At 38.4% G+C, this 288,358-nt stretch overlaps 1 protein-coding gene, 3 long non-coding RNA genes, 1 other non-coding gene and 1 pseudogene across 10 annotated transcripts; 4 read left to right on the top strand and 2 right to left on the bottom strand.

Moving 5' to 3' along the window:
* Window positions 1–96,273: 96,273 nt before the first annotated feature.
* Window positions 96,274–104,859, top strand: LOC144373767 (uncharacterized). Its single transcript, XR_013433318.1, has 3 exons — window positions 96,274–102,548; window positions 103,074–103,201; window positions 104,507–104,859. It is a non-coding gene; the product is annotated as an uncharacterized LOC144373767 (long non-coding RNA).
* Window positions 104,860–140,086: 35,227 nt separating this feature from the next.
* LOC144373770 (axin interactor, dorsalization-associated protein-like) lies at window positions 140,087–160,377 on the top strand (annotated as a pseudogene).
* Window positions 160,378–162,476: 2,099 nt separating this feature from the next.
* Window positions 162,477–207,113, bottom strand: LOC144373769 (transport and Golgi organization protein 1 homolog). 3 transcript variants are annotated; one of them, XM_078036772.1, is made up of 22 exons: window positions 206,847–207,113; window positions 181,658–181,789; window positions 179,358–179,379; window positions 178,349–178,437; window positions 178,035–178,112; window positions 177,837–177,947; window positions 176,545–176,616; window positions 176,261–176,365; window positions 175,495–175,617; window positions 175,292–175,397; window positions 174,214–174,269; window positions 174,035–174,125; window positions 173,725–173,863; window positions 168,881–168,982; window positions 167,970–168,030; window positions 167,819–167,854; window positions 167,675–167,742; window positions 167,455–167,555; window positions 167,136–167,273; window positions 166,090–166,166; window positions 164,322–164,484; window positions 162,477–163,304 (listed from the first exon to the last, which is right to left on the bottom strand). In XM_078036772.1, the coding sequence occupies exons 4-22, from the start codon at window positions 178,376–178,378 to the stop codon at window positions 163,021–163,023; spliced, it is 1,941 nt and encodes a 646-aa protein (XP_077892898.1). In that variant the 5' UTR covers window positions 178,379–178,437; window positions 179,358–179,379; window positions 181,658–181,789; window positions 206,847–207,113; the 3' UTR covers window positions 162,477–163,020. The 3 variants fall into 3 exon arrangements, with proteins under 3 accessions (XP_077892898.1, XP_077892897.1, XP_077892899.1); XM_078036771.1 differs by lacking the exon at window positions 206,847–207,113 and adding an exon at window positions 182,880–183,183; XM_078036773.1 differs by lacking the exons at window positions 164,322–164,484; window positions 206,847–207,113 and adding an exon at window positions 182,880–183,185 and having other exon boundaries at window positions 163,081–163,304.
* LOC144373776 (U6 spliceosomal RNA) lies at window positions 194,956–195,062 on the top strand. Its single transcript, XR_013433326.1, has one exon. It is a non-coding gene; the product is annotated as a U6 spliceosomal RNA (small nuclear RNA).
* An 85-nt stretch (window positions 207,114–207,198) lies between the features above and the next one.
* On the top strand, window positions 207,199–224,212 carry LOC144373771 (uncharacterized). 3 transcript variants are annotated; one of them, XR_013433320.1, is made up of 5 exons: window positions 207,199–207,285; window positions 209,733–209,863; window positions 212,865–213,037; window positions 213,631–220,266; window positions 221,479–224,212. It is a non-coding gene; the product is annotated as an uncharacterized LOC144373771 (long non-coding RNA). The 3 variants fall into 3 exon arrangements; XR_013433321.1 differs by having other exon boundaries at window positions 207,214–207,277; XR_013433319.1 differs by having other exon boundaries at window positions 207,216–207,281.
* On the bottom strand, window positions 221,117–234,970 carry LOC144373772 (uncharacterized). 2 transcript variants are annotated; one of them, XR_013433323.1, is made up of 3 exons: window positions 234,935–234,970; window positions 224,388–224,501; window positions 221,117–221,850 (listed from the first exon to the last, which is right to left on the bottom strand). It is a non-coding gene; the product is annotated as an uncharacterized LOC144373772 (long non-coding RNA). The 2 variants fall into 2 exon arrangements; XR_013433322.1 differs by lacking the exon at window positions 234,935–234,970 and having other exon boundaries at window positions 224,388–224,651.
* Between the last annotated feature and the right edge of the window lie 53,388 nt (window positions 234,971–288,358).

Here is a 288,358-nt window from a genome sequence, read left to right as displayed (position 1 = left end):
AAATAGATGCCCCAATTTTAATAACTAAAAACTTTAAAGATTTAGTTTTAGCAAATACTTTAAAATAGCTTTGCAAGTAGGTTCAAAGAACTAAATAGTTAAAAGAAAAGTTAAAAGAAAGCATAAAAACCATGTCTCATCAAATAAAGAATATAAGAATACAAATTGTAGAAGCACCAACTAGAATTTTGGGAGTTTTGTTGAGAAATAAATAGCTGAGATAAAAATTTTACTACCTATGTTAGAAAGCAATTTTAGTAAGTGGAAGAAAGAATCAGGAAACTTGAAGATGGGCCAACAGAGACGATGCAGCCAGAGGGACAGGAAGAATGAGGAGTGAGGAAAATAAACAAAGCCTCAAAGACTGTGGAGCCCTCCAAACCCCAGGGAAAATGAGAATCCAAAGAGAAAGGGCACCCACAGGCACATGCACTTACTTAAAACCCCCCAAACAAGAAGAAGGAATGGTCTACTTAAGAGAAAAAATCAGTGAGGTTGAGAAAATCTATTTTTAGAATCTTCTTTTTTGAAAAAATAAAAAAAATGATAAATTTTATTTTAATTCTAAGACTAATAAAGAAAGAAGACAGCCTACAGATATCAACTGGATAACAAGGAAATATGGCAGATAATTCCATATATAAATTTAATAGCTTAAATGAAAGCACAGTTTCACAACTTACCTGATATTAAATATATAATTTGAATAACCTGGTCAGAACTATTAAGAAAATTAAATGTTTGATTTAAAAAATTCAATATAAGACACTTCCATGCTCAAATGGGTCTGCTGGAGAATTCTACTAAATTTTAATTTCACAAACCAATGTGTAAAATTAATGCTAATTTTACAAAATAGTTTCCAGAAAACACAAGAGGTAGAAACATTTCCAATTAATTTTATAATGTATTACCCTGATACCAATGTTAGAGACATCCAAAGGAAAGAAAACTATAAGCATTTGTAATAAATTTAAGTGCAATGATTCTTAACACCAACTTACTATTATATATTCAGCATTACATAAAATGAATTATGCAATACTACCAAGTAGGTTTTATTCCAGCGATGCAAAGCTGGTTCACTATTAAAAATTAAGCAATGTGATCCACCATATTTACAGGCCAAAGAAGAAAACTCACATGATCCACGTAGAAAAAGAATTTGGCAAAACCTAACATATATTCATGGTAAAGACTCTCAGGAAAAAAATGGAAAAAGAGGGAGATTCCCTTAACTTCATAAAAAGAATCTACAGAAAAGTTACATCTAGCATATTTAGTAGTAAAAGGTAGAAAAATTTTCTCAGGGCTGGGGTTATGGCTCAGCAGTAGAGCGCTCACCTCACACGTGCAAGGCCCTGGGTTTGATCCTCAGCACCACATAAAAATAAATAAATAAATAGAATAAAGTAATTGTGTACAACTACAAAAAGAAGAAAGAAAGAAAGAAAGAAAGAAAAATTTTCTCAATACCAGGAACACAATAAGGATGTCTACTCTCACTACTCTTATTCAATATAATGCTGAAAGGAATGGAATAAGGCAAGAAAAGGAAATACAAGATAAGTCAAGAACGAAGAAATAAGAGTTTCTTTTTACAATGATATTATAGTTGATGTCAAAAATCCTAAGTCTAAATATAAATAAATAAATAAAAAACCCTAGAACTAATATACAAGATCAGTAGGTCTCAGATGAACACACCAAAAAAGCCAACTGTATATTTGTATAATATTAATGAGCATGTGGAAACCAAAATTCAAAATATGATACCTTTTACAATTGTTTTAAAAATTACTTAGGTTTAAATCTAATGAAATATGTATAGTACTTCTATGCTGAAAACTACAAAATGCTCATGAAATAAATTTTTAAAAGCTAAAGAAATAGAAGTACATGCTGCATTAATGGATGAGATGATTCAGCATTGTGAAAATATTAATACTCCCCAAATTGATATGTATAGGTTTAGTGCATTTTCTATCAAAGTGTCAGCATAAGTTTTTGTAGATATAGAAAATATTATTCTAAAATTTAAATAGACAAGTAAAAGAATATCTGAAACAGTTTTTATTTTAAATAAACTGGGATAAAATTAGAAAGGTTAAAGAAAATATATGTGTCCTATAAGAAGACTATTGTAGTATTGGTATAAGGATAGACACATAGATCAATGGAATAGAATAATGAACCCAGAAATATACTCACACTAATACAAGTAACTGATCTATGACAAAGCTGCAAAAGTAGTTAAGTGAGAGAAGGACAGTCTTGTGAATAGAAACTTTTAGCTACTCAAAGGGAAAAGAAAAATTGAACCTTGACCTAAACCTTATACCTTATTAAAAAATTAACGAAATGCACCGTATATTTAAATTTCAAACATAAAATGATAAAAAGTTTAGAAAGCATTGGAGAACAGCTTTGGGATCTATGATCTGGTGAAGACTTTCCAGATAAAAACCTGATTTGTAAAAGAAAAAACCATCAAAGCAAAGATTTGTTAAAGGAGAGCCAAGCAGCTGGGGCTGCAGCTCAGTGGTCCAGCGCTCTCCTGACATGGAGAGGCGCTGGGTTCTGTCCTCAGCACTGCATAAAATAAATAAATAAAGTAAAGATAAAAAACAGCAAAGCAAGGGTCCACATCTCCCAAAGGCAGGTGCAGATTGCCCTTGACTCTCAGAGGAGAAAAGATGAGAGACACCCCCAGGCCTGGGCGGGGAGCAGTGGTCAAGCACTCACCTGGCACGTGGGAGGCCCCGGGTTGGATTCTCAGCACCACCTAAACAAGCAAACAAACAAATAAATAAAGGTATTGTATCTCTGTACGACTAAAATAAATAAATAAATAAAAAGACGGGGTTGAGCTGTCTGACCACAATGGTTCCCAAGCAAACCTTTATGAAAATCAGATCCATGCCAATCAATTGATGTTTGGGGTTCAGAATGTTCCTTATAATGAAGCAACCTAGCCCGAATCAGTTGTGGGCGCACTGTGCAGTTCTTTGGATCTGATGATCTTGAAATTAACTGTGCTTTGTTGTAACCGGTGTGTACTAGCACACACTGGGGTTTGCTCATCCCACCGCAGACAGGCCCAGGCCTCCCTTGGGTAGGTATCTCCTTCCCCCTCCAGAGAGGCCCCCATCTCATGTTTAAAAACTCGATGAAGGAGAAAGAAAGGCATTATCAGACAAGGCAGTCCTGCAATCCTCCCCCATGGGAAATACTGAGTCTTACGAGAAAGGACACTAGAGAGTGACTCAAAGGCACTTGTTTAAAGAAAAAACTGTAAAATAATTAGACAGTGATTAAGTAGGTATATATAAAAGACTTTATAAACACATTTTGTTACCTTTTCTTCTGATTCAAAAGACTATTGTACAAATGTGTCAATTAGCTTATAATCGGAAGAGAAGGAAATTTTATGCACCAAGCTTCTGTCCACTATTGGAATTAGGTTCCTATTAGTATGAATTTGTTTAGTTTAAATTGAGATACAGATTGTGATGCTCAAAGCAAACACTAAGGAAAGAACTTAAAAATATAAAGTAAAAAGAATATATAACAAACTGTATTTTCTGCTCGATTCTGTGAACTTAAAACTACACTAAAATAATCTGTTAAAAAAGCAAGTCACCAAAAGATAAAAGAAACTTAAATGATACTTTTAAAAATATTTATTTAACCCAAAAGATGGTCGTAAGGGAAGAACAAAAGTAAATAAAATATAGAAAACAAAACTCAAAAGAACAGATATGATACCATTTCAATAGTTACATTAAATATGAGTGAATGACTTACAAAAGACTGGGATTGTGATTGGGTTTAAAAGCAAGATCTAATTATGTACAAAATGTACATAAGAGACACACTTTAGATTCAATGGTGCAAATAGGTTAACAGCAAAAACATGGGGAAGACATACACCATGCAAGCAGAAAATGAGACCAAATGACTCATTAATATCAGGAAAAATGGACTTTAGGACAAAAGACTTACTTTTTACTTTATTTATCTATTCTAATTAGGTCTATATGACGGCAGAATGCACTTTATTCATGCACACAGTTGCAGCACGACTTTTCATTTCTCTGGTGGAACACCATGTGGCCTTGCACCTTACGTGCAGTCATTCATGTACCCAGGGTAATGATGTCCATCTCATTCCACCATCTCTCCTCTCCCCATGCCTCCTCCCCACCCTCCCTCCCCTTTGTCCAGTTGAATTTCCTTCATTTTCCCCATGTCTCCCCACCCATTATGGATCACATCCACTTATCAGAGAGAACATTCGGCCTTTGGTTTTGGGGATTGGCTTACTTTGCTTAGCATGATATTCTCCAAATCCATCCATTTACATGCAAATGCCATAATTTTTATTCTCTTTTAATGCTGAGGAATATTCCATTGTGTATATATACCACAGTTTAAAAAGAGCTTATTTGAAACAAAGAATAATATTCTATAATGATACAAATTAATTAATTCAGAAGGAATCTTTAATGATTATAAATATATATGTATTTGAAAACAGAGATCCTGGGTTGTGGCTCAGAGGTGGAGCACTCACCTAGCATGCATGGGGCACTGGGTTCGATCCTCAACACCACATAAAAATAAAATGAATATATTGTGTCCACCTATAAGTAAAAAATAAAATATTAAAAAAAGAACAAAGATCCAAAATATGTGAAACAAAAAATCAGCAAAATTGAAAGGAGAAATAGACAATATGATGATAGCTAGAAACTTCAACACTCCACTACCAGCATGTCTGGAACACCCAGACAGAAAGCCAGCAAAGATACAGAAGACTATACCAACAGTAGGAACCAACGAGACTTAACAGACATCCAGAAAATGTCCAACAACGTCAGAAGACACATTCCTTTCAGAGACACATGAAATGTTCTCTAGGATAGACCACATTCTAGACAATAAAACCAATAATCTATTTTAAAGGGCTTGAATAATATGAAGTATGTTCCTGGACCACATGGAATTAAATTAAAAAACAACAGTAGAATGAAATCTGAAAATTCTGCAAATATTTGGAAATTAAGCAATGTATTTTTGAATAATTCAGATCAAAGAAAAATCACAAAATAAATTAGAAAATACTTTAAGTGAATTAATATGAAACATCACACATCAAAACATATGGAATGCATCTAAAGCAACAGTAATAGGAAAAGTTCATGTCTTTAATGCCTAAATTGGAACTGTGCCTGCTTATTGTGCACTCAGTCCTGGGTTTGATCCACAGCAGCAGCAACAGCACCAACACACACACACATACACACACACACACAAAAAAAAAAAAGTTAAAGTTACAAGAAGGATAAGGAAATAATATTAACTTTATGCCAACAAATTAAACAACTTAGACAAAGTAGTCAAATCTCTAGAAAAGCAAAGAATATCCTAACTAATGCTGAGCCAAGCATGGAGGTGCATGCCCATGATTCTAGGTGTTCAACAGGCTGAGGCCAACTGGGAAAGTTGGTAAGACCATGTCTGAAAATAAAACAAAAAGCCCAGTGACAGAATGCCTGCCTAGCATGACTGAGGCCCGGATTCAATTCTCAGTACCACCAAACAAAGGCTTCACTCGGGAAGGAGTAAGATATCTTTCCTTTTATAATCAGTGCATTACAGTTCTTCATGACCATGGGACCACTGTCACAGATTTATAGATGTGATGATTGTGATGATCATAATATGCTTCCTTTGAACCCACAGAGCTACCCTCTTTCCTCCTTCTTCCCCCATCCTCTTCCTCCTCTCTATTGGGCTTCCATGTGTCAATTTATCTTTTAAATTTGTGCTTTATAGTTACACATAAAAGTGGGATTCATTGTGGTACATACATGGTGCACATGGTGATCTGGTTCATCTCCAGCTGCCATTCCTCCCTCAGACTGGATCTCCTTACTGCACTGTTCTCCCTTGAATTTTCATGAGATCCCCCTTTTAAAAAATTCATTTTTCTCTGTAAGTTTTGCAAATGAGAGAAAACATTCGAACCTTAACTTTCTGAGTTGGGCTTATTTCACTTAGTGTGATTTTCTCCAGTTTCATCTATTTACCATCAAGTTACATAATTTCATTCTTCTTTAAGGTTATACGAGTTTAACTTCATTGTGTGTGTGTGTGTGTGTGTGTGTGTGTGTGTGTGTGTGTATATATATATATATATATACTATCTTTATGGAATTATCTACTGATGGGCACCTAGGCTCATTCCACAGCTTGATCACTGTGAATCGCACTGCCATAACAGTAGTATGCACATTTCACTATAGTACACTGAGTTCACTTCTTTTGGATAAGTTCCAGGGAGAGGGATAGCCAGGTCATATGTTGAGTTCATTCCTAGTCTTTTGAGGAATCTCCGTACTGCTTTCCAAAGTAGTTGTACTGATCTTCAGTCTCAAAAACAATGCATAGGGCCCGGGATATGGCTCAAGTGGTAGCGCACTTGCCTGGCATGCGTGAGGCACTGGGTTCGATCCTCAGCATCACATAAAAATAAAATAAAGATATTGTGTCCACCTAAAAAACTAAAAAATAAACATTAAAAAAAACAATGCATAAGTAAAATTTTCCCCATATACTTGCCAGTCTTTATTGTTATTTGTATTCTTGATGATTGTGGTTCTAACTGGAGTCAGATGAAATCTCAGTGTAGTTTTAAAAAAATTTTTTTAGCTGTAGATGGACATAATACTTTCATTGTGTTTATGTATGTGGTGCTGAGGATCAAACACAGGGCCTCACACATTCGAGGCAAGCGCCCCACCACTGAGCCACAGTGTCATTTTGATTTGCATTTCCCTGATTGCTAAGGATTTTGAACCTTTTTCATATTTTTGTTGGCCATTTGAATTTCTTCTTTTGAGAAATGTTTATTTAGTTCTTTTGCCCATTTATTGGTGTCTCTCTCTCTCTCTCTCTCTCTCTCTCTCTCTCTCTCTCTCTCTCTCTGTGTGTGTGTGTGTGTGTGTGTGTGTGTGTGTGTGTTGGTGTCCTTTGAGCTCATATGTAATCTGTATTAACTTCCTATGGGAAGAGTAGCTGGCATAGACTACTGTGAAGAAGCTCTTTGATTTGAAGTCCTCCCACTTCTTGCTTCTTGGTTTCTTGCTTATGTTTTAGAAGCCCTTAAGGAGATTGATGCCTGTACCAGTATGTTGGAGTGCTGACCCTGTGTTTTCTGCTCGAAGTTGCAGGGTTTCTAGTCCAATTCCAGCATATTCCATCCACTTTAATCTGACTTTTGTGCAGCATGAGACACAGGAATCTGTTTCTACCTGTGGATACCCAGTTTTCCCAGCAACATTTGTTTAAAAGGCTATTTTCTCCAGGATATTTTTGGCACTCTGTCAAGGGTCAGATGACTGTTCATGTGTGCATTTGTCTGTTGTCTTCATTCTGACCCCCTGGCCTTGGTGTGTATCTCTATGTTAATACCACGTAGGTCTCTACAGTTCTGTAGCATAACCTGAGATCAGGTGTCTGAGGCCACCAGCCTCACTCATTGCTCAGTATTGTTTTGGATATTCTGAGCATTTTTTTCTTCCATAACTGTTTTTTCTGGTCCTGTGGAGAACACCATTGGTATTTGGATGGGGAGCACATGGAATCTGTAAAGTTTGGTAATAAGGCCATATTGACAAATATTAATTCTGTCTGTCCAAGAGCATGGCAGACCATTCCATCTTCCTAGCACTTCTTCAGCTTCTTTCTCCAGAGTTCAATAATTTCACTGTAGAGGCCTTTCACCTCCTTGTAGACTGAGTCCTACAAATTCTATGTTTTAGACTATTGTTAATATATTTTTTCCTTTCATAGAAGGTTTATTGTTGGAATACAGGAAAGCTGTAGATTTTTGCATGTTGATCCTTTATCCTGTTATTTGGCTGAATTCCATCTATCAGTTCTATTAGCCTTCTGGTGGAGTTTTTGGGTCTTCTAAGTATAGGATAAAGCCATTGGCAAGCATAGATAATTTGATTCCTGTTCCTATTCATATCCCTTCCTTCTCGGTCTGATTGCCCTGGTGAAATTTTCAAGAATCTATGGAATAGGAGTGGTGGTGACATCCTCGTCTCATCCCTGATTTGAGAGGAAAAGCTTCAGTTTTTCTCCACTTGATAATGTGTTGGATTTGGGTTTGTCATATTGTGTTTATGAGGTCAAGGTGAGTGCCTTTTATCCATGGTTTCTTCTGTGTTTTTATCATGAATTGGTGCTTTCTTTGAATCTATTGAAATGATCATATGATTTTTGTTCTTAATTCTATTGATGTGCTGAGTCACATTTATTGATTTGTTAATCTCAAACAGATCTTGCATCCCTGGGATGAAGCAAATTTGATCATGTTGTACAATCTTTTTAATGTGTTTTCAAATGAGATTGTTAATATTTTATTAAGGATCTTCACATTTATTTTCATAAGGAATATTGATCTGTAGTTTTTTTCTTCCCTTGATGTGTTTTTATCTGGTTTTGGTATCAGAGTGATGACAGCGTCGTAGAATACTCCCTTTCTATTTCATGGAATAACTTGAGGAGAATTGGCATCAATTTTTCTTTGAATTTCTGGTAGAACTCAGCTAAAAATTCATCTGGTCCTTTGTTGGAAAAATTTTAATTATTGCTTCAATATTGTTGATTGAAAATAGTTTCCTTAGGTTTTTCTATAACCTCAGTTCAGTTTGGCTAGTCATACGTTTCTGGAAATTTGTCAGGATCTTTATGATTTTCAAATGTATTGAAATATAAGTTTTCGAAATAATTCCTAATGATCCTTTGGATTTCAGAAATGTCTGTGGTGATATCTCCTTTCTCATCTGTAATTTTGTTTATTTGGATCTTCCCTTTAAGGGTTTATCAATCTTGTTTACCTCTTCAAAGAGACAATTCTTTGTTGCATTGATTCTTTGTATTTTCTTTGTATCATTTATTCTCAATTTCCTGAATTTTAGCTCTAGTATTAATTATTTCCTGTCTTCTACTGGTTTTTGAATTAGTTTGTTCTTGCTTTTCTAGGGCTTTGAGTTGTAACATTAGATTATTTATGTAGGAACTTTGTGGGTTTTTGGTTTGTTTGTTTTGTTTTGTTTTAATGTAAGCACTTGATGCCCTACACTTTCCTCTTAGAACTGCTTTCATAATGTATTAGTCTACTTATTTTCGATGCTATGACCAAAAGACCTGACAAGAACAATCTTAGAGGAGGAAAATTATTTGCGGCTCTTGATTTCAGAGGACTTGGTCTGTAGATGTCTGACTCCTGACTTAAAACAACAATAAATTCCAATTTAACATAGTTTCTATAGGTGGAGAATTCAGGAAGGGCTCAGCTGGGTCTCTGGTGAGAGCTGTGTTTGATTGTCACCAGGGACTGCAGGGCTCTGGTCATTGGAAGCTTGACCAGGGTGGGAGCACCCCCTCCCAGGACAGCTCACGCATGCACCTGATCCTGACGAGGTGCGCAGGCTCCAGGTAGGAGGACTCTGTTCCTACCACTGGGACCTCTCTCTTTAGGGTATTTAGGTGTCCCCAGGGCAAGGAGGCTGGCTTTCCCCAGAGTGAGTGGTCTGACCACAAGCAAGCAGAAGTCACCACAAATTCTGAGACCTGCCTTGGGAAGTCACATGCCTGCCTTCTGTGTGCTCTTATAGGTATACGGATCAGCCCTTTCCCACAGGGACGCCACACATGGGTATGACATCTGGCCATCTGGAAGCTGGCTAGTCGTGGAGGGCAGCTTTTTTCACTTCTGGGAGAGCAGTCACTTCTGGGAGAGCAGTCAGTGAATCTGCTGATGGTCTTGGAGAGGGGGAGCATTATTAATCAGCCTTTCATGGATACAGGCTGCAAAAAGACAGGCAGATTGAGACATTTTTTAATCCACCAGTGTAGGAAAGCTGGCCTTCTTAGACTAGTATTTTCTGAGCACTTACTTTGAGGTAGGTGTTATAATTTACTTGCACAGATCAGGTCTTCCTTGTAACAGCCTGGGAGGTGGTACCTATTTTTATTTCCATTTATAAATGTAGAAGCCCTGGCCCAGAGAGGTGAAGTGGCTTGCCTGAAGGTACAGAGCAAGAAAGTCAGTGTTAGAGCGGGCATTTAATCTCGGATGGGTAACCTAAAGGTGAACTTCTCAGACAGTTGGGGAGGGTGATTCTCAGACTAAAACATCCCCATACCTGGAGGATCTAGTTGGAGTGCAGCTGCTCCGGTGGCTTTGGGCTGCCCTAAGGTTTGGCATAGCTGGCAGTCTCCCAAGTACTGCGGCACCTCCTCACCAGGAGGTCTTAAAAGCCACTTCTGGTGACTATCCTAAGCAGCAATGATTTCCAATGAGGGTACCTGACACAACTAGTTGTCAAGCAACTGGCAGAACATACTGCAGATGGCCAGGCCCTACCCATCCATGGTGGGGCCCCTTCCCACCTTTTTTGATGGAGCAGAACCCAGGGGCGTCCTGGGGATTATCCTGCTACTTTAGGGAGAGGGAAGCACTGGCTTGGGCACTGCAGAGGCAGGCTGGGAGCTCCAGACCAAGCCCTTCCTGAAGGCTGCATCTTTTCTCCAGGGCCACACTCTCCTGGGCCATCACTCACCTTTGGGCACCCGGAGAAGGACATCTGCTCCGGGGAGTGCCTTTGGGACCAGGCAGGAAGCTGGATTTCTCTGCTTCTCCACACACAGCTTTCTCCATGGAGGAAAAGAGGGTGTATGTGTGTGTGTGTGTGTGTGTGTGTGTGTGTGTGTGTGTGTTTTGTGTGTGTATGTGTAGGGGGCTGAGGGCACCCCAGCTGGGCAGGGAGCTCTGGTCTTCCTCCTTGTTTGTCCCCTATGACTGTGATAAAAATACAAAGCCTCTTAGCATGTGCATATAGCTCTGTAGTGTTTCCTAGAGAGACAAGATAATGTGTATTTTTCTTAGTGCATCCATGAAGTTAACACATAATACATTCTTAATTGCATTTAGGAGCATTTATTCAACTGAGTGTAACTAGCAATTTCAGAAAATGCCCAATAATACGGATGTTATGGCGCATTTGGAGAGCTCCGCTCCAGACGCCCGAGCGCAGCTCAGCCTGGTGCCAGGGAAGGTGCTTCTGGTCCCTGCGCGCGGGTTCATCGGGCTGCTCTGAAGAGGGACCCAGAGCTCTCCGAAGACCCCTGCAGCGGGTCGGAGGTAGAGTGTGTAGGAGGGCACTGGGCCAGGGGTCTCCGCCCTGGTGGGTGCCATCACGTCTTGCACAAGGAAGGAGGGAAGGAGCCAGGCCCTTCTTGTGTTGTGAGGACGCAACAGTCACCTCTCCATGGAAAAAGCGATCCAGGGGTCCTCTTGGGATCAGAGCATACCTTCACCAGACGCCGAGTTAGCCACTGCCTCAATCTTGAAGCTACCAGCTTCTATCACTATGCGCAGTGAATCGATGTTGCTTATAACCAGCCGTCTGTGGTCCTGGTTTGGGCAGCAGCAGCAAGGCCTCTTGTACTTCTCCACCCTCAGCTCCAGCAGGAGGGGGTGGGGTCCTCACCAAGGGTAGGAGCAGAAGTCCGCTCCTTTCCCTTTTACCTGGTGCCTCCCCATATCACCTCTTGCAGTGGCTGCACACCACTGTGGAGGCCCATGTTTGGAATTGGGATTGGACAGACAGGTGGCAGGAAGCTGGGCCTTGTCCTTCAGTGCCCAAAGCACCTGAGGGAAGTGAGCTTTCCAAGCCTCATGTTGCTCTTCTGCATAGGCAGGAAATAGTGAGCTGCTCACACCACAGACAGATGCTCCTTTGCATAGGCAGGAAACCGTGGTGCTGTTCACACTAAAGTGTCACCCCCTTTCTCCACAGAAAAGCCCTCTTCACCATGGCTGATTTTAGGACTGTCAGCAAAAAAGTCCCTGTGAAAGAGTCCAATGTAGATAAACTTCCTATTTTCATGTTGCCCTGTTTTACTTGGCCACTGGCTGGGAAGGTACCAGCACTCCAGGTGCTGGACACCCCCTTACTAGTTTTTCACAAAGATATCCAGGATAGTACTTTGAAGAAATGTGCAAACAAGGCCTTTGGCCTTGAGCTGGGCTTCACAGAGATGTCTACATTTTTAAGATAAGTTACAATTGGGCTCCATGGTAACAACTGGTAGGGGGAGGAAAGAAAGGGGAGAAGAAGCTCTCCCCTTCTCAGGTGTTGTCCTTGGAGAGTTAACTTGCCCAGAACAGTGAAAGAAAAAGCCGTTTTTATGTGAACTTCTGCAGACTGTGAACTTCTGAGCCCCTTTCCTTACATACTGGGTATAAAACTCTGAAACTCCCTGAACTTGGGGTTCAGGGGATTAATTGATTACAGCAAAAGCTGTGCCCTCTGAACCTGGCTGCAGCCAAATAAAACTGTTTCCTGCTATTTTGGTGCCTTGCCTCCTTTGTCCCTACAACAGCGCGCGGAGTCAGATGCTCCTCTGCATAGGCAGGAAACGGAGTGCTGTTCACACCACTGTCAGATGATAGTGCTGTTTGTAATTTTTAATAACCCCTGTTGTTTTCCACGGTAGTTAACAAATTGTACATCTCACCAACAGTGCCCAAGGGTTCCAATTTCTCCACATGCTCACATTTTCTTTCTTCTTTTTTTCTTTTTTTTTTTTTTAATAGTAGCTATCCTAATGGGTATGATGTGACCCCTCAATGTGGTTTTGGTTTGTATTTCTCTTAGGACATGCGATACTGGAACTGTTTTCATATGTTGGCCATTTATAGCCATATTTGGAAAAATGCCCTTTCAAGACCATTGCACATCTTCTAATATTGTTATTTGATTCTTGGTTTTGGGTCATATTAGCTTTTAAAATACCGTGGATGCTAATTCATTATCAGATACGTGATTCACAAGTACCTTCTCCCCTTCCACAAGCTGCCCTTGCCCTGCGGGAGTTGTGTCCTCAGTTGTACAAACCTTGTTTCTGTTGGATGTAGTTCCATCTGCCTACTTTTGTTTTTCTTGCCTGTGCTCTTGCTGTTATATATGTGAGATCACTGCAAAGTCCAACATTCTCTTCTGGGAATTGTATAGCTTTAGGCCTTGCATTTAGGTTTTTAATCCATTTTAAGTTATTTATTTATTTATTTATTTATTTTTTGCTACGTTGTGAGCCAAGGGTCCCACTTCTTGTGGCATATGCATACACAGTTTTCTGAGCATCATTTGTCGAAGGGATTGTCCTTTCCCTGGTGAGGGGTCTTCACATCTGGTTGAATTTCATTGGAGCATATGTGAGGGTTTATTTCTGACCTCTCTGTTCTGCAGTGTGGTCTATTTTCTTTCTTATGGCAACACCACACTATTTTGATGACTATAGCTTTGCAATGTTTTGAAATCAAGAATCAAACTGATTCTTCAGGTTCCCTTGAGATTCTATATAAATTTTGGGACAAATTTTTCTATTACTGCAAAAAAAAGTCATTGGGATTTTGATAGAGATTGCATTGCAGGCATAGATTGCTTTGAATAATATGATCTCTCAACAATATCGAGTCTTCCCATTCATCAATGCAACATAAGGTGTTTTCCCATTTACTTGTGTCTGTTTTCATTTATTTCAGCACACTTTTGCAGTTTTCAGTATACAAGTCTTTCACCTCCGTGGTTAAGTTCATGCCTAATTATTTATTTATTTATTTTGACACTACTGTAAGTGGAATATTGTTTACTTCCTTTTCAGGTTGTTTACTTTTAGTACATAGAAATGCAGGCTGATTTTTGTGTACTAATTTTTTTTCCATTTTGTAACCTGGCTGGATGAGTTTACTAGCTCTAATACCTTTTTGTGTGTATGTGTGTGGAATCTTTGATATTTGTGCAGATAAGATCATGTTGTCTAAGGATGGAGATGATTTTACTTCTTCCTTTCCAATTTAGATGGCTTCTCTCTCTCTCTTTTTTTTTGCATGATTGCTCTGACTTTAATTACTCATCATTTTAAGGATTAGGAAACAGGGCTTAGAGAAGTTAATCAGCTTGCTGGAGGTAATACAGCATTTAGCAGAGTCAGAATACAAACTTGTGACTCTTGAACTCTATAGCAAGGAATTCAGTTGAGACTATTGAAAGGCTTTTACCTGGATGAGATGGGAAGGGTGGGGTCATTTCAGGCAGAATGATCAACTTATTTATAATGGTATTTTCCCCCAACTTATTTATGATTTTTTTGTAGTAGGGATTGAACCCAGGGGTGCTGTACCACTGAGCTATATACCCAACCATTTCTAGTTTTTATTCTGAGGAAAGGTCTTACTAAGTTGCTTAGAGCTTCACTAAGTTGCTAAGGCTGGCCTTGAACATGAGATCCTCCTGCCTCAGCCTCCTGAGTTGCTAGGATTACAGGCGTACACCACTGAACCTATCTTCTGACTTCTTCTTTTCTGATATGTCTTTCGGAGATTGCCACATTTCAAATCACTAAAAGATATTTATAACAAAACTATGCTGAGAATAATTTCACCTTTTTTATGATTTGGAAGACAGTATTTGCTCTAGGGCCAGTTTAAAGAGCAGTGTTAATTGGAATCAATCTGTGCCCACAGTGAACATGCAGTGTGACTGCCTCTTTGGATACCTCCTTCATGGCCACTGGTATTCCTATAGTTTTTTTTGGTGTGTGTGTCTGTGGGGAGGTTCCTCTCTCTCGAACACATGGATTCAAACATTTCAAGCTGACAAAGATTATAGGGAGGAAACAAAATGGAGAATAAACAAGAAATAATTTGTTTCTCTTTTCCTTTACCACTTTTCCTCTCTTTCCCATCTTTCTCCTTCTCTCCCTATTACAGAAGTAATGTATGCTGCTTATTAACTGTTTATACAGCAACATGATTTAAAGGCAAAATCATCTACTCTCTGATCTCTGCACCATCTTCACTAGGTTTGATGAAACTCCATCTACACATATGCCTGCAATATTATTTTTGTCCTCTTTAAAAAAACCTCAACCAAAAACCGGTATCACACTATACTAAGGAATTTGCAGCTTCTGTTTAGTCCCCTCTGAAAGGGCACAAATTCTCTGTGTGACTTGAGCAAATTTTATTTATTAAGAAGTTAACTGTTGTGCCAAATTCGTGGGACCCCAATAGACCTCCAGGAGCCGAATTCGATGCAGTCACACAAGAGTCTTTATTGCAAGCTGGAGCCTGGACTCACAACCGTTCCCAAGGCAGCGGTCCCAGGGAGTGAGTCCCGGTCTTTTGTTCAGTGAGATTTTATAGGTTTGGGGGGGATACTCTATGCATCACAACATCACACAGCAAATCATTCCATACCATGGGAAAATCAAACAACAATTCTTAACATTGATTAGCACATTCAATGGCGGGAACAAGATGAATAGGGGTGATTGGTTAGTACAATAGGGGGGTTTGTTTGAACTGATTGGTTTAGGCCACGAGGGGTGTACGTGCTAAACTACATGGTTTCCCAACATGTTATCAACCACCATAAACTACTGGGGGGGTCATCTGGCATCCCAGGTATTTTCCCTGTCTCATGCTGATTGGAGGTTGCTATGGAGTTGCTATGGGTCCGCACCTAGCCTAACTGAGTCAGGGACACCTGGTGTCACAGATCTCTCCTGTTATTTACAGACAAACAACTCAGCAGGGTGGGTATGTTCCTATGAGTGCTCTGTGGGTCTTTTCAAGGACAAGAGCCACGCCTCCTTCCTTGGACAGGCTTTGCTCTGAGATAGAGGCTGGTTTCTCAAAAATGGAGTCACATTATTTTCTCATTGAGCAAATTTTATTTATTGAGAAGTTAACCTCTCGACTCAACTAACCCTTCGGACACCATTGCTCTCTGATATGTGAAACTCCGTGGCCACAAATAATATCATCTGTGACCAGGAGACAGATCTCATTCAGGCATTTAAACCTTCTTTGCCACACACACACCTAACTCCAGAATCGAGGGGAAGTACAGCCTTGGGGAGGAGAGGAAAGCCCTTAGGAGGCCAGTCATTCATCCCAAGAGCAGGCGGCCTGCCATTTCCAAGGCCTGGCCTCCTGTCTTCTCTTTGGAGCGGCTGCTCTTTGCGAGCCATCATGTCTACAGTGACATCCTTCTTGTAGTGCTGACCACCCCACCAACGTGTGGTCTCAGAAAATCAAGTCTGAAACGTTTACAGTATGTATACCAGGCACGGTCCTCACCATCTTCTGGAGTATCTGACATCTCAACAGTGTATATAACGTTGTACATTTTTGGAGGGTAGATGTGTTTGATAAATAAAAGGAAAGTGATATCTTGAAACAAGATATTTTGGTAGAACACAACCAGAGGTGGATCTTTCTTCTCCTTCACTCATCACTGTCCACTGAGAGCATTCCCAGCCAGCAGCCAGCAGCCAGGGTGGGAGTGTCCAGATGGGTGACCTGGCTCATTGCTTCTTCTGAGCTTCAAGAAATTTCAGCCTGAAGCCCCGTCCCTTTGGAACTTGAATGTGGGCTCATGTACAGGTGTTCCATAGTTGGTCCTGAGACCTGCCTGGGCTGGAAGTGGGGATGGGAGTCCTGAGAGGCTGTGGAGGGAGTGCACTTCTGGGTGGACCATCCTCAGCTACGACATGGGATCCAGGGTGGGAATCGGGGGAAAGGGTTTTTGTTATTCTTTTTGGACATTACCCAAGATGACTGGACAATGAGATTTGTCTGGAATAGGCTTGGTGATCTGAGGGAAGATATTGAAAACAGAAGTTTGGGTCAGTGGTTCTCATAAATAGCTATTATATAACCATCTATCTGAACTGTGCTGGAGCTGAGAGAAGGGGGCACGGCTTCCAGAATAGTCCACAGTCTTTCGAGTTCTCTGAATAGCTCAGAGCTCTGGAACTTTCTTTTTGACTGGGAAAAAGAATGAGCAGCTCATCAGTTACATATGTGGGTTGGTTCAGAGAATTTCTGATGGAATCTGTGATTCCAAACCCCGTCAGGCCTCCTGTTCCCTTTCATGACAAATATTTGGACACCCTTTTACTATCCTGAAATGAAATTTATGTATGACCACCCTGAAATAAATATCCTCTTCTAAGAGAAACAATAAAGGCAAGTAATTCTTAGTAAGATATGTATCTCAATTTCCAAATACCCAGATAAGACTACTGTTAAAAGACAGTTTAAGATGAAAGCACAACTCTTACCCAGATACAAAAGTCAGCATATGTTGTATATTTTAATTAAGTCATGATGAGAACCAGGCTAGTGTTCTGACCTGCTCTAGAGAGAGGTCACAGGGTGGGCCATGGATAGATCAAGAATGTCAAAATGAACGCTCAGCTGGGGACAAAATTCACTTCTTCAACATCGAGGAGACAAGTCGGCCCAGCCCTTTCCGCAGAGTGCAGATTTTCAGAGCAGACAAAGTTACTTTGTGTTGGTCTCTGTGATCTACACTCAACAGGGTCCAAGTGCACTCCTACCCCAGGTGTGCTGAAGGCAGCTCATGGTTTTCCATTGGAACATTCCTTTTTTTTTCCTCTAAATTATATATACAGAATTAATCAGGATTTTATAATTATACATGAAAGAAATAAAGGAAGGAAATAAGAATCCTGGATGAAGCATCCACACAGATGGATGCAGTGGGTGGGACTGTCACCCCAGTGCATTGGATGATGCTGCCTTCAGGTGGCTTCTGAAATGGAAACCAACTCTTGACAAATTTCTAAACAAAGGATGTTTGCTCTTTTTTCAGAACGTGCCTGAACCATGGAAAAGTCAAGAGTTGGGTCCTAAGTGAAGATAATTATTAATATAAATATAATATAACTGTAAATATCATATAAATATAAGTTTTTGATAAATAAATGTGTGATGATTCTAAATAATCTGATAATATAATATAATAATAATAACAAACTCATATCTGGTACATTGTTCAAAGTAAAGGGGCAATGCAGCAAATCCACCATCGAGTGGACGTTTCCCCAAGCTGGAAATCTGCCAACCTGCTTCAACTCACCAAGGGTGAGCCATGTGCCCTCCCCCAGCCATCATGGCCACAGGGGAAAGCCTCAGCGTGGACAGCATGCTCCCTGGAGATAGAGGGCCCCATGGAGGAACACCGGCAGCTGAAGAGAGGGGCCAAGGCCTGGTGACCTCCCCAGCACTGCAGTGCTTAGCTGGCTACTTGGCCACTCAGAGAGAGAAGCAGGGCCTCCACGGCCAGGGCCATGCCAAACAAATTCACTGCTGAGACCCCACCTGGCTTCCAGGAGTCTCCTTCTTCCAAGTCAGCTCTCCAGGGCCAGGGACAACGGAGGCCCCGCCGTGACCCCTCAGCCGTGCAGCCCGTGGATCTGAACTGCTGCCTCTGCTTTCCTGAAGAGCTCTGATCATGAGACAGAGGTGCGTGATTGGTGCAGGGGAACATGAGCACTGGAGGAGATGTGACACAGGTGAGGGGGTCCAGGGAACAGTGGGGCAGGAGTTGGGCCCCACTCCAAGGGCAGCTGCCTTCTGGACTCAGTCCAGGGATGCCAGAATTTGTTTTAAAAAGAAACTGAAATCTGAATTCTTTAGATGCCACTGTTCATTTTAAATGCTAGTTCACAGATTCATGTACACCGAAGTTGGGATTCGTATGTGAAGGTGATAGATGAGTGTACCAGACATTCATGTGCACAGACCAGGCCCCCCTTTGGAGTCAGAATGGAAGTTCCAGGTCGGACACTGTCACTCCGCTGCAGAGACCTGGGAAAGGGGTCTTGGAGGAGCCAGGAGACTGGTCTGGGCCATTTCTGCCTCTGGGCACCACATTGCAGCCCCATCTGTCTGTAAAGAGAACCCAGAACAGGGCTGTTTCTGTCTCCAGTGACTCAAAGACAAGGCAAGTAAACAATGAGACAATTTCTGCTGAAAACAGCATTTTTGCATTTCCTTAGCAGTCGACTTTGCCCAGAGGTCCTGGGGTCCCTGTGGGCCTCCAGAGCTTCCTGTGGGGGGAGGAGCCTCTGGGACTTGCTGGTGTGTGCAGCCACTGGGCATCTCCTCCACTGTGACAACCAGCCATCATCAATGTGGAGATGAGAAAGGCTGAGTTCCTGGGGGCTGCTTTTGGAAAAATGTTAAAAGCTTTAATTGAAAGGCTCTCCCACAGGCTGCAAGTGACTTCCTGGTTCTGAATTCTTGTCCTCACCCCCCACATGCCCCGGGGACCACACCAAATGCCAGGGCCAGGTCATCTTGATGTACTTAAGCCATCAACTTCTGACAGATCTTTTAAGATGCTTGGCCCAGAGTCCTGTGCAGCCCCCAAGGGTCAGGGACCACACTGTGAGCAATGTCACCTGTCAGGGTCTGCAGATTAAACCTGCCTCAGGAAGGGGAGATGCTTAGTGTTAACATGTCCTGGTTGAAATGCTCAGGTGACAAGAAACATAGGCTTGGCCCTCTGGAAGGGCATTTCTTGTAATGAGGCATTCGACAAAATGTTCATGAGCCTCTTGAAAGTCTTTTACTGGCTTCCTTTCCTCCATTTATCTGTGTGTCTATCCATCCATCCGTCCATCCATCCATCCATTCATTCATTGCCTCCAACTCGAGCCAAGGTCTGGCTCAGACTGACACTCCATTTAAGCCAGCAGTGTTTCTTTGAGGGCTCCCCAGGCCACCCAAGGGAAGTAATGGTTAAGAATTCCTGAGTTAAAGCTCTCTCTTCAAAGCTTTCCAAACAAACGAAGGTTCTGACTCTTTAAGAATGTTTTATTACATCCATAACATGTGCTCATTAAGAACAAAGTAGGAAGAAGAAGAATAAAAACAAAACAAAAATTCTTGATGACCCTTTCTTTTGAAAACCTGTGTAGTTGAGGACCACCTGCAGGAGCAGCTTCAGTGTGGGTGAAATGCCCTTTGAACCTAGACCTGGCCAGAAATGAGCTGCATTCTCTGTCCCTTCAGAATAGAAGATGGTCATCCTGTTTCCCAATCTCCTGAGGGTAAAATTTCTTGTTTTAATAGCTAAGACAGGAGAGACAACTATTATCTGTGTTGGGAATAACATACAAATGGTTCCACGACTACCCAACCAAAGTAAGATCCAAAGCAATTTGGGATGGTTCTGTGAACCTTGCCAGTCTTGTGCATGACGGGGAGCCCTCAGTGCCTGGGAAGGGGACAGGGGTGCAAATGTGGCCCGAGGTACAGGCAGACAAATCCTGTAAGTCACATCTAGACAGCGCTGGGAACATAACGTCATGAATAAAGATGACCCCACATCTCCGAGCTGTGTATTTTAAGATTAATATTTCTCAATAGTACTTGTCAGAGTGAGTGGCAGTGGAATCCGTAATAAGTACTTTATTGAATCATATGTGGTTTAAAGATAAATGTAAAAAGGGACCATGAATTCTCATGTCAAATTATGTCTCCCAGAAGTTAATTAGTTGTGTCATTATTCAAAAACGAATTTTTTTAATTTGGCAAAATACAAGTTAAAAAGATTTGTGTTTCTGACAATTCAATCAAAAGATTCTTTCAATTAATGAAAATTTTTTTAGAGTAGTTTTAGGTTCACAGCAAAGTTGAGTGGGAAATAGAGAGTTTCTCTACAACCATCCCTGTCCGCGTGGAGCTGCCCTGCTGTCCACACTGCATCAGAGCCGCATCTGCATCAGTCAGTGGACACACAAGGCCTCCTCACTGTGCCCCAGTCCACGATTCACCTTGGGGCTCACTCTCGGTCCTGTGTGCCCATTCCTCTCGCTGTTGCTGGGTTAGAGACCCTCCCTATGAGTCTGTGGAACCGCCTTTGTCAGACCTTTCTTCGCTTCTAACGCGCATTGGCAATGCTGATGGCTTCCCTCTTAGACCTGCTTTTTTTTTTTTTTCTGAATCCTACAGTTTTGACAAGATGTATTTTTACTTTCATTTAGTTGAAAACATTTAAAAAATTCTTTCAAAGTTCTCCTTCAACTCATGTGTTATCTCGCAGCGTGTTATTTCCTCTCCAACAGCTTTGGATTTTCCAGCTATCTTTCTGTTACTCTAGTTTACTCCTGTCGTGGTCTGAGAGTAGACATTGCATGACTTCTCCTCTTTTGAATTTGTCAGTGTGTGCTTTGTGTCCTGGAATGTGGTCTCTGCTGGTCAACATTCCCCGTGAGCTTGAGGAGAACGTGGCTTCCTCTGCTCTTGGATGACGTGATCTTCGGATGTCAGTTATGCCCAGTTGATAGATGTACAGCTCAGTTCAGCTACATTCTTCTGCCTGTTTATTCACCCATTCCGACTGATGGTGAGAAACTAATGTGACTCCATTTTTAAAAAAAATAAAGAAACAACAGAAGCTTCTACCTCAAGGCCTGTCCTAAGGAAGGGGGCATGACCCTTGTCCTTGGAAAAACCCACAGAGCACTCCTAAGTACATACCCACCCTGCTGAGTTGTTTGTAAATAACAGGAGAGGTCTGCCGCCAGGTGTCCCTGACTCAGTTAGGCTAGGTGAGGACCCATGGCAACCCCCCTAGCAACCACCAATCAGCATGAGACAGGGAAAATACCTGGGATGCCAGATGGCCCCCAAGTAGTTTATGGTGGTTGATAACATGTTGGGAAACCATGTAGCTTAGCACGTACACCCCTCGTGGCCTAAACTAATCAGTTCAAATGAACCCCTCTATTGTACTAACCAATCACACCTACCCAACTTGTTCCCGCCAGTGAATGTGCTAATCAATGTTAAGAGTTGTTGTTTGATTTTCCCAAGGTATGGAATGATTTGCTGTGTGATGTTGTGACGCACAGAGTATCACCCCAAAACCTATAAAATCTCACTGAACAAAGGACCAGGACTCACTCCCTGGGGACCACTGTGTCAGGAATGGTTGTGAGTCCAGGCTCAAGCTTACAATAAAGACTCATGTGGGCTTGCATTGGATTCAGCTCCTGGAGGTCTATTGGGATCCCAGGAATCTGGCATAACAATAGGTGTCACCTGTTTCTCCTGCAGCCCTACCAGGTTTTGCCTCAGTTATTTTTGATGCTTGGTTATCAGGCACATGCACATTAAGGATATTTATGTCTTCTATCATTTGGTAATTCCCTTTTAATCCCTGACACTCTTCCTTGCTCTCAAGTCTAGTCTGTCTGAAATTAACATAGCAGCTCCACTTTCTTTTGAGAGTGTTGGGTATGATAACATCTCCATTCATTTATTTCTAATATATATGCATCTTTATATTTAAAATGTGTTTCTTATAAAAACATACAGTCTGTTTTCTGTAAGGTCTATTTTCTAATCCACCATAAGCATCTCTGCTTCTAGCAGATATACTCAGACCTCGGACACCTGCAGAGACTTTTTTTTAAAACCTGCAGTGATTTTCTGTGGCGTTCAATCAATCAATGTCCACATGTGTGCCATTTTCTATTGGTGGCCCTTGCTCTTGGTTCCTATTTGTCTCATTTTTTATACCTTTTGTGGTTTAATTGAGAATTTTATATAATTGTGGTTTCCTTTTCTTGGCATATAAATTATACTTTTAAAAAACTTTTCTTGCTGATTGTTCTAGAGTTTAAACTACAGATCTATAACTGATTCACTTTCAGGCAATCCACTACACAAATTCACAGTAGTGTGAATACCCTATGATGACAAGATATTTATAATCTTCCCTCCCTTTTCTGTATCACCGCTGTCAATCATTCACTAATATATAATTGATACATTGTTACTATTGTTATTTTTAAAAGTTCATTGCATTTAGATCAATTAGGAATTTAAACACTTATTTCTTTTCTGATGCTCTTCCTTTCTTTACATAGATTCAAGCTTCTGATCTTTTGTCATTTTTATTCTCTCCAACGAAATGCTTTTTACATTACTCAAAAGGTGGTTCTTACAGCAACAAATTCCCTTAATTTTTCTATGGTTGAGGTCTTTATTTTTCCTTCAATTTTAAAGGTCCATCTTACAAGGTATGAATTCTAGGCCAATGGGCTTTTTCTCTCATCACTTTAAATATTTCATTTGATTCTCTTCTTGCTTCTGTGGCTTCTAAGGAAAAATTGGATATCATTCTAATTTTTGATCCTCTATAAAGATAATGTATTTTTTTATTTACTTCTGGTCTCTTCAGGATTTTATTTTTTATCTTTGCTAGGACACAGTTTGCATATGGTATGCCTAAGCACAGGGTTTTGGCATTTACCTATTTGGTGTTCTCTAACCTTCTTGGATCTCTGTATCGTTTGGTATCTAACACTAAATGTGTAGAAATTCTCAATCATCATTACCCACCATGGTCTGTTTTCTTTTAGAAAGTTTCTACTAAGATATTGTCAATCTCAGAATTATTCCCTCAGTCTACTAGTGAGCTGATTACTCTGTCCCAGGGTTCTTTATATAGTATTCTATTGCTAGAATTCCATCTCTCCGCTTCTGTTACCTGCCTGTTTTTCCAGGGCATCTCCTTTTCCTGTTAGATCTCTTAACATACTAATCATAGCTGTTTTCAATTCTTGGTTTGCAAATTCCAATATTCCTGCCATATCTGAATTGGCTTGATATTTGTTCAGTTCCTTCAAATTGTGATTTTTGCCCTTATTGTGCCCTTTAATTTTCTGTTGAGAGGTAGACTTGCTGTACTGAGTAAAGAAACTGTGTAAACAATCTTCAGCAATGCGCTGAGGGTGTGGGCCAGGTAGAATTCTATGTCCTGTGCTTTCTGTTATTACAACAAATACCTGAAATCATCAACTTATAGAGATAAAAGGTTTATCTTGGCTCACAGGTTTGGAGTTTTGTCCATGTCTTGGAATTGGCTGCCTTGCTTCTGGGCTTGTGTTAAGGTGACACATCACGGTGGCTGCACATGGCAAGAGCCATTTGCCTCTTGGCCAGGATGCAAAAGAGAGGAAGAGTTCCTAGAACATGCTGGTAATTAATATGTTAATATTTCCGAGAACATATGGTCTAAGCATAATATCCATGTCTCAGTCCAGACACAGACATTTTCTACCTTGGTTTAGAGACTAACCTTTGACTAAAAGGAAAAAATCGTGTGTCACAGGTCACAGAAAATGACCCAAGCTCACTCACTTTGGAATCCACTCTCAGTCCACAGACAGCACTTCCTGGCTTGCTTGCCTGGAAATGGCTCCCTCCCTGTCATTCCACTGGTCACTCCATTCCCTGCACAGACTCTGCCCAAGCTCTCGTCATGATTGGCAGCTGCTGCATTGGTAGCAAACCAGAATGGGAGCTGGAAACCAAAACTGAGAGGTGTGTGGGAGAACAGGCGTGGAGTGACCTGCCGCCCTCCCCCAGAGGAGGCTGGGTTAGGGGACCTGTTCTGGTGCTTCCAGATCAGGTACACAGGAGATGGAGGAGGCAACCAGAGCCCATGGGAGAACAGGTGGGGAAGCCTGCTCACTGGGCTCAGCATGAGCCGTTTGCCTCTTTATGTGTTGCTCTATACTTAGCCCTCAGAGAGCCACAAATTACAGTGGTTAAATAAAGCTTTTGAAAACAGCAAGTAGCAATATGTCAAGTACAAAACACCACCAGGTGGCGTGCCCCCACCAACGCCTCCCTCCCCCTCCGCCCCCAGACCGCCACAGTGTCCTTCGTGAACCCCCATCACTATGGTATTGTCTGTGTGTGGTAAACACAGCTCTCTTTTGTTTTTTAAACTGAGAGGTTCCACCAAAGGCTGGGACAGAAAGAAAGCTGAGGGGATCCTTGTGGGACGAGTATTTTGGGAGAAGACTGATTTAAGCCCTCACTGGGTCTAGAAGAGAATGAAGACAGGGATGTCTCTTGAGTGTTTTGTATGTGCAAAGTGCTGTCCCAGCCGTGTGTCACAGTAGGAACTGGCTTATCCTTGTGATGCCCACTCTGTGGATGAGCAGACCAGGGAACAGGAGGGCTCAAGACCTCTCCCAAGGTCACGTGGCTGGCAAGAGGCAGGACCAGGGCTCTGTTGGCCTGGAGCCCATGTTCTCAAAGACCACACTTAATGACTTAGAGAGCCTGCTGTGGACTGAATGCTTGTGTCCCCCAAATTCACAAATGGAAGCTGTGATCCCAATGTGAGTGTCTTGAAGCTGGGGCCTTGGGAGCTAGGTTTAGACAGGTCATGAGGACAGAGCCAGAGATGGGCTTAGTGCCCTTATAAGATGGGGAGGGGACCAGAGCCTGCTCACACAGCAGCTGGGAAAATGACCCTGGTATTGTTTAGATAATAAAGACCATGAAATGTCTATGTATGCTAAGTACAGGGGGGTGTTTTGCAGTCACACTGGTGCAAGCTGGGCTGCTGAACCACGGATGTGGAGGTCTGACTCCAGGCTTTTCTGTGTGGGCAGCTCTCTTTCCAGGGAACAGATTTCCAGGAGTGAATTTCTTAGGGGAAGGGATATTTTTAATTTGAAAGATATTTCCAGTTTTGCTTTCTAGGTAGGTTTTAGCAAATCACCCTGGACCCATGGGGACCACACAGCAGATCTGTCTTCCTTTGGAAACATCCTTGCTAGGTTAGGGCACCCTTCCCAACAGACCAGAGACACGCCTGCCCCACAGCCCTAGCAGCTGCATGGCGGACATGGGGCAGAGGCCACAAAATGCCCCTCCAATGAGGCAAAGACACAGGCCCTGTGAAGAGTCCAGCTTGGTGAGCTGACTGGGGACATGTCTAGTGCTATGACACGGCAGGGGCAGAAGTACTAGGACAGGAACCTCTGGCCAACCCCTCCATGGCAGGACTTGATTGATCTCTCTTAAATGCAGTTCTTTATGTCTATCCCCCTGCCTCTACCCCTACTGCAGGGCTGCAGCCACAACCTACCTGATCTTTTGAAGACTGGAGGTGATCATGTCATCCTCTTGCTCTGGAAACCTCACCTTCCTCTCCTCCAGGCTGACTGTTGTCTGTGTAGGCCTGGCCCATGGACCCTCTGAGAGGACGCCTTTGCTTTCCCCAGGTGCACCTGCTGCCTCCTTCGTGCCTCCCTCTGTGGGGCCACATGGTTCCAGCTCTTGGTTTGCCCCTGCTCTTTCTCCCCTCTTGGCTTTTCAAACGGCATCTTCTACTTTATCCCCTTCTCCTTGGCTTGCCAAATTTGTGTTCCTGGTCCTCTGTTTGATGTTGCTTCTTGACCATCCAGAAGTAGATTCAATGTGTCCTTGATGGTTTTTCATAGCCCTCCTAATCTATTTCCCATGAAGTCACCTACAGATTGGAATGCCATTTATTTTGTTCCCTGTGGCACACTCAGTGTCTAGGGCACTGCCCAGCACACAGGAGGCAATAAACTTGATACAGTGAATTAATAAAGAGTCGTATGCTACACATACTATTGTCACCCCCTCGATCCTAGGAAAGTGAAGCTTAGAGAGCATTTTCATGAGCTATGAGGTTAACAAATGGTGTACTGGGACTGTAACATGGCTCTTTGATGTATTTTCAACTATCCCTTGTGGCCACCTTCAAATGCAATTTAACAGCCTCTTGCGCTTAACAGACTCCATTACGATCTGAGAACAGTGTAGGGCAGTCTTCCTGACAATGACGTTGTGGACAAGAGATCTCTTTGCTGTGGAACCTGCCCTGCACATGGGAAGATGTTGAGCCACATCCCTGATCTCTAGTCACCAGAAGCTAACAGTAACTCTCTCCTTCCAGTTGTCTCCAGATAATGTCAACTGTCCCTGGTGGCAAAATTGCCTCAAGACAAGGAACAGAGTGCCATTGGGTAAGTCCCTAAAGCCTGGGAGAGAATGTAGAGATGCACTGAGGGAAAGAAGAAAAGCAAAAGCAGAACCTTGTCCAATATTGACCTTGTGTGTTGTAGGCCACGGTACGCACTTCACAGAGTCTCAGTTTTCCCATCTGCAAAGTGGATATAGTAGCTCAAAATTGTAAAAGAGTAGAGGAATGAATATAAAATGCTCAGTTTCATCAATTTGACTTAACAAAGGCTGTCTTCCGGCCACAGCTACTGCACTCACTCATCAAAGCATGCATAAAGGAAACCCTGCCTTAACAGCAGGGCTGGAGATCCAGGGTCAGGAGGGATGGATTTGACAACACAGGGTTTTGCATTCTGGCAGGCAAAAATGTCCCACCTTCAAGAACAAAAACAGTGAGGCCTTTGGGCATGCTGGGCACACTGCTTCTGAGCTGCTCCGGGAGAGAAGGAAGAAGGAAAGTCATGCTTGCAGATGGTTTGCTGTCCTTTAACATGATGCCATGTCTAAACTAGGAAGAGGGAGGGCATTTCAAAACCTGTTGAAGAATGGAATCAGGCCAGTTGTAAACTGTGCTTTCTCCCTCGCCCATGTGAATGTTCATGTAATCGCCATTTAGTGTTGATGCATTGGGCTTGCTTGTGAGATTCTTTTATGTTTGAATAGTGATTCCAGAAGGAACATTGGCTTTGAAGCCTCTGTCCTCTTCACAGAGTCCTGCTTCGACCTAATGTTGCTGCTCCAAAACATGCCTCTCGGGGACTCCACAGTTGCAACTGTGTTACAGCCTGAGAACTCATAGATGACGGTAAAGGGACAATGGCCTCTCCTGGTCCACTATGTCCTCTCCCCCGAGCTTGTGTGCTCTCTGTCCATCAGAGCTGGGAGCAGGTCCACCTCAGCCTCCTGTGGGCAGGGGAGTGCAGTCCCACCATGTGATGGGAATGCCCAGGAGGGTATAGTGACCATCTCAGGAAATAACTGAAGCTGGCCTCCTGGAATCCCAGGTTTCCACCAGTTGCACCATTACCCACGGTGACCCACCATCTTTAAAAGACTTGGTGGGGCTGCGATAAACTCTGAGAGGGCACGACAGAGACCAATGTTAGCATTGGTAGGATGGACAGAGCACTTCCAACTCTAACTAAAAGGGTTTTTATGGAGGCACAGAGTGATTCCCACACCTTTCTGCATATAGTGTCTGGGCTGGTGGCCAATATTCCTTTAAAGTGCCCCGGGAACTGTGGCCATTCTGACCAAAGGCAACTAAGTAAATGAACTGCCCTTTGGGGCTACAACATTGAACCCCTTAAATGAAGGTAGCTTACACACAAGCAGATACACGTCCCTTGTGGTTCCTGTAGGCATAACTGCCCATCACCAGAGCGCTTTCAAACAGGGAGGGAGATCTGGTTTGCTGGAGCTCTGACCTATAACACCAACAGAGGGTGGCTCAGCAAGCAGGAGTCTGTTTGCATGTCTGTGTTCCTTTTTTCTGCACACAAACTTAACCTTGAAATCATCGATGCTGACGTGTAGAGAACGTGTAAGGGCCTGGTCCCCAGGCCTGCCAATTGTCACTTTCTGTCCTGGCTGTCAAAGGTGTCATCTTCTGTGAGTAGTAAAAAAGAGATTAGTTAAGGTCTGGATTTAAATGGACACTGGACAAAAAGAAGGTCAAAAATAAAATTAGCCAGGAATAAAATCAGCCATCTATTGAAACATGCACATGCACATACACATTCACATGTGCGTGCACTCGCACACATTCTCAACTGCACTAGTCAGTGAGTGCTGTTGCCCGGCTCCTCTCTGGAATAAGTGCTCTGTTCATGAGCTCTCACACTTTAAATGCCGCCAGGCTTAGAGACCTGCTGTACCCCGTGAAGCAAGGTCCTAGGACCATGCATCCACTGGCTTCTCTGTGGCAGGAGGCCTGTGAGGCTCTGCGGGCCTATTGTTCCTTAGTTTCCACACCTATGTGTGTGTCGTGACATGACATGGGAGATGAATGTGTGGTAGAATTAAAGAATACAACCCTAATGATCTAAGCTATTATTTATCATCCTATTTATACTTTAATTGTGACAACAAAGTTCTTACTGAAACTTCTTTTCTCCAGCGTGAGATGTGACCATGAGCTCCAGACATGACTCTGGAGTGTTAAGTAAGGCTTTGTTGTCAAAGGCTCGTGATCAAGGTATAAAATTTGAGGGTTACACCAAGGATGTGGGCCCCTGAAATAGGCCTGCAGAGAGACCAGATGGCCGGGTGAGGACCGCGGGGTGAGGAAGGCGAGGGTGGGACCAGGGCTGTCCTGAAGACTGGGGCAAGGAGAGAAATGACCCTGAGTCAGTGTCTTGCTGGTGGGACAAGGCAGCCCCAGTGCCCGAGACCCCGGGAGGAGGCCAGCCTTCCTATCTAGGCCCGGTGCTAGCTGTGGTCCCCAGAAAGACGCTGTGTAAGAGGAGTCCCAGGTCAGTCCTTCCCCCAGCTGGGAGTCACTGCTACATGGAGTTCTGTAGTTGGAGACAAAGGACTGGCCTCTGGGCCTGACCTGGGTCTCCAGGAGGACTCCTCTACTCTTGCCTGAGCTTGGCCCATGCAGGGCTTTATAAATATCATGGAATAAAGAAATACCTGATGAAGATAGTTTCCTGATTTGGAAGGCCCAAGGACCCAGTGGCTGGGCATAGGTAGCTCAGAGATAGTTTCCAAACCTCTCATTTTCCCACAAGTTTCTTTTTTTCTTTTTCTTTTTTTTTTGGCCACATTCATCTATCAGACATTCTATTCATTAATTAATATTTTTCTCTAAATTAACTTGCATTTTAAAAACTGAAATGTAAGACATTTAAAAACTCTTCTTATCACTATAAATAAAAACTCAGTACCATTTACCATTAAAAGGAAGCAACTGGAAAGACACACAAAACAGCCCCCTGATCTGTTCAGGTCCAGCCGGGCAGCGTGGCTTGCCCTCAGGTGCATAGCCAGTGGCCGGCTCTCTCTTGCTGAACAGGGATGGAGGGAGGCCTGGCTCTAACCACTTAGCTTTCTTCCCCCTGCCGGACATAGGCCGAGGGCTTGAGGCTCTCTTAGCGGTGGAGACTGGTGTGCAAAGCCTCGTGGGCTGATCTGTGCTGATGAAACACCAGGGACATGTTTTCTGGAGGCTTTTGGGAAAATCATTTCTGTCTTTGAGAAGCCCCTGGAAGAGAGAGCGCTTTGCCTCCAGCTGTTGGCTGGGGCCAGCCTTGGATACAAGCCTGGCACTGCCCCAGGTATCGAAAGAGCAGCTGCCCGCCCAAGAGAGAGGCTGAGATTCTCGGGAACCCAGGGCCTCCTGAACAGACCGGCCAGGGCTTCTCCTGTCCCCTCCAAGCTCCCTCAGTTATTCAGGGCATTTTGAGACAGCCCTGGGACACCAATGGCTTCCCAACACAGGGGCAGAGGCCAGTGTCCAAAGACCACTGGCATTTGGCAGGGACTTTCTTCTCCACAACCAGGAAGACTGGCAGGGGAGTGACAGCCTGGTTGACTCAGGTCATCTAGTGCCACATGCATCTATCAGATGAAGTCATTTCAGGGCCACACATCTTGTCCTTAGGAAATGCTTTCTCAGGCTGGAAGAGACAATGGTTTCACAGAAACAAAGTGGCCGGAGGCTGTGAGGGGCTTAGGTTTGCTTCTCAGTGACTCTCCTCAGGGTCACTCTGCCAGCCTCCCCTGAAGAGGTCATGAGGTCTGGGGATAAGGGGAGTAAATTATCAAAACAGCGTCTGTGCCTCTGGCATTGAACATGGAGCTCTATGAGCATACACCACATCTTTGTGACTCACAGTACCACCAGTGGACCACAGTGTCCATGATGTCACCTGCGGCTTGCTGGAGTGTGGTCTCAGGGTTCTAGGCTTGCAGAGTCGAATACGCATGCTAGAAAGGTGCCATTTAGATCCACATACACAGTAACCCAGAGAAGCCCGGCCCCAGGTGCTCGTCACCAGCTAGGTGCCACTCAGGCCATCAGGAGCTGGGGGGGGGTGCAGGTCCCAAATGCCCGCCTGGACCCCTGGAATGCTGCTCCATGCTGCCAACCTGAGGCTGTCTGCTTTGTTTCTTTGGGTTTCTGCCACAACTGCTGAGCTGTCTTCCCAAAAGAACCAGCTCCTGAGATTCCTTGGGTTTCACAGAAGGCCACGGTATCCTGGTCCATTGTTGGTGTGCTCACCTGGGCTGCAGAAGGCAGACGGGGCCAGATAGCAACCTAGAGGGCTTCCTGGGCACTTAAATTCCCTGTATTCCAATTTATTAGACTAAACAAAATCAAACTCCTTCTTTGTCCCATATATAAAACACATTTCCCAGATTTTTATCAAAGTTGTGATGATGTTTAGCAATTCTCCAAGGCACTATTTTTGTGGAGAAGCACTTTGTGTCAACAGGACCTCAGGAGGAAGTTCATGGGAGGGGATGAGGCAGATTTGGTGCCTATGAAGGGCAACAGGGAGAGTCTCCAAATGCAGGGCAGCCTGGAGGCCTCTGCCCACCATGGCCAGCTCTGGAACAAGACCGCCCCTCAGAGGAGGCCTGTACTTGGCAGAGGGGCCATGCCCGAGTGTCCCCATGGTTCTCGATTGTTAGCTGGGCCTTGTGTGTGGGAAGAGCACAGCCTCCGCTCAAAGGCTAATTGAGAGCTGGCAGGGTAAAAGGAGAGGGGGCGGCCCTGCTGGCTACTGACATTCTTGCCTCTAAATAACAAATTGCTTTCTGGAAGGGAGATTTAAGCTTCATGGCTGGCACAAACTGCAGAGTAGAAAAACCCAGATAAATGTAGGAGGTTCCCAGAGCAAAAGATACCATTGTCTGGTACCCAAGGAGCAGCCCGGGAGATAGCAGGCAGGACAGAGAAGCCAGGCCTACAACAGGGTCCCAAGAAGCACTGGCTGGGAGAAGTGGACAAGGTGGGCTCCCAGCACCCTGCAGCCCTGGCTGGCTCAAGGGAGTTGCTGAGAGTTTCTGAGCTCCAAGGACAGGGAGGAGGGTGTGTCTGCCAGCAGACCAGGAGGCACTTCCTGTTTGGGCTAAGAGGAGGCAGAAAGTATGGACAGGATTGCTGGACAACAGAGAAAAAGTGATAAGTAACAAAGAGGGGAGTGACAACCCAAGGGAGATTATCAAAGGCAGAAGATAACTAGGCACAAGATCCTGCCTCCCTGGGCTTCTCTTGGGCTTAGGCCCTGTGGGAGAGCCAGGGGAGGAGGGCAGCCTAAACTGAGCAAACGGAACTGTAAGTAAATGTCAAGTAAAACTGTAAACTTCAAGTGCAGAGATTAAGTTTTCTGTAAATGAAGAGAAACAGGGAAGTGGGGGTCAGTCAAGGTCAGCTACAAGTGTTACCGCTGTTGACCGGTGACGAGTTCTTGCTCCCCGATGTTGAAGAATAACACCAAAGAAGCACGCCGAGGCAAGGTCAGAGTAGAAATTAGAAATTTATTAAAGGACAGAAGAAAAGACTTCTCCCGGAGGAAGAAGGGGACCCAGAAGGTGGAATCCGTGGAAGTGCAGTTGTTTCCCCTTTTTATAGTTTTGGTGATGGAATGTAGGTTGGAAGGCCCAACAGGTGGGCCTAATTATCACCTTTTGGGATGGGATTATCACTTCTCTGGGATGGGCTATTTCCAAATCTGTTGGGGCTGTTGGTTAACACTTCTTTGAGGTGGACTTTGGCCTAGGGCCTTTTCAGGACTTCATAAACATTCCATGAGTTGTCCTGTTTTCCCTGAGTCATTCTCAGCATGGCCTCCATTTTAGATTTCACTCGATATTAGACCCGATTTACCTAACTACACTAACTACCTAACTTTAAATCTGGCTTCATTCCCCCCTCTAATTTGGGAACTCCTTACTGCTGTAAGGAAAGGGGACGAAGAAAATCTTTCTGGCTTCTTCAGGCTGACAAAAGGGCGATGTCGGGGCAAGCAGTTTGGAGTCCCCTTTAAAAATATCGGGTCTATGAGTGGTCCATGCTAAAAGTCCAATTGAGAAGTAATAGGCTGGAGGGCCATTCGAGTGATGGGTGGTCTATAAGAGAAACAAGAATTCATTAGTACTGGAACCATATTGATGTAGCAATAAATGCCATAGCACAGGAATATGCCAATGAGTATGATGGCAAAGACAAAGACTAACAATGTTTTCCACCAGGAAGTACCAAGAACCAGAAGCTAAGATATTGTTTCCATGACAAGGTTGCTGAGGACATGGCTTCTATCTGAGCATGTAAATCTTTAAGGACATTTGTCACATTGCCAGAAATGTCAGGGATGTAAACACAACATTTAACTTTTAGGGTTATAGTTGTCCGTCCCTTAAGATATAGTTTAATAATTTAATATCATCTGATCTTGCAAAATCCTTTTACTAGTATGACCTGTATTTATTAAATTTTGTTACCTAGGGCTGGATAACCATACCAGCAAATACCAAGCCTACCTGTGTAGGTTAGGAATATCTGCGGGCCTTAAACTAAAAACTACTCTGGCAGTTCCTTTTGATAGTTATCAGGCATTCCTACCTAAGAGTCTCTTTTGCAGCCTCCAGTTTACTTATTGTTGGAGGTTACATTTAACTATTATAATTATTTAAAAAGGTCCAGGAAAAGCTATGTTTTGGCTTTGACTGTCTTTGCTAAGTGTTTAAGATGAAGCAAGTCAAACTGACTTTGTTTCTATCTATTGTTACCAGTCAGCTGAATTACCCTGGGGAGTCCTCGGGAACTTCACAGCAGCTTCTCAGTTCTGCTAGTGCCATTTGCGCTAGGATGGGTCCAGGCCTTGCTTGACCATGTGGCTTCCCTTGGAAGCATCAGGAATGTCTCCCTTTTCTGATGACCCTCCTCTTCACAGCAAATGCACTGATTGGCTTTCTGTCCTCCACTGGTCTCATTAATCTCCCTGATCAGGAGGTTATGTGGCCTAGAGTTGCAGAGCCCTTTGGAGAAGACCCTATCCCCTGATTCAGACTGACTCAGAGGGCAAGAGCCAAATATTGGTTTTCTTGGCCCCTTTAATTTAACTTTAATTTTAAAACTTAATCTTAAACATCTAGCAAATAAGTTTCAACAGCCTTATACTAAGAGTACTGGACTTTAGTACCTATCTCTCTATCCTTATCTTAAGCTAACCCAGGTTGTGAGTTCTTAAAGAAGTACCTCTTTAAAACATTAACAGGCAATCCTTAGACCATCTAAAAGCAAACTACAAAACAGAACTAACTAGGATAAAAACATATTTAGTTATGTAATAGCTACCTTGAATTCTGGCAGAGTTATACATTATAATCCCCTGTTTGAGATCCTGGCAATCATGACAAAAACCAACTTTTGGACACAACCTTAAATGCACTGAAATCTGGCCTACTTCTTTCATAGTCACTTTCACATACAGTGAGATGGGACATAGAGCCTTATCTCAAGGTGGGGCTCTTCATGCAGTCTCTTGGCAAAAACAGACACACTTGACAAAAACGGTCTTAAATACTATAGTTCTGAAGCTGATCTCTGCTTTTTAGACATCATTTTACAAAGCCTACATAAATTGTTGTGAACGTGAGCAAACACAACATAATATCACATCTAATACATGAATTAAAGAAAGGCTGAAAGCTTTTAACCTTTTGTAGAAAAGTAGCAAAGTACTTCTGTGTTTTACAATAAAACCTTTACATAGATTAGGCTCTCATTAACTTAAAAATACATTTAAATTGTATCTCTGTAAAAAGTAACATGGAACTTTACATAACTTATTGATAACAAGTCCAGTTATAGAACACAAATGATAAACTTCCAACATGTTTTTCTTTTAAGCCTAAAATTACCATACAATTTGAGAATACCTGCTTGATATAATGCTCTTTCTAAAGCTTCTACCTTACAGACTTGTATATCTGGAAGATATGAACACATTAATGGCATCAATTACATTGATGTTTTTATATTAATCAAGTTTAGCTTTTAAAGGAATAACATAGCACAATTTTCTAAAACAACAGCACTTGTTTAACCAGCTGTTTAATTTCTTTAATATTACTTTGCTCAAAAACTTACACTTATAACCAACTTGCACAGACCTTCTTTATCACTTACTTAAACCCTCTTAATTACTCAATCCAGAAACACATTTTCCCTCTATTAAATCCATATCTAGAACCTTCTAGTTTCTCTTTCATCTGTTAACCTCCTTCTGTTCACATCTTGAAACAATATTTGTAAACCTTTGAATCTGAGCAGATTATTTCATAGACAATAAATTTATTAGGGCCTTTTTTTGAACACCTAGAATAACTTATAAGCTTAATTTAAGATCTCCTTTTTTAATCTATTTACCAAATTGAGCCATTTGAATCACATGAATCAAAGATATTTGGATCCATTTTTAATTTTTCATGAGCGCTCCTCATCTGTCAATTGTCATATCACTGCATGATATATGGACATACACACAGACATACCGACATACAACACTAACACAAGTGTAACACGTAACACAAAAGGCCTTGCAGATTTCTCAGGTGAAATCTCATTGCAATGTTAAAAAAAACTCCAGTTGATCAAAAATAGAACTTATCAGAAAAACATTAACTTGTCTGTAGGAACAAAATCATGAGCTCAAAAAAATATAGAATCTAAGAAAAGGCAAAAAGTCCTAGAAAAAATTGACCAGCCAGTAGTTAGTAAATGCCATACAATTTACTCTTTGGTTTAATCTAGTTTGAATTTAGGTAAAAGACACTTTTACTCTTTTTTTTCCTTGGGCCTGAGCTCCAGGCTGCTTCTGTTTGCATATCAACTTAAGCCCTGGCTGAGGTCTGGAAGGACCTGGAAAACTGGAATTCTGAGCAGAAATTTCATGCCTAAGGCATTTTAACCATAAGTCACAATTTTCAGGTTTGGAAGTAGAAATAAGATACAATTTACAAAATTTCATCTTTATATCTTCCTACACTAGAAAAACTTGCTCACACAAAACTGAAAATAGGATCTTTCTTGATAATATAAAAGCCACTATCAGAAGAAGTTCCTTCAGGATCATTAAGCTACTTTCTTTGTTCTGAAGTTTCTAAAGTTACATTAAATCACCTGGAAAAAATCCACACGCTACCATGTATATCTAAAATTAAGCTTTGAAAATTTCCAAGACTGTTGCTAATTAATGTCATTTTAGTAAGTCAGACCAATGTTTTAATTCAACACTTTTCCTAAATCCTACACACTGAGAGAAACAGATACCAAATCATAATTTACTATCCTTGCCCAAATCAATGCACTGTATACCTAGTGAAATCTCCTTAGGCTACCCAGTTCAAAAATTGATGAAAAAATAAAACAATGATTGGGAGTTACTTGCCAACTTGGAAGTAGAGTTCTTTTAATTTTCTATCCTAAGTATTTAAGTTCTCTGGCATGAATTATCTGAAATCACAAACTTAACAATTACCTAACCCTAACTTTTAACTGCAAGATTATGCAATGCTTCAAACTCATTTAGATACCAGATTTTACAATGAAACATCTTTTAGACACATATTTAACCTAGATTATCCCCAAGAAACAATCTATAATAACCTTTAAAACCGACCAGATAAGAAAATATCTCTCCAGGTTTTGAACTTTCATTTAATTATGACTTCTATCAGTGGCACCTTAGATTTCCCATGAGTGGACCAGATGTTCTCACATAGGGGCAACTATAGGTGTAAAATCAAGGGTCTCAGTGTGACTGACTTTACTGCATTTAGGTGGAGTAATCCTTACAGTGCAGGGAAATTATGAGGAAATTTCCCCAAAGCGAAAATGGCTTTGGCAGCTGCTGGGAATTCCTCAGTTTCCCTTTCACTTGCAGGATTAGCTCCTTTGAATAGATCCAATCCCAGGCAATCTGGCATATCTCTTAACCTTCCAGTAGCATCAGTTTTTAATCTGCCTTAGGTCTTAAAGGGGGAGGGGTGTATGTACTTTGATCAGCCCAAATTTTTCTCTGATTCTTTTTCCTCAGTGAGTCCAAGATTTTTTCTCTCCATGGCAGATATCATAGTTAAGTCTACTTTACATTGTTGGCATAATTTAGGATTTTCCCTTAGAGCAAAAAAATCTGAACATACAACACCTCACACCATTTCCTTTTTTGTAAATTTTATCAAACTGTAAAAAGATATTTTCCTCTGGTGGCCAGGTTTCTCCATCAGAGAGTTTGTATTGAGGCCAGGCCAAGAAAATGAGGCGCTTGTTCTTGAGCATCTGAGGTTCAAATTTATCCCAATTTTTCAATACGCAGGCTAGTGGTGCACCTAGCGTATTGGAGAGAGAAGCTCCTGTCTGAGTGAGGAAAACAGGACTCAGGCGCCCATGCTGCACCGGAGAAAACTGTTCTCCTTAGGGACGTCTCCCTAACCTTGAGCTTCCTAAACGGTCCAGAAAACCCGTCTCTCACCTGGCTTTGCCAAGGGGTTTCTGGTCCCCTTTAGCAAAGTGCTAGGGTCTCAGTTTGCCCTGTGCCAAAGACCCTGGGAGGATTCAGACTTAAGGGCCTTACTGCTTTCCTCCCGACCACTAAAAACCCATTGAATCGTGTGCTCTTTGTCACCTTCGCCTTTGCTCTGTAGACTAGCAGATTACTAGAGTTGATTCTAAAAAAATGCTTCTCTTAGCAGCTTAAGGAACACAGCTCATTTTAAACATTGGGTGGTAAAACAGACTATTGAAAGTTACCTATGCACCTTAGAGAACCTGGGCAGATTTTACTAATTATCTCATGCCTTTTTCTCAGTCCTACAACTTGAATTGCTAATTTTTCTGACCTGCGAAGGAAGGGAAGCATCCAGGAGGAATGGATGCGGGGTTGGGAGTGTTGCATGGTCCAAATGGAGGCAAATGTGATTGGGGCTTTCCCTCAGTGCCATTCATCTACCGATCACCCTAGATACCCCTGAGGGCTGTCGGGAGAGGGCTCAAGAGAAAGGAACCTTTGGAAACGTCTGAGAGTAGCCCAGATGGGATTCCGAAGTTGTTCCAAACTCCTTCCTCCACCTCCACGCATCCGAGGCAGATCGGGATTCGGGACACTGTGTACTCACGCCAATTGCTCTCCAGGCCCAGACAGAAAAGTTGGAAGCGGCTTTGGCAGAACCCAACATGCCTGCTCTGTACCGAACAGGTGATTGAGAGCTGCTTAGGCCGAGAAACCTCTCACCTGAGTCTTGTAGAGTGGCGGCTGCACTAGTTGCGTTTAAGTAGCCGATGGGTGCCCACCTCACCCTCCAGAAAGAAAGAGAGAAAGATGCACCTCAAACAGACATGGGGTGCGTAGAGAGGCGCTTACCTCGGTGCAGAATATCTCGGTATGGGACCTCCAATATGTTACCGCTGTTGACCGGTGACGAGTTCTTGCTCCCCGATGTTGAAGAATAACACCAAAGAAGCACGCCGAGGCAAGGTCGGAGTAGAAATTAGAAATTTATTAAAGGACAGAAGAAAAGACTTCTCCCGGAGGAAGAAGGGGACCCAGAAGGTGGAATCCGTGGAAGTGCAGTTGTTTCCCCTTTTTATAGTTTTGGTGATGGAATGTAGGTTGGAAGGCCCAAGGGGTGGTACACAGGTGGGCCTAATTATCACTTTTTGGGATGGGATTATCACTTCTCTGGGATGGGCTATTTTCAAATCTGTTGGGGCTGTTGGTTAACACTTCTTTGAGGTGGACTTTGGCCTAGGGCCTTTTCAGGACTTCATAAACATTCCATGAGTTGTCCTGTTTTCCCTGAGTCATTCTCAGCATGGCCTCCATTTTAGATTTCACTCGATATTAGACCCGATTTACCTAACTACACTAACTACCTAACTTTAAATCTGGCTTCACAAGGAGATTTACAGACTGCATTTATCTCCAAGTTTATGTAGCCTATTAAATTTCATCTCTACTACAATCATATCCTTTGATATAAATATTTCACGTTTTTGGAACCTAGTTTTGAAAGCATAAAAAATATGCAGAAAGATCTTCCCATAATACTTATAATAATGAAGTGAAATAAATTCCCAGTGGTAGGGAAAGAATTATGGATCCTCTTGCATGCTTTTGATGGCATGCAAGGTTAATAATAATGACATTTTCATTAATATGCACTAACTTCTAAGTATGTTCTAATAAGCTAGTTAATGAAACAAGCAGAAAGAAATATGGGGTACAGTGTTTCTCAAACCTTTTGACCACGAGCCACAGTCAACCATTGCTCTTGCATGTGGGTCAGGATGCCCACACACATTTTCAAAGCTTGCAGGGAACCCCACCTGCTCACCTGAGCCCCACATCCTCAGCACTTGGTGTGCTCTTCTGTCCTGTCTTTCTCAGTGCTATATAGACCCACCGTGTGCACTATAACCCCTCTTGGTGAAGCATGATTCCAGAGAAAAATCCAAAATAGTGGGACTGTCCCTGGTGGAGTCCTTCAACCTTTCCAGTTTTTCTCTAATAAACACACATTGCTTTTTATAAAATGTGTATACTGTTTCCATACTGATTTTCAAATTGCTCCCATGCTCCTCTCCCCTAGGCCAACTATTCTCAGTTCCTCGTTCTCTGATAAATACACTTTACATTTCCCAAGGATTCCTGAGCCCAGCAGCAGGGGTGGCAGCCCCAGCTACAGGCAGCCTCTGCTCCTGAGTGTACATCAAACACTTTGCGGATTTAGCATCTATGACTTGTGGCCCCCATGTGGCCACTGCTGGATTATGTACCTTTTAAAGGAAAGGTCACCATCCCAGCTAATCCATATCTTTCATTCCTGCTTTCTCTCCTTCCTTTATCTCTCTCCAACATGAACAATTTTGTTAAGTGCCTATTTTGTTCAAAACACTATCTAAAAGCTGAATGAAAAAAGAGATTTTTTTCACATTCTTTAATTTTTCTACACTGATCACGTATTTCTTTCATAATCAGGAAAAACAATACATACTGTATTTTTTTTTTATACAAGGGATTGAACTCAGGGGCACTCGACCACTAAGCCACATCTCCAGCCCTATTTTTGTAGTTTATTTAGAGACAGGGTCTCACGGAGTTGCTTAGGGTCTAACAGTTGCTGAAGCTGACTTTGAACTTGAAATTCTCCTGTCTCAACCTCCCAAACTGCTGGGATTACAGGTGTGCACCACCGTGCCTGGCTACATACTGTCTTAAAGGCGACCTTAACATAGCTCTTCCCTTCAAGATGCCCACAACCTAGGAAAGAATCAGTCTTCTAAATAAGGATGTTAGAGACTTACCTTAAGTTCCTCATCTATCTCCTACCCCAGCCAGAAAGTGGCTCCTAGGAGTAACTTTTAAATGATAGAGGCCACAGTGCCTCTCTCCATTTCCAGGATACCATGAAATTTGTCTGTCTGATGCTCTACTCTGCCTCCAGGTCTTCTCTCCATTTCTTGGGAAGACAGGGACAAAGGGATGGGGAAACAAGAGAGAAGGGAAGAAGGAGAGGGTGGGGAGGGTATTTACTCTGTGTGGGTCTGTGCTGTGGCTATAAGCAGTTGACTGAGGTCAGAGCTGGAGCTTCCAAAGCTGCTCAGAATGCCTTTCAGTTCTGCTCCCTCTGAGCCTGAAAGGGGTAACCCAAGACTGGTTGGTCCAGCAGAGTTAACTGCTTGGACTCTGAATGTGACATGGATGGCCCGGCCTGTGATCTCCAGAGTAAAGAGGTAGCAGGCTCCATACGTGGCTGGCATCGATGGCTGCAGCCAGATCTTCTGATTATTTTTAGGTTTTGTCTGTTAATGAATGACTTTCTGATGGCAGCTTGTTTGGTACATTAACTTCTGATTCTGATTTCCTCTGAGAAGTTCAGAAAGCAAGCTGCATAAACCCCCTTGCTTCTTACCCCCAGGCCTGGGCTCCCAGCCGCTCATGGTGGATGGTGGATTTATCACTAGCTCATTGAAGGAAGTGCCTATTTACTTTCCAATCATGGGTGGCCTGTTGAATTCTAATAGAATTCTTGGGGCAAATACAGTCAGGGGTTTTTAAAGTCATTAATTCCTTGATCTCTTGAATTCTTGTCACTGACTGTTGTCAGAAAAATATCCCCTTGGTGTATATTCCAGCACATTCCAGCCAGCTGCACCTCCTGGCCTGCCCTTGCTCCCCCATTTGGTTGGAATGTGCTCTTGCAAGGCTGGGGGATGAACAGAGGTGTCCCTGGTTCTCTGGGAGAAGACTCCCAGTTCTGCAAAGCCCAGCAAAAAACATCTCTCTTAGACCGCCTTTGTTTGCACCTCATGATAAATGTTCCTTTGGCAGTTTTATAAACAGGCTGCTAAAATGTCACCTTTTTAGAAGTGTGACAGGCCCGTGGGAGGGGACTGCTGGCAGTCAGGCAGGCTGGGTGCAATTTGTGGCTGTGTTGGCTGCAGTGGGACTTGACACAGAACAGGCCATTCACCTGCAGCATTAGCTCAGGTTAGGAAATGCCACTTCACCATCCTTCACCCAGGTAGAAAATGACATCGCTGCTCCTCTGAAAGTCAAATGGGGGGCTCCTGTGTGTATCGAGCTTTCATGAATGCCTCATGGACCTATTGGGGAGGTGTGGAAGACACAGGATGCAATGTGGTCTGGCTGAGGAGCCCGCGGGGCTGCAAGGGGGCAGCCCACACTAGCTGGGCCCTGTCTCTCTCCCCATCAAGGAGCACGAGTTTGCTGAATGAAGTAGACACTGATCCAGTTGGGTGGTTACCAACCTGACCACCAGCCTGCAGTGAGGGTGAACTGGGTCATCTTCCCGATCCCTGGAAGCCTAATGCAGTGTGAGAAATTAGTGATGACTCTGGGTTCAGGCTCCCCCACACAGAGCAGGTGGATGTCCATCCCGCTTTGCTGGATGTCACCCCTGGATGGGATTCCAGTGAATTCCTGAGGTTCCCAAGAAGCTCATAAGACACATTTTAGTTGCTATGTGGGACACATTGAAAACCAGGAAATAAATCCTTGACTTGTTAAGTGAGGAAAAATACTAGAGGTCTTGGGAGAGGAAAATTTCCAAGACTTCATGGCTGATGGACTGGTCCTGCAGGCAGGAAAATATGTCTTCATTCAGTGACCCCAAGGCCCATCTCCAGCCAGCCACAGAACTTCCTCAGCTGGACAGTACACTTCCTGTTGGCAGACAAATGATAAATATCTGCTTTGCATTTGTATGGTCCAGCCAACTTTTGACCTGATGATTTCAAATTTTAGTTACAACCTTTGCTTCCCTTTGGGAAAGAATGATTTAAGAGCTCTGTTGTCCAATACGGTAGCCACTGACTTCAGCAAGTACTTGAAATGTGACTAGTCACAACTGGCATGTGTTGGAGGAGCAAGGCAGTGTTTCAAAGACTTAGCACAGAAAAGGACAAATGGCTAAATTTTTAAATATTGATCACAGATTGAGATGATAACACTGCCAATGAAGCGAATAACATAGTGCATATTGTTAAAACTAATTTCACCTGTTTCCTTATGATCTTCTTAATGAGGCATCTGGGAAGTTTAAAGTTGCATGTTTCTTTTGTTAAGGACAGTACTATGCCAGGGTTTTCAATGCAAGTGTGAAAAGTCTCCAGTTCCCTTCCACACACTCCTCCCCAAATCTCCTTCTTTTGGACTGAACTTGAAGTCCTTTTAATGAGACACAAAGCTGTTTTTGTTGCTATAATTAGGGACAAATTATAAATTCCAATGACTATCCAGTAGTTCTGCATCAGGAAGCCAGACAAGAGACTTTGTTCAAAGGGATGCTTGAAGTTCACACATTTCATCTTCTCTTCCTATTTCTGCCCTTTTCCGTCACCCCAACAAAGCATGCATATGTGTCAGTAAGCTTTTCACCACTGGGACCAAAATACCAGACAGGAACAACTGAGAGGAGGAAAAGTCTATTTTGACTCAGTTTCAGAGGTTCAGTCCTCAGTGGACCAACTCCACTGTTCCAGGAAGAGGTGAGGCAGAACATCATGGAGGAAGGGCATGGTGGAACAGAGCTGCTCAGCTCTCGGTGGCCGGAAGCAGAGAGAGCAAGGGGCAGAGAATGCACACTTCTAGGGCACACCCCAGTGGCCCCTAGAGACCCCTAGCGACTCCTCCAGCCAGGCCCCATAGGCCTCTGGTTCGTTCACACTAGGACAGACTGAGTGGCCACTGCTCTCATCTGTCATCACTCCACCCCTGCAGTGGCATGGGAGTCTGGGGACACCTCATCTCCAGACCACACAGCATGGAATGGAGGCCTATCTGGGCCACCCCACACAGGGCTGCCACTAAGAGTCACATTACCTGCATTTTATAAACCAGTGGGGATGGATTCCTATTAGATATAAAGCTCTATGTGTAGGAGGAAGGCAAGAATCAGTAAAGACATTCCCAACTGGAATCCACCAGGGCCCAAATCGAGCTACTCAAGTCCTTTCTCTGCATGGAAATAGTGTTAGCTCCTAAGCAAGCAGATTCCAAAACTTCTTCTCAGATGAATCCATCTCAACGCTCTTTACGTATCAGGAGTAATCTTGACTTACAATGGATCTTGCCCCCACTGGCACTGCAGTCTAAATGATTCATGTTTTTTAGCATTAGCAACCTTCCTTATATCCAAATACACTGAAGTGAAGAAGGCTGAAAGTGGACCCTTTCCTGAGATCAAGTTCTTCCCATTTCTTTCACTATTATTTAACTAATGCATGTAATCAAAACATCATAAAAGTTTAAGTTAAAATATTACAATAATACCACCCTAAGACAGCTTTTTAATTTCCAAGTTTCATTTGCACAGATACATGAATACATTACCCAGTTATTATCATAGATAATGCACAATAGTTTGCACTATAATTAGTTCTCCTGCTTCCTGAGCTCCTTCCTCCTTCTCTGTTGGACATGTGGCTGTGGGTCCTGTGCTTTCTCCCCCATATCTATAAAGGTTGTCCTGTGATCATGTTTGATCCTGTGCCTCTAAGTAGAACCTATGCCCTTCTTTCCAGAACTCCAGGTTCATGTGTCCAGCTGTTTACTCGACATCTCCAACTAAAATGTCTAAATGACATCTCAAAAAAATGAATAAAAAGGAATAGAAGCCTCCATTTACTAATGAAACTGAAATTTCTTGGTGATTTCGAACTGTCAGGTATAAAGGTACAAGGTGACAGGAGGGATGGAAAGAGGCTCAGCACATTGAGTGAGAGAGGAGGAGCAGCGGGCTCCACAGGACCCCGCCCATACCAGAGTGAAGCCCAGAAGTCCATTGAGGGCAACAGCGGACCACCCATGGGCTGCAGGCAGAGTGACCACCTGCAGGTCTATATAGGAGGAAATCAGACCTCCTGGCCCTGTCCTCACTGCGTCATGCCTTTGGCCACCTCACAGTGGGCAGAGAAAGGAGTCCATGGGCAGATGGAACAAAAGGTGCCACGTTTGGGAACCAGGGGACAGAGCTGGGAAAAAAAATGAGGGAGCATGGGAAACTTTTATTTGAAAAGGGAGGCTCAGCTGCCAGCTCCAGGAAGGAAGAGCAGGCCCAGGCGTTTTGGAGAAGAAGAAGCCAAACCACCACAGAGAAAGGTGCCTGGGAGTGACATCCTAGAGTCCTGTGGGAGACCCACGGCCATGTAGTGCCTTACAGTAAGCGCCAGCCGACAGGCACAGAGCATGACTTAGCCCAGATGCAGGCATCCCTAGGACAGCTTCCAGTGTGAAAGGGAGGGTCAAAACTAAATAGAAGGAAAAGAAGATAATGCAAAAAATAGAACTCCAGATCCAGAAAGAGAGTAGAAAACAGATAGTGGAGAGGAAATTTCATACACACACACACACACACACACACACACACACACACACACCACACAACTAGTAATATATGTATAATATATATATAATAGTAGTATAATACATCATGTTATTATATGTAAATAGTATTATATATAAAACATGGGAGATATATATCTCCAGCTGTTTACTTGACATCTGGGCACTGGGCACTGATATATATATATATATATATGACTGTAATAGCACTATATTAAAGATTTACAGTCCTGGAGATCATGAGTTTCCATACTTAAAGGGTCTAAGGAATCATCAAGGCACAACATCATAACATTGACCCTCTCCAGAGCTAAATGCTTGAGCTCAAGATCTTTCAGGAAGAAAGCTTGCCGCTGGAGAATGTGAAATCAGAATTGCAGCCGACTTCTCCTCCACGACATTTAAAAATAAAGACAATATCAATGATATTTCCTGTGGAGACAAGAGAACTCTTGTACACTACTGCGAGAGTGTAAATGAACACATCTGTTACAGAAGCAGCACGACAGCTCCTCAGGAAACAAAAGCCGTGACTACCGTAGACGCCAGAAACCCCACTGGTGCACGTCTGCCCCAAAGACTTGAACTCAGTCTGTGGAAGGGGCAGCTGTTGGCCAGCTCATGGCAGCGACTCCCAAAGCCAGCGATGGAGCCGACCTGCATCCACCAACCAACGAGGGGCAAAGAAAACCCGGCGCCTGAGCACAGCGGAGCACCGCTGTCCTTCAGATGGAAGTGACCTGTCATCTGTGACAGCAGGAGGGGCTGGGGGACCCTGTTAAGTTAGATAAATTGGGCAGCACAGGCAGACGCCTCCTCGCCTCAGGGACGCGCTGATAGGCACAGAGGAGAAGAGTGGGGTGGTCTGCAGGCTGAGGGGTGGGCACGGGGTCAAGGGCATGGCGATCTTGACAGCAGGAATAGAATTTTTTATAAATCTATTGCACAGCATGGGGAATATGGTCAATGACAGTGTGTTGTAATTTCAAAATTGCCAAGAAAATTAATTTCATATATTCTTATCACAAAAGGGTAATTATTTGAGGTGGTTGATATATTAATTAGCTTGGCTTAATTATTTCACACTATATTCATAAATCATAACATCATTTTGTAATCCCATAAACAATTATAAATGGTCAATTTACAACAAAATAAAACAATAAATATTAAGAAACTCAATTAGCTCAAAATTTTGATAAAAATTATTTTCAACCTGAAATTCTGTACTCAAATAAGTGTTTTAACATGAGAATAAAGACATTTCAGGCATGTGACGTCTGGACAAAATTAGTTCCAAAGCTTCTTGGGAAGCTGTGTGGGGGTATGCCTATTAAAAGAAGAAAGTAAACCACAGATGGCCAGGGCTGGATGGTTCCCCAGGTGACATGGTGCTGCCTAGTAGGTGGCAGGAGATGAGGTGGCAGGAGATGGGGTGAAGAGGGAGGCCGGGCCAAGTGCTCAGCCAAAGCTCTGGATGAGTGGCCAGGATCATGGGATCCACCTGGGAGCCACCTGAAAGTGGGGGACAGTGAGTCCCTCAGTACAAATCTGAGCCTCTAGTGGGAAGAAGGGAAATGTGTGCTGAGGGCAAACCCCAGATGCTGGCTGTGGGTCACTGATAGCAATCCTGAGTGGACATTCTCTAGGGGACCAGCCAGACTCCCGAGACCAGCCCTGGAACTGGGGCCAGAGAATTTCTCTTCCCTTCAACTTTTAAACTCCACAGTTTACTTGTCACATAGAACTTCACAGTTTGCCTTAAAGCCAGGGGCCTAAGTGTTTTGTCAATAGTGGCTTCTGTCTTCAGACAAAAGCCACATGTCCAGGGTTTGGGACAGGTCAGACTTGTGTCCCATAAGCTGCAGGTGCAGGGAGCCTGCCTTTCTATTACAACAGTGCTTCTCAATGACATTCTAGAGCAATCCGTATCAGCTGGAGTTGCTCATACAGAGGGGCTGGGTGGGGTGAGGGAATTTGCATTTCTGACAAGTTCCTGGGAGATGCTGATGCTGGTCTGGGGACTGCCCAGGGCTCCATCTGGCAGCACACCAGGCCCTCCTGGGGGTTCTGAGACTCTGGAGGCCTGAGCATCAATGACTTTCAGAAGTCCTGGGGTGACTGTGGTGCATAGTGAAGGTGAGAGCCCCGCTGAGGGGAGCATTTGGGACAGGTGATCTCTCCCTCACCTCCAGCATCAGGGGGCACTTGCTGGATCTACATGGACATGCAGTTTCTAAAAGAGTTCATATGTGGCTGCATCTGTGGTGTATTCCCACATTTGATGTTGTTATTGTCCCCCAGATCATTGCAGAGGGACCCCTTTAGATGGGTTTAAACTTTAAGGAACATTTAGAAGTATGGCATAGTTCGTCTCATTAACGAAAGTGGCATGGCTCATTAAGCCCCATAAGTTTCCACTTGAACTTTGTGACTTCCTGGTCAGGGTGGGAGCGGTGGGTGGGGGTGGGTGGTTGGGAGGGTCGGGGTGGGGAGGGTGGTGGGGGGAAGGGTGGGGGGGAGGCATCCTTGAGAAACACATTCCTCTCTGTAGAGATGGTTTGGAAACCACAAAACTTGCTTCTGGGTTCTCTGCATTAAGGAGCTAATAGCAACCAGGATGAAAGTGTGGGGCAGTGAGCTTCGCACGAGGAAGTCCCCGTGTACTTGGTGTTCCTTGGTCAATTTACACTTAGCTAAATGGGGCTCCACTGCTGGCTAGTCACAGTGCCTTCTTTAGGTCACAGGACTCTGGAAGCTTGTGATTGTGGCCAGGTTGTAACAAGACGTCCTTCCAGTATTCCTACAGTGAGATCACATGAAACAAGCTCCAAACAAGCCCCACATACTCCATAGCCTGGGGTGGGGGGACATTGGAATATAATGAAATAAGTTTGTGATGCTGTTTAATAAAATGTGGATTTTGAAGTCTGGGGCCAGGAGTATAATTCGAAATTAAAGCACTTTAATTAAGTTACATGATTTTCCTGAGTTTTTAATGTCGTTATCTAAAAATGGGAATACTAAATCATTTGGTTTAACTACCTCACAGTTAAACCAAATGTCAGAAGACTCAACAACACAGCAGTGTGAATGTAAAAAACGAGGCTAGCCATTCCCACCATGGTGCTTGCAGAACACAAAGTTCTGAAAAATGAGTTTTTAAGGTAATGTGGGATCCACTGCAAATATTTTTACTTGAGTTAGAATGGAGGGGTAGAGAGAGAAGATGGGAGGGGAGGGGAGGGAGGATAGTAGAGGATAGGAAAAGTAGCAGAATACAACAGTTACTAATAGGGCATCATGTAAAATTGTGGATGTGTAACCGACATGATTCTGCAATCTGCATTTGGGGTAAAAATTTGGAGTTCATAACCCACTTGAATCTAATGTATGAAATATGATATGTCAAGAGCTGTGTAATGTTGTGAACAACCAATAAAAAAAAGGAGTTAGAATGGAAACAAACATCTTTTTCTTCTGTGGAAGACCATCCCTGCCCCTGTCTAAAACTGAGAACCAGTGAAATGTCCTGTCACTAGCAGAAGCCTATAGACTGCCCATCTAGACACGGGCCCTCTGTCACTATGCCTCATGACCTACAGCTAGCTATTGGCTTCTTTGCCCACGTCCAATTTCCTGCCTTCCAAGGCTGCCCTAACCACCACCCCCCAGTTCTCAGCCCCTGCAGATGTCCTCCTCTGAGCTCCCTTCTGACACTCTGCCAAGGCTGCCCGTGAGGCAGAGGCCTAGCTTTGCCAATCAACTGGGTTTTCTGGTGGTCTTTGGGAAGCAAACAGGGTCCTGATGCAAATCTTCCAAAACATGCTTTTGTAATTTTCTTCCACAACAAGATAGCCAAGTGTGCAAATCACATGAATCTCTTCATTTCCAGATATCATTTTGGGCCTCTGGTGATCTTTTAAAATATTGATTTAAGATTATATTAAATTAATATTCTAATATTCTATTTAGTATTCTGGATACAGTTGTCTAGTCCACTAAAGTTCCAATTATTCCACAACTCTGGATGGCGTGTCTTAGCTGAGAGGGAATGGTGGCCCTCAGAGTCACTATCTCAGAGACTCCAGGGGGGGCTTGGAAATGGGGTAACTTAATTTCAACGCGAGCTTCAGATGCTCTGCCAGGGAGGGTCCTCTGGCCTGATGTGTGGAGTTGGGGTTCTCTGACTTCAGTGTATGTAAAAATCATCTGAGGAGCTTGTTTAACGTGTAGATTTCACAGCCCTATTCTCTCAGGCACAGGGTGGGACCTCAGAATCTGTATTGTAATCAAATCTCTTTTTTTTTGTTTTGTTTTTTCCTTTATTTTTTTATTGGTTGTTCAAAACATTACAAAGCTCTTGACATATCATATTTCATACATTAGATTCAAGTGGGTTATGAACTCCCAATTTTACCCCAAATACAGATTGCAGAATCACATGTGTTACACATCCACATTTTTACATAATGCCCTATTAGTAACTGTTGTATTCTGCTACCTTTCCTATCCTCTACTATCCCCCCTCCCCTCCCCTCCCATCTTCTCTCTCTACCCCATCTACTGTTGTCTTTTACAGAGCGCATTTTAAGAAGTGTTGATTGATGTAGAGAAAGTGAGATCTTCATAGCAGAAAGCTGGCTATGATGACCATCTATATAATATATAAGAATGAGCACAAATTCCCGAAAAATGCTGCTTATTCTGGACGTTAGTTTCCTGGTTTGCACATAAGATTGCTAAGATGTGCTGACCTAAGAGATGCTCCATTTTGCTTCCTGTGTCAGGACTCTGACTAAATCTATGCAATGCAGGAGTGATTGACAAATTCATTAAGATCCTGACAAATTTATTAAGACAATAGGAGATTTGATTAAAATACAGATTCTGAGGCCCCACCCTGTGCCTGTGAGGATAGACTCTGAAATCTACACGTTAAACAAGCTCCTCAGATGATTTTTATATACACTGAAGTTGGAGAACCTCAACTACACATAATTAGTGGAATTCTGATGTTAATGTTGCTAAACTGCTTTAAATTCAATGTGTTGCCTCAACTAGATTCCTTGTTCTATAGGAATAAGGCAATATGTATATGGGTTTCTCAAATATATTTAATTTTTTTCTCATTTTGGAATTTTAACTTGACCAATATTGTCATGTGGTCATAAATATAATCAGTACACAAAGTATTAAGCTAATACATAAAAATTTGAGTTGCCAAATGGGCCAGATGCTATAGAATATGAGGAGGAGAAATATGAGAGGCATGTAATAATCACATCATGGGTCCAAAGAATAATGCCACAAGAAGCTGACACACTACGAGAGAGATTTACAGCATGTGAATCGGATCTTGGTGAACCCACTATTGAGAAGGCACAATTAGAAGCGTACTTCGGGACAGCTTTGTTTCTTCTGTTTTCTGTTGTGTATGGAAACACCTGAGACCAGATAATTAGAAAACACAAGTTTATCTGTCTGAGGGCAGCGGCCAGCATCAGCTCAGGCTTGGGGCCTCCTGCTGCGTCACAGTGAGGCTCAGTATCATGATGAGACTCTGCTCGTGGGCCTGCTGGGTCTCTTCCTCTTCTCAGAGGCCAGTATGGCCATCATGGGGCCTCACCCTTCTGACCCATTCAATCCTCAGGCCTCTCAGAGGTCCACCTATGGGGGGCTAACATAGGAACTGGGGAATGTCACCCAACCCACAGCAAAATTCACAGTGTCTGCAAGGGACTACATGGTGCTGCACAGGGTCAGGACATCAGGCTCCTGCAGCATGGCTGCCCTGCTGTCCTCAGTCTAAGGCGTCCACCTTCAGTCCAGGAGGCCACTAGGTAGCTTCCACTCAGATATTCTACCTGGCAGGAAGGAGAACAGGCCTTACTCTTCCCCCAAAGCCCTTCCAGAACCTTCATAAGTCACCCCTACTGTATCTCATGAATGGCGGAATCAGGTCACACGAAACATTTAAAAGGCAGGCTAGGAATGTCATGTGTACGCAGAGGGAACAGCCATGTGTCCAGCTGACACTGAGCAGAGATGGGAAGGTCATGTGTACATGGAGGGAACAGCCCTGTGTCTGGCTGACACTGAGCAGAGATGAGAATATATCAATAGGAAGGAGGGAGAGACCTAGTTGGTTTCCGTGGTGTGGACACTATGTAGAGGGCCTTGAACATCATGATGGGAGACTCTGTTAGCTGATGGGGGAATCTAGAGACAGTAAACTATTTTTTGAGGTAAAATGTGACATTATTTGGGGACTCTAATTCATCTGGCAGTGATGTGTAGGATGGATTAAAATGAAGAGAGACTCTGAGCAGGAGACTCTGAGCTCACACAGACAAAGCAAGAAGCTGTGTGGGCACAGTCGGAGCAGCAGCCTTGGAGGAGCAGACACCAACTGAGAGGAGAGAATCAAGGAATCCGGGGCTTTGGGGAATGAGGTGACCAGCCCAAAGCCAACAGGGGCCCAGCAGAGGAGTAACAGGGGCCTGGCAGAGGAGTGGGCTCCCACTTCCCCAGCAGGAAATGGGGCCTTCTGGGTGCCTAGCAACGGCAGAGCTGCTCAGACTCCCACACTCCGGGACAGGCGAGGGGCAAACACAATGTGGGAAGTAAAGCATCTATCAATTCCCCACATTCTAAAACATCTCAAGCTGCCCTATTAGATAAATTGCTTTGCAGATTGTGGGCATGCGACCTCTTGTACCCTGGGGCCCCAGGATGGGCGACATTCTATAGTAAGTCAGCATCTCTACACGCCCTAACAATACACAGTGGCTAACATTTATGTTATGTGTTTGTGGTTTTTAAAGTGCTTTTTAAAAATCCATTTAATCATTCATTCCCTTTAATGTGATTCCCATCCTACATCCTACATGTGAGAAAACTGAGAAGTTCTCTCATCCAGGGAGAGTTGAACTGCCAGAAAGGAAGCAGCCGAGGTCCCATGCAGCCTTCTTGCTTCCCGGGCCCAGCCTCCACTTGGGCTAGGCTGGTATGGGAAGGTCGTCTCTGGACTGGGTGTGTGTGCAGAGGAGCGAACCCTCATGACTGCCTCCAAGATCTGGGAATCGTGATGAGGGTGGCACTTCAGAGGAGTTTCCTCCATGAGGAGATGTGTTCAGAGTCCTGTGATGGGAGAACTTTCTCTCCACATGGCACTTTGAGACCTGGTGACATTGCTGGCTTTCCTCAATCTCCAATCCGCGTTCTCTTAGTTGGTGATGCTCCTGCTCCCAGCTTGCTACTGATTTTTGCAGGCCTTTTCCGTGACTCACTGAGCTTCCCAAAACTTCTATTTGGTTCATGACCCACCAACAGTTCCTTGAACTCTCCCTGACTAATCTCTCAAAGACACAACCTTCTGCTAAACTAGAAGAAAGACAGTAACTTGAGATTACAACGGATTGAAGTTATTGATATCATGAGGAATTTGGAAGCAGTCCAGACATCTCCTCTCAGGGTTTTATGCATCCTATTTATTTATTATTACGCCAAATAATGAATGCCGCTCAATGAAGTATTATCCATTCATTGGAAAAGGGCTGTAAAGACTGCAGGCCACAAAGTCTAGCCTTGCCTAACAAAGGAGGAGGGAGGGGCCAGGAAGTGGAATGTGTCTGCTCTGTGGTTTTCCTCATTTTAAATAAAGAGGAAAATGATAGGAAGGCACATACTAACAAGAGCAGCAGTTATGTAATGAACAGTCTTGTCAAAGCAACACTTTGCAGGAACTTTCAATGAACTGAACACCGGCAGTGCAACTATCACTGAGGATTTGGTCAGACGCTGATCAATACCACTTCAAGAGGCAGGACGTGCGGGAATTACGTGCCGTGAACCGAGGGCCATGCATGGCCTCACAGCAGTCAGCAAGAGTTTGGAGGACTCAGGTTCTGGACCCAGACTGCCTTCTGCAAGGCTTTGGGAACTGCACCTCTCTGTGCCTTAGATTCCTCTTCTTTAAAATCACCCTGCTGTTGAGAATGACGTAATAATGCCAGGCACAGAGTGCGTGGGCCACGAACGTAGCTAAAAGCATTCTGACACTGATTTATTTTCCTTTCCTGCTAAGAAAATGTTGATGAGCATTAACCCAAGTAGCAGGGGGCCGACCGTCTCTGGGGGGAGGGGGGGACACTCAAATGGCCCCTTCATCCTTTGATTACCAAAAGCTTCCCGAGGGTGCTGTGATCCTGGAGGATCCCCATCTCTAACAGGTAGCTCCATAGTATCTTCCTTGGATGGAAAATTACCTCCACATATGGGATCCAGGAGGAAGTCAGTTTCCACAGATGGGGAGAATAAAAAGCCCAGACACCTGGCTTTCCTATGTGCCGCCCTGGGCCTTCTCCTGCACCTGCTGCACACCAGAGCTGCCCACGTGGCACTGGGTGAGCACAGAAGGTGGGAGGGAAGTGCCAGGGAGAGGCAGCTGCAGAAGGCAGGGGGGTGGTCACCAGGAGGGGACAGGAGAGGATGATGGGCCAGCAGTCACATTCTGCCCTGGTTGGCTCTGTGTCCTTGGGAAGGGTGGATTACCTCTAACCTTTAGTTCCTGGCCAGATGAAATGAGGAGGCAGAGCCAGGTACATTCCTCCCAACACCATCATTCTATGCTTCTATGCACCAGGTCCTCTGAAAGGACAGCGAGCCCTGCCGGCCCCACAGCCCTGCCTGCCCACAGGATCCCAGCTGTTGCTCCCTCCCTTCAGTATAGCATAACTGGTTTCAGGCTGCTTAGGGAAGTCGACCAATAATCTGCCTGGAGTTGGGGGACTGGAGGTGAGCGGTGAGCTTCTGCCTGTGCAGGCCAGGGCTTCCCTGCATGTGTGGGTTGTGTGGACACCACAGGACCTTGCCACCTCATCTTCCAGAGCTCTTTGCACTTTTTCTTTTCCACCCTTCTAAATTGTGCTGGTTGATTTCCCTCTTTCCTCCTCAGAAGTTCTGTTTACTTTGGCTTTAGCCCAGAGCTTGCTGCTAAGAGAGATCCTATTTCCTCTAGTCAGGGCTGTTTTCTCAGGGCACAGCTGCCTGGACCCAGTGGGAATAAAGCGGGAGGTGATATTAGGCCGTGGACAGTCCTGCTGGCTTTCTCCTGGTGGGGAAGGGCAGAGGAGAATTTGGACTCTGCGGGGTGGATCCTGGGGGCAGGGGGCTGGATGCCTAGCCTGGAGCATGGTGGATGGGTTGAGGGGGAGATTTTCTGAGTTCTGGAAGGAGCTTCCTTTCCCTGGCTCCTCACAGCTGCCAGAGGCCTAGATCTTTGACCTGTGGGGGCTGCAGTGGAGGTTTCCCAGGAGGCAGGGCCCCTTGGTGCTCCCTGAAAACCACCCAAGAGGGTGGGTGCAAACACACTGCAGGGGGCCGACTCCTTGGGTGGAGACCCTCCAATTTCACATTAGTGGTATATGCCTGTGCGTGTGCATGTGTGTGCGTGTGCATGTGTGTGCATGTGTGTGTGAGAGTGAGTGCACAAACACACACATACATAGACTTATGCATAAAGCAGGTGGCTGGAGGGAAGGGGCCTGTTTGTGGAGGCCTTGGAAACACTCACTGTGGGTCAGTGGAAACTTGGCCCTGAGTCTGGCCCCTGTGATGTGGTGATGATATCCCTGTGTACAGATGCCCACGATGTAGGGACAAATGAGGCAAGGCACTGAAGATAGCAGGAAACAGTTTTATTTGGCTGCAGCCAGGTTCAGAGGGCACAGCTTTTGCTGTGATCAATTAATCCCCTGAACTCCGAGTTCAGGGAGTTTCAGAGTTTTATACCCAGCATGTAAGTTGGGGGGGTCAGAAATTCACAGTCTGCAAAAATTCACATAAAAGCAGCTTTTTCTTTCACTGTTCTGGGCAAGTTAACTCTTCAAGGACAACACCTGGGAAGGGGAGAGCTTCTTCTCCCCTTTCTTTCCTCCCCCTGCCAGCTGTTACCATGGAGCCCAATTGTAACTTATCTTAAAAATGTAGACATCTCTGTGAAGCCCAGCTCAAGGCCAGAGGCCTTGTTTGCACATTTCTACAAAGTATTATACTGGATATGTTTGTGAAAAATGAGTAAGGGGGTGTCCAGCATCTGGAGTGTTGGTATCTTCTCGGCCAGTGGCCAAGTAAGGGTGACATGAAAATAGGAAGTTTATCTACATTGAACTCTTTTGCAGAGACTCTTTTGCTGACATTCCTAAAATCAGCCACGGTGAAGATTTCTGGAGAGGCCCAGTTAAGACTTTTCAGTGGAGAAAGGGGGTGCCACTTCAACGGAGCTCTGGGGTGCACCATGTGCCATCCTAAGGGCTTAACAGGACTGCGCCAGGGACTGTGCCCTTTAAGGTCACTCCGATCTTTTCAGGGTGGGGCCTGGCTGGCTGCATATTGTGGGGGGACACAGAGGCTTAGAATATTTAAATCACTCTTCCACAGCCATGCAGGTGCTGACGGCGAAAGCAGAGTTGAAGTGGAAGTCATAGGTTCATCAGGCCCCCATGTGGCTTCTCCAGAGTCTTAGGGACACACAGAATGTGCTTCCTCTGCAGTGAAATGTATTCAGCGTGGGTTCAGAAACAGAGTTCGAGTGTCACTTTTCTGCCTAGGCTCAGGTCTCAGGGCTGCCATCCAGTCATTGTGAACTTGGACATGTGGTTAGCCTCTGTGCCTCAGTTACCTGTCTGTAAAATGGGGACGTCACTAACATCAGCCTCACACATTCACGAAGAAGATTCATGAGATAGCAAAGGAGCACTCTTGGAACAGTGTTCCTAGCCCATCTTACCGTGTTAGCCCGCGTCCATTGATTACCTATGCTTGTGTGTCCCTCGGCTCTTCATCACTCTGACCAAAATGCCCACAAGAACAGCCTAGAGGAGGAAAAGCTTATTTTGGCTCAGTTTAGGGTTCAGTCATGGTGGGCTCCCTCCATGGTCCCGGGCCCAGGTGAGGCAGAAGGTCATGGTGGGAGAGCGTGGCAGAGGAAGGTGCCCCACTCAGGAGGGCCAGCCATAGAGGGAGAGAGAGGGGACAGGCTTCAGGGGAACACCTCCTCTAGCTCCCCTGCCTGCCTCCAGTGACTACCAGTGAGCTAGGGTGGCCTGAGCTGGTCATGGCTCCCTCAGCCCAGCCGCTCCTCCCTGACCATCCTGTGTCAACCCGGGAGCTTTGATGGACACTGAACCATAGGAGCAAGCTGGATGCTGGGTTCCCACACGTAGGCCAAGGAGTGGGACTGGGCATTACAGTCAGTAAGAGAAAAGCCTCAACATTGATATCACAACCTGCAATGCAGCTGGCAGGAAACAAGTCGGAAAGAGGACATTTGGGCCAGACTTAGAAGGCGCCTATGCTTACTCAGGGGTGGGCACTTCCTGTAGACAACGAGCAGCTAAGTATTTTAAAAACAGGGTGGCACAATCACTGAGGCCTTGCTCACTTCTGTCTAATCTCATTGGATCAGAGGTGAATGCAAGGAAAGAGCCAAGAGGTATGCGGTCCTTATAAAATTGCTTTTTTTTGCATCACATTTTTTAAAAAATTCTGTTTGCAAGCTGATGGTAGATTTTATATAACATAAAAATATTCTCTCTACTAAAAAAGGATTTTAAATCATTTTCTATCCTGAGCCCATATGCATCTTGCTCAGGTGGTGCCCTCTCACATGTGAAGCATGCTTTCTACGTGGCAACAGAGCCTGCTGCTGGGCCAATGACTCCACATGGCAGTGCGTCCTCCCAGCCAGTCCTCTTCGCCTGTGGCCAGAGAAGGTCTGAGCTGGGGCCTGCTCTCCAGGGGAGGAAGCATGTTGAGCTAAAGCTGGGGTTGGCTGGTTTTTACACCAGAAACCCAAACCACCCACCACTTCTAATACACCCATCTGGTAAAGTGACTACCCTGAACAGGTGGGTATTCTTGGCTCTGTGCAACCTGTTCAAACACACAGAACAAAGGAAATGGAAAAATACAGGGGAGCAAAGAAGGAGCCAAGAGCCAGGCAGGTGATGTCCACCAGTGTGGACCGTGAAGGGATCGTCCCTGCATCAGTGACATGCCTGAAAAATCACAGCTCATCTGCAAGAGGGCAAGGAGCAATGACGACCAAGGGGCCACAGGGGAAGATCATGGTTGTATTTTATTTTCTTCATGTTCCCTGGCCTGCACCACTCTGGACGCCCTGGCTGCACAGGTCCTGCTGTCTGTCACCTTGCTTTCTCCAAGCTGGTGCCCACCATTCTGTGTCTGCTTTGGACTGCCACATTAAGGAAACTGTGCATGTGTGCTGAACGGGAGGCCAGCAGCCAAAAGCAGTGGGTGTGTGCTCCTAACTCCAGGGAAGTCAGTGTTTAACCCAGACATTTAAGATTTTTGTTTTCATTCAAAATTTACAGCAGACTTTTACACAGATAAATGATCACCCTTAAAGACTCCCTAGGACACTGACCCATTACTCATGATTATTGTTCAAGTGCCTTTTTCACATTGAAGGTCTACTTGTGCCTGCCAAGAAACTATTTTAAAAGAACTTTGCTTAATTAATTACATTCATGTTTGTGTATTTAGGAACTTGTGCAGAATATTTAAATTATAAATAAAAATAAAATGGAAAATAGCTGACAGAAAAATATGTATAATTGACTTCCTTAAATTTCAATAAACTGAAATGACAAATTTAGATAGGACAAAGATTATTTTATAGGTCATTTTTACAGTCATTTCATTTTTAATTGGATCTTTCAGTTATACATGACAATAGAATTCATCTTGACATACTTATAACAGCATGGAAATGATTTATTCTAATTCAGTCCCCAGTATTTCCCCTTCCCTCCATTCCTCCCACCCCAATCCCTTCCCTTTACTCTACTGATCTTTCTGCTATGATTAAGTTTTTTAAAAAAAATTTTGGAGTGTGGCATGTACAATAAAACCCTATTTTTGTTTAAAAAATATTATAATAACTATTATCTCTAGGTGGTGAAATTATAGGTGATTTTTGTTTCATTTTTGTTTATTATGTAATTTTTACATAATTTTTACATAATAAGTTTTTATTTGGAAGACTAAAAAGAAGACATTCTTCCCTGGGTGCCCCCCACAGAGGAGGGGGTGACCTCCTACTTGGCATCAAGGGCATTCTCAGATCCTAAGAATGTAGACATTGGGCCTGGGGTTCACCCTCCAACATCAGGCTCATCCATCAAGGTAGAGTGCAGCTAGCAGGAAGCAGATGCTGACTCAGGCTCCAGAGACGGTCAGGAGCCAGGCATCGCTGCCCAGTGCTGGTCGCGCTGTCCACGGCTTCCAGCAGTTCCTGGCCCAGGATTCTGAGAGCCGGAGGGTGCTATTGTGGCAATGAGTCCCTGTGCTGAGGCTGACTGACGCTCCTCCTCCCAGAACAGCCAGGGCCATTGTGGGAGATCAGCCGGTCAGTGGTCAGAGCCAGCAGCCCTGAGGCCAGGCTGCACAGCCAGGGAAAAAACTGACAGCTCTGGCTCACGTTGTTTATGTTAAACAGAACCAAAAAAATCCTGGAACACAAAACAAACACACACAAGGAAAATCTAAATAGAATGTAATGGAAATAATATTTGTAGATCCGCATAATGTTGTTCCTTTAGTTCCCACAGCAATCCTATGAGACGGTGTGGCTGAAGCTGTTGAATCTCCCAAATTCATGTGTTTCCCAGAATCTCCTTGTCTCCCCCGTCGTAGAACGGCCTCCAACAGTGGGGTGTTATCATGCATTACACATGCCCTTCCAGTCTGGCTGGGCAATGTCCCCCAGTCCACTCTACACAGTGAAAGCATAGGGCTCCAACCTGCTGCTAGACAAAAGGAGTCAGATGTCCAGACACAGATGCTCAGGTAGGTCACCCACCTGCACCCACCTTACAAGAAAAAAATAAGGGCTGGTTTCCCATCCAATGTGCACAAAGCCGCACATCTCCCTTCAGTCCTCACCAGAACAGCGAGGTGGACAGGCTCAACATCAGTAGCTCTGCATGGGTCTCTCAGGGAGGCGGGCCACAGAGCAAATCTTAACCCCTGCCCTCCCGAAAGGGAGAGACCAACAGGTCAATGAGAGAATCGTGGACTTCTGGGTCAGAAGTCCAGAAGCCAAAACCTCGAAGGCCCTGGTGCTGCACAGGGAGGTATGGCAGCTGACGGATCACGGGGTTCAGTGTGGACATGTGGGGAGGCAAAAGCTCAGAGCACGGGAGGCCCCCTCCCTCTGTGAGTTTTATTTCCTGGAACTCTACCAGGTCTCACTCACATTGAATATCAGGTGAAAGTCTCTTCAGGTCCATGGGAGGGAAAAGTACCACCTTGAAATATACCAAGGCATTCTGTCCTCACGAACAGGTCGTCCTCGGGAGACTCTGCTTGTCTAACCTGCTGGGGTTGATCAGAGCCTAACTGATCTTGGGAAGGAAACGCCCACTTCCCCCACTCTGCCATCTGTCCCACCCAGGATTCCAGTCCAGGTGACAGGCTCACTGTCACAGGTCTGCAGAGGACCTCTCACTGCCCGTTCCTTCCCAGCACATGCTACTGGCCTGCTTGTCGCAAAGTCTTTTTACCTAGTACATCACATCTGGCCACCAAGAAAAAGTCATTAGAAACACCAAATGTCAAAAAGTAAGATCTGGGGAGACAGAGCAAGAGTCAACCAGACTCGGATAAGGCAGGAGGTTGGAGTTAACAGGCTGGGAGCTTAAAAATATTTGATTAAGATGCTAAGGGATCTAATGGAAAAAAATAGGCAATGAATAGATAAGAGCAGACAGGTAACGTAAGAAGAGATTTGGAAGATAGGAAAATAAAAAGAAAAAAAATATTAGAAAGCTGGGCAATGGTGACAAGTACCTTAGGACCAGCTACCAGGAGGCTGAGGCAAGAAGACCACTTGAGCCCAGGATTTCAAGGCTAGGCTATGTAAGATCTGGTCTCAAAACAACAGAACAAACCAAAAAATGCTAGAGATCAAAAACACTTAAATGAAGAGTGCCTTTGATCAGCTCATACTAGGGTAGGCATGCCTAAGAAAGGAATCTCTGAACTAGAGGATTTATCAACAGAAACTTTCAAAGCTGAAAAAGTGAAAAGACAGAGCAGAATAATCATATTAGTTATGAAGTGTCCCCCAAAAGCTCATGTGTGAGACAAGACAAAAGGTTTAGAGATGGATTTACTAGCTCAAGAGAGCCTGAACCGAATCAGCAAGTCAGCCCCCGATAGGGTTAACTGGGTGGTGACGGCAGGCAGGTGGCGTGTGGCTGGAGAAGCTGGGTTATGCGGGGCATGCCTTTGGGGTGTGTGTTTTGTCAGTGGTATGGGGGACTCTGTCTCTCTGCATCCTGGTGCTATGTTCTGAGCCACTTTCCTCCCCACACTCTTCCACCAAGATGCTCTATCTAGCTCACCCCAGGCCCAGGCAATGGAGGCAGCCATCTGTGAGACCTCTGAAACTGTGAGCCCCAAATAAACTTCTCCTCCTCTAATTGTTCTCATCAGTTCTTTTGGTCACAGCGATGAAAATGCTGACTAAAAAAAGACCTGTTGGAATATAAACGATCTAAATGCACAAAGTGGGAATTCAGAAGAAGGAAAAGAGAGGGAAGAGAACAGAATACTTCAACCAAAAGTGACTGAGATTCCCCAGAACAAAACCAATGTCCAGGAAGTTCAGGGAACTCCAAGTAGGACAAACGAAAACAGAACCCCCCCCCCCTGCTGTTTAGTCAGCCTGGAGGCGCTGAGACCAAAACACCGGAGAGGGTCACTCTGAGAGGAGGGAAGGTTTATTTTGGTTCACAGTTTGGAGGTTCAGCTCCCGGCTGGCCACCTCCTCTGCCCCACCTTGCCTGCCTGCAGTGAAACTAAGAAGGACGGCGGGTCCAGCTCCCATAGTTCAGCCTTCCTCCAGGAACACGGAGTCGGGGCACCTCATATCCAAACCACAGCAACAGACTGTTCCCAATATCAGAGATGAAAATATCCTGAAAGAAACAAGAGAAAAAAAAAGAAACCTTACCTATGGTAAATGAGAGGTAAGAATTACATACATCTTCTCAGAAACTGTCAGCAGGCGGAGTGGAATGAATTATTTATTCAGAGAAAAAAAAATCTTGAAATTTGAACCCTCTGAAATTCTCCAAGAGTGAAGGAAAGAAAAAGACTCTCAAAGGCGAACCCAAACTTGAGGGAATTTGTTGTTAGTAGATGTAGACATGCTTTGCAAGAAATGTGAAGAACATTCTTCAGAAAGAAGAAAAATAAAAATGATGAGAAACTGGGATATACATTTAAAAAGAAGTGTATTAGGGAAGGAATAGGTGAGGATAAAAGCAAAACCTTCATTTTTCTTATTCTAGCAGTTTGTTCAAATAATAATTGAAACCAAGTACACACAGATCTGCTTACATGTAAGCTTACCTGTTTCACTTACATGTTTTGTTATTATCAGGTACGTGCATTGCCCATAAAGCAGAATAATGTCATTTGAAAGTGAACTTGGATTAAGTCGTTACCCATTACAAACTCTAGAGCAACTAGAAACTTTCAAAATACTTGTAACTGATAAAACTAGTAAAGCAGAGAAAATGCTCAGTTAAACCACAAATGGCAGAAAAAGTGTGGAAGACAAAAATATAAACAAAGAACAAGGGCAGCAAATAGGAAATAATAAGTACATTTAATATTCTATCAATAAACACTCTGAATATCAGAGGCCTAAATGCACCGTCCCAGTCCATTTGGGCTGTATGGCAAGTTACTAAACTTTGGGTGGCTTATAAACAACAGAAATTTATTTCTCCCAGTTCTAAGACCTAGAGGCTAAGGTTAGCGCTCCAGCATGGGTGGGTCTTGGTGAGGATCCCTTCCAGGTTGAAGATGGCCATCTGCCCTGTGTATCCTCCTATGACAGAGAGAGGGGGAGGGAAGGAGGCAATCATACACACACACACACACACACACACACCACACACCTATGGGGTCTCTTCTGTAAGCTCCCTCATCTCATTCATGAGGACTCCACCCTGGTACTCTTGTCTCAGGATTCACCTCCTAATATTATCACCATGAGGGGTGGATTGTAACATGTGGAAGGGGCGGGGCACAACATAGACCACTAGATGCCAGACTGTCAGGGCCAGTCAGAGAACAAGCCCTAACTGTACGTTATCTATGAGAAATTTACTTTAAGTATAAAATCCCATGTTGATTACAAGCCAGTAGTGAAGGAAGGGACACCACGCTGACACTGAGAGGAGAGAGCAGGGGTGGGACAGACAGAGGACTGTGAGAAGAGGGAGGGACAGGCATTGCACATGACAAAGGGGTCAAGTCGCGAGAAGGCAGCCATCCCTCAAGCACCCTGCCCCAGGTGCCAAGGTACCCCAGGAGAGCCAGGAAACTGTGGGGAAGGGGTCTGAGAAATGGTGGAGCCCAATGCACCAAGAAACTCCTTCTGCCTAACAGCAGTCGCACTGGCAGAGTGTGTCTGCTGGGACGTCTGGGGACACTGGCAGAGTGTGCCTGCTGTGACATCTGAGACACTGGCAGAGTCTGTCTGCTCTGATGTCTGGGGACTCTAGAGTCCATTGAAATCTTACAGCTTCCAGGGCAAGTGTCATAGTTTGCATCTGGAATGTTCCCTCAAAGACCTGGTCCCCTGTGCAGTGTTCAGAGATGGGCTCTGGAGGTGAACCCATCACGATGGCTCTGATTTCACCTAGGGATTAATCCACTGATGGATAACGATTGAGTGGACCATCGGGAAGCCATGGGAACTGCAGGAGATAGGCTCAGCTGGAGGAAGTGGGATGCTGGGGGCATGACCTGGAGTACATCTTGGCCCCAGCCCTGTCCCCCAGTCTCTGTCTCTCTTGCTTTCTGCCTTCTGGCCGCCATGAGGGGAGCAGTGTGCTCCACCTCATGCTCAGGCTCACCTCAGGTCCAAAGTGATAGTCCCCAAGCTCAGCAGGATAAAGAAGAACAGAGACACAATCATACATAGATGCCAAGAGCATTGGATAAAAAGCAACCTCTCCAATCACAGTGAGAACACTCAGTAAACTAGGTATGGATGAGCACTTGCTTAGCTGGATAAAGAATATCTATAAAAACCCACACAGAAAGACACAGTTTCTACTGAGATCAGGAACAAGGCTTTGACGTTCCCTCACAGAGGTGAGGGCTTTTCAACATCATGCTGGAAGTTCCATCTAATGAATTAAAGAAAAGGAAAAAAATGCATTAAGATTGGGAAAGAAGTAATAAAACTGTCTTTTTTACATATTAGGTGACTATTTATGGAGAAAATCTGAAAGGTCCACCAAAAAAAATTTCTCAACTAGGAAGTGATTATAGCAGTTTTGCAGAATACAAAGTTAAGGCTAAGAGACAAAAGTTGATCACTGTTCCATAAACCAGTAATGAATAAGTGAATTTTTGCAACTGAAAACACATTGCCACTTACAATAGTGCCCCTAAAAATGAAATCTTTAGCTATAAATCTAACAAAATATGGGTAAGATGTTTATGAGGAAAATCACAAACCCTGATGAAAGAACTCAAGGAAGAGATAAATAAAAGAAGAAGTATTCTCTGTTCATAGCTAGGAAAACTCAATATTGTTAAGATGTCAGCATTAGTTCTTCCCAAGATGATTTATACACAATCAAAATCAAAATTCTTATTTTGTGGATGTTGACAGATTGATTCTAAGGTTTGTATGGAGAGACAGAGACCGTATTTAGTCAATTCATCATCAAAGGAAAGAAGCAAAGTCAGAAGATGGGGGCACCTGACGTCAGTACTTACTAGAGCTGGCAAAGGTCTCCCCCCTTCGGCAGGCTTTCTGCACTTTTTCCTTTGGCTATGCAAAAGCTCTTTCATTTGATGTCACCCCATTTGTCAATTCTGGCTCTTGGAGTTCTATTGAGGATATATAAGCTGTCCGAGTTCTGTTCAGGACATCACTGCCTACAGCACTCCCTGGAATGGTCTCCCCTTGTTTTCCTCTAATAGTTTCAAAGTTTCAGGTATCACATTAAGGTCTTTGATCCACTTTGAGTTGAGTTTGTACAGGGTGAGAGAGTTTCAGTCTTCTACAGGTGGGGATATAGTTTGCCCAGCACCATTTGCTAAAGAGGCTGTCTTCTCTAATAAGTGTTTTTAGCTCCTTTGCCAAGAGTCAGATACCAGTAGATGTGTGGGTTTATTCCTGGGTCCTCTCTTCTATTCCATTGGTTTATGTATCTTTTTTTTTTTTTGCCAATGCCACGTTGTTTTCACTACAGTGGCTCTGTAATATATTTTGAAATAGGTATTGTGATGCCTCCAGCATTGGTCATTCTGCTCAGGATTGCTTTGGCTATTTGAGTATTTTATGCTTCCATATGAGTTGTAGGATTTTGAGGAATGCCATTGGTGGGAAGTGCATGGAATTTGTAGATCACTTTCAGTAGTATGGCCATTTTATAATATTAATTCCCCAACTCATTAACACAGTAGGTCTTTTCAATTTCTAGTGTCTTCTTCAGACAGAGGATTAATATTAATAAAGAACTCAAAAAGTTCAACACCAAAAGAATATGTAATTCAAACAATAAATGTGCAAATGAACTGAATAGATACTTCTCAAAACAAGTCAAATGTAGTCCATAAATACATGAAAAAAGCACTAAATACTTTTAGCCATCAGGGAAAGGCAAATAAAAACTACATTGAGAATGGCTATTTGCAAGAATACAAAAATAACAAATTCTTGGGGTAAAGGAATCCTTAGACACTGTTGGTGGGGATGTGTATTAATTAGTATAGCCACCTTGGAAAAGAGTATAAATAACTAAAAACAGAATTGCCATATTAAACAGACGTGCCTCTCCTGGGCATATAACCAAAGGAATCAAAGTCAGCATACACCTGCTACTCATGTTTATTGTGGCACTACCACAGCAGCTGAGGTAGGGAATCAGCCAACATGCCCATTGACAGACAAATAAAGAAATGTGGAATGTATACACAATGGAGTATTATTCAGCCATTAGTAAGATTAAATTGTATAATTTGCAGAAAAAATGGATGGAATTGGAGATCATCATGTTAGTCAAGATAAGCCAGACTCAGAAGAAAAAGTGTCCCCAACAAATGGGACTGGAACAACTGCACATCCCCCTGCAAAAGGAAAGATGTAGCTGGCTGAACACAGAACATACAAAAACACACACCTTTTACAGAAACTAACTCTGCATGAATCAGGGACCCAAATATGAAATGCAAAATATGGACCCCCCTAGGAGACAACATAGGTGGAGGTTTAGACCAATTTGGGTTTGGTGGTGATTTCTTATTTGCATCACTGGGACCCACAAAGTAGGAATTTGATAAACTGAATCACCCTAAAATCAAAGGCTTCTAAATGTTCTAAGAGATGGATATGTTTACCATGACTTAGATATCACACAATGTGTACACAGAGTGGAGCATCACAGGGTACTCCATAAATGTGTACAAGGTTTATGTTTTTACATATCAGTTACAAATGGATGTAATTTAAAAATCTACAAGTCTGGTGACGCTGGAGGACAAAAGAATAGTCTCCCAAGATGTCCATTTCTAATCCCCAGAAGGTGTAAATATTTTAGGACAAACTAAATACATAAAATTTAAAACTTGTGCTCTGCAAAAGACACTGTCAAGGGAATAAAAAATAAGCCACAGACTGGGAGAAACCATTTGCAAAGGACATACCAGATATAGGACTGTTATCTGAAATGTATAAAGAACTGTAAAAATTCCACATAAGAATTCAACCACCCAGTTAAAACAGGGACTCAGCCCTTAACAGACACCCATCAAAGCAGATACTCATATGCCAAGTAAGCATATCAAAAGATCCCCTGGGTCATGCAGCATCTTGCAAATGCAAGTTCAAATGATGAGGTATTACTACACGCCTATCCAAATGGCTGAAATCCAGAACACTGACATCACCAAAGGCTGGCAAGGACAGTGAGCAACAGGAACCCCCATGCGTTGCTGGTGTGAATGCAAGATGGGCCATCCACCTTGGGAGACTGTTGGCAGAGTTTTATGAAATTAAACATTCACCTAACATGATCTAGCCATCACACTTCCTGATATTAACTCAAAGGAGCTGAAAACTTATGTCCACAAAAAAACTGCACATAGATGTTTATAGCAGCTTTTTTTCATAATTGCCAGGACTTGGAAGCAAACACAATGTCTTTCAGCACATGAGGAATAAACAGCAGAACATGTAGATGATAGAACATTATTCAGTGCTAAACAGATACGCGCCATCACATCACAAAAGACATGAGGAGCCTTGAGCACATATTACCAAGTGAAAAGCCAAACTGAAAGGGCATGATTCCAACTTCCCAGCCTCCTAGAACAGCAGAACTGTGGAGGAATGAAAAGATCAGCCGCTGGGCGGGTAAGGAAGAGGAGGAGAGGAACAGGTGGAACACAGCCAGCCTTTGGGCAGTGGGTGCCCTCTGGACAATATGGTAGTGGTGGATACAGCCATCGTGTATTGCCAAGGTCTCGGCTTGGCACCAGAATCACGAGCCACCACACAGCTTTGTAGGTTCAAACAGCAATTCTTTATTCCCACTCTCACACCGCCTCCACACATGTCCAGGGGCAATCTCATTCTGCCGTCTGCCTGCACAATTCACCTACTCGATGAGGCTATCTCCAAATCCCATTTTAATCTCACGAGAACTCAAAGGGAACAAGCAGCAGGAATACCCTAATCCTAGCAATAATCTTCAATCTCCAACTTCCCTAAAACTCATTGTCTTAAACTGGCAACGCCTTAAACTCAAGGAGCCGGTTACTTCCTCAAACCTGATCAGCTCTAAACCCAGATCCGCCTTGGTCCTTGAGCAAGGTCACCTTATTAAAGCATGCATGCAATATCCCATCGAATGTCCTCTAAGCAGCATGGGGTATGCTTGGCAAGGAAATTTTGATGCGTCATTCCTACTTGGTAATAGCCCTCAGCAGTGTATCTGTAAAAATATCTGCTAGAACATACAATGGCTGGAACTGTGGACACTGGGCAGTCATGAGGCTCATCAGTTGTGACAGATCTGTCACTGATGGGGCATGTCGATGAGGGACATGGCTGTGCATCTGTAGGGCAGGGGCACAAGGAAAATCCCTGCATCTTCTCCTCAATTTTGCTATGAGCCTAAAACTGTATTAAAAACAGTCTATTAAGAGAGGAAAAGAAAAGGGGGTGCTTTTCTGCATTGAGCCGTGGAAACTTTATGGTTTGTTCCAACAGCATGGCCTGCCCCACCTTAACTAGTACAGGTTCATAGTATTATTAGCCTATTTTACAGATGAAGCAAATAAGAGATGAGCAACTCTTCTAAAATTTCAGAGCTACACAGGTAGAACTGGGCCTAAACTGATCCCTGATGTGCCCTAGTCCACCAAGGCACAGCCTCACATAAAAAAGCATCTTCATTTCCTGGGATCTCCCATGGGAATACTTGCAACATACCCTGATTTTCAGAGTAATTATCAACGTATCCAGGAGCTGACGGGGTCCATATATGCTAGAGCTTGAGGTACATGACAATCATTTCATGGGAGGTGATGGTTAAAACCTCAGTTCCAGAACCACATTCTCATAGATACTGAAAATCCACATTTTAAACCCATACTAAGGAATAAACTTGTTCCCACAAGTCCTGGCAGTAGCTGATCTTCGTGACAGCCAGTACCATCTTTCAGTCTCCCTTGCCCATGACTTCCTCTAATGTTTAGGGAAATTTCCCCTACTTTGGGGTCAGGATTATGACTACTGAGCCTAGAAGCTGAAAAGTGACCATCGTGCACTTTCCCAGATCACAGGCAAATGGCCTGGGCTCGATGCCTGGGCATGACCCCTCCGACACCTCCATTCTGGACTGGAATGAAAGTGAGTGGGGAAGACGCAGAGAGCTGGGAGGTATCCTGGGATAAAGCCTGTGTTCTGAGGGGCCAGTGGCAGAATGGAGAAGTCCCCTGGTGAGGTTTTGGTACCACCTGGAAGTAATTAGCCCCAAGCGCAGCTCGCCTGTTTCCCTGCCCTTTCTGTGGGCTTGTCCTGGGCACATCTAGCCTACAGCAATGCTGGGAGTCCCCTGTCCACTCCATCCACTTGACCACACCTGTGCACCTGCAAACATGTGACCTCTCCAAGAGATGGGAACTTCGGACCTGATGACAACAGAGACCAGATTGGAGGCGCGGGGGCGAAGGCACAGACAAGGTGCGCCGGGGTCTCGTATTTTCCCTGTGGTCCCGAGTACGATGATTTTTAGAAAGGGATTTCTTCTCTGTGGAAGACCTTTGGAGGCACCTTTGAGCCATCTTGCACCACTCTCTGTGGTCAGTGTGATTAGGAAAAGGGTTGCAGGGAGCGGCGCAGTCCATACCTTGTAGGAAAGGGGTGGGTAAGAAAGATTTCAGTGAGTGACAAGTTATGGATTAAGGCCCAAGAGCCGCTCTGCCTCTGTCGCCACTGCTTCCCCAGGATGTCTTGGACTCCCCCCTTCCACCCCCGCCACCGTGTCCACTGCTATAGAAAAGCAGGGGCGAATCTCCCTGGCAAGGACTCAGCTGCCCCAGGAGCATGGTGCAGTCAGTAACCAGGCACAGGCAGAAGTCAGAGAGCTTGGGAGGGGACGACTAGAAATTGCCTGGCTCATGATGTTTTTGTGGTTGCTGACAGTGAACAGGGCCAGCTGGCCCACCTTCCCCAGCGTCACAGGGCCTTCTGCCTGCGAGCAGTGGTGGGAAAGCCAGAATCTCCACAGCCACTCAGCGTTGACCAGCAGAGGGCTGGAGCTCCACACCCCAAAGTGGGCCCTCAGGACAGCTCCCATTTAGGTTCCTGTAGGCTTTGGGAAAGGACTTTGGGTTCTTGGTGAGCATCCGTGAGGCAGGCGTCCATCATCCATCGGCTGAGAGGCAGTGTTTTTTCTTCCCGTGGGTCCACACTGCTGTCATCTCACCCCCACTGCTGACTGCTGGCCTCTCCCTTTGTGGTGGGTTTGCTTCTCTCCACCCACCCTTGGGTCCACTTTTTTGTGCACCTCTGTCTCTGCTCGGGACCAAACAGGAATCCCAGGAGGCTGTTTCCAGCTCACCATCCCACATCCCCATTGCTACTTGTTCCTGCTTCCTGCCAAGTGTGGGATAGATGGGGGCCTCTCTACCCTTCTTGTCCTACTTGGGAAGCAAGAATAGATGCCCTCACACTTGGGTCCCTCAGGCCCTCCTGGATTTCCCTCAACCCCTCCAAGCTCTGCTGAATGCAGCACACAGGCCACCCCTCAGGGCTCAGCTCCTGTACTTCCCCCTCCAGGCCCCTCTCCCGCCACTCCAGAGAGCTGGTTCTGAGGTGGAAATGCAGGCTCAGAGTCATTATGCATTCTTTGGCATCTTTTGTCCTGTGCTTTTTCTGGTCCCTGCTGTGGATTAAGCATTTAAAACTAAAAAGGCTTCTTAGCCTCTCCGCTGTGCCATTCTTACCCAGAGGCCAAGTGAATTGAGCCTCCCCAGCTTGTGTGGGAGGAAGAGCCCCAGGAAAATCCTGGGGCCTGGGTGGGGGCCCGAGGTTAATGTCTTAAAACATTATTCCACCATAGGGGTCTGATATATAGTGTTTTGCTAAGGGCCTTTTTGGACACTTTATAAATATCCAAGAACAATTAAATAATAATAGATTATAAGGCTTTGGATTGGCAATGCTCAGTGTAATTGATTTCTTTGATTATGTCTGTTTATTTAAAGAGAAAAGATTGCTTTATCTTAATGCACTGTACAAATGCAACCTTTGAGATCAACTGATTCAGAACCAAGATCACCATTTTCCTCTCATTGAATTTCATATAAACGGAAACATACTGTGGCTGTGTTTTTGGTTTTGGTTTTTTTTTTTTTTTTTTTTGCTAATCTTAAAATTTGTGGGATCCACTCATGTGTTTTCTGTGTTTTGTATTGTTATGGAGATGGGGCCTTCCAAGAACCTGAGGCAGCCTGGTATCATCTCATTGAGGCAGCACAGAGAACCCTCTTCAAATCCTGATTCTTGCAATCAAGTCAGAAAGATTTCAGACTTGTGCTTGGGAGTAACAGGCATGAGTTGAAGGGACAGGAAAAGGGGAAGGGGACACTCTCAAGGGAGAGAGTGGGTCCTCTCAGAGAGGAGAGAGACAACATGCCTCTCCTGCACTACAGTTTCATTGGGGGTCTGAGGGAAAATGCCAAAGCATTCAGCCCAGGTCACCTCTTGACTTTTGACTGACAGCAGGGTGACATCAGACTTTCAAGTCCCCACTGCTATGACAACTCTATGTTACCTCGGCCAATGCTGAGAGGTTCTAATTGGATTCTTAACCATAGAATTATCTTTATCTTCTGAAATCTGCTCTGTGAAAAGGGTCACAAAATCTTTCCCTTCAAAGTAGCTTGGATTCCTCTTAACAATGTTATTGCCTGCCTGCATTTCCTTACAGATAACAGTAATTTGCTGAGGAATGTGACATACCCTGTCCACTTAGGTCAGGCAGAGCTGCAGGTAAATTGCTTTTTTGCAAAGAAAGCATGTGGGGTTAGTGCAGTAGGCACATCTTATAGAATTGATCTCTTAACCTTGGGTTCCCACCATCCTCATCTGACTGTCCCCTAACAGTTACTGTATTTTGTATCCCACTGTATAAATAGGCCAGAATTTATTTACCTGTTTTTTTCACTGATAAACATCTAGATTGTTTCCAATTTGGGATTTTATGAAAAAAAATGCTTTGAACATTCTTGTCTTCTACTAGCTACAAGCTTGCCTTATTCCTCTGGGTTACATACTCCAGAGTAAGACTGCTGAGTCTAAAAATAGTTGTATATTTTGCATTCATATTCAAGCCCAAACAGGTTTCTAGGGCTTGTAGGAATGCATGCATTCACCAGCAGTGTGTAAGTTTCCACTTGCTTAAAATCCCAACCAGTAATTTGTATAATTTTTCTTTCAATGTAAGCACGCCCATGGTATTTGGTATCATCTCATTGAAAAGAATCCACTTTTGCCTTAGTATTGTTATTGCCAATCAAGTGATTATATATGTGTGGGTCTATTTCTAGGCTCTGTGGTTTATTTTGCTGGTTCACTTGCCTATCCTCAGGAATTACCAAGATGTCTGAATCTCTGATGCTTTATGGTAAATCTTGAAATTTGGGTGTATAAATCCACCAACTTTGTGTTTTTCTTTAGGATCATCTAGACTACTAGGTCATTTGCATGTCTATATAAATGTTACAAATTTACACACACACACACACACAAATCAACTAGAACTTTAATGTTGATTCCAGTGAATCTGTAGGTCAATGTGGGAAGAAATTAAATATTGTGTAATACAATTTGACAAAGTCATTACATAAATCTATCTATAGACAATCATATCATCTGTGAATAAAAATGGTATCACTTCTAAACTTTCTATTTTTTTTCTTGCCTTAGAGCACTAGCTAGTTCCTCCAACAAAACATTTAATACAAGTGCTAATAGGAACCTCCTTGTTTCACTTCTAGCATAAAAGATAAGTTCACCATTGTATCATTTATTTGACACTAGTCATGGATATTTACTACAGGTACTCTTTATGTGTGTTTAACTCAAGGATATGGTTTACTGGTCCCAAGAAAGAGCTTGGAGGACTCAAAAGAGAGGGCTTGGACTTTTTATTACCCATATGCTCCTCAGGCAACAGCAGGACAGGACAAAGCAGAGAGCCACCCTATGCCTACAAGCAAGGGAAAGACACACCATGGGTTGCGTGCCTCCTGTGTTTTATAAGTACATTGTTTTACTTTGCAACCAAGTTCCCTCTGCTCTGATACTCACCTAAAGATTGGAGGCAAGGGAAATAGTCAGTTTTTCCTCTCTGATTCCTTTGTTATCACATTCTTTAGAGTCCTTATTCCACCTCCTGGAACAACAAGCTTTCTGTGCTCTTCATACTCTCAACTCCAACAATCACATTAAAACATTTCTTGTCTCATCCTTATTATTGGTTTTATCACAAATAACTATGAAATTTTGTGGATTTTTTTACATATATTAAAGGGATCCTATGATTTTCCCTATATGCTATTAATTTGATACGTTACATTGATTTTCAAGTGACAAATCAATTTTGTGATTTTGTAAAACTTCATTTGGTCATAATGTATAATCTCTTTTATTTATCCCTGAATTCAATTTACTAATATTATTTTGTTTGGAACTTTAATGTCTTTGTTTTTAAAACATAGTGACCTACAATATTTCTTTCTTAAAATGTCCTTAGAAGTTTCTTTTCATTGTTGTTTTTCATCAAGGTCATGCTTGCCTCATAAAACTCTAAGGTTTGGAATTGTTTACTCTTTCCTCTTGAAAAGTCTTTTAATTCTCTTTTCAATGTTTAGGGAAATTCACCAGCAAAATCATCTGAGCCTTCAATTTTGTTGTTTCTTAGGATGCAAGGAGCCTTTAATTACCAATTCAACTTCCTTAATAATCTAGAAATTATGTATTTTTCTATTTCCTCTCACATTCATGTATTTTGTAGTTCTCAAATGAATTTGGCCATTTCAGCATTGTTGGCAAATTTGGGGGCATTAAGTTGCAATATTATTCCACTAGACTTTAATTTTTTTTTCTTTTTAGCATATGTAGTTGTGTCTCCTCTTTGTCTTTCTGATAGGGCAACTTGAGTTTTACTTCTTGATCCTATGCTCAGGGTTTATCAATATTATTCATCTTTTCAAAGAGCCAATTTTTTTTTAATTTTTATTTCCTTTCTACCACTTTTTCTATAGATTTCTCCTCTTATTTCCTGTCTGCTTGTTTGTTTCATATGCATTTCTTTTCTAGCTTTTTGAGATGAAAACTTAAATCATTGATTTTCAATCTTATTTTAAAACTCAAAATTTCTCCCCAAGAACTGCTTCAGCTCTGTTCTTCTATTCAATATGTCATGATTTTACTTTTTGAACACTCCGGATCAGACAAGGAGTGCTGATCCACTGAGGTGAGTCGTCAGCTCCAGGATTCATTGCTGCCACGTGCTGAGGCACCTGGGAGGAGACAGTGTTTCTAGAAGATGGTAGAAGCTAGGACTGGGGCTAGGACTCGCAGGGCACAGTGGGATGAGGAGTACCTGGCCAATGGCTTCACCTCCAGCCATTGTTCCCTTATATGACTCCTAGCCAGTCCTTGGGCAGGGATAGAGGGGTATCCCAGGCAGGAACTGTGGAGAATGAGGGGAAGGTGGGGGAACAATCAGAAGATGAGAACCTTGGGGATGCTCCAGTGTCACCTGGACAGTTGGTGACCCAGATCTGAATGGCTGCAGCTGCCCTGTAATGGAAAGTAATAAGGAGGCCAGCTGGTAATTGAGAAGACCAAAAGGCACATGGTCCTGGAACTTCATTCCAAAGATAAGTCGGTATTGGAGGATCACAAAAATATCGCCAGAGGGTGCAGAGGGTGCTCAGTACCCTGTAGAGCCCTGTCCAGGTGTGCACGAGCATCAGGGTGTGCATGAGCACCAGGGTATACAGGAGCATCAGGGTGTGCAGGAGCACCAGCTTCTTCAGGAGCACTGGGATGTACAGGAGCATCAGAGTGTGCAGGATCACCAGAGGAACATTGGAATGTGCAGAAGCACTAGGGTCTGCAGGACCGGGATGTTTAGGAGCACTAGAGAGTGCAGGATCACCGAGGTGTGCAAGAGCGCCACGGTGTGCATGAGGAACAGAGTATGTAGGAGCACCACGGTGTGCAGGAGCACTAGGGTGTGCACAAGCACCAGGATGTGCAGGAGCACCAGGGTGTGCAGGAGCACCAGGGTCTGCAGGAGCACTATGGTGTTCAGGAGCATCAGGGTGTGCAGGAGCACCAGAGTGTGCAGGAGCATTACGGTTTACAGGAGCATCACGGTTTGCATGAGCACTGGTGTCTGCAGGAGCACTGGGGTGTGCATGAGCATCAGGATGTGCAGGAACACCAGAGTGTGCAGGAGTACCATGGTGTGCAAGAGCACCAGGGTGTTCAGGAGCATCAGGGTGTGCAGGAGCACCAGGGTGTGCAGGAGCATCCCAGTGTACAGGAGCATCATAGTGTGCACAATACAGTGCAAGGACCCAATGTCATCTGCATGGAATCTGGTGCTAAGGAGTAGAGTCCTCCCTAACCTTCCCTGGACCCCTGATGAAACCAAGAAGTCCCCTCAGAGTTCTGACTCCTGCTGGACTTGCTAATGTCCTTTTCTTAGGCAAACAGTGAATAGACCCGGTTCAGAGGTCTTAGGAGTCAGAGCAACAGGGCCGAGCTCAGGTCTGAGCTCAGAGTTAGTGAGACTGGTTTTTATGGCACTGACTTTAAAGTCCTCTCTGTGGCAAATAATACTGGTTTTCCACTTATGAGGATGATTCAAAGTTTCTTTTGAAAATACATGTAGAAGTCAAAAAACAAGTCACCTTAAGGCAAACTGTTGTGAACAATAGCGCAGGCCATGACCTGCCCAGCAAGTCCAGCGGAGGCTGGACCCGTGGAGGGGTTCTGGTCACCCCTGCAGGTTGGGGTCCTCCAAAGTCTGCTCTGCCTTGGAGACAGAAGCCATAGTCCTGGGCAAGTGTCCTCTTGGATTTAAGATAGTGACTTTTTCCCTGGGAATTTTTTTTTTGTTCAGGAGCAAAGAGCACACTTTAAACCCATATTCAAAGCTATTTAATTTTTCTTATATGTTTTTGTTTTATTTTAAGGCTGTAAACATCAAGTCTTTTCTCTTTGAGGGAAAACACACACACACACACACATCCCTCTCTGTGGATGACAAGGATGCTGACACAAAAACACAGCTAATCTCCGGTTCCATCCTTTGTTTCGCCCAAATACTAAATGAAGCTCCTTCTTTTAAGAGGGGAGAGAAGGGGTTTGGGGAGTTGGCATTTGAGGTTCTTATTAGACATAATAGGCCCAACTGGGTTGCCGAAAACAAAAATCCACTCTTATTTATTTCCCCCTGGTTGCCAGATAAATTACCATAATAAAAGGCAAAAACAATTTTTGAAAAAAATTCGAACTAGGTGGACATATACATGATAAAGCGATACAAAACACAAGGAGAGGTTAATGGTAGAATCTGGGCCATGGGTTTATGTGTGCTCACTGTAAACTCCTTTAAGCATTTCATATTATGGAAAAATTTCACAACAGGAGGTTAGGGGGAAAATCCTAAGAAGGACCCATTAGTGTTACCATCTATCCTAGCTGGCGACCGAATGCTGGGTTCACAAAATCTGACTATTTCAATAATTTAAGAAAACGGCGAAGAAAGCATGCAATCCACAGAAGTACTTTTTCAAAATCCTAGATGACTCTCTGACCTTAGGGGTGTGTGGAAAGAGAGAGAGCCACTGGAATTCTTTTTTTTATATAGGAGCCACAGAAGGGGAGGTTCCATGGAACATTCTCTCCCCAAAAGGGCAAAGGGGTCAGATTATAAAGGAACAGGTGAGTATAACTCAACCCCACCAGGTAACACCTACTCCTGGAGCCACACCTCAACACCTACTCCTGGAGCCACGCCTCATTATCCTAACCTAGGGAAAGGCCAGGTTATTGTGGGGCGCAGTAATTGTTCAGTTTCTCTTGCTTGGGGCTTAAGGGCGTGTATTTCCAGAGCAGCTCCCAGCACATTAGTGTTTTCCTCGGTCAGCAGGTAGAAAATAGGACCTCTCAGGTCTGGCGTGCTGGAGGTGAGGTGGTCTCTTGGGCTCCTAAAGGTCTCTAGAACCTTCGACAAGATCTGTTCAGGTAATACCTCTCTCAGTTCATAGTCAGCTGACCCCTCACCTGGGATCCCACCTGGGAAGCTGCAGGCACAGGTAACCACCTCTATGATTCTCTTTTGCAAATAAAAAAATAAAGCTCTGAACAAATAGCAATGGCCCTGGATGAGCCCAAGGTCTGCCATCAGTCCCTTGCTCTGTCCTCTCTGCCTCTTTATTCCCATCAGGACTCCCAGCCTTCCTGTTGGGGTCTGTTCCAAGTTATCAGGGAGACAAAAGGGGTCTGCTAAACAAATTCAAGGAATGGAGTAGCCAAGGTGTTAGTGACTCAGAGGTGCTAAATACCCTGCTCATCCCAGGAGTGTTGGGATTTTTAAGACAAATAGCAATACCTAAGCCAGCTTCACCTGCACAGCTCTGGGTGTGGTCCATGGAGACTGCCTGGGAAGGACTGCAGTAGAAGTCAGGGGAGGCACAGGTGGCCCATTGCCAGTCATTCCTGGTAAGCAACCGGCCTCTGTACTCACACACAAGCCAGCACAGAAGACCCACACCCATCAGCTAAGGGTGCTTTGTATCGCGGTGGAGCAGTTCTGTTGCAGACACGCATTAAAAACGCTACTTACATTTTAAAATTTATGTTTGCTACAGAAAATTTACCTTTGGGTTAATGGTCTTAGTAACCATTGAGACCTGATGCACATTTCTCAACCCAGTCCTTCTGGTGAGTTCCAGAACTGAGAGATGCTCCATGGGAACGGAAGCATAGTTAACAAGCCAGGAAAAGTCCATCGACCCGAGCACCTGGGATTTCTTTAACTCAAATGGAGCAGATTGTTGTCACAACACGACTGATACCACTAACACAAGGGCACACTCTGTCACAACATCAGATGGAATGCCCATTAATTAGGTTGGGTCTTGAAATTTTTTCAAAGTTTCACAACTAATGAAAACCCCACTATTTCAGCATACTCAAAAACCCTAGGGTGAGGTTACTTTAAATAGCCCCAAGCCAGAGACAGTACCTCATGAAGTGAAGGGCTTCCCAGCAGGGAGAGGGGCAAGCATAACCCCACTGGGACCAGAGAATTCCCACCTGAATGGACAAAGGTGGAGGGCAGCGTCTCTTTCCACCCCATGAGACTTTTATCATCTCTTATTTGTATTTATTTATTTTTAGTAATACAGATTGAACCCAGGGTGCTCTACCACTGAGTTACATTCCTAGCCCTTTCTTTTTTTTCCAAATTGTAGACAGGGTCTTGCTAAGTTGCTGAGGCTGGCCTCAAACTTGGGATCCTCCCATTTCAACCTCCTGAGTTGCTGGGACTATAGGTGTGCACCACTGTGCCCAGCTGCTTTTAATCATCTTTGAGATATAATTCACATGTCATGAAATTTTCCCAGTTAAGTATAGAATTCAGTTCTTAAGCATATTCATGGGATTGTGCAAAAATTGATACAATCTAATCTTAGGAGAGTCTTAATCACATCAAAAATAAAATCTGTTAGTGACATGTGGCTGGTGTCTTACGCTCATCGTATTCTCAGGCTTCTTCCATGTTCAGTGTGTCTGGAATTCATTCCATTTTATTATTGAATAACACTCCGTGGATACCCCACGTTTTTATGCATTCATCAGTTGGTGGGCATTTGCATTTTCCCACTTTCTGGCTATTATGAATTAATCTGTCTCTGATCACTAGTGGCTGCTCCATTTCATGTTTCCATGAGGAAACAGGAAAATCCAAGCAAGGTTTGGAAGGAAACGGAGGCTAGGCCTCAGAGACCTGCACTAGTGAAACTGATGAGATGGCACAGGTGCTAAGCTGGGGACCTCCCGTTGCCGGGGACTGCCACACAAATCCTGTAGATCCTCCATGCTCAAGCGCTGGACCCTGGGCAGGCAGCTTCCTTCTCACCTGGGAGCTTGTCAAGGAAGCAGACTCTCGGCTGCCCCCAGGTCTGCCACCCCAACTAGTTTTAACAAGCACCCTGGTGGTCGGTCTGCACACACACCACAGCTTGGGACTCGCTGCTATGGAGCCCTTCAAATAAGGAGATGTCCAAGCTGCAGTGCAGAAGGCCACCTGGTGCCTGTGCCACAGGGGCTGACAAGTGCTCAGGACTGGCTCAGGCAAACTGGTCTCTAGGGCCCCAAGACAAGCCTCAGTTCTTATTCTTTCCTTGTATTCTTTGGGTTCTCCAGGTTATAATCTTTTTTTTTAAATAACCAGTGCCTTCTCTGCCTCACCTCCTGTGGCACTGCACTTCTGCATGGCACAAGGGTCTTCGGCACACCACAGGAAATAGCAAAATGAGAAGACCTAAGCCTTTTGGAGAACACTGAATATGGGGATGTGTCCACGGCTTTCCTAGGTCCTGAAACGACAGAGACCACCTTTCTTATCCTGTATAGTGCTAAGAATTGAATAATGTAAAATCCAAGTAGGAAAAGCTATGAAAAGTTACTGGAGGGAGGGTCTGTGTAAAATAGATGTCACGGTGTATAGTTCATTTTGCCAGAAATCAGTTGCAAATTTGGTCCTGACTTTCCCAGCAGACAAGCAGAAGAGGAAACATGTGAGTTACATGGTCAGTGTTCCCAAGAGGAAGCTCAATGGGCTGCTCAGGGGTCGCCCAGTCATTCTGGAGTTGAGGTCAAGGACAATTTTCCTCTTCAGTACTCAAAGCAGACGGGTCCCAACCCATGATCCCTCAGTGAGTTGACATCCCCTTAAGACACCCAAGAACTCTAATGTGAGCCGCATGGGTGAGCACGGGGGTGAGCCAAAGAGGGCAGGCCAGAAAGGCCCAACGCCTTGCCTTCCATGGACCACTTGAACTCACCACGCTGGGAGCTCAGGCCTCCGGGCATTACGTCATAAACGTGGTAGGAACTGTGTAGCTCTCCACTTGGAGTGACCAGTCTAGTAACTAATGTTTGTGGAGTTTTGTTTTCTTCTTCTTTTTCTTTTTTTATGTGTGTCTCTTCCCCCCCCTCAGTTCTTACCCTACTGCCAAAAAAATTAATTTATTTGTAACAGATACATAAAAATTGTCCATATTAATGGAGTACCAGGGGGTGTTTCTACAGTTGTATATTTTGTGCAATATTTAAATCAGGTTAAACATACCTATCACCTCAACCAGATATCATTTCTTTATGGTCCAAACATTCCGAATTCTTTCTTCTAGCTCTTTGAAGAAATACGTTACATTTACATCCAATGCTTCGGGGTCCCTGCAGTGGCTGTCCTGTGCAGAGAGGCACCAGACCTCTTTGCTCCCCTGTAACTGTAACTTAGTGCTCATCGATAAGCCATCACCATCATTCCTCCCTCTCTGCCATTTTATAGTCACCACCATTCAACTCTCCACTACAACGAGATCCGCATGTTTGTGTTCCCACTGGGCCACGAGATCCATTCTCCTTTATCTAACAGGGAAACCTGCTTCTGCTTCCATAGTTCAATCATCTGATGATGCTGGAAGAAATGGGGCCTCGAGGTCATCTGGGTTATGTGCCATGTCACTGGCCGCTGGCCACTCTGTGGGGCAGTCCCTCCAACAGTGCCCATGCAGAAGTGTGGCTGTCCATGATACTGGTGGCTGGCTAAGATAAACGGGGCAGGCTAGCAAAAGCTTGCAGTGGGCGGGGCCATGTGACTCTGGGCAAGAGGCTGCCTCAGTGTGAGAACGAGCACTGGGCGGGCCGTAACTGGACAAGCCAGTGATGCCCTGGATCTTTCTCGCCTGCAGTAAATAATCAAAGCATTAATGCTGTCTGGATTCTGAATACTTGACTCAACTTCACAACAATCTCTAAGATCCATTTTACAGATGAGGAGACTGAAGCACAGAGAGGACAGGTACTTGCTCAAGTATCAGGCAGTCTGACCCAAGTCTGACCCACGAACCCTGAGCTGGAGTAGCCGAGCACTAAGGGCCCTCCCACGGCTGCTATCACCTTACTCTTTCGCCAGCAGGATGATACTAGGGCCCTTGTGAGGACCGAGACCAGAGGCCCAGTGCTCAGCCCGGCCCCGGTGCCCCCAGTGTCCGCTCCGACTGTCCACACTTCCAGTTCTCTATGACCATTTCATGGACCAAATCACTTCCACCCTGTGCTCCATGGATGCTCAAGTGCACATTAGTCCAAACCAACCAAATAACACATCCTGACAATGGGTCGGTTCAGTCATGAGATCCAGCAAGTCTAGGCTGGTCTGGAGCCTTGCGGGTCCTAGGAGAACGTCTGTGGAACTTTCTGCAATGGTAGAGCACTCTGTGTTGGTGTCATCCTGAACAATATCCACTGGCACCATGGCCCGCCCAGCCCACAAAGGGGCTGGTATGGTGGTGGGTTGCACGTTTGGCTGGTTTAGTTTTATTTCATTTGAATGTTTGTGGTGGTGGCCACGTATGGCTCATGGCCATTGTGCTGGACAGCTTAACCTCAAGCCCCTGGGGAGCAGGCATGAGGGAGGAATCTGGCCTGAGAAACCAGGTTCTGAGGTCCCCTCTGCCTGCCAGGTGGGAATGTGCGTTTGGTGAGGGGCGACAAGACAACTCTACTTTCCTTGCTGAAAGGCCTCTTTGATTCTCAGTGGATTTTGATTCCTTGTGATTGTTAAAAGTTATTTTGAGGCCAATGCCTTGATTTTGAATGTCTAGGCTGCAGAACTTGGAGGATACATTTCTGTCATTAAGCCACAAGGGTGTGTTCCTTTGTTACAGACTTCCCAAACCAGCATGTGGTCACTGCCAGGCAACCACACTTCAGGAGACAACTAGCTGCCCGCATGACAGAGGTCCCTGGGGATGGAGGTGCAGCCTAAGAATCCCCCTCACCTAGGGTTATGGCTGTGGGAACACCTTAGCAGAATGTATCACTCGTGTGCTGGTGACAATGAGGGGTAAGGAAGTCTCCTGTGCTGATCATCATATGAGGGGCAGCGTGTGAGCGCGTAGAGCACAAGACACCTGATAGTAGACCACTGTTCTAGCTGTGTCAATCAGGAAAGCAGCTCTAGTGGAGGAGACCATGCAGTGTGCCAGCAGTACGGCATGCTGACTGGTGATAGATCGTACTGCAGGCAGAGATGGGAAGGTGGCTTCAGGTCAGAGCTTGGGCTTTTAATATGGGAAAGAGCAGAATGAGGAATCCCGGATTGGGAGGGGGCTGTCCATGAGTGTGTGTGGAAATTGGCATCCTAAGGAAAGCCAGGTGTATATCCTAGGGACACAGGTGTGATGGCCTTGAGTCAGGGGAGGAGAGAGGGAGGTGGTGGTGCTGCCCCTCGCTCAGCCCTGGTTCTCCAAGGATCCCGCCCCTCCTTTAAGTCAGAGTGCTGGCTGTTGAGTGGAGAACGTCAGTGAGTGCATCTGAGTCTCGGCATGTGACCTCTGTCCTCACACAGATGCTCAGGCCTCAGGTCATGTTCTGGTTCTAGATACTCTAGACACTGAAGAAGCCCCCTCCTCTGCTCCCCATCCTCCTACCACCAGCATTGGTTGGGTGACTATTTCAATGGCTGCCAAAATTTGCAGAAAATTTTTAAATGATAGTAATGAAGGGAGTTTTCACATAGGAAAGGCTTTGTTTGGATTGCAATGTTAAAAGCCACCACCAGGAACATGAGATCCATAAAGTATTCTCTCTTTGCTGCCTTGAGATCACACTGGTCAGTGTTTGAGCAGTGAATGCTGTCTCGGTGGCCGGGCCTGGCTTTTGCCCCACTCCACTACCCTACTGTGCCTTGCACAGGGCTGTGACCTCTCGGGCTGTCTGCAAACAGACACCAGGCCATCTGCTCTCTTGCCTTTCACCCAAACACAGCTGCTGAGCTCCGTCCCAGCTTCAGCCATCTGGAGGAGGAACAAAGACCCCTGTCCTCCCTATCCCCCTCTGCCAAGGGGAGGCTCAGCCAGGAAAGAAAAATGGAAGAAGAAACAAGATCCAGCCACCAGTGGCAGGCAGCCCTCCTTGGTCAGGGTCAGTGGCATTCATCCTAGATGTGGGCTGAGCTCTGATGAGTGCCAAGCCCTGGACAAGACTCCTGGGGCCCTAGCCTCTGGCCTCCAGGAGCCCACACTGCGGAGACGGCAATGCCTTGTCCACTGCAAGGGGGTGCTTGAATTGACTGACAAGTCAGAGCCAGGCCACAGGAGGTGATGACAGAAAGGCGTCCACAGAGGGCACCAGCAGATCCATGGGAAAAAGCTGGCCCGGGCGGTGGGCAAGAAGCAGGAAGAGGAGGTGAGGGGGAGAGAGACTGGGCAGAGACTAGGAACTGCACAGGTCGTGATGCCTAGTAGAGAAAGAAGGGGGAAAGTATAGGGCTGTGGGCGTGGCAAGGTCCCTAGCTGAGGTGGTGAGGAAGAGGAGAATTCACAGCAACCAATCAGGAGCAGTCGCAGTGACCCAGAGAATTAGCGGTGGCTGGACAAGGTGACTGTGGAGGCGGCAGATAAAATGGAGGGAGAAATCTTTGCTAAAAATGTGAGCTCCAAATGCCCCAGACTAGCTCCCAAACAATCCTGCCTCACAGTAAGTGCTGCAGAGAAGCAATCAGATCCAAATGAGACTCCTCTTCAGAATAGCCAGAGCCCTTCTCAGAAAGGGCAGAGATGGACTGTGGGGACAGCTGCTGCCCCAAGGGCCAAGCGCCACAGGTGGTCTATACCCATCAGCAGCTCAGAAGGACCTCTCATGAGAGGGGCCTGGAGTTCTGAAAGGGCTCAGACCTAACTGCAGCCTTTCCTGCTTCATCCTCAAAGCCACCAGAGAGCCCCCTTTCCCAAGGCAGGAGGTCTGGCAGGTTGCAGAGGCTCTCAGGCATGTCTGGCCTGATGGGGAGAACCCCCAGGAGGAGCGTCGCCAGCTTTCGGGTCCTCTCCCTGGATGCACACGCTGCCCACCAGACTGGGGACAGCCAGGTGTTGGCTTCCATCTTTAATCACAGGGCTGTGTGGCAGGAAGATTGTATCCCCTACTCTCGTTGGAGGAAATGCAGTCCCCAGGACAGGAGTAGAAGAGGAGGGCCTTCCAGAGGTGACCAGGCGAGTGGGCTCAGGCCTTTAGGAGAGCCCTCTGCCATGGCGTCTGACCTTTGTGCCTCTCCATGCCGTTTGCCACATGGGCACAGCACTCAGACGTGGCCCTGCCAGAGCCTGGAACTGCCAGCACCTGATCTTGAATTCCAGGCTTCCAGACTGAGGAACAGAGGGCTGCTGTTTAGGGACCGCGCAACCTGAGGGCTCTCTCACAGCAGCAGGATACATGGCCGCCACCTGTTCAAGTCCCTGGGGCTCATGGTTTCCAGGATCCCAGGAGGGACCAAGGGCAGGACAGCTGGCAAGTAGCCAGCTGTGCTCAGCAAGGCAGGGACCAAGCGACGGCCACGCTCCATCTCAGATGGAAGAGGACACCAGCCATGCCACGCTCCACCCTCAGCCCTGGGCCATGGATGGTGCAGGTGACCAGGGCCACAGAAGCTGGCTCACTGCCTAAGTCCCAGCTTCTAGCTATAAAATAACTTTCAAAGTATTTCCCCTCTTTGTCTCCTTGCAGATTTTTGCGATTTCTGAAAATGAGACACGGCAACTATTGTAGGTTATAGTTGTAGCAGCTAAATTAAAGCACTCAGGGCCTGGGGATATAGCTCAGCTGATAGAGTGCTTGCTTTGTGTGCTCAAGGCCTTGGGTTCAATTCTCAGCACCACACACACACACACACACACACACACACACACACACACGACATTCATTTAAATGAGAACTTCCTAATCATCCTTAGACACTGCATATATAAGTCACTGTCACACTGCCCCCCCATCCCGCAAATGTGTACAATGAAAATAATAACTAGGGCTGGGGATGCGGCTCAAGCGGTAGCGCCCTTGCCTGGCATGCATGCAGCCCAGGTTTGATCCTCAGCACCACATACAAACAAAGATGTTGTGTCCGCTGAAAACTAAAAAATAAATATTAAAAAATTCTCTCTCTCTCTCTCTCTCTCTCTCTCTCTCTCTCTCTCTCTCTCACTCTCTTTTTTAAAAAAAGAAAATAATAACTAATGAAAATACATAAACAGTAAGTCACTAAAAATTCATGCAATTTTTTTTCTTTCCCAGTGATGAATCTTCATTTCACCTCTGATTCATTTTTTTTTTTTTACTTTTAACAGATAACATTTAAAAAATTACAACTGCCAAAAATAGCTCTGGGTTGATTTTCTGCAGTTTTCCAGGCCCTTGTGATGCTGCTGCTTTCCTCTAAGGAGGGCACTTTGTGTTTGTTAAGTGGTTTTTTTAAATATGTATTTTCTTCTGCTTAATGCTTGTATTTTAGAATCTTGTCATTAGTGTTAGACCCTAAATTGGACAATATAAAGACAATAGACTTAAGCTTATTCAGCTGATTCACAATTTCTTACACATAATCAGCAGTTTTAGAAGACATGATAAATTAATACCATGACCTTGAAAACAGATTGCTTAGCTGGTGCAGTGGTGTGTTGTGATCCCAGCAACTCAGGAGACAGAGACAGGAGGATCACGGTTTCAAGGCCACAAAGAAACACATCTCAAAGCATAAACAGCAATGACTGGATGACTGAAGGGTCCAAAAGTAGCTGATTAGTTATTTCTTTGGGAAATTTATTCTTCTTTTTCTTGGCTTATTCACATATTTAAGATAGTAAATGAGAGTATCTTTGGCGTGATGACCTTGTCCTGCCTGGCCTCTATGGGCCCTGGCCTCTCCTCCTGTGAGCAGTAGAAATGGGAGGGCAGCAGAGTTCCGGGATCCCCTCTGGAGCTCACTCATAGCCAGAGCTGGGTTGAGCCAGGCCTCCTGCAGGCTGGGAAAGTGCTCCACCACGGAGCCCATCCCTGCCATTGTTTCTTGTCCCCTTTGACAGAAGCCACTAACTCAGTGCCCAAGGGCTACAAAGCCTCCATCCCCAACATCCACCTTACCCCTTTCTGTGGCTCTCTACTGTGTGGAGGTTGGACCACACCACGTAGCCAGTGAGCCCTCAACAGACTTCTGCTAGACAGAAGAGAAGGCACACTTTTCCCTTTTATTTTATTTTGTGGGGGGAATACCAGGGATTGAACTCAGGGGCGCTGGATCACTGAGCCACATCCCCAGCCCTATTTCATATTTTATTTAGAGACAGGGTCTCACTGAGTTGTCTAGCAACTCACAGTTGCCGAGGCTGGCTTTGAACTCGCTATCCTTCTGCCTCAGCCTCCAGAGCCACTGGAATTACAGGCCTGTGCCACTGTGCCTGGCTGAGGAAGTTGGCTGCTCTGGAAGTTGCTCTGTCTGAAGACTTCTCAGAATTTTCTTTGCTTTGTTTATCCTTCAATCCCATTGTGTTCTTGTGTTCCGTTTCAGCAGATGGTCTTCTAAAAGGGAAAACATGTCATGGTGCTCAACTCCCTTGCCCCGTTCCTCACTTACCTATCCTGGAAATCTCTTCCCATCCTATCCTTTTCTGGCTTTTAGACTTACTTTTCATTTTGAATCATGCTAACCTCCTTATCCACAATTTCTGATTCTTTCTTTCTTGAGATAGAAACTCGTGTCTCCCAAGCCAAGCTCAGCCGGCACCCTCTTCTGCACCCTCAGACACTGCCAAGGGCTTTGTTCCAGTAGTCTTCCCTGTTTTCCATTTTAAAATATTCTATGAATTTTAAAATCCAGTTTTCTAGAAAAAAAAACATAGAAGCCCCAAATCCAGGTACTTTGGAGGGGGCGGAGTCCTCTGAGATGATTCAGTGGGGTGTCACACTTGCAGATTAGAAACCCACCGTCCAGACCTGAGATTTACAGTCACATTCCAGGTGCAGCCAAGTCAGTATCAGAGGCAGGGGTTGGCCACCTCCCAGACAGACTTCAGCTCTAAGGAACAAGGCATAACATGGCTCACAGGAGTGTCGTGCAAGGGAGGTGGCTTGAGGGGGTACTGAGAACTGTGCAGGGCACAGAATTCATGCTCCATAAATATTAGATCTCCTTAGCAAAAGTACTGTGCGGGGGAAGATGCCCTGTGTCTTCACTGAGTGAAGTTGCCAAGACCATTATATTTCTTTATTCTATTCCCCATTTGAAACCTGGAGGATAGGATCTGGTCAAAATAACTATGATATTGACAAATAAATTCATCAACCAAAAATATAATTATAGTGGTTTTAAAATGAAACTAAAAGTGTTAAAATAAGTGTTTATAAGGCAGATGGCATGACCAAGGGCACAGAGAAATTCCTCCATCTGTGTTCTTTTTCTCTTTTGAAATAATTATTAAATTTCAGGCTTTTTTCTCCTTTTTTTAAAAACCCAAATATGTACTCTGTTTGAAAACAGCACCTTCTTCAATTTTTATTTTTCTTCTTCTTTTCCATCTGATCACTGCCCACTGAGACTCAGGGCCTCTGGATTTGCACAGTGGCCACACAGTTGACAGCAGTGGTCTGTCTTTTCCACAGGCCAACAATGCGGTCTATGTTCCTCAAACATGCAGTTCTCTTTTTAGTTACATGACTTGCTTCCTTCTCCCTCTGATATTTTCATCCCTGAGAGGGAGCAGACAGGGATTGGTGGTGAGAAATCTTCAAGGAGAAACAGCTTAAAATTAAAAGAGCTTGAAATGTCAGTGTGTCAATGCATTTACAACGTAATGTTCAGGGGAAATAAGCGGAAGTAGCAGGAGAGAGAAACAGCTGAATTATCTACAGAGTTGAAAGTGTGGCCTAGGTTTAGAATTCCCTTTCAAATGTCAAGTTGGTGAGGACATTTCCAAATGTGTGGCTATGGCACACGAGTATGAGTTCACGCGGATCCCAAGAGAAGCAGACAGACTCCGACCCAAGTTCTGCATTATCCAGGTGTGTTGATGTCCCTGTTGTTGGAGAACGTGGCCGCTTCTTTTGAAGTGAGAGAAGAAAGCAGAAGATGTGTCTTCCTGAGAGGAGGCCACTGCTGGTGAGGAAGAGCCATCGGCCCATGGCCAGAGTGCTCACCGCACGACCCCTTCTGTCCTCACAGCAACCCTGTGAGATGGGCACCAGGATTCCTGTTTCCAGACGAGGATACTGAGTGCCAGAGAACATGAGCAAGTGACCCAGATCATTTGGCCAACAAATGACGTCCGATGGAATGGAAAGTCATGAAGAAAGAGGAAGGAGCGCTGCTGGGGTCAGCTGGTGGGTCAAGGGGCCGTGGTCTTTGACTCATGGTTCAGCTTGCTGGGGGCGAGGCAGGGGACACCTGGACTAGGAGAGAAGCTGGAGCTGAGGTGACCCCAGGAGCAGCCACCGTGCTGCTGCTGCCTTGGCCAGCACAGTCCTGCCATTCTCAGACTAGGACAGGGCCCGGTGGGGAGACAGACAGAGTCGGGGGCTTCTGGTGTGTGATACCTGCTCTGGCTTCAGTGAGGGTGACTGCAGATTGGTTTTACGGGGTCACTGTCAATGGAAGAGGAAGAAACCTGTAGGGTTCTCTTCTAATCTTTGCTTTCTCCAGAAACCACTCGTCACTGCCGGGGTATGAGGTATGAATCTTGCACAAGCTGGGTTTGTCCCCACCAAACGCAAGATGTGTGACTTGTATACGCTGGAGGACTACATCTTCCCAGAGGGGCAGAGGCCTGGCAGAGCATGGTAAGAGCTCTTCTCCCATCCCCAAAGGAAAATTCTTAGGAAACGGGGAGACAGGAGTGCACCTCTACTTTATCCCCTAAAAGAGGGCTGGTTGTTTTAGATAATCTTTAGGATTTCTTTTAGCTCCAAAATTCCACGTTTTAAAAGTCTAATTACATTTTCATAGCCCGACTTTTTCTTTGTCTTCATCAAATAAGGAAAATAAACCTATGTTTTAAGTATACATAAAATACACATGGCATATAACATGCAAATGACTAAAATGATACACATGTGAATGTACAACTGAAAACTCTGGTCCTTTCGTCACCCCAGGAGTCACAAGCAAGAGGGCAGAATGCCAGGGATCAGGTAGGAAGTTTGTTCCCTCACAGTTCTGAGGTGCCACGAAGGTGGCTGTACAGTGCGTGCCTCTGGGATATGGAATGTAAAAATAAGGTGGTTTGCTTAAGACTTCAGATGTCACAGACTCTTCTGCTACAAGGGGATGCTCTTTCTCTCAGCTTACGGTGACAGGGTCTGACTGCAGGAGCTCCCAGGGTGGAAAGTCCGCTAGGCAGCCCTTCCCTGTCAGCCAATCCCTGGACCTTCTACCCCCAACCCCACCGGATGGACAGATATTTTCAAGGCTCATGTGAGCCTCTGCAGCGTGGAAACCAGATGGCAATCTTCTCAAATCTGCTTGTTTTACTTTAACAGCTTCTTTACAAAACACTCCCCAGAAGGGGATCCTGAAGGTGGGGTCAGCATGACAGAAAGAGCAGAATCAGGCCATCTGAGAGCACGAGATTCCAAAATACCAAGAAGACACAAAGACAGCTGAAAGATGAGAGTCCAACACTGGGCAAAACAGTGTCCAGGAAGTACATCTCCATTGACTTAGAGTTGCAGACATGGTCACTTATTTGAAGATGGGGACTGATTGGCTAGGGAAAGTTTTAATATGCAGCAGAGCTTAATATTTGATGAATGTTTTGCAAGCATGTCTTTGTCTCATGGTGAGACTCTCAGGATGGGTGAGCTTGGTTATTGATTTTTGGTTGCTAAGAGAAAATGGTTAGGGCTACATGGATAGTGGAGAAAGGGAGATGTTATAGGATTCTGGGGTCAAGAAAGACAGAGTGGCCCTTTGATTCTCAAATGCCAGTCCTCAGGCTGGGAACAAACTGGCTGCTTCTGAATTGCTTGAGGAACTTGTTAGAGAGATTTCTGAAGCCTATCCCCAGAAAAGTTTGATATGGTATCATTTTTTCCTGTTTGATTCTGACATTATTAGGATTAAGAACTAAAGGAATAGTTAATAAATAAGACTTAGAAGATTGGAATGCATTCATTATTCAAATACATGGTTATTAAGCATCAGCTACAGGAAAGTAGCTTGGTTAGGTTCCAGGGGGTTTATGACTATGCAGAAGACATTCTGTGCCAGTTAGTCTCAGTGGCCAGCTCCCCTGGGTTGAGACTTGTCTAGAAAACTGATAAAGTACATTTCTGGGTGTGTGTTTCCAGAGACAATTGGCATGTGTCATACTGAGAGGGGGTAAGACCACCCAGAAGTGGACCACCCAGTAGGCTGGGGGACCATTTGGAAAAACAACAACAAAACAAATGGAAGGAAGGTATAGGGGTAGCCTGCGGCTGTGCACATGTGCAGCTTTTGGGGGGGATTGAACTCAGGGGCACATTCCAGCCCTAGTTTGTATGTTATTTAGAGACATAGTCTCACTGAGTTGCCTAGTGTCTTACCATTGCTGAGGCTGGCATTGAACTTGAGATCCTCCTGCCTCAGCCTCTAGAGTCACTGGAATTACAGGTGTGGCCACTGTGCGCAGCTGCAAAGCACTTCTTGAGCAGGTGCAGTCCTTGTTGCCACCCTGGTGTGGACTTCAGCTTCTGTATCCTTCAGTGTTGGCGGTGGACTTGTACCAGCAACTGTCCAGGAGGCTTACAGGCCTTCAGCCTTGGACCAGGGCTGCATCTTCCGTCTCTTTTGTTCAAAGGCTTCCAACTTCTTGGACTGAGCAACTACTGGTTTCCCTGACTCTCCCACCTGCAGGCAGCCATTGTGGGAGTATCAGCCTGATTGTGTAGGCCAATCTAATAGATCTCCTTTTATGATTTATATATGCGTGTATACATATACAAATATACGTGTGTGTTTGCTTATGTGTGTATAAAGAACCGATAGAATGGTTCTATATCCTAGTAGAATACATTGGTTCAATACTCTATTGGTTCTTTTTCTCTGAAAATCCCTGACCCATTAGCATGGGCTGCCTCAGATCTCCGTACATAAACTGGACTAGCTGTAGGAAGGTAGGTGGCAGGCAGAGATGTTCTCAGACACCAGCTCACAGGTCCCAGTGGGACAGAGAGAAGAGAATGGAACTGTGCTGCCTAGGGAACATAAGCCGAATCTTGAACCACGTAAGGAAAGAAGAGGAAGGCAGCTTGGCAGATTTCCCAGGAGTGGTCTTAGTTCAGATGTCCAAAAGTCAATCTCATGAGCTTGTGAAAAAAACATGTATGTATGAAACATGAAAGTATGTACGTAGTATTCAGCACAGTGTGGGGTGAATGTCAATAAAGGGGTGATAGAAACTGCAGGAGGGTTAAGAGGCTCGGGAAAGCACCACTTCCAAGAATACCCCCCATTCTGTAATTCCGTGTGACAAATTTCTTCCATGGATTTTGAAATTTTTTTTCCAACTTTAAGTCTTTTATGAATGATGGTGTCTATCATGAGATGGGGCCTGTGGCAGAGGCTAACTTCCACAGCCCAACTTTATTTCTGCAGAAGCTGCCCTCCAGAGAGTGAGCTGTGGTCCAGAGAGGGTTGTGCCACAGTCTTGCTGGGCACAATTCAGGAGCCACTTGTCAAAAGAAACAAACTTTATTTTTAGAACCACACAGGCAAAACAAAACAGCTCCTCAGGAAAAACCCTCAGAGTCCAACTGCCACCACTGGCTTCCCACAAGCCTCTCTCTCAACCAAAAGCCTCACCACCTCCCACAATCCTCCTGCTCTTGAGGCCGATTTGCTGGGTCACGTTGATGGAGCCATAAAAGTCCCCCAATGAGCAGCTCCGTGGTCTGAAAGGGCAGGGAAACAGCCCAATGAGCATCACAGCAGAGGAGCCAATCAGCTAGATTTTACTGGGGCTGCTGTGAGCCAATCATCAGCTGGCAGTCTGAAAGGGCAGGGAAGCAGCTCAATGAGCATCTCCAATGAGCATCACCACAGAGGAGCCAATCAGCTAGATGTTGCTTGGGCCGCTGTGAGCCAATCATCAGCCAGCAGCTGGAAGTTTGCTGGCAGCTGGAAGTTTGCTGGGGCCCCTTTGGCTGTGGCTCTCAACATCTCCCCCTCTCTGTTTAAACAACAAGCATGTGGCTTAGGGACGATGCCTGCCTTAGGTTGTCCAATAGTACATATGGTTCTTACCCATTGTTGGATAAGCTGACCTCAAGGCGTCAGCCTCCTGTCTTAGGTTGGTACCATTGCAATTGGATCTTACCCGTCACTGACTACTGGTCCAGTATACAGTCACACCTGTGGAGAGGTCTTTGTATGGGGGGGGGTGAGGTTCTTTGCCTCACCTCTGTTGGCCCCCAAATTTTAGCTGAACGATCATGACAAGCAGAATGGAGGAAGAAACACCAAGCCAATTGATGGCTCCTTTTGGATAAATTGTACCACTGATGACATCATCAGCAAAAATACCCCAACACTACCACAAGTCACTGCACCAACAGATAGTTCACAATGCATACAGGTGAATTCACAATGCATACAAGTGATACATAGTCCAGGCAAGTTCTGCAAGCAGTTCAGTGATGGCTATTGTAGAAGCTGTAGATTGGTTTTATCTTTGTCTTCACCAGCACTGGGAAGTTCTGCAAGCAGTTCAGTGATGGCTATTGCAGAAGCTGTAGATTGGTTTTATCTTTGTCTTCACCAGCACTGGGATGAAGATAGGAATTCTGGCAATAATGGTTAAATGCTGCAGTCTGGCTGAGCAGAAAATCACGAGCCACTCACAGCCTTGTAGATTCAAACAGCAATTGTTTATTCTTGAACTCACACCGGCACTCTACACACGTTCTGGGGAAATCAACGTTCTGGGCAAAATCCACCAGGCTCTGAATCCCAAATACTCTCTGAATCCCACCAGAACTAAATGGGAACTCAAGGAGTGGGCATGCCTGAGGCAGCAGGTTACGCCCCATTCCCAGTAGGGTGCACCTTAAACCTGGAACCGCCCTAAACCCAAGGAGCACCCTAAACCCTGGTCCGCCCTAAACCCGATCCACCCTGGTCCTTGAGCAAGGTCACCTTACATGAAATGTCACTGCAAATGACCTGGGTCATGCCATGCGTCATTCCTACTTGGCAATGGCCCTCAGCAGTTAAAGAAAAAATTATGTAACATTCCAGAAGTCACTAAAAGAAAACAATTTTCTTGACAATTTACATTATCTTGAACAGAATTATTAAATATAATGAAAAGGAAAGGTGAAAGTAAACAAACAGATCTCTTAACCTTTTTTGTTCACATATTAAAATAATCCTCAACAGGATTTAAATGGTTTAATTTAATTTTAAACCCAATTTAAATTAAACCATTTAAATCACGTGAATAAAAAATATATTTGGATCCATTTTTTCATGAGTGTTCATCATATATGATATATAGACATACGTACATACAAACATACAACATAAAACACAAGTGTGCACACAACACATAACATAATAGTAAAGGGCTTATAACTTTTTAAAGGTGAAATCTCTATTGCAATGTTTAAAAACTCTATAGTCAAAAAATAGAACTGATCAGCAAAACATTAACCTAGGTCTGTATGAGCTCAAAAAACAAAATAGAACTTCATGATGTGGGAAAGGGCAATAATAAAATAGATATTTAAAAAAGCATCCTAGTTCTGTCACAGATGTAAGGGTGGCCAAACTGGAGTTCTGGATATCAGCTGTTATGGATTTGAGCCAAATCATCTTATTTTTGGTCTGTAGAAATCGCTTTGGTTAATCTCTTTGGAATCAGAGATTCCAAATCAGCTGCTCTTCTCCCTGTGGAAACACACAAACAGACTCCCAACTCCAGACAATTACTGGGTTAGGACCTTTCCATTTTCCTGTTAGAATATCCTTCCAAAGTACCTTGGGCTTATGTACATTTTTTGGACATATATGCCTTTCTGCAGCACTAAACCCTGATGAATCCAAATTTTAAAAGTTTAGAGTAAAAAGGGTTATTTTAAGTTTATCTTTGGGGAATAAATACCCATTCCCAATTCCTTCTTTTTGCTTTAATAAGATCATTTTAATAGTTTGATGAGCTCTTTCAACTATGTCTTGTCCCTATGGATTGTATGATGGCGTTATCTTCTGCTGGCAGCTGGAAGTTTGCTGGCAGCTGGAAGTTTGCTGGGGCCCCTTTGGCTGTGGCTCTCAACACTATTTCTGTAAAGAATGCCATTGGTATTTTAATGAGGATGATATTAAATTGTTGAGAGCCTCAGCCAAACTGGCCCCAGCACCAGCTGATTGGCTCCTCTGTGGTGATGCTCATTGGGCTGTTTCCCAGCCCTTTCAGACCACAGAGCTGCTCATTGGGGGACTCTTTTGGATCTGCCCACGAAACCCAGCTAATCTGCCTCAAGAGCAGTTGAGGTGCTGGCCGGGAGAGCCTGTGGTGGCAGTTGGCCTCTGAGGGAATTCCTGAAGAGCTGGCGTGGTGCGGTGTGTGCGTTCAAAAAATAAAGTTCGTTTCTGCTTAATAAGTGGCTCATGAATTGTGCCCAGCCAGACTGCAGCATTATATCTATATTTTACTTTTGGAGGTATGGCCATTATTAACTCTGCCTCTCCAAGAACAAGGGGGGGGGTCTTTCCGTCTTCTGAGGTCTTCTCCAATTTCTTTCTTAAGAGTTTTAAGGTTTTTTTTGTAGAGTTCTTCATCTCATTGATTATATTAATTCCCAAAGGTTTGGATGTTTTTGTTTGGTTTGGTTTGGGTTTTGGTTCTTGGTTTGGGGTTTTGTTTTTGTTTGTTTGTGGAGGTTATTTTAAATAAAGTGATTTTTCTTATCATCTTCTCAGCTGAATCACTGTTGGAGTATAGGAAACTATTATAAATGTGTTCTTATATCCCGCTACTTTGATGGTTTCATTTATCATTTCTAGAAAGCCTTCTGATTAACATTTTTTGGGTCTTCTAGATATAGGATCATGTCACCAGCAAACAAATAGTTTGACTTCTTCTTTTTTTTTTATTTGTATCCCTTTAATTTCCTGCCCTTGACAACTTGCTCTGGGTAGAGTTTCAAAACCTAAATTGAATAGAAATGGTGAAAGTGTAATATTGATAATTTTAGAGAAAAAGCTTTCAGTTTTTCTCCATTCAGTGTGATATTGGCTTTGGGTTTGTTATCAAGTCTTTATAATATTGAAGTATGTTCCTTCTATACCTAGTTTCTCCAGGTTAACATGAATGGGTTCTGTTTCTTATCAAAGGCCTTTTTTGCATCTATTGAGATGATCACATAATTCTTGTCCTTAATTCTATCTGTGTGGAGTATTACATTTATTTTATTTTATTTTGGGCATGCCAGGAATTGAACATAGGAGCACTCAACCACTGATCCACATCCCCAGCCCTTATTTTGTATTATATTTAGAGACAGTTTCTCACTAAGTTGCTTAGTGTCTCCCCAAGGCTGAGGTTGGCATTGAACTTGGGATCCTCCTGTCTCACCTCCCGTGTCTCTGAGATTACAAGCATGCATCACCACACCTGGCTAAGAATTGCATTTATTGATTTGCACATGTTGAACAGACCTTACCTTCCTGGGATGAATTCCACTTGATCATGGTGTATTGTCCTCTTAAAATGTTTTCTTATGTGGTTTGATAACATTTTATTAAGGATTTTTATATCTATGTTCTTCAGGGAGATTGCTATGTAATTTTCTTTCCTTGATTTATCTTTATCTGGTTTTGGTATCAGGGTTATACTAACTTTGGAGAGTGGATTTGTGAGTATCCCCTCCCTTTCAATTTTGTTGAATAATTTGAGAAAGTCTGGTGTTATTTCTTCTTTAAAGGTATGATAGAACTCAGCTGAGAATCCATCTTGTCCTGGGCTTTTCTTTGTTGGAAGACTTTTAATTGTCATCTCAATTTTATTACTTTATATTAGGTTTTAAATGTCTTCCTGGTTCACTTTGGGTGATTGTATATGTCTAGAACTTATTCAATGTGTTCTAGGTTTTCCAATTTATTGGAGTATACATTTTCAAAATAGTTTCTGATGATTCTCTGAATTTCAGAAATGTCTGTGATAACATCTCTTTTTTCATCCTTTTTGTTAAAGGCTTCTCTCTCCTTTTCTTTTGGTGAGTTTGGCTAAGGGTTTATCAATCTTATGTACCTTTTCAAAGAACCAACCATTTCCTGTATTGACCCTGTATATTTTTTTAATTCTCAATTTCATTATTTTGGGGAGTAGTTTGCTCTTCCTTTTCTAAGTCTTAGAAATGGAGCATAAGATTATTTATTTAGGATCTCTCCATTTTTTAAAGATTGCCATTTTGCACTATGAATTTTTCCCTTAGAAGTGCTTTCATACTATCCCAGAGGTTTTGATATATTGTTTCTCACTTCACACTTGTCTCTAAGAACTTCATGATTTTTTCTCTAATGTCTTCTATGATCCATTATTCATTTCAGAGTATTCAATCTCCATGTATTTATGTGGAATCAATTCTTTTTTCTTACTGTTGAATTCTAGTTTCATTCCATTATAATCCTAAAGGATTCATGCCATTATGACATTTTTTTGGTATTTTAAGATGTACATTGTGACTTAGATTATGGTCTATTTTGGATAAGGTTCCATGAGCTTCTGAGAAGAAGGTAAATTCAGCTGCTTGGGGGTAATATATTCTGTAGATGTCTTTTAGATCCATTTGATTTCCAGATCTTCAGCAGTCATCTCCTCCCAGTAGTGGGTGAGTTCCAGGGCAATCAACTAGGGGAAGAAAAGATTACACCATCTCCCTAAACTTGTTAGGGAGGGGGAGAGGAGAGAAGGGGGGAATTAAAAAAAAATAAGCCTTAGAGCAATGACGGCTACTTTCAGAAGATGAACTGTAACTGTTACAGTCACAGCTTTACACATTAAGGAAAAAAAAGTTTGAAAACTATCCCATACCCAGGGGGAAAAAAACCTGCAAGTGGGACTTAGTGGGACTTAGTGGTAGAGCTTTTGCCTACCAGTCGTGAGACACTGGGTTTGATCCCCAGCACCACATAAAAATGAACAAATAAAATAAAGGTATTGTGCCACCTATCAAAGTTTAGCCAGAGCAGCGCTTTGCCTATCCCCAGCCTCAGGACTGGAGCCGCTTAGCGGCCCGCCCCCAGAACACCCAGCTGGTAGGAGTTCGAGGTGAGGCGCCATGGCCCCGAGATCCGGTCCATCTTCTCCTCTGGCCACAAGGAGGAGCCCCATACCAGGCCGGATGGGGAGCAGGCTCGGAGTCCTCGAAAGGGACCAGGCGGGACCGGCAAGTGCTTCCAAGTGGTGGCCGGAGCACGACGGAGTCCAGACGTCCCGCCGACCTGGGGAGGACGAGAGGCGGGGTGCCCGGAACCCTCGGACCCAGAGCCCCGCGAGCCAGTCCCAGGCAAGAAGCACGGCTGGAGGGCGGGAAGATGGAGAGAGGCAGGGGGACCCTGGTCGCGCTGCTCTCCCTCCCTGGCCCACCCGGAGAGAAGCAGGGACCCGCAGGGAGAGCGGGCAAGAGCGGAGGGCGCGGGCCTGGGAGCGACAGCCGTGGAGACGCGTGGGACAGTTGGGGGGCAGTGAGGGAGAGGCCGAGTGGGGAGAGCCGGCGGGGGGCAGTGGAGCTGGCGGCGCGGAGAACGGGCGAGAGCGGAGGGGGCGGGCGAGAGGTGGGGGGAGAGCCAGACGGTGGGGGGAGAGGGAGGCCGGAGAGAGGGTGCAGGGAAGGGGTCTGGAGAGCTGGCTGCTGCGGGGTGAAGGGCGGGGACCGCAGACAGGTGGCTTCCTTGCTGATGCCGGAGACAGTTACTGCGGGGTTGGGGGCGAGTGGCAGAGGACCTAACCCTGCAGGGAAAAGTCAGTCACTGTCCAAGAGCTGGGAGCGCTGCCGGCAGCGGCTTTCTGCCGGCGCCCGGCCTAAGGAGGGCGGCCTGGGCAGGGAGACACGAGAGGGAAAGGAGAGCGGCGGGAAGAGCCATACAGCCCAGCGCCCGGGACCTTGCCGCGCCCCTCGTTTGGATTCTTCTTTGCGCACCGGGTAGTCAGCTGATTCACTCTGTCTTCACGGCCTGACGTCCTATCCTCAAAGCTGGAAGCGCTGCTTTCTAGGCAGTCTAACGCGTTGGCGCTGTCCCCAGGGAACTTTTAATTCGATTCCTTGTCTCGTTCATGTACAGCTATTCTCATTGGTTTCTTTTCAATATCGCCGTTTCTTTATCGACATGGTCTTTCGTCTGCATTTATTCTCTTATTCAGTTGTTAGATCTTCTTTTAGATCATTGGACATTTTAATAATTAGTTTTTCATTATCTTTATCTGTGATTTTATCTACTTCTATAACTATGGGATCCTTTGTTGGAGCATTGTGAAAGGGGGGGGGGCGTGCCTGTTTCCTCAAGTTTTCTGAGATCACGGACTTTCACTTCAAATGAGATGGATTTTCTTTTCTCTTTTTTTTACATGTGTCCCTTTGTTGGTATCTTTCTCTGTTTCTGATATGAGTAGATGTCCAGGAGTAGAACCTGAGCCCCTCCTTAGGGCTTGGTTGTTAGTTTAAGGTTTTTGTTTTAATATAGTAGATGAACACAATACCTTTATTTTATTTTTATGTGGTGCTAAGGATGGAACCCAGTGCCTCATACATAACGGGCAAATGCTCTACCACTGAGCCACAACCCCAGCCCTTTTCTAGATTCTTGAGTTAAACAAAATATAGTTTTCTACAGTCACTCTACTGTGCTGGAGCACACCAGAAATTATCACTGTTATCTACTTGCAAATTAATTCCCATCTATCAACATCTCCCATCCCTTTTTCTGTACACACCATCTGATTTCAAATACTGAGATGAACTTTTTTTGGATTCCACATGAAAGTGAGATCATATGATACTTGTCTTTCTGGCTTACTTCTCTTAACATGATGACATCCATTTTCATCAATTGTGTTGCAGATGACAGGATTTTGTCCTTTATATGGATGAATAGTATTCCAGTTTGTGTTATGTATCATATTGTCTTTAAATCTGTTAATCACTTGATTGACACCTAGGTTGTTTATGTTTCTTTGCCTTTTTGAATAGTGTTACATTGAACATGGGAATGCAGATGTCTTTGACAGACTGTATTTATTTACTTTGGCTATTACTCAGTAGAGGAATTCCTGGATCGTATGCTAGTTCAATTTTTAAATTTTAAGGACCTCATACTGTTTTTCCTAGTGGCCCTATTATTACCACCTATAATTAATAATTAGAAAACACCTATCATTGTGTTCATTCATTGAAGAATCTAAGAACAGGAAACTGAGATAGAAGTGGGTTTATTGCAAAAGTGAGAGAGATATAGAGAGGACTTCTCTGAGAAAAGGGGGCCTCAGAGCTGGGAATCCAGTGGGAGTTTTGGCCTGTTCTTTTGATGGTCTCTGGAATTCCTCCTTTTCTTATCTCCTCCCCTGTCTACATACTCCTAAATATTATTTATTGGTTCCCCCTCTATCCATGCATCTGTTTTAGTTTCCCTTTTGGATCTCTTGCTTGGGAGTGCTAATATGGAAGTGTCTATCTGATTGGGTCCCTCACTTGTGACCACCAGCACTTAGGTCAAGCAGGAAGTTGACCTCATCAGAAGACCCTCCCCACGCTCCTTTGTTTGGGCCCTGCCCAACCTCCTCCCTTGCCATCTTGCCCTGTTTGCCTAAGCCCTCCTACCTCTCCCCCACTATGAATCTACATCCCGCTAGCAATATACAGGATTCTCTTGCAGGCACTTTTTGTTTGTTTGTTTGTTTTATTGTTAACAGTCATTCTTACTGGAGTGAGATGATGTCACCTTGTGGTTGTGATGTGCATTTCAAAGATGACTGGTGATACTGAGCACAGTTTTGTGTGCCTATGGGCCATTTACTTATCACTTTTGAGAAATGTCTTCAGATTTTTTTCTTCATTTTGCAATCAGGCTATTTGTTTTCTAATTATTAAGTTCTTTGAGTTCCATATATAACCTCTTACCTGATACACAACATGCAAATATTTTCTGACATTCTGTAGGTTGTTTCTCCACTCCCAAAACTGTTGCCTTTGATGTGCAGAGGATTTTTTATTTTGATTCATCTTGTTTATCTGTTTTTGCTTTTGTTTTCTCTACTTTTAGGGTCTTGTCTAAAAAATATTTTCCCATTACAATAGCCTTAAAATATTTAAAAATAAAATTTTATTTTTTTCAATTAATCCCTGGTTCTCCTGCCTGGTAAGCAAGCATTTTACCACTGCCCATTTAAACCACTTTGAGTCGATTGTTTCTGAGTAAAGAGCCACAGGGGTCTAGTTTCATTCTTTTTCCTGTGAATTCCCTACCCTGTTTTCCCAACACCATGTATAGAAAAAAATGTCTTTTTTTTAAGAGAGAGAGAGAATTTTTTTTTTAAGATAGACACAACACAATGCCTTTATTTTTTTTATGTGGTGTTGAGAATCGAACCCGGGTCATTCCCATGTAGGTGAGCGCTTTACTGCTGAGCCACAATCGCAGCCCCCAAACTGTCCTTTTTCTACTGTACATTCTTACACCTTTTTCAAAAATAGGCTGCTGTAGGTGTGTGGGTCGAATTCTATGCTCTCTCTTCTGTTCCATGGGTCCATGCTTCTGTTTGTAATTCAGCACCATGCTGTTCTGATTACTCCAGCTTTGTCCTGTATTTTGAAGTCAAGTCATGGAACTCCTCTTGCTTGGTTCTTTTCATGCAGGATAACTGTGACTCTTCAGGAGCTTTGTGGTTCCATAGAAATTTTAAGATTGTCTTTTCTAGTTCTGTGAAGAATGCTCTTGGTGTTTTGGTAGTGATTACATTGAATCTGCTGATCTTGTTGGGTAGAATAGACATTTGAACAATATTGGTTATCTTTTTATTTGTGTGTGTGTGTGTGTGTGTGTTGTTGTTGTTGTTGTTTTCAATTTCTTTCCTCATTACTTTATAGTTTTCATTTTAGAGATCTTTTACCTCTTTATTTTAATTTGTTCCAAGGTTTTATATTTTTTGCAGTTATTGTAAGTAGTATTGTTTCCTTGATTTCTATTTCAGATGATTTGCTATTTGTATATAACAACTCTAATAATTTTATTTTTTTGTATCTTGCAATTTTGCTAAATTCATCTATTACTACTACTAGTTTTGGGTGAAGTCCTTGGAGTTTTCTAAATGTAACATCAGCTCATCTGCAAACAGTGAGAATTTTATTCCTTTTTTTCCCAGTTTGGATGCCCTTCATTTTTTCTCTTGCCTGATTGCTCTAGCAAGCACTCCCAGAATTCCATTGATTAAAAGTCGTAAAATGGGCATCATTCTTCTGTTTCAGATCTGAGAGGAAAAAAACTTTCAGTGTTTATCCATTTGATATGATGCTTGCTGATGGCTTATTTGACACACCTTTTATCATGTTGAGATGTATTCCTTCTATACCTAGTTGTTCAGCATTTTCATCATGAAGAGATGTTGATTTTATCAAATGCATTTTCTACATCTATTATATCGATTTTGTCCTTCATTCTGTTAATGTGGGATATTACATTTATTGATTAGATAGTGTTGAACCATTATTGCATCCTTGAGATGCATTCCACTTGGTCATGTTGAATAATCTTTCTAGTGGGCAATTGAATTTAGTTTGCTAGTATTTTGTTCAGGATTTTTGTATCTTTATTCATCAAAAATATTAGCTGTGGGGGCTGGGGCTGGGGCTCAGCAGTAGCACACTTGCCTGACGTGTGTGAGGCACTGGGTTCGATTCTCAGTACCACATATAAATAAATAAATAAAATAAAGTTTTATCAACAATTAAAAAATATTTTTTAAAAATAGCTGTGGATTAGTTTTTGTGTGTGTTGTCAGGTTTTGGTATCATGGAATTGCTGGCTTTATCAAATGTATTTGGAAGAATTTCTTTCTCTTCTATTTTTGGGAATTACTTAAGGAGAACTAGAAACTGTTCTTCAAATATTTGGTAGAACTTTTAGCAGTAAAGCTCTCTTGTATTGGAATTTTCTTTTCTGGAAGGCTATTACTACTGATTCAATCTTGTTACTTATTATAGGTCTGCTCAGCTTTTTTATTTATTCATGATTCAATCTGGCTGGGTAAGATATATATGTGTAAGTGTTCAGGAATTTTTCCATTTATTCTAGGTTACCAAATTTTTGCAAATAATAACAAACATGGGTATCTTTGTTCCTAATAATCTCAAATGATCCTTTGTACTTTTGTGGTGTCAGTTGCAACCTTTCCCTTTTCTTGTCTGAATTTGAGTCTTCTCTCTACTTTGCCTAGTTGTCTAGCTACTGACTTTTCACCTGTGTTTAGTTCTTTGAAGAACCAGCTCCTTATTTCATTACTCTCTCGTGCTCCTTTTTAGTCTCTGATTCATTATTTGTGCTCTGCTCTGAACTTATTATTTATTTCTTCCTTTCCACTAATTTTGGTTCAGGTTTGGATACTAGATATTTTTAATACACTTGATAAACAAGAGTCTCCCAGGCTTTCTTAAAAATCACAGTGGGCTGGTCATTTTTCTGGCTTTTCTAGTATATCTAACCTGGCATATACAATTTTCTGAGCCACAAAGCACATGCTTCTGATTCCTTCCTTTACTACCTTTCTTCAAACTATGGATTTTTCATTTTATTCAGACTACAATATCACTTTCCAACCTAAAAAAAGGCAATCTCCTGGGACAATAGTGCCATCTCCTAAGAGTCAAGCTAAAAGCTATGAACCATAATTATGAACTCTTTCTCATGCAGCTGTGATCCCATCCTCACTGCACCCACCATGACTCAGCATGCACAGTCCCTTCTCCTGTGTCTGATCATCCTCTGCCAGGCAGGCCCTTCCCTCACAGCAGGCCTGGCACCACCATTGCAAGGTGATGTGCTGCTGCGTGTAGGCATTGTTCAAAGGGCAGAGGGGAAGTGGGCTATGTCCTGGGACATGAGGTTGCTGTCCCCTCCACTTCAAAGGAGGGGAACATGCTCACCTTAAACAGGTGAAGCAGAGAGCTTGGGAAGGGCCATTATTGCTCTGCCAGCTCAGCCCTTCAGAGGGATGGAGAGGAGATGCCTAAAGGGTCCTTTCTCACCAGCCCAACCTGCCTTTTTCCCTCACAGGCACTCACTACCTTTGCTATGACTTCTAAGGCAGCACCTGGACAGCAATGGTGTACAGTCCACGCCCAGGTGGACCAGAAGAATTTTTTCTCCTATGACTGTGGCATGGACAAGGTTAACTCCTTGAGTGCCCTGGGAGGGAAAGTGAGTGCCACAGTCAACTTCTCCACCACCATCCTCATTGGTCTCCTCATATTCTGCCACCAGGAAGGATGAGTTGTATGGTCACCCAGGCTTCTCCCATTAGCTATATGAGCCCCTTAAAGACATGGCCTGTTTCCTGTCTCCCTCACTTCTCAGGACCTGTCACAGAGCAGAAAACCTCACTGAGAGATATTGGGAATACACTAAAACAGAAACTAGCTGACATTAAAGCAGAAAATGACATGGCCAGAGGTATGTAAGGATAGTCCAGGGACATGAGAGAGCTGATATTGGTTGAAGGAAATTGATTGTGTGCATATAAAAAAAAAGAGTTAGATGTTGGTCCCTCTAAAAGCCCAGACATAGCTGTTTTGGAGAACAGAACACAGCCAGATTAGAAGGAAAACAGGGAAGGTGGTACTGAGTTGGACAAAGGATTTGTTAAGAAAGGAGGATGATTTCTCTCTGATGGGGGCAGGTGTGAACACCCTGGAGGGCAGGATGTGTTGTCAGCATAAATCCAACAGCTCCTGGAAGTTTGGCTTCAATGAACAGATATGGCTCCTTTTTGACTCAGACAACAGAAAGTGGAGAGAGATACATCCTGGGTCCAACTGGATGAAAAAAATGTGGGAAAATGACAAGGAAGTGACCGAGTTGTTGCACAGGTCCTCGATAGGTGACTGTAGAACCTGGATTCAGAACTTGAAGGAATGGGAGGCGGAGTTGGAGCCAACAGGTAACTGGCAGGAGGGGGAAGAAGTGGGATTCACATGAGATGCTGCTACGTGTGTGTGTGTGTGTGTGTGTGTGTGTGTGTGTGTGTGTGTACAATCCATCAAGCATGAGTCAGACCTGGGTTAACATTCATAGTTATAGTCTTCCTATCTTTTTCCCTTCTCACCTCCTAATGCCTCTTTTTTAGTGCACATTCTTTGGGTCTGACATGTGCTCGTCTCTTTTTGGAAATTCCTCTAAATCACTTCACATGTCAACTTCTCCACCACCATCCTCATGGGTCTCCTCATATTCTGCCACCAGGAAGGATGAGTTGTATGGTCACCCAGGCTTCTCCCATTAGCTATATGAGCCCCTTAAAGACATGGCCTGTTTCCTGTCTCCCTCACTTCTCAGGACCTGTCACAGCAGCTGCCACATAGCAGAGATCTGCCTTCCTGAATGACTTGGGGCAGCAGGATCTAAGCAGATATGTCCTCATATTTTGGTCTGAATAAGGGCTAACACTCTTGTGTTTTCATTTCAGGACCTTCAACCACCACCCCAGACACAGTCACTGAGAAGTCCTCAGCCAGTACCTTTAATCACTGGAATTCAGTACCTTTAATCACTAGAATCCTCATCATAGGATGCATCATAATTTTTTTCTGACAGGTATTGTAGGCAGATTGAAGAGAGGGATGGGGGAGATGGGGGAGCAATGAGGACAGGCAAGTAAATTCCCAAGATCCTAGTCTGTACCTTGACTGGTCCTTCCCATTCTGAGATGAGACAGAAGAATCAGGCCTCCAGTCACTGGAAGCATGAGCTTGACCATGCTCAGCCCTGAGTTCTGAGAAATACTCCCTGTCAGGGCCCAAGGGAAAGAGGAGTGGCCATACCAAGGCCGCCTGTGGATTCTAAAGGGTTTTAGCTTATGCAGGTCTGATTCAGACCAGATTTCTATAAGAGGGACACAGTGGGGCATGGTGTGGAGATAACAGGAACACAGGAAGGAAATCCCAATCCTGAAAGATGGCAGCATGGTATCTCCATTCAGTGTGTACAGAGAAAGGGACTTCATACCCACAGTCAAAGAAGAGAGTCCTGGGACCTCGGTCCTGGCTCAGTGGTAGAGTGCTTGCTTAGCATGTGTTAGGCACTGAGTTTAAACTTAAAATAAAGGTATTATGTTCATATATAAAAGAGAGGGAGAGAGAGGGTCCTATGGCTAATGCCAGGGTAAGGCACAGGGAAGGCCTTTCCCAGCCCAACCTGGAAGGCTGGAGTTCAGGGCTGCATTCCCACAGGAGGCTCATTTCCAGAAGCTGAGTTGAAAACAGAGTGGAGTCTGTTCAGGATGAAGGCAGAGGATGCCAGTTCTCTGGGGACTCCTACAACACCAGGATTGGGCTGTGGCCCTGGAACCCAGCCTCCTGCAGACTCCAGATCCTGAGCCAGCTCAGCAGCCCCTGCCTTGAGCAGAGCCTCTGCAGAGACTGGTGGGGCTGAGCAGCTGCTGGGGTCTGATGCTCCAGCTGACTTAACCAGAGTGGAGGGAGTAGGCAGGGCCAGTCACTTTTAGAGCTCTGCTGCTCCCAGGTAAGGAGAGGTTGAGGGAGAAGGGGGAAGAAACATGTCATCTGCAACCCCACCCAAAGTCTGGGAACTAGTTTCCATATCCCCTCTCTTTGGCCGGACTCTCCGCATCCCCAGGTCCTATGGACCCTCCTATCGGGGGAGGAGCAGACTTCCAGTCAGGGAGCAGATCCAGTCATTAGGGCTTCAGTCCTGAGACCAAAGCCTATAGCAGGGCAGGAACTGATTCTGGCCTGTGGGAAAGAAGGGAGGAGGGTGATAGAGGCTGTTGGATCCTTGGGTAATGGATGGAGGGAAATACATATCCCAAGGTGAGCACCCAGAAGAATTGAGATAGAATTTCTTCAGAGAGTCGAAGTAACACCTGTTTCTTTTCTAAAGGTGCTCCCAAGAAACTTCTGAAAATGTGATTCAGTTAAATAACTGGCCTTAATGGTCTTCTGCCCGTCTACTCCCTGCTCTTCCTCCATAGAGCAGATGAAGATTGAAGTACAAATCCAGAGGCCTCCAGTACGTCATCATGTATTCTAACTTAGCCTACAGCTCTCCGTTCATATCCAGCATGGGCGAGGTACCCATGGGAGAGATGGGCTGGCTGTGAAATAAAAACTGTGAAAGTAATCTATCAAGAAATAAATACAAAATGGCAAGAATCATATTTTCAAAGCAGGGCATGACCTGTTGGTAAAGTGCTTCCCTTGCACAAGGCCCCCGGTTCAATCCCTAACACCACACACACAAAAAAAATTATATACTTCATATTGTTAACTTTTAAATAAGCCAGTGTGTCTTAATTGTCTTTTCGAAATATAGTTTACTTCTCAGTGTAGAGAGTAACGTAAAATTTTATAACGTATTTACTTAAATATAAAATATTAAATAACACCATTAATTTCCAATTAATTTGTTATTATTATAAGTTTAAGAGCTATTGTTGTAGAAACTTTTGTTTGAAGAACATCAGCTTAGTAAAATGTTCTTTTAAATCTTGTACTTTAATGACGTGTATATTTGGGAAATAAAGATACAATTAATATGTTATTAATAATTATCATAATTACAATGATTTTTTTATATTAACCAAGTTTAGCTTTTAAAGAAAAATTTGAAATATGGAATGTAATGTGGTACTTTTAAAATAACATTTATTGTTTAAACAAAATTTTATATACCTTAAATCCTTTAAAACTAGTTTTTTTTTTAAATAATAAAACTCAACAGACATAAAAAATTATTTTATTGGAATGAGAGTAGATTAATGTTTTCAGTATTTCTTATTTCTTTTATCCTTTAGTTAGAATGCCCAAGTAATAAAGGTCTGTGAAAAGATCTTATCTATATTGGTAAATAGGCCTCATGTCAGAAACTTAGCAGGATTTAAAGAGTAAAAATCTTTCAATAACTTCAGCTGATTGTGTTAATTTCATGTAACCAATTTAGCTATATGTAAACATTTTGAAAATTATTTTGTACATATTTTGTTTTAATTTACCGAGACATTTATAGCCTTTTACTTTACTGGGTGAAATTTTTCTTAAACCTTTCTATATAAATCACACCTGATAGAAGTTTAACTCCCAGCCCCTTGGTTCTCATGAGGACATAGAAAATAAAGGAATTTTAGATCTTATTTTATATTAACCAAATTACAAACACATCTAAAGTTTAAGTATATTTTAGTTAATAGGATCTGATGTTTTTATATTTAGTAGATGATATTTTAGCATCCAATGGATGACATTCTAGCACTCTAACCTTGCAAATCAATAAGTACCTCTTTTAATAAAGACATATAATTACTCCCCTTTACCTTAAATGTATTTATTCTTAACTGTAAGATACAAGACATCAAACAAATGTAGATAACAGTATTAATTATCTTTTTCCTGTTAAAGAAAATTGTTAGAAGCAAATAGATATAAATTTTAAATATCATAGGGATTAACAACTTTATTATTATTATTATTATTATTATTTTAATATCTGTATTTTATTTATTTATTGTGGTGCTGAGGATTGAACCGAGCGCCTCGCATGTGCTAGGGGAGCATTCTGTCACTGAACCCCAACTTAATTATTTAACCAGCTGGAAAATTTTGAATTAATAATTTTAAAGATATCTTTATTTTTATCTCTCTACCCTATTTCAATTGAAACTTTTTAAATCAAGTGAATTAAAGCTATTTGGGTCCATTTTATGTTAATTTTAAAATATGAGCATGCTTATTGATTTATAAGTCAATTTTAACATCATGTAACATAGACATAAGCATTATGTACACACATTTACAAATCAGAAAAATAAAAGAATTTTTATAACTTTCTGTAAGTGGAGCTCCAAAGGTAGTATGGAGTGGTACAAATACTTATCAAAGCTTTTATTTGATTTAACCTGTTTAGGAATTACATTAGAACCAATAAAACATTTATATGATTTAATTACAAGGCAGGCCTGCTTGGATGGATAAGCCACATTGAAATCTGACAATTACGAGAACACTGAAATAAATTATTTCAGATTGCCAGCTTCTTGTTCTAATAATTTTCAGACCTACTGTTAGCATCATCCCTAACAAACATAATAATCCATTAAAATAATCCATTAAAAAGCATAATTTAAATGTTCTTTATTAACTTTGGAATTTTTCTCATTTAACTTTGGCTATCGACATTTTAGTTGTTAAGAAAATGAGAGGGTTCCTGTCCTGAAGGCTATTGATGAAGCAATGAATTGTAGCTTGTTAGCTTTAGAGGGATTCAGATTTAGAGTAGAGGATCACCATAGTGTAATGGTTACCATGCCCATCTCACAAGGGTGAAGGTCACCAAAAACTATGAAAGTAATATATCAAGAAGTAAACTCAAAAAGGCAAAGGTTATATATTTTCAAAGGTAGGTGTGACCCATTGAGCTGTTCAAAGGGGTCTGACTTCTAACAAAGAATAGGCCCATGCTTGTCTTATTTATCGTGGTACAGATCAAGGGGGTCAGTAGATAGTTTTCAATGTGGTAGGAGGGTTGTTTTGGTGCTTGTTTCTTGGTGTTGCAAGGATCTTGAAGGAAATAGGCTGTTTGGTCCTAAAGCTGTGAGCCAAGACAAGGGCCAGCATGATCTGGGCTTTCTTGAACTGGGGAATTTCACCCAGGAGTTCCCAGAAAAGTGGCTTCTGTGCCTTAATGGCTCAAACCAACCCCTAATTTATATATGGTTCTTTTGCTTATTCACATCCAGTCAGGATTTAGAAGACCCTCAGGTATTTCACTTTTAGGGACACAATGGGCCTATACCCTCTTTTGCAAGAGATGGACTATTCTGATAGCTGCTTTCACTCTCCTGTCCATTGCAGCAGCCACACCCACTTTTTCTTTGCCACCTATTGATCCCCGATACCCCAGGATATGATGACCCTCATGAAGATCCTGTAACTTCAACTTTGAGCTTTTTTTCAAAAGACATTTATTCAGCGTCATGATCAGACTATTACATTTAGCAATCAACAGCCCGGGTGCCAAAAACAAAGTAGATTAATACCCTTTGTGGAATGCTTTGAACTTTTCACAGAACAGAAACTAAAAATAACCTGTTATACAATTAGTCGCAAGTACAGCCCTTGAGTTTTTTGCCCATACATATGAGTATTGTCTTAACCATGTCTTCTTTGTAGCAGCTAGGCCCTGCCAACACTGCTTGGCTGAGTTCACAAATCTATTGTAACCTTTAGCTTCCCTGTCACTTCTCTGGCTCTCCTCTCCTGCTAAGCTTTGTTTCCTGGCAGTATTAAAACCTTCTGCCACTGCCATGGCTACTGCTGCTGCTGCTGGAACCACCATTACAATCATGGTTTCATGATTTGGCAAATATTGGCCTCTACCACCATAAGGTCCAGAGCTTCTGCCTCCAAAGTTTCCACCCTTCATGGGTCCAAAATTTGATGACTGATTGTTATAACTCCCAGAATCATTGTAGCTTCCACCATCTCCAAAATTGCTTCCATCATTACCAAATCCATTGTAGCCATCCCCACTGCCACCATGTCCACCACCATCATGGCTGCCACCAAAGTCACCATGACCACTGAAGTTCCCTCCATGACCAAAATTGTCATTTCCACCAAGACCACCTCCACGACCACCACCAGTTTCCAGAACCACTTTGACCTCTTTGGCTAGATGAGGCACTAGCCACCTCTTGCTTTGACAGGGCTTTCCTCACTTCACAGTTGTGGCCATTCACAGTATGGTATTTTTGAATGACAATCTCATCCACAGAGTCATGGCCATCAAAGTTACAAAAGCAAAGCCCCCTTTTTTTCCACTGCCTTGGTCAGTCATGATTTCAATAACTTAGATTTTCCCATATTGTTCAAAATAATCTCGTAGGTGATGTTCTTCAGTGACTTCTTTAATGCCACCAAAAAGATCTTTTTCACAGTTCAGTGGGCCCCCAGTCTTTGAGAATCTTGTCTTGAGACAGCTCTCTTTGGTTCCACAACTTTTTTATCTACCTTGTGTGGTCTTGCATTCATGGCTGCATCCACTTCCTCCACAGGGGCACAAGTGACAAACCCAAAGCCTCTAGAGCGCTTGGTGTTTGGGTGTCTCACAATCACACAGTCCGTGAGTGCTCCCCATTGCTCAAAATGGCTTCTAAGACTTTCATCAGTTGTTTCAAAGCTCAGCCCTCCAATGAATAGATTCCACAGCTGTTCGGGCTCTTTAGGGGACACTGATTTAGACATGATGGCAGCAGGAAAAGAGACTTTAACGATGCTTTCTATGCTGCATCCGCGGGCAGAAAAGCCAACTTTGAGCTTTTTTATTGTGTTTTGTGATAGTTCAATTCTGCACTTTTCGTTAATGTGATAAGCCATGTCCTTCGCTAACCTGTGGAAATATACACTTAGCCTCTGGCTATTGGAACAAGAAATCTCAACAGTTTCCATCTTGGTTTGTGTAACCAAATATTTCTCCACACCTTGAGTTGACCTTTGTTATCGTTTAGAACTGGGGTGTCCCCCAAAGATCCATGTATTGACTATGGTGCTATTGAGAAGTGAGGAAAACTTTATGAGGACAGGAGCTGGGTCACTCTCTGAAGGGCTCTTTGTGTCCCAGGCCCTTTCCTCCCTCTCTTTCCTCTCTTCTCTGTCTCTCTTCCCCCCCTCGTATCTACTTTCAAAAAGAATAAATTATTTAACATTGCTACCATAAAGGGAGCAGTCTCTTTTGCCACAGATCCTACTGCTAGGATATTCTTCCCTACCTCAGACCCTAAAGCAATACAGTCAACCAAACTTGGACTAAAATTTCTGAAACAGTGAGGCAGAAACTAATATTTCCTCCTTTAGTTTACTGTCTTCAGTAGTTTCCTCACAGTGATGGAAAGCTAACAACCTTGATGGTGCAAGCAATATTGTTTGTAAAATACCATGGCAGACTTTATTTTTAACTTCAGGGACTCTCTTTATATGTTTTGTTGTACTTAAATAAACCTCTGTTTTTTAAACAATTTTTAATGAATTGACAATTTTTTTAATGCAATGAATGTGGTGGTTAATTTTATATGTCAACACACTGCCTAAGGAATACCCTGATAGCTGGTAAAACATTATTTCTGGGTGGTGTTCTGACAGTGATTCTGGCAAAGATTTGCTCTCAAAGCAGTAGACTGAGCAAAGTCTCCCTTCTTAGTAAAAGCAGGCATCATCCAGTCCTTTTAGGGGCTCATCAAAACCAAAAGTCATAGTAAGGGCAAATTCCTCTGCATGATCTGAGATGTCCATCTTTCCTGGTTCTGGGATATGAAAAACCTTCACTTTTTCTCAGTCTCCATGACTCAGATTAGGACTTAAACTATCAGCCCTCAGTCCCAGGTCTTTGGTTCAAACCAAATTATACCCCTTGCTTTCTTGATTCTCCTGCCTGCAGACAAACACTAAAATTTCTTGGCTCCATAACTCACAAGCCAATTTCTACAATAAGTCTTTTGGTTCTGATTCCCTGCAGAACTCTTACCAAAAAGTCTTGGTAGAGAATGAATGATATTTTATATTTCCTTCATATTGTAGAGTAAAAACAAAACAATACAAAACAAAAACCAGTGATTCTGCTAAATTGGTTCATATAAGTAGAATGTAAGGATCACTCTTAACAGGTAGTCTAGATTGCAATCTCAAACATTTTGCTGGCTCAAAACAAATGTTCTTGTGCTTAAGGTATGAAATTTTACCCCAGTGAACTTCACCCTTGATAGTGATTTTTTGTTGTTGTTGTTGTTTTAACCGCAAAAACCTCAACCTGACCTCACTTTCAATTACTAGTCCTGCTGCTTCCACCCGCACCCAGAGGTCCATTGCCAAGTTGCCTGCAGATTTGATTGCACATAGCCATCTCCATCTTGAGACACTGGCCAGTGCCTGGGGGATGGGGGGCAGGATGCTTGCAGGTTTGCTGCCACCACCACCTCACCTCGTGGTGCAGCCAACTCTGTCTGGGGACACCAGCCAAGACCTAGATGTCCTATGCCAGGGTGCCTAGTGTTTGGCTGCCCTAAGGTCCTCCTGCTGGGAGTGCTGGTGGCCACCATCTTGCCAATTCTTTGCAGGGTCCCTCCTTTGAGCACATCCCTCATGGTCTTTCTGCAAGGTGAAATGGTGTTCAGATTCTGGGACTGCAACATGGCTGAGCCTGGGGTATCTTACATCCTTATCTGTCAGATAGTGAGTGGGTCTGCATGGGTCATTCATGTCCAGGCAATCCTGTGAAACTTCACAGACTAGGGGCATTTTGCCTGGGGGAAGCATTGGTTGGAAATGCTGAAGAGAGCCAAGTTTCCCAGCACCACTAGTCCTGAAGTGTCCAGCGACAGATGGAGCTGGTCAGAAGGTTGTAAGAGGGTGTGAGAGCATCTTGCTATCAACTTGCCCAGCCAACCAGTCTGGCCCCCACCAGACTGGAGCTATCATCAAACTCTAGATAATCCCACCTATCACAACTCTAAATGATCTCAAGTCTAGCCTATTTTGCAGTCATTCTAACATGTAGTAAGGTGGGATGCAGACTCTTATTTCAGGTAAGATGGGGATCCTGACAAAAAAACACAATACAACATTACATCTGAAACATAAACTAAACAAAGACTAAGAGAAATTTTAACTTTCTTTTTGTGAAAAAAGCAGCAAAATGCATCCCTGTTTTACAATTTCACCTTTAAACAGATCAGATTCTCATTATTAGCTTCCAAAAATGTATTTAAATTCCAATTCCAATGTGAAGATTAACACCAAATTATATATATAACTTATTCAAAATGTTACTTGATACAGCTATAAAACCTCAAATTACATGAATAAATACCAACCAAATTTGTTATTTTTATACAAATAAGAGATTTTGCTACACATAATTTTAGTTTGGAGAACACTAACTTTGCAAAGCTTTGCATTCAACTAAGTTTAACTTTAAAGTGCAATTTAGAATCCAGAGTGTATAGTAACAGTAATCACAGGTCTCTATGGATTAACAAAATCAATAGCCTTAAGTTTCTTATACATTTAGGAAACAGGGTTAATGATAAGAAATTGACTTACTCAAAGCAAACATATATAAGACAGGTCTTCAATTGAGAGCATGGTCCTTCAATGTCAGATACAATGTATAAAAGAGAGCACTTAGTGTTTATCTTGCCAGTAAACTTGCATATACTTTCATTTTATAAACTTTAAAAAAATATTTTTCAGTTGTAAGTAGACACAATACCTTTATTTTGTTTGTTTATTTATTTGTTTCTTTGTTTTTATGTGGTGCTCAGGAAAGAACCCAGGGTCTCTGTTCTACTGCTAAGCTACAACCCCAGCCCCTCATTTTATAAATTTTTACATAATACTTATACAAGGCTTAGATAGCCATAGTTCTCAGTATATGTGACTAGGTATAATGAATACATTATACCTAGTCACATATACTTAGGGTGACATCTATATTGGTAGGTTTAAGTAACAGTTGTTTGATTAACAAGTTACAAAGTAATTATTTCAGACTTTCAAAAAGATACAAACCTTAATTACTTTAAGACTTAGTTTCCACAAGCCCAACAAATAGAATAAAATTATCTTGATAGATAAATTATAGCCAAATTAAACAAACACACACCTTCCCCTTCCCCAAACTTTCTGTAACTTACTTAGACATTCACAACTTTACATCCTTAGTTTTGTCACCTTTAATCTGGGACGTTAGCACAAGAATATTACTTTACCAGACAAAATATTTTCTCATTCAGAAACATTTCTCTTACCTTCTAATTTTCCATACTAAAAAATGTATTTCTATACCTGTAATTTTCTTTTATATTTACTATTTTGGGAACCTTTTTAAAATTCATATTCTGAAACAATCCTTATGAATGTTATCTGTGCATTTAATTTACATAACAAATTTCATCCCAGGAGAGGGTTGGACAATCCAACATATACAATAATTATGATTTAATCTTTTTCTCCTATGTTGCTTTCAATGACATTTTTGAGCCTGACCTGTCTCCATGAACACTATCACAACGCCATCAACTTTAAGTGAGTTCCCCACTGTCACTTGTACCCAGAGGCTCCATTTGGGCCTTTTCTTATACTAGCAGAGTGATATGCAATGAAAGAAGCCCTTTCCATTTTTCTCTTTAGGAATTCTTGAAGATCCCTTTGCAGAGGCTGCCTATGAAACACAGGTTGTCCTTAGTTTCTGTCTTTTTCTTTTCTGGGTGCAGTTATTTGTCCTGCCAGACTCCCCAGGCTTTTAGTTTATGGGATAGTGTTGTAGCAAGAACACTGCTTTGTCCCAGTGATGAATTTGCCCTGGCCAAATGGAGTGTCCTGTCAGATCTTAACAATGGAGACTATTCCTGTCCCCAAGTCATAAACTGACAGAGCTGGGACCTACTATCACATCCTTTGTAGCCAGCGACCTCCACCCCCCACACACACCAGAACAAAAGGGGCAGAAAGGCAGGACAGAGTCCAGGCTTTCTTTGGCTATTGTTCTAGAGCCCAGGCAGTTTTCTGTGATTTTCCCCCAGGTTTAGGGCTGGTGTCCATGACCCACAGTGAGATGACCTGCAGCTGACAGGGGCCAGGATGAGGAACAGTGCTAGGAGTTCCAGCTCTGGGTTTAAAGACTGAAATCTTTTGACCCTTTCCTCTGGTGTCTTGCTATCCTTGCACACCAGCAGCAACACCTTTGGCACCTTCTGCTTAGTTCCTGATGGTTGAGAACCCTGATCTTCTTAAGTGCCTGCCCATACGGGATCCTTCATATACTTTACTCCTGATAGGCCTACTTCAACTTCTGAATTGTATAATAATCCAGAAAAACCATTCAAAGGTAAGACTGTGTTGCAGTAAACTGTCTTTCTCTTAGACAGGTTTATACCTATTCATGGTGAAAGAAAAGTAATCACTACACTCGGAGCAATCAAGGGATCTTTATTGCAGCAGTGTCTGATTGACTCGGAGAAAAAGAGGAGAGAGAGAGGGCCCAGCAGGAGAAGGTTTTTAATAGCTCTTTACTGTGCTAGCTGCCTTGTTGGTGTACAGTGATTGGGTCACACTGTAGTTGATAAGGGTGTCATCTTCTGCCTTCAAGCAGATTGGGCATGGGCTAGGTGTGGGTTTCAAATTAAAAAACAACAAGAGGAAGTAAAGGGAAAAGGTGCAAAATAATCATCCCAAAAGGAAGGGCTAATGAAGGGTGGGAACCAGACAGGTGAGCGCTGAGTGTTCAGCCTGCCCCACAGCTAAAATTTGTTCAGCCTGCTCTGCAACTAACAGTACTTCCTTATATGTGAAAGGCACTGGGTTTGACATTTAGCACCACATAATACTAAATAAGATAAAGGTATTGTGTCCATCTACAACTATAAAAACTTATTTTAAAAAATGTAAAACCACAGAATGGTGCTGTAATTTGGTGGCAGAGCACTTGCCTAGCATGTGCAAGGCACCGGTTTTCATACTTAGCATCACATAAAAATAAAATAATTTTAAAAAGTAAAACTATGAAAATGGTCTTACCTAATATTTTCCATAAGGTTAGTCCACTATTCAAGTTTGTCTGAAACATGAATACTGTTCAGTCTTACTGTGTGCACATTCATCATAGCCCAGGAATGGAACTTACTTGAACGGGAAATTAGAACTCACTGAGAACACTGAGGACTGTCTTTATCCTGGCTCTCTGCCCACACCCAGCACTCCCATTTTCCTGTTTCCAGGTCTATTCTCTTCCTCTAAGTCCAAGATTCACTCCACTTAGCTGAACACTAGAATTCTTGTCTCTGTTAAAGTTAGGCAGAAAATCATTCAGTACTTGAAGCTACCAAACATGAATGGCAATACAAGAGTGGCACCCAGTCTGAAGCAAGGGATGGTGATCAGAAAAACATGGAAAGGACCAGACATTGAAGGGAGGTTTATAACCAATTATTTTAATTTCTGACTGTAAAATTGATTCATACTGATCACACACCATTTGAAAAGTAAGAATACATAAATAACAAAATTAACTTACATGTACATTAACAACCCAAAGATAATTAGTGTGAGTGACATTAGGAAGATAGCCATGTAGGAGTGCTTCAGCTTCATCCTGCCCCTCCCATAAAAATTCACCCCACAAATATCCACAGACAAGAGTGACCAGAGACAAACATTTAAATCCAGAAAAGCAAGGTTCAAGTGGTAAGAGAGACCATTTTTTTCCCAAGTTCTCCCTTCCCCAGCTGGAATGAAACCACACATGGCCCATCCCCCTACACACCACGGTTTCTACAGTGGAAAATGTGAGGTGGAGGTGGACATTCAGCTTCACCACCATTCTGGAGCCCTTCACAAGAGGCAGGCCCCTGTCTCTCCCCACTAAAAACATTGAGAAACCTTTCAAAACTGGATCAACTGTAGCATCTATAAACAAAGACAGAAGAGAGAGAGAACTCACAGCAAAAGATGTGTAGATATTGGTGGATGCCCTATGCTCTGGCCCAGGGCACACTGCAAAATTCTGACCTGGCCGGGCAGTTGTGGCAATCCTGGTCATATAGTGGTAACTAGTGGTCCAACAGGTTCTTCAGAGAGACCAATCCAGATAGTCTGATGGGACTTTCTGAATAGGATGCCTCTTGGAAAACCTCACAGGACAAAGTTAACTAGGAAGAATGGAGTAAGTATACATACTTCAAGCTTTATAGTGTACATGACAAATATACACAATATTATCTGTCCATTTTTTAAAATAATAAAAATTTAAGTTTCAGCCAATTAAAAATAAAACAGAGCTTAGTATGGTGGCTCATGCCTGTAGCAGCTCAGGAGGCTGAGGCCCTAAGTAAGCAACTTACTGAGACCCTGTCTCTAAATAAAATATAAAAAGGGCTGGGGATGTGGCTCACTTGTTTAAGTGCCCCTGGGTTCAATCCTTGTTACCTCCCCAATATATATATATTTTCACATTTCCCAATCAATTAAAATATAGCCCATAGGGCTAGAATTGTAGCTCAGTGGTAGAGCACTTTCCTTGCAAGTGTGAGGCACTGGGTTCAATCTTAGGACCACATAAAAACAAAGGCATTGAATCCATATACAACTAAAAATGTTTTTAAATACTTATTTTTTAGCTCTAGGTGGACACAATATCTTTATTTTATTTTTATGTGATGCTGAGGCTCGAACCCAGTGCCTCAAGCATGCCAGATGAGAGCCTACCACTTGAGCCACATCCTCAGCTCCCAAAAAAATTTTAAATAGAATAAAATATACCTATAGACTACATAAATTTATCTCTCATGCAAGCCTGCACCCTCTGGCCTTAGCCACACACTCAAGATAAAAAATTTTATGGGATTATTTGTTATCCTCCCAGGGAGTCTTAACTCAATTTCAACACATGGGAATCTATTCTCCACTGGAAATTTTGTTAATTTTAGGCTCACTATGAATACTGTCACATTCTTGTTGAGAAAAATTGGACCGCTTTGCATTCCTACCATAGTAACAATTTCACTTCCCTTGTCAACGCTGGGTCTTAACAATTACAAGTTTTTACAAAAAAGTTGCCCTCGATGAAATGATGCACTTTTAAATTGGATCAATTTGCACAGCATTTTATTCTAGGAAATTGTATACAGGTTTAAACATGTATGATTATTGCAATGTTCTCTTTTTGCTAAAGTAACTAATGGGAGACCATCTTCATCTTCATCAAAGAGCTGGCTGCATATAAATCTGATGGACAGTCCATAGATTGCCATGCAGAAGGAAAAATAAAAGTCCTTATAAAATGAGCTAGTCTGGGAGGATCTTTAAGATGTAATATTTTAAGATATATACTGAGAACAGCTGAACGTATATGGGCTCCATATTTGCTTTGAAAATAAACATTAATACTAGACACAGCTCACCTTTCCCTAACGAGAAGTGTTCCCAAACTCATTCCAAGTTTTCCTGTCTGATGTCAAAAAATAAATGTATTTGAAAAGCCACTAGTATTAGTTATCAACTCCCCTGATTCTGCAGTGTCCGACAATCAACCTAGTTTATTGTCAAATTAGAACAAGAACATGATCCCAGCTCAGAAGCTTAAAGGTGTCGCTTGCTTTGGTAGCAAAGAAAAGCAGAGTGTGCTGGACATGACTAAGCTGGGCCCACTTCTCTGCCCTAGCTTCCCTGGGCCAGGTCCCAGGATCTGAGTGGGCGCCTGCTCCTCACCCACCTCCCCACCAAGTACAGCAACAGCTGCCTGACAGGACGTTACCACTAGACAAAAAACTGCTGTGCTTTTTTAAACACACATGTAAGAAAAAAAAAGAAAGAAAAAACAGCACAACTTGTTTGGGACGAAAAGACTTGCAAAACATGTTTTTGATAAAACCATTTAAAAAATTTTTTTAGTTTATTTATTTTTATTTTGTTATATGTGACAGCAGAATGCATTACAATTCATACTACACATATAGAGCACTTTTTTCATATCTCTGGTTGTATGCAAAGTAGAATCACACCATTCGTGTCTTCATACATGTACTTAGAATGATGATGAAGTACATGAAGATGTATGAAGGCACGAATGGTGTGATTCTACTTTGATCAAACCATTTTTATGGAAAAGAAAAGGGCGGAGACTAGAAACGATGATGCAGAAATCAAGGGAAAGCAGCCTCACTCCCTTCAGTGAAAAGTCTCGGGCAAGAGGAAAAGAGAAATTTCAGTAAAGTACTAAAGCGGAGGCCTAGAAAGTCTCCAGGATGCACGCCCACCACAGTGCCTAGCCCGGCCCACACCCCCGCGCCTCCCCCGCACCCAGAAATTCCCAGCACCCCCTGCTCACCCTTACCAGCATGCACAAATTCCCTGCTCCCCGCTCCCCACTCCGTCCCGAACCCCGCTCCCCCCTGCTCCGGGTGGATCCCAGAGCCCCACTCCAGGGCCCCAGCCCCGCCCCCTTGCCCCAGCTCCGACCCCTGGCCCCAGCTCCTCGGGACTGCCCGGCACCCCTCTTCAAGCTGCGCCCACAGAAGGTCTGTGCTATGGGCCACCCGCCTAGCATCCAGCTTCCCGCCTCGTCCTGACTCCTGCCTCCTGCCTCCTGCCTCCAAACCGGTCTTAGCCCAATGTATAGAAGTCTCCACGCCCAGCTCCGCTCTCTGCCCCCGCGCCCGCGGATCTTTTAAAAAGCAGCCGGCACACACAGGCACCCCCTCGCGCTCCAGTGTAATCCACACATGGCTCTGGATACCCTCACCTGGCTGCTCTTTTCTGTCACCCTAGCTCTGCTTCTACTGCCCGAGTGTTTCTGGCCGGCGCGGACCGGTGAGTTCAACTGAAGAGGACTTGGACCAGGTGGGACTGAGCCTGCGGGGGCGGTGGAGGGGCCTGAGGAGGGGACCCAGGCTCAGTCCTGCCATCAGGTGTACATACGTGATGCCTGTCACATGACTTTCTGCCACCCCTTAAGTTTTATCTTGTCTGGTTCTCATCCTCAGGCCATTGAGAGGAGCTGGAAAGAAAAAAGTAAGGGCAGGAGATGGGAGGGGCAAGAGGAAAGGAGAATGCAAGCTGGCAATCCCTGGTGATGTCTCCCAGCCTTACCGCTGTCTCCCCAAAGCATGCCTGAGCCACAGCCACCAGGGCCAGGTGCACAGAGGCATGACCCCACAAGATTAGGACAACAGATATCCCTAGGCCCGTCTCTGCTCTACAGACTCTCATCCCAAGGCTCTTCACCCTTGAACTTCCCACCACACTTTGCCTGGGGATCTCAGAACATGCGCCCACAGAGCCTCAACTGCCACCAGCCACAATCACTTTTCTGTGATTCAGTGAGCTACCACCCAGCTCACCTCCCTTCACAGCTTTTCTCATCTAGCCATGCCCCATCCAGGGCCTCCCTACCTTCCCATCCACCTAGGAGACCCTAACCTCCACCAGGACCACCTGGCACCATATACCCATGCCTGAGGACATACCCTGCAAACATCCCCACCTCACCCACAGATCCTAACACAAGAGGAGGGGGCCCCATTTTTCCAAGTATGACCTTGGTAATGGTATAGAGCTGGGGTCATCTAAGAAACAGATAGTGCAAAGACCTCTTCAAACCCCAATTCTTTTGATCAAGTCCTAAAGATTTCAGACATTTTGCCAGAATAACAAAAATGAGTTTATTGAAGAGATAGGAAAAGGAAAAGGCAGCACTCTCAAGGGAGAGAGTGGGTTCTCTCAGAGAGGAAAGAGACAACCTGCCTCTCCTGTGTTCCAGTTGTATTGGGGATCCCAGGAAAGTTTCCTGCCCAGGCCCATCTCTTGGCATATATATATATACACACACACACACACACTTTAGGTGTAGTGGGACACAATACCTTTATTTTATTGATTTTTATGTGGTGCTGAGAATCGAACCCAGGGCTCTGCATATGCTAGGCAAGCACTCTACCTCTGAGTCACAACCCCAGCCCACCTCTTGACTTTTGACTGACATCAGGGTGACATCAGATTTCAAGTTAGCTTTGCCATGACAACTCTCTCTCCTTGGCCCATGCTGACTGGTTCTAAATGAAATTTTAATCATTTTTATAGGTTTTATGGTTAGAAGGAATTATCTTTATATTCCAAAATCTGTTCTGTGAAACACCCTTCACATAGCTCTCCCTTCAAAGTAACTTGGGTTCCTCTTATCAACATTATTTTCTGCCTAAATTTCTTCCAGATAACAGGTACTTTGCTGAGGAATGTGACATATCCTGTCCAGCAGAGTTAGATAAATTGCTTTTTAGCAAAGAAAGCATATGGGGGTCAGCACAGTGGGACATTTTATAATTATTATTAAATTATTCTCTTGACATCATGTTCCCACCATTGTCAACTGTCTAACAGCAAAGGTGCTATCTATACGTTTCTGTTGTGGGAGCATCTATAGACTCCTGACCTTGGATCCTAAGCCTATGTAGTCTACCTCTTGGGGAGCCAACATCTTATAGTGGTATAAAGTAGGCACAAGTTGCAGACAGTAAAGGCAGACAGTAAGCACTTTCAACTCTGCAGAACACACTATACCTGTCCCTATATCAAATACTCAATTCTGCTTTACTGTGAGAGGAACTAAAGACAACATGAAAATGGATGGGGCACTAGATTTGCCCACTGTCCTAGTCATCTGACCCTAGATAGAGTGTCTCCAATGTTGGTGCCCATTCCCAGGTTGTCTTCCCCAAATAGTTGCTGGTTGTCACCCAGCAAGCACTTTGGCCCTTACCAGTCATCATCAGTGACCTCCTAGACAATGTTGGTGCCCTTCTTGCCAGGTTTTTCATTTTGTTTTATTTTTAATTGCTACATATAAACATAAAATTATATATATTAAAGGAGGTGCCATGTGAAGTTTTAATACTGTGTGAGATTTAAATCATGTTAAATGTGTCTGTTGCTACAAGCATTTATAATTTCTTTATGGTGAAAACTTTCAAAATCCTTTCTTTTAGCTACTTGAGATACACAGGACTTTGTTGTTGTCTATACTCACCCCACTGTGCCATAGCACACCAGAACTTCTTACTCCTACATAACTGTAACTGTAACTTAGGACCCCTCAGTCAACATTTTCCCAGCCCTCCTTTTTCAATTACCATATACAGCCTCTGGAACCATTCTCAATTCTCAACTTTTGGGATCAACTTTTTCGGATTCTATCTTCAAATGAGATCATATGGTACTAGTCTTCCTGTGCCTGACTTACTTCCTTAACATAATGATCTCTATTTCCATCAATTGTGTTGAAGATAACAGGATTTTGTCCATTTTATGGATGAATAGTTTTCCAGTGTGTGTTTTGTATCACATGGTCATTATCTGTTCATCAGTAGATTGTTTCTGTTCTTTGTCCTTTGTGAATAGTGCTACAATAAACATGGGAGTGCAGGTGTCTTTGGCCTTTGTGAATAGTGCTACAATAAACATGGGAGTGCAGGTGTCTTTGATAGACTATATTTATTTCCTTTGGCTAATACCCAGTAGAGGAATTCCTGGATCATATCCTGGTGTTATTTCTTAATTTTTGAGGACACTCCATACTGCTTTTCCTAGTGGCTCTATGAATTGACATTCCCACCAATAGTATATAAGGGTTCCAAGCCAGCACTTATTATCTTTTGTGTATTAATAATGACCATTCTTAGTGGAGGGAAATGATATCTCATTGTAGTTATGATCTGCATTTCAAAGACAATTTTTAGTACTGAGTACTTTTGCATATGCCTGTTGGCTATTTGTGTGTCTCTTCTGAGAAATGTCTGCTCAGATTTTTCTCCATTTTTTAATCAGGTTGTTGGGTTGTTATTTTTTTTAGTTCCTTATGTAGTCTGGATGTTAACCTCTCATCAGATGTGCCATTTACACACATCTTCTTCCATTCAGTACAGTGTCTCTTCACACTGAAAATTGTTTCCTTTGATGTGCAGAAGCTTTTTATCCTGGTCTAAGTCCAGGCCTTGTGTAATGGTATAGTGAGGATGCCTAAAAATCTGTTCCTCATAGAACTTTTGATAACAAGTACAAATGTTTTCAACAATCAGCTTTGTCAGGCCTCTGAAAATCAATCAAAACTTACACCAACGTGAGGAGAATTTATTCAAGAAAAATGGCCAAATTTCAATAAGAACAATGAGATTTATGGCATGTTAACATGACCCATTCCCATTCCCCACACCCATCTTGGAAGTGGCCTGGAAATGGAGCGAGTGCACAATGTTCTAGGAAAACTAGCATCCCAGCCCAGAAGGTGCACTCTGGCCTTGGTGCACTCTGGAGTTGCCCCATTCATAGGTCTCATCATTATTTGACTACACAGAACTCATTCTTGGCAAAAGTGGGCAAGGGGAATTCCTACAGCAACTTTGTCTTTATATATATATATATATATATATATATATATATATATATATATATATATATATATATATATATATTTTACTTGTAGATGGATATAATAATTTTAATTTAATTATTTATTTTTATGTGGTGCTGAGGATCAAACCCAGTGCTTCACATGTGCAAGGCAAGCATTTTACCACTGAGCCACAACCCCAACCCCTACCTTCTCGTTTAAAAGCAAACTAATTTTATTCTTAAGGGACTCCATCTTCATGGCCTAATGCTGCGACCTGCACTGCAGTTAATTCAGGAAACCAGATGAGGGGCAATAGGGGATTAGAAAAGACAAATAGATGGTAGAGTGCTTGCATTGCATGCACAGGTCCTGGATTTCATACTTAGCACCATAAAAAAAAAGCCAGACACAGAGGGAGAGAAAAAGCTTGGACCTGGTAGATATTACACTCTGGTGGAGTGCAGTGACCATGAGTCAGCTCAGCACATTTATTATATGTTTTATCATTAAAAGGGTTTTGTGAGAAAGTTTCTTTAAAGCAAGCAGAATCAAGATCATAGCTATAAGCAGCCCAATTATGATAATTAGCTTGCACCCATAACTTTCTACCCTTGAACAGCTGGCATCTTAACCTCAAGGTCAAGAACTGGATAACTCTGTGGCTAACAACCTCCTATTGAGCAGGGTGTCACCACAGCAACTGGGCTATCTCAATAGCACCTTCTCCCTGAGAGTTCCCAAGAGAGGCATCACCTCTGTCACAGGACAGTTCAAGACTCATACTTCAGTCACCACTCCCAACAACCAATGACTTTGTCACAGGAGAAGAAATTTCTGGAGAAGGGGTCTGAGGATTCCATGAAGCAGGCTGACTCAGCTCAGGACTAGCTGAGTCCTTGGCATATGCATCAGAGAAGAATTTCAGCATGAGCCAGACAAAGATATAGACTGGGCTTTATTTAGGAAAGTAGATACACATCCAAGGGAGAACGCAGCTGACTTGAGTGAGGAGCAGCCCTGACTTGGGCTGGGGGACCAATATTTAGAGATGAGCTGTACTAGAAGCTGGAGTGGAGGTGGATCCAGGGTGGGGCTGCAAAATTTCTCCCAAGTTTTTCTGCACTTGTGTATTTCCCTCATTTTACAAGGGCACGGGCCAAGGTTTGCAACTGTGTCTTCTGCATCTCGGTGGCATGATTCTGCACTTCAGTGGCTTGAGGGTGTTTCCCTTAAGATTCCATATTTCTCTCTCTTTATCCTAAATCCCTAATACACATTGTTGATTAGGTTTCAACATATAAATTTGAGGACAACTCAAATATTCAGGCTATAATAATCCTTCTGCTGAATTGTCTCACCAAATAGATGAAGAAACTTGAATAAGGCACATAGCCCTTGTATTTGTCACTTGAATATTATCAGAGTAAAAACCAAAGGCCTAGGTATCTCTATAGTCAGGCCAACCATTCCCTACTCTGTCCCCTGCTCACTTAGTCCCTACCCCAGTGCTTACTCGCTGGTCTTCAGCATATTGCAGAATTCTCTAGCCTAAGAGCCTTTGCACTGCCATCCTTTCAGACTGGACTGTTCTTCCCTGAGGAATCTACTTGTGTCATTCTCACATCTAGTTCTCAGGTGACACACCCTTCTATGCCTCCCCCTTTTGAATCCTTTATTCATTTATTCTTTATTTAATTTTTAAAATTGTCATATAATATATATATATATATATATATATATATATATATATATATATATATATATATATATATATATATATTTCCCCCTTTAACCATTTTGTTTGTAAAGGTATCTATTTAAAATTGTAATACCTCCACCTGCTGGAACAGTCCTGAACCTTCTCAACCTGAGTTTTTCCCCTCCCCTCATTCTGTGACCTATTTAAACACACTGTGCCAGATTTTGATTGCTACTGTAATAAATTACATATATATATTCTTTCATTGTTCTGAAGATGTAAACACCAAACTCTCACAGGGTTATAATCAATAATCATTTCTTTGTAAGGCTGTATTCCTTCAGAAAACTCTAAGAAAGAATATATTTCCTGGCCTTTTCCTGATTCTATTCTTTAAGTCTATTGATGTGATGAATTCCAAAATCCTAAATGGAACACTGGACATATTTTTTGTTTTAAGTTTAGTTTTAATTTATACTTCTCTAATTGCTAGAGATGTTGTCATATAGTTTTGACCATTTGGATTTCTTCTTCTGTGAAGTGCCTGTTCATTTCCTTTGCCCATTTATAGATTTTGTTTTTTAAGTTTTTTGAGTTCTTTGTATATCCTGGAATATGATCCTCTGAGGTACAAGTTGCAAATATTTTCTCCCATTCTATAAACTCTCTCTTCATGTTCTTAATTGTTGCCTTTGCTGAGAAAAGGCTTTTTAGTTTAATGCCATCCCATTTATTGATTCTTGATTTTATTTCTTGTGCTTTAGGAGTCTTCTTGAAGAATTTGGTTCCTAAGCTGACATGATGAGAGATGGGCCTATATTTTTTTCTACTAGGCACAGAGTCTCTGCTCTACTATCAAGGTCCTTGATCCACTTTGAGTTGCGTTTTGTGCAAAGTGAGAGATAGGGGGTCAATTTCATTCTGCTATGTATGGATTTCTAGTTTTCCCAGCACCATTTGTTGAAGAGGCTGTCTTTTCTCTAATTTATGTTCATGATGCCTCTATCTTTTATGAGATAACTGTATATATGTGGGTTTGTCTCTTCTATTTGTTTGTCTCTTCTATTCTGTTCTATATATTCCCTTCATACTGGACTGTTCTTCATAAATGTTTTTATGCCAATACCATGCTGTTTTCATTACTACAGCTTTGTAGTACAATACAAGGTCTGCTATTGTGATGCCTCCTGCTTCACATTTCTCACTAAGGATTGCTTTGGCTATTCTGGGCCTCTTATTTTTCCAACTGAACTTCATGACTGCTTCTTCTATATCTATGAAGAATGTCATTGGAATTTTAATAGGACTTGCATTAAATCTGTATAGGACTTTTGGTAGCATGGCTGTTTTGATAATATTAATTCTGCCTATCCAAGAACATGGAAGATTTTTTTTTTCCATTTTCTAAGGTCGTCTTCAGTTTCTTTCTTTAGTATTCTATGGTTTTCATTGTGGAGGACTTTTACCTCTTTGTTAGATTGATTCCCAAGTTTTTGTTTGTTCTTTTTTTTAGGTTATTGTGAATGGAATAGTTTTCCTAAATTCTCTTTCAGCTGATTCATCATTGGTGTGTAGGAATGCAATTGATTTATGGGTGTTAATGTTAAACCCTCTTACTTTGCTGATTTCATTTATGACTTTTAGATGCTTTTTGGTGGAGTTTTGGGTCTTCTAAATGGAGAATCATGTCTTGGCAAATAGGAATAGTTTGAGCTCTTCTTTTCCTATTTATGTTCCTTTAATTTCTTTCTTTTGTCTAATTGCTTTGGCTAGGGTTTTAAGAACTATGTTAAATAGGAGTAAGAAAAAGAGGGCATCCCTGTATTGTTTCAGTTTTTAGAGTGAATGCTTTCATTTTTTCCCCATTTAGAATGATGTTGGCTTGGGTTTAGCATGGATAGTTTTTACAATGGTAAGCTATGTTCCGATTATCCCTATTTTTATCCTGTTTTGAGCACAAATGGATGCTGATTTTTGTCAAATGCTTTTTCTGCATGTACTCACAGAATCATATGATTCTAGTCTTTAGGTCTATTGAATTACATTTATTGATTTCCATCTGTTGAAAAAAACCTTGCAGCACTAGAATTAACCACATTTGATCATGATGCAGTATCTTTTTAATATGTTTTGATATGCTACTTGCAATTATTTTATTAAGAATTTTTGCATCTATGTTCATCAGGTATATTGATCTGAAATTTTCTTCCCTTGAAGTGTCTTTGTCTGGTTTTGGTATCAAGATGATATTAGATTCATAGAATGAGTTTGGAAGGTCCCTCTTCTTTCTTACTTCATGAAATAATTTGGTGTAAGTTCTTCTTTGAAGTTCTGGTATATTTTGGCTGAGAGCCTATCTGGTCCTAGGCTTTTCTTTGTTGATAGAATTTTGATGGTGTCTTCAATATCATTGTTTGAAATTGGTACATTCAAATTTTTTATGCCCTCCTGATTCAATTTAGTAGATCATATGTATCTAGAGATTTAAGACAGAAACTTTTGACAAACTGGTAAACTGTTTTCTTAAAGAAACTTCCTCCAATACCAGAGATCTTGAATAGCCTCCAGATCAATCATCCAGAAACATCTCTCCACATAATTGAAGAACTTGGCTTCCATTTTGGGAAGAGAAGGACCCTTTTGTACTTTCTTTCATTTCTGTTTTTTTGCTTTGGCAGAAGTGGGTCTTTGGTTTTTCAGGAGTTTTTCCCTGTGTTCTGGAGGATTCTTGACCTCTTGATCTAGGTGTCAGTGGTTTTTCATCTTCCCTGTTCTTATGTCATTGTTGTGCATTTTTAGCTGGAGAGTCACAAAGAGGTTTCCTCACTAGTGCTTTTATTTAGTTTCTTCATCAACAAAATCATCATCTTTAGTAGCAACAAGTTTTACTGCTTTCTGTTGAACCTTACTACTGCTTCTAGGGTCCAACTGCTTTTCACATTCACTAAAGAGCTTGACATCCTTCTATGCTTCTGACCTGCGATCTTCCTCCACAGTGTGCATAGACCAGGGACCACACTTCATATCAAGACCATACATGGTATAATTTTCAAGTCTCCAAGGGAAATTATTTACTGCACAGACATTTTTCAAAACTGCCACCATTGCCTTACTGGGACTGCCTTCATAATCCATTGCCTTTGTTTCAGCAAGGTGCAGTTCATTCTTTGCACCACCCATCAAAAGACCATTCTTAAAAATTACTTGTGTTCATTTTCATCATTATCCACCTGAAAGTGATCATCTTTGTCAGCCTCTATTTCTCAACCAAAAAGGTAATTCTGGGGCTCTAGGGCTCGTGTCTGTATTGACTGAATCTCTCATTGTGGGGTATTGAATGCAAATGGATCTCAGTCTTTAAGAAGACGGGTTTGAAAGGTTAGAGGTAATGGGACAGAGGAGAGTGAGGTTGGGAAAAAATACAGACATGGGAAGAAAGCAGATAGCAAAAGAGGCAGGGAAAAGAGAAGAAGCAGTATGTAGAAGGAAGAAACTCATATAACCTCCAGCAAGCTCTGCTTCCCCTACAGAGACTGGGTATTCACAGTGAATTTTGTTTTTTAACATCTGCATTTCTAATTTTTAGAATTCTATTAATAAGTAATTCTGTTTTGCATTACCTGCTAAACATGCCTTAAACAACCTTTTTCTTCATTGAGTTTCAATAGACTGGTCCTTAGTCCTCCAATGGTAGGTTTGGGGCATGCCCACACCCTAGAGGCTAATTTTGCGCATTTCTCTGAGACTTATTCTCAATAGAAAGTCTCCAGTATATTCCAGTAGCTATCTTCTTTTGCTACTTATGCTGCTAGTAGAATCTTGGAAGACTGTGAGTCATAAGTGTTAGCAAGAACTGGTTAGGGGTTGGGTTTGTAGCTCAATGGTAGAGCACCTGCCTTGCATGTGTGAGGTACTGGGTTTGATCCTCAGCACTACATAAATAAATAAAATAAAGGTTTCGTGTCCATCTAAACTAAAAATAAAATAAAAAATAAAAAAGAACTGGTTGGGAACAGAGAGAAGAGATTGGGGCTCCATGCTGGGCACAGATAAGTGGATACCTCTTCTAAAGAATGGGGAAAGGGTGTGGTTTGGCTAGAGAGGTTCCCTGGAATCTGATGATCAGCTCATAGGGCACCAGCCTAGGACACCAGACTAGGTTCTGTGCTCCTGTGTGGCAGCTCCCTTCTGCTGCCATGTTCCTGTATCTACTCCATGATGATCTGCCTGAACACCAAGACCATGATGAATTGACCTGTGATCCCTGATGCCTCCTTTTTCTCTCTATTGGAAATACTGACTGTTCAGCTAGGTTTTAAGTTTCAGGAGGACAGATACCATCTTGTATTTTTTGTAACCAAAAGTTAGTAGAGGTCACTGAAAGTGCTTTCAGATTTTCTCCTAGTAACACTGTGCCTGTGAGGGGTCCCTGATAGAACAAGAGCATCCTACAATCTCAGTTAAATGTGACACCAAAATAAGGATCTAGAAGATTAAGGGGGTCTAGGATAAAGAGTCCTCTATCTGCCAGCCTGGCCCTTCAGAGGGAGTCTGAGAGTCACAAAAGGATGGAAACTAATGGCCCTCTTCTCCCTGTCCTGAACCTTACATCCATATTTCTCTCACAGTTACCCACTCTCTTTGCCTCAACTTCACTGTCAAATCTCAGTCCAGACCTGGGGAGTCCTGGTGTGAAGTGCAGGGCTCAGTGGATAAGACTGCTTTCCTTCAGTATGACTGTGAGAGCAATAAGATCAAACCTTTGGGTCACCTGGGAAGGGAGGTGAATGCCACCAAAACATGAACACAATTGACCAAAATGCTGAGAGAACTGAGGCAAGATCTCAGGATGATCTTGCTTGACATGGACTTGGAAAAAAAATAAGACCATGGGTAAGTATGGAATGGGGTGAAGAGATAAAACAGGAGAGAGGAAGGGATGGAGTGTACATGTGGAGGAGGCTCTGGATGTATTTGTGTAAAAGAGATTAACATTGGCCCAGCCTTAGAGGGATGTGGGGCTTAATGGGCAAGAAAGGGCAAATCTGGAAGAAAAGAATAAAGGCCTCTAAATGTGCAGAGAAATGCTCAACTTATTGGGAGGTGATGAATCTATCAAGAGTGAAAGATGATAGTTTTGTTGTGTATTGCAGGTCATCTCACCCTGCAGGCCAAGATGTCTTGTCAGTTTGAAGGAAAAAATCACATTGGTTCATTCTGGAATTTCAGCATTGATGGACAGCCATCTCTCTACTTAAATGTGATGCACATGGAGTGGACAGTGATTAATCCTAGAGCCAGAGGGATCAAGGAGAAGTTGGAGAATGAGAAAGAACTGACAGAACGTTTAAGGAAGGTCTCCATGGGAGATTGCAATCAGTGGCTCGGGGAATTCTCAGAGCACTTGGAGGAAATGCCAGGTAGAGAGCTGAGTTACTATGAAACTCAGCAGGATGGGAAAGATGTGGGAATTCTCTTTAAAGGTCTGATGACTTCCCTGTGGGGTGTGAGCATGTGCATATAATGGAAAATTTGATGGGCTGAATGACTGACTTCTTCATCGGCTTCTTGACTGGACAATCAGTGATAGCCATGTGGATTTGTCACTAGCCTCCTTTCTCATCTCACCTCCCAAGGTCTCTTCTTTACAGAAGCCCCCATTGTCCATTAATCAATGATGCAGTCATTAATGGTCGGCCAACTAGTTCCCAGGTATATATATATATATATATATATTTCTGTAAACTTCCAGGCCTTCTCTTGTTACAACAAATTGGATGGACTTTTGCTGTCCCCTCCAGTTGTAATGTGAGCTGTATAAGGACATAGCACAACCTCTGTTCATCTCTGTACCCCCAGGACCTGGTAGAATAATTGTCCCATGATGAGTCAGTATATATGAGTTGAATGCACTGTATGGGGAAAACAGGTGCTGAACAATGGATATTTTTAATTTTGACAGGGATTTTGCTCTTTTGTTTGTTTTAGCACCAACATCAACAGTCCCAGTTACCAGTGGGTCTCCACGTACCTCATCTGTTTCAGTGACCAGCTTAGGGATCATCATTGTCTTAATTTTAGTCATCAGTCATCATCATCTTTATGCCCATCAAGTTGTATAGGAAATCAACAGACACCATGAAAGTTGAGGAATAGTCTGTCCTCTGGCCTTTGGGTGGTGCTGTCTCAGTCTGGTAGGGCCTTAGGACAGGTGTCCCACCAGTTTCACCCAAGCCCCTGGCCACTGATATCTCTCCACAGAAGTAATGCCCTTCCTTAGCCTTGAGCACTGCCCATTCCACAGTAGTGCTGGAATGACTGCTGCTGAGTAGAGGAGGCCACTGTAGGTAGCACAGCAGTGCAGTGAGAGGAGGGAAACATAGGAGTCTCCTCCTGAGTGGGGCAGTGCCTCAGATCTGGAGAATCTGGTGGGTGTTGGCTCCAGATCTTTGGTTGAGGAGTTATTTGCTCTCTGGGAAAATATAACACAGGTTAATAGTTTTCCTTAATGTGTAGAAGCTGTTCCATCATCTACTATGTCTTCTGTGGACCATGGGAAGGCAACATCATCAGACCACCCTTGGTGGCAAGAAGTGTCCTTAGATGACTGTCTCTACTCTGCCACTCTTTCCAACAAACTTTCCTCCATTTGAGTGGAATTGGAAAGCCTGTAGACATTTTCCTTATTTATAGAGGAAGATGATTTAAAAGGATATTTATCTTGGTTTAATGAGGTTTATCTATGTATTCACACTTATTTTTGTATATAATTAAGTTACTGATGGACAGAAACCACAAGTCAACTCTGCTAACTCACTAGATATTATGACACAAATGATTAAGGCCATAGAGTGAAGTGACATGTGGATATATTAACATCTTGTTGTGACACCTGGCACAAAAGCTCTTAGCAACCTTCATTGCAACCCAGAGGAACAAGGCATGTTCTGTCCAAGAAAGATTGGATCTGAAGCCCTGGAGGTGGGCAGGAGGCTCTTTCAGATATTCTTTCCTTAAGGGCTCTGCCGCAGCCTTGGGGATAAGGGCTGCTCCCCAGACACATCATCTATGAATCTTTAGAGCTGTTTCCCTCTCAATAGATAATCACTGTTAGAATTAATAATTCCTCATACTAAACATTGCCTCTATAAGTTACTTTAGTTTTAGTTTCACAATTGGACCTAGAGTGACACCACTGCTCTCCAAATCATTATTCTGTATTATTTTGGCATGGCCAGTGAGTAACTCACCACACAAATGCCCCTTCCCAATGCATACTTCTCAGTCTTCTCTAAAACTACCAGTGAAGTTCCCAGTGACTGAATACGCTGAAGCAGAAGGATCACAAGTTCAAAACCAACCTCAGAAACTTTTTTTTTTTAATGGCATCTTTTTTTTCTTATAATATTTTTGTTTTGTTTTAGTTATTTATTTTTAGTATTTTTATTTGCTCTTTTTAATTATACATGATAGTAGAACGTATTTTGACATATCATACATACATGGAGTATAACTTCCCATTGTTGCGGTTTTTACATGATGTGGAGTTACACTGTTCATGTATTTATATATGAACATAGGAAAGTTATGTCTGATTCATACTGTTTTTCCTTCTCCCACCCCCCTCTGTTTCCCCATTTACCTTTGTCTAATCCCGAGAACCTCCCCTTATTGTGAGTCAGCCTGCAGCCTCAGTAGCTTAGTGAGGCTAAGCAAGTTCGGAAGACTGTATCAAAAATAAATAAATTTCAAAACACTGGCAGTATAGCTCCGTGGTACTGTGCCTTTGGATTCAGTTTCCAATATCAAAAATTTCTATTTCTTAATAAAAAGTAAAATTGTATAAGTAAATATTACCTAATATTTTCAAAAGATTAGTCTACCATTCATGTCAGTATGAAACACATGAGATCATCTGAACAGGTAAATGTTGTTGCCCCTGTACACCCAACATAGGAAGCCTATTTAAGAGCTGGAGGAGCACACTTGTTTCCTCTTGGAGTTCTCACAATTTGTCTTGAAAACTGGTTCAAGAATCTTTTACAAAAAATTATATTTTCCAAGTCTCATAACAAGAAGACTTAGGTAGTCCTTCTAGAACTCTCCTCTAAACCAGCACTTCTCAACTACAGATGATTTTGTCCATCAGTGGAACATTTGGCACTTTCTGGAGGCAAATTAGGCTATTACAACTGGGTAGAGGGTGTGAACTATCTGGCCCAAATGGCAGTAATTATCAGGCTAAGAAATCTCTCAGAATTTGGACTGGCCTGTGCCCATTGCCCATAACACATTACCACACGTCGCTCACATCCTCCTTGGGTGAGGAAGTGGGTACCCATCAGAGGGATGGACTGCTGTGAAATAAAATCAAAAGGCAAGAATTATATATTTTCAAAGCAATGTCATGACCTGTTTATCTGACCAGAGGGGTCTGACTTCTAACAAAGAAAAAGCCCATGCTTGCTTATTTATAGTGGTACAGAACAAAGGGGATAGATAGAGATTTCCTTGGGGCAGGAAGGTGGACAGGATGAGAGTGGAGACAAACAGGTTGTTTATCCTTGGCAGGTTATGCCTATTTCCAGTGGCTGTGTTTGAACAGGAGCTTAGAGCCAGGTCAGGATCCCAGCATGATCTGGGATATCTCCAACTAGAGAATTCTACCCAGGAGTCCCGGAAGACTGACTTCCCTGCCTTAATGGCTCCAACATTGTACAGTTTGCATACAGTTCACACATGGCTCCTAACACATAACACAGTTCCAACAGTGGCCAATCTTATTGTCTGCACATTCATCAAAGCCCAGGAATGGAACTTATTTGCACAGGAAATTAGAATTTACTAGAATACTGAGGACTGTCATTATCCTGGCTCTCCCCAGGGGCACTCCTATTATCAGGTCTATTCTCTTCCTCTAAGTCCAAGATTCACTCCTTTTGGCTGAACTCTAGAATTATTGTTCAAACTGAAGTAAGGCAGAAAATCATTCAGTGCTTGAAGCTGACAAACATGAATGTCAATACAAAAGGAGCACCCAGTTTGAAGCAAGAGATGGTGATCAGAAAAAAATGGAAAGAACCAGACACTAAAGGGATGGTTTATAACTAATTATTGTAATTTCTGACTGCAAAATTGATTCATACTGATCACAGATTGTTTTAGTCAGCTTTTTCACTGCTATGACTAAAAGACCCAACCAGCACAACTGTAGAGGAGGAAAAGTTTATTTAAGGGCTCACAATTTCCAAGGTCTTATTTCACAGAAGGCCAGCTCCATTCCTCGAAGCTCATGGCACAAGAGTGTGACACAGGGAAGCAGCTCTCATGTTATCAGAAAGCAGAGAGAAATATTTGCCAGAAACAAATATATACCCCATAGCCACACCCCACTGTCCTTCAGTAATCACTCAGTAATCCCATCAAGTATTAATTTGCTGGCTGGATTAAGGCTATAACCCAATCATTTCTCCTCCAAACCCTCTTGCATTGTCTTACACATGAGCTTTGGGGGGATACCACATCTAGACCATAACACAGACCATTTGAAAATCAGTAATATATAGCCAGGTGCAATGGCACCTGTAATCCCAGCAGCTCAAGAGTCAAGGCAGGAGGATTGCAAATTCAAAGCCAGCCTCAGCAATTTAGTGAGGCCCTAAGCAATTCAGTGAAACTCTGTGTCTAAAGTGCTGGGTATGTGGCTCAGTAGTTGAGTGCCCCTGGGTTCAATCCCCAGTACCCCAAACAAACAAACAAACTTACATGTATGTTAACTACTCAAAGATAATTAGTATGGGTAGCATCAGGAAGATCGACAAATAGGAGTGCTTCAGCTTCATCCTGCCCCATTCATACAAATTCACCCAGCAAATTTCCAAAGACAAGAACATTACCCTGGGAGTGAGCCTAGACAACGTTTCTCAAGAAATGCAGGATTCAAAGGGTAAGTGAAACAGCTTTTCCCATGCTGTCCGTCCCCCAGCTGGAATGAAACCACACACATCCCCCTACACATAAGAGCTTTTACAGTGGAAAATGTGAGGTGGAGGTGGACATTCAGCTTCACTGATATTTTGGGGCTCTTCACAAGAGGCAGGCCCCTCTCTTGCCACCCCCCCCAAAAAAAATTGGGAGAACTTGCAGAACTGGATTAACTGTAGCAACTGTAAGCAAAAAAAAAAAGAGCCCACAGCAAAAGATGTGCATATCTTGGTGGTTGGCCTATGCTTTGGCCCAGGGAACACTATAAAATTCTAATATTTACCGGGCAGCTGTAGCAATCCTGGGCATACAGCGGCACTAGTGGTTCAACAGCTGCAGCAGAGAGACCAATCCAGATAGTCTGATGGGACTTTCTGAATTGGATGCCTCTTGGAAAAACTCACAGGACAAAGTTAACTAGGAAAACTGAAATAAATATACATACCTCAAGCATCATATTGTACATAAAAATACATACAATGTTATCCATTTTTAAAAAATTATAAAAATTAAAGGCTCAGCCAACTAAAAATAAAAAAGAAAGCTGGGTGTGATGATGCATGCGTGTAATCCCAGCAGCTCTGGAGTTGAGGCAGGAGGATTGTAAGTTCAAAGCCAGCCTCAGCAATTTAACAAGGTCCTAAGTAAACAACTTAGTGAGACTCTGTCTCTAAATAAAATATTAAAAGGGCTTGGGATGTGACTTAGTGGTTAAGCGACCCCTGGGTTCAATCCCTGCTACACACACACACACACACACACACACACACACACACACACACACATATATATATATATATATATATATATATATATATATATATCACATCCTCACATTTCATGAGCAAACAATTAAAATATAACTTATAGTATGCATAAAGTGTCTCCCCCATGCAAGCCTGTATCCTCTGGTATTAGCCACACACTCAAGATAAAGTTTGATTAGATTTTTGTAATCCTCCCAGGAAGTCTTAGCACATGAGAATGTATCACCCCTCCCCCCGGAAGTTGATGAATAATGTCACTTTTGTGTTAAAAATCGTTGTACCAGTTAGCACTCCTAGCATAGTAACAGTTCCACTTCCCTTTCCAAAGCTGGGCCTTAACAATTACAAGTTTTTACAAAAAAATTGCCCCGATGAAATGATGCAGTTTTAAATTGGATCAATTTGCACAGCAATTTATTCTAAGAAATTGTATAGAGGTTCATACACATATGGTTATTCCAAAGTTTTGTTTTTTGTTTGGTTAAAATAACTAACAGGAGACTTTCTTTATCTTCATCAACAGACAGCTACTTACATATAAATTGTCAGTCATTCCATTCATTGCCTTACAGAGTTAAAAAGAAAAGTACCTGTACAACGCAATGGTCTGGGACTATCTTGAATATGTATTATTTTAAGATATAAACTGAGAACAACTGAATGTATATGGGCTCATATTTGCTTTGAAAATAAGCATTAACCCAGCTCTCCTTTTCATAGTGAGAACATTGTTCCTATAACCTATTCCGAGTTTGCCTGTCCGATTGCAGAAAAATAAATGTACTAGTCGTCTACTGCTCTGATTCTGCAGTGCCCAACAGTCAATCAATCTTATTGTCAGATCAGAACAAAAACACAGTCCCAGCCCGGAAGCTTGAAGGAGTCTCTGCTTTGGTGGCAAACAGCTGGGAGTGTGCTGGACCTGACTAAGCAGGGCCGACTTCTCCGCCCCAGCTCGCCTGATCCAGCTTCCAGGCTCGAAATGAGCACTTTCTCCTCGTCCACCTCCCCCCCCCCCCAGTACAGCAGAGGTTACCCGACAAGACGTCACCACTACACACAAAACTCCTGTGCTTTTTTAAACACACGTTTAAAATGAAGGGTAAAAAAACCAGCAAAACTCGATTGGAAAAAAAGTTGCAAAACATGTTTTTGATAAAACCATTTTCTATGGAAAGAAAAGGGGGGAGACTTGAAACTCGGGTGTAGAAACCTAGGGAAAGCGGCCTCTGTCCGTTAAGTAAAAAGTCTGAAATTTATCACCAAACCTCTGCAGCAAAGGCAGGAGAAGCCTCGGGAAGCTCCGCTCCGCGACCTGCCCCGCCCTTAGCAGGCCTCCCAGACCTGCGACCGGCCCTGCACCCTGCTCCCGCCCCTGTCCTGCGCACCAAGGGTCTACGTGCCAGTCCCGCCTCACCTCACCCCGCCCTGTCAAGCTCCCCGTCCCGCGCGCGGTCCTCGCGCCTCACCTCCGCCCGCCCTTGTCCTGGGCGCGGTCCCTGCGCCTCACCTTGCCCCGCCCCTGTCCCTTGCGCGGTCCTCGGGCCTCACCTCGGCCTGCCCCTCTCCCTCGCACAGAAGGATTACGCGCCCCGTTCCGCGCGTGGACCGCACACCTCGGCACCCTCTTGTGCTCTGTCTAGTCCAGATATGGATGTGGGTACCCTCACCTGGCTCTTTTCTGTCAGCACCGGTGAGTTCCCACATTACAATTTAAGGGGTGTGGCAGAGGATCACTGGGACAGGGTTCCAGTCCAGACACCAGATCACAGGACTGAGCCTGGGTCCCTCCCCAGGCCCCTCCACCGCCCCCGCGGGGTCAGTCCCACCTGGTGCAAGTGTCTGGCTCTTCTCCTGAGGCCCTCCAGAGGAGCGAGAAAGAAAAGGGCAGGAGGTGGGAGAGACAATAGGGAAGGAGACCACAGGCTGGCAGTCTCTGGTGACATCTCGCAGCCAGGAAGCGGAGCCAGAGCCACAACCCCCAGGACCAGGTGTGGTCGTGCACAGGGGCGTGATCCCCCCAGGGTCAGGACAACAGACACTCCCAGACCCAGCTCTGCTCTACAGACTTTCTTTCACCCACTGCAAACCCTCAGCATCCCAAGGCTGTTGACTCTTGAACTTCCCACCACACTTTGCCTGGGGATCTCAGCACATGCGCCCACAGAGCCTCACCAGCCAACAGCCACAATCACTTTTCTGTGATTCAGTGAGCCACCACCCAGCTCACCTCCCTTCACTCCTTTTCTCATCTAGCCACGCCCCATCCAGGGCCTCCCTAGTTCCCTTCCTCCTAGGGACCCTAACCTCCACCAGGACCACCTGGCACCATATGCCTCTGCCTGAGGACATACCCTGCAAACATCCCCCACCTCACCCAAGATCCTAAAGCAAGAGCAGGGGCCCCATTTCTCTAATGACCCTGGTGATGTTATACAGCTGGGGGTCTTCCTAAAAACTGAGGCAGCTGGAAGACCCCCATCTTCAAACCCTGATTCTTTTGATCAACTCAGAAAGGTTTCAGACATTGCTCAAAGTAGGAAAAGGGACATTCTCAAGGGAGAGAGTGGGTCCTCTCAGAGGGGAGAGACAAAGAGCACTCTCCTGTGCTCCAGTTCTTTCTTTGGGGGGTGGGGGCAGGAAAGTTTCCAGAGAGTCCCACCAGGCCCACCTCTTGGCTCTTGACTGACAGCAGGGTGACATCAGAATTTCAAGTCTGCTTTGCCATGACAACTCTGTCACCTTGGCCCATGCTGACTGGTTCTATCTGGATTCTTAATCATTTTTACAGGTTTTATGGTTAGGAGGAATTATCTTTATCTTCCAGAATCTGGTCTGTGAAGGGACACATAACTTGGGTTATTCTTGTCAATGTTACTTCCTGCCTGAATTTCCTTGTAGATAATAGTTTGCTGAAGAATAAGACATATTCTTTCCACTTTGGTTAGTCAGGGCTGCAGGTAAATTGGTTTTTGGCAAAGAAAGCATGTGGGGGTGAAGAAAGCATGTGGGAATCAGCACAGTGGGACATTTCATAGAATTATTCTCTAAACGTGTGTTCCCACCCTCCTCATCTGTCTGTCCCCTAACAGCAATGGTACATCTATACATTTCTGTAGTAGCATCTATAGACTTCTGACCTTGGATCCTAGCCTCATCTAACTCTTGAGGATCCAGCATCATATAAGGGTATAAAGTAGGCACAAGTTGTTTACTTTCTCCATAAAGGCAGATAGTAAGGGTGGCAGGCCTCTGCAGGCCACACTATAACTGTCTCTATATGAAGTACTCATGAGAGCAACTGAAGACTACATGCCAATGAATGGGGCACTGGCATAGATTTCTATGCCCTAGTTTTCTCACCCTAGATTAGGGTATCTCCTGTGTCTCCAGTGTTGGTGCCCATCCTTATGCTGTCTTTCCCAAGTGATTCTGCAGATGCATATTTTATGCTCCTGTGGCTTCAGATGGTCTGGTGTTTAGGAGGGGTTCCTGTAGATTGAGGCCTACTGTACCCCCACCCACACTCACACCCTTTGCTGCCCAGTGGATTCTTCGGTTCATGCGGATTATAGGGTACACTTTCTAAAGCCACAGGTGTGAGCTCAAGGTGAAGTGATACACTTAGTAGAGGACAAATGTGTGTTCTCCAGGATGGGATACTATTTTAAACATATTGGTCTGGGGAAAGTAGTGTCAGAAGATTGTACTTGACCCTCTCTACTAGGGTATCCCTGACTCCACAGGTGACTCACTAAGTCCATGGATGATTCATTTCAGTTACAAATTCAGAGAATTTGAAATAACCATTGAATGGATCTGTGGCCCCAGACATCTAGGAGAAGAACCTGGGACAGGTCCATTCCTGGCCCCATGTGAACCTTGTCAGAACCAGGGGGCCATCATGATGCTTCTTGAGACAGGGTCTCCCTATGTTGCTTAGGCAGATGAACTTCTAGTCCTCCTGACTCAGGATTTTGGTACCTGGAATTACAGACACATGCTACCATAACAGGATCAACTTTTAAAAATTTTTGTTATATACATTTTTAATGGTTGATTTTTTTGCCCATTTCATTAAACTCTTATTACAATATGATAATTTCTGTGCTTTTGTTTCTGATATGAGTGAGACATGATCTTTTTGTTACCTGCTCCCCATTCTTGGTATCTATTCCATTGTTGTGTAAGTGATCAATATTTATTAATATTACTTATTAATATTGAGTTGATTTAACAGTTTAGTAACAATGATCATGCAGAAGTATAGAAAAGATGTTCTTATATTAAAAAATAAACAGTATTTCTTAGTGAGATAAGAAATATTAGGATTCTAGTCAACTAGATCAAGAAGGTCATGGAGAGAGTGAATGTCCATTTTAGATTTTCCCTTGCCATTTTGTATAAATTTATTTAGGCTGTAATTCTCTCATTAGCCTGTAAAGGAAGTAGCATTCTCATTTTAGAACTGGGAAGATTAGAGTATTTATGTAAATGTTGAAGTTATTGTTGTAATTGTAGGGCTAGGTTTTGATCTAAACCTTCTACTTTGATCTCCTGCTGCTTCCCCTTTGCTTGTCAGACTTAAGTTCCCACAGTCCTTTCTGTGCCTTGAATAAGACAAACTGTTTCCTACTTGGAACCTTTGTTGTTGCTCCAGCCTGTTCTCTAATACCTGGGAAGCCCTTATGCTAGAGCCACTTGTGGATGATTCCTCTCATCTCAGGTCTTGGCTCAAATGTCTTCTTACAGTATAGTTTTGAAAGGCACCCTGTCTACCTTAGCTACTCCACCAAGTTCTCTCTGCTTTTACACAGCATCCTGTTTGTATCCTTCATACCACTAATCAATCTTACATTATCTTGTTTATTTGTTGGCATATTTATTGTCTACTTTTCCTTAGTAAGGTCTAAGGTCCAGATATGAGTTCTTGATAACTGTGTGTATCTTTAGCACCTAAAACAGTGATTGGAACATTGTGAGTACTCGGTATGCATTTATTGAGATGAAGAAAGAGATAAAGGATGAGGAAGAGCTAAAGGGAGAGAGAATAAGAGTGAGTAATGAGAATCTAGGTACAAGTTTCCAACTTTTTTCTCACTGGATGATTGACTCCTATTGGAATAAGTTATGTAATTACAACCTGTTCTTTTTGAATTTCCTTATTTAGGAATCCAATATGCCATACTCCTTTTAACTCAAATCTACAAGACTCCAAAATTAAAGTCTGAGTAATTAGAGTAAAAACCATGGGTTGCACAATTAATAATGCTAAATATTCACCTTGAAATAATTGCAGGTAGTCACTAGGAACCCATAAATTGGGGAATGAAACAATAAATTTCATAAAATACTTTTCCAGATACAGATAGAATTGTAGAACATCTGTCTGTAGGCTTACATGCCAGAAAGTAATCAACCAGGACACAAGAGGTGATAGCATTATGTTGTTTGATGACTTCCCTGAGGAGAAAGTCTGCTGTGTGTGTGTGTGTGTGTGTATGTGTATGTGTGTGTACACACGTGTAAAAAATATATATATATGCATGTATATATGTATTTACACATATACAATAAATTTCATCATAAAAGGAATATTAGAATTATAACCTTGCTTCTACAAACCTTACCAGTGTGATAAGTATTGAGGAAAATCTACTGAGGATAAAGAATAAGATGTGATTATCTATTTCTCTTTAATTAGTCATCTTCAGTATCAATCTTTTAATTAAAATACTTCAGGAGAAGAGGTATTCTCTTTCACTGGTACCTCATATCACCTAGGACCTTGTACATTGGAGAACTATTTTATGGTTCATTTTCTATGAGGGCTCTGAGACTTTCCTTGGAGATCTTACAGTACTCTGAAAATACTGGTACCTGCAGTCCACAATGGACATTTTTATTTTGCTATGACATTCAGTAGTCAATTGCAGAGTCTTGAAATGATAGTGAAGCTCGGAATTTAAAATACATATATTAATGTGTGGTTAATACACTATAAAATATGATTAAAAGTATCAATTTAAGATATAACATATAAGACTAACTAATATATAAGTCTAAGATTATGATATAAGTCTAATGTTGGTCTATGTATTTTTTCTAGTCCTAAAGAATATTCTCACATATAATAAAGAATTTCCATTTGATGTTCAGCCTGTCCCATTAAGGTAAATAAATAAGCATCCATATTTTATCTTCTGATTTTATTATCTATTTTATGCCTGTTTTTCAAATATTTCTGTATTTTTTCCCTATCAAATTTGGTATTGGTGATATGGCTGATACCATTGGTAGCAATGAGATGATTGACATTGACATTTATATCAACATTAACCTAATAATCAGCATCTTATCTGGGAAGTTAGTGGCTATGAGGGTTAGCTGGTGTATTAAGTGGAGTAGCTCACTAATTTTTCTGTCCTTTTTTATATAGGAGAATTTCAGCCCCTGGTGAGGAAGAGCATTTGGAATTTGAAGAAGATGAAGAAGAAGGTGGTGCTGGAGCAGGGTCTCCTGATTCTTTTCCTGCTAGAGTGCCTGGTGGGTACAAAAATGTACATTATATAATTCAAGGTCAGGTGTTTGGAACTTACTTTTGTACTTGTTAGTGGCGGGTAAAACATCTCCAGGTTTGCCAATCTTAAGCAAATTATCATGGCCATTCTGATAGCAGTAGCTAATGGTTTATTGTGAAAGTATCTTACTATTTGTGTCAGGGATCCTCAAAACATCCCGGGTTTAGTGATTGGCTAGGAAGACCCACAGGACTCAGCATATAGCTGTACTCACAGTTGTATTCTGAGTCATTACAACAAGAAAACACAAGAACAAAATTAGCAAAGGGTAAAAGCACACAGGCAAATTCCAGAGGAAACCAAACTTCTAAGAGTCCTCTCCCAGCAGAGTCAAATATGTAATTGATTCTCTCAACATTATTTCACACCTGTAAAATGAAAAATATTGTCTATTGGGGAAACACTGTAGAGATTTAGTGCACAAGACACTTATTGGGGTTAGCATGAACCAAAACTAAAGACTCCAGGAAGAAAGCAAGTGTTCAGCACAAACCATATTGTTTGCATGGACGGTTTAGGCACAGTGATCTTCTTAACAGGGCATGATGGGAATCCTGCTGAAATCCAGGTTCCCAGATGCTAGCCATGGACCAACATTGTAAGTAGGCTTTCTAGAGTAACTGTTTGCTATGTTAATTCTTTTCTTTATATATCTAGCTGTTCTTTAAATAATCATATATGATTGTGAAACCTGGACCTGGAGGAACAGATACTATACAGTTGCCCTTAACAGGGAAATAAAGAATACATAGCAAGTTCTTTTTATTTGTGGAAGATCTTGACAAGGTTGTAAAATACCCTAGTCAAGCACCAGAGTGAATTTTTTGCCTCTTCCACTTCTATAATTTCTTCTGTTCTTATACAGTGCACAGTTTTTACTTCTGATGAACTAGTTCATTTTTTGGAAGTGTGGAAATAACACTGTACTATTGTGATGCATTTTTTATGCTTTATGGTATAATTAAATATAATATACATATCATCCAGAAAACTTCATAATTAAAGTCATATTCCAGTAATTTAAATACTCTTTGGTAGAAGACGTTTGAAATATAAACAGTATAGGCTTAGACAAACAAGATACCTGCGCTTTTGAGTCTAACATCTGCCAATCAGTAGTTGAGTGACTGTACTTTTTTCTTTATAAAAGGAGATGTTGACAATGCCTAATTCATAGGGTTACAATGAAAATTAAGGCACCACATACAAAGCATTTGGCATGATACTTTTCATTTGCTGGGGTAGTGGTGGCTACTGTATTTTCATTATCACTTCTAAATGGTGCTAACAGTCCTACACCATAGGGTTATTGGAAAAATTACAGTCACTATAAAATGTTATTGTTAGTGTTTCTTTGATACAAGGTAATTATTTCCAATCTGTTTGTCCTTATGAAGAAAGAGCTATATTTTACTTGTCATATTTGTAGGAAATTTCAAGATTGCTGAGATGATGAGGTAAATAAATTTGCTAAAATTTTTCTGTATTTTTTATTTCCTTTTCAAACCACATGCTGTACTTGAAATAGATTCCAGTTCTATAAATTTCTGGTTTGATTATTTGTTCACTAGCTATACTTCTGTAGCAAACAAGATCCTTGAAGCAGATGATGTAAGTCATGAAATGGACAGATTAAGGTCTTTATGGGTTTCAGGTTGCTGAGTTGAAAAGAAACTCTGTAAATTAAGTCTATTTGCTATGAAAGATTAAGGCCAAAGTAATTAGATTTTTGTATTCTGATATAGCATTTTGGTATTTTATTTCAGAGATACAGAAAGCTCACTAAACCTTTCTATTCCCTGAATTATTTTCCTCAAAGTAAGAAAGAGTACATATAGTTCAATTGGCTATATTTGATTTTCGATCATATTTTCCAGGGCCTGTGTCATTATAAAATTAAAAATGTCATTGAAGGACAATTTGACCTTTAACTTAATTGTAGAATGGGGAAAATTGTTATACTGTGGACATCCAAGATTTCATTCATGATAAGGCTGTTGTGTCTATATTATCATGGCAGGGTGCTCCTAAGAATTATAACATTTTTATTATCTTTATTTTATGTAATTTATATAATTGTAAGTTTGTTGTATTTTTTTTTGGTACTGAGGATTTAACACAGGGGTACTTTACCAGTGAGCCACATCCTCAGCCCTTTTTATTTTTCATTTTGAGACAGGATTTCACTTAGTTGCTGAGGGCCTCACTGAGTTGCTGAGATTAGTCTTAAACTTGGGATCCTCCTGCCTCAGCCTCCCAAGTCACCTGGATTACAGGCTTGTGCCATAGCATCTAGCTTATTATGATCTTTTGAAAAAATATTGATTAGGGTGTCCCTTACATATATAAAAGGCATCTTTTTTTAGTGTGCAGCTTTATGAGTTTTGACAAACACACATGCTAAACACTACTACTGTTAAGCTAATGAGATGAAGTATAATATATGACTATGGTATGACCAAGAGTAGTTTATTCCCATTTAAAATTAAAAATGAATTTTTATCCAACCTTTCTTGAAAAGAATAAAAAATTGTTAAACCTTTCTTTGACATTAATATCATTTTCAAAGCCTTCAATTCTCATAAGACAAACAGTAACTTTTGTGTACTGCTTTAAACACTAACTGGCTTAAGTACAAATAGTAGTTTAATTTTCTTAAGGTAATCTCAGTAGATTTCATTTAAATAGAGGATATAAATTTATAACCTATTATTTATTACCTGAAAACTTATTTATCATTTTGAATATTAAAGCTTCTAAATGATAAACCAAAGTAATACAAATAAAAAAATAGCTGATCAGGATTATATGCTTATAATCCTAGCTACTTAAGAAATTGAGGCAGGAGGATTGCAAGTTTGAGGCCAGTGGGGGCAACTTAGAGAGACTTTGTCTCAAAATAGAAAGAACTAGGGATGTAGCTCAGTGGTAGGGTGCTTGCCTCACCTGTGTGAAGCCCTACATTTGTTTCCTAGTACCACATGCACAAATAGCCATGACACAATTTTAGACAAAATTTAAAAAAACATTTCTGAGTGACCTAAACATAAGCCTAGCAATCTCAACATTATTCTAAATTTGTATTGGTTATTCATCTTTTATATAGTCTTAGATATGTACAAAAACTGTTTTTTGAAACTCAAAATGAAGAGTGAATCTTACTTCTTTAATATCAAGCCTGTACTTGTTTCTTTCCTGCATAAATATTCAATTCTGAGTTGAACTTGAGAGTTAAGCAAATATGGATTTCATTTTCAGCTAAAGTGCAGTGTTTTTCTTACTCATGCATATAGGAAGTTGAAAACTGCAACAAAATATTCATTGCTGTTCCATGAATATTAGGGCATCCTTATTTCACAGAATTTCAGAATATATTTAGGGTTAAGCAGTAAATACTACCAAAGTGTGCAGTTAAACTCTGGCTCTCCGTGCACTTCCTTTCTCTCAAAGTCTCAAATTCTCAGACTGAGACGAACAGTCAGAGCCAGAGTCCCTTATCCAGTCATGTACTTATATTGAAAGGAAAGGAAAATACCATTCAATGTTATCTGGAAGTTCTCCTAGCTATTTTTCAATAGTTTTAAGGCTTGTTAATATTCTATTACTCTCAAGCAGTTTTGGAAACATTTTAAGATTTCTTTTTTATAATTTGTCTTGTTTGTTTGTAGTACTGGGGATTGAAGTCTGGGGTGCTCTACCACATAGCTACATCCCCAGCTCTTTGACTTATTTTTTTTTTTTATTTTGAAACAGGGTTTTGCTAAGTTGCCCAGGCTGGCCTCTCCTGCCTTAACTTGCCAAGTTCCTGGGATTACAGGCATGCACCACTAAGTCTGGCTAAGTTTTTTTTAATCCATGAATCTTGTCACTTGAAGTCAAAAGGTTTTCTCCAGAGCTTTGCAGAAATTGGTTTATAGGAAATTTCTATTGAGTATGCTCTTCATCAAGGCTCTAAGCAACATCTGGCCTGCTTTGTCTTGAAAGTCCTCTGGCCACTCAAATTTTAACCCAACACCTGTAGTAACTCTTCCTTGCATGCTAAATGGCATCTGTGTATGAAGCATATACCCACTGATTCATCTTAGGTTTTGTGAGAGTATTTATTTTTTCCAGATATGATGGTTACACTTAAGAATTCAGCCATTATCCAAATCACATATTTCTGAACACAGAAAAATACATATTTCTAGTTCCAGTCAATAAAGAAAATAAAAACAAGAATATATTCATATAACTTATATACAAACAACTTTAATCAGGTATAATTTTTCACAGACCTAGAAATATTATTATTTGAATGCTAATGACCCCTAAGATTTTTATCAAACTTTTAATATAATTTCAAAGTGAACAAACTTCTTATGATTTTACTCTTTATCTTGAAAGGTTGGACCAGTTTCTCAACTACTAATCAGTTACCAACCAAAAGAAATTGTGCATGTGTTTTCATATTTTCACACAATTTGTATGTGTGTACAAATTGCAGATGTGCAGTACAAATTGCAAAATTTTTCTCTTGCTAGATTTTTAAGACCCATTTCATGTTTTGTGCCATTTACAAAATGTTATGACCAAATAATGATTTGATAATACCATTATTTTAAATTATGTTAAAATTATCCCAAAATAATAGAAAATATTATTTTATATATATCATTTTTATTGGATTTTAAAATTACAAAGAAATGTGCACTTAAAAAATGTGTGTGACAGACTTTGAATTTGTAGTATCAAACATCTGAATTTAATTACAAGTATGATAAATCTAAAACAAAGAAGACATAAATATATAATCACACACATATGATAATGCTTAGTTTACATTTTAGATATCAGGTTCATCTCTGTCCTAAAAGTATGGACAACAAATTTTGTACTCCTTATTCATGACATTTAATTTACCAAGCACCAAGGCAAAATGAAGACTGACTCACCTCTTATTGAAGTAAATGCCTGTGACAAACATTTGTACAATATCATGTAAAAAGCAAATTCAAATCAGTGTTTTAAAAAATATAATCTTTGGTAATTTTCCTCTTTTAATGTTCTGACCTAGAAAATGATGTACTATTTTGGAACGAAGACTGTCATGCCATTTCCAATTTTGGACTAGAAATTGTCCTTATAGTATGATATGAGATATAAACAATAGAAATTTTTAAAAAGCAAAAATAAAAAAGTTGAAAGAAAAGAATGACTTCCTCTTCTGCATGTGAGGACAGGGTCTTAAAGATCCCATTGACCTTCATATCCATGTCACTCCAGACTCATCCTCAGGCTGGTGGTCCTTTCATTGTCTGATTCTCCATGATCTCTATGGCCATCCTACTTGATACTTAGACCTTCATTTTTCTCAGCATCCTCTTGGAACAAAGAAGTTATGGGCAGGGGGTGGGGGGCTTCAGATGTTCTCCCATTGTTTTTCTGTACCTGTTGCAGGTAGAGTGGTGCTTCATTGCTTGGTCTGTGTCAGTGCTGTGGGGTGCCCAGCAGAGGCCGAGGCCTTACTTGCACAATTCCCTTTCCTCTCCACAGTGGCAGTGGCTGTAACATTCTTGGCTAGGTCAGACGCTTTTACACAGTTTTTAAAACATTCTTGAGGGAACTTGTCTATGTTTAACAAACAGCCATTTGGGGGATCCATAGCTACCTTCACAAATTGTTTTCCACAGATGAAGCACAATGAAATAGAACAACTTGAGTTTTTACCCAAGTACCACCTGTTAATAAACAGTTTCCATCAACAAGATGGACTTTTTGGTATCCCCTATTACAGTAGTGTGGTAAAATGGTTCCAAACCTTCTAATTCATTGTCATTACTTTATCAGAGTTGTCTTTACATTTAGGCTTAGAATCTTCCTCTCGCAGAAAATCACACTGAATTGAGTAATTCCTTCCAACTCTTTTTGACACCAGTGAGAGCATGCTTGCTCTGGTTGGTGCATAAGAGGTGGTTGGGGGCAGATAAGTCAGAAAAAGACATGCTTTCTGTGTTCAGTACAACTTGGGGCTCACCAGCTACCAATGGCTTCCTTTGTCTTGCAGTAAAAACTGAAAGTGGAATTAACCAAATGAACACAGTCCTGCTGCTCACTGCTATATGAGTGTTAAAGACCTATCATATTGCTATCTGGGCTGCTCAGTCTCTGTCCATTCCTGTGAATGTGCATTGCCCAGTGTACAAAGTTCAAATGTTACTCTTTTTTAATCACTCCCTTACTTGGAGTTCTTAGTGACAGCTCAATAACATCCATGGGATGTTATTGAAAACTTGGTTTGGACAGCTGTAGCCATTTAGAGTTTTCCATATTTAAAAGTATGAGGCATAAATAGTGGCCTCACAAAAATGTCTATATTCTAATCCTGGGAACCTGTGACTGTTATGTTTACATGGCAAAAGGAACTTTGCAGAAGCTTGAGATGGGGAGGTTCTCCTGCAGTTCCTTTTAAGGCTTTAGGGACAATTAAAATAAAGATGTTAAAATGAGACATGATGGTTAAAAGCATGGACTCTGTAGCCAAACTTCTGTGTGATTATGGATAATTTGTTTTTCTATGCCTCACTTTTCACCTCTGAAAAATAGAACTAAACTATTGTTGTGAGGATTAGATGAGAGGATTAGGATAGTATGTGGCACATCACAAATACTCACAAGTGTTAGCTATTTCTTATTTACATAGCAATTCCATGTGGAAGAACATTTCTTCTGATCTTTGCTCTAGATCTGAGAGCAGATGATCTAGCTGGAATAGCACAGTTTACACTGGATTGTGTGTAGTGATTTCTTTCTTATCCTTGTTAGTCTTCGAATTTTATGAATGTAGTTGACTTGTTCTCATATTACACTATGTAATTGGATATGTTAATTCTTCACTTAGAAATCTTCCTTTTAATGCATTGGCTCAATTTACAACTATCATGGTTTTATCTTTGATGCAAAAACATGCATATAGATGGTATGGTATTATTTTAGCATTTGATCTTCTTTTATGTTTATTATTTCTTCACTCATTGATATAGATTCTCTAGCCATTTGTTTACTAGAGCATGATAACCTCTAGAACTGAAAATTCAGTCATTCATTCAATAAAATATTTCTTCAACAAAGATCTGTTTATTCCTTGTGCATACTACAAAAGGAACAGTTCCCACACCTTTCAGGATGCTTATTGTGTAGTCAGCAAGACAGAGCCAAAAGCACATGATTATGATTAGAGATGTGCACCAATGTCATAGGTTGGCAAAAAAGAAGGGCTGAGGGAATTCAATAAATCTAGCCAGATTTAGGACTCACTGAGTATGTAGGAGTTGACCATGCAGAGAGAGAGAGAGCACATCATAGACCATTCTGAAACACCTTAAATAGGCACCTTTCTATGTAATCTATGATCTTAATTACACTCAGCTTCCTTCATAATGGAACACAATGTTTGCTATTCTACCTTGAATTAAACAAGAAATTCAGACTTGAAATCACTGCCTCCATATTAAATTATTCGAAGCATAATGATTACATTAAACCTTACTGTGTAGTCTCAGGCAAAAAGATTGTTGGTAAGGAATGTAGCATCAGCCCTACTATTTCAACTGAAAGACCTAGATGATGACAGGTTATAAAATTGACTCACCCCAAAGTAACAACAAGTTTAATATCAACTTGGAAAAAAATAATCTTAACATCAAAAAGACTTTGAAAGTTGTAAAGCAATCATCTTTTGAATGTCAAAAAAGGTAGTAAAGAGGTAATACATAAAAGAAGTAACATTCTTGGGGGTTTTGGGGGGTGGGGTGGGGTGGGTTCTTTTTTTGTCTTTTTTAGAACTGGGGTTTGAATCCAGTATTTTGCAAATGCAAGGCAGACACTTTGCCACTGAGCTACATCCCAACCCAACATTCTTAATATATAAAGAAAAATTTTAATTGTAATAACCAAAGCAGAATACATGAGAGGAACAGACAATATGAGCGAGCGCACGAGCGTGCACACACACACACACACACACACACACACACACACACACACACATTTAAAAAACATCCGTTAAACATAAAAAGATACTCAACTTTATTTTTAATAAAAAACAGAAATTAAAGCTACTGTTGGTGAGTCTTAGGGGAAATAGGTACTTATTAATCACTGGTGGGAACAGAAAAATGGTGAGGTTCCTTTGGAGGGGAATTGAGCATTCTCTAACAACATATAAGTACATATTTTTTCCTTAGCAATCCCATTCCTGAGAATTTACTTTGAAGATGCACCCCCAAAATACAGGAAAAAGAGGAGGAAACATTTGCATATACACAAGATTCTCTGTTTAGGTGTTTTTTATAATGATAAAAAGTTAGAAATAAAGTAACTGCCATATGAAGATTGACTGAATAAACATAGGATGCTGTAGAAAATAATTCAGAAAATCTCCATGAACTAATGAGTGATTTTTCAAATTATTGTTAGCAGAATTTATCAAGGTAGTTCACATTAGCAGATTAAGGGGAAAGATTTCATAAAGTTGTCAACAATGCAGAAAAAGTTTTCAGTTAAATTTGAAATACAGCCTTGATTTTAAACAATTCTTGTCAAAGAACAGAAAAACATCCTTAACCTGATAAAACATGGCTACATGACATTTACAGCCCAAAATCGTTTAATGATGAATTTGAACAAAACAAGAGTGTCTATTACTTCTTTTCATCAGCATTGTTTTGGAAGCTCTAGCTATTGCACTAGGACAAGAAAATGAAATATAAAAGGGGGGATGTTCTTTATTTGCACATTTATGAATATATAGAGAATATATGCAAAAAACCTATTCATAACTCATTAATAAGATAATGTGGTTCCTGGATAGAAAATCTGTACAGACAAATCAATTTTATCTCAAACAAGTAATAATTGCTTAGAAAATGAACTATTATAATATTTATAGTAGTATTAAATAATATCAAGGACCTTATTATAAATTCAACAAAAGAAATATAAGAATTTTATGTAGAAAAAAAACCTTTATTGAAAGAAATAAAAGAATATCAAAAGGAAAAGGAAACTGGAGCAATCTTGAAATTAGGGAAAAAGATGGAAGAGTGACTTAATAATTGTTATGGTTGGTGAGATGTTGAATTGTACATTCTCTTTTACTTTTTTCATTTCTCTCAATTGAATTGTTTATGAGAATGCATTTTATAAAAACAGTGAAGTCATTATTCTTTTTTTCATTTGTTCATAATAGTTATTCTTGACATTAGATTCATTTGGACTAATTATAAATGCATGGGATATAATTTGCTCCAATTCAGTCCCTTCACCCTCCCCATCCTCCCTCCCACTGTTCCCTTTCATCTACTTTACTGATCTATTTATTTACATTTTTTAAAATTAGTATGTTATAGATATTCAAAATGATGAGTTTCATTATAGTATATTCACATATGTGCATTGAAAAGTTAATTTGGTTTCATTCCACAGTTTTTCCCTACCCACTCCCCATTCCCTTCTTTTTCTTTTATTGATTTTATTTTTTTTAAATACACGACAATGGAGTGTATTACAATTCTTATTACACATATAGAGCACATTTTTTTATCTTTGTATAAAGTATGTTCATGCCAATTCACGTTATACATATACTTGTTTTTTTTGCATTACAATTCTTATTACACATATATACCACAATTTTTCATATCTCTGTTTGTATATAAAGTAGGTTGACATCCAATATGTGTCTTCAGACATGTACTTTGGATAATGATGTCCATCACATTCATTCCACATTCATTAGGAGGCTAATCCCCTGCCTCCTCCCTTTCCCTCACTCCCCTCTTCCCTATCTAAAATCCATCTATTCATCCAATGTTCCTCTTCCCTACCCTATTATGAGTCAGCCTCCTTATATCAGAGAAAACATTTGGCATTTGTTTTTTGGGGATTGACTAACTTCACTTAGCGTTATCTTCTCCAATGCCATCCATTTACCTGCAAATGCCATAATTTTATTCTCTTTAAAAAACGTTCATAGTGTATATATGCCACATTTTTAAAAATCCATTCATCCACTGAAGGGCATGTAGGTTGGCTCCACAGTTTAGCTATTGTGAATTGTGCTGCTATAAACATTGATGTGGCTGTGTCCCTGTAGTATGTTGTTTTTAAGTCCTTTGGGTATAGTCCAAGGAGAGGAATAGCTTGGTCAAATGGTGGTTGCATTCCCAGATTTCCAAGGAATCTCCATACTGCTTTCCAGATTGGCTGCACCAATTTGCAGTCCCACCAGCAATGTATGAGTGTACCTTTTTCCCCACATCCTCTCCAATACTTATTGTTGTTTGTCTTCATAATAGCTGCCATTCTGACTGGAGTTGTATCTTAGTTTTGATTTGCATTTCTCTGATTGCTAGAGATGTTGAAATTTTTTTCATATATTTGTTGATTGATTGTATATCCTCTTCTGAGAAGTGTTTGTTCAAGTCCATGGCCCATTTTTTGATTGGGTTACTTGTTTTTTCAGTGCTTAGCTTTTTGAGTTCTTTATATACCCTAGAGATTAGTGCTCTATCTGATGTGTGAGGGGTAAAAATTTTCTCCCAGATGTAGGCTCTCTGTTCACCTCACGGATTGTTTTCTTTTGCTGAGAAAAAAAACTTTTTAGTTTGAATCCATCCCATTTATTGATTCCTGGTTTTAATTCTTGTGCCATAGGAGTCTTATTAAGGAAGTTGGGGCCTAACCCACACGATGAAGATTAGGGCCTACTTTTTTCTTCTGTTAGACGAAGAGTCTCTGGCTTAATTCCTAGGTCCTTGATCCATTTTGAGTTAAGTTTTGTGCATGGTGAGATTTATGAGTTTAATTTCATTTTGTTGCATATGGATTTCCAGTTTTCCCAGCACCATTTGTTGAAAATGCTATCTTTTCTCCAGTGCATGTTTTTGGCACCTTTGTCTAAAATAAGATGATTGTAATTTTGTGGGTTAGTCTCTGTGTCCTCTATTCTGTACCATTGGCCTACCAGTCTGTTTTAGTGCTGAAACCATGCTGTTTTTGTTACTATTTCTGTGTAGTATAGTTTAAGGTCTCATATAGCGATACTCCCTGCTTCACTCTTCCTGCTAAGGATTTCTTTAGCAATTCTTGGTCTCTTATTTTTCCAGATGAATTTCATGATTGCCTTTTCTATTTCTATGAGGAATGCCATTGAGATTTTGATTGGAATTGCATTAAATCTATATAGTGCTTTTGGTAGTTTGGTCATTTTGATAATATTAATTCTGCCTATCCAAGAGCAAGGTAGATCTTTCCAGAAATAGTAAATGAATTCAGCAAAGGAGCAGGATATAAATCAACACCCATAAATCAAAGGCATTTCTGTATATCAGTGACAAAGCCTCTGAGAAGGAAATGAGGAAAACTACTCCATTCACAATAACCTCAAAAAAATGATACTTGAGAATCAATTAAAGAAGTCAAAGATCTATACAATAAAAACTACAGAACCCTAAAGAGAGAAATCAAAGAAGATCTTAAAAGATGGAAAGATCTACACATTCCCTTCTTAAAAGGAGAAAAGGAGGAGGAGGGAGGGAGAGGGGGAAGTTGGGCAGGGTCAGATCAGAATATGATAACCCAAAGGGTGGGGTTTGGCCTGCTGAGAACTTCTAACTGAAGGAGATTGGAATCTCAAAAGCAAGCTCAGCAGCAAAGCCTTTGCTCTCCTCCTGCCCTCCTGTCCGTTCACCCTTCTCTCCCAAAGCCAGTCATAAAACCTAGAAAGTGCTCTCTCTCTCTCTCTCTCTCTCTCTTTCTCTCTCCCTCTCTCTCTCTCCCTCTCTCTTTCCTTCCTTCCCTGCTATTCCCTTCCTGTCCCCCTACCCTCCCTTCCCCCCTCTCTTAAAAACCCTCATTCCAGACAGGACCTGCCTTAGGTCCAGAAGGAAAGAAGGCCAAGAAGATGACCAGACAGGGCTTGCTGGGACCCTGGCAGCCTTTTACCATTAGCTCACACCCCCTTTTCCAGTCATTTCTACATGGCCATCCATTCTTCATGGAACATAAACATAAAAACAGGAGTTTTCCCTGGATCTCTAGGTCTTTATTTCTGAAGGCTTTTAGGTCAAATAAAATTCTATTAAATGATTATAATGATTTTTAAAATGTAAAGATATATACTAGTTCATAAATTAGAAGAAGCAGTTTATAAAGATAGACTCTTTCTGAAACTCATCTGAATTTTTATTGCAGCTATAGAATGAAGATACTGTATTAGTGGTAAGAGGATAAACAGTCCGGTAAGACAGAATAGAAAACTCAGAAAGTGATTGCCACATGATTTATGATTGAAGTGGGACTGCAGATCAGTGGTGGAAAATGTCAGTCTTTTTAATGAGTAGTGCTGAGACAATTGAGTATTTATGTGAAATTGAATGAAATTAAAGCCCCTACTATACACTGTAGTCAATAATTCTGTGTGACATATGGAATTAAATGTGAATGGCAAAACAATAAAATGCTTTCAAGATAATACCTTTATGATTTTGGAGTGGGGTAAGTTGTCTTAAATATGACATAAAAAGCACTGATAGTAAAGGAAGATATTAAGAAATTTGATATTACTAGCAGTAAGTATTTATCATAATCAGAAGACACCATGGCAGAGAAAAGTCATTCTTAACATTCAAAACTAATACTTGGTGTTAGAAGTTAGCAATGGTTGCTATCTTTTGGAAGAGTGAATTGGATATGGTGGGGGGAAGGACACTCCCAGGAGGCTGATCATATCTTTCCTAGATCTGATACTAGTTATACAGGTGTATTCACTTTGTGGAAGTTCAGCAAACTGTACTAACAATTTGTACATTTTAAAATGTATATGCTCTACTTCAACAAAAAGTCTTTATAAAGGAAAAGTACTAAGAATCTATTTGTAAAACATTTGTCCAGCAAAATAATAGAGACCTCCTACAGCTCAATAAGATAGATATCTCAATAAAAAATCGAGCAAAATAATTGAACACACTTCAGAAAAGAGGAAATCATATATTTGATTTATTCTAAAAGGTGCTCAACCTTATTAATCTTCAGAGGAATGCAAATTCAAATGATTGATTTCTTTATACCAAAATTGGCTAACATGAAGAATCTGAGAAAACAGTACCTAGTGAGGATGTGGAGCAATGGGAACACTACTGCACTTGGGCTAGGAATAAAAATTGGCACAACCACCTTGGGAAATGGATTGTCATTACATAGTAGGTATGGAGGTAACATGCCAGGTGACTTAGTGATTCCTCTGTTTCAGAAATGGGTGCTTATGGGAACCAGAAGATGTTCAGAAGAGTATTTATTATAGCCTTGTTAACTATATCCAAACACTTGAAGTAATTCAAATGTCTATCAACACAAGAATGTGTACATAAACTGTAGCATATTTATACAGCCATGTACTACATAATAGAATGAACTTTTCTGCAGAAAAATTCATATATGATATACATACATGTGAATATGTATGTATATAAATATAAATGTATACATATTCACATTTTTCATAAAATTTCAGAGGTGTTTTTTAACTCTCTGAAGTTCATCCCAGATGTCCAGGTACAAGCCCCTCTTCTAAAAGTACCCTCATTTGTCAATCAAAGAAGATGCATAAAAGGTATTATGTATATATTTAATGATATCAGCCTGAGCCCATTTAGGTTTGTTAATGCAACAGTGGACTGCAGCCTCCAGGCCTTCCCATTATTGCATTTGTCTGTATTGTCTTCATATTTGTTTAAATTAGAAAGTAATACATTTTTTAACAGCACTGTTGAGGTATAATTTGCATTTCATAACATTTCCCTTCTGTAAGTATAAAATTCATCGATTTTTGACACCTCTATAGAGTTTTGCATCTGTCATCACTATACAAGTTCAGAACATTCCCATCACCTCCCAAAATTTTCTCAAGCCACATTTGCCATCAATCAAATGTGTATTTTCAAATGTAGTGTGTTTATTGCTTCATGTATTTCAAATAACTCATCATTAAAAGTAGCATAACACATTGTTGAATAGAAACTTGAAAAACATCAACCAAAATCTTTTGTTAAGTGTATTTTGAGGTTCTGTATACATACTTGATTAAAATCAGCTTATTTGCATCTGTTCTCTATTGCTAGTTTCAAAAAAGGGAACATACTGAACAGTTGATTTCTTCCTTCATATGTCCTTGGTGGGTGAATGTTGTCATGTTGTTCTGGGTAGGTTTTTAGTTTTAAAAATTTTAGTTGGTTTTGGGGAAAATGTTCAGTTATACAAATGGCCATTTTATATGGCAGTCTCTATAGTACTAATTTCTGAGAGAATAACTCATACAAAATAGAATGAAGAATAGAAGTTAGACTATATAGTTAAATTAAAACATAAATATCAAATTGTAAATTATTTTCTTTATTAGGAGTAACTAAAGAGAAGAATGTATTGATCAACTCTGATATTAAATGTCTCAGACTTTAGAACAGTATAACAAGTATTTTAAAAGCTTTTCTCGTCTTTGTTCTACCACTTCATATTAAGATGCTGAGTATAATATAGAAGTACATATGGAATATAAATATTATGTGAGCATATTATACAATTATGTATAATTGGGCTTCCTCAAGTAATCTTTTTAACATACTTTTATTATACATACTATATACTATTATTATAGAAATGATTATTTCTGCTTAAAGGTGATTTATGGTTGGGAAATGCAGATATATTATGTGTAAAATTAAATATTTTTCTAAAAAAGTATAACATCAGATGTTCATGAATTTCGGAAATAAAAATACATAATGCCTAGCTAGTTCCTAAGAGGTAGGCTATATCTTCTGTTTGTCAAAGTATTTACTCTGAATTGTTGGTGGAGCTAACTTTTACTGAGGTTTCTCTGTTGCCAGGTACTTTATTACCAAGGTTGCCATCAGAACCGGGAATGACATTACTCACTATCAGGATTGAGAAAATTGGTCTGAAAGACACTGGACAGTGCATCGATCCCTATATTACAGTTAGTATAAAGGGTAAATAACTGGCAAATTGCATTATGTTTTTTCTCATATGGGACAAAGTTTTTGACAGGGGATGGTCTTGTATATGTGACAACTTACTTTAATGCATTCTATAATGAGGCAAAATCCTAGAAGAGATCATAACAGAACATAGTTCGAAAGACTTACAAAAAATATTTCCTACTTATACACTCACTTTTGCTTTTGAGTTTGTATAGATTTTTGCTCTTCAGATTCCATCTAATGTGCAGACTAAACATACACATTGTCCTTAACAGCAGCTACAGTCTTCAGGATATAGATTAACAATAGCACCCCTCACCTTCTCCTATCCAGTCTATATTCATTTCTCTCCACAAAGCCCCATTTCCTATTTTCCCATCTCTCCTGCTTCAGCCCCTTCTTCTTCCTGTGCTACTGAGGTATCTACTTAGGTGAATCCTACAGAGGCAGATGAAAATCAGGGGACAGGGAAGTAGGGTGCAACCATAACATCCATGCCCTGAAAGCAATCCCGTGGGATGATGATGTGATTAAGGAATAAATTATACCATTTTACAGAAATAACTATAGTTAGTACAAACGGCTTATTTTAATCTGTAGTTTTGCACCAAAGGAACAGATCGGTGCTGAAATTAAATGGAGGAACTTTTATCAATTGCAGAAATAAAGTCAGATCCATGGGTTCATTAGTGCTAATTAAAAGAAAAATATGACCACAAAGAAAAACATTTATTTAAAGAACATAATCCACAGCACTAATACTGGTACACTTTTAAATTCCGAGGTTACCAGTTATCAAATATATAGTGTACCGGAAAATATTTACATTGTTTGATAGGCCATTTATAAAACTGCATACTCATTGAGAAAGTATACTTAAAACACAAAAATATTTAATGATGTTGTAAATGTTAAATTACCTTTGCATATGTTATACTGAAATATTTTTATGTAAATATTTTTTTAATTATTAAATGTACTAAATTGTTTTTTGAGCTTTTTGAGACACATAAATGAATAACACATAAACACTGAGGAGTTATTAAATGAGTCCATGTTGAATTTGACTAAACTGAGATTTTTAAACCCGGAAAATTAAAACTATATATAACGTGCCATCTGGTTGTTGTAAATTCAGGGTATGTTGTAAACAGTATAACCAGAATTTAGATAATATATATGAAAAATTATTCATTAACCAAAGGGTTTTTGTTGGCTGTTCTCATCCATTTTTGGTTCTTAACAGGGAAATTATGATAAGGTTAGGTTTAAAGGCTTTTCTAAATAAGTCATATACTTGATCAAAGTTAGAAATTGGTGGCAGAGCTCCATTGTGGCAAATTATATACTCCAGATTTTTTTTGGCATAGAAATATATAGTGGGATATTCCCTATGGAAAAAAAAAACATGTTTGTTCTTTTTACCACTTCACTATGAAGATCAAGTTTTGTCCACTTGGCCATGTAAAGGCTTCCTACCACTTCACTATGAAGATCAAGTTTTGTCGACTTGGGCCATGTAAAGGCTTCCTTGTCCCCTTCATGAGGTCTCCTATCCAGTCTATATTCATTTATCTCCACATACCCCATGAACTTTAACAACTCTCACATACTTGCTCACACCAAATAGGAATCTCTTAGCCTGAGAATCTCCTCTCAGCTCTTTCCATGCCTCTTTAGGAACTGTAACCTTTGCAGCTTCTATATTTTCCGTCTGTATATGTGAATGCTCATAAGCAGAAACTTAATTGTTTCTCCAGATCTGAATGACATAGATTTAACTCCTGTGCAAGATACTCCTGTGGCTTCAAGAAAAGAAGATACATATGTTCATTTTAATGTGGACATTGAGCTCCAGAAGCATATTGAAAAATTAACCAAAGGTTTGTAATTATCAGTTACTGACTTCTTAAGGACACAGTACTTATCTGGGTTTGTGTTCATAGTATACTTAACACAAGATCTTATGTCACATAGTTATGAATATTGACTTAAAGTCAAATCAAAAATTTTTTTAAAATATGAGAATTAGCAGTTGCATTATCTAGTTGTGTAATAAATGTGGTTAAATATTATTTGATAGGGAAGTTTTTCTCATAATACAGAGTTAAGGAAGCAGGTTCCCTAATAATTACCTTAAGTCCTTTTAGGAACCTAATGATTACTTTCTAACAGTTAAAGAATTATTTTTTTTTCTTTCAATAAGATGCATTGGGTAAAAAGATACTATAACTGGCAGTTAGTTTGTAAGAATATGGAAAGGACAATCTGGGCGTGGTTTCAGGAGGGAGAGAAATGATATAAGGTAGAATTTTTTTTAAAGGAACTCTTAAATTTCTATTCTATCTAATACAGGTGCTTATTGAAACCATTTCTATAGGTACTGCTGATACTTAAGTAACTTCTGTTTTTCTTGTGGTATTTAATATTTTATATTCTTTGGTAGTTTATGATTCTACCTGTGTACATAACTTACATTCTTGCTATACATTTTTGTTGTACTTTGTAGAATTAAATGATATGGAGAAATGTCACTCAGACATGCTAGTACCAGAGCTTGGAGTGACAGCCACAGTGAGTTATCAACAGTTGTGTCATCAGACTGTTTGACACATGTTACTTTGTAAAATCATAGGCTTCTGGTGACACATAAGAAATGTGTGGTCTCTGGCTTATGTTGTTTGTTTTAATTCCTTAGGTGCAGCTATCTTCTTTGAATTCAAACACTACAAGCCTAAAAAAGGTTTACCAGCATCAAGTGTTTTGCTTTCATGGAGATGGATGAGATTAAACCTGGGCCAACTGTAATAGAACTGTAAGTGATATACATATAGGATTCATACTGTTCTAATGGTTACTAGTTCATGTTTCTTCTTAGTCCCTCTTATCGAGAATGTAACATTGGAGTAGATCAATCATCAAAGTATTTTAAATCTATTGTGGTTACAGATACAAGAAACCCACTGACTTTAAAAGAAATTGCAGTTATTGACCAAGAAACCACTTTATCTTCATCTACATCAAACTTTGCACAAGGAATGATTCTGACATGAGTAATGTGGAATTTCTGTGAATTTTACCACTCAGTAGAAACCATCATAGCTCTGTGTAGCATATTCATCCTTCAGGAGGCAGGAAGTGAACCATATCTATAGGCCAGTGAGTCCATTGCAAAGCTGTACCACAGAACTAAAGTCCAGCACCTCATTGTTATGACTCCTTTAGATACAGATTTATTGTAGATTTTGAAACTTGTTTTTACTTTTCTATTAATTGTGCAATTAATAGTCTGTTTCCTAATTTACCACTGTTCCTACCCTGCTTCCTGGAACAATATTGCTGTGGTAGGTATGCTCATCTTCAAACTTAATACAGCAATAAGAATGTGCTAGAGTTTACACATTTGCTCACTTTTGCTCCAATATGGTCTTTTGATTTGAATTAACTTCAAACTTTTGAATTGAAGTGGGTAGGATAGTACTAGATTGCTTTGAAAGGAAATTGGATCAGTTATGGTCTGTCTTTTAGGCTGTTCCTTAGAGCTGGCCTAAATTCACCCTCATCTGATAGTTCTACTTAGAAATAGTGTGCCTTGATCAGATCAATATCTTATATGGGAGTGTTCCCCAGATTGTAGCTGTGATTTTTTTCCAGATGACCAGATTGTTTTTCTGAAAGTGAGCATATTTTTAGTCATGTTGATTAGTTGTTCTATATCACATTGCTATTGTTTCTACGGTTAACATTAAATTATTCTAGGGTTAACATTAAAACTATCTCTCTCAGAATAATTACAAATTTTTGAGTGGGTTTACGTCGTCTAAATCATGTCATCTAAAAATAATTGAGTCAGATGCTAATGAGATACTGCAGGAACAACTGCTGTTTTTCTGACAACTGATTGTGAAACCTTAAAACCTGCATACCTTGTCTTTATAAAGTGATGAGTATGCAAAATTTGGAAAGATATTCTATTTTTTTAATATAGGTAGATACGACTGCCATTTATTTCCTATTTAGATATATTGACATTCATATGAAAATATGCAGGTTATTAGCCTATTATAATTTCACTATTTACATTACTTTTAACTTGATGAGACATAAATAAAACTGTCATAGTACACAAGGTGGATATTTGATACACAGAAAATAAAGATTTGTGAGGAGCTTTTTTGTGGGTTACATGTAGAACCCATGTATTTTAATATTCACTATTTTAAATGAACAATGCATGAAGGGAATGCAATACTTGACCTATTTTTAAACTAGTGTAAACCCTAATCATACCATCAATTTGCTTTTTAAAACGAATAACAGTTATTTTAGCCCTTGCACTTCAAGAGATCTAGTCTTTAATTTTTCAGTTGTCTGTTAGGTCAGTTTTGTTTACTAGATGAATGTTAATAAAACTATATGAGCCTGAAAGAATTCTCAACCAAATTTAGTCTTTTCTTTCATCTGGATTGGGTTAATTTCACAAGTGCAAAAATAGTTCAGTATACAGTAGTTCTAGGAAATGAAGAATTTGCCTTAATAAAATGTTCACTCAACCGAAACTCTGAGTAGTCAAAATTTCCAGACTGTAAACTTCTCAAGAGAAGGGCCTCATCTTCTCCATGTCATGTAAACTTTCCAAGGTGCTTGGCAGCACTCTACTCTGTACCCTGTGGAGTGCTCAGTACCTTTTTGTTTGATGTTACTGATGTTTGATGTTGCTCCCTTAAAATCTACTATTAAAATGTAGCAAAACTGATACATTGTTCTTTCTGTTTTCTCATACTATAAAATATGTATATCAAAGTGATAATTTAAAAAAAACAAACTTTTTTTGGTTGTAGATGGACACAGTACCTTTATATTTATATGTGGTGCTGAGGATCAAACCCAGTGCCTCACATGCAACCCCAGCCCCTCAAAGTGATAATTTATATGAAGAAATATTTAGCATCCTTCACATAAGAATGCTTTTTTTTAACCTCGATTTATTTATGTGGTGCTGAGGATTAAACCCAAGGCCTTGCCTGTGCTAGGCAAGTACTCTACCACTGAGCCACAACCCCAGCTGCCACCAAAGAATGGGGTTATATGGAAAAAAAAAGAGGATGCTTTATATGAATGTCTTTCATCAGCATTAAACAAACTTAAATTGAACATTGTCGTCAGCTTAGCTTTAATTCAGACCTGATTGACCAACCCCCCCCCCAAAAAAGGTGATTTTATCTTGAAGCAGTTAACACAAAGCAATCTGTATCTCACAAATTAGTTGTTTAAATTTACTTTCTAGTGTGGGAGGGGATGAGTCACTGGACAATAATTACAACTATAGCAGTAATATTTTCAGGTTGAAACACTACTGCTTCACAAATTAAATGATTTTAGTAACTAAACTGAAACACAATTTGCTGGAGAGGACTTCTAAAACTTTTGAGATACAAAAGTATAATTGAATCAGGGGACAGTATTCTCTACACAACCTGTATATTGGCAGATACCTTGGGCTTTGCTACAGAAGTGGTACAATCAGATGGATGTAAGGAGAGGCAACTATAGGTGGGTTCAGAACTGCTCAGATAAACTACGTAGAATGCATTATAACTTACTAATAGAATAAATACAAAAAAGGCTTTAGAGGGAAAACTACTGTTGCTTTGAATAAAATAATAAATCTGCCTTTCCTTGAAAATCTATCTTCCTAGCTGACATCACCTTTATTTAAATGCTATTTTAAAATTAGAAGTTTTAGTAACTTCAGCATTGCCTTGTGTCCTGTAGAGGTTGAAAGATACATTCAAAATTGGTGTTTGTGACTTAAATTTTATTTTACATGGTTAAAAATGGCATAAGCTATCATATGGTTTTCCTCTTACACACACAGCTGCTGCTTCTAATATTAAATGGAGGTTATGTAGATTGAATTCTTCCTAAAGGACTCAAATTCTTTTTATTCTGAGTTATCTTCAGTAGTTTAGAGATTTTGTTTCACACTGAAGCTTTTGCCCCTATTTTGAGAATACTTAGGGGACATAAAAAGAACAATGATATGTTATGTTCTAGGTTTTAACAATCCTATTACTTTCTAGAATTTAAAAGAATGGAAGAATATGGTCTAGCAGTAAAAAAAAGTACTAGGCTTTTATAATTTTATTTAAATCTTAAACCTCTTAAAATGTACTGTTAAAATTGCCGTAATTAATATTACAGTTCTGGAGAGCTAGTTCTTAGAAACATTGTTTTAAAGACAGTAGTTACAGATTCAGGATTTGCTTTAATTGATTTTTAAATAAAATATATTTGAGTATCTATCAAAAAAAGAATTTAATTCAGCCCATATTTGCTGATTATAGACATTATAAGTTTATGAGTTTCATTCATTCTTAGAGGATTATACTTTTCTAATTTTTTTTATCATATTCCTTGAAAATCAGTGGCAAGGTATGGGAAAGAGAAGAGTGTGTTGTGTACATTTTTAAAAAGAAATTTCCTTATTTTATAGACACAACATACCACCTTATATTTTACTGTTATAATGCAATAATGGCAAAAGCAGTAGAACTTCAGGTCAAACAACTCTTGCTACTAATGTAAACTCATTCTCAGAAAACCATTCTCACATAGACAGTGGTTAGAAAAAAGTACAGGAATGTGCTACAAAAATAGAGCCACAAGACTTCTCACAAGTAAAAGAAATTCTCTATAGAAGTCCACAGTTGACCAAGGTCCAGCCTCCTTAACAGTGAGCAACAGGGAATATGCTGCCAAGTCACCATCTTCAGTTCTGAGAGTGAGTTTACATGCTTCCCCAATGGCACAAAGTCTCATGACGATCCAATGAATCAACAGACACTTGGGAAATATTAATAAACAATTTTTTATGAACTATTACAACAAAGAACTTCAGCAAGAAGGAAAATGAAGTTTATGATCTTTGAGTAAACATTTTTAGCGTAACAGTCTCTGCGACCAGATATTGAAAGAGAAAAAAATCAAGCTTATAAAACACCATTTCTCTGTTATCAACTGCAATACACTAAAAATAGGATAATGGAAATACATGTTCTTAAAGCATTTCCACAAGAAATGTCCATAATTATGACATTCTAAATCATTTAGCAATTGTATATGCTACATTAACTAAAACAAAGATATTCCTTATTGCACATTTTAAAATTGGAAGAATACTCTAGCTTAAGTGGGGATATTTAGGGGGAAAATATTTTGGCTCAAAATGTATACTGCGCCAAGGCAGCTTTATTCTAAAAACATAAATCTTTTAAAATAAACTTTTATATTTTGAAGCCAATAATCCTTTAACTCGATGAATAGTTCATAGTCCATTTTCTGACTAAGTGTCAGAGGTTAATTTTACAGGCCCTGTTTTAAGGCCTGTGAACATCCCTCACACCTGAGAATCAGGTGTAGGTGGAGCTTCATCTTTAAAGCCTGAAGGCATTAAGTCTTTTGCAGCAGGTGGTGGCCCATAGTCTTGGGGACCATGAGTTGGAGGTGGTAATGGGGCACCAGAAATGAAGTACTCTCTTGGGCCAAATGAGCCTAAAGGTCTAAATGGTGCTGGTGCAGGTTCTGGAAAAAAATCACGAGGGTCAAAAGGCAAATCCCGTTTTCCAGGTGAAACACCTGGTGCATATTCTCTGAAGCCTATTGGTGGATGAATACCAGGACCTGGAAAATAAAAAGGAAGTTATGTAAATACCCAGAAATTTCTGAACTAGGGTGATTTCAAGTATGTTGATATTATAGTCTTTAATTTCTCTCAAGCCTAGAACATCAACTGGTGAACATCCTGACTTGCCAGATGAGGCAAACTGAAATGGAACAAGTTTAGGTTATAGACTTTGGCCAACCAGCCATGAAGCAACATATTAAGGATTTAAATATGGCTCTACCTAGCTCCAGGCTTGTCGTTTTTCTTTTCCTACTATATAATTGCAGAATTATTTCTATCTCACAAGAGCTCCATTTATATTTGGAAGTACTATATTACCATGAAAAGATGATAGATTATGAAATAAGAACTTTACTACATCAAAGAAATTTTGATAAAAGGAAATCCCACTATTTATTACTCTATCCATTAAAAATTCATGAAGTATTTCAGCATGGACTTTACACATGCCATCAGAATCAAGGTGCAGGCCCTCCAGGAAAAGGCCTTCCACAGCCACCTAATTAAATCAGCAACATTTATTAGATCACTGTTAAATCCTCCTCTTTAACACTTCCCTCTGACTTTTCTCAAGGTAAGGAGGGTTTGACTTTTCCTTTTCTATATTCTATAACCTACTGCTTATGCTTCCATTATGGGTGATTACAAACTTTATGTTGTAGGATTTTCATATCTGTGACAAAATTTTAAGTTATGGCATGCATCTCATCCACCTTTCCATCTATTGCAGTGCATATCAACAGATTTTCAACAAACATCTGCAGAAGTAATATTTCTGGCTTTTCTGTATATAGCCCCTTATCCTTGTCTATGAGAGATAGCTATTGCCTATCTCAGTATAAGATTATGTAGTGTCCAATATGTGCCAGAAAACTGGAGGAAAAGTTAAAATGTACTCAGCTTTATCCTTTCATTGTTAAGACCTGAGATAGCAACCAACTGTTTTAGCAAGCAATAGAAGTGGAAGATGAATGTGATTTATAAGTCAATCACTACTATTCAGATCATCATACCAAAAGGTGGAGGAATTGGCTGAGGCCCAAAAGGCCCACCGAGCTGAAGTGGCAGTCCATACCGAATGGGAGGTGGTGGAGGCCATCCCATTGGGGGTCCCATGGGGGGGCCCATGAAGGGTACCCCTGAGAAAGGAGGGGGCCCTTTCATAGCCATATGAACCTGCAATTTAAGATTTGAAAGCAGTTAAAAGTTTTAAAATTCCTATGTATTAAGACAAAGTACCAACACCGATAAAAGCTAAAACCCAAAACAGGCACCTGTCCAGAGAACACCATCAGTGCAACAAAACTCTACCCACCCCTCCTGTGTATTCCCACTGACAGCTTACAGAAGTTGGAAGGATGCCACAAGAGGGACCAGTTTGTTACTGATTATATCTGCACAGGAAAGGGAAAGGCAAGAGGACTGGCAGAGGTTGTTAACAGAGGTGATTTCTGACCAGTATGTCATGTTGTATTCACTACAATCTATTTCAAAGGGACTCCCCCCATCCCCATCACTTCCCTTTCATCACAATAGCTCATTACTTCCATATTAAGAATGAACAGAATAAAATGAAAAATCCATTCTCTACCCATGTAATAATAGCTACTATTCAGAGTATCTTCGGTAAGTCTTTCATATATTATTCAACCTCTGAGATCTTTAAGTAGACTGTCTTGTTTTAAATAAGAGGGAACAAAAGCAAATGGAATATCATAATTTGTTGAAGGCCACACTGCATATTAAAGAAACTCAATCCCAGGTTTGCCTCCAAGCCATGCTTTTCCCACCTCTACTCCTCTCTAACAATGGGTCTTTGCTCTCTTTTAAATCTTCTACTACAAAGGGGTTTGGGGTCTTATCTAAGCTGCCCTTAGATTTCTCCAGAGATGTATATTCCTAGAATATATATACACTGGAACTTGAGAAGTATTTTCCATCACAGTGCTATATACACAAATTAGGAAGAAAAGGCTTTAATATTTACTTTCATTTACTGTACACCATTTGAGATATTGATTTATCATTTCCTATGAGTAGTGGGTTTGAAACTAAACAATTAAAAATTTATTTTATTATAGAGCTTCAGAAGACCTACCAGATATAATAGCAACACAGTTACAAGAGAATACACTTATGTGAACAAATGAGACCATTGCTTGGGACTGGCTCAAGAGGTCATTTCAGATTATCATTGTTTCACTGAAACAGTATTTCACTTTCAGAAAATCTGATACCAATCTAATTCAAATCACTCAAAATAGAGTTTGCACAAATGGAGGAATTCTTAAATAACATTCTTCCAAACAAAAATAAAAATGATGAATTATATAATTTATAATGAATTTACTTTGCCTTAGAAGATTCAACACAAAACACCATATAAAGTTAGAGTGATAACTTTTTACATTCTGTAGTTCATTATAGTTGTACACACTTAAGCAACATTCCCAAGTTAAGGAGAAAAGTAAGCTCAATATTGCATGCAGTTTAAAGCAAACAAGATCAGTGTCATGCTCTGAATATCCTTCCCAGAAATGCACAGAATAAAACCCAATTCAGTTCTCAACCTCTAAGTACTTACTCCAACTGGATGCTCAGTCAAAGAAGTAATGGTGGAGACTGAGGGGGTCTCAGGTTCTTGGGGAACAGTTTGCTTTTTAAAAAACAAATGGGATAGTACAAATAGAACACAAAGAAGGATAAAGCAAAGAGAAAGTACTGTAGGAAAGCTACATGTTCCTGCATGACCACATGATTCACAGTAACTACAAAACTTACCTTGCCCTCATTCGTCACCTTAGCTGGAGAAGAACTTCTGGAGCTGCTGTTCATGTGAGCTGGACCACATCCTGGGTCTGTTAGAGATCAAAGAATGGATTCAGACTTATTCTAACATGAAAAGAATAAAAATCCTCCATCCACAATTACAGATTCTTTGAAATTACTTGGTCCTTTACCAGAGGCAACGGGTTTCCCAGATGCCTCAGAAGACCAGTACGAGGTAAAGGTCCATCCATTGACCCTTGGGAAAGAAAGATCAGAGCCCTTGTATGTATTTTTCAGAAGAAATAAACCACTGGTGGACAGGTCAGGGTTCAACAATAACTGGAAAGCAACATTAAAAATGGGTTGCCCAGGGGTTGGGGTCATAGCTCAGTTGTAGAGTGTTTGCCTAGCATGTGTGAGGCACTGGGTTTGATTCTCAGCACACATTTAAAAAATAAATAAAGATATCATGTCCATCTACAATTAAAAATATTTTTTTAATAAAAATGGGTTGCCCAATACATAAATCACAATTTATGAAGAGACTTAAGTAAAATAAAGAACTGCCTTGGGTTGATAGAACAGCAGATTAATAAGTACTGGTCCTAAACTTTAAGCTATAGACTTGAAGTATGTGTAGGCTGTTTTTTCTTTAATCTGTATAACCTGACTTCCAATCTTACCAAGACTACAGTCCTATTTAGAATTGGAAATAAGACTCAGTATTTCATGTTGGAAATATGTATGCTACATAAAGTTTAAGGCTACTTTTATAATATTTTGGAAAGGAACACCATAGAGATTTAATTTAAAGATAAAGGTTTACACTTCACAGTGTAAAATTTAAAAGAAAAAAACAATACAGGGACCTCCAGGAAAAAAAAAATGTTTTCTATTCTAGAACAGATTTTACAGAAAACATTCACAAAGATAACGTAAGAAATTATCTTCTATGTATTGTACAGGCCCAAATTCTATGTTTTTATTAGAATATTCAAAAGGGAAAAAAAAACAAAACCTTGAAGCAGTTTACTATAAAGCAACATGTGAATGCTCACCAAATCCGTTTCTGGGCATATCTTTTTGATTAAGAGTAGCAGAAGGAGGTCTTCCAGCTTGCTCTGCCCTCAGTGGAGGGGAACATTCTCCACCACTCACGGGCGATGGACCAAAAGAGCCATTATGGTTCAGTGGACCTAAAGACAACAATGCCGTGTTACTACTTTAAGGTAGCCTTCTCCCTGACACCAACCCTCACCTCCTGCTTTAGCAAATCATTCAGATTATTTCATAACCATTACACACAGAAATAAAAAGTAATTTACATACATTCTGCACCAAGAAATAAAATAGCTCCTTTTACAAAGTGCCCCCTACCTCTCAGAGGAGGATTTTGTAAATTTGGTCTTCCCAGCATAGGTTTTACAATCATGGGTTCATCTTGCTGCATTGCCATCTTTTGGGTCATTTCCAATAGTCTTGAATATTGAGAAAGAATGGGCTGAATTATGAAACAGCAATCTATTCCTTCATAGATAATATCTAGCATAACCTTAAAACACTATAAAACATATAGTAAGATACCAAAATCACATACTTCTGTCTCAAATTAGCAGCTTCCCTTTTCTCTTCAGCTATAGCTCTTTCTGCAGAACGAGCTTTGAGCTATTAAAGAGAAAATATTCAAATTCAGTTGCTGTAGGCTATGCACAAAATGAAGAAAAGGGGGAAAAAATCTTACCCAATTATCATGAGCTTTCTTCTCCTGCACAGCAATCTGAAAAAGACAACACATTAAAAAAATATGTTTTTAGGGACTCATTATAATAGCCTATAATTGTCTGCATTAGATACAAAGAATTCTGCAACTACAGGACAGTATTAATTACTACCTGGTTTTTAAATGAGCGCTCGGTTTTCTGTAGTTCTTCTTCCAGTTCTTCAATTCTCCACCTAAGAATTACAACAATTGAATAACATTTGAAACATTCTGACCATTTTCCCTTTATTCCATCAGCTATACTTTTAAAGACTTTATCATACATAAGAAAAACATTTCTATAGTTATATGAATCCAGTGTGATCAAAACTAATACTACAGACCAGGTGCAATGCCACATGCCAGTAATCCCAATGATTGGGAAGCTGAGGCAGGAGGATCACAAGTTCGAGGTCAGTCTCAGCAATTAAGTGGGAACCTATGCAACTGAGACCCTGTCTCAAGGGAAAAAAAAGGTCTAAGGATGTAGCTTAGTAGTAAAGCACCAAAAATAAATAAATAAATAAAATAAAAACCTAATACTAATAACTTCTTTATCATTTAATTGCTAAAGATTCTGAATGATAAATTATAATTTCTGTAACTGTTCATCAGTGTGTTCTCAAGTAATTCTGCTAGAAATATCTTCCTCCTTAAAACATTTTTTATTTTTTTCAAATTATATCCATAGAAGATTTCCAAGGTCTATCAAATGCCACACTTTTGTGGGTCTTGATACATCACACAGCAAACTGATTTCTTAAAGAATTACTACAACAATCAAAACCCCCAGAATTGTTTGCATTGACCAAGTTCCCTATGGTCTTTCCCATTGGGTGTAAGTAAATTTTTTGTTAACATTTTTCATTTGTAAAGTTGAAATTTATTTTTTCTCCTGTGTGAATTGAATGTATTCATATCCTCTCGTTATTTATACTTCCATGCTATTTTCTTCTATCTACATAATGTAAAAAAAAAGATTAAAAAAGAAAGCTAACACTAGATCATTAGACATTGACACCCTCCTTTAGAAACTGAACTCACTTGTAATTTTTAACTTCCTGTACAGCGGAAACCACCGTTTCATCTGCAGCTGACAGCCGCTGCTCTTTTTCTAGTCTCTCATATTCTTCGTGGCTTAGTTTCCTAAAATAAAGCCAGTTATCAAATCAAAAGTTTCTCTTTGTAAATATCACTTCCCACAATTCTATAAAATGCTTAGGCACATAAAATAGAAATTCAAACCTGCAATTTCGTAAATCAAACTCTGGCAAATCACTTACATTTTCTAACTTCTCCTCTTAATTCTCTACTTACCAATAAATAAAATAAATGTGAAAACAACATGTGCCCCAAGGGCAAGTATCCTGTGTGTAAGATAATAAAAACTCACTTTACTTTACTTCAATGTGGAAGATCAGGACTGATCAACCTAACATAATTAAACATATTAGGATAAAGCAGGGGATAATTCTTTTCTTGTTTCTGCCATGGGTAGGACACTAAGTATATCTTTGTCATGGAGGAACTCTTTTCTCAATCCAAGACTGGTACCATAATAAAGATATAGTCAGTCAAAGAAAAAATCTTCTAGAATATGTCTTTTTAGCTATGCAATTAACGACAGAACATTTTTCACACTTTAGATATCTATTTCAAAAGAATTGCAATTAAGCAAAAAGACAAATCTGAGTTTTGATAATGTCTGAAAAGAAGCCAAACTGACCCACGATCAGAGTATTATCTACTGACAAGTTTTAACTCTGATCATGAAACTCAAGATGTTCATCTACTGAGACAAAGGTAGCCACATTTAATGATTTAAAAAATACTATTTTCTGCTATCCTTGTATTACTTTAGCCATAGTTCTAATTCAAAAGATAATTAAATTGAAACTTAATTTTCCATAAATCAGAAGAACTATAGTAAAAAAGGATTATTATACCAAATAGAAAAAGGGGATTATATATTCTTATATAGCTTCTCATTTAATTCTTCAGCAAGTATTTTATGAGTGGCTATAATATACTAGTTACCTTGTAAGATGCTAAAGAATAAAAGAGCTCACTGTTTCAGGTACAAATGACACCTAAAGGAATATAATAATTTTCCCCACTGGCTTAAGAAGGAATATGGAGAAAACTGAATCTTGAAGGACAGAGAGAATTTTGTTTCCAATTATCAAAGAGTTAGTCTGAGAGTACTAAGAACAATCAAAACATCTTTATAAGAATATAAAATTGTGTTTGAAAGGATCCAAGCTAAAAAGGCAGTGAAGATATATGTATGTGGCCAAGATCCATTAGAAAAAGGAATCTCAGAATTACAAGTAAGGCTGGCACTTTAAGGTACTTTTCTCCTAGGTTTACTCACATATTGAAGATAACACAAAGATATAATGAGTCTGAACTAAGCCTTCATCAAATTCCTGGGCTTAGGGGAAAAAACAAGTGTTTGGGGCTACAAATAAAGGGACCCTTAATAAAAGCCCTAGCCTTTGAGTTTAGATTAGAAAGTACTGCACACTTAAGTGATGAACAGGCAAAAAATCCAAAAGGAATAATACTGAAACATTGAAAAGACAAGTCATTTTTGAATTATCTTAATTGCTGACTAAGTTTAAAGTGACAGACAATCTTACTCAAGTAACCTCAACACTTTTCTATAAAAAGATAACTTCATCTTAGTCCTCAAATTTCATCTATAATTATCACAACAATGTTAGCCAATCAAAACTGATCAGGCACTCCATAAGACAAAATTCTGTGAGAAAAAAATCCCACAGAAAAGGAAACCACCTAATGGGGTTATCCGCACATGTTTTAAAATCACTGTGCTTTATATACTCAAAAAAGTAAAGTCAAGATTATGAATTTCAGGTTTGGGAATATAGTTTAGTTGTTAGAGTGCTGCCTTGCATGCACAAGGCTCTGAGTTCAAACCCCAGCACCACAAAAGAGGAAAAAAAAAAGATTATGAATTTTGTCAAAGGATTAGAAACTATAAAACCAAGAAATAGTTGAGTGTGGTGACCTACCTACAATCGAAGATACTCAGGAGGCAGAGGCAGAATGATGAGATTAAAGATAGCTTGGAAAGCAGTAAGACACTAGTCCCTTATGAGAAAGAGCAAGGAGTCTGTGGAGGTAGCTCAATAGTAGAGCACATGGCTCAAGGTCCTGGGTTTGAGCTGTAGTACTGAAATAGGACTGGGGTTGTGGCTCAGTGGTGAAGCACATGCCCCACATGTGTGGGGCACTGGGATCAGTCCTCAACACCACATAAAATAAATAAAATATTGTGTCAGGCTGGGGATGTGGCTCAAGCAATAGTGCGCTCGCCTGGCATGTATGCAGCCCGGGTTCAATCCTCAGGACCACATACAAACAAAGATGTTGTGTCCGCTAAAAACTAAAAAATAAATATTAAAATTCTCTCTTTCTCTCTCTCTTAAAAAAATTCTATAAAAAATAAAATAAAATATTATGTCCATCTACAACTAAAATAATATTTTAAACCCTGAACTTTTTAAAATCCTAAACTCAATGAATGATTTTAGCAGCAGATTTGGGAAGTAAAATAAATCCTAGCACTTTTAAGACAGGTCAGAAGAAAATATCCAGAAGAAGTAAATCCAGAATGTAGGAGGCAGGGGAAATCAAATTCTAATATGCATTATTATAATCGAGAGAATGAGGTAAAATCAACATTTAAAAAAAGACTCAAGAAATATTTAATGGTCCCAAACAACATAACTGCAAGAGGAAAAAGTGGGTGGGGTGGGGAAAACTACACCTAGGCACTTCCCAATAAAACTGTTAAAAAACCAGAGAAATGACTACAGGAACTAGGGGAGGGATAAGACCAAACAACAATGATAATGGACTCCTTAAAGAAAAAATTTAGAACAGATGGTAATTAATTGGATATTTTTAAATTGCTAAAACTAAGTAACAGTCAAAATTCAGTAGCCAAAAGAGAGATCCTTTAAAAATGGAAACTGGTTTTAACTCTAATCATGAAGTTCATGTCAACCTAATACAGATTATAAAGGTAGCAATATTTAGTGGATAAAATACTATTCTGTTTATCCTTGTACTACTTTGATACACTAATCAAATATATCATTAAAGGACAATGTTCAAATAGAATGAAAATAATTTCAAATATGAAACCAACAGTGTAGAATGCAGAACTACAGAAACTTTAAATATGTGTATAAATTGAATGAATGTCTTATGGAGTTCACAGTATATGAAGTACTAACATACAATGCCACAACAGTTATCTGATTCGGGAGCTACTTAAAGCCCATTAAAAAAAATAATAAACCTATTAATCTATGTCAGGTTTTTATTAAATCCAGAATATATACCATGGCCTTTAAATTATGAGAAGATGAATAAAATTATAATTATAATTATATAATTACAATTATATAATTATAATTCCATTATAATTTATGATTACATCAAGCTTATACAGGGGATGAGGAAAATAATTAAAAATATTTAAACTATTAAAAAGATACAAGGAAGAAAAAAAGAACAGGCCATCAAATAGAAAGCAAATTCTTCATAAACCACAGGCACATATTGACATGGACAGACATATTTTAGAAAGTCCACTCAAGCAGCTATAGAGAAAATTACTAAGAATTTGAAATAAATTATATAAAAATATAAATAATGGAGAATGAAGACAAATGACCTAGGTTAGAAACAGAAAAGATGACACAGGCATGAACTAACATAGTACCTGGGGATGAGTAAAAAGAGTACAAACCACAGATGATGACTGAATGAATTTTGGAGGAGTTGAGAAAAATAGTGCTATAATTTAACTGCATTACGAAGAAAATTAATTGCCATTTAGGTCATTCATATTACTAGTAGGGACAGAGAAAACAAGTGTTCTCAAATAAAAAGTGATAAAATGAGAAATGTTTCTTTGAAACAGGCCAGGCATTTAGAACTGGCCTGAACAAAAATTTGAGATTCTAAAAAGGTCGCTTGGAGATCACAGAATTTTAGAAAAGTTAATGGAAAGGTTTTAATATTTAATGCATTAATTAGGCAACAGAAGTCAAAATACCTAAAAATAGTTAGGTCTATAAGAAGGTCTGTCTTTGCTTTAACAAGATATATATATATATGCCGAAGAGTAAAATCAGGTGCAAACAAACAAAATCTGACACAAAAAACCTATTTTTAGAGAATTCAAGTATTTTTGTGGATTAAAAACTTCAAATGAACTTTCAAAAAATAACTAGCTCCACACTGAGAAGATTAATATATAAATATATACTACAAACAAGTACTTCTGTAATCATAACTCCTAAGGTCCTTGCCACAGTTCAATTTTTAGTGTGAACATCTGAGATATTCAAGTCCAAAACTTGTACCATCAATAAGTAAATATTATTCCTTTTTGAAGTTTTTATTCTACTAAAACATGTCATTCCAAATCACTCAGTATTTTTAAAGGTCCAGAGTTAGAGATAAAAGTTCAAAACATTAGAATTACATAACTGATCACAATGAAAGGTAATTAAAATAAATAGTGGGATCATAGAAAGGGCCTAGATCTTTTGAGAGGTATTTCCACATCAGTGACTGTTAATACCAGTTTACCACTTCCTGCCTTCATATGAATTTGACAATTGATTACGATGTCCTCACAGCCTTAGTTTATGGTTCCAACTACCTCAGGACTCTTAAGACTGATGATGGAAAGAAAAATGCAACTTATAGGAAACAAAACACAAAGGAGAAAAGACAAATCTCTACTTATTACAACTAGAAAAAATTGTAAATAATCTTAAGAAAAGATAAAATTATCTGTTAGTTCACACAGTGATAACAATAACAAACAATGAAAATCTTACTTTTGGAGTGCCATCTCATTTTGCTGGTAGAGTTCATTTAAAATCTCCACTTTCTGCCTAAGAGTTTTGCATTCCTCTTCCAGTTCAGCTTTAGAAGACCGTAGTGAATTGCAGTCACTTTCTAATTTCTTTATTTGGTCTGTAAAGGATAAAACAGCTTATCTCTATATGTGTACAAGGACTTAAGAACTTGTTTGAGGGAGTAGTGCCAAGAAAAGTAAGAAGCATGAAAGCAAGAAGCCATTCTTTATCTTTCCAATAAAATTTTAAGTCTTTTCAACATGGCAATTTCTTCTCAAGAAGAACCCACCTTCTAGATTACATATTGTGGACATCAAGGTGCTTTGCTTAAGTTGTAAAAGTTTTAGATCCTCTTCAACTACTGATATTGTAGTTTGTGTCTAAAAATTGCAGAAAAGAGAGGTATTCTTAAAAGTGAGGCACAGGAAGAATTCACAGGCACTATGGGACTCTTACAAAGAACTATACCCGAGAGACATCCATCATCTGCTTAATTTGATCTTTGATCTTCTCGTTCCGATCACCTAAAAAACAAAAGACTTTTAGCTTTTCCTTTCCTTACTTTTAACTCTATATTCTCCTAACTTCCCCAAACTAAAAAATGATTGTGTTCAAACACCGGAAGAAAAAAAAAATCAATTAAATAATTAAACTGATTAGACTAATGACTTTTAAGAGAATTGCAAGCTTAGATTTAAAAAAAAAAAAAGAAAGAGGTGAATTTCAGACTGGGGTTGTGGCTCAGTGGTAGAGTGCTCACCTAGCATGTGTGAGGCACTGAGTTTGATCCTCAGCATAAAAATAAATAAAAGTACTGTGTCTGTTTTTTAAAAAAAAGGTGAATTTCTAGTTTGCACAACTAAAATGTTATCTATGTTATTCTTGTAAGATAAAAGCTTTTCTTCTCTCTCAGATCTATCTTCACCTGGGCAAGTAAGTGTCTTGTTTAGAAAGATTCAATCCTCTATTTTCTCCCTGAATCTACTACCAGGTGTGGTTTGAAATACTTGCTATGTAAGCAATATCCAACTTGGGAGAAAACATCTGGAAATATTTTCCTCATCAGTAAACACTGTTACACTCCCTCTCTAGCTTTCTGATAGTCTCTAGCCTCTGTTCTCACAGCCTTAGTTTATGGTTCCAACTACCTCCGGACTCTTAAGACTGACTGTGGACTTAAAACCACAGAGCCATAGAGATGATGAGTATCAAAATCAAGTATCATCTGCATAAGTTAAGAAATAAATTTCTCTTACTGTACAATGTTCAATACTTAGAGGTTTAGGATGTGACTATTGTAGCTGCAGTGTACTTACTAGTTTTCAATGGGATAGAAAAAGTCAAGTGTTCTTCACATGCCTATTGCTACATTATACCCCAGCAACCCACCTCTGCCAATGCAACAGACATATCTATAGATCCAGTGATATGTGTCTACAACCCTGAAGCTTAAGAAGAAATTCAGCCAGCTGAAAAGTGGCATCTGTATACTTAATTAAAGACAGGAAAGCAAAAAAGGATTCAACCTCCCTGAGACTGATCTTACCTGCTAACTCTCCATTGGTTAATTCATCTGACTCATCTCGACTTTGATCCTCAGATTCAGATTCACATTGTAACCGATTCAACTGTGTGATGTAATTAGTTAGAGCCTAGAAAAGAAGCAAAAGGTTGGAAGACTCTCAATTTTAATTCAAAGATTTCAGGAGAATTCATGAGATGAAACATGTATTTGGAGTATAAACTTACATTAATAGTATCATCTTTAAGACTAAGCGTTACTTGTAAATCTTTCTGTGACTTCTCAAATGATTTCATTTGTTCACTGAGCTCAGCGTGTGATGTACTCCAGTCTTTCACTTCCTGCTGCAACTGAAAAGTCAAAACAAATGAATTCCTATGGGTTAGGGAGGGGTTTCTGCACTGGATACATCAGGACTACAAGACTTAGACAAAGAAATACAGAGCCATACTCCTCGGTGGCCTCCCTCAATCGAGGAGGTTGAGACCTTGGTTAAGGAAGAGGGCAGAGTGGCCTCAACTCTCACAGCTGCAGTAAGAACATCAGAGCTATCAGGAAGTTGACCCTGTTTATTGCATTCCCCAGAAAATTGCTGCCAATTCAAATAATTTACCTCCAGCAGGAATGGCTGGGCACATATGACTGTCTCCTAAATTTAGATTCCTTATCATGTAATCTTCCCTTGGCCGGTGAATCAGTAACTACTCAAAAGAGGATCATAAAATACTTAATTTTCTGATTTAAAAAGTTTCTTTGAGGCTATGCAAGTTAATAACTGATTGACATTTGATAAGAAAAGCAATAATCCAAAAATCCAAAACAGATGGAGACCATATATATGCACTCAATTTGGGGAGCATTGTTTAAACTTTGCATATCTAGAAAAGGTCCTACATGAATATTCCTTACCTCAGAAACAGATCCAAAAAAGATACAAGATAATGATATTCACTTCTCTAGTTTACATTATGTATGACATCAAATTTTATTTACCTGCTCTTTCTTCTTCTTAAGCATGGTATTTTCTTTCTGAAGCTGACAGCATTCCAAATTCACCTTCTCTTCACGAAGCTTAGCTTCATTAAGGACAATGTGAAGCTAATGCAAAACACTACAGTTAGTGAATTAATTCCAAAGAAAAAACAAAGTTATACTTTCCCAAACCACACATCATACAGTTCTCATTTTTTGCACATTTTAGCACACCTCAAATTTTTGGTCTGCAACAAAACTAAGATATAGTATTAATATCCGTTAGCAAGAGTTGGCAGCTTTACCTCTGAAAGTTCAGAAGTATTCACTGAAATGACATCTTTAAGCTTCTCTATAGTTTTCTTATTTTCCATTATCTGCCAGGTGAAAACAGAACACAAAATATGCATTAGGATTTCAGTAGAAATACTGATATATATATGTGTGTGTGTGTACACACACATATATATACTAAAAAGATAAACACAACAAAATTTTTGTCAAGCCATCCCATTACATTTCAGGTAAATGCAGGGGATCCAGCTTTGGACTAAGCAAAAAATCAAGAACTGAAAGAGATGAGGGAAAATGAAGTCATAAATATTTCATGGCATCCACAACCTTACTGTTTATGAGATAACCAGAAAAAAAGGTCAAAGTATAGAAAATCATAATGCAATAAGTAAATAAAATGTTTTAAAGCATAGAAAATTAACTAATTAATTACTGTTTCAAGTAAACCAGTTCAAATTAGTAATTTTTTTCTAGTGATAGAGAAAAAAATTTCCCAAGATCATTTTTAAAATTTTCTTATCTGAAGTAAAAAATGATAAAATTTAAGGAAGAATAGACTAATCTCACATACAGAAGAAATCCAAAAAATTTATAAATATACCCGCTCCTTAAGGAAGTGGATATAACTCTGCAATCTTTGTTTGCAATGCCTGGGATTGAATCCTGGGCCTCATGTATGCTTGGCAAGTGCTCTACCATGAGCTGCATCCTGAGCTTGTAACTCTTCATACTTTAACTGTGGGCTGTGCATGGTAACTTCCAAAGAATACAATATGAAAAGGATTGGAAAGAATTTTTACAGTGGAGAAATCTGATAAATACTACCTCAGCTAGGTGATCAAGCTTACTTGGGGGTAGGATATTTTAGAACACACTCTCTACTATCTTTTGCAACTTTTATGTAATTATAGAAACTTATAAAAATTGAAAATGAAACATGAATTGAAAATGAAATAAATTTTTTTAAGTACAGAAAATTGATTAATTCATTACTCTTTCAAGTAAAAAGTAAACAAATACTGTTCAACTGGACAATAGTTTTTTAGTTGTTCTGCATGTTTCCAAGGGCAGAGCAAAGCAATATGAAAATTATCCAAGGTTGAGAATAAAAATATTTCCTAGGCCCATAAAAATAATTTGTTGTATCAGTACTTAAAAGTTCCACAAAATGGGCAGAAGTGGGTTCAACTTCCTTGGCTCCTAATCTTACTTTAGTTAACAGCTAGACTAAGTTTAACTTAACCAATTTTACAAAATATTCCAAAAGCCAAATTGCAGTAACACTTAGCAGCAAAACTCTTACCAAGTCCTGATTCTTAGCTTTCTGTTCTTTCTCAGATTCTAACATAACATGAAGACTTTTAGCTCTCTCATCCAGAAGTTCATTAGCTTTTTCAAGAAGCTTCATTTTATCCTGGAAAAAATAGGTGTCAAGATTACTCACTCATTACATTTACTTTTGAGTTTAGAATGTAATTCCCCCCAAAAAAGGGATTTTTACCTTGTAATTAGTTGTTTCATCAGAAAGAATCATTTTTTGTTTCATGGTTTCTTGAACCTGTTTCTTTGATTCCTTCACCTATGCAAATAAAGCATTCAGAATTAAGATACACAAATTATAGTGCTACTATACAAGTTACTTCCAGACAAGTGACCCTTTCCAGAAGAAAGCAGTACTTAATACATGACTGCTTAGAATTTGGATGATTTGTAGGAAATAATGAAAAAAATTTTAAAATACGATTTTTAAATTAAAACAGGTAGAAATGATTCAAGCTAGAACCAAGGGAGAAAGAAACAAAAAAATAATTATACCTTCTGTTCATAATTTGACAATTTCTGCATTAGTTCTTCATTTTCTTTTATGAAATTGTTCACCTTTTTGGAAATTTGCTGTTCATTGACTAAAAGGGGGAAATATACAAGATTATTACAATCACTAAATGAAATTCAATTATTCAATCTACTAAAAGCAAAGACATGTTATATGGTACTATGAGGAAATACTTCTTAGCATAGCTATTATGCTTTTAAAAAGCAATCTATGCTTATTAGCAATAAGAGTATAAAAATTATTAAAATTTAAGAAAAATATAAGAACAATGATATTTTGCTGGGCGCAATGGTACACACCTGTAATCCCAGTGGCTCAGGAGGCTGAGCTAGAAGGATCCCAAGTTCAAAGCCAGCCTCAGCAAGAGCGAGACACTAAGCAACTAAGTGAGACTTGGTCTCTAAATATAGGAGGTTGGGGATGTGGCTCAGTAGCGTGCCCCAAAGTTCAATCCCAGGTACCCCTCCCATCCAAAATGATATTTCAATTTAAGCTTATTTCACAGATGGGAAATACAGTAAAGTGTTGTAGCTTGATATTCCTCCCTTCTCAAAACACTTTCTTTTCAGAAAATGGAATCATTTAATTCTTTGCAAAGAAAAACAGAAATGAAAACATACTGATTCACATTACCATTCTTTAAATTATCTACTCAATTACTTTATGCATGATTAAATCATTAGCATAGAAATACTCTTCAAATGTAATACATCTGCATTATATCAATATTCAAAGTTAATCTGCCCCAAATTAAAACTTATCATCTCCCTATCCACAATTTGTTCCTCCTCTTTATCTCCTATCTCAGAGTTGGAACCATCATCATCTACTCTATTATCCATGCTAGCAACCTAGGAACAGTAAAATTTTCAGGAGGTAAAAAAGATAATAGACATTAAAAGTCACTGTATCTACTTCTAACATACATAAAACACACATCAAACACCAATACAAAGGGTTATTACAAGTTTAAGAGACCTAAAAATTTACCTTGATATACTCTATCTTTTACCTAGAAGAGAGAAAAAAGATTAAATTTGATATCAAACATCTGCTCAATAGAAACAGCATTCCTAAAACAACAATCAGAATCATAACCAAGTGAGAATTTAATAACATTCTGGTTCAGGATAATAATTTATAGGATTAAAAATAAGTAAAGGTTAACAAGCCTTTTAAATTTAATTGGTAGTGATATTTCATAAATAGCCTCTGACATAAAAACACTAAGATATGCACCTTATTTCACAGTAAATATGTGTGTGTGTATGTGTGTGTGTGTGTGTGTGTGTGTGTGTGTGTGTGTGTACTCAAAATCATTTACTTGACAATTCTAAATAACCAGGATAAAGTCTAGAAACAATGACTATTCAAAAGGAATCTGAGGAAACAATATTAAAGGCATAATCTTTGTACTAAGATATGCCACTTTCACTCACAAGAAAACATCTTAGAACTCCAATTTAAATTTGGCTATTGGCTGAATTTAGAAACTAAGAGGCTACATCATCTTATTTCTGCAAACCACTAAATGTATAGCAAGAATTCTGAAAGGGAAGACTGCTAGAAGAAAATGCACAAGAAACAAGAGAAATGACAATTAACATATTCTGGAAAGGACAAAAATAATCATTTCCAAAAGACAGCAATAAACTACCTGATAATAAAACGTAAGCAGAAATTTTTTTAAAACATCACTAAATTTCTTTATAACTTAGCATATTACTTGTCCTTTCAAATGTTATAAATGGTGATGGGATACTCAGATGTGTCCATGGATCATCCATGGGATCTTCGTAATAGGAAATTGCATTCAGAAAACTCCAACACAGAAAGAAATGAACATTTCTTTAATGTCATAGCCTTGCTAACCTTTTACTCAAAATGACAACAGAGGAAAATGGGAAGTAGCATAAAAGCAGTCATCTAAGGTAAGGACTAAAGTTCCAAAGTCAAATGCTGAAACTGAGGAGCAACAAGCTAGGAACCAGATCCCACATAACCTAGTGAAAAGAGAAACAAGTACCAGGGTTTTTGAAATGAAAGAAACAAGAGAGAGAAATATAAAATGTTGTCATGTTTTTCCCTTCTCTTTATCCTTCTATTTCCTTTTTCCTTTTAGCTGAGAAAAAGTTCAATGAGATTAGAAAATTCCTCACAGGAATCCAGGCAAACGATTCTTCTATTTAAGAAGGGAATACTTTCTAGGAGATTTTACACTCAATTGTACAAGGAGAGGAAACTTATCTTAACAATGATATGTCTGATATAATTAAGAAATCAGAAAAAGAACAATCAGATTTGAAAAGATTTGTATCCAATGCTTTTGACCTCTTTAACTGTTAGGCTTTTCATATGCAAAGTCCATTTACCTAAAATAATTTTCTTCCAATTATGTTAAATAACTATGAAACAGAATGACCTACAGTACAAACATAAGTATGTATAAGCATATATATATATATATATATATATATATATATATACACACACACACACACACTTATACATATATGTACACATATACACAGAGATAGACTAATTCTGCTCAGGAAAAAAAAAGACTTAATGAACAAAACATTTAATGGATTTTTGGACAACACATAATCTATACTTCCAAATAAAAAGGTATTTTCTGAACATATGATCAAATCATAAAATCTGGGAAAAATTTATATAAAAGACTGGAAAAATTATCTCATCTCCTTTTTCTCATTTTACTGTATTTCTTTGCAGCATTTCCCCCTGTTTATATGTGTTTATATTAACGTACAGTTCATCAACATTTAAATCTTAGTTTCTGCTTTTTTTCCCCACTTCACATTTAATTGTGAGCATTTTCTGTACCTCAAAGCTTTGAAATAAATACATCTGCCTACTATTCCATTAATTGAACATACAATAACCCCTAAATGAATTATGTTGTGCTAAGTCTTCAATCTAATACACTGTTCCATTGAAAAACATTACCAAAATCTTCAAAGCATAGTTATTTCTTTAAGATAGATTACTAGACATATATGCTACATAAAAGGATATTTATCTAACCTATCCCATCTTTTATCCCACTTTTAAGACTTCTGATACATATGAAACTACTGGTCAGGATGGCTGTAAGAATTACCAGTTCTACCAACTGCACCCACACTAAATTATTTTATAAGGTTAGTTTGACTTAAACCACTAATTTGTGTTTTAGCAACTGAAAAAGAAAAAAAAGGGGGGGCAGTGACTATATAAAATAATCCTTGTGCTTATGTGCTGAGGTATAAGTAAGTTAATTTACTCACAACAAGAACAGTTCTCCAAAAGAAAATGACAAAGGATACAATCCCAAAGAAAACAGTGAAAACTACAGGCTTCCATGGTAGTCCATAAAAATCAGGCCCAGGTTGAGTATCATCAGGCAATGTAGTAAACAGCTGAAACAGACAAATTAGAAGAAATGGGAAACCTTAAATTTATAACAAAACAGTCACAAAGAATCATGGCAATTCTAAACCAATCTCCTCATCAGAAATCAACCTCCTCAATATTTTCCAATAGCTTCTTCAAGAGAGAGGATACTGGCAGTCTCACATTTTTTGTTGGCTTGCAGTGTTTTCAAGTATAATGAATCTAAATACTTTTTTAAAAAATATTTATTTATGTATCTTTAGTTTTAGGGTGGACACATTGTTTTGTTTTTATATGGTGCAGAGGATCCAACCAGTGCCTCATGTATGCTAGGCAAGCGCTCTACCACTGAACCACAACCCCAGCCCGAATCTAAATACTTTAAATTGAGCATACATTTCCAGTTTGTAACAGGCCCTATATCATCACATTGTCTAACACCTGGCTAGAATCCCTCTGGATCATTCTTTTCTCTTAGATAACCTGGTTTTTATAATTTAAAAAATTCATTTAAGACAAAAACTTAAATATATGAAAGAACTAATTAATTTTATGGCAACAAATAAAAACAATGATGATATAAGATTTTAAATCTTACTTCCATTCCACTCTTATATAAACAGATAAGTGACATGTAATTTCAGACAACTCTTGAAAACTGGCTTAAACTTCTCTGAATTTAACATCCTTCTATAAAATTCAAAGCCTAATTTTAAATGGTTGCTCAAAGGCAGTGCAGTAAACACCTGCCTACTCTTCCCTGTTTTCACCGCCCTCTACACGTAATAGGAGATAACTGTCATTTGGGCCCAATTCCCCAGCAGTCTCCGTAGGGAAAACACCTGTAGTAACCTTAGCTGTTTGGATTGTTGGCTGCATTTCGGAACATACCATGAGGTTGTCACCTCTATTCCGTCAAAAAAAAAAAAAGTGCAAGTGGGGAAAGCTCAAGTACACTCTCACCGGCCTCGCTTAACAATACACTCAAGTCCTGCCTGCCTTGGGCCCGACACACTCCATTTCTCCGTTGCCACGACAGTCAGTGCACCCACTCCGCCAGAACTCAGCCACCCGCCTGCCAGAGCTGGGGTCCCTCCCTGGGAATGGGACCGTCACCTCCAGTAGCTTGGCAATGAGGGCTGCGTAGAGCACCGACAGGGGTCCCAGGAGCTCCGGGTCCCCCGGGAAAGCAGTGACAGAAGGCACAGTGGCAGGTACTGAGTCCATGGTGTAGGGACAGCTGAGCGGAAGCAACGCTTCCATGCAGAACAGCACAGGACCCTCTTTCACCGTTTCCTACTTCGGTAGGACCCAGCGCAGGGGGCGGGTACTGGGAGTGAACTTTGCCTTCCTCCACCGCAGGCGCTTTCCGCCCAACGCAAGTAAAACGCGTCATCAGAGGAAGCCCCTGGGCCCACAGCAGTGAGAGGACAGAGGATGCAGAGGGGCGGGCAGGGAGCGGAAAGAACCAACTGCGGAGCCCAGCGGGGGACAGCGCAAGGAGAGCCCAGCAGAAGAGTCCAAATGAAAGGACTCCAGAAGGAAAGAGGCTCACCTGTCCCCGGAACTGGGAGAGGACCAGCGATTTAGAAGGCCCTGGAGGAAGCCAGGGAACTAGCAAAAGGGGATTATAGGCAGAGACTAGGAAAAAGGAGAAAGTCAGGCCTCCCAGCTCCTCCCAGAGCAAAACCCTTTTGTCAACGTGTTGAGACACCAGGTACCTACCTGCCCCAAAAGTGCAGACAGAAGAGGAGAAGCTTCTCCTGCTCCCTTATAAAGGACTACTGCTTGGACTGGGCTTTCCTTCCCTGCTCAATCCAGTCCTGTTACTTTCTCCAATTGTGGATGACACTCTTTTTAAAAAGCCTTACCCTAAGGAATCATGTCATTATCACCCCACTCCGGTGGCTTCATTTCTGGATGCCACATTTTAAGGTTGCATGACTTGTGGAAAAGAACAGAATCATGAATAGCCCCCGAAAAGCACGTGCTAAAAATTGAAGAAACTGGGGACGTTTAACTTGGGGAGGGAATGAACATATGTGGATCTTTAAAAATCTGTCATCAAGTTGATTATAGTCAATTCAAAAGAACAAGAATAAGCAGGAAAGCACTGAAAAAGAAGAGCAATGAAGGGTACAGGGAGGGCAGACTATATAATTAATTCATGTACCCTCGTCCAAGCCCAAGAATACATAGAGATTGTGGGACAGAATAGAGAATCCAGAAACAGAACCAACTGGACACTTGGGGTACAATAAAAGTTAGTTTGGGGAAAATAGACTTTCTAATAAGTAGCGTTACCACATGGAAAATTATAAAATTGGATTTTTCTCTACTTATTCAAAAGATAAACTACAAATGGATAAGAAACATGAATGTAAAAATAGAAAATAAACAAGTACTAGAAAATATTGGGTGAAATTTTCTATGTATTATGAGTGGGCAAAACCTGCCTCATTGAAAAAATCTTTCCTGGCTGTATCTAAACCTGCTACACACACACACACACACACACACACACACACACACACACACACACACACACAGTTTGACAATGACAACCTGAGAAAAAATATTTGCAACCTATTATTGTCCAAAGAATCATGTTCCTGAAATATAAAGAACATTATAAATAAAATGGCCAGCAAACCTATACAAAAATAGGCTGAAGAAATAAACAGATCTCAGGAAAAGAAATGCAAATAGCTATAACATATGGAAACATGCTCTGCTTAGCTCATAATGAACAAAATACAAATTAAACCACACCAAGATACCATTTCTCACTTGCATTGGCAAGATCCAAACGTTTGACCACATACTCAGTAGGTGAGAGAATGTGGGGGAATACAAATTCTCAGATAAGTATACAAAATGATACAACCCTTATGAATGAGATTTGGCAACATCTCCCAAAACTGCTTATATATTTACCTATTAACTCAACAATCGCACTTTTTTTTTTTTAACTTTTTCAGTGCTGGGGAAGGGTATCTAGGGCAAGTGCTCTACTGCTGAGCTATAGTCCCCCAGCCCTAACTTCTAAAGATACTGGGAATACAACAACAAATGTTTAAAACTTGTATTTACAAAACTATGTTATTCAAGCATTAATTATAATAATACAAGATGGTCACAAAAGGCTGAAACAACCGTCATCAATGAAAGTTGTTGAATAAACCAAAGAAGAAAGAAAATAATTTTAAATACTGCTAAGAGCTGGTTTCCAGAATATATATTTTTAAAATGAAGTAGAGAAAAATATTTGTAGAATACTAATTGTATCTTAGAAAGTGAAAAAAGATGAGTATATTATTTCTTATAGCTTTGAGGTAAAATTGACATGCAATAAATTACATGTATTTAAAGTGTGCAATTTGATAAATTTTAACATGAAATTATGAAATCACCATTATAATCAAGATAATATACACATCCTTTACTTCCAAAAATATTCTCATTCTCTAGGTAATTCTGCCCTTTGTCACCCTTCCTTCTTGCCCCCCCCTTTCCCATTCCTCCAGCAAAATGTCTATCTTAATAGATTGCTTTGTATTCCTCAAGTTTTATGTGTATGGGATAATGTATTTTCTATGGCTTCTCTTATTCAGCATAATTTGAGATTCATCTACATCCGTTTATCTATCATCTATTTTTATTGCTGAGTAGCATTTCATTATATGTACATACCACAATTTGTCTATCATCTATTGATAGACATTTGGATTTTTTTCCAGTTTGGGGCTTTTACAAATATAAAATTCCTCCTATTGCTATATAACTTATATTTTCTTTGGAAAAGAATGGTTGGATATGACTGGTATATGTTTACCTTTTTAAGAAGGTGATTCTACCACTTTATATCCCCACCAGCTGTGTACCCATCCAGTTCCTCCATCTCCAACCACTCAGCACAATTGTCTTTAATATTAGATATTTAATAAGTGTGTAGTGGCAACTCTTATGCTTCAAAATTGCATTTCCCTGATAATTATGTCAAGCATTTTTAATGTCTTTATTTACTATCTGTTTATCTTCTTTGATGAAGTGTTATTTTACAGGACTATATTTTTTCTAATGAGTTCTAAGAGTTCTTCATATATTCTTGATGCAAGTCTTGATAAATGCTTTACAGTAATTTCCTCCCAGCTTGTGTTTTTTCTATTTCATTCACTTCAAAGTGTATTTTGAATTACAGAGGTTTTAGTTTGATGAATCCCACATTGTCAAATCCTTTTTAATGCTTTTGTTGTCAAATTTAAGAAATCTTTGCCAAACCTAAGTTCAACAAAAATTTTTCTCTTATTTTTTTCCTAGAGGTTTTGTAGTTTTGAGTTTAATATTTAAGTCTGTGAGTTAATTCAGGTGTCTAATGCAAGGCATGGATCAATATTTTGCATATAAATATGCAGTAATTTCAGTACCATTTGCTGAAAAACTTCCCATTCTCTACTTGTCTTTCCATCTTTGTCAATGACTGTTGCCATATATATTGTGTATCTATCTCTGAATTCTTGGCTCTGTTCCAATGTTTTGTCTGCAATCCTGATTACTGTAGCTTTAGAATATTTTTTGTTCTTTTTTTCCTCTTCGTATGGTACTAGGGATTGAACACAGGACCTTGCATATGCTAGGCAAGTGCTCTACCACTGAGCTACATCCCCAGGCCTAGATTAAGTCTTGAAGCCACGTATTCTAGGTCTGTTGCAATCAGCTTGTCATTTTCTACAAAACTCTGCAGGAATTTTGATTGGAATAATGTTGACTCTGGTGATTAAACTGGGATGAATGGACACCTTAGTCTTCTGACTCATAAATTAGGTATATCTCTCCATTTAGGTTCTCTTTAATTTTTATCAGCAATATTTTATAGTTTTTAATATATACATTTTAGTTTTTGCCACGTTTATGTTTAAATACTTCATATTTTTATTCTATTGTACATGGAAATCTTTAAAATTTCAATTTCTAATTATTCATTGTTAATATATAGAAAATATAATTGCTTTTAGATGTAAATTTTATCTGTCAACCTTACAATAGCTTTTTTCTAGATCATACCAGATTGTATCTATATATATTCATGTTATCTGAAAATAAAGAGAATTTTATTTCTTTCTTTCCAATCTGAGTGCATTTTATTTCTTTTTCTTGCCTTAGTATACTAGCTATTTCCTTACTGCACCCCAGTACAATGCTAAATAGATGTAATGAGAGTGGACATCTCTGTTTGGTTTCTGATCTTGGGGAAAAGTATTCAATTATCAACCATTAAGTATGAGGTTAGCTGCATTTTTTCAGAGGATATTTTAAGCTCCCTTCTATTCCTAGTTTGTTATTTGTTTTTCTACATCAATAATAAATGCTGAGGGGCTGGGGTTGATACTCAGTGGTAGAGCACTTGCCTAGCATGTGTGAGGCAATGGGTTCGATTCTCAGCACCACATATAAATAAGTGAATAAAATAAAAGTCAATCAAAATCTAAAAAAAATTTTTAAATAATAATCAGGGCTGATTTTTTTTTACATGTCGATGGGATTTATTGTCACCTACTTGTACATGCACACAAAATAACAATATAATTTGGCCAATATTACTCCCCAACATTTCCCCCCTCTGCTATATTTTTTAAATGCTTGTTTTGTATCTCTTGAGCTAAACAAGAGTATGGAATAATGTATTTTCTATGGCTTCTCTTATTCAGCTTTTAGGTACATCAATGTGGTAAATTTCATTGATTTTCAAATGTTAAATAAATTTTGGATTCTTGACATAAATCCCCATCATCAGTCTAGTTTTTGTCTATGATGTATTTTCCTTTTACATATTGTTGTATTCGACTTAAATTTTTGTTTAGAATTTCTGTACAGATTCATTGGAGATCTCTTGAGAGGTATGTGATTTTCTTTTCTTGTTATATCTTTGTCTTGGTTTGGTGTAGTGATAACACTGGCTTCATAGGAGAAATATTTCCTTGCTTTAATATTCTACAAGGGTTTAGTATTACTAATACTATTAGGAATTAGTATCATTTCTTCCTTACAGGAATTGGATCACCAATAAAGCTATCTGGGTCTTATATTTTTTTCTTTGTAGAAAGGTTTTTACCTATACCTTCAATTTCTTTAATAGTCAACAAGGTTTATGAAGTTGTCTGTTTTTCTTGAGTGAACTTTTGCAATTTGTGGCTTAAATAGAATTTCTTCATTTCATCTAAATTGTCAAGTTAATTAACATAAACTGTTCATAATATCCCCATTATCAGTCTAGTATCTGTGAAATCTGTAGTTATATCCCTTCTCTGATTGCAGATATTGGTAATCTGTGTCTCCTCTTTTATTTCCCTCACTAGATGTTGATCAATTTTATTCATCTTAAAGAACTAGCTTTAGGTTTCATTGATTTTCTCTTATTTTCCTTTTTTAAAATTTTACTGACTTATAGTCTTTATTATATCTTTTTTTCTTGCTTACTTGGAGATTAACTTATTTTTCCTTTTCTAGTTTCTCATAGTAGGAACTAAAGTCAATGACTGGAGACTTCTTTTTTAATAAAGCTATCTTGGGCCTGGTAGTGCTATAAATTTTCCAATAACGCTTTAGTGACATTGCACAAATGGATATGTTGTTTTCAGTTTTATTGAACTCAAAATATGAATTTCTTCTTTGATTTATTTGACTCAAAAATTATTTAGCAGTGGGGGCTAAGGTTGTAGCTCAGTGGTAAAGTGCTTGCCTCACATGTGTGAGGCACTGGGTTCGATCCCCAGCACCACATAAAAATAAATGTACTGTGTTGTTCATTTATATATATATATATATATATATATATATATATATATATATATATATATATATATTTAGCAGTCTGGCACTAAAGTTTTCAAATATTGGAGAAATTTCCAGATTTTTCCATTATTGATTTCTCATTTTATTGTGTTCAGAGAACAAGCTTTGCCTGACTTTGAATACTTTTATATTTATTGATAATTTTTTTAAGATCCAGAATACAGTTTATCTTGGTAAATGTTCCATGTGCACTAAGCTCCTTGGGAGTTTTCTATAAACGTCAATTAATTTCAAATGGATGGATTGATTATGTCATTCACACTTTCTACAATCTTACTTTTATTTTTCATTTTCTGCCAATTGCTGAGGAGAGGATATTAAAATCTCTAAATGTAATCTATAGGATTCATCATTTTCCTCATAATTCTATCAATTTTTATACTTCATGTATTTTGAAGGTCTAATATTAAAAGTACAAGCATTTAAGTTTATTATATAATCTTGACTGATTCCTTTATCATTAGGAAATAACTTTCTTGAGTCCCGATGATATATTTTGCCCCACAACCTCTTTTGGTTTAATGTAGCTACTCCAGATTTCCTTTCACTAGTGTTTAACATGAGATACCTTTTTCAATCATTCTAATTTTGACTTCTTTGTGTCTATTTACAGTGTTACTCCCTTAGACATCTATTTGGGTCTTGCTTCTTTAGGCAATATGACAATCTCTGTTTTTAACTGATGTATTTAGATACTTTCCACTTAATAGGATTACTGCTGTGCATAGGTGTAAGCTTAATATAATCTTCTATTTGTTCCTTCTGTTCTTTGTTCTTTTTCTTTTCTTTCTGTCTTCTTTTGCAGAAATACCACTATCGGTATTTTTAGTGATTCCTCTATTGGCTTATTAAGCTATAACTCTGTTTTCTAATCTTAGTGCTTCAGGGTTTAGAATGTACATCTTTAATTTGTCACAATATACCTTCAGATGATACTGTATTACTTCACATATTCAATAAGAACGTTACAATAATTACTACCCTTCTGAGATTTATACTGTTGTCATGTATTTTACTTTACATGTTTTCTAAATCCCATACTACACTGATGTTTGTCTTTAAACAGTCAATGACTTTTTAAAATGTTCAAATAAGAAAAATTATTTTAAATATTTATGCACACAGTCACCATTTTCAGTGTTCTTTACTCCTTTATTCCATTATTTCCATCTGCTGTCTTGGTGCAAGTGTAGGGTGAATTCTTTCAGCTTGTATGTCAGTACAAGTCTTCATTTTAGAAAGATATTTCACTGGGCATGATATTATCGGCCAACATTATTACTCTTCAAATATATTAAAGGTATCACTCCACTATATTCTCTTATGCCTAATTTCTGACAAGAAATCTGATGTCATCCTTAGTTCTTCTCTACATAAATGTTTTCTCTAACTGCTAAGATTGCTCTTTATCACTGGTTTTGAGCAATTTATTTATGATATAATATACCTTGATATAGCTTTATTCATGCTTTTTGTACTCTAGTTCCTTTTAATATCTTGGATCTGCAGATGTACAGTTTTCACAAATTTTTGAAAATTTTTGGCCATCATTTCTTAAAATATTTTTCTGAATACCTCTCAACGCTCAACTTGAAACTGTCCCACAGCTCACTGATGCTCTGGTTCACTTTTCTTTAACAGAAGAAATTTTCCCTGTGTTTCATTTGGGGTACTTCTCCTGTTATGTCCTCAAGTTCACTAACAATTTCATCACAAATGCTTATTCTGACATTAATCCCATCCACTGTGTTTATCATATATTTTCAACTCTAGAAGTCTGATTTTCTTAAAATGTATCTTCTATATCTCTTTTTACCTTTTTAACACACGAAATATAGTAGTAATAACTTTTTAAAAAATGCCATTACCTCATTCTAACATCTCCGGCAGTTCTCGGTTGGCTTTGATTGGATGATTCTTCTCCTCATCATTGTGGATTGTATTTTTCTTGCTTCTTTGCATGCCTGGTAAGCTTTGATTCGATGCCATACATTACGAATTACTATTCTTAATATTTTGTATACAATTAAATTACTGGAAACAATTTGATTCTCTTGGGTCTGAATATTTGCTAGGTATTACATAAATTGTAATAGTCAGTCCGAGGTAACGCCCTTCTGATTATTCTACCCAACTTCCTTAGATAGTTTTTTCCAGGTGCTATTCTGGTCCCTGTGTTAGGACCTGTTCCTTCTAATCACTTAAGATTGTTTCTCTGACTTGCTAAGCAGTTTCATCACACTTATGTGCAGATCAATACCCTGCTGAACACTCAGAGAGCCTTTCACAGATTTCCAGAATTGTCTCTCAATGTAGCAACCTTCTTTTGGTACTCCACCCTGTGAATTCTAGTCACTTCGGTTTTCCTGGAATCTCAGCACCATCTCTCAATTCATGGTATCCTCTGGTTCTGCCTGACTTCCCCTTCTTTGTCATGGCTTGGGAATCTCTTAACATAGTAAAAGCTGGGACAACTAAAGAGCTCACAGCATTTGTTCCTTATGTTTCCAGAATCATTCTTTGTTGCTTGATCTTCAATGTTGCTGGATCTTCAAATTTTATCTGTTTGTGGGTTTTTTTTCATATTTATTTTAGTTGTTTCAGTTGGGAAGGTGAAGCCAGTACCTATATAAAGCTATCATAGCTAGATGTAAAAATCATTTGCTTTTCTTTTTCTTTTTATGGTGCTGGGGATTGAACACATGGCCTCATGTATGGTAGGCAAGTGCTCTACCACTGAGCTACATATCCCTTTTCTCATTTGCTTATTTTTTTAATAACAGAATACATAATGAAATAAATTTTAAAAGTTAACTATAAAAGAGAGTAACATCAGGGTAGACAGAACTGGGACAAAAGCTAGAATTCTTTCAAAATCAGGCAGGAGAATCACAAGTTCAAAGCTAGCCTCAGCAACTTAGCAAGTCCCTACGCAATTTAGTGAGAACTATCTCTAAATAAAAAATAAAGAGGCTAGGTATGTGGCTCAGTGGATAGGAGCCCTGGGTTCAATCACCAGTACTAGAAAACAGAAACAACTTATTTTTACAAATTAACTTTGGCTCTTCTAAATATTTAAATAATTGTAAAATAAACAAAAAAATCTTTATAAAGTAATACCTAAATATTGAAAGCAAAAATGAAACAACCTGTGACATCAAGTTGGTGACAAACCACAGAAATGAATTAGTTCAAACATACCTTAGTGGGATATAGCTTAAAGACAAGAGAATTTCATTTCAGGAATACATTCCTGAAAGTATTTTAAATAACATAAATATAGTCTTGTGTTGCTTAATGATGGGAATAAATTCTGAGAAACACATCTTAGGCAATTTCAGCATGTAAACATCATTGAGCATACTTATACAAACCTAGAAAATATAGCCATTTCCACACGTAGGTATTCATATATGGTATATCATCGCTTTGGGGATAAAAACCTATAAGATATTATTATACTGAATTCTGTAGACAATTGTAACATTGTAAATGTTTATATATCTAAACATATCAAAACACAAAAAAGATATTAAAAATACTAGGTGACAAGAATTTTTTAGCTCCATTATTATGCACTAATGACCAAAATGTCATTAAGTGGCACAAGACTGTAAACAATTATACTGATGTCATTGAAAACTGGAACTCCAACATCAGAGAAAGAAAACACAAATCTAAGATAGATGAAGTGAAGTAAAATCTCTCCTGAATTTTCATGGGAATTATCTAAATGACATGATGAAAAATCCCCACATATTTCTGAGCTTTGTTCACTAAAAAGGCCTACAAATGACAGTCAATTTGAGCAATAAGCAATCCTAGTACTTGGAATGTAGCCTCTAAATATCATTTCCTATTGAAAGGAACCAAAGTTCTTTTAGAGAAATAGTTCCTTCAAGGTCTGGACAGGGAATGTTTAAGATGAACTTGGAATATCTCATAGTTCAAAAGCAAGGGAAATAGGTAACAATGACCACTAGGTGGTGGCAAATGGTCCCAGGAGCCAAGATAAAGAGGCTTCTACAAGGCAAAAGGGGGAGAAATTGAGCATCAGGTAAGAACAATTACTATTCCTAACTGGATTAAACACACCCAATATTTTTAAATGCATGACGTCATATTGACTCTTAAATAAAAGTTAAAAAGATTTCAAAAGCCCCTTTGGGTATCATTTGATAATGCTAGAATACCACCTTACTATTCTGAAAAGTAATGAAGAAAAGGAATCAAATGTTTATCTCCTGCCTTAACTATACAAACCAAATATCTGTGTAAAGAATAATCAATCATAGCCAGGTGTCGTGGCACACACTTGTAATCCCAGTAGTTCGGGAGGCTGAGGAGGGAAGATAGCAAGTTCAAAGTCAGCCTCAGCAAAAGCGAATTGCTAAGCAACTCAGTGAGACCCTGTATATAAATAAAATACAAAATAAGGCTGGGGATATGGCTCACTAGCCAAGTGCCCCTGAGTTTAATCCCCAGTACAAAAAAAAAAGAAAGAAAGAAAGAATAATCAATCATAAATTTTTATTTGTATAGGCATCCCAGCCTTTAAATGAAGAAAGAAAAATCCCAGCAACTCAGACCATTGCTATTTTGCAACCTGTAATATATTAGCAAATCTCACCAAGGTCACTGTTGACTAGTAGTCAACATCAAAGGAGAGGACATGCAGATGTCAATTTAATATTTTATTAAGTTTTCATAATAAACAGAATTGAACCTAAACCTGACTACCAATTTCCAAGAAATATAAAGCAACAGAGAAAGGCTGAGGTTGTTAGCTCAGCACTTGCCTAGAATGCATGGAGCCCGAGGTTCAATCCCCAACACCACCAAACAAACAAACAAAAAAAAGGCAATAGAGAAAACAGGTTAAATTGTTGTACCAGGGGGATGTCATTTATTCACCAAAGCTACAATATATCCTAGAAGTCCCACAAACATATTTTTTTCAATTATCGCAAAAAGTTACAACAAAAGGATAAATCAATAGAGAGTAACTTATATGAGACTTGTTCTCCCACTGAAAGCAACCAGAAAGTTGGAATATATATATATATATATATATATATATATATATATATATATATATATATATATATATATATATATATATATATATATATTTTGGTATCAGGTATTAAACTCAGAAGCACTTGATCACTGAGCCACATCCCCAGTCTCAGCCCCATTTTGTATTTTATTTAGAGACAGGGTCTCACTGAGTTACTTAGCACCTCACTTTTGGCTTTGAACTCATGATCCTCCTGTCTCAGCCTCCCGAGCCACTAGGATTAAGGCATGTGCCACCATGCCCAGTCAAAATATATTTTTAAAGAGCTATTTTTCAGATAGAAAGCCACAAGGGACATGCAACTGTCACCCCTAAGAGCAGGAGAACAAATAGATGAGCATTTCACCTGGAGGCACCCTCTAGACCTCAGTTTGGGAAGGGGAACCCAAATAGGGCATAACAGTCTCACTGAGGAGAGAGAGACCAGAGTTCCAGGAGATTAAGCAGCCAAAAATATGTAGAGAAAACTACCAGAAAGATGGGAGCCACAAAGAAAGAGAGTTCCAGAAATCTGCATGGAGGTGGTCTTCAGTTTGGGGCTACATTCTAAGCAGTACCTGCGAGGGCCAAGAACAACTATAAGCTAACCAATCCCACAGTTGGCACTGAGCTGGGAGAAGTCTGGATTCCAGCTAGCCAGAGAGAGTTGACATACAAAAACAGTATGGTCAACAAGCTCATGAAGAAGTATTTGATCCAGGCATCATGGCACATGTCTGTAATCCCAGCAACTCAGAAGGTTGAGGCAGGAGGATCCCAAGTTTGAGGCTGGCAACTTATCAAGGGCCTAAGCAAGTTAGTGAGACCCTATCTCAAAAGAAAAAAAAAGTTCACTCAATATCATTAATTATCAGGAAATAAACTCACAAAGACATACCCACTAGAATGGCCCAAGTGCTAGTGAAGATGAAGTCAAGTGGAAGTCTCCTAAATTGCTGGTGGAAATATAAAATGATTGTGGTCATTTTTTAGCATGGCTTGACAGTATCACATAAGATAAAAACATACATTAAACATAGGAGGCAATTGCACTCCTAGATATAAATGAGTCCATTTATAGTGGCATATATATGAAATAGTACTGTAGGAAAAATGAATCTATAGTTTAAAAAAAAAGTTATCAGTGGTTGCCTGGAACAGGTGGTGAAGGAACTCACTGGGAAGGATCCCAAGGAAACCCCTTTTCTAGTGAAAAAACTATTCTATATCTTGATTATGGTAGTTTTTACATGGGCATCTACATTTGTTAAAACTCAGAGTGTGCTTGCTTTGGCAGCACATATACTAAAATTGGAACAATACAGAAAAAATTAGCATGGTCCCTGAGCAAGGATGACACCCACATTTGTGAAGCATTCCATAGTTTTGTGGAACCAACCCTTCAACAGATGAATGGATAAAGAAACTGTGGTACATATATGAAATGGAATATTACTTATAGCCTTAAAAGAGAAAAAAATTACGGCATCTGCGGGTGAATGGGAATATCAGGTTAAGGGAAGTAAGCCAATCCCAAAAACCAAAAGCTGTATGTTCTCTCTGAAAGTGGATGCTGACCCATAATGGGGGTAAGGTGGGTGGTAAGAGGCATGGAAAGAATGGAGGAACTTTGACTGGGCAAAGGGGAGGTAGGACAGGTGACGGGGCATAGGGATAGGAAAGATGGTGGAATGAGATGAACCTTATTACCCGAGGTACATGTAGGAATACAAATGTGTTGTGTACAACTAGGAAAAGTTTTGTTCCATTTATATACAATGAATCGAAATGCATTCTGCTATCATGTATAACCAATTAGAACAAATTAAAAAAAACTCACTGATATTAGCTATCAAGGAATTACTGTTAAGTTGGGTGATGGCCCGTGGGTTCATTATACTACTCTCTGTGCTTTTCTTTAAAGCTTTTCTAATTAAATTTATTTTTTAACTAGTACATAGAAACAAACATTATAATTATTGAAGTAGGTAACATGACATTTTGATGCATGATTACACTATGTAACGTTTAAATCAGTTAAATATATCTACCTCCTCAAACATCATTTCTCTATGGTAAAACTTTCACAACCTTTTCTTCTAGTATTCTAAAATGTACAGTATGTTATGGTTACCTATAGTCCCCTACTATTCTCTCTGCTCTTATTTGAAAGTTTCCATGATAAAAATACTAAAAATAATTTTTAAATTAAGATATAACTTCAAATATTTAAAGGATTTCTATGTAGAAAAGAATTCAGTTTTATAGAGGAAATCATGTGGAGGAAAATTTGGAGTCAATACAAGGATGAACTAGACAACAGAAGAACATATAGCCTTGTAAGAGAGTGACTCATGCTAGGAAATACTGGTGTACAGGCCTCATAACTACTCGTCAGGGCCACAGTAAAGAAAATAACAGCAATGAGTGAGAAACTAGACTAACAGCCTTCCAAGGTTTCTTCTAACACTAAGATTCTACTAAGATTCCATTGATCAATGAACCTGATTGGTGCACATCTCCCAAACACATCAGAGCCTATTACTCTCCAGTCCTATCAGATATCATACTACTTGTTTAAGATTTTACATTGATTTGTTCATAATTTTTGCATATATTTGTTAAGTCCTTTTCTTAAGGCTTTCAAAAATCACAATCATGCCTTACACCTGTTAGACTCTTTTAGTCCTCACACAATGTCCTGTACATACTGGGCCATCAAAATGCCTTTTTGAAATCTCCTTTCAAATCAGTCTTTTAACATTGTGCCTCTTCTTTGCCACTCACGTCTATGTCTTACCTATCACCGTACAATCACTGACACACCTGCACCACATTCGTGTCCCCTGACCTAGACCTAGAGGAGGGCTCTGTGCATACCTAAAAATATGAATAAAGAAATCCTTTCCATATCGTGAGGCTGTTAACTTTCCAAGTGATGCTGATTCATTCTGATAATCAAATTATGACTGTGGAAGACTGCTTTAATCACTGGAAATATCATTATTCTAACTGCCTGGCTTGTACATACCCCTTACCCAGATGGCTGCCACCATCATGAACAAACATGGAGCCAACTGAAAAATGATTTGTTTCTCCCCACCACATCTTTTCCACCCTGGTGGTCTTTCCTCCCCAGGTATTCATTGATTTATACCACCTTCTGACTGCCTACATGAGAATTAGGGGGTGCGTAGGGGTAAAACCCTTCAAAATGCCAGACACCTCACCAGACATTTTACCTTGTCAAATCATTTAATTCTTATGATTGGAGTAAGCATTATCTACATTTTTCAGATGAGGAAAACTTTTTTCAAAAGTTTACTTATTTGCCCAAACTTCTAAATGATAACCTTGGGATTTGAAACCACATCTACCTGGCTTCAAAATCTATACATTTTACAAGGAAAACAACAACATCATCTTTCTTACACAAGCCTTGAAATAACACAATCTACAGGAAACAACTTCAGTTGAGGAGGATTACTGTCACAAAGGCCCTAGGACCTCCAACCTCTAAAAGCTTTCTCATTCCTATAATTAAATTCTAAAAGTCCAATATCAACAAATACCAATGGGGGGGAGGTAAGTCCTAAAATGCTTAGATAAGCTTCTAGACAGATTAAATGTCTTGTTTGAATCATGATTTTCTTTAGAAAGATCAGCCTTAAGTGACTCTTTCTAAGAAACAGATCTAACCTAATTCCTTTTCATTCTTAAAACTTTCTAAGGATCCCCACTATTAATGGTCTAATGCTACTTTGGCTCATGACTTCAGTTAAGATTTGCTGGCCTCTCCAACAGGCCCATCCCCCTCCAACTTCACGCTTTACAACACCAACTATTCACATTCTCCTGCCCTCCCCAAATATCCTTTCTTCATGTTTCCATTTCTCTGAACACATTTCTTCTGACTGCCAGCTTCCCCCACCACCCCAGCCTGTCTAATCAACAACAAACCACATGTCAGACTCCTGTTTGCCCTTTGCCTGTGCTTCAAACACATCTCAACCACTTTCTGACCTTATTGATCACCCTTCCAACCATAATAAATGCATTTATGGACAATAATGTTCTACCATCGAATAAATACCTCTCTTTCTGTCATTATCTTACTGTGTTTCAAGTGAATGCTGTTATCTCCCTGCCAGAATGAAAGGTTCTGAGGGGAAGAACCAAGTTTTTATAGGTGTGCAAATGTCCAGCCTTGGTAGACAGCAAATCTTCCTCATGTGCTAAACCAAGTAGCCATTAAAGCCACACCCCTATGGCTTTTGTTTCAGGAGCTATCTACTCAAAGGATCAGGAGTAATTTTCATAAAGACATTTTAAGTTCTTCACTTCATGACCAGAAGCCACTTAAAAACTAATAAATAATCAACATTCTAATTGAAGAAACTATGTCAAACTTACCATCTTAGACAAATAAAGCAAGAATGAATGTAACAAGAAAAGTATGGTGGTGGCATCTTCTGGCTCTTCCACCTTTATCTCTAGTTGGTTTTCTGTATCAGCAGCATCAACAGGAGTACCTTCTGTTATAAGTAGCTCTAAAATTGAAAGGGGAAATGGCTATTTTATTTTATGCTATAGAATAAGAATTGTCTCTCTTCAGTTTCAATATTCATCGAGTGTTTCACTAAATATATGAGTCACAGTGCCTGGAATATTTGGCTCTCCTAAAGACAATTAACACAGAGAAGAAAACTTCATAATCCTAATTAGAGCTATTAGACCCTTCAATTATAAAATGAACAATCTCTAGTCTACTCTCCACTACTTCAATGGCCATAGAACTGCTACCAGAACAATATTCACTCAAGGGAAAATTTAAAACCAGAGATATATAGACCAGGGTCACATTCAACAAACATGGATTTAGTGCTGGTGAAACCTTGTGTTTAAAATTTTAGGAAAGCTGAAATAGAGGGAGTCTTGGTTTGCAGATTTGCAGGTGGAATGAGCCAAGGCTTAACACAGTATCTGGCACCTGGCAGAGATACTCAACAATTATTTATTGAATGCACAGATGACAGCTATTTAAAAAGAACACAGTAATATCAAGAGAGACTAAAGGGAATTGGATACAGACCTGCATTGAGGCTCTGTGAATGAGGTAGAATTCCAGTAAGAACTGAGAGCTTGTAGGGGTGGAATTTCAGTATGAGTTACAGCCTGGGGTACGTTTGATTAAACAGCAGGAGTCCAACATGCAGTTATTAAGAAGTTGGACCAGTTGCTTCTAAGGTCTTTCTCAACCCTGAGATTCCCATTCACTACTATTTTTTTAAGCTTTTGCCTAATTTTTTTTAGTTTAGTTTTTGATGGACCTTTATTTTATTTATTTGTATGCAGTTCTGAGAATCAAACCCAGTGCCTCACATGTTAGACAAGCGCTCTACCACTGAGCTACAACCCCAGGCCCTCCATTCACTATTGGTCTATGAATTTGACTGCTGGTGAAGTCTGCACCATAGGCTCAGCATCTCAGCAACCTGAGCGGGCTGGCTGAGGCGCCGGCAGAGCCGGAGGGGACACACGCAGGGTCCTGAGGCTCTGTCACTCCTGTGCCCCACCCGTCATCCTACGACCCCCTAGCCCAGCCCACGGGGCAGGGGACCGGGGGATCAGAGCCCCATGCGGCCCCAAAGAGCCACCACGGAGACCCTGGGCTGCCCGCCCACCTGTGGACTCACTGCTGCATTCGTCGTCTGCACAGAGTTTGTGCTTCCACAAGGGCCAGCCGGTGCTCGGGTCCAGTTGGCCCGGCACTCACCAGGTCAGCCACAGCACGAACAGCAAGAAGAGCAGCACTGGCGCTGCAGCCATGTTGTGGTCACCTTGGGGAGTCGGTGACAGGGTGGAGTAGGCTGTGGCGGGCGTCAGGGGGCGGAGGCGGGGCTCAGGGGGGCGGGTGGGGTGGGTAGCAAAGCACAGAGGGGTGGCGCCCGGGAAGGCTTAAGCCTTTCCCGGGTGACACCTCAGCAGGGATATCTGGGGGTCAATCCACAGACTCTACTGGAGAACACACGGAGCTGGAGCTCCGTCCTTCTCTAGTCAAGACCTTCTCATGGACTGAAGACCTTCTCCTCTAGTCGCTGCCTTGGCAACTAGAACTCTCCTTCTCGTCCAATCACCTGCCTTTGCTCCTGTGACCTCACAAGCGACCCTCCACATGATTCTAGTAGTCACCCACCCATCCCCCACCCCTGCCAACTGGTCCTTTCTGGCTTTCCTTAATGTCTCATTTCTGGTCCATCCTAAACTAGCCCACTCCACTTCACCATCACTCCCATCCCCCATTCCTGGTCTGGTACCTCCTTTTCTGAACTACCAAATCCCACCCATGACTTGTCACAGCTAGTCTATGGTTCCAGGCTCCCTCCCCTTCAATCTCTTTGAGGTTCCTTGAAGCCCCACCCCAAGATCCCTCTGATTAGGAAAGGGGAAGGTGAATAGAACTGTGAGTGAGGGTGTAAACTGGAGACAGTGGCCTGCTTTTTTTTTAAGGCGGGGACAGGTGGGGGCAGAGAGATGGACATTAGTCTTCAGGCTAAGATCTTGAGATTCTTATCTTTATCCGTAAGGGAAGAAATTATTTAATTCAAAAGCATATTTTTAATTCTCATTTTGTGCTACCAAAGCCCTAGCATGGTGTGGGAGTGGATGAAAATCAAAAGACAAGATATCTGGTCCTGGTCGGAAAAAGTCCACAACTTAGTGGGAACCAACTGACAAAACCGATTGTCAGAGAAGAAAGCTAGTAGCTAACATTTCTTGAAAGCTTTATGTCCAGTTGTTATTCTGAAGGAAATTTTATTTTATTTTTTCTGACCTCTAAGAGGGATCTTACATTTTTCTACTTCCCTTTCCAAGACTATTCCCTCTTTTGCACTGTGTAATCTTGAATTTAAATCTGAATTAGTTGCATTGATTTTCCCTTGTGTTAATAGTCAAATTATGATACAATTTGAATTATTGAAATGCATATGGAGGGGTTTCTTTTCTTATTTTTAATGAAAACTCACGTTTTTTAAAATTAGCACCTAGGGGACTATAGGTGGAGACTTAATATGTAGAGTCATCAGCATGATAATTGTGATTAAATAAACACAAATCAGTTCATGACAGATGATTTCACTTACTATTATAATCAGCTTTCTCCTCTATAAAACAGCACAATTAGTCCTAAATTGGCATTCACTAATTGTATATTAGAGTTTCAAGGAAAACAATGAAGAGTTGGTAACTAGCATAATGATTGAGATGTGTTTTGACATCAGTAATTATTATTATTTTTAAGATGGGGGTCTTGCTATGTTGCCTAACCTGATCTCCAACACCTGGACTCAAGCAATCCTCCTGGCTTGGCCTTCTGAGTAGTTAGGACTACAAGTCACCAAACCAGCCCAGTAATTATTGTTTAGTAGATCTCTTTTTGGACACTAAAATCACTACTAATATGATTGTATATGTTTGAAATTGGTTTTAGGAGCAACATACAGATTTGATGCAATTCCCATCAAAATACCCATGAATTGGTGTGAATATACTTAGTATACAATGAGAGATATGAAAAATTGTGCTCTATATATGTAATATGAATTGTAAAGCATTCTGTTGTCATATATAAATTTAAAATAATAATAATAATAATAATAAATGTCATTTTTCCAGAACTAGAACAAACAGTCCTGAAATCCATTTGGAAGAATAAAATATTCAGAATAGCCAAAACAATTCTAAGTCAATAAAGCAAGCTGGAGGCATCATCACAATACCTGACTTCAAATTGTACTACAAAGCTATGGAAATAACCACTGCATGGCTCTGTCATAAAACCAGATACATAGACCAATGGGAAAGAAGAGAAGACACAGAAAAAGATCCAACACAGTTAACACTCATCTGATTCTTGACAAAGATGCCAAAAACATATTGGGAGAAAAGACAGGCTTTAAACAAGTGGTGCCAGGAAAATTGGTTATCCATATGTAGACAAATAAGATTAGACCCTGTACAAACTTGAAAGAGATCAAAAGCCCAGGAATTAGACCAGAAACTATGCAAATCCTTGGAAGAAAATATACATTTGAGACTCCAGCATATAGGTACAGGCAATGACTTTCTTATTAGAACTCCTAAAGCTCAGAAAATAATGACAAAAGTTAATAAACAGAATGGCATCAAATTAAAAAGCTTCTGCACAGCAAAGGAAACAATTAGTAACATGAAGAAAGAACCTAAGGAATTGGAGAAAATATATTTGCTAACTACTCTTTTTTTTTAAGAGAGTGAGAGAGAATTTTTTAATATTTATTTTTTAGTTTTTGGCGGACACAACATCTTTGTTTGTATGTGATGCTGAGGATCGAACCTGTACTGCATGCATGCCAGGCGAGCGTGCTACCGCTTGAGCCACATCCCCAACCCTGCTAACTACTCTTTGACACAGGATTAATATCCAAACTATATAAGAAACTTTTAAAAACTTAACACCAAAACCTCAAATAACCTAGCTTAATTGGGCAAATGAATTAAACAGATACTTCTCAAAAGAAGAAATAAAAATGGACAACAAATCTATAAAAATGTTCAACATCATTAGCAATTAGGGAAATGCAAATCAAAACTACAGTGAGCTTTCATCTCACTTTAGTCAGAATAGCAGCCATCAAGAATATGAACGATATGGGGCTGGGGTTGTGGCTCAACAGCACATTGCTTGTCTAGCACGTGCAAGGCCCTGGGTTCGATCCTCAGCACCACATTAAAAATAAATAAATAAAAATAAAGGTATTGTGTCCAACTACTTAAAAAAAAGAATATGCACAATAATAAATGCTAGAGAGAATGTGGAGAAGAAGGGACACTTTTTTCTCTGTTGATAGGATTATAAATGAATATAACCACTATTGAAATCAGTATGGAGGTTCCTCAAAAGACTAGGCAGGAGACCACCATATAACCCAGCTATACAACTACTCAATGTTTATCCTAATGAATTAAAGTCATAATACTAGAGTAGTACATGCATACCCATGTTTATAGCAGCACAATTCACAGTTGCCAAACTATGGAACCAAACTAGGTGCTTATCAAGGATGAATAAATAAAGAAAATGTGGCATATACACACAATGGAGCTTTATTCAGCCATAAAGGTGAATTATGTCATTTGCTGGAAAATGGATGAAACTTGAGAACATTCTGTTACACAAAATAAGCTAAACTCATAAGATCAAGGGAGCCTATGTTTTCTCTCGGATGTGGAAGCAAGAGAGGAAAAAGGAAAAAAAAGTGAAAATCAAATGGAGATCAGTAGAGTGTAGGAAAGAGACCAGGAGAGGGAGGAGTGAAGGGAAAATACTGGGGAATGATATTGGCCAAACTGTAGTGTTATATTGTGCATGTGGAAATATGTAACGACAAATACTGCCATGATTTACGACTATAATGTATCAACAAAAAAATGGAAAAAATAAAAGAAAGCAAACAAAAGAACAAAATTGCTTTCATGTATATATGTATGTATGTATGTATGTATGTATGTATACAGCCTAGCCAAACATCTATTGTGAGCATAACATTAATACTCTGGAACAGTGTTGAGCAAATCATAGCTGTAAGCCTGACACTGTTTTTTTAAATTGTTCCCTTTATTCCTTTTTTCTCTTTCTTTCTTTCATTCATTCCTCTCTCTCTCTCCCTTCCCTCCTTCCCTCCCTCCCTCCCTCTCCCCCCCCCTCTCTCTCTTTCTTTCTTTCTTATTTCCCAGGCTGGCCTGAACTCCTAGGCTCAAGTAATCTTCCTGCCTCAGCTTTCTGAGTAGTTGTGACTGTTGGAGCACACCACGGTGTCCAACAATGACACTTGCTTTTGTAAACAAAGTTTTATTAGAACACAGAAGCTTATATTATTTACCCATAGTCTAGGCTGTTTTTGTGCTACACTGGCATTTGAGTGGCAATTAAGACTTGCCTACAAAGTCTAATATGTTTATTATCAGTCTCTTTTCAGAAAAAGTTTGTTGATCCATGATTAGATTATAGACTAAAGTCAGCAGAATGAATACATAAACATTTCTTTTCTTACGACTAAAATTGGCTGTATGAAATGAGATAAATGATCTATTAATTGCCAAGATATATGTCTCTTCCCTATAGAAAGTGTGTATTCAGGACTAGAAATCTTGGCACTGTGTCATGTCAAATGTAGGAAAAAACCTGGCAGTTCATTTTGATGAGACTTAAGAAATTTCTTTTCCAGGGCATTTTGAGGTGTATCTAAAATTTGTAGATAATACAGGGAAGAACATTTTAATCTGCAAATAGATTATGTTCATTATTAGTTTGTAATCATTTCACAACTATCATATAATATTAAAGCATCATAAGAGACTGCCTATCATAATAGAAACTTTTATGACTCTAGCCATTAACTTGTATTTTTCTACTTATTGTAGACCCATACTTTTAAGCTAGTGCTATTGGTAAAATATATGATTATTTAACTCTGATTGCCTTACTAATTTTGACCAGTTTATTTTTCAGATATCCATTTTGGGGTTTACTCTTTCAATTAATTTTGGGCTCCATGGGCAATGAAATTGTTGTTGAGTATGTAAGATGTTGCAGTTTCTATGTAAGTTCACCTAAGTTCTTCTACCACTATTGATGGGCAAGGATATAACTAATTTAGTACTTTTACTTGAAACTGTTATAGTTCTACTGTACGGGATTTGTTTTCCTGACACAAAAGAGTATAAAACTAGAAAAACTAAACATTTTCAGGTATTAATTTCAGAGAGATGAAGCTCAAGTAAGATGGTGGTCATACTGAGTTAAGGAGAAAATTATCAAAGTGCAAGATTATCATAGTGGTTGGAATTTTGTGGACAAGAATGTCTGAGCTATTTATGGTGGGTGCAATGTGATTATGTGTGTGTGTTAGAGAGAGAGAATACTAAAAGCCTGGAGGAAATTTATTTTTGATATGAATGTACCAGATGAGACTCTTTAAGGCTTAGCAGAGTTTGACTGCTATAAAGGAGACTGAAGATGATGCTAAATGGCAATGTTGGAAGAAATTAGGTTTTCAGCAGAGTCAGGTTGCAGCAGCTTCACTAATATATCAGGTACTTAATTAAGAGTTCATAAATAAGCCTTAGCAAAAAGAACCACACAAAAAAGAGTAAAGGGAAAATGGTAGACCTAAATTTGAAACCAAAATTGATTCATGCTGAAAATGTATGAGGAAGCCAGAAAGGAAAAAGGAAAAGAAAGGTGTGTGTGTGTGTGAAAGGAATCTGAGGGCAATCAAAGGGAGATCAGTAGAATAGAGGAAAGGGATCAGGGGAGAGAGGAAAGCAGGTAAAAGAGAAATACTCAAGAATGATATTGGCTAAGTTTTATCACTATATTGTACATATGTATGAAAACATAACAACAAATCCCACCATTATGTACAAGTATAATGCACCATGAAATATGGAAATAAAGAAAAATACCAAACCTAGTGAGGCACGGAATATGCTTATAATCCCAGTGACTCAGGTGGATGAAGCAAGAGGATCACGAGCTCAAAGCCAGCCTTAGTAAATAGAGGTGCTAAAGCAGCTCAGCAAGACCCTGTCTCTCAATAAAATACAAAATAGGTCTGGGGATGTGGCTCAGTAATTGAGTACCCTGAGTTCAATCTCTGGAACCAAATAATAATAATAATAACAATAATAATAATAATAATAATACCAAATCTAATATGATCAAAACAATTCACCAGTAATTAGCCTGCATGACACATAAAACAGAATATCCTTTATAGGAAGAAAACATAATCCAGACTTCCTATGATGTATCGTCTATAAATGACCAGAATATAATTAAAAAATTTTTTTTGGTACCAGGGATTGAACCCAGGGGTGCTTAACCATTGAGCCACAACCTCAGCCCTTTTTTGCATTTTATTTAGATACAGGGTCTCATTGAGTTGCTAAGTGCATCCCTTAGTTGCGGAGGCTAACTTTGAACTCTTGATCCTCCTGCCTTAGCCTCCTGAGTCGCTGGGATTATAGGCATGTAGAATATCATTAAATTTTGCCAGAATGCAAAGAAGATAGAAAAATGAGAACCACAAGAGAAAATATCACATATAAAAAAAGTTCCGTGAGCTGACCCAGATGTTAGGATTAGCAGAAAAAATTTAAATAGTTTTTATAACTAATTTCAAGGAGTTAAAGAAAAGCTTAATCATAATGAATACGTAGATATGGGTGTCAACATATAAATGAAAAATTTCTTTTAAAAGAAATAAAAAGTACGGTATTGGAAACGAAAAATTCATGAAACAAATCTATCATCAGATTGTATAGTGCAAAAACAGCAAAAAGTTAACTTGGAGATAGACCAATAAAAATTATCTGGTCTAAAAATTAGAAAGAAAAAAATAGAGACTTGGTTACTATCAATACAAAGTGACCTAACATACATATAATTACATTTCTAGAAGAATAGAGGCATAAATTGTACAGAAAAAAAATATTTAAGACAATGATGACTAAAATTATCCCAAATTAACAAAAAAGATGTCAAGAGATTTAGGAAACTCAGTGAATACTAAGGTTAGTTACAAAGCAAATCACATCTAGATGCATCAGAGTCAACTGTAAATGATCAATTAGAAGGAAAAAGGTCTTGAAGGCAATTAGAAAAAAGTGGTGTGTTATGCATTGGTAAAAATGACTAAAATGATAGCTGACTTCTTATCAGAAATGAGAGGTTAAAGTTAATGGAAAGGTTTAAGGTGCTAGAAGACAAAAACTGCTAATCCAGGATAAATCTCTTCAAAACTGAAAGCAGAATAGACATTTTAAAATAAATAAAAAGTAAGAAAATTCAATACCAATAGATCTCTACTATTAACAATGCTAAAAGAACCTCTTCAGGATAAAAGGAGATGATCCATCAGGTAGAAACAGATGCACTGTGTGTTTTAGTTAACTGTGTAATAAACTTAATGGTTTAAAATAAAAATTCTTTGTTATTTTTTCCTTATTCTATGATTTGGCTTTACATAACCTGATGAGTCCTTTGCTCTAGGTATTTATTACTGCTTATGTGGTTTCCTTTCGCAGGGATTGTTTAACCAAAGGTAGAACTGACAAAATCCTCCTACCTCAGCCTCCTGAGCCACTGGAATTACAGGTGTGCACCACCACTCCCGTCGGAAAGCGAAGCAAAATCCAAAGGACCACCAGGTAAAGTGACATCTTACTCCCCTAGTCCAGCCGCCGTCCCCTCTCCACAATCTCTATTTGCAATGGAAATCTTACACCTTCTGGATGGGACAGAATGATGCAAATCTCTGGCCAAACAAATGGGAAGGCAGCATCCTATAGTCAGTTCTTGGTTCACTTCCGTTAGCCGGTACCGGCTCAAGGGGCTGGCAACTTCGTTCCAACCTTCAAAGGAGGAGTTGGGGCGGGGCTAGGTTTTGCGCATGCTCCCAAGGCAGGTTTTGGGGCATGCTCAGAGCAAGCGCACGCTCACAATTTCCGGTGAGAGCTTTCTTCAGGAGTGGAGGCGGTTTCCTGCGGAGCTCCGGCGGTAGGTGGGTGAGTGCCGCGAGTATAATTGCGAGCTTACTTGTTTAGAAGACAAAAAGGGTGTGCTTGGATTTACCCGTGTTTTCCTTCCGAGTTTTTTCCCCTTATGCTCTAAAACCTTGGGTTCTGGGAAATGAGAGCCAGCTGGAGAAGCTTTGGTTACTGTGGCAACCATGTGTTACTGATTCTGGTTTTTGAGGATTTTCCTTCCGAGTTTTTTCCCCTTATGCTCTAAAACCTTGGGTTCTGGGAAATGTGAGCCAGCTGGAGAAGCTTTGGTTACTGTGGCAACCATGTGTTACTGATTCTGGTTTTTGAGGATTTGAAAAGAGAATTTGTGTTATAACTCCTCAAAGTACATGCTGGGTCGCATTCAGAGTCACATATTATTTCAAACTTAGGTGTTTAACCCCGGAAATTGACTTTAAAGGATTTAATTCTGGTAGTAATGTGGAAAAGCAGTATTTTAGGCAGGGTAACTAGTTAGAAAGCTAATGCAGTGATTAACACAATTTCAGGGTGTTGTAGAATTCCAGAGAAGAGGAAATATTGTAGAAATTCTAGGTGGTAGGATCAGAAGCTTTAATGCTTGGGTCGATGTGGGAAATGAGGGAGAGAGACACTGAGCCTCTTGAGGATTAATTCCAAACTCGCTTTTGCATTTGTATTTCTAGTTTCGTTTGCCACCTGCAATATCATTGCCTCCTACCTATCTCTTGTCCTAGTTCTAGTCACGCCTAGTAGTTTTATGTTCTCTGAATTTCCTTGTCCTCATTTTGTGTGTGTGTATGTGACCTTGGACAAGTTTCATAATTTCACTCCCTTAGTTTTTTCAACATAATGTGGAAGAAAACAATTAGTATGTAGTGTGAGTGTGTGTGATTCTGTGTGGGAGGGATAGAACCCAGGGCCTCATACACACTAGTCAGGCACTGTACCACTGAGTTACATCCCTAGCCCCAAATTAAATAATAGACCAGGTATGTAGTAAAGATCCAATAAATATTAGCTACTACTATTTGTATTGTATTTGTTATTTGCATTTTATTGTTTCTTTCTCTAGGCTTGAATTTTTTAAAATTAAGGGGAAATATCTTTATGTGCTTGGAACATAGTAATAGTTGAGTAATGGATTATTTATTTTGGCTGCTTCTGACATAATTAAATGCTTTTTGGGTATGTGGGGGGGTACCAGGTGTTGAACCCAGGGGCACTTAACCACTGAGCCACTTCCCCCAGCCTTATTTTGTATTTTATTTAGAGACAGGGTCTTACTGAGTTGCGTAGGGCCCTGCTAAGTTGCTGAGGTTAGCTCTGAACTGTGATCCACCTGGCTTTAGCCTACTGAGCTGAACAGATTACAGGCCTTGGCAAATTTATTCTTTACTTTAAAAGAACTGCCAGTTGCAGGTTGGAGTTGTTAAATGGGTAGAGTGCTTGCTTAGCATGTGTGAGGCACTGGGTTCAATCCTTAGCATCACATAAAAATAAATAAATTAATAAAGGTATTGTGTCCATCTACAACTAAAATATATATATAATTTTAAAAAACCTACAATGCAGTTAGTTAGCTTGTCCATTTATACAAAAAGATTCCCTGTGGTTTTGATAGGAATGATAGGACTCTGTAGACTAGTTTAACAATAGTGGTCTTCCAACCTGTGTATCTGAGGTGTCTTTATATTTATTTGGGCCTTTTGAAATTTGTTTCAACAATATTACTTTTCAGATTGAACTTTTCATCTCTTTCGTAAAACTTACACCTTTTATTTTTAGTTTTTGATGCTTTTACAAATGGCATTGTTTTCCTAATTTCATTGTTTGCTTCTTCATTGTAAATTCATTTTTTGTATTTATCTTGTACCTGGCAACATTGATGAATTCATTTATTAATTCTAATAAATTTTAATGGAATTTTAGAATTTTCTAGACAGAAAATATAGTTTTCCTTTTCAGTCTAGATGTCTTTTCTATAATTTGCTGAAAGCCCTAGCTAAAACCTCCAGTATAATGAATAGAAATAGTGAGAGGGGACATTCTTATCTTGTTCTTGATTTTAGGGAAAAAAAGCATCCAATCTATCACTATTAAATTTCATGTTTACTGTGGGTTTTTCATAGATACTGTTTAATCAGATTGTGGAAAGTTCCTAGATTGTCCATGGTCACAAGAAGATCATGTAGTTTTTGTTCTTTGGTCTACTGATTTGGTTTAGATCAGTAGATCTTTATTTACATTAAGAGATTTTCAGTTGTTAAGCCAACCTTGCATTCCTAGAGTAGATCCCACTTGAGCATGATGTATTATTCTTTTAACAATAGCTCAGTTTACTATTGTCTTAACAGAAGTTCTCAATACTAAACGACTTTTCTCTCTTTTTTGTTTTTTTGTGATGCTGGGTATTGAACTCTGGGCCTTCACCAAATGACTTTAAAAATTTTTTTATCTTCGAGCAGATGAAAATGATTATGCATACAGTTCAGCAACCCAAAGTATGCTCAGTGACAGCTGAAAGACATCTGTAAATATTTGTGGATTGATTAAAACTCCTGGAGTTTGGGACCCTTTTGTGAAGAGTTATGTAGAGGTAAGTAGACTTTTCATAAAATTGTATTGGTTTTATTTTTGTCTTAAGCCTATGCGATATTGCATTTCTAATTATCTTTATTGATCAGGAGGAAATTTAATGGAGAAAATTGTTAGGGTTAAGGGTTAAGGGTTAGGGGGTTAGGGTTAGGGTTTAGGGTTGGTTAGGGTTAGAGGGTTAGGGTTAGGCGTGAGGGTGGGGGTGAGGGTGAGGGTTTAGGGTTAAGGTTAGGGTTATGGTGGTTAGGGTTAGGGTTGGGGGTTAGGGTTAGGGGTTGGGGTTAGGATTAGGGGTTAGGATTAGGGGTTAGGGTTAGGATTGGTTAGGGTTAGGGTGAGGGGTGGGGTTAGGGTTTAGGGTTGTTAGGGTTAGGGTTGTTAGGGTTTAGGGTTAGGGTTGTTAGGGTTTAGGGGTAGGGGTAGGGTTGGGGTTAGGGTTAGGGTTAAGGTTAGGGTTAAGGTGTTAGGGTTAGAGGGTTAGGGTTAGAGTTAGGGTTAGGTTTAGGGGTTGGGGCTAGGGTTAGGGTTGGGGTTGGGGCTAGGGGTTAGGGGCTGGGGCTAGGGCTATGGCTTAGGGTTGGGGTTGGGTATAGGGTTTAGGGTGAGGAGTGAGGGGTGAGGGTTTTGGGTTAGGGTTAGGTTTAGGGTTTAGGGTGAAGGTGTAGGTGTTAGGGTTTTGGGTTGAGGGATGAGGGTGAGGGTTTTAGGGTTAGGGTTATGGTTATTGTTAGGGTTAGTGTTAGGGATTAGGGTCAGGGGTTGGGTTTAGGGTTAGTGTTAGGGTTCGGGGTTAGGGTTGGGGTTAGGGGGTTAGGGGTTTGGGTTAGGGTGGTTTTGGTGGTTAGGGTTAGGTTTAGGGTTTATGGTTAGGGTTAGGGTTAGGGTTGGTTAGGGTTAAGTTTAGGGTGAGGGGTGGGATTAGGTTTTAGGGTTTTGGGGTTGGGTTAGGGGTTATGGGTTAGGGTTTGGGTTTAGGGTTAGGGTTTGGGGTTAGAGGTTAGGGGTTCAGGTTAGGGTTAGGGTTGTTAGGGTTAGGGTTTAAGGTTTAGGGTTAGGGTTGTTAGGGGTAGGGGTAGGGTTGGGGTTAGGGTTGGGGTGGTTAGGGTTAGGGTGTTAGTGTTAGAGGGTTAGGGGTTAGGGTTAGGGGTTATGGGTTAGGGGCTGGGGCTAGGGTTAAGGTTAGGGGTTAGGGTTGAGGTTGGGGCTAGGGCTAGGGGTTAGGGGCTGTGGCTAGGGCTAAGGCTTAGGGTTGGTTGGGGATGGGGTTGGGGTTAGGGTTTAGGGTGAGGGTGAGGGTTTGGGGTTAGGGTTAGGTTTAGCTTTAGGGTTTAGATTGAGGGTGTAGGGGTTAGGGGTGAGGGTGAGGGTGAGGGTTTTAGGGTTAGGGTTTTTGGGTTAGGGTTTTAGGGTTAGGGTTAGGGTTTTAGGGTTAGGGTTTTGGGGTTAGAGTTAGGGTTTTTGGGTTAGGGTTTTAGGGTTAGGGTTAGGGTTTTGGGGTTAGGATTTTAGGGTTAGGGTTAGGGTTTTAGGGTTAGGGTTATTGTTAGGTTTAGGTTTAGGGGTTAGGGTCAGGGGTCAGAGGTCGGGGTTAGGGTTTAGGGTTTAGGGGTTAGAGTTTAGGGGTTAGGGTTTAGAATTTAGGGTTAGGGTTGGGGTTAGGTTTTAGGGTTTAGGGTTAGGGGTTAGGGTTATGATTTAGGGTTAGGGTTAGGGTTGGGTGTTAGGGTTAGAGGGTTAGGGAATACTCTCATGGACAAAGCAGATAGCAGGCAGTCTTTAAAAAATTTTTAAATTGAGTTATAATTAGTAAATTGGAATATACGGACAGAATGTGTCAAAAATGCATTTTTGGAGATCTGTCAAAAAAGCAAAGTATAATTTACTGTATCAGTTTGAATTTAATCTTGATTTTTCAGATGATGTCTAAATGTTTATTTTCATAATAAGCTTCAGTTTCTCATTTTTTGTTGTCTATGTGAGGGGAAATGCTGAAATATTTAGTTAAGAAAAACACTTTCAATGGAAAAATTGTAGACAACCAGTTTGGATGGCATGCATATTTTAAAACCAATATTGACATGATTCTTGGACATAAAATGATTCAAGCATAGAAACCAGAACTGTTATTACCCAGACAAGGGATTTAAGTGCATACTTCCCGTGATACTTCCTAAGAAGTATGACAACTATTTGTTTTCAGCTCTGACCCAGTGTTCAGGAGTGCCTGTTTCTTCAAAAAAAAATCTCCCCAGCCCCTCAAGCAAGAGAATGTTGACCATGAAGGCAGCAAGCAAAGAGCTCAGAAACACAAATTCAGGACCCGAAAGCCCTCAGTTACATTACTCCCAGAGTGCTAAATACCTGGAGGCCTTTAGGTTACAGGAAGAAAGTTCAGGAGAGCTGCATCCTTTTAACAAGACTGTCAGCAGCATATTTATAACCTGGATTTCTAGTTACTGTAGACCAATAAATAGACTGATGATTTTTTGCAATTAATTATAAAGACCCTGATATAGAGAACAGAGCAGCCCCATATTAGACAGCACCAGACAAGAATGGTTTAAGACACACTGAACATAACCCTAGACCAGAGTCAGTTAAACAAAGACACAAATCCTAGCCCAACCAGAAAAGATACAAAAATATTAGTACAAAGATGTGATTGTATATCATACAGACGTCTCCTGAAGTGGAGGTATTGTAGTGCACTAGTCTGAGCAGAGTTGGCTCAGATCCCAGCTTTGGCATTTTCTAACTATTGAACCTGAGAACAGGAAACTAGCTATTGTGTGTCTCACAGTGGGACTTACTTTATTTGAAAGCCTCTACTCTGGTACCCACCAGGTTGCAAATGGACAGCAAGTAAGACCTATTTTTCTTATGTTCCTCATTCTCTTGTTGCCCTAGTTACTCCTTTGAGATGAACGAGTAAGATACTGTATATGGTTCTCATTCTGCTGTGTCACGTTCAAATAACCTTTATGTTTTCTTCCTAACCACAGAGTTTAAAAATCTCCTCTGGTCAAAGTCAAGAAGCAGTTTGTGGAAGGATCTTCCCTTTGTATTTTCCATGAGAATGTGTGTGGTAGAAAATTCCTGAGCACATGCAGAGCACCAACTGCAAAGGAGTCTGAGAGATGTAGTTTTCAGCATTCAGACTATGAACCAATCCCAGGTATTGTCCACCAAAGTCTGTAAAGATAGGTCAAGTTGGAATGGTCACCAACTGCTGGAAAAAGATTAAGAAATTATTAGAAGTGCTAAGGAAATTAGAATCATGCTTTCAATGTCTTAAGAATTTGATTTTCCCTCAAAGATCACATAGATTGTATACTACTACCATTCTAAAAAATTATGTGTTTATTTTACATTGTATTACACTAACTGCCTGTTATGGTTTAGATATCAAATTCTCCCAAATTCCCATGTGATAAAGTGCCTTTTGAGGGGTAATGGAATCTTTAAGAGGTGAGGGGCCTAGTAGGAGGTCATTGGGGGTGTTCCCTTAAAAGATATACTAGGACCCCAATCACCTTCCTGCTCTCCAGCTCATCAGGAGCTAAGTAGTTTTGCTCCACCATGCACTCCCACCATGGTGAGCTGACTTGCCATTGGCCCAGAGTCTTGGGGCCGACTGATCATAGACTGGATCCTCTATGAGCCAAAAAATAAGCCTTTTTTTCTTTATAAGTTGATAGTCTCCAATACTTTTTTATAGTGACAGAAAGCTGACTAAAATACAGTCCTTTTACTTTTTTTATATTATAGGTCTTAAGAATGTGATTCAAGAAGAAAATTGAAAAACAACTACATGAATGCTTTATCTAGCTGTATAAGAGATTCTTTTACACTTCATGGGTGAAAATGCTAAATCTGAAGACCAATGAGTCTTTAAGTCAAATAACTATTTTATTAGTTTTCATACAAGGAATGATGGACAACCTGTGGTCAATTATGATCAATTTAGCTTAAGCCATTTGGAAATAACCACAATTTCCTATTCAAAGTTATCTGTTCCAGAAATTATGGAATGACATTATCCACAATATGATATGAATTAGATGTCATAAACTTGAGATTTCATAACCTATGAGTAAACATTTGAGAGTAAGGCAGTTGGATTTATAAGCAGTTAAAACACAAAATAAAAATTTAAAGGCTGGTCTACAAGTTTTAGCTGGTCATTCACGTTTCCCTAATGTTTCTTTCTACTTGCCAAACAAACATCATAGCTCCTTTCTCATATCAAATGTCCTCTGCCATTTACTTAGCACTAGGACCACACAATAAACGAGCACTGCATTCTCACTTTCCAATCTCATCCTACTGTTATCACTAACAGAAATCCTTATTAAGATTGATATGTTGCTTCTGGGACCCATGACAAGCAATCATTTACATTTACTTAAATAGGGAAAAAGAAAAAAAAACTCTACTTATAAAACTAAGGAGTGGAACACAATACCCTCACCCCTCAGAATTGTGATTATTCTAAACCCTAGGTCTTTCACATATTTTTTCTTCCCATTTATGTACACCACTTTGTCAGGTGTTTTAGTCATCATTTTTACTGCTTTGACAGAAAGACCTGACAAAACAAATTTTAAAGGAGAAAGAATTTATTTAGCCTTCAATGTTTGAGAGGACTTCATCCATAAATGGCTCTGTTCATTGTTCTGGGCCTAAAGATGAAGCAGAAGGGCATGGTAGAGGAAAGAAGCTCAGGACTTAGCACCAGACCTCAAAGAGACTTGTTTGAACCTACAAGTGTCTAGTGACCTACCAGTTATTTGTGCCCAGTCAGACTGCAGCACCCCAAGGGCATGAACCGGTGATCTATTTCCTTCAGCCACTCTCCATCTGATTATGGTGATAGCCAGATTAATCCATATCAGTTGTCAGGTTAAAGCTTTCATAATCTATGGGCTGGAGTTGTTATTCAGCAGTAGAGTTCTTCCTACCATGTGTGAGACACTGGGTTTGATCCTCAGCACCACCTAAAAATAAATTTATTATTTTTTTAAAAAAAAGCTCTCATAATCCAATCATTTCACCTCCACATTTCTTTGCATTGTCTTACATAATAGCTTTGGGGGGATACCTCATATCTCAAACATAACCTCATGCTTCTCTATTTGTAAAGTATCTGTGAAAACTAGAAACATAAGTGCATAGTAAAGAAACGTCCCCTCATCCTTAAATGTCAACAAACACAGACACACACACACGCACATACACAAATGAATATTTGTGCTTCTTTTTTAAAAATTTTATTTTTTAGTTGTAGGTTGACACAGTACCTTTTATTTTTTTATTTTTATGTAGTGCTGAGGATCAAACCTAGGAGGATCAAACCCAGTGCCTCAAGCATGCCAGGCAAGCGCTCCACCTCTGAGCCACAACCCCAGCCCCTTGTGCTTCTTAATCTCAGTTTATTCAAACAACACTCATTTTAAAGATATATCTGGCTCCTAATTTGAATGTATTCCTGAATTTATTTCATTTAAAAAAATGTGTTTACAAGGGATTCTCTCTTGGTAGTTGCAGAAATGGAAACTGGACATAGTTTCATTGGGTGTATAAAAATAATTCAAATGTCATGCAGTGATTCTGTTTTTAATTGGACAACTGGGAGCCTGGGATGAGGAACTTTAAGTAAAGATTGCTCAGCATCAGTTGTTACATAAAGCTGCCAGAGAAGCAAAGGAACATTGTAAATGAGTCCTACTACCTCAGGTCTTAGAGAAAATTTTTAAAATGTCTGATCAGGGAAAATTAAAGAAAATTAAAAAGAATGTATGGACAAATTACAAAAGAATACATGTAATTAAGTCAAGTCATAAGGAGTTTAATGCACATTGGTATGTTGCCTTATAGAGCTATTTTCCTTTGTTTAAATATCTGCTTTCTAGTGTGTAAGAGAAAAAAAAAGTAACACTTTTTGGAGCTTGCAATGTTTGCATAAGATTGCTCATAGGTTTCTTGCACCAAACCTTATAATAGCAAAGTATATTTAGTTTTATAAATTACTTATAAAGCAAAGTATAATAGCAAAGTATATATAATAGCAAACTATACACAAAGTATAGTTTTATAAATTACTTATAATAGCAAAGTATACAATATCAAAGTATTGAATATTTCTAGTATTATGGTGGTTTACATCAAGAAATCAATGATTCTCCAAATTCTGAAATTTATTAAGATTTAAAATATGATTTTGGAGAATATTACTTCCTTAGAAGTTTCTCTGATAGTTGGGAAAATAGAAATTTTACAGGACATGAAAGCTATAAGTGTCCTTGGAAGTCATCCAAACCAATACACTTGTTTTATAGCAGAAAAACAAAAACAAAAGCAAGTTACAAAGAAATTCAGTTGATTGACTCAGGATTGGGCAATTAAGTAGCATAATTACATGTTTCAAACTTATGTGTCTAGATCAGAGTTTTACAAATAAACTTCACCTTAAAACAGTTTAAAATGTTTAATGTATTCTTAGCATATTCATCAAAAGTAATATGCATCAAGATTTTTTAAATTAGGAAAAATAATTATTATATTTTCTCAAAATATGATACATGTTTGAAATAAGAATTTAATACATCCAATAATGTATATATAACATCATACTGATATAATGCATTTTAATATGGATAACATTTTGAAGTGATACATAGTTGCTACCAATTATTCATTGCCATTTTCATCTCTATTCATAACCCTCCCCAAACCACTTTCCCCACTCAGAATAAATTCCAAAGTCTTTGCAATGTCCACCATTCTCACTGCTCTGAACATCTTTAGCTTCATCTTCTAACTTTCTCTTCTCCTCCCCAAGCCCACTGGACTCCTCAACCATCCTACAATTCCAAGGTCATTAACACTACTGGCCCTTATGTTTGTTCTTTTCTTCACTCGGCCACTAGGTAGTCCATGGCTCACTCACACGGCATTACATCTGCTCTAACAACTACTTATTCGAGAGACCTTCCAGTAATACACTGTGTAAAATTTTATCCACTCATGTCATTGCACTCCAACCTCCTAAACTGCTTTATCCTGCTCTCTACACTTATCATAATCTAACCTATTAAGTGTATGTTCATTTCTTTGAGATGGAAGTCCCTCAACATCAGTTCCACAAGGGCAACTACCTTGTCTGTTTCATTTCCTGCCAGACACACAGTGTTGCTGAGAATATATATTGATTCAATATATTAGGATTTCACCTAAACTCAAACACTTCATGGAATTCGTTTTGAGAACTGCATCTTCAAGCCATTTTCTAAAATAAATAAAACAATTTCAATTTTATCTTGTTTAGTCATATTTCCACTAAACAAAACTACTCATCCTGACTAGTGATACTTAATCCATATGCAAAATATTTGAACCAAAAAAAGGTTGATATATATAAAAATAAACTTTAATTAAATTTTGATAAGAAATATTTGAACCTTAGCTAAATGGCTTAAACATATCCATGTTTATTTGTTTGAAAATGTCATCTAAATATACCCCACAATGAGGAATTATATTGTTTACCATATACATTAGCAATATTTTAGAAATATAAATACTTTATGTAAACTTAATGTCACTAATAATCCTTACCATAGGCAGATTCTGCTTCTTGTAGATATGCTCTGAAATCTTTCTTGGACATCTATGCTTTTAATAGAATAAAGCTTCTGAGCATTTAAGTATTTTGAATATTCTTGCTTCTCATCATAAATTACTATCTCAAAAGAGTTTAATTGGAATAGATTTTAACTACCAAATGTCACAGAATGGAATGATAATTTAGGAGCATATTTGTACCTTTAAATACATTTCCACTCATTATGTCCTCTATCCGATATTGCATTAAGCCACAGAAAAGGTGACTCAGACATGCCATTAAGATTGCCAAGGCTTAAAAAGCAGTACAATGGATAAAAAATGTATTACTCAAATGTGTCAAAATGGAACCCAATTATGCTTGATCTTAATAAGTCCATTACAAGCTATATTAATTAATAAAGCTTGTCAATCATTAAAAGACATTGCTTAGAGATATTTAATGTGTTGGGTTATTTTAAGATATGAACAATTGAAATAAGCTGTCAGCATATGTTCAAATGACAGTCAATCAACTACTGTTTATTGAGTAAAGTGCTGAGTGAAGGACCATTATAAATATGAAGATGAATAAAGATAATTCTTGCTATAAAGGAACCAGAATTCAAGTTGACTGTTAGTCTTGAATTTTTTTTTATTTGTAATTAGGTAGCTAATCTAATTTTTAAATTTATTTTTGATTTTTCCTCTCTCATTTTTATATTGCATATGTATATTTCCTTCATTTACCAATTAAAAATAAATTATAAAACATGCTTTTCCTTTCTTTTCTACATCTACATAGTATTTTGTATTTATATATGACAGCAGAATGAATTACAATTCTTATTACACATATAGAGCACAATTTTTCATATCTCTGGTTGTATAATATTTTAAGTGTTTATTGACCCAAGCTCATAAACTGGATAGAGGAGGTGTAAGTTCAAGTTGCAGTCTAACCCATGTGACTGACAGAACAAATGTACAAAATAAAGGCTCAGACCACATCGGCATGTGATGTTCTCATTAATGTGCACCTTTCCTTGCTGAAATAAATATGAGAAGCAATAAGTTAGTGTTCCCAACTCTCAAGTAATGATTCTTATCATTTTCCGGGAATCTATTAAGGCATGAAGATCTTACACACATTATATAATTTTCAAAGTAATTCTGAGGCAGTCATTTAAAATAATTTAAAGCTGATTAAATTGATGGAGAGAGATATTAATAATTTTTGCCTAAATTACACAATTAGAAATTTTTATAAAGATCTATAAAACTCCAAAGAATATAGGCAGAGCTGCTCCCCAGATATTTCATGTACAAACTCATTCACTCTCACAAAAATTTAGTGAGATATGAATATGATTTCTAAGCTCACTCAATCTTTGAAGGTCTAGCTCAGTTTACTCAAATTCTTTACAGTGGCAGTTCTGTGTTCACTGATATCAAATGACCTGTGAGTTTCCACAACTTCTCTCTTTTCATCTTCTGATTGACACTTATATTTTGGGCCAGATAGAACAGAGGTATAATATAAGAAATTCTAGTTCTTCAGACACACTATAAGCATTATTTAATGTGGTAGTGATGTGATATCTCCAGAAAAGTGTAGGTCAAATTCAATCATATTCAATAAATAATCATTGTGAACTTTATTAGTAAACTTCAACTCCCTGATAATTTTACTTTCTCATGGATAGTTCCCTGAAGTATATCCCCTGAGTAATTTTATAAACCTATACCTTGAAAATTGTTCTATGCAATAAAAAATTTTAACTATGAAGTAAACACATTAAATTACTCATATTTTCCATTATATCAAAAATTAAATTACTCATGTTTTCCATTATATCAAAACAATCCAGCTGTTATATTAGTAAGTGTACTAAAATGTATAATTATATATTCTAATATATATGTTGAACACATATACATTCACTCACATATTTTCAAAAGTTACCTCAACTTTTTAAAAAAAAAACATGGTAGTTGTCAATTGACTTTTATTTTATTTATTTATATGGCATGCTGAGAATCAAACCCATTTCCTCATGCGTGCTAGGCAAGCACTCTGCCACTGAGTCACAACCCCAGCTCCTATATGAGCATTTTTAAGATAATGCAATTTAAAATAGAGTTGTAAGTTTCATAGTTTAATAAAATAACAAAAGGCATGCTTTATACGGGTCTTTGTGACATATGTGTCATTAGGTAGAAAACAAGAATGATGAAGGAAGTCTTGAGACTCAGAATGTGGGTCCAGAGCCTAATGGTTCTTTGAGAAGCGTTCATTCCTTTCTCTAGGAATCCTCCATTCTCTGATACCCTAAGCCAGCAGATACACAGTATAAAAAAATGGCTTAACATGAAATTCTAAGATACAAGAGCTAGTCATCCTAGGGGCTTAGTATGGGCCAGCAGCACTCTAGTCTTTGAGACATTGCCTGTCAGGTCCTACTATGGTTTCACTATTAGATGTCTCAAAAAGCTCACATGTGAGACAATGCAGGAAAGTTTAGCAGTGAACTGACTGGGTTATGAAAGCCTTAACCTAATCAGTGAGTAATCTCCCCTAATAGGGAGTAACTGAGTTGTGACTGTAGGCAAGTTGGGTGTGGCAGGAGGAGGTGGGTACTTGGAGGTGTGCTTGTGGGGTATACATTCTGTCCATAGCAAGTGGAATCTCTGTGTGTGCTTCTCAGTAGCCATGTCTTGACCTGAATTCTTCTATCATATCCTTCTGCTGTGATGTCGTGCATCCCCTGGAGTCCTGAGGAATGGAGTTCACCATCCATGGTAAGAGACATCTGAAACTGTGAGCCCCCAAAATAAACTTTTCTCCTTTAATTGTTCTTGTCAGGTCTTTTGGTCTCAAGAATGAAAAAAAAACCAACTAAAACAGTTCCTTCTGACAGCATTGGAAAAGCAGCCCATCCTTCATCAAGGAACAAAGAAGGAAATATAAAAGGAATTTATTTCCAGGTGTAGTTCTTGGTTCTCCTGTTAGAAAGTTGAGGGCACCTTGTGGACTGAGTGAAATGGTGGCTGCTGTAGTCAGCTCAGGCTGCCATAACAGCATACCACAGACTGTGGGACTTAAACAACAGAAATTCATTTTCTCACTGAGAATTCCAAGATCACTTTGCCAGCCAACTCAGCTTTTCATGGTGGTTTTCTTCCTGACTTTGGATAACCATTTTTTGCCTCTATCATCACATAGTAGAAGCAGGCAGGAGGGAGAGAGGAGAGAGAGGAGATAGAGAGACAGACAAAGAGAGGGAATTTTGGAGGCTCTTATTATAAATACACTGATCCCACTGGATCAGAACTCACCTTTTGACCTCACTAAAACTTAATTAAAGGTTAAATAAATCCACTCAACCCACAGAAATATGGTAAAAGATGATAAATAGTTGTTTTAATCCACTGAAATTAGAGAAAATTTTTTACAGTAATAGATAACTAGATACCCCTATTCCAATTTGTCATGTATATATAATAATATCAGACCTGGCCACCACATGGGTGACTGTGTCCATGAAGGAACAATTCAAAATTCCCACTCTTCTTTGCGCATCCATTTTACCATCTGTGAAACATCATAATAGGACTAAGTCAGATTTTTTTTAAAGAGAGAGAGAGAAAAGGAATTTTTTAATATTTATTTGTTTAGTTTTTGGTGAACACAACATCTTTATTTTTGTGTGGTGCTGAGGATGGAACCCAGCGCATGCCAGGCAAGCATGGTACAGCTTGAGCCACATCACCCAACGAGGATTTTTTTTTAAATTGTATTGATTAAAAACAAATGACACTCTGGGGGATAGCTCATGTCATTGCAGTTAGATGGTGGCTGGGGTTGCAGTCATCTGAAGACTAGACTGTCCTGGTCATCCAAGATGGCAGCCTCTTGTGGCTGGCAGTAGTGGTTGTTGGTCAATCAGTATGCCTGCATGTGGTCTCTCCTCTTGGCTTGTAAATCTCATAGCACGTTGTTTGGTTTCTCAGATGGAACAAGTCAAGACTAAGTGATCCAAATGGAAGGATACAGAAGCTGCTAGGCCAGTTGATGGCTGAACCCAGAATGGACACAACTTCTTTTCTGCCATATTCTAGAGGTCTGTGTAGTTGTAGATCACCAGGATTCAAGGAGATTAAAAAGACTTCATTTCTTGGGAAAGCAGCAGAAAGTAGGTGACAAAATCACATTGTGGAAGTGCATGTGGGGTGAGAGATATTGCAGATGTCTTTGAAAAGGGGTAAGACCTTCTGATATGCCATCTTTTATTATCTTCCTCTAAAAGAATTTGCAAACATTTGTGGTAACCTGCTGTGGGAAGTGAATGAAACTGTAGCCTTTCCTCTCCAACTCTGACAGTCCTGGGGACAGGAGGAAGAAGCATCTTAGTTTACAGAATCATAGAAAGGGTGAACAATGCTTCACTCTCTGGCAAAGCAGGAGTATTAAATATTTTTAAAAATATTGGTTACTGGAGCAAGCATGTACATACTAATAATGGAATTTTTTAAAACTTGTATTTTGGAAATGTTCATAATAAAACATCCTGTACTTGAAATTAAAAAAAAAGTAAAGCCCCTCCAAACATTGTCAAATAGCAGATTTGTCAAATAGTCAAATTTAGAACTTCATTACATGAATGTGGGAAAACACAAACATTCAACCCACAGAAGGAACTAAATTAATGGATGGGGGGAAGTTGTGTGAAGATGGAGGTTTGGGATTTCCTACTAGTTGGAACTGTGGGAGCAACAAAAGTCATAGAAATCAGAGTTATAACACTGTATTAGCATGGCAGGAAAATAGTATTACCTATACTATCTACATATTTACAAAAATTAAACAGACGTCAAAGTTATTAATTATAAGTTGATGAAATTAAACAGGTATTTATACAAATAAGTCTATTTAACTGTAGATAAAATACATAATGGGTTTTATAGTAATCCAATGTTTTCATTTGCATTAGGCTTTTGTTGTTGTTGTTAATCTGGAAATAGATTCTAAGAGTAGTACATTAACAAAATATTTTAACATTCACCCTTATAAAATGATAATAAAGGACCAGAATTACTAAGGAAGTAAAGACCTGCTTATTGTAAAAACAGACTAATTTTCCATGTTTATCTTTTCAGTATAACATCATCCATCATTGTTAGAAATCTTATGACCATGTGCCCACCAGTTAATTCATTGACATGCAGACCTTTGACATTTTTATTTTTCTTCACATAATCTTTCCATTCCAAATTGTCATAAACAGTTTTATTGGTGATCCTATCCTTTGAAGAGCATCTTTTCTCCCCCATAATATAATGAAAGTAAAGACAGATTACTGCCCAGAAAAGGTGGAAATACCCTGAAAGCCAAGAATGAATAAAATGATCTCAAAGAAGGAAAAGTGAAAAAAATACAAATGCTTTTTATAAAAATGTTTAGCTTTCTATAAAGTACTTGAATTCTATATAAATAAAAGAATTAATTATACATAAGTACAACCAAAACATTCAAATTAAATTTTTTTCAGGATCTATATATCCTAATATCTTCTATGTGGTCATTAAAGATGAATATCAAATTTTTTTAAAGTTAAAGGAGAAAGGTAGAAAACATAATGTCATTTAATATTCAACTAACATTGTCACCTATGTCAATCCTGTTTTGGTAATAATCATCAACTATATAACAAGAGAATTTCTATTCCAATGTTACATAATATTCTATTTTTTTATAAATTTTACGGAATCAATGAAATAATAATAACAGAAGTATCATTATAATAATAGAAATATCATTTATTATAGATAAATAATATTTATTTCATATTACTACTAAAAAATTTCAAACTTTTTATTTAACTTTGCTTGTGCTAATTTTACTAAGTGTAACAATTATAAGATTTTCCTTTTATGTGCTTCAACTTACTTAAGACACCATATGCCGTGTGTATCTTACTCTGGAACCATGTTTATAGATTTTGTGCTCCGGCCCTAAATAACACTTAATGAAACTAAAATATGTGCTTTGCATTTGGCTAGATGTATACAAGGGTTATACTTCCATTGTACATGATTTTGAAAGAATATATAAAAAAAACATTTTCTAAGTATAAATACTTTGTGATTTTTCTAGGTATAAATATTTTGTAATATTTATGAGCTGAACACAATGAAGATGGGATGATTCATTGAGCTTTGGTATTTTGAGGCTAAGAAAAAGCAAAGATAAAATAAATAAATAAAAGAACTCAAACCAAAGATTTATACTCTTACACTTATCCACTGAAATAAAGACACATCATAATTCAAATATGTCAGTTGACAAGAAATAAGCTTACACTTACAAAAACTGACAATATATTTATCTTAGAGAAGTGTAAATTAATTAAAAGTTTTAAATATGCTCATAATTATCCTTGACAGCTTCTTAAATGACTTCCAGTTATCCCTGCATAGGGTATTAGTACTCTTTGGTAATCTCTTGAGTATGGAGTGGACCTAATGATTTGCTTCTCAGGAATTAAATACTGCAAAAGTGATGTAGTCCCAGCAACTTGGGAGGCTAAGGCAGGAGATGATGAGTTTAAAGCCATCCTCAGCAATTTATCAAGGTTCCAAGCAACTTATTGAAACCCTGTCTCAAAATAAAAAATAAAAAGGGCTGGGGATGCGGCTCAGTGGTTAAGTGCTCCTGCATACCAAACAAAGAATCAAACAAACAAAATTTTTAAAAATGGTGTGGTACTACCTGTAATAATAGATAATCATTTTTTAAAAAGTGTCCTAATGTCTTGGAGCTTCTTTTGCTCATTCTGATGAAGCCAGCTGCTGTGTTTTGGCCTGTCCTATGAGGAGTCCACATGGCTAGCAGCATCAATAGCCACCAAGGAACGAATTACCTTACTCAGCCTGTGAGACATGAACCTGATCAACAGTCACTGAGAGAGTTGGAAGGGGAGCCAACCCATATTCAAGCCTGAGATGATGCTTCAGCTCAACTCTTGCATTGCAGCCTGTAAAAGAAGGATCCACCTAAGTCACATCCATATTTTGGATCCACAAAATCTATGAAATAATATGTGTGTAATATTTTTAGCAATTAAATTTTGAATAATGGCATACAGCCATTGATAGCTAATATAAATAATATTTTACGTTAGACTCAAAATAATGTTCTATTTCACAAAATGGTTATAATCTGCCATTTTTCAATATTTCTATTCTCTAGTCCTTTGTTACAAAATCTGAGAATTTGGGAAGAATGTAAATATAAGATTCTTTATTATTATTTCTTTGTTTAAATTGTATCTCACTTACTTCATTGGATTACTAAATTAATGCCTAGATTTGATATTAAATTAGTAAATAAGAATTGTAAATATTACATCATACATGCATAGACAAGTACCTAGCTCAGTGCTGTTCACTATTAAAAATGTTAGAAAAGAGGAGGAAACAGATGTTTGTAGGGGATGGAATGCAGGGAAAGCAAGCCTGGAGTCTCAGCTTAGCTACTGTTTATTGGCCCATTTGGGATTTTCAGATGGACCAGAGGGGAGTGCTTGGGGGCTAAAGTTTTCATACACTCCAATAGAAAATGTTCAATCTCTCAGCATCTTTCACAGATTTTTATTTTGTTTATACCAATTTATAAATTTTGTTCAAGATCAATTCTTAAACTTTCTGTAGGAAAATGTTTAGTATGTCAGAATAAAAATAAAAGTGTGAAATACACATTCACAGCCATACATTTTCAAATTTAATAAGCACATGATTTTGACAGGGCTATAATTTGAAAATCTGAAAACAAAGGTGTGGAATGATGAAGGAGCACATACTCTGAGTTTTGTATATTAAAATTCAAAAATTTAGGAGCAATAGAGAATACTGATATGAAGCATCATTTTGCCAAATTATCATAATAGATTAAAGATATTGGCAAATCTTTTGCTACTCCTTTCATTGAGAGTGCAGGAAAAATTCAATTCCCCTTTAAACAAGCTGGATTAATTAATTAGCTTGGGAAGTGGAATAGGGTGAATTGGTCTAGGATTTTCAAAGAAGAAAGGGCTCTTAGCTTTCACCAAAACCTCTTATAATGCCAACAACTATATGAAGCCAGCAGCTACTTAAGAAACTCTGAAACCCTGAGATCATATAGTGAAGAAGCTGCATGTAGGTCAACAGTGTGAGCAGAGTCTAGCCTTACAGCTATACACATTGTGTGGGTGAAGTCATATTGGATGCTGCAGACAACTCTTAGCTAATTGAGTGTTATAGAGTAATGACATTAGAAGCCGAACAATTACCCAGCTGAACTCTCCCCCTAATTCTTGATGGGTCATAATAAAATGGTGGTTGTTTTAAGCTACTTAACTTTGGAATAGTTTGTTACATAATAATCAATAACTGGAAATATCAACATACTTGCCTAATTTATTAACATAGTAATTAATTTATTAATTAAATAACACCCCCAAAAAGAGAAAAAACATTTTGCAATATTATCTAGAAGTGACAATTAAGGCTTCTCAAATACATGAGATTAAAAATGTCATTGGAGATCTAGAAGAAAATCACAATAGATAAATAAATAAGACAACGGTAGTCTGTTCAATATGCTAATTGTGTGACTTTAGAGAAATTCTATATTCTGCTTGAATTCTATATTCTGCTACGTAATTAAATATGAAAATGAATAGAAAAACGTGTGAATACAAAATACATATGTGCTTGTGTTATGATTATTATATTTGGATATAGAAGTTATGAGTTAAAGAATACATTCATTTTGTTGTTCCATGTAGACTGCTACATTGAATGAAAAAAATTTCATGCCTGCTTCTAATAGACAGGATAGACATAAATAACCAGATCAAGAATGTTCCTGAAAAGATTCATAGCTCTTTATATAGCATGTATGTTAGTACAGAAATAATAACCCCCTGACCCAAGACGAGAAACATGAACATATCTTTCTTCAGGTTGATACTGAAAACTAACAAAGGTATTAGTTTGGTGTACAAATTCCTACAGCATTTTCTTTTTAAAAAACCTCAGTTCACAGAACTATCTTGTATACTGAGTAGGACCCTATGATAGATATATTCAACTTGATAAAACTCTATTGATGATTTTCCATAGTGATGCATAAACATGGTTTTCAAATAAAGGAAAGAAAAACCTAGGCATATAGAAGATTTAATGAGAAGGATCCATCTGGTAGCTGCTTCAATCACAGTTTTTCTTAGTGGCAACCACATTTACTTGTTCATTTCTCAAATCTTTTTGTGTTTCCCTCATGTCCCCAATATCAGGCTTATACTACTACTTCATGATTTATGTTTCTTGGATAATGAAGACATTTAGACATTTTCTGTTGACAGTTTTTCAGTAATGATTAGTGATGAGAGATAGATTGTGTTTCTCATACTGTTCCATTCCCTTGCCTTTCTCCTTAATTATTCTTAGTTTCTTAATTCTACTATTCAAATTCAAATGGTACACTTAATTTTTTTATCCTTAAACAAATAATATTAAATTTTAATACAAAATACTTACAAAATCCTGATTAACTCAATTGCAACAATTCAACATAATATTTAATAATTTTCTGAAAATGTATCAGTTTTAAAATTAAAGTTTTTAGGTATTTTTAAAATTATTCACATGTGATGACATCAGTTTTCCAGAATGTACTGATCAGATATGTGTATTTTAATCCAGATCATTTCCTTTAACACCCAGTAAAAATTTTTTTCAGTGAGGTGTTTGAAATATATGTATTTTAGAAGAATCATATTGGAAAAAAAAATAAAAGAGATTTTACACTGAAGAAAATTCCTCGGTGTGGCTTGTTAAGAAAATATGTCTCCTCAGTCTCAGAGGCTGGCACATCATAGTGTGATACTTTCTCTCTACTTGTATGAATCAGCATGATGCCTCAGCACAGGAAATCTATAATGTCATAATGTTCCTTAAATACCACCAAAAAGGTAATTTTCAAGTTAAGAAAGAAACAGGCACTTTTTGTTAGGAAAAAAAAATAATTAAAATATGTTTAAATGTTTTTATTTTTATAGTAATTAACAATAGACAAAATGCTTAAGGTCATCTCTACAGAATTAAGTATTAATTACAGAATTTGCACAATGAAAGTGTTTTTGTTTTTTTCCTTATTCCAATTACCTTGTTTGCTTCCCAGATGTTATGGTTTAGATATGCAGTGTCCTCCAAAATACTCATGTATGAAACAACACAAGAACATTCAGAGGCTAAAGTATTAGATTATAAGAGATGTGGCTTAATCAGTGAATTAATCCACCAATATGGATTAAGTGGGTGGTAACTCTAGAAGGAAAAGTGTGGCTGGAGGAGGTAGGTCACTGGAGCCTGCCTTTGTGAATTATATTTTGTCCCTAGTGAGTAGACTTCTCTCTCTGCTTCCTGATTGCCATATCCCCTTCTTACCCTTCTGCCATGATTTTCTACCTTACCTTCAACCCAGAGTTATGAACTCAGAAAACCATGGATTGAGACCTCTGAAACCCTGAGTCAAAATAAACCTTTCCTTCTCTACATTGCAACCAATAGCTGATTAAAACACCAAATAAAGTTTCTTCAACAATCTGTAGAGATATACCCTTCTTTTCTTTCACATGAAAGGTGAACATTTAATTTTGAATAATTAAAGATAAGGCTTTGTCCATATTACATTCAGTGGTTAATATTTTTCCTTCTTTTCAGTAGATAGAGGCAAATGTGTTTCTATTTGTTGCTCACAAAATGAAGATGAGTTTCCTTTGCCAGATTTTCTTTCTGAGCTTTTAAATGCATGACTAAAGATAGTATCTTCTTGGAAAAGTTATATGTGTTTGATTTCTCATCTACCTGTGGTGAAACTCTTAAACATTTCTCTTGTTTTAGTTTTCAAATAATATATTTCCTTAAATATTTCTGTTATATCACCATTTCACACATGTTTTATAAACAAAATAATTTCCAGTTTTTAATTTAATTCATGAAACTTTAGTATCTAGCAATAAAACACATTATATGTCCTGAAAATATTCTCATTAAAAACACCAAAGTAAGATAAATGATATGGAATAGTCACAGTTTAAATGTGTAAGTAGATCACTAATAATTAAAATAACTCTATTTGGGGAGATTCACAAATCTTCCAAACGATGTCACATGACAAAGAGAAAAACTCATCCCTTGACACATAGAATTAAAACTATAAAACACAAAAGATGCCAGGGAGATTTTAAACAGTGACAGAAAGAAATAAAAGATGACCAGGACTAACACCAGAGTTTTGAAAAGTCATTTTCAAGAAAGAATAAATAATACCTTTCAACCTATGAGAAAAACAATAATTGAAAACCTATAATTTTGTACATGGTCAAAGTATTATTATAGAAAAAAGCAGCATATAAACATTCGCAGAGAGGTAACATTCAAATCTGAGAAAAATCTCAAGCATGTCTTTCAAAAGGAAAACAAATACTAAAGGATAAAAATGAGTTATAAGGAAGAAAGATCTTCAAGGCAATAATACATTAATTTCAATGCAAAAAATAAGAGAAATGTGTGATTCTGGGCAAAAATAAATGTAAAAATATAGGAAAAGCATCCTCCCATATGCACACTGACATAAAGTTTCACTAGCTATACCGGCATCCCCTACCCAATCTGTAGACATGAAATTTGTCATTCATATTAAGGATATAGAAGAGATTTCAAGTGATATGAAAATACAATGACTTTCCCTATATGGATGAATGTAAAATTTGTATGACTTGGAAAATTTCTTCTAATAGTAACTGAAGAAAAAAAATCTCATATAACAAGGAGAAAATGTTTCATCAGAACTTTCAAATCTATCCCCCAAAAATACACACCAAAAAAAAAAACTATTAGGAAAAAAATGGTGATTTAATTTTAATTGTCAAAACATTCAAGAAATTGATAAGTACAAACTAAATAAGCCTTTTAAGAAAAGTAAGGGAAAGCTGTTACCAAATTAATTCTGTTAATACTATGTAATAGAAAATGTTTCTTGAAATAGCCAATTAGCTGATTGTTGTTGATCAGCAGTTGGATTAGAAGTTTATACTAGAATGTAAATCAACACACTGCTTACTTCCCTGAGAGAGGTTGGCTTCGAATGTCATTTCAACTAAATTGGCATGCTTAGTTATGTAGTTGATTTACAAAGGAAGGAAGGAAGGAAGAGAGAGGGGGAGGGAGGGAGGGAGGGGAGGAAGGAAGAAAGAATGATGAAAGTGGAGAAGGAAGCAGAGAGGGAGAGAAATGAAAGTAATCCAATAATATGAACAAAATACAGCTACAGAAAATTGAAGGAAGAGGAAACGTGATTTGTGTGTAAAAATATTTAATCTCAACAGTAATATGAGGATTGCAAGTTAAAACTACTATAAGAAACCATTTCACACTAAGAGATTGGGAACGTTTAAGTCTGACAATAACATGTTTTGACAAGGATATGGAGCAAAAATATTTCTGTGTCCTGTTATTGGGAATTTAAATGAATACAACCAATTTGAAGAGTAACTTTATGATATCTAGATAAACTTAATATGTATGTGTGTGTATATATATATATTTTTTTTCAAAACCCAACAGTTTTTCTCTAAAGAGTCAGCTGTACAAGGCCATATGCTCATAGAATCACTTATAATAAAGAAAATTTAGCAGCAACCTTTAAATTTTTATATTTAAAGGTAATTTATATTTATCTTTATATTTTCATAAAGTAAAAAGGTTCATACATAAATGTGTGTATATTTATATGTATATACACACATATATGTAGAATTTATTCAATATGTGTGAGATGGATGATCATTAGTAAGATAGTCAAGGTGTATTATTCTCAAAATGACATTGAAGAAAAATTAGCAATTTGGAAAACAATATAGACAATAAAACATTTGAATGGATTTTAATAAAATAGATATAAAGTATATTTTAGAAATAAAGCATAATGTAAGTTCTTACCAAACTGTAAGAATACTGAATTAAGCAAAATGATTACTATTTAGAGAATATTTCAATGGAATTGAAATATTTTATTTCTTAAGTGATTGAACCACACTTATTCTTTTAAATATTTTAAGACTACAATTTTTGAACAAAATTGCCATCAAATTATGCAATATTACACATATTGAGCTCAATTCAGTGGAAGTGAGAAAAGTTGGTAATATTCTAATGAAGAAAATGTTGATATTAAGTGGACTATGTATATGGGAAGGATCTTCTGAAAATTTCATCTGCCTAGTAACAGGAGTCTAATTATTGTGCTGAATCAGAATTTCAGTAGTAGAAGCTGACCTTTATGAGAGGAAAAAATCTGCTTATGACTAAAGCTATTGAGATCTTCAGGAAGACAAATAAAACAAGATTGAGAATAGTGGAATTTGAACCTTCAAACTTGATCTCAGCTAAGCTCAGCTTTATTAATTTCAGCACTTACAAAACCTACACTACTAAAACTCAATATTTTATATGTATGCTGTATCTCTTTAAGTCTTTTAAAATGTTTTTACAAAAATTTCAATGAGAAAATTACTAGTATCTACATGTATCTGCATGTTTGTGTGTACATACATATGTATTATATAAGCACATATGTGTTTACTTTCTAAGAATGTCTAAGAGTACACAAAATTGTGAAATTAACTAAAATACATGAAAACAGAAAAGTTAACCCACAAAATTGTGAAATTAACTAAAATGCATGAAAACAGAAAAGTTAACTAAGTTAGAGATAGAAAAATAGAATACCTCTGTAAGTAACCTGAATCAGATCCTGTAACATTTGATTCAAATGTATGATATGTCAAGATCATTGTATTGTCACGAGCAACTAATTAAAAAAAGAAAAATAAATAAATAAATAAATAAAAAGAGTAGAAAAGAGGAAATGAATATCAGTTCTGCCTATTTAAGCAAAGTTTCTAAAATCATCTGGTGCACTCTATACATTGCTAAGAAATCCATATGTAGTAGCATTTATAAATCTTTTACACAGTGTTTAATAAAATCAGTAGTTTTTAACCACATTATCACTGAGAGAATTGAGCCCAATGTAGGGCAAATATATGATCTTAGTTCTGGATAGAAACTATGTGTCACATTGTTAGTTGGAATTACCTACTGGTATTCCCAGGACAAAAGGTCTTGTCAGGGCATTGTTTCATCAGAATCTTCATCATCATTAGTACTACCACCACGATTAACACAAAAAAAGTTATGTACAATTTAGAAAGCATTTAAACATGCTTAATAACTCTTATGTATGAGTGTGTGTGTGTCCAGGTGGATGGATAGGAAATATCTTTTTAAATTATTTTTGATCTGAGATGGATTGTATTGTTCTTGCAGCAGGATTGACTGACAGGTCTTTTAAGCAAGAAATCAGTAGTTACTTATACCTTTTGACAAAGTCAGTCTAGTTGATTTGAGGAGAGTAGTTTGTAGAGGAAACTTAAAGAGTCTCAGCTGACAGATGATGATGGTTTGTACTTAGTTGGAAAATAGTTACCAAAGATGTTGATTTGAGATTTACTACCATGTAAAATGATATCTAGAACCATGGGATTTAAATGACAACACCTAAAACATAGGAATTGAGTGGAAAGAGAAAAAGTGAGGGATAGGATCCTAGTGGGTACTCCACTACTTACAGGATGATTCTAGAGTGAACCTCCAATAATGGTGCATCATCTTTAATGGAGGATGGTGTGGAGTAGCCAATTAAAGTGTTCTAAGAGGTAGATAAGAGTTGGATAATTTTAATACTGCTTTTTATCTATGTCCTTGGAAAAGTAGCAACCATTGTCTGATGTCACAGGTGCTGACTTTCAAAATACTGCTAGTCCAATGAGGTCCACATTGTTCTGGGAACAAAGCTCTCTACTTTGTATTCAGGGTATTTACAACTAGATACCACAGCATTTCCAATGTAATTCACTTAGAATTGTAACTGCCTGGGTTTTACTTCTTAATAACTTTAAGTCCAATGATGAGTCCTAAAATTTTTATTTCAAGTATTACAGTATAACACATGAGAAAATTTTCAATTAATATTCCATCAACAGCTGGGGGTATGGCTCAGCAGTGGAGTGCTCACCTAGCACATGTGAGGCCCTGGATTTGATCCTCAAAACCACATAGAAATAAATAAATAAAGGTATTATGTCCAACTACACTAAAAAATAAAGATTTTTTTAAAAATCATTCTATCAAAAGTTTTGTGATGTGTATGTGAAATTTTATTTCTTATTTATATATCAATTAAATGATAACCTTTAACAACTTAATTCCTTCTGGAAGAATTTGTGCATAAATAAGAAAATAGGCAAGTAAATAAATCTGATTCTCATTATCTGTTCACACATTTTGGGTATATTGAATTTGTTAATGAGATTTATTTTCTTTAATATAATAAACTGTAATTTATATAAGTATTTCATTACTATTATAAAAGTAATTATGGGCATATTAGTTTGTTTGGGCTACCATAACAGAGTGCATTAGACTGTGTGACTTATAAACAACAGAAATTTGTTTCTCACAGTTCTAGAAATACAGAAGTCCAGGCTAAGGCACCAGGCTTGCCTGATGAAGACTTGCTTCCTCATTGACATGCCTTCCCACTGCATACTCACATGGGGAAAGAGCTAGCTCTCTGGGGTCTCTCTGGTAAGGATAGTCATCCCATTCACGAGGTTAGAGTCCTCATGACCTAATGCTATCATATTAGTGATTCAGGGAATCCAACATTCAGACCATAGCATATGTAAGTATAAAGAGGGTAAGATCATATCCTTATCTTGATTATTTGTCTCTGTTTATATCAAATGTACAGTATCATTGTATTTTATAAATTTGAATAAATTTTTGATACAATTAGCAATCCTACTTTTAAAACTTGATCCAATGATATTATTCTTTTATAATATAGTAGACACCCCCCACCACCACACACACACACACATACATAAATAATAAACCATCATGGCACACGTCAATGTGCTGAGAGGTAAACCACACTGAAATGATTTATTTTATTGAAGTTTAGATATAAATTGATAGAGCACTGATAAAGCACTCATTAAATGTCTATGCTTTTACACCTCCTTCAATTCATCTGACACTTCAGAATATCACTATTGCAAAGATTATGGTTGGATAAAACTCTGCAAAGTCTGAAGTGTGCTCTGTATAATCTTCCTTCTGATTCATTTAATGTAACCTTTATGCAGTTAATTAAAGATAGAACATGTTGACATGGAGAACGTAACATGATTCAATTGAGAGTGTTGCATATTATTAATGTTTAATATCTTTCTCTTCAGGCAAGAGCCATACTTGCCTTGCTAGACTAAAACTCTTATAACACTCCAAACAGTATGAGTGTGTGTGTGTGTGTGTGTGTGTGTGTGTGTGTGTATATATATATATATATATATATATATATATATATATATATTTGTTTTTCTAATTTAAACAAGCATTTTATAGTAATTTAGGAACTATAGTTGTTAATTTAAAACTATGAGTTTAAAAACTACCATTTATTATGTGTATAATATGTGTAAAGTGAAAGTTTATTGCATGCATTATTTCATTGACTCCTACCTATTCTATAAGGTAAATGCATATCATCAAAATTGGTATATGAGAAATTTGAGTCACAAGTTTAATAACATTGTTACCAAGTTGGTAAGCAGACCACAAATCTAAATCAATATCAACATTACTTTAAAAAATAATCTTTTGTGTTTGCATGATTTTTGAAACAAATACTCTGCCAGGAGAAGAAGTTAAACTTAAAAAAAAAAGAAGAAGAAAAAAGGAGAGGGAAGCTTGTTAAAAGTATAACTGCGTTTGTGTATAGTAATAGTAAAAAAATAAAGTACACCAATTAATGTTTATTAACATCAAATTTAATGTTAATTAAATTGACCTATATTTCTAGATTACAATTGTTAAGGGAAAGATGAATTGCTAATACAGTCACCATTATAACATGGTTGAATCTTTCTGTTAGTATAAAGTTAGTTTTAGTAGTAGTTGAATGTCCATTAAAACAGATGATAATAACAATATTGTGTATTTTAAACACTCCCTATAGCCAGGGCAGTGGCACACACCTGTAATCCCAGTGGCTCAGGAGACTGAGGCAGGAGGATTATGAGTTCAAAGCCAGCTTCAGCAGAAGTGAGGTGCTAAGCAATTCAATGACACCTTGTCTCTAAATAAAATGCAAATTAGGACCCAGAATGTGGCTCAAAATCAAGCATCCCTGATTTCAAACTCTGGTATCCAAAAAAAAAAAAAAAAAAAAACCTCCCCTTAGTGTTTTTTTCAATTTTTTCCCACCGTTTAAATAGTCAGAATGATTACTAACCCCATTTTTGAGATAGGATCTTTGTGGTTCAGAGATCGTCCAAGGTCACATATCTAGAAAACAAGAGACCAAATGTAAATATGTAAGCTGTGTGAGTCATATATATGCGTGTGTGTGTGTGTGTGTGTGTGTGTGTGTGTGTGTGTGTGTGACAGGTAGGTGCCTATATTAGGTGCCTATATGTTTGTATGTATATATATATAAAATATATATGAGTGTATGTATATGAATGCATATATATATATATATATATATATATATATATATATATATATCAGTATGAACCAGGAAGTGAGCCTTCACCCAATGCCTCGATTCAAGCCTCCAGAATTATGAGAAATAGGTTTTGCTGTCAAAGTCACATGGTCTGTGGTATTTTTCTTATAGCAGTCTGAAAAGATTGAAATATACATACACACATCTATTCACAAATACTAGACCCTTTTTTTGCTCCTTTTAAGTTAGTATTTCTGAAAACAATGATTACTGTGAAAGTGTCTTTTACTCCCATAAAGAGTAAATGGAAATCTTAATGGGTGATTCATTTCCAGCTACTAATACATTCTTTGAAAGACATATTGCTAAGCCTTTATTTGTTATATTTAGAACTTAATCACCAAAGTAAATTTTATGTATGAAAATTATGGATGAAACTCTGTTTTAGCTAGCATTGGATCCTCAAACATTAAGGAATTTGTTTTACTCCTGTTGGTCTAAAAAGATAAGGGATTTACTTTGTCAGTAAGTATAAATTAAAAAATATTGATAGCAAGGATATATTCTAGTGGTAGAATGAAAAATCTGCAGTGAATTTTAATAATATAATCATAAATTTTAGAGGATATTTTCTTTTTTTTTTTTTTTACTTCTTAAATTCATCTTGTTTAAAAACCATGGAACACCTGATTTAGAGAGTAGAATGCATATGACTAATACTATGACCCCATAAAAGCAAGGGAAGAACTGTCAGAAGTGGAAAAAAGGAAGGAAGAATGAAGGGAAGGAGTTGGGACAAACTACAGACCTCTGTTTATTTACTCATGATCTGTAAGTCAGCATCAAGATGATGAATTGAGAAATACAAATTAAAGCATAACCTCCAAAATTATAAACATAATTTACAATGAATTAAAACTCTGCACCTATCAAATTCAGGTGGTGGTAGGAAAGAAGCAAGAAGGAAATTGAATTTAGAATAAATATAAAGATATATTATTTTCAACATTACAATGGCAAGCAAAAAAAGAAGTACCAAAATAAATATTTTAGTTCTAAAGGATAAACTAATTTTTCTGTTTATCTTAAGCAAACAGCTCATATGAAACTAAAAATTTCTTGGGTGCACAATCTACTGCATCCAGGTTGTTAGTAGTAAGCAATTCTACTCAAAGATTGAATTGTCAAAGGATATGTTTTGCAGTTAACTCTCCGTGGTAGACTCATTGATTGCAGTTTTGCACGAAAGTATCCTTTAGGAATCATATATAGGTTTCTTTATGACAGAGGCAGACTGGCTCCCACCCAAAATAACTCCCAGGACAAGATAATGTCTTGCATGCTTCTGGATCAGAAGTCTAGGCCTACATCAAAGTATGTGTTTGGAAAATAAATATAAATCAAACTGTTTTTTGAGAAACTGACAATGACTTGAGATATTCTTGTGTTTAACCTCCATATTAAATAGAGGACTCCATCTAGACTTAAAAGTGGTATTTTTATTTAATTATATAACAAAATGTTAAATTTGATATCTGTGTGCTTTTTACATAAAAAATATGCTTGGCTTTAAAATATTAAAAAGACTCCCCAGTTTAGGAATCTATCAAAGTCAAAGCCATTGATAATGGTCTATTATTTCTCCTGGAAAAACTCCACTTAGCCAATTGATAGTAAAGTGGGAATAATATAAAATATGTCAAGGCAAACATTCATTTCTCAATTTTCTCTACATCCCAGCTTTGTATCTTATCCAATTACCAGCAAAATATATTAGCAATATTTTTGCATATTAATGGTAGAAAAGGCTTCATAGAATTATAGATTTATGATTCACAATTATGAGTTTGGTAATTGAGACAAGTGAGGCTTAAATAATACTCATAAATAACACATGTGCAAAGTAGTTTTTTTCAAAATATCCCCTATTAAGATAACATTTGTGCAAAGTTATTTTAAAAAATTTAAAATTTTAGGTCATGTGTCAGATTATATGAGACTGAGTATATAATGTTTTATGAAGAACAAATAGGATTTTCAAATCTTCTCTCCTCTTTATTAATTTTTAAAATGAAATAAAGCAAAAAATGATATAGCTCTGTCTCTTTGTAATGATTTACGGTAAGACCTGATATGAATATATTTAAATATGCATATACATATATTTTTTAAAATATATAGGGTACATAGAAGCTTTGTAAATGTTCTTGCAAGGAAAATTAGTATTTTTAAAATAATGTACTTTCTTGGAAAAGTCTTAGGAAGTTCATAAAATATCCTATTCCTCATCAATATGTGTGGTAACATTACTCACATAAAAGTTGTTGCCTTGGTTTTAGAGTCTCCTCACCATGGACAAAATGTATACACCAAAGCACACCCTCAATGACTCACATCTTTCAGCCACACTCAACTTGCCTACAGTAACCACCCAGCTAATCCCTATCAAGAGACAGTTCTGATTAATTGGGTTAAGACTTCCATAACCCAATCATTTCACCTCTAAGATTTTTGCATTGTCTCACACACGAAATTTTTGGGAACACCTCACATCTAAACCATAATACCAGGTATATTCTACTTCAAAATCATTTTGTGGCTAGGAGTTTATCATCCTGCTAGTGAATGCCACAAGCTTGAAGGCTATGATATATGGTCACTAATTTGTTTACAAGAAAGTTTTGATTTCAACCATTCTTCTGACAGGTAGTTTTCAGTAGAGAGAGAGAGAGAGAGAGAGAGAGAGAGAGAGAGAGAGAGAGAGAGAGAGAGATGCAGACATGTTGTCAATTATGTTCTACTCATTTGGATTACAATAAATTTAATAATTTGTTTGCCTTAAAAATATTTAAGAGCGTGGTTACTCACTGCAATGACTGGAGAAAAATATTTGAAATGCATATATCTCACAAAAACTTTATATACAGGATATATGAAAAACAATAAATTAATTAAAAATGACAACACAGGAAAAAATAAACATTCAAAAGAGACCACTAAATAGAACAACTAATGGATAATAAGCCTATGAAAAAGCATTAAATTGCAGAGAAATACAAATTGAAACAATAAAAAAATACAATTACACACACAAAACACAAGAATGGCTAAAATCGAAACACACACATAAAAATGCTAGTCATTTGTGAGAATTTAAGATTAGAAATCTCATACACTTGTGCTATTAGTCTATGCAAGTGCAACCACTTTGGAGAGCTGCCTGAAAGTATTTATTAAAACTGAACATATGGGGACTGGGGTTGTAGCTCAGTGGTAGAGTGATTGCCTAGTATTTTGCAAGCACTGGGTTCAACTCTAAGCACCACAAATGAATAAATAAAATAAAAGTTCATAGACAACTAAAAATACATATACATATATTTAAAAAAACCTGAACATGTGTATGTCACCCAGTCTCCAGAATTCACTCCTAACATACACCCATCAGTAATGTGTGTCGATGTTTACAAAAAGCCAACAACAACTTGAAATTTCTCCCAAACCCCATCAACCATTAAATAAATAAATTCCTACAACAGAATATCAAATAGCAAAAAAAAAAAAAAAAAAAAAACTAAATATGTTAACTGCGTACAAGTAGCCAGACACAATAAAGCACATACTGTATGGTTATTTAGAAGAGAACTATATTGACTAGTTCTTATCTCTTACATATTTCTTTTAAAAAGAAAAGAGATAAAAAGATAAAGTTCATATCTACCATATTAATTCAGAGGAGTCATTAAAGAGGTAATGGCCAAAGGGAGAATATATACTGGAGCTTAGGTGATGTTCAGTTTCTGAATCATGTTTACCTGGTTTTGTTTATTTTGTGAAATTTGATACCATGTTTAAGAGTTTTTATTTAAAGAATACAAATGTCCACACATGGTGAAACACATACGTACAGTGCAGAAAAGTAAGTTTCCTTTGTGACAGCCCTGCTCTATCTAACCTAAGTCTCTGCACTCCAAGGGTAATATAAATAAATATCTCTTTATTACTGAATTTAAATTTATGTAACACCTTCTCACATTGGGGACACTTCTTAATAAGGTAGAAGACAGAGGATAAAATATTTTTATGGATATGTAGCTGTTTAAATTAATTGCCACAGATAGCATTGGGTTCAGGAAAACAACAAAATTTAGGGATTGTGTTTCCCACAGAAACTTAGTTTGAATTACTGTTTTCAAAACTCTGAATTATTTTTCTATTGAAATATCTTTTCATGAGGTTTGAAATCTACAAATCAGTCTTTCAGAGGTGGAACAAAGATATATTTTTTAAATGAGGGTCAAAACTAAAAAAATAATATACTTTTAGAATTTTAAAGAAAACAAAAGACAAAATTCACTAACTACAAGAACCTATGTCTCAAATGTGGTCTATAAAATCAAATGTTGCCTTATCATAGCTCTGGGTACAAATGAGAGAATATTCCCCAACATACCCTGATCTACTTAAGCAATTTAGGTTATGTTTAACTATTTTAGCCTAAAGAGCCATAATGATGCAGCTCCAAATTGTCAAATTCTTATCTTTGAAAAAACTCAGATCTGAGCTGAGGAAAAAATTTCACACAGATACCATGATTGCATATAGATCATGACATTAATAATTGAAATATTTCTTAGAAATTGTGGTTGAAAGCCAAAAGAATCTCTACTAAATTATACCCATGCCTCCTAAAAAATTACTTTCAATCAGAATGTCAATATAGCTATTAATAATCTTTCAGAAGCTTCTTTATACTTATTTAGGTAACCAAGTAGCTGTTATAAAAAAAAGAGTTTAAATTCCCCTGCCCCATTCTTTTGCTATGACAGAGTAATCCAAGTCTCATTAATCAGCAGTGATATCTTCCTGTTGTCAACATGCATGGGAGAAATGGTTTTAGTCTGGGCTAATATTAGAAGGTGGTGGTAGAGACTGCTCCCAGCTCCATTTAGTTTATGTGTACCACCTTGGTATTTGTAATTGAAGGCTTGACCATTCTTTTATTAGAAGAAACATGAGAACCATCCATCAGTGCCAAAGGCAGGAAGTTGATATCATAAATCAAGTGTCATTTAACACTTGCACATCATAAAGAAAGATCAATTATTACAATATTTATTATAAACTTCTCAAGTTATATGCACAAAAGTAAGACATCCATCTTTATCAGTTACATACATACCTTTTATTCCTAACATTGTTAACTGGATATTGCGTACCACTGCCAGCCACTCTCTGAATTCTGAGAAAGTAATAATTTTTAATTTCATTTAGACATTTCTCAATTTATCTTCATCATTCCTCTTTTTGAATTCAATAAGTTCTTGTTTTATGAATCCAGTCTGTAAGGCCTTGCTGAATCAACTGTAATAACTGCACAGTGTTGTTAAGTGAGAAGTTACTCTGCTACCTCATTATGTAAAACTGTGGGGAAAAGGTTGGGTGGAATAAGTTTTCCTCAGTAAAATCACACTTGGACTCTTGGAATTTACACAGAATTTTTTGTTGACAACCAAGTCTTGTGAATAAGAACCAGTAAGGAAAGAAATGAAAAGCATTTGTAAATAAAGACTAAATTTCTAGTGACCGTGTTACCAGTTTCATTTCCTTAATCTATTTAAGCCTCCCCCAGTTGTGCTTTATGTAGAAAGTTGGGATTTGGTGCCAGGGAATTGCTAGATTTGATCTTAATGATTTATAGAAGTTAGCAATAGATATAATCACTCTAAGTGTTATGGGAATAGTGGCTATGAATAACTTAAAGTCTAGAATGAGGATTGGGTATAGAGAACTAGCATTCCTATTACATATTCAAAGTATCCTTATTTACAATGCAGAATGAAATCTGTTCTCCTAAATCAAACAAGAGATTGGTGATGAATTTGCATTTAACTCTACCAAGGAAATGGACAGCTCATGGAATTTAAACTTAAACACTTAAATAACCCATTCAAAACAGAGAGGCAAATAAGGGATATGGGGGTAGGAAAGATGGTGGAATGAGATTGATATCATTACCCTAGGCACATATATGACTACATATATGGTGAGATGCTATGTTGTGTTCAACCAGAAAAGTGAAAAATTGTGCTGCAATTGTGTACATGAATCAAAATGCAATCTGCTGTCATATATACCTAATTAAAATTAACTAATTAATTAATTTTAAAAGAAGACATAACAACAACTTAAACAAAAATAAAATAGTCATAGAATAAGAACATAGATGTTATTGTGCAGTTATTGCTGCACATGAAAAAACTGTCTATTAGATGCAATAAGCAACATTTTATGATTTTTTCTGATTTCACAAGTTTCTTTTCAATATTTTCATTTTTCTGCACAATTTCTTCAAAAAATCTCTAAAAGTAATTGTACTTAGCATTTAATATTTATCTTCAATTCACTTTGAAGTGTTCCTATCATTAACATTATCTTGACTAGGTATTAACACTATTCTAGTTTTGGAAAAACTCTCAAACTAAATCTTGAAAGAGATGAACTCATTGCACTAATATCATAAATATCAACCCAAGGTTTGTGCTACTGACCTCTACTTGCAAGTCCCTGTATTTCTCCTTTCTATATCAACTTGAATCCTACTTAGGTTCCAATCCCAAACTATTGTAAACTTTTTTCATTATCCTAACTGACTTTCAAACTTTATTACCCAATAGTTTGGTTTGGTGTCTGGTGACTGAAAATTTGCTCTGAAATTTTACTGCCCATGTTTAAATTTTCCTCCTTCAATCATTGGCAATGCCAACTTGAATAAATAACTTTTCTTTATTTCACATCTCCATGTGTAAGATGCAGATAATCGTATCTTCTTACAGAGATGTTGTAAGTATCCAATGAGGTAGGTGATAACCCATATGAAACTCTCAGACACGGTGTACAGAAAGCAAAGAATAATATAAAAGTAACTATTTTATGGCAATGTACACTTTATGGATTCTCTCCACTACACACATTTATAAATTTTTTTTATATGTGAAAATATTCAATTCCATATCCAACCCTATGAAACAGAACTAGTATTTCCATTCAGAAGCACTGGATTCTATAAATCTTGCCCAAGTCAGAGGATGTTTGCTGTTGTAATGTGCTTTAAGCTGCTCTACATTTAGATCTTTCATTTCATCATTTGTAACTAAAATACACAGAGAGAAATTATTAATAGAATTATATTAATAGAATTATAGAACCATACTTTCCCCTAGAGATGACTATATGATGGCTCATGTAACATTTGAGACATCATATTTAAAAATAATTTATTGATGATGCTTTACAACTATAGAGACATATTTCTGAAGATGATGTTTTGGTTAATAGGAAAACTGAATTGAACATCATATGTGTTTGTTTTTTGGACGGAAGCGTAAAGATGAAAATAAGTGTAAACTAGCTAAATCTTTGCCTTTAAAAAAAGAAGTAAAGATGAAAATAAGTGTAAACTAGCTAAATCTTTGCCTTTAAAAAAAGAAATATATATAAAGCAAATAAATGAAAAATCGTGTGGAAGCATGTTACTTGATATTGAGGTAACAGCAGCAAAAAAAAAAAAATACAAAGCTGTACATGCTTCCTCTAGAGACAAGATTGGACAAGAAGGATTCAGAATGGTGCTGCCGGCTTACCCTATGCCTCTGATAGCTGAATAATACAGCAAACCATGAAGAGTTAAGTAATCAGGAGGTCACATTTTACAGAATATATTAATTAAGCAAAACTGCAATGATGAACAGGGAAAATTCTTGATAGTAAAATTGTGGGCAATTATAGATCGAAAATGAGGGTAGTTAGGACTAAGGATCCCAAAATTAGAAAAATGCTTTTCCAGAGTGTTCTATCAGGGACAAGAAAAACATAGGGCATAGAACTAAAACAATAAAGCAGATACCAAATTCAAATCAGCATAGATTTTGGACCAAAAATAAAACTTTCCTTTAGACATACCTGGAAACTATTCACTGTGTTTGTAATGAGGATAATACACGGCTCCTCATGTGTAATTACAATTAGAGAATTTTTTGTAATTGGTATACACTTTTCATCATGTTTTGTGAATTCCGTCAGCCACCCTATAATCTTTCTCTTTACATAGCCCTGGATGAACATTCTATTGGGCATTTTTCAGGCAAATCCCTGACCTGAGGGAAGTTGGCATCTTGATGTGTAGGATAGATAAACCAGGTACCGATTAGAAGATTGCCTGTGCCAGAATTACATTGGAGCTACTCATAGAAGAAAGATGTTAGAAAAATTCTCCTTGCCTACTTTATTAATACCTGAATAAAAAGAATAGTATCAGTAATTAGGAGTCTGCCACAGCTATGTGCAATCCAAAATGTAGGAGTTCAGGAGAAAAAATTTTAAAAAAATTTGCAAAACTTACCTAAAGTTTTGAAATAGTTGAATTAAGGTACAAAATGCAAGCATAGCAATATTCAAACCAACACAGATTCTAAATTTTCAGCTCTTTTTGGGGCATACCTTCATTTCTATTGTAGATCATTGATGTGGACAGTTTAAAAACATCCCCTCTTGTAAGATCAGGACTTCAGATTCATTGATACCTGTTCTACTTGGAGGACCTTATTGGATTAGAGAGCACCAGAGAAGATACCAACTGTAACAATCCCTAAAATTCAGGAAAGTTTTTAAGAAAGGCAAATAATACATATATACTCTCATATTATGTTTTCTTCTAATTCATAAATTGGTTTATTACTGATAGGTTTCTAATTTATAACTCATGTTATATGTCCAGATGTTCTGAATGTAGAAGCGACAGTATCAAGATCTTGTTCTACAATACAAGAAGCAAATCAATCTATCATACCTACAAGGTGGATGACAGGATATAATACATGATTGTTTTTTCTTCACAATGTTATCAAAAAGCAAATAAGAGATTATACAGTGAGTCAGCAGAAGAAAAATATACCAAATGTATTTTTTAATTATGCAAGATAAAACAACTTCTACTATGTTAAAATAAAGAGGAAGTCTTCCCATCGTATATATTAATTGTCTAAAAACACATTTAGAAAATAGCTGCAATTTTCCTTTCTTATAAGAGAAAAGAAAATTATATAAGTACTAAATCAAGCAAAAAATTTGAAGGCAAGGGCAGCTGTACAACCACTTAGAAAAAGTTTGGTGATTTAAAAAAAATAAAATTAAGAATAGATATTCTATATAACCCAGTAATCCTACTTCATAGGTATTTATCTAAGAGAAATGAAAACATTGTTCACAAAAAGACTTGTGTAGCAAGAAGCTTTACTCGTAATGGACAAAAATTGAAGACAATTCAACTATCTTTCAGTGGATAAATGCATGTGCTATGGTACATCCACACAATGGTATGTTAGCAACAATAAGGAAAAAACCTATTAATTCACTCAATACACACATAAATGAACTTCAAAAACATTACAACAAGGGAAAGAATCTAGCTTCAAAAGATTATAAAATACATAAGTCCATTTATTCTGGAAAAGGCATACCATAGAAGAGAACAAAGATCAATAATTGCAAGGGCTTGGAGTGTTTTAGGGTCTCAATATAAAGGAGCAACCTGTGGAAATTCTTTGGGATAATGGAAGTATACTGTATTCTCTCAGTACTAATGGTTCCAAGAATGTATGCATGTATGAGATCAAATAGAAATTAATATCAAAAAGCAAATTTTACTGTATTTTAGTTTTTAAAAAGTAACATCCAATAATATATTCTATCAAGGTGAAATTAAGGGTGGTAGGATAAGACAGCTTTCATAGAGATAAGAAAAGGAAGACCAAAATAGCAATATCAAGCAAGATTATGTTTGGAGAAATCTTCCTCAAATGAAAACACAGATGGTCCTACCTAGAGATAAATATGAGGCTAAACTAGCAGTGATATATACATATATATGAACATTCTACTATTTTTATGTATTACTTACTCCACTCAAGTAAAAGATCCAGAGAACCAACAGAGAGAATCATAAGTAAACATTGCTCTCACAGTGTGCACTCTAAGTGAAGTATTCAAAAAGTTGCTTTTTAAACTATGACTAAAGTTCTAAAAGCATGCAATTATCCATGCACAACAGAGATGTACCCCTGTGTAGCTAGGAGAAGCACTAAGGACACCATGCTTTAGTAGATGTGGTTAGCTGTTCAGAAAGGAAGACAGAGCACAAATGACAGGCTGCTCTTTATAAACCTCCAAGAAAAGCTAGGGAAGATGTAGGGCAGATGGAAACCAAGATGTTCAATAATTAGTATGTGATAATTTAGAGAAAAAAATTATGTCCTTGACACCTGGCAAATTAATTTTCTTTAACAGTAGTGACATTGTTTTTTGAAAATGATACCTCTGCCAAATAAATACAAGAGTCAAGAACCTGGGCTTAGAGAAGGTCCTTATTTTCCTAAGGAAAAGGGAAGAAAAATTTAATATTTTTAAATTTTTAATTATTTTTACCTCTAAATTGTTACATTTTCTTTTCATTTTGCCCCCTCACTATTTGAATAAGGTATACTGTTAATCTTATAAAATGAATTATTGTTAATAATGCTCCCTATTTTTTTGACTTTCAAAAATGTTGGCTTTCTTTTTTTAAACTTGTTTTTTTAAAGCTTGCCAGAAAACAAGAGTGTAATTAAATAATAGGAAGATTGGCTTGCCAGAAGGGCATGATTGTTTGTCCCTGTGGTCTAAAGGGAACTTTGAAAAAGAAAAGGTGTGTGTCTCATTCATATTTATTTAAAAATGATGCTATACTTTATTTAAATTTTTGTTGAGTTATAACTCACATACAAAATAGCCACAAAATTCTAGAATACATGGAAAACTAAAAGACAGAAAAGAACTGTTCAGTACATCAGTTAGCATGAGGTTGAAACACAGCTGGCCCAGGAAGGCTGGAGTACAGCTGATGTTTGAGTTACCTAAATATTTGAATGGTTTCCGCCAACACTCTGAAAAAAAATCAATAAATAAATGACTGCTACAACATTTCTGTAAATTACTTTCTGCAGCTCTCCTGATGGATTGTACCAGGTGAAATATATAACCACTCTCTTTTGGAGCAATGTGGGGGTGGAGGGGCTTTTCCAGGAAGAATTTCACATGGAAGTGTCTCTTGTACTATTCAGAAATCCTTTTCTCTGGGGATAGTTCTTATCTTTCACCACCAACTCCTCCAACAGCAGCTTGGGAGGCTAAAAGAATTTTGCAGCCTGACTTGGTCAGGGTATTAATCTATGTTTTGTCTTTGTTCCCTGTTTGCCCTTTTTATATTATAGTGCCCAACTAGGCAAAAAGAAGCAGCAAAATAATACAGCAAGCCTTCTTATTACCAATTAAAATGTGAGAAAATTGAGGGTCAAGTATCAATGCATTCAGGGTCACACTACTTGTTATAGGCAGAGGCACAAATTAAATTCAGAGTTTTTCCCTTTTTCTTTTTTTTTCTTTGTTGCAGGTGTTTGCTCTGTTTTAGTCACATCAGAAGAACATTCAGTTATGGGCAAGCTTTTAGAAAACAAGTTTAAAGGAGAAAGCCAACATTTTTGAAAGGCAAAAAAAATAGGAAGAGTTATTAACAATAATTCCTTTTATCAGATTAACAATATACCTTATTCAAATAGCAAGGGGCCAAAATGAAAAGCACATATAACAATTTAGAGGTGAAAATAATTAATGATATAATTATTACTTTAAAATAAGGAAAAATATCATGTTTGGATTTTAACTTAGCAAGCGAATATGTTTGCTGTTGCTTTCATTTTAACAGTGGAGCAAAGGATCTGTTTTTGTATAGATAATTATTTAAATCAATATTAGAACAATTTTAAATTATTCTATGACTATTTCAATGTTACTTATTTTTTCAAAAGAGTTCCTTTCAGATTTTCCTTGAATATATTCATTAACATTTATAATTGTGTTATTAAATATGAAAGGACATTATTAAACTGTCACAAAAATCCTATTTCAATTTGTTTTGTGCTATTTCATTGCCCCATTTTTTTTCTTTTTCTTGACTATTCTAAGAAAATATGAAATATACCTTACTTGGTTTAGGTTTGGAGACACTTATTTTTTTTTTTTTTTGTCTTCCTGGATGCTACTCTCTGAGATTGTGTTTCTTTTGAGGAACTCTGTCTCCCAACAAGGTGGCTCTAAACCAGCGAGTTAAGTTCTCTCAGAAGCAGTCTTTGCAGAGATGTGGTAACAGACTGATGTGTCAAGATTAAGTCATTTTTTCAAAGAGAATCATGATGAGAGAGAAAAGGAGAGAATTTCAGTGGTGTGCAACTCTCTCAGAACACTTATAATAAATACCTTTCTGTTTGCTTCAGTCCAAAGCTGTGCTCCAATTATAAATAAGCAGAGAAGAACCAAGAAACAGAAAAATACAGACACTAGCTAGGCTTTGCAGCAAAAATGTGGAAACAGAGATAAATTATATTCCACATTTAAACCCAAAAAGTTTGGGAGTGTTTATTTATTTATTTTTTATATATTTTTTTATTTTTATTTTTTTTATAATTAAGGGAAGGGGTGTGTGGGGTGAGAAGGATGGTGGAATGGAGTGTTTAAATTTAAGCTTTTATTTATAAAATAATCTTTTCATTTTTATTTGCAAATTTACTTGAAAAATTTTTTTCTACCTTTTTATTTTGAAATAATTTTAAGCTCTAATTAAAGCTGAAATCTAGTATAAACATCGAATATAACCTTCACATAGCTTCTAGTACATAGCTGGAGGCCCAGATATTGCCATGAGACTCTAGGGGTGGTTTTCTAATTCTTTAATTCCTTTTAGATATATGAATTGGAAATTTCCCTAAGAGGGACCTGTCCCTTTTCTCTCTTAAATGATCATTTATTTATTTATATTATAATTGATCATAGATATATTTTTGTATATTATCATGAAAGAATACTAAGTACTTTGGTGCTCAAATTACAAGAGCCTTGGCCATTAGAAATGCCTTTTGGACTGGATTGTGTCCCTTTCAACTTGTCCTTTATCTTTCAGTTACACTCCCTGACTATTTGGATATAAGGTGCCTTACATTACTGTTGGGTTTTCCTTCTCCAGCCTTAGAAACCATCTAAGGGAGTTCTGTTCTTCCGATTAGAAAATGATTTTAGAACCAAAGTTTTGGCCAATATTTCTGGGGTGCAGCTGCTACTTAGCTTTCTCAATATACAGAACCAGAAAATATATCTGCACACCTACTCTATTCATGTGCACATTTATATTTATTTCTGTGTCCATATGTATTCTGTATCTCTATGTATTTGCATTTTAAAAATGAGCTGAGTCTCCAATGAAAACCACAGGTTTTATTCTAGTCTTCAAGATGTCTTTATTTGTATTTTCTTTTCCTGAGAGTGAGAAACTTAGTTCTCGGTTATCAACAATATACTTACCTAAGTCTTCAAACTTAACAAATAAAGTAATATTAGAATAGTTAAAATAATCTTAGTAATTATGGAGTACAGTGTTTGTGGGCTATAGTTCTTTTTATTGTCATCTATAAGGATCCAGCCCAAATGTTATTCTCCAAAATTGACTCTCACATATCAATTTAGTATCTTATGGCTATGCCATTGCTTAACTCATTAATCTTTGTTGTTGTTGTTGTTTTATATACTTTGGTATTTTCCACATAGCCAATCATGTTGTATGCCAATAGAGACATTTTTTTTAACTTTCTGCTCTGTATGCCTTCATTTTTTCTTTGCCTATTCAATAGTTAGAACTATTTGTTAGGTTTAGTAGAATGTTGAATAGAATTATTTCCAGTCTTAATGAATTCACCTTGTCACTATTGAGTATGATGTTAGCTTTGATATGTGTGGACACCTATTACTGTGTTAAATAAATCCTCTTCTATAAAGATTATTCAGGTTTGATATTTGAAGTGACTCAAAGATTATCACAGAATGTACTCAGGCAAAAGCTTTCCATAAAACAAAGCATATGATACAGGAGAAGAAAGTACAGACAAGCACGAAGGGTTTGAGAGACATCAAGGAGCGGTTCCTCAGGGTTCATTTTAGTCACACAACATGCACTTTGTCTCCAAATTACACATCCAAAATTTGTGCAAGGAATCCTGGCCTCAGGAGAACTCATGATGGAAGTTCCCAGCAGGGTCTCTAATGGCCTACTGGTCATGTAACCAAGTCCACCTGGCTAAAGGATTACACAAGTTAAAAGCCATGAACAAACATGCTGGCTGCCTTTGTCTCCGGGGTACTTTTGAACTTTAAACAGCACTTCATAGATCAGTAGGTAATTGGTTAGTGGGCCCGTGAACTTTATCTTAGCTAAGACTCAAAGTCAGATATCCAGGCATCCCCAGAGAACTGTCTCAGTCCAGGTGTAAAAGTGATGCATCCTACCATCAGTGTGTTCCTACAATAGACATTTTTAATATGCTGAATAGATGTTAAATTATTCAACCATTTTCTAAGTCTATAAAGATGGTCATTTTCATTTTTTTTCTGAACTTTTTGTATAAATTATAATAATTTATATTTTTAGAAATTCATGGTAGTAGAAATCAAATCCAGAACCTTGCTCATGCTAAATAAGGCCTCCACCACTGAGTTACATCCCCAGTCCATGTTTGTTAATTTTTGAACAATAAAACAGATTTTAGTTGTTGAGATAAAAACTACTTATATGTGATATATTGTCAACTATAATATATGAATGTTTCATTGATGGTTTTATTATCTATATCCATGAGGATGTCAATCTGTACTCTCTTTTCATGTAATATCTTCATCCAATTTTGGTAGTGTGATAATCACATCATGACACATGGATTTGAGAACAAGCTTTTTCTATTAGAATTTCCCTTTTAAATGTATACTAAAATTCTCCAGTGAACCCATTTGTTTTCTTTTTAAAAAAAAAACATTTTGTTGTTACTGTGATTTAAATTTATTCAATAAATATAAAGCCATTCATATTATTTGTTTCTTGGGTTAGTTTTGGCATTTGTTTTTGTTTTTGTTTGCCTTTCAAAGACTTGTCCTTCTCTCCTAAATATTGGATCTATGGGCATAGAGTTGTTTATAGTATTGACTTGTTATTCATGTAGTATCTATATGGTCTGAAATGATACCCACTCTTTTACTCATGTGATTGATAAACTGAATATTCTCTCTTCTTTCTTATCTCAGCTAGAGATTTATTAATTTCACTGCCTGGTTCAAAGAATCAGAGTTTGGTTTTATTTATAATCTGTGTTGTTTTTCTACTTAACTTTTCTTATTTCTATTCTTGTTTTCCTTCTTTCTTTCTTCACTGGGTATTTATTTAAGTTTTAATTTAAATTATTTATTCATTTATTTTTTGTTCTTCTTTCATTACTTTGTTAAAATAGATACTTAGGTTACTAATTCAAGCCTTATTCTAATAAAATCATTAAAAGCTATTAATTTCACCATACCTCTATTCATCTTCTTGCCTCTAGTCTTATGTGCTATTTAATTTTTTTTTAAAAAAGTACAAATATATTTTAATTTCATTTGAGACTACTTATTTGTCTCTTCAGTTATTTAGAAGTGTGATATTTAATTTTCGGTTGAAGATATATGAATATTTCTCTATCACCAATTTCTAGTTTAATGCCCTTGTATTATAAGAATATATTTTGTGTAATTTCTATTATTTTAATTTGTTAAATTTTGATTTAAGATCCAGAATATGGTCTCCTTTGGTACATGCTCATTTTTAAAGTGTAAGTATTTTGCTCCTGCTGCATGGAGATTTTTATGTCAATTAATTCAAATTGATAAAGTTTTTCATTTACTGAAAAACTTTTATCAATCATTTTGAATGGTTTTATATCTATTGAATTTGGTTTTAATTCTTGCATTTAGATCAGTTATTTCCTACTGCTTTTGTCTCTCTTTGTTAAGTCAATTAATGAAAAAGCAGTTTTGCAGTCTTCAGCTATAATTGTGGATATATCTGTCATATTTCTTGTCTTATCAGTTTTTGCTTTATTTATTTTGAAGCTCTGTTGGTAAGTGCTTATACAATTATACCTGTTATAGCCTCTTAATTGATCTTTTCATCATTCAAATTTCTACCTTAACCCTGTGATATTGTACTGAAATCTATTTCTCTGATATTAATCTAGTTCTTTTCATTACTATTTAAGTAGTATATCTTTTTATTTGAACTTTTTGAAACAAGTTTATTGAGATATGATTGTCATCCATGTAATTTACTTGTAGAACATCAAGAGTCTAGTGGTTTGAGTATACCATAAAACTGTGTGAATATTTAGAATATTCACTACAATCAACTTTATAATATTTTTGTTTTTCCTAAAAGAAAATCTGTATCGAATAGAAATATCTCCCTATTCCTATCCCCATAACTCAACCCCAACCAAACACTAACCTATTTGTTGGCTCTATGAACTTGCCTGTTATGGATATTTGACATAAATAATGTCATATAATATGTGATCTTTGTGATTGGCTTCTTTCATTTAGTATAATATTTTCAAAGTTCATGTTATACCATGTATATGTATTTGTCTCCTTTTTTTTGGCTGAATAAAATTCCAGTTGGTGGATATATCCCATTTTATTTATTTATTCACTGTGTGTAAAATAATGTATATTTGAATGGGAATATGAATATTGGGGATGTATCCATTTTCTGTCTAGTATGAATAAAATTTTCATAAAAATTTCATGTTTTCTTATATGTATGGCTATGTATTTTTTTTCTTGGACAAGGACCTACATGAAGAATTACTGAATTATGCAGTAGCTCTATGCATAATATTGTGAGAAATTTCCAAACTGTTTTTCAAGGCAGCTGTACTATTTTACAATCCTACCAGCAGTGAATAAGTTTCTGTTTTTTTTATATCCTCACCAACACTGGTTATTTATGAATTTTTTTATCTTGTTTTACCTTCCTGGTGGGTGAAAAGTGGTATTTCTTTTGTGTTTTTTACTTGCATCTCCAGTAATGTTGAATATCTGTAATAAGGTTATTGTATATATTGAACATTTGTCTATATCTTCATTAAAAAATATCTATTTCAATTTTTCCCTATACCATTATTATTTTTTTTTTTAGTATTTGAGCTCTAAATGTTTTTGAAGTATTCCAGACACAAGTCTCTTATCATATTTTCTTTCTTGCAAATAGACTCTCCATCCTTTGAGTTATCTTTTACATCACAAAGATTTTCATTTAGATGAAGTCCAATTCACTTGTATGTTTTTGGTTTTGTTGCTTTTTCTTATTGGCATCTTACTCAATACATTGTTACTAACCCAATATTGTGAAAAATTTCTTGTATTTGTTTTTTTTTTCTTTTTTTGGTTTTAATCTTGCATTTAGATCTATAATCCATTTTTAGTAACTTTTTGTGTGTGATGTGAGTTAGGGATCCAATTTCATTCTTTAGCATATTATAGTTGAACTGACACCATTTATTTCTTTAAAGTATGTGTTGAAAATCATCCAGGTATAATTTTTTATATTAAAGTTAATCTAATGATACACTTGTATCATATTTTTCTATTCAGTCTGAAATATTCTTCATTCTAATTGGTAGATTTATTTGGTTCACATTTAATGTGACATTTTGATATTATAGAATCAAAATTTAATATATTTTAGCAGTTCTCTATTTATTCATTTTGCTTTTTCTCACTCTTCTACCCTGTTTTCTGTTTTTCTTTGGACTGATTTAGTATTTTTCCCTCTTACTTCCTCTATTCACTTTTTGCTTTTATCCCTTTTCAAATTTTATTGGCTATCCTATGATTAAAACATATATCTTTATTTAATACATCAATAATTTCTAATAAATGAAACACTTTATGTGTTATACAAGAATTTTGAAAACTATATGCTTAATTTCCCTTTTTAATCTCTTATGTGTTTCATAAAAAAATTATGAAAAAAGTATACTTGGCCATTATTCTGCTTCACACACTCAGTTATTTTTCAGAGACATTATAAATATGAAGGCCAATAAAGTTTACTTTTAATTCTCATTTATTGTATTTTCCAACATACATAATTTCATTGTGAATATTAAAATTCCAATACAGTGTAGCATTCCTTTTATGAAAACCTTTAACAACTTTGTAAATGAGATCCTCTAGTAGTGAGCTCCTCAAGTTTTTCTCTGATAATGCTCTATTTCTACTTCATTTTTTTTAGAGAGAGAGAAGAGAGGGAGGGGGAGAGAGAGGGGGAGAGAGAGAGAGAGAGAGAGAGAGAGAGAGAGAGAGAGAGTGTTAGTTTTTTAATATTTATTTTTTTAGTTTTTGGCGGACACAACATCTTTATTTGTGGTGCTGAGGATCGAACCCAGGCGAGCGCGCTACAGCTTGAGCCACATCCCCAGCCCTCTACTTCATTTATAAAGGAAATTTTACTATTTAAAACTCTAGATTAACTTTTTGCTGTTATTATTGTTCAACACTACAATTTAAAGGCATTTCTAGATTTTCTATTGTATTTTTTATATTTGTTTCTCTGTATGTTGTCTGGCTTTTCTTTTCTGGTTGCCCTCAAGATTCTCTTTTGGTCTTTGTTTTTAAATATTTAAGTATTATATTTATATGATTTCTTTCATTCTTGCTTTATTTGGTGTTTTTATGACTTGCATGTATGATTTGATACCTGTCTTTCAATATAGAGAAACTTTGATGGGCTAAGCACAGGGGCTCTTGCCTGTAATCCCAGCTTCTCAGGAGCCTGTGGTAGGAGTATCACAAGTTTGAGGCCAGTGCATGCAACTTAGTGACACCCTGTCCCAAATAAAATGGGTTGTGAATGTAGTTCAATAAGAGATTATTCTCCTGCATTGGATATCCACTACTGAGAGAGAGAGAGAGAGAGAGAGAGAGAGAGAGAGAGAGAGAGAGAGAGGGAAAAAGAAGAAGGAGGAGGAGGAGGAGGAAAAGGAGGAGGAGGAGGAGGAGGAGGTGGAGGGGAGTGGAGGAGAGGGGAAGGGAGGGGAGGGGAGGGGAGGAAAGGAGGGAAATTTTGAAATTTGGCCTTTATTTCTTCAATTATTTATTTTTTCCTCATTTATCTCCTTCCTTCTCATTCTTTCTTCTTGAGGAGATGTCAGTTATATGTGTTAGAACTTTACTATTAATATATGGCTATTGTATTCTCTTTTATTTTTCACTTATGAATTTGTTTAACCTTGTTCATTTTTTTATTCTTTGTAGCTTTTCAAAGCTAATTTCTATTTCCAGTGTCTATCTTTGCATTCACTGGTTCTGCTTTCAGTTATTAAGTTTGCTCTTGAGCCTATAGAAGAAAGTCTTCATATCTGTGTAAGTATGGGACTTTATAATTTGTATTTGAGTTTTTCTTATAGTTTTCTTGTCTATGCTAAATTTAGCCATCTGTTATTCTATGCTCTTGCACCCCTCCTTTTTTTTTTTAAATCAGAGGACTTCATATATTAATTTTGGTTATATAGGCCTTTCCATTTACATGGATTAAAGAGAAAAGAAAAAAATCTATAAATCCAAAAACATTGATTATACAATGATCACATTTTTATGTCATGCAAAATGAGAATTCAGCTAATCATACTCTGTAAATAATTGTAGGTGCAAGAAAAATAGGAATTATTTTAATTTTTGGAAAATTAGAAAGCATGTTTCATGGGTAAATCTGGAACTGGCAATTGTCACATGGAATATAGCTAATTAAGGTAGTTGTTGGAAATATAAATCATGATTGCTGGGGATGTTTTCTCCCCAAAACTGTGAAAAATAGATTTAATAAGTCAGAAAAGCAAATCAAAATCATTGAACTAAATAAAAGAGAATACCAGAAAATTCTCCATACTCCAAAAATAAAAAATATGGAAGATAGAAAAGTGAAAAAAAAGGAGGATTAATTTGGGAAATCTTTTCTATAGGAATCCTTATGGTTATTATAGAGGTAAAACTGAGAAATATATTTTTTCCTGAAAGTTTATTATTTATAGTCTATTTTCTTTGCAAACTTTGTTACATATGTATGAATACTATATATATATATATATGTACACACATACATACACACATATTTAAGTTTCTAAGTATAATTACTTTTTAACATAAAAAATATTAAGTGTTAAGTGTCTGGCAAATAAGTCACAGTCTTATGAAATGTATAAATTGTAAGAGTGATAAAAATTGTCATAAAAATAGGTTATATATAAAGAGAAAATACTTGTAGACTAATTATCTACAAATTTAAAGCTTAGAAAAAAATGGGACAATTTCAAGCTTACATTAAGGCAAAAAGTGTGCCATTCACATTCTCTTTGTGTAAAATAATGTATGTATCAGAAAATAATTATATCTGCATTTCCCTGATTAATAATTTACACAATTATAATTCATTTTAGACCATCCCCTCTATGCAGTGCATGTAGAAAACTCTTGGCATATTACATTTAGATTTTTATCATTTTTGTATATAGACTCATGAGAGGTTTTCACATGTTCTGGAAGTGTTTTGCATTTATTATATATGGGGCATGTTTTATATTTTTCTTGTATATTTTGATATATAGAAATTCCTTTCAAAGGTAGCCGCCTCCAGCAATTCCTTTTTATGATTTTCATCTGTGGTTTTTTTTTGTTTGTTTGTTTTTTCAATAAAGAAATCCATTTCTTTTTTGCGGTTGTAAAACTATTTTGCCTTCTTAAAATTCTACGTTTTTTTTTTCATATTTAGATTTTAAATCTATATAGAATTAATGTTTGTTTATAATATATAGAAAAAATTTAATTCTCACTTTACAAAAAAAGAATGGATGATAATCAGTAACTCCAAGGCAACATATTTAGAAATATCTTCCCCATTGACTCCCTTATATGTGATTGTGTAGGAGTGAGTTCCTTGTGTATTTGTTCAGCTACATTTGTCTATATATCTTTGACCAACCCGTACTCTTAATAATTATAACTGCATCATAAATCTTGATATTTTGTACTGAGATTCCTCCCTGTGTATTCTTACATAAAATTAGCTTAGATACTGTTAGTTCCTTTTACTTCCCTTTAACTTTAGGTTAAAATAATTAATTTAAGTAAATATACATGTATACACATAAATTCACATACTATTGGATATTACTATTAAACAAGTTTGGAAGAATTTTTATTTTGATTATTGACTATTTGAGCAATGAACCTGTATGTCCACCATTTATTTAACTTTTTAAATTTTTTTAGGTATATTAAAAATACATTTTTACAGCTTTTTATAGTAAGTTTTCTAGACGACTTGTATTTTTGCTGTCATTCAAACTGGGTTTTTTTTTTTCATTATTTTTAATTCCATATATTTTTGCACTAGTGGTTTTGATTTTTGTTAAGCCCATATCTAAACTCTGTGATTAATTCTAATAATTTATTTATGTATTCTATCAATGTGTCTTCATTCATAATGATCATGATCTATACAAAATAACTGAATTTTGGTTGTTGATATTTTTGCTTTCATGTGCGTATGATTTACTTCTTTGCCTCTGTACTGAATATCTAATTTTGAACAGTTATTGGAACAGTCACATATTTCTAGTTCTTAACATTAAAGGGAATATTGTCAAACTTTCACTATGAAATATTGCTTATTACAGTTTTTTGTAGGTAGATTTTATCAGATTAATGTATAAAATATTAAAACATTTCTTCAAAGAAATGTGGAAGCCAAAATATAAAAATGACCAATAAATCTTGAGTAATTGTGTTTCTGCCAGAATAGAAATGATAAAAACTATATAGTTGCTATAGTTACTACTTTAAATGATAGATTGTGAAAAATTGTTCTCTCGTTAATTGGGTTTTAGAAATGACATGGACAAATCTCTAGAAAGTATACCTGTAAGTATGGTTTCTAGTGACTTAAACAGGTTTTTCAAAAATGACTTCTCAAAGCCTCATTGAGATTTCTTTATGTTAAAAAATTTAATCTATACAATTTCAGGTTCTCGTCCCTAGATTAGGGGGTCTTCCCACTTGAATAAATGCTGGCAGTAAGCAGGAAACATCACAGAAACTCCGATATCCTCTTTTGGAACCTAACATTCCATATATTTACTAATTAAAAATACTTAGAACATCACTTTTTGTTTAAGTCTTTACAAGGTTTGGGGTGAAGTCCAGAATCTAAGAATATTTTTAAAATCTTTAAATAACTTACAAACTAAACTTCTTGTCTCCAAGAAGAATAATTTAAGTATAGGTGATCTCTAAAGGAAACACATTATTGAAAGTGGAAATTTCTGTTTGCCTAATGAAAATAAATCAGAGTGTACTACTACTAATTGTGTCAGTGATGACTGTGTCAAATAGATCTTTAAAAATACATAAGCAATCTACTCCTATTAAGATTATTTTTGAATACTTCTAGCAGGAGCACTTCTGTTTACACTTCTGTTTAAACCACAGATACACCCATGATTATTACTCCTAGCATAATTTTCTTTCTGTTTGGAGTCTTTATGAAATAGAGGTTAAATAAGTTAGTTATGGGAGCAAAAAGGAAAACTACTTTTTGGAACACAGTAGCAGAAAAAGAATCTGCTTCCAGCTACTTCACTTCTTAAATTTATTTCATATGATACTGCACTCTACTTAATTTCCTTTCCAAAAATGTTATTTGATGCTGCTTGTCAATTCTTTAGAACAATCCCATCTCAGGTTTCAATTTGAGACAGAGTGAATTTCTGTTTCTTAAAAAAAATAAAAATAAATAAATAAATAAATAAATAAATAAAGGAAAAGGAAGGGAAAAGCTTTTGGCAGAATACACTCTATGATATTTATTTAAAGTATATGCCATGTTGAAATTGTTCTTATTGTGCCTTGAAATTAGAATGAGTAGACTAAAATATATGTAGAATATACTTTTAATGATAAAATAAGTAAATGGTAGTGGGCTGGGTTATAGCTTAGTGGTATAGTGATTTCCTAGCATGTGTGAGGCACTGGGTTTGATTCTCAGCACCACAAAGTAAAATAAAAATCTACTGACACTAAAAATAATTTTTTTAAAAATAAGAAAATAGTAGTGCCTGGTCAGATTTGGTATCTTATAAATTGATCATGGACTAATAAATAACAGTGTTTTATTAGAAGGAAACATTCAGGGAATATGATAGAAGCCAATTAAATTTATTTATTCTGCTTGGATACTAAAAACCCTACTTTTAATATTTCTAATGTTTTGATTATTCTCCTACAACCTCTCTGCCCTCTTCATATAACTCATCTGATGTTCTAAATTGTAATTTCTATAGCCAGGGTCTTAATCAACATTTAAGTTTGTTTAGACCATTTTCAAATTACAATGAAAGTACCTTCTTTACATTATTAGGTTTTTTATTTCTTTTTGTGATACTGGAGATTGAATCCAGGGGCACTTAACCAATAAGCCACATCCCCATCTTTAAAAAAAAAAAAAAAAAATATATATATATATATATATATATATATATATATATCAATTTAAAGAGATCTCTGTATGTATATTTTAAAGATGGGGATGTATATATATATATTTTTTTTTAAAGATAGGGATGTGTATATATATATATATATATATATATGTGTGTGTGTGTGTGTGTGTGTGTGTGTGTGTATGTGTGTGTGTGTGTGTGTGTATATATATATATATATATTAAACATGGGGATGTATTTATATATATATATATACATATATATACACATATATATTACATTATATATATATATATATATATATATATATATATATATATATATATATATATATATATAATCTAGAGGCAGAATCTCACTGAGTTGCTTGAGATCTCTTTAAATTGCTAAGGCTGGCTTTGAACTTGTGATCCTCATGCTCAGCTTCCTGAGCCACTGGGATTATAGTAATGTGCCATCACTCCCAGGAAGTTATCAGTATCTTTTTAACAAATGGTTCAGATATTCATGCCATTGTGTTTTATCTAGCTTAAGAAGCCAATATTTACAATCCACCCACACCACCAGTAGCCTACCTAATCTTTTAAAGCATGATTCTATACAGACTTTCTTTAGACTGTTGTCAGCTCTTTGATGACTCTCACCCTTCTCAAAAAAAAAACTTATAATGAGATTAAATAATGCCTGAAATACAGTAAGCATTCAGTAAACTGTGGCTATTAATAGTAATAGTGGTACCATTTTCTTCTCTTCTAATAAGTTTTAGAAAGTTCAGAGACTTCACCTATTTGAACTTTTAAACCACAGATACACCCATGATTATCCCCTTGTTTCCTCATTGGAAAGCTCATTTCATTGTGTTGTGTCCATACTCATTAAAAATGAATAAGTAAAAAAGAACTTTTGTGTTTTTTGAGTTAACTTGACTTCTTCAATATCTGTACTTTTGTCCTAAGTATAGGCTCTGGTATTGCCTGTTAAAATTTAAGGAGTCTATTCTGCTCATGACATGGCTTTCTTCATTTGAAAACAGCCATGATCATATTCCTGAATCCCCATCAATCAAATACCAACAGTACGTACATAGTTTCAACATTGCTTGTTGAAAAATTCAACAATAAAGTTGACAAGATATAAATTCACCAGATTGTCTGCTTTCAAAAAATTAGGATCATACAGAAATAATAAGAGTGAATTTCCTTGATCAATGTGGGATATTTCATCTGTGCAGTTTGCTTCTCTATTAGGGAAAACCATGTGAATTATTTTCTGTAGCTTAGTTGTTTGTAGCTGACTCTCACATTTGTGTTCCTTTAACTGTCACTCAAATTCTCTCTACTTGCTTCTACCATCTGAATTTTCAAATAGTATTCAGTCTCCATAACATTCTTCTATCCATTATTTCCCTCTGACTTGTACTAGTAACCTATTTTATTATAATCTTTCTTTTCCATTTCAATATAATTCATTTATTCATCAAATCTATCTATCGACCACTCCCTTCTCTTTTCCCATTCAACTTAACACTCATTCAATTGGCAAAGTTTTCCAAATACACTCTTCTTTAAGATATGTTGTAATTCTTGGTTATTTTGTGAATTCTGATACTTTAAAGGTCAAACATCATTTTATGAAAAAACAACTCATGAATTCAACTAAAGTATGATTAAATAATCAAGCTTTTAAGGTGATACTACTTCACTTTACCCACCACAGGGTTTTAAGTTAATTTACTGAGCAGATAGTATGTGGAATTCAGCTGTACGAGAAGAAATTATAAGTAAGGTACTAGAAATTTTAGTCAAGCAGATGTGCTTCATCTCAAAACAACCTTGAAACTGCAAACAGGTTGATTTTATTTTTAAATTTAGGTTTGCATGAGTCTTTGGGAATCTGAAATGAATTTTTCCCAAATGAACGATCGCAGCTTGTTTCTTCAAATTAGTTCACAATTTACAATTTAACCTATTCTACATGTGAAACACTGTGTAATTCCAATAAGAAAAAAATAATAATTTAATTGTCCAGTCACAAATTTATTTACCTGAAAGTAATTAATGTAAGATTGATAGGTGTCTCATTTTTCTGGTGACTTAAATCTTTTAAGCCACAGAGTTATACTGAGATACATGCCTTGAACATTGAAATCATTTATAAGACAAACAGATCACTGCAGCAATGAGGAACTATGCACCATCTAAAACCAAGGTGTAGTAACAGGCTATCCTCAATATTGCAAGTGCCCTGTCAGTTATGTTCTTCCAGAGTGGCAGCAAAACAGAATCTCGGTGGTAACAACAGACTTGGAATAAGAAGAGGAAATTTCCAGCATGCCTTGTACTCATGGGCTACTACATAGGCTGCTCTATGACTTACAGTTTAAGCTCTATAAAGAAGGATCACACAGCAATGGGAGGGGTCTCCTGGGCACAGAATCAGAGGCTCAGAGTGAAAACTGAGCACAAGTAACAAGGGATGCAGAGAGAGGAGCCAGGTGTAAGGAAGGGAAGCCATATTCTCCAGCTCTGAGCTGCTGTGCTGCATGCTGAGGGAATGGGCTAAACTATTGCTGATGTGACCAAGGAGAAGGCAACCTTCTCTCACTAATTAGACTCCACCCTTGCGCTGAAACTCTTAGGAAGAAGGAATGCATTTTTCAAAACAAAGAGGCAACATCCTGTGCAGAAACAGAAAAAGAAGAATGAGAGAAAAAAAAATACAAGGATGTCCCAAGGTCCAGAATTGATTTTTAAACATATTTTAGTTGTAGATGGACATACTTTTATTTTGTTTATTTAGTTTTATGTGGTGATACAGATTGAACGCAGTGTCCTACATGGCTAGGTAAGCACTCTACCCCTGAGCTACAGCCCCAGACTTGAGAATTGATTTTTGAAAGCTGTGTGATGTTGGGAATATTTCTTTTTCTTAATCTCTACCACTTCCATAAAATATAACTAACTATACTGCTTCTGTGTAACTTGCAGAGTTATGAGATTCAAATGAGATGAGAAAATAAATACACATGTTATAAATGTAAATCACTATAAAAATATAAGATATACACCGAAGAACAAAGTTCACGTTTCTGATAATATCTTTTGATACATATATACACATATATATATTAAGCAAATTTCCTTATGCAGCTAAAACCAACACAATTTATTAAAACAATAATTATATGCATGTACATTTTAAGCATACCTATTTTATAAATTGGAATTATTACTGCAATTGTATAAAAGAATGATACTTATACGTTTAAAATTATTCACTTACTAATCTGAACTATGGCTCATTTAAACTTGATTATTTAAATACTAATTCTTAGCCATAAATATTAGTTTTTTATTTCCATCTCTCCAATACCTGTACTTCAGTCAAAACCCTACATGAGGCCAGTTGGAACTCAAGATTCTGAACTATTCTTGATTATAAGAAGGAATGAAAATCAAAACTACTCTAAGATATCATCTCACTCCAGTCAGAATGGCAGCTATTATGAAGACAAACAACAATAAGTGTTGGCAAGGATGTGGGCAAAAAGGTACACTCATACATTGCTGGTGGGACTGCAAATTGGTGCAGCCAAGATGGAAAACAACATGAATATTCCTTTGAAAACTGAGAATTGAACCACCATTTGACCCAGCTATCCCTCTCCTGGGTCTATACCCAAAGGACTTAAAAGCAGCATACTACATTTTTCTTTTCAAATGAGAATACAGAGAGTATTATCTTGGTTTCATTATAGGAAAACTATTCCAGGTAAATTAGATGACCTCTAAAAGTCACCAGGGACATCAATGTAGAAACCAAAGTACAAACTCAGCACCAACTCACTCACTCCTTTCCTTCCTTCCTTCCTTCCTTCCTTCCTTCCTTCCTTCCTTCCTTCCTTCCTTCCTTCCTTCCTTCCATCCTTCCTCCCCCTCTTTCTTTATTTTGTATGTGTGATTTGGGGGATGGAACCTAGGGCCTCACCACTAGAACACAAGCACTCTAGTGTTGAGATGCACCCCCAGGCATCTCAGTACTGTATCATGTTAACTATCTTTTATTCTCTCACAAAAGTTCTCCCTTAAAAATGTACTTTTTATTGAAGGGATAAACTTTCAGACATTGATTATCTACAGTTTAAGATATCCTTTCCAAAAGAATAGGTGTTTATAAAAATTTCTTAATATAATCTTTCTATATCAGTAATTCTTGGTGTGTTTTCGATTGGGTTGTCAAATAATTCTAACTTTCATGAGAGTTTTTAGCCCCTTTGAAGGTAAGATTTATAAATGCCTGCATTGAAATAAAAACAATAATTAGATTCTGTAAATCTGTTTCAGAATTTAGCAGAGGTTGCACTAAAGTGTTATTTTGAATTTAGACTAAAAATCATAAATTTTGTGGAAAGCTTTAAAAATAAGATTTTGTGGGAGGAGAAAAAAGTAGAGGTAGAACCAATAGGGGACAGACAGATGATGAGAATGATGGAACATGAGGTTAAGGGGATTATTCTATAAAATGGGGCTATGATGTTCTGACCTCCACATGTTGTCTTTTGCAAGAAGCAAGTTACCTGCAGCTCTGTCTTAAATAGACAGGATATATCACATTCCTCAACAAACTACTTGTTATCTGCAGGAGAAATGTAAGCTCCAAATATTGTCAATAAGAGGCACCCAAGTTATCCTGGAGGGGGAGACTTTTATGACCCTTTTCATACATCAAATCCCAAAATTCATGAAGATAAGAATAATTCCTCCTAACCATAAACTCTGTAAGGATTTATAGTTAACAATCCAATTAGAACTGGTCAGCATGAGTCAAAGTGACCTAGAGGGCTCATGGTAGTGGGGATTTGAGTCTGATGTCATCCTGCTGTCAGTCAAAAGGCAAGAGGCAGACCTGGGTAGGACTCTCTGGTAACTTCTCTGGGATCTCCAATAAAATTGGAATGCAGGAGATGCACACTCTCTTCTTTCATGGGGACCCACTCTCTCCATTGAGATTGTCCCCTTTTTCTCTTCTCTGTGCCTTTAATAAATTCATTCCTTTTACTCTGAGCAACATGTCATAAATCTTTCTGACTTGATTGCAAGAATAGGACCTTGAATGGGGGGTTGAAGCAAGGAGTCTTTGCACTGCCTTCATTTCCCAGAGCGCCCCAGCCCTGTAACTGAACTGTGAAAAGTATGGAGCATACACTTTAAATCTTTGAGCAACCTCAAAAAAAAAAAAAAAGTAAGTCCGTGACATTAATCATTTTACACTTGTAAACAAATTGAAAACTTTTATTTTATCATATGAATAAATATTAGTATGGAAGTCTGCCATTATTGTTAAGCTAATTCTGAGTTTAATTTAGCCAGATACAATTTTTTATATGACATGTAAATATTTAACATTTTTTCTCTTTTAGGATAATGCATTCCAGGTGTTCATCATTTTCACTCTAAACAAGAGACACTTTTTCTGAACTAATTTAACCATCTAGAGAAAGACAGATAGGAGATAAGGGGAAAATACCCATTACTGTAGGATAAATTTGTGGAGAAATGAACAGATAAAAACCTTTAAATTGGACCTCACTTTTTTCTTATAAATTAAAATGACATCAATAAATTATATGTATGGTAATGGTAAATTATTTGTCTGGGTTGGTCAAGGCAGCCCTGTAAATCATAAACAGTAGAGGCTATTGGCTTATGAATCAAAATATATATTTGAAAGACCTCAGCTTTAATAAGAGGAGTAGTGAGTATCCCTGTCACTCTTGGTTCAATTTCTGAAATGTAATTATTTGAATAAAATGTTGTTTTCATGTGAATCCTTTAGTCTTATATTTCACTGGGGTTCCTTAAAAGGGCCACTATTTGAAATAAAACTGCCTCTTGATTATTTAAAATTAGGTGAAGTACATGAGAATTAATGAGGTTAAGGAGACATCAGGTTAATAACCATATATGCCTGACATTGAATACTTTTAAAATATTCCAGGCTTACAAAGACATTTTAAAATTAATTCACTCAGGCTTCTAGGCAGGTGAGAATGAAATGATCACTTGCCTATGAAAATAATCTGATCATTTACCCAGGATTCTATTTCAAATTAGCTTTACAAGACCTTGCTCTTCTTTTTGTCAACTAAATATTCATTTGTGCTTTGATCCCATTTAAAGGAATAGCAACACATTGGGTATCAAATAAGCCTAGGCAAATATCCCTTAGGAATGTTCAATGGGTACCAAATTGTTGTGAACAGTTTCTATTTGTGCCTATGATTATCCCTATTAGGAAGTGACTTTGTAACTGGTCTTAGCTACATAATGATACATTCTCTAGTTTGATGACAGGAACATTTGCAGTTCAAAATTTTGCAAGGTGGAAACACAGCAGATATAGCCATTCGGTTATATTCTTCTCTGCATGGCTATCATGTGAGTCCCTTTTATGCCAGGAAAGACATTGTCATATTTTATCAGCAAAAACAACTTCCCTCTGCCCTTGCAGTGCCTCAGGTGGATTAATTTTAACACTGGACTTTGATGGGTCTATTCAAAGAGCTGTTCATTTAAAACATGGTCTTGGATATGCTGTAAGGGAGATCTGTTAAACATTTATAAATATCACAGCTTCTATTTTAATTCCTCATGCTAATGAGAGAAAATGACAAATAATAAAGCCCAAAATGAAAATTAAATTTATGTAATAGATGTCACACACTATTGCTGTAGTACTTAGTTAAAAATACAGCATCTCTATTAATCCCTTTCAAAAACATTGCTAGGGCATTATCCAAGCCTGCACTATTACAGATGTGACTATCCATGGGTTTCTAATGCTTCAAGCCATATTGTGTTTTTCCCTTCTCTTATATTCATATTTCTGACTTTTGGGGAAACAAATGACATATTAAAGGAGAGAGGTCACAAGTCGGTCCATTTTACACTTGTCAGTGTCCAGACAAGTGTAGCATACATGATGGACCTAGGGAAATTTCACTGAATTTTCATGAGTATTTCAATCCTAGAAACCCAATAACATATATCTTCAAACAAATAGCCATATAAATGGAACTATTCATGTAAAAATAAACCTCTGAAGAGTATGTCTTAGTAGGGATAAAAACTAAGGAATTGAATGGATAGTGACATCTCATCCCCTAAAGATGAAAAGAAAGCAGTTGAGTCGCTGAGGTCAGAGATGAACAGCAAACAAAAGTAAGGTTGTGACTAACCCAAAAAGTCATGCTCGCTAGACTTAGCATAAATATCTGCACAGCACCAAGAGCTACTGAAATGAAATCAGCCATCTGATCAAGTTACATATTCATAGATTTTTGCCCCCTTTTCAACTTTAGCCAAAACCTTTGTCATAACCTTCCCCAAAATGTATACAAAGTCACCCTTTATGCTGATGTATCATGTCATGTCAATCACACATCTCTCTCTCCTCATGTTTATTCTGTGATTTTAGACACAGTGAAGAACAAACAGAATTGTGAAAACATATTCTTTTTGATAACCACCTTTTCCTGCTAAAACCATATGTGATGGCTACTTTGAGTTTCTTCAGATTTGTTAGCCAGATGGAGTCTTGATATCAGAATCATCAGCAACTCCAATCATTCCTTTGCTTTGTTTTTCCATCAAAAGATAAAACAAATGACTAGAAATTATCCTGTTACATGTTAATTTATATTGTTCAGTCTTCCACATAGATATTTAAAACTGATTGCAAATAATTGTTCTACATCACACTCTCTCCTACTTCTGTAAAACATTGTGATTCATTCTTTTCCTTCTTATTCCATCGATCAAAAAAGTGACTGAAGGTTGTTGCCTCAACTACATTTATTCCCTCTTTTCTATTTCTTTCTCCTTCAAAATGTAAAAACAAAAATACAATTTCCAAAGCATGTATACACACAAGCATGCTCACACCTGTATAACATATCTACACACACTGAGGAGAAGGGAGAAAGAAAATACTCAAACATATATTTTTATAGAAGTGGAGAACTTGCTTGAAAACATCTTTGAGTTCCCATTCTTCCTCCACAGCATTCATAATGAGCAAATATATAGAACATAATTACACTTGGAAAGTTGTTTATCAACTTCAATATGTTAAAAACTAATTATGCTGAAAGTTCTATCAAAGTTGTGCTGGTATTGATGGAGCCTGTAATCATGTCTTCCTTGCATGAGAAGGCCATAAACAAATTACTGCTGCTATGCAAGCACATTAATTTGTGATTATAGGAGGAAGTTTCTTTTTTGACAGGCTGAGTTCACAGTCCAAGCATTAACACCTGTTTAATCACAAAATCATATGCTATCATGTAATTGAGTTCTAAGTTAATTCCTTCATAAAATTAATTAATAAGAGATTGAGTGATTATTTTTATATTCTGAAATAGAGCTCTAGAAGTCAAATCTGATAAATGATCTACCAAACCTACATAACAGTTGTTCTAGTATAATAATGTAAACTGTCTGATTTCTATAACTTCCTAAAGACAAGTGTTTAACTAGAATCTTCAATATACTTAACTACAAAGCAATAATGTTCTTGAATTGTATATTTATAAAGAATGTTTAGCAAATTTATAAAAATGATATTTAATCTATTTTCTTTTGGAAGATGGGAACTCTAGATACGGCAGGCAAAGAGAAAATTTTCAAGTGAACAATGATCAAACTTCAGGTTAGGGCTCATGATGGACATAAACTCTTTCCCAAATCATGCCACCTCTTTTTAGACACAGTTCCTCTGCTCCTCCACAGTATTTCACAGAGAGTTGCAATTGCACAAAACTTCCAGTACTGAAATTTATTGTCATTTGTTTATCAGTCTCTCAGAACAGTTGCTCGATCTTTAAATCCCAACAATAAACGACCAGTGGATGTAGTTGATGTTAAGAATTTGTTGGGGAATCAGATTGTTAAAAACAGAAAACAAATGACTCAAACTGCAAAAGTGGTGTAGTCTGAGAAAGAGCTAGAACTCAGGATGCAGAAGGTTGACAGGGGACAGACAATTCAACCAATTATAGAAAAACAAGTCTAAAAGGTGCCGGGCATGGAAACCACCTTAAGGAGGAGATATGTAAAGATGGTTCAGGTTTTGAGAGTCAAAAAAAAATGTTACAAGGAACAGAATTTATTAAAATACAAGTGTACTGTAAAGGATAAGAAGTGTTGATGGTCCATTCCATCAGTAGAGTTTTGACAAATGTGATAGAAACTGTAGTAATTACTCTAGGAAACGTATTAAAACTTAACAAGGTCTAGTCTGAAATGTTCTGACAAACTCCAATATGTCTCAATGCTGTTTCACGGGAAAAATCACCTATCAGTCCCACATGGATGCATTAGCATCCCTTGACAGCTATGATGCTTTCCACTCATTACATAGCTCAAGGATAAGAATCTGTTCATCTGTTGCAGGGGAAATCTCTTATCTTTTGAAGCCTAATGAACAAATTGAACTAATATCATTATTTCAATGAAATATTATGTTTTCATATGTATTATTTTCACATGACTTAAGAGCCATCCTACAGCCAAGATACATTCATTCTGAAAGAATATTAACTTGATTCTTGGAGATACAAGTAAAAGAAATCAAATTCAAACTATTACTAGGAAATTATTACATTTTATAAATAGAGGCCCAGAGTGAGCCTCTATTTATAAAATGTAAATGTCTAGGATGGTGCTTCTGCTTTCTTTGAATTTACCTCATGCTAAAGTGAGGCATTATCAGTCCTAGACATCCTCACAGTCACCTTAATAGTGCAGGAAAGAGAGAACCTTTTCCACTAAATGCTGTTTAAAAAAAGTCAAGAATTAATGCTGACTGGTCCTATTTGAATACCATGCTATTTTTGAAATCATCATTGAGGCCTAGACATTGTAGCATTTGTAGGTGTTATCCCTGAATTAAGGGTCCAACTGTAGGACCATAACTGATTGGCTCATCCATGTAGATGGGAAGTAAGAGATTTTCCAGATTAAGTGATACAGGCCCACATCCTTACATGTGAGGTGGAGTGGAGGTGGTGGCAGAGCAGAGATCCAAAAATAAAGAGATATGTTGTTGTGATTATCAGTTTTCTTTTCAATAACAAATATCAGCAATCACAAACTCAAAGGCAAAAGTTGATTTGGGCTGCCCTTTTGGAGGTTCCAGTCTCTGCTTATTTGGCCTGTGGCAAGGCAGTGTATCCTGATGGAAACACACAGGAGAAGAAGCTTCTCACCTCCTGGCAGCAGGAAACAAAGAGTAGGGGATGAGCAGGCCCCACAATCCACTTCAAGGGCACACCATCGACCTCTAACTTCCCACTAGGCCTCATCTTTTAGTTTCTACTACCTCAATCTGAGGCCAAACTGGAGACTAATTCTTCAAAACATGTACCTTTGATGATCATTAGCAGTTATAAAGACAAAAGTGGATGCTATTTGCATAAAATTTGGGTGTTTAAAGGAAATACATAAGAGATTGTTACAGCTAATTTCTGTCTGCTAGGTTGTCTTACCTTTCTACAAACACTTCCACATGCAGCCTCCCATCCCTAGACCCTGAACCCTCTTGAATCCTCCTTGCAATTCTTTAAGAACTCCAACTGATTCTGAATTGCCTACCAAATGCTGTGAGAGAGACTGTGAAGAGGTAGACACTTGCACACACAACAGGTGGAGAAACCAGTGTGCCAGTGTAAACTGGTACAAACTTTCTGGTGGCGAATTTTGCAATATCTAACCAAGCTGCATATCCACTTACTGTCTAATCAGAAATACCACTTCTGACAATATTCCCTGCATATACCCACCAAAACTCCAGTAGTACATATACAGAAGATTTTCTTTAATTGCAAAGTATTAGAAACAATCTGCATTTTAATACATAAGGGAGCAACTGAGTGAACTATGTCACATCTTAATAAAGTACTTTGTAGGTATAAAACATGAGGAAGTCTTCTTTAAGGCTATATGAAGTAATTCCTTTGTTATGTTTTTAAGTAAAAAACAAAAGAAAAAAGATGTTTGCATAACTCTTTAACATGATGCTTATGTGAATTAGCCTGGGAAAAGAATAGTAGTTTTATGGTGGGCAAATGTGACAGACACCGTGTTACCCATAAAACCATAGATAATACACCCAGGAATAATGCCTACCTACATCTTATGTCCCCTAAAATGAACCACAAAGAACAGCATGGTATCAATTCTCTAATCTTCTTGCAAAAATTTATAATTTCAATTTTATCACAAGCAAACAAGACAAAAAGTGTTGGAGGGGTATTCTACAAAATAAAAGACTTGGACTCTTTCAGATTCTCAAGGTCAAAGAAAAAGAAACACCAAGGAACTGTAACAGATTGAAGGAAACTAAAGAAACACAAAACTACATAGAATTGAAGATCTTTAGGGATTCTGGATCAGAGAAGTTCATTAAAAAATTAAAAAGTTTTTAATAACTACAGATTAATTAGTAGTATTTTATTGATGTTAATTTCCTGGATTTGATAAATTTGTTATGGTTCCGCAAAAAGAGAAACTGGACAAAAAATACAAGGGAAATCTTTGCAAATTTTTATAAGTTTCTATAAATATAAATTATTTCAAATTAAATATCTAAAAACAAAAAACAATCTTCAAAAATTAAATATAGAATTGATCACAAATATTTAAGAACTGGCTATAGTCACATGTGGACAGGAATTCTCTTCAAATAACTCAGACTATAAAGTAAATTAGATTTCTATTTGAGCTGCAACAAAGTACCATAAAGTGAGTAGTTTAAACAATAGAAATGCATTATCTGATAGCACTGGAAGCTAGAAATCCAAAAGCAAGGTGTCTGCAGGGTTGATTCCTTCTGAGGTCTTTATTATGAATGAAGAGTCTGCTCCAAGCCTCTTCCTTGTTTCTAGGAATTCTGTGCTCTTTGATAGTATAACTCCTAAGTGTCCCTTTTTCAATAAGGATACTATGTTAGTCAGGGTTCATCAAAAATATAAAATCAATAGAACATGTAAAGAGGTATAGTGATAGAGAAACAGATTAATCCTGAAAAATTGGTCAACCATTTATGGAGGCTGGGAATTTTCACAACCTACTCTCTGCAAGCTAGAGACCCAGGGAAACTAGTGGTTTAATTTAGTCAGACTAAAAAACTCAAGAATCAGGCAAGCCAGAAAGCCTGAGAACCAGGGGAGCCAATGTTATGAATCCGAGTCCTAAAATAGGAGTAGACAAAATGGCTCAGCTCTATGGTGAAGGAGAACAGGGGCAAATTCCTTTTTTATCTTTTGTTCTGTTCAGGTCTTCAACTTATTGGAGGAATTCATGCATATTAAGTGGGACTATCTGTTCTACTGGGTCCAGCAAATCATAGGCAAATTTTTTCCAGAAACACCCACACAAAAATATCCAGAAATAATATTTATCTAGGCATCCTATAGCCCAGTCAAATAATGCATAAAATATTCATCAGAAACACTGATTATATTACTTAGGGCCACACCTGATGTCTGTATGACCTTATTTTAACTAATTATATTTGCAGGGGTCCTATTCCCAAAGACCATGTTATGAAGTACGAGGTCTTCAGAATACAATATATCTTTTTTTTTTTCAAATGTAAAAGTCAGAGTTTTTTATTTAGTTATTCATTAGGCACTTCATGCCTCACATGAACTTTTCTAATGTTCTCAAATACCCACAGAGTAGATTTTATTTATGCATAGTTTGGATGAACATAGTGATTATACATCAACATATTAATATACATTTATTTTAAATTACATTCATGAAAGCTCAAATTGTTTACCTGAAGTTTCCCCTTGGATATCTTAATATTAGTGCATATTAATTATACAGAATTGAGAGTCTTCTTGTGTCATGGTTGTCTATGAATATAATATATTTTTATTATTTCCACCCTTACCCTCCAATCTTCCCCATGATTCCATTCCTCTTCATTAATATGTCCTGAAAGTTACTTTAAACTTAGGGTATCTCAAGTCAAATTTGGGATCTTCTCCAAAGGAGTTGGGCTTTTCCCGTCCTCCCTAGCTGGTGAATGACACCCACTTGTGAATTAGAAGGTAGATGCTCCAGAGTGGTCCTTGATACCTTCATCCCCCACATCTTGATGTTCAACCCATTTGCTACTCATTTCACCTTCCTCCCAGTAACTAGCTGATGTTCAAGCTGCCATCACCTCTCTCCCAGGCCATCACTACAGGGTCTCATCATATCTACTCATTCCCCAACTTGTTTTTCTTTTATTTAAAATTTCTTTCTTAATAAGAGTTTTAATATTTTTAATTATAAAATTCTAATTTAAAATTCTGAAACTTTAAAATTATATAGCAATATAGGATATTCTAGAAATGTGTTAAATAAACATTATTCACTATTCTACCCAAACACATCATTCATTCTAACTTACATCTCTTTTAGTTTCCATCCTTATGGGAAATAGAGCTTGGATATTAGTAAACAGGGCTCATTTTTTTACTTCCTATAACACTATGTAATGTTCAATACTGCAACATCGGTTTCATTGGTATTACTTTTTTTCATTTTTTAAATTTCAACTTGTTACATATGACAATGGAAGGCATTGCAGTTCATGAGACACACATAGAGCACAATTTTTCCATTTTGTTTTTCTTCACCTTCCGTCACAGAAAACTCTTCTTAAAGGCAAAAAGCCATTCTTAAAATTCTTCAGTACTTCCTACCATTCTTAAGTTAAAGACCATATCCTGGAGTGTACTACCAGAACCTACATGGTTAGACCTTCCCTACAAGTCCATTTTTTTTTCTTTTTCTTTTTTATTGGGGGAGTACTCTGAGAAGGGTGAATGATGAAGAAAGACAGCATAATTTGAACCGTAAGACAAACACATCTCTGATCCAAAATACATCCTACCATTAACTCTCTAGCCAAGAAAGATATTAACAGAGAAGGTTAAGGTCATTTCGTAATTGTGTGCAAAAATTCCAGAAATGGTAAAAATAAAGTCTGATAGTATAAAAAAATAATAATATGGTAAAATACACTGAGAAATCTCTCCACTTTCCCAGCAAAGAAAATGTGCAATTATAGTAATTTTGAGCACTAAATCATGAGTCCTGGCTTCATGATCTCTCTCCCCGACTTACCAACTGTGTGATCCAACTCCTTGAATTATTTAAAACAATAATTTTCTTTAACATAGGTAATACGAGGTGAGTTTCTGTCACTTGCAGATAAGCATCTTGGAAGACAAGAAGAATCACTGTTTTGTTCTTTCAAATAGTAAATATCTGGACATGTTTTATTATATGTTAATGTATGTATAAAGCTGTTCTCATGGAAGTTCTCTGAACTTTCCAAGGATACAGAAAGAAGATGATCAGAAAAAAAAGATAAAATAATTTTAAATATATTAAAAGGGCATTTTAAAATAACAAGGCAATAATCTATAAATTGAGTAGGATGATTAGTAAGTTTTCTGGGGGAAAATGTAAAAGTCATTTCTTACCTCACATATACATGGCATTAAAATTTTAATAACATAAAATGTAAAACTACTTTTACTTCTACATTTGGTTGTACCAGTTATGCTATAAGTAGTTTTATCCAAGAAACTCCAAATGACTTAATGAACAGATTATGACTCCTATTCCTTCTAGTACCCTTGATCTATTGACTCTGGTTCCTGATACAAATTTCAGAGCTTTTATAAAGCACATTGATAACTATGAGGATTTAGAGAACTTCATAAAGTAGATTTTCATTAATTTATCAGTTAGTAAGAAGAAAAGGTACTGGTACTTAGAACCTAATTTACCAAAACTTTACTCTGGATACAGTGGCTGCACTCTGCTTTCAGGATTATCTGGATTAAAATGTAGCAATTAAAGTAGCTATTTTTGTCCTTAAAACTGCCTTAACCAATATCCCTTCAACTGTGGATGCTATTGATGGCCACTTTCATGTTTTATTTCCTTTGAAAACTAAAAGCACCTGAAAATGCTGAGCATGTTCCACCTAGAATACTGGAAGTCTGAGAATCAATATGACAATCCTCTTTTTGTTTTTTAATCTTCAAATTTTCTGTGATTAGGTGCTCCATAAATTTTGTTAGAGTTTTCTAGAGTTGCTCCTCTCTTATATTGTAGAGAATATGATTAAATGCATGAATGGCATGAGCACTTTCTTATCCCTACTCTTCAAGACCCAGGGGAAAGGATATGAAGATTTTTTTGGTCATCACTCTTCTTATAATTTTTCAAGCTTAGAGTCTATCATTTTTCATCGTGATTCAATTATCATATAGGGAAATTAATAATGACCATATGTCACAGAAATGGCAATGAGAGTAATTTGCTGTAAAAACAAAAGTTACCATGACCTTTTTTCAAAGTCTTAATTTGTCTCAGCTGAATAATTTCATCTATATACTAAAATACTTGCAATTGTATCAAAGGTAAATTACTTTGATTTATTCATGAGGCAGTGAGTAATATGGAAGCAACCAAAGAAAACAATGGCTTTCTTCTGTTCCTTAATGCTGTTCACCAGGCTTGGGTGACTGCCACTTAGCAGACCACAGACCATGGTTCTCCTAGTCCCAACTTCCATGGAAAGTTGCTTCAGACAGTTGCAGCTATTCTTATTAAAATATGTACCTGATTGCCCTCTCAGTATGGATCATTTAATTATTTTCAATCACCTCCAAACCCTTGAGATGGCCCCTCCAATCCACTCAACTCTCTGTCTCCATACTGTTTGTTTTGTTAGCCAGAATAAAATGTGCTCTTATTTCCTGCTGTGTCTTGGCACTTTTTGAATAGCTCCTTCTTTCTCTGCCTACATTATTCCAGCTCATCTCATGCAAGTGGAAACAGGATTCAATTAACCCATATTTGATGCCCCTCCTCAGGGTACCTATTCTTGTAAGAGCCTGCTTACCACAGAAGACAGTCTGTGGCTTGCTTCACCTAATGGTATGTATGCAGAAGTCTCATGAAGATTAGTCGTTAGTGTATGTGTTCCATCATCCTTTAATCCAGATAGAAACTGCTCCATCAGTTTGTACCCAAGTGAAGATGACACAGAGCAGAATTGCAACTGACCTGCGATAGGGAACATAGAAGCCTCTAAGATTTTCCAGTTCTTTGTTTCCACAGTATAAGCTAACCCACTAGGATGAATGTGTTATCTATTTCTACATTGTAATTGTGGGCTTTGATGTTGTTTTAGAGTCTGTCTCTCCTATGAGTCTTGGAAGTCTCTGAAGAAAAGAACTGCAATTTTCAACTCTTTTCCTCATGTAAATAGCACAATGTATTGCACATAAAAGTAAGACAATAAGTGTGTGTTCATAGAAAGGAGAATCAAGTTTTTGATTTTTTTTGTAAAAATATGTCAACCAGCCTAAATTAGTTCTAGGATGTAGATAAAAGTTATTCATTTTAGCAATAAATGAACAGTTAAATTTTATCCACAGCTAGTTTGTGTAGATTGGTCAAAGGCTGGGTGGACCTACACATATTTGTTCTTATTTCTTCAATAAGCACTTATCAGGTTTTTATATTGCTAAGTAATTTCTAGGCATTGCAGTACAGAAAAGCCCTGCCCTCAGGAGTATAATGGGTCATTAAAAGAGAGACAACAGGCTAATTTAATAAACAATCAAAATATAATGTGATTGTTGCAAAGACAGAAAATCACAAAAAAATCCAAAAGTAAAAAATAAAAATCTCAAGAATTGGTTAATATTTATTCAAGTACAAAGAGCAAGACAGGCAGGTTAGGTAGAGGAAATACCTTGCACATGCATGAAGGCAAGAATCCAGGGGGAGCTTGGGAAAGGGGATGCAAGAATATGGTCAGTGAGCTGGACTCAATGTAGTGAGTGGTGAGGATGAGCGTGGAGAAGCAGTAAGGTGGGATCCCAGGGAACTGATGTGCTCCATGAGCAGATTGAGCTTTATTACAAGATAGAAAAGCATTGTAAAAAGCAATTCAATGATACAAGACCAAACTTGTGATATGGAAGTTAAAATATATGGGTTCACAGAGGAGAGATGGAAATGGTGAGGGTGATAAAATGAATGCATGATAAAATGAGTGACAAAGATTTAGCAATGGTGGCTTTGTATTAAAAAGATGAGCTGGAGCAAGGTTACTTTTTTTCTTATGAAGTTGGGAAGTTAAAGGAAATTCCTCAATTTCAGATGATGTGAGATGGTGATTATAACTGAACCGGCAACAGATCTCAACGAGGACTGTAGAAAAATGGACATCTGTCAGATGGGGAGAAACTAGTCATGGCTCAATGAAGATGAGGGATTCATATCAAGTATGGAGCATTAGAGTGGAAATTCACACACCTGCTCTGTATACCCCTTCATCAGCCTTAGTTCTTGCTTCAACTCCCAGGAGCTCCATGTCTACCATGATTTCTCTACTTGACTTCAAGTATCACATCCATCTCCTATGTTGTTTCCCATGTGCCTCTAAAGAAATCTACCCATTCTGCAACCTGAGACTGTTTCTGCTCTCAGTAAACAAAGGATCTTGAAACAGGTGTTAGATTGATAAATATGTTATCAATAACCCAAATAAACTTCCTATAGGCAATGATACAGGAGGAACTATGGACTCTGGAATAGAGACTGATATTGAGGATAAAATGAGGTTTAAAGAGCAGGAATATTTTAAAAGATTGCACATTCTAAAATAAATATATTTCCATCTACTAGGATATTAATCACCCTGTCCCTGTATTTCAGTATAGAGAAAAAAAATTCAAATTGCACATCTTGACAAAACACCTTGGGATATTTGCAGATGAAGGATGTGTACATCTTTCAGGTAGGATGTGGGAAGTGGGGATGCAGTTCAGTAGTAGAGTTTTTGCCTGGGAAGCAAGAGTCTCTGGGACTGATCCATAACACTGGGGGGGAAAGGTTTCCACCTTTTCAGTTTCAAAATGATAACTTTCTTTTGAACATTTTGATTTATGTAGCATTTGGAATTTTTTGCAAAATAGTTATGTAGAGAATCAAATGTAACTGCGTTACTATTACTGTTCTTGATGGAGTCTGCCTGCAAACGGGATATTCTGTCAAGGTATAGATAAGTAACAGCGGACATGCTTGCAAACGAGGTGTCTGCTGTCCTTGGGAGGGCCTGCTCGCAAACGAGAGGCTTCTTCAAGGTTTAAATAGGTAACAACAAACATGCTTGAAAATGAGGTGTCTGCTGACCTTGGGAGAACTTGCCTGCAAACGGGATGTTCTGCCAAGTGGGCTAGGAGGGCGCTGAGAAAAATCTTTTAACTGTTCTAAACAAAGAGCAGAGCTCAGCATACTCCAGGCCGAGAGTAGATTAGCCATGAGAAGAGGGTCACTTCTGATTAGAAAGTAAAACTTCTGTGTGCTATGTTTAATTAGCTGAAAGACCTGATTTATTGAAGTTGGAAGGCTGCCTTTTTTATTCACAATACTATAAAAAGATTGCTTGTACACAATAAAGTACTTTTTTTCTGCTGCTGCTTTGCTTGCTCTGCTTCTTCTTCTTCTTTGTTTTCTCATGCTGACCTGCAAGTGAATTACTGCAACATAGTTAAATTAAACTTTTTAATTTTAGTTCTTCAATTCCCCCATCCCAGTGAGCTGTGGATATATTTATTGATTCAAAATCATTCACATGTTCATTATTCCATTTACTCATCAACTCTCTTTACAGTTACAAATTTAGTGACATCATGGTGGATATCATAACAAATCTCAGTCTAGCACTTTGTTTTTCCCTACTGAAAGCCAGTTGTAAATCAATCATTTACCAGTGTTCCACAGTGAAGGCATTGACTTTTACTGAGTACTGCTTTGTACAGATGCTAAAAATGACTATTATTCCTGTCTTGAAAATGAACTAGGCTCAGTGGGTATTCATTGTTTAAGAATAAAGAACCCAAATCTAGAGTAGTAACAAAAAGACATTTCCAGTATTTTCTTTACTCTTTTACCCACACTTCCACTGGATTAAAAAAAAAACAACAACATATGTAGAAAGGGACAATAGTTGTTCCTGGAAAGGAGACTGAAATAATATCCATGTGAAGCAACCTAGATGCCCTTCAATAGATGAATGGATAAAGAAACTCTGGTATACATACACAATGGAATACTATTCAGCATTAAAAGAGAATAAAATTATGACATTTGCAGGTAAATGGATGAAGTTGGAGTATATCATGGTAAGTGAAGTAAGCCAATCCCCAAAAAACAAAGGCCAAATACTCTTATAAGTGGACACTGATCCGTGATTGGGGGGCACAAGGGAAAAATGGAGGAACTTTGATGGGATAAAGGGGAGGGAGGGTGGGGATGGGGAATGAGGACAGGAAAGATGGTGGGATGAGATGTACATCATTACCCTAGGTACATGTGCGAGTGCATATATGGTATGATGCTACATCATGTACAACCAGAGAAGTAAAAATTTGTACTGCATTTGTGTACAATGAATAAAATGCATTCTGCTGTCATATATACCTAATTAAAATAAAATTTAAAAAACAAAGAAAGAAAAGAGACTGTGGAATGAAATGGAGCTTTTAGAAATCATACTGATAAGCAAGTTGCTATCTCACAACTAAGACTGAAAAACATCTGTCTCTTAACCCAGCGAGGTAAAAGTTGTAGATTGTCTAAAATGAATTTAACCACTTTTAAGTAAACACGAGTCCAGAATATCCTACCCTAAAAGAACATGGTATTTGAACAAAAGTATTTGTCACAATAATTTTATAAATCATTCTAAATATTTTTAAATTATTAGAAAAAGAAAATTTGACTTAAAGTTGATTAAAACAGATATTCCTATTTACTCCATTTCAAGAATTAAATGGAGTAAAAAACAAAATTATCAGTAGAAGATTGCAGAAATGTGAGGCAACTGGGAAGTGGAGAAGAAGAAATCTCCTGAAAAGGGATCCCAGTCTGTGTCCTCTCTTCACTTCCTCTTGACCTCAGCTGTTTTAGTCTTGGCTCTGATACTTTTCAAGGTTAAGTTGCTTCCTTGCTATAGTAATTTTCTGGTTTTTTTAAAAGCTTTTTGCAATATTAAAAACAGCTGGACTGAAATTGTCTTATAACCAGAAACAGCACTTCGCTGCAAATTGTGTGATAACAAATGCAGTGTTTCTCTCTCTTTGGCTCAGAAACATTATAAGAAGCATAAGAAAAGGTGGAAGGAAGCTAGAAAACACAGAAACTTGGCCTTAGCCCTATTCTAGATGGCAACAGCTTGTGTTTACTACAAGAAACTCTCTTTTTTTATGAACTCTGAGACTCAAATAGAAGGGAAATTCAAACCCTTTCTTTTGACATTTTCCAGGTTCAATATGTCATAAACATCTATAACCAGTAGACTGGCTAAAGCTATGCTTTCAAATCTTTTAAAAACTTTCTTTCCATGATTTTTGTTTTTCCTGAAATTGTGTCAGAAAATGTGCTACCATCAGGTGAATTTCAGTTGAAATACAATTAATGCCCCAGTTGAAATTGAAAGACATTTGTCAATTACTGAAAGAAAACATGACAATTTTAAATTTAACAGTTTTTTTTTAATTTTGAAGGTACTTTTAAGAATTCAAGGTGAAATTGAATTATGCAAAGTTACAATTTAAAAACAAATATTTTACTAATTTTACCAAACATGTAACAAATACTTTAATTTATGCATGTTGTTTGTTAATTCTTTGAAAATCTTTTCGTAAATGATTTTAAAAAGAAAAAAATGAGGCTAAATTGAAAAGGAGGATAAGAGCAATATTTAGTAAGAGAAATACAGTTAAAGTAGAGGGTTATATAATATTTATAAATATCATTTTTCCTTTAATATATTATTACATGTATATAAATATATATTTAAAACAGGTAAATCATTGTTGACAAGTTTTTTCATAGAAGAGAAAATAATTTGTGTTAATAAAAATAAAAAATACTATTTGTGTCCTAAGTGCTTTTGATTAATGTGTAAAATGGTTAGCATAGCAAATTGAAAATAATAACAGAAAACCACTAATTTCATGTTGTTCTTTCCTATGAAAATAAAAAACACATGACAAGGAAAATTAAGTGGAGAACAGGATCACATGAATTAAAGGTGTTAGATGCTATGGTAGGCAGCATCTAAGGTAACTTAAATGATTCCTGTTTGGTGCAAAACTTTCCTGACTGTAGGCTGGACCTAGCAATTAAACTTCTAGAGAACAGCATATGGCAAGTGATAAAATGTTGCTTCTGAGGTTAGGTTATTAAAAGGCTCTATTACATACCTTGATGGTACTCTCAGTCTCTTGTTCACTTTCTGAAAGAAGCTGGTTGACATGTTGTGAGCTTTCCTGTGATAAGACACACGTGTGAGGAACTGAGGGCGGACACTGGCCAATGGACAGCCAACAACACCAGAATGCTGCCAAAGCTCATAAATAAATGAGTCTGGCAGTGATCTCTCTCATAGTCAAGCTTTCGGGTGAGATCACAACCCCAGTGGACATCTTGATTGAAGCTTTGTGAGAGACCTTGAGGCTGAGGCATGCAGATGGTTTTGCCTGACTCCTGATCCGTGTCAATTATTAGAAAATTAATATTTGTCATTTCAAGCTGCTTCACTTTAAGGTAGCTTGTTACATGGCAATCGATAACTAATACCTGCCAACTACAAATGTCCTGAATATGGTGCATAATAATTGGTGATCATCTATTACCATTTCTTTTCACAAACTTGTATACTGCTGGGAATGCAAAATTAAAAACTACATTTCCTAAGATGCTTTGGAAGTTTTTTTTTTAATTACATATTGCTAATTAGAAACAATTGTGTGAATTGGGGAGTGCAAAAAGGAGGTAGAAGCCACTTTCCTGCTACTGTTTTACACCAGTAGCTTGGTTATGATTGTATCGTGAATTTTGCAACAGTACATCATCGGCTCTCCAGGTTCAAAAGGGTCAAGAGGCACTAATGGCCATGGGAATCCCTTTGTATCTGCAATGGTCAAGTGTTCTTGAACTAAAACATCAATGAGTAGACTTCTGGTTTCCCAAATTGCAGACTATAGCACAGGTAGTGGTTTTCTTATGAGGTCAAGTTTTTTTTTTGATCCCAGGGAAATTATACCAACAGAACAGTTAGGAGCCAAGCCTTCTTTCCTCTCAAAATCACATCAATTGGTGCTCTTTCTGCTTAACATATGCAACATGATTCCAATTCCTGAACTGAATGCAGATGAATATCTTAATCACACTAGGTGCTTTACTTCTTCTTCTTTTTGTTCAACAGCTATGTGTTGCTTCACAGTTTATTTGAGTTTATCAGAATGATACATGAATCAGGCAGCATTCAGAACCAGAAGAGGCTCAAAGAGTCCTGTCCAGCAAAATGAACAGTGAGCTTTCAAAAGTGATATGAGAAAAAAGTAGAGAAATCATCGTATTGGTGACATCAGTTGACACATTTTTTAGATTTTTAATTATAAATTGATAAATTATAGTCATATGCATTTAGGGAATATTATGGTTTGTGTCTGCAATGTTTGCCAAATTCTTATATGTTAGTTAACGTAGCAATGTTCAGAGGTGAAATGATTGATTCTGAGAGCTCTGACATGTTAGTAGATTAATCATTTGATAGATGAATAATTTGAATGGACTTAGTGGGAGGTGATGAAAATTATAAACAGCTTGTGTATAGCTGAAAAAAGCAGGGCACTGGGAGCATGACTTTGCAAACAATGTCTGTCCCTGGCCTCTTACTCGCTCTGCTTCCTGACTGGCAGAAGGTGAGCTGCTTTCCATGACCCTACCCTTCCACCATGAGGTCTCTGCCTTTGAGGCATGCTAACCATGAATTTAAGACCAAAGACCAAACCTCTGAAGCTGTGAGCAAAATAAATCTTTCATCCTCAAAGTTGTTCTTATCAGATATTTTGGTCACAGTGACAAAAAGCTGACTAATACATGGGGTAAAATATGATGTTATGATTTATGAATACAATGTGAAATAATCAAATTGAACTAATTAACATACTCTAAGACATTATTGTCTAAGCTCTAAGTCATCATTTTTGTGATAAGAACATTTAAAATTTACTCTCTTAGCAATTGTAAAATGTAAATTAGTAATTATATGCCCAGTATGCAATGTATCTCAAAAAGAAACCATATTTTTCCTGGATAATTGAGTCTTAAGCCCTTTGATCATGATCTCCCATTTGGCCCACATCCTAGCTTCCAATAATTACTCTTCTCTTCTTTTGGTTAAATTATTTTAGATTCCATGTAAAAGTGAGAACATATAGATAGTATTTGTCTCCCTGTGTCTGCCTTATTTCACTTAGCATAATGGTCTCCCATTTCACCTATGTTGTCACAAATAACACTTTTTTCTTTTTAAAATCTGAATAATATTTCATTGTATATATGGTAGTTTCTGTTTCTATTCATCTATTGATAGATACTTGGAGGTTGATTCTACAGCACGTTTCTTATAAATAATGTTGCAATGAATGTGGACATACAGACATCTCTTTGGTATACCATCTTCAAATATTTGGGGTAAAAACTCAGTAATGGGATTGCTGAATTATATGGCAGCTCTATTTTTAATTTTTGAGGACCCTTGAAACATTTTTTCCTGTAATGGCTATACTAATTTACATTCCCACTAATGGTGCACAAACGTTCCCTTTTCTCCACATCTTTCATCAATTTTATCTTTTCTCTTTATCATAATTTTCATTCTGGCAGGAAAGAGGTAATAGCTCATTGTGGTTTTAAATTGTATTTCTCTAATTATGTATCTCAAATTAGGCATAAAAGTAATATATCTCAACATAGTGAAATTCACATATAAAAAGCCACAACTAACAATATACTCATATGTGAAAAATAGAAGTCCTTTCCTCTGAGATTTGGAATAAGACAAGGATGTCCACTCTCACCACTTTTATTCAACATGAATGTTCTTGCCAGCGCAATTGTCAAGAAAAAGAAACAAAAGGCATTCAAGTAGAGAAGGAGGAAGTAAAGTAGTTGCTATTCGCTGATGACATGATCTTATAATATAGAAAACCCTAAAGATTCCCCCAAAGGCTCTGTTAGAACTAATAAATATAGTAAAGTTTGAGGATACAAAATTAGCATACAACAATCAATATAATTTCTATAGCAACAAAAACTTTAAAAAAAATGAAAATAATCATATTTACAGTCACAAAACAGTAAAGCACGTGGAAATAAATATAACCAAGGAGATGAAAACCTGCACACTGAAAACTATAAACCATTAATAAAAGAAATTGAAGAAGATGCAATAAATGGAAAGATATCACATATTCATGAGTTAGAAAAAATATTATTGTTAAAATATCGTATATTTGAGATAATCTATAGATTCAATGAAACGTGTATAAAAACTCCAATGTTACTTTTTGGAGAAACAGAAAAAAATCCTAAAATTCACATGAAAACACACAAAAAAACTTAAATATTGAAATCAATCCTGAATAAAAGGAACAAAACTGGAAGCATCACACACAGATTGTCATGGTACCTGATAGAAAAATAGACTCATTGATCAATGGAATAGAAATAAAAGCTCAGAAATGAGCTCAAACATACATAATCAATTGATTTTTAACAAAGTGGCCAATAATTATACAATGGGAAAAGGAGTCTCTGACAAACGATGCTAGGAAAATTTCCTAGGGAAAAACATGAAATTGGACCCCTTTTTGACACCATACACACAAATCAGCACAAAATGGATTAAAGACTTAAGCATAAGACCTGAAACTATAAAACTACTAAAATAAACAACAAAGGGAAGACTATATGAGATTGTTCTGGTAATCAATGATGTTTTAGATTTGACTCCAAAAATTCAGGCAACAGAAGTACAAATAGACAAATAGGATTACATCAAAATAAAAGGCACCTACCTGTAAAAAAAAAAATGTTGGATATGTGAGAATATGTAGACTGTGAGAAAATATTTCAGCAACATATATCATTATCATAAATGCCAAGTCCTTTTCTGTATTAGTTATAATGTTTGTTACATAGATCAATATGTGTAATATATAAAGAATGCAAACAATATATATAAAGAAAAATAAATCTTATTTAAAACTGGGCAAGAGATCTGAATGGACACATCTTAAAAGAAGACATATGGTAACTATTTAATTGTTTTGTGGTAGATTTATGCATAGTCACCTCAGTATGATATCCTAAAATGACTAATTTGGCTAAATAAATGGCATTTGTTTGCTGCCAAAGTTGTATCAATCGCTTCCTTTTTATTGAGATTTTTTGGTCCTAGTTCTCTATCACTAGACAATATTTTAATTCTCAGTCTTCCCTTAATTTTAGAAAAAAACTGATAATTTTGCTACAATTCAGTGCAGATAAACAAATGCTCTAAAATCTATGACAAATTAACTTCAGACATGCTGAAAGGTAAGTTAAAGTAATAATGAGTTTTCTCTATGATTCAAACTTCCTATCACTTCATATTAACATTGAGATCCTGATCTATTTCCTCCAGGAGGTTTAAAAGAACAAAACAGATCTTATTTGGGGGAAAAAAGGTATTAAATGAAGCAAAATGTAAATAAATTTAACATCTTTATTAAAAAAATATTCTTGCATTCAATAACAGGTTCCTAATTTAGATATTTTTAAGGAATTAAAAATACTTCATTTTCATACATACAGTTTAAGACAGTTAAGAAGAATGCTTGCTTAAAATTAAAATATAGATTTTTTGGTATCAATGAAAACCAAATTTATTAGATTTTCTACAGAGTTATCTTAGGTTCTTATCCCAATTTTGTTCTTTTGTGACTTAAATATCGGCAAACAGAAAAGGTGAGAGCTAAGAGTTTTCAATTTTATTTATTTATTTATTTACTTCTTTATTTATTCATTAATTCGTTTTTTGTAGTATTGGGGATTGAAACCAAGAGCTCTCCATCCAATGTCCTCCTCCTCATTCTCCTCCTCCTCTTCCTCGCCCTCCTCCTTCTTCTGTCAGGGTCTCAATAAGTGGCTCAGGCTGAAATTAAAAATTTATAATCTCCCTGCCTTAATATATGGAATTGCTGGGATAACAGGCATGTATTATCAGGCCCTGTTAAAACTCTCTTTATTATTTTCAAAACACTTATTTCACAATTCTGTAATGGATCTAAGCTAAACATGATTGTGAGGATAAAAGGACAATGCATTCCATCTTGATTATCATAAATGCCAAGTCCTTTTCTGTATTAGTTATAATCTTTGTTAATTTCATATCACTGTTACCCAGAAAATATTCCAGATCTCCAGGTGACAAGTACTAAATAGATGGTAGTTTCTGAAAAGACAATTTATAGTTCATTGGGATACTTTAATTTAGTATAATTTAACCTCATTGCAATTCAATTTAATATAGCCAATATATGTTGGAGGGATTTTATTGTACAGTTCTATATAAGTATGAGGAAAATTGAATAAAATCTCTGCTTCCAAAAATCTCAAAACTTTTTACAGGAAAAAGCCAGTAAAATAATAAATACAATCATCATTTCATTTGGTGGCATGCAGAGAAGTACACTCAGTATAATTTTTAAAATCTCAACTATAGTGCTTTTAAAAGGATATTATCTTATAATAAAATCTATATGTTTGAAACATAATACTGTTCTAAATTGATTCATTTTGCCTGCACAAAGTTACTTGAAGAAAACTATAGCAAAAAAATGTACATTATCTTTATATTCTTCACAGATAATATTCTAATAGAAATCATTCATAATTTGGGATATTTGGAACATTTTTTACATAATTTACTAAAGTATAATTATATTTTGTTAAAAATATACAGGCAGAAAAATACATTGAGGAAAAATATGATCAATAAAATTACCAATTTTATAATGCTATTTCCTTAAAGCTAGGACAATCCTTTGTGAAGAGCTAAAACTAGAATAATTGTGGATTTCTATGTGGATTTTCAGCATCTAGGATATAATTATCTGATGCTACTAAAACAGAGTTGTTAACTCTATTTATTCTTAATCATCTTACACAGGTAATCAGGTTTTTTCTAAAGTTTATTCATATTTTGTTTCTGAATAACTACAATGTTATCAGTTTTTCTTGAATATGTGATATTCCCTTTTAGGGTTTTCTAATATTTTTCTCCAAAAAATGATTGCTTTTTCAAAAATTTTTATTTCCCCATACTCACTGTTATATGTTTTAAATTAGGCATTTAAATGAGTTCTTGATTCAACATTTTTCACTCATGTACAGTTCAGCAAAGATTAATAGTTAAGCTCTGCACATAGCTTCTTGCCTGGTATCAAGGACAAATTAATATCTAGAAAGGAAAAGTGGAGCATAGAATGTTGACTTAAATTTAAAAGATTTTTTTTTCCTATAAGTGCATTTGACTCCTCAAGTCCTGGCTCCTCTAAAAGTTTTCAGACGTCTTCAAAATTTAATTATTTTAATGCCATTCTACTTCTCTGTTTGATTTTGATGAAGTATACTAGTTTTTAGCAATGTAGTCAATCATAACTCCAAAAAGAAATCAACAAAACATAATCACAGACTACAGAACTCTATACTTGATAGGAAAGTCAGTGGCTTTTTCTTGTTTTTAAAGGAGACTTGGTTTGACTATAGTATCATTCAAAATCACAATATAAACAGCAAAATGTAAATCCAAATTAAATTTTTCTTTGTAAATTTAAAATGAAGCTATGTATACACTCTTCTTTAGACAGAATCTCTTTATCAAAACAAATTTTGTGTTTTAAATTTTCTGGATGTGGCCTTGGAAAAGTTACTTATATTCAACATCCCCATAATGATACTTGTCTCACAGACACATTCTATAAATACTGGATCTGAATTTAAAAAAAATATATATATATATATACACACACACACACACACACACACACACACACACACACACACACACACATCATTTATGATATCCAATTTAAGAATCTCTTCAAGCTGTAATCAGTGCACATTTATACCTAGCTATTTCAGAGGCCAAAGCAGGAGGATCATGAGTTCAAGTCCAGCCTGAGAAACTTAGTGAGACCCTGTCTCCAAAAAACAAACATTAGAAAAAAAATCTGTTGATTTGTTTGTTTGTTTGATTGTTTGTTTGTATTTTAAATAATTAGTTGAGAATAAACTACAGGGGAAAAGAAAACAAAAAAAAGGTGAAGAATATTATCCCTTTAGCTGAGAGTTTTAGCTTTTCATAATTCATGGTATATAGAGAGTTTCATTTTTATAAGTGGTCCAATATTTAATTCTTGATTGTGGATTTATTGAAATGGAAATTTAAAGGTTATAAAACATGTTATACAATACAAATTTCTAGTTCTCATACTATTTATCATATGTACCAGTTATCTATTTATTGTCTCTTAAGTTCCATTGTTTTTCATTGCCTGCTGTTGCTAATGGAGCTGGTCCTTCTACAGATTTGCTCTTCACCATCCTGATGTGAAGCTCCATGAGTGCAGAGCACTGGAGGCTGCTGTTGGAGGAAGATCCTCCTCCCGATTCTATTGTGCTGCTTGACAGGCTCCTGCAGCCTGCACAACTTCATGGAGCCCACAGCAGGCATTTCAGTTGGTTTCTTTAAAACTAAGTAAGTGTACAAAAGTTTTATCATACCAAGGAATGAATGACATTTACAGTCAGTGGAAAAGAACATCATTAAATATTACATATGATCAAGCACATATCCATAATATCTCTAGTGTAAAATTCTTGACAGCAGTATGCAAGCGTTCCTAGTGCTATCCATCCTTGCCAAAATTTGATAAAGGCTAATTTTTATAGATTAATGAATATGGAGTTTCTTATTTTTTTTAAATGTAAATTTTCTAAATGCCAGCAATATCAAGCGTGGTTTTTACCTGTTCATTGACCATTCTGATCCCCTTCTTTCTACCTGGACATATTCTTTACTGCCTAGACATATTCTGTGCACATTTATCTATTATTTGGGTTAGTTTTCTTCTTCTGTAAAGGGCCATATAGTATTTTAGGATTCATGTGCCACCAGGCAATGTCTTTAACTCTTGAACTCTTTGTACTGAAAGACCAATAAACATTTTTTATATCATTTTTGGCTCTGGACTATACAGGGAGAGACTGTGAATTGAATTTGGCTCACTGGGTGTAATTTTTGAACTCTAGATCTATTGGGTAATCTGTATCTTATTGGATTTGAAGCTTCCTTGATATAATCTGGGTTCTGGCCCTTTGACAAACATATATATATATATATATATATATATATATATATATATTTCAATACATTAAAATGTATTATCTGCTAATATCTTTGCTTATTATCATGGGTTGCTTTTATGATTTTATAATCTTATATATTTTGAGACTTTGTTTTTTACATTCATTAAAATTTTGTTTTAAATTTTCTGGATGTATTGTTTTTCTTATCATTGTAGGTCACTTATTTATCCCAAATGATCTTTGACAACTTAAAATTTTCTTTAATATTAACATAGAAAACCCAGCTCTATTTACCTTTCAATTTGACAGACATGATTCGGTTCACTTTCAGCTTTTCTGGTATGACATTTTA

Source organism: Ictidomys tridecemlineatus, unplaced genomic scaffold, assembly GCF_052094955.1.
Source record: "Ictidomys tridecemlineatus isolate mIctTri1 unplaced genomic scaffold, mIctTri1.hap1 Scaffold_48, whole genome shotgun sequence".
In the NCBI taxonomy this organism is placed as follows: Eukaryota; Metazoa; Chordata; class Mammalia; order Rodentia; family Sciuridae; genus Ictidomys; species Ictidomys tridecemlineatus.
The sequence above is the reverse complement of the archived record's forward strand: the minus strand, read 5'-3'. Positions and strand labels throughout refer to the sequence as shown.

Excerpts from the sequence above, each read along its gene's own strand:
- LOC144373769 (XM_078036771.1), bottom strand. The coding sequence starts at position 183,026 with ATGGAAGCGTTGCTTCCGCTCAGCTGTCCCTACACCATGGACTCAGTA. Across the intron at positions 167,743-167,818 it reads AGAAAGCTCATGATAATTGG|CTCAAAGCTCGTTCTGCAGA; the intron begins GTAAGATTTTTT and ends TCTCTTTAATAG. Across the intron at positions 164,485-166,089 it reads AGGTGACGAATGAGGGCAAG|GTTCATATGGCTATGAAAGG; the intron begins GTAAGTTTTGTA and ends CTTAAATTGCAG.